Source organism: Lipophrys pholis (genome assembly GCF_963383615.2).
Source record: "Lipophrys pholis genome assembly, chromosome: 7".
NCBI lineage: Eukaryota > Metazoa > Chordata > Actinopteri > Blenniiformes > Blenniidae > Lipophrys > Lipophrys pholis.
The window spans coordinates 33,474,848-33,720,870 of NC_137638.1; the positions used below are offsets into that span (position 1 = coordinate 33,474,848).

General features: G+C 46.9%; 5 protein-coding genes across 9 annotated transcripts in view; all 5 read left to right on the forward strand.

Moving 5' to 3' along the window:
* ccdc125 (coiled-coil domain containing 125) overlaps nt 1-5,099 on the forward strand; it is a 52,124-nt gene extending 47,025 nt beyond the window's left edge. Inside the window, exons 11-13 of the mRNA XM_080468343.1 lie at nt 1,879-1,997; nt 3,197-3,564; nt 3,636-5,099. Of these exons, the coding sequence (XP_080324469.1) occupies nt 1,879-1,997; nt 3,197-3,564; nt 3,636-3,642 (494 nt within the window). The 3' untranslated portion in view covers nt 3,643-5,099. The remainder of the gene's footprint in view (nt 1-1,878; nt 1,998-3,196; nt 3,565-3,635) is intronic.
* Nucleotides 5,100-49,195: 44,096 nt separating this feature from the next.
* LOC308112661 (uncharacterized protein) lies at nt 49,196-58,011 on the forward strand. 3 transcript variants are annotated; one of them, XM_080468351.1, is made up of 4 exons: nt 49,196-49,361; nt 56,363-56,455; nt 56,631-56,727; nt 56,816-58,011. In XM_080468351.1, exons 1-4 carry the CDS (start codon nt 49,335-49,337, stop codon nt 57,676-57,678), a joined length of 1,080 nt encoding a protein of 359 aa, XP_080324477.1. In that variant the 5' UTR covers nt 49,196-49,334; the 3' UTR covers nt 57,679-58,011. The 3 variants fall into 3 exon arrangements, 2 of the variants coding, with proteins under 2 accessions (XP_080324477.1, XP_080324478.1); XR_013935500.1 differs by having other exon boundaries at nt 49,202-49,361; nt 56,264-56,455; XM_080468352.1 differs by having other exon boundaries at nt 49,202-49,361; nt 56,381-56,455; nt 56,816-57,882.
* A 44,085-nt stretch (nt 58,012-102,096) lies between these two features.
* On the forward strand, nt 102,097-104,615 carry LOC308112662 (uncharacterized protein). Of its 3 annotated transcripts, none has more exons than XM_080468353.1 (4): nt 102,097-102,262; nt 102,967-103,059; nt 103,235-103,331; nt 103,420-104,615. In XM_080468353.1, the coding sequence occupies exons 1-4, from the start codon at nt 102,236-102,238 to the stop codon at nt 104,280-104,282; spliced, it is 1,080 nt and encodes a 359-aa protein (XP_080324479.1). In that variant the 5' UTR covers nt 102,097-102,235; the 3' UTR covers nt 104,283-104,615. The 3 variants fall into 3 exon arrangements, 2 of the variants coding, with proteins under 2 accessions (XP_080324479.1, XP_080324480.1); XR_013935501.1 differs by having other exon boundaries at nt 102,103-102,262; nt 102,868-103,059; XM_080468354.1 differs by having other exon boundaries at nt 102,103-102,262; nt 102,985-103,059; nt 103,420-104,486.
* Nucleotides 104,616-121,736: 17,121 nt separating this feature from the next.
* ptar1 (protein prenyltransferase alpha subunit repeat containing 1) lies at nt 121,737-156,161 on the forward strand. Its single transcript, XM_080468350.1, has 7 exons — nt 121,737-121,860; nt 137,514-137,683; nt 139,421-139,487; nt 143,259-143,363; nt 152,163-152,427; nt 153,176-153,552; nt 155,281-156,161. Exons 1-7 carry the CDS (start codon nt 121,775-121,777, stop codon nt 155,717-155,719), a joined length of 1,509 nt encoding a protein of 502 aa, XP_080324476.1. The 5' UTR covers nt 121,737-121,774; the 3' UTR covers nt 155,720-156,161.
* Nucleotides 156,162-181,477: 25,316 nt separating this feature from the next.
* apba1a (amyloid beta (A4) precursor protein-binding, family A, member 1a) lies at nt 181,478-226,270 on the forward strand (the record flags this gene model as incomplete). Its single annotated transcript, XM_080467466.1, has 12 exons — nt 181,478-183,013; nt 194,484-194,603; nt 194,688-194,727; nt 196,796-196,941; nt 201,696-201,716; nt 202,527-202,613; nt 203,606-203,791; nt 203,866-204,045; nt 218,417-218,629; nt 221,285-221,404; nt 221,527-221,667; nt 226,199-226,270. 12 exons carry the CDS (start codon nt 181,478-181,480, stop codon nt 226,268-226,270), a joined length of 2,862 nt encoding a protein of 953 aa, XP_080323592.1.
* Nucleotides 226,271-246,023: the final 19,753 nt, after the last annotated feature.

Sequence of the window (246,023 nt, forward strand, 5' to 3'; positions counted from 1 at the left end):
ATGTAAAGCAGTGGTCCCACCATTGTTTCTGCTGGAATGGGGCAGGACGGGTTTTCGTGTGGCTCCACTGACAAAAGTTGTAGATGGTACAGAAAACACCGTAACCACGGGTTACATTTTCCATCAGCCGTCCGTTGAGGTAGCTAGCACTGAGGAAGGGTCTGGGAGGCGGAGCTACAACGCAGCCGTCTGCTGATTGGTCAGTGACCATCCTCACTCTGGACTTGCCCTCAATATTTCAATATTTCATCGGCCATAAACCCTCCATTGTTGTTTACAGACACCGCTTTGCGCTAACTGGTTGTTTACTAAACTGGGTTTATCGAAACGTTGGCGCTCCACTGCCCCCTGGTGTTCAGACAAGGTGCAGACGCTCCTCTTAGTAACAGGAGGAGGAGCTTCAGCAGGAGCTGGACGCTGCTGTCCACAAGGAGAAAGTTTAAGCTGTGTCGCGGAGAACGAGGCTCAAGCGCGGACTGGGCAGTGGAACTGTGGCTTTAGTGCAGGGGTGCTCACACTTTTTCAGCATGCGAGCTACCTATAAAATGATCAAGTCAAAATGATCTACCTACTACAAAAATGCAAAACATATATTTAGTTCTTGCTTGTTAGTTTTGCCCTATGGTGCAGTGCGCCCTATGTGTGTGTTGTTGTTGTAAAGCGGACGTAGTAGTGAACACCATGAGAACGTTAAAGGGGGAAGTGTGGGCGTGGATTGTATATAAATGAACGGGTATGTGCGTTATGCAGAACATCGTTGTTTTAACAACCCTGAAAATGGCGAAGAGACACGCTTATGAAGCAGTTTAACTTTAAACTGAAGGCCATCGGCTACGCGGAGGAACATGGAAATCGAGCAGCCGCGAGAGAATTTAAGATTAATGAATCGATGGTTCGCAAGTGGAGGAAGCTGGAAAACGAGCTCCGACAGGTGAAGAAGACGCAGCTGAGTTTCCGCGGACATAAGGCGAGGTGGCCCGAGTTGGAGGAAAGACTCGAGCAGTGGATCATCGCACAAAGAACGAGTGGGAGAAGCGTTTCCACGGTCACCATTCGACTAAAAGCAGTAACGCTAGCAGAAGAAATGAAAATTCTCGGAACTCCAACCGCTGGACATCGGTGTGAACCGGCCGTTCAAAGTAAGGCTGCGAGCGGCGTGGGAGCGATGGATGACCGATGGAGACCACAGTTTCACTAAGAGTGGAAGGCAGCCCCCGGCGAGTTACGCCACAATTTGCAAATGGATTGTAGATGCTTGGGCGAGCGTGTCTGCTGGCACTGTTGTTCCAGCTTTCGCAAAAGCCGGCATCATTTCCAAGGAGCCGCACGGCACGGAAAGTGACTCTGACAGTGAAGAAAATGAACCTGGTATGTTTGATGGAGATGTAGCGCAGCTGTTCAATTCAGAAACAGAGGACGAGGAGTTCGATGGGTTTGATTGATGACGATTACAGGTAAAAAAAATGTTAGTACTTTGTAATCAATACTTAAATAAAGCACAACCAAACTCAGTTTTGCTCCCGCTCTATTTTTAAATACGCACACTTGTATGCTTGTGTTGTTGTTGTAATGCGGACACCATGAGAACGTTAAAGGGGGGAAGTGTGGGCATGGAACCCGCGCGCTATGAGCGTATGTAATGCGATCTACCAATACTACCTTGGTAATCGACTGGTCGATCGCGATCGACGTATTGAGCACCCCTACTTTAGTGTGATGACTTCTCTTAAGGTGCAACTTCCCTTTCTCAGCTGGAATCAGCTCCCATCTGATTAGGAGGATGTGGTATAGAAGATGTATGGATGGATGAACTGACAGCAGCATGATTTATTTTTGATTCCCTTTTTTTGCTCTTGTGACTCTTTGTGTCCCCTGCAGGTTTTACCAGGATTCCTTTATTCAGTGTGGGACAGAGGCTTAGAGGGCTGCTGCCTTCCAGTGTGGATATGAAGATGCCTGAGGAGCTTTTAGAAACTCTCTACAGACTGCTGGACTTGGTTCGTATCTTCACTACCATCCATCTATTGTCGGGTTTTTATCCATAAAATGCTTTGAACTGACTGTACTATTTGCCGACATAGAAATAAATTTCAATTCCATCCATCCGTCCATCCATCCATCCATCCATCCATCCATCCATCCATCCATCCATCCATCCATCCATCCATCCATCCATCCATCCATCCATCCATCCATTTGTGATCAGGTACAATCTGGTAATATCAGGTGTGATCAGGTGTGATCAGGTACAATCAGGTGTGATCGGATGTTATCAGGTGTGATCAAGTGTGATTAGGTGTAATCAGGTACGAACAGGTGTGATCAGGTGCCGTCAGATGTTATCGGGTGTGATCTGGTGTGATCAGGTACGATAAGGTGTGATCAGATGTTATCAGGTGTGATCAGGAGTGATCAGGTGTGATCAGATGTTACTAGGTGTGATCAGGTAGGATCAGGTGAGATCAGGTGTGATCAGATGTTACTAGGTGTGATCAGGTAGGATCAGGTGAGATCAGGTGTGATCAGATGTTACTAGGTGTGATCAGGTAGGATCAGGTGAGATCAGGTGTGATCAGATGTTACTAGGTGTGATCAGGTAGGATCAGGTGTGATCAGGTACGATCAGGTGTGATCAGGTGTGATCAGGTGTGGTAAGGTGCGCTCAGGTGTGATCAGATATGATCAGGTGTGATCAGGTGTGACCAGGAGCAGCCCTGGTGAGACTGATAAAAATAAGTATTACAGCTGGGTATTATGAAGGTTCTACCCTGCGTTTGCCCGGCTCTCCGTCAGAAGCTCTGCGATGTTTTGCCATGAATTCAGAAAACAGTATTTTCAGAATAAGATCCAAAATGACCGAGCAATGCTTGATGAGTACATCCTGCTGTGGTAAGAACAACTTTTAAAGAGCTTTAGCTTCTGTGTTCATGCTTTTAGCTAACTGCAGTTTTGAACATGAATCAGAACTCACTTTCTGCAGTTTCTTCCTCTTTTTGCTCATTGTACCACCTGGTGACACAGCGTAGTATTACCAGACCGCTGGGTATCACATGCTTGGATGATTTGCTTGAAAATAGGTTGTGCCGGCAGCACTGTGAGATTGAAAATATATTCTGCACATCTGCTGATGGTATGACTTGTTAATCTAAGTATCTCCGAGGCCACCTACTGATCTTTCTTCTGTTTCCTGCTGCAGCTGAATGATAAAGAGGAGGCTCTGGCCCACCAGAGGAAGGTGAGCATCATGTTAGCCCACAGTGCAGAGGAGCTTCAGAAACAGCTTCATCTGGATGAACCATCCCACTCTTCAGATTCCTTGGAAACATTCAAGAAACCGTCTGACCAGTCAAAGAAACAGAGCCAGGAGACATCTGATGTCTTAACAGAGTCCAACATCCACACAGAGCTGAAGACAGAGCTGCTGGTCACCGCCTTTCAAACACAGTCTGGAACAGAGGCTGGAGAAGAGTCCGGAACAGAGTCTAGTATAGAGTCTGGACCAGAGTCTGGAAGAGAGTCTGGGGCAGAGTCGAGAAGAGAGTCTGGAAGAGAGTCTGGGACAGAGTCCAGAATAGAGTCTGGAAGAGAGTCTGGGACAGAGTCCAGAAGAGAGTCTGGAAGAGAGTCTGGGACAGAGTCTAGAATAGAGTCTGGAAGAGAGTCTGGGACAGAGTCCAGAAGAGAGTCTGTGACAGAGTCTAGAATAGAGTCCAGAAGAGAGTCTGGGACAGAGTCCAGAATAGAGTCTGGAAGAGAGTCTGGGACAGAGTCCAGAAGAGAGTCTGTGACAGAGTCTAGAATAGAGTCTGGAAGAGAGTCTGGGACAGAGTCTAGAAGAGAGTCTGTGACAGAGTCTAGAATAGAGTCTGGAAGAGAGTCTGGGGCAGAGTTTAGAAGAGAGTCTAGAACAGAGTCTGGAAGAGATGTAAGTGCGCCCAAAAGCTGAAAATGGCGTGCGTCCAAATAGATTTGGATCTATAAAACGGTGCGTACGCACATCTGCATGCACTTTCCTTTTCTAGATCCAGTCCACCTGGAAGGGTGACAGTTCAGGCCTCGCCCCCAACACGCCCACTTTATACCATAAAAGGTCAATGCAAAGGGCGGAGGAGAGTGACATCATGGAGGAGAGTGACATCATGGGGGAGAGTGACATCATGGAGGAGAGTGACATCATGGAGGAGAGTGACATCATGCAGGAGTGACATGGAGGAGAGTGACATCATGGGGGAGAGTGACATCATGGGGGAGAGTGACATCATGGTGGAGAGTGACATCATGGGGGAGAGTGACATCATGGGGGAGAGTGACATCATGGGGGCTGCACCCCATCCCACCGCTGGACTCCAAACAGCCTCATGCTAGTGATACATGTTGGACTCCTGGGACAGCTGGAGGAACGTGTGTCTGTCCATTCTTTCCATCGAGGACGTGGAAGACGTCTACATAACAGGATTCATGAGAACAGGTCTGCTGCTGATTGGAGCTGCTGGTTTCCTGATCTTTCACAAAGTGGAGAAGACGCTGGACAATCGTCGCTGAGGGACTGCAGGGCTTCCAACACTCAGACTCATGTGATTAACAAACTAAAAAGTACGCAAGACGTGACTCTTGAACTTTTACACGAAATGGAAACCAACTTGGAGAATTACAGAACTCGGCTGGAACGCTAAAAAATGACCACTGATTTGGAGCAGCATGGAGACCAGAGACACTCGAGGACAAGAGAAAGCTGAAGTCGTTCCCTCAGACGTCCAGACGCCGAAGGCTGGATTGTTTTTCTATTTCTCCTGGAGGTGTACGATATAACGGCTCTGTCCTTCCCTGATGTCTCCTCACACCCGTCCCCCCGTCCCCCCCCGTCCTATGCCCACATGTGCTTGTCTTGGAGACATGTTGTAAGCTGTGTTCATGCTTTAAATATGCTGAGGTGTTTTTTTCCTAATTACACCCTGTACTTGTACTTCCTTACAGCTCAGTCTGAAATCTGCCTTTTTCCTCCTCTCCTCGCCTCTCGTCGTCTCTTTCTCCCAAGCTTCTCATGAAATTACGTTGTACTTGTACAATGACAATAAAGTTTGATTGATTGATTGATTGATTGATTGATTGATTGATTGATTAGCAGGAGGTGCCAGCAGCTTCTCTCCAGCCTGGACAACAACCAAACTCCTTCTTCAAAAACATGAAGGAAGTGATAACAACCAACAGGGATTACCTGAGATTAGTTAATCTTGATGCTCTGTATAGAACTGTTTAACTTTATGAAGATGTGTTGATTCTATTACAGTGATTGAGTTCTATTGAGAATATTAGGAGTAGTTATCAACCTGTAAACCAATATTAGCTCTGCCACACACACACACACACACACACACACACACACACACACACACACACACACACACACACACACACACACACACACACACACACACACACACACACACACACACACACACACACACACACACATTTCCACTCCTCATCAATGAGATATGTTACTGATGTTTTCTACCATCATTCGTTCAACTTTCAATATCATGTTTTTCTTTTGTTGTTGCTTCTTTGTTAATTCATGTTCCTGCTTCACGTTACTGTCTGGATAGAGCTGCTCAGGCTGGTTAATCTGGGAAATCATGTTACTGTCTAGATAGAGCTGCTCAGGCTGGTTAATCTGGGAAATCATGTTACTGTCTAGATAGAGCTGCTCAGGCTGGTTAATCTAGAAAATCATGTTACTGTCTAGATAGAGCTGCTCAGGCTGGTTAATCTAGAAAATCATGTTACTGTCTAGATAGAGCTGCTCAGGCTGGTTAATCTAGAAAATCATGTTACTGTCTAGATAGAGCTGCTCAGGCTGGTTAATCTAGAAAATCATGTTACTGTCTAGATAGAGCTGCTCAGGCTGGTTTAATCTAGAAAATCACGTTACTGTCTAGATAGAGCTGCTCAGGCTGGTTTAATCCAGAAAATCACGTTACTGTCTAGATAGAGCTGCTCAGGCTGGTTTAATCCAGAAAATCACATTACTGTCTAGATAGAGCTGCTCAGGCTGGTTAATCTAGGAAATCACGCTACTGTCTAGATAGAGCTGCGCAAGCTGGTTAATCTAGAAAATCACGTTACTGTCTAGATAGAGCCGCTCGGGCTGGTTTAATCTAGAAAATCATTTTACTGTCTAGATAAGGGATGGGCAACTGGCGCCCCGCGGATTAATTTCAAATTAATAACAAATTTTTAATTGTTGGCTCTGCTGCTTTTGAAGCAGCAGACACAAAAAAATGAGAAGGGATGCAGTCAGAAGGGAAACTTTAAAATCAGGGAACCTTGAAAATCTAGCTCAGTTGGTAGAGCATGAGACTCTCAATCTCAAGGTAGAGGGTTCATGTCCCACGCCGGGCGCCACCTTCCTGTGGGCTCTCCACCTTCCTGTGGGCTCTCCACCTTCCTGTGGGCTCTCCACCTTCCTGTGGGCTCTCCACCTGCAGGAAGGTTCTTAATGGTGCTATGTGATCTGGGTGACGGTGCTCAGACTGACACCACCACCACCTGGAAATAGACAAGAGGGAGAAGATGGATGGATGGATGGATGGATGGATGGAAGATGTATACAAGATAATTATTAAATCAGATTTAATTTGCTTCAGGTCCAGTTTCATCCTGAGTGGACCAGACTGGTAAAATGTTACTATAATAACCTTTAAATTTACACATTAAAGTTTTTCTTTGTTGTGGTCACAGTGTGTGTAATGAAATGATCTATATTTTTACAAGATCAAACAGTTCGTTCTGAAAATGATCACAATCTCAACATAAAGTCAATTATAATGAAACATTCTGGTATAAAAAACAATGAAATGTTAAAATAAAACTAGTATAAATCCTCTATAAGCTCCTTGCTTGGTGGGACCAGACTGGAGCCTCTTGGTGGGTTTTGGTCCACGAACCTTATGTCCTCTGCTGGGAAGGGAAAGTCAAACTCACCCACCCTGTGCGCCAGGCCCCGACCCTCTGAGGTCCACCGCCCCGACCCTCTGAGGTCCACCGCCCCGACCCTCTGTGGTCCACCTCTCCGACCCTCTGAGGTCCACCGCCCCGACCCTCTGAGGTCCACCGCTCCGACTCTCTGTGGTCCACCGCTCCGACCCTCTGAGGTCCACCGCCCCGACCCTCTGAGGGCCACCGCTCTGACCCTCTGTGGTCCACCGCTCCGACCCTCTGTGGTCCACCGCTCCGACCCTCTGAGGTCAACGCTCCGACCCTCTGAGGTCCACCGCCCCGACCCTCTGTGGTCCACCGCCCCGACCCTCTGAGGTCCACCGCCCCGACCCTCTGTGGTCCACCGCCCCGACCCTCTGAGGGCCACCGCTCTGACTCTCTGAGGTCCACCGCTCCGACCCTCTGTGGTCCACCGCTCCGACCCTCTGTGGTCCACCGCTCCGACCCTCTGAGGTCCACCGCCCCGACCCTCTGAGGGCCACCGCTCTGACCCTCTGTGGTCCACCGCTCCGACCCTCTGTGGTCCACCGCTCCGACCCTCTGAGGTCAACGCTCCGACCCTCTGAGGTCCACCGCCCCGACCCTCTGTGGTCCACCGCCCCGACCCTCTGAGGTCCACCGCCCCGACCCTCTGTGGTCCACCGCCCCGACCCTCTGAGGGCCACCGCTCTGACTCTCTGAGGTCCACCGCTCCGACCCTCTGTGGTCCACCGCTCCGACCCTCTGTGGTCCACCGCTCCGACCCTCTGAGGTCCACCGCCCCGACCCTCTGAGGTCCACCGCCCTGACCCTCTGAGGTCCACCGCCCCGACCCTCTGTGGTCCACCGCCCCGACCCTCTGAGGGCCACCGCTCTGACTCTCTGAGGTCCACCGCTCCGACCCTCTGTGGTCCACTGCTCCGACCCTCTGTGGTCCACCGCTCCGACCCTCTGAGGTCCACCGCCCCGACTCTCTGAGGTCCACCGCCCTGACCCTCTGAGGTCCACCGCCCCGACCCTCTGTGGTCGACCGCGCAGCCCAAATTTTGTGACTATATGAGAGATAACCTAAAAAGAAAAATCCAGAAATCACAATCTATGATTTTTTAACAATTTGTTCGTGTGATACAGCTAAAAATAAGTATTTGAACACCAACGTTAATATTTGGTAGAGTAGCCTTTGTTTGCAATTCCAGAGGTCAAACGTTCCCTGTAGTTCTTCAGCAGGTTTGCACAGACTGCAGGAGGGATTTTGGCCCACTCCTCCACACAGATCTTCTCTAGATCAGTCAGGTTTCTGGGCTGTCGCTGAGTAACACGGACTTTCAGCTCCCTCCAAAGATTTTCAATTGGATTTAGGTCTGGAGACTGGCTAGGCCACTCCAGAACCCTGATATGCTTCTTACGAAGCCACTCCTTGGTTCTCCTGGCTGTGTGCTTTGGGTCATTGTCATGTTGGAAGATCCAGCCACGACTCATCTTCAATGATCTGACTGAGGGAAGGAGGTTTTTGGCCAAAATCTCACAATACATGGCTGCAGTCATCCTCTCCTTAATACAGTACAGTCGTCCTGTCCCATGAGCAGAAAAACACCCCAGAGCATGATGCTACCACCCCCATGCTTCACAGTAGGGATGGTGTTCTTGGGATGGTACGCATCATTCTTCTTCCTCCAAACACGCATAGTGGAATTATGACCAAAAAGGTCAATCTTGGTCTCATCTGACCACAGAACGTTCTCCCATGACTCCTCTGGATCATCCAAATGGTCATTGGCAAACTTAAGACGGGCCTTAACATGTGCTGGTTTAAGCAGGGGAACCTTCCGTGCCATGCATGATTTCAAACCATGACGTCTTAGTGTATTACCAACAGTGACCATGGAAACAGTGGTCCCAGCTCTTTTCAGGTCATTGACCAAGTCCTGCCGTGTAGTCCTGGGCTGATTCCTCACCTTTCTTAGCCTCACTGAGACCCCACGAGGTGATATCTTGCATGGGGCTCCACTCCGATTGAGATTGTCCGTCATGTTTAGCTTCTTCCATTTTCTAATGATTGCTCCAACAGTGGACCTTTTTTCACCAAGCTGCTTTGCAATTTCTCCGTAGCCCTTTCCAGCCTTGTGGAGTTGTACAATTTTGTCTCTGGTGTCTTTGGACAGCTCTTTGCTCTCAGCCATGCTGAATGTTTGGGTCTTACTGATTGGATGGGGTGGACAGGTGTCTTTATGCAGCTAACGACCTCACACAGGTGCATCTGATTCAGGATAATACAGTGGAGTGGAGGAGGACTTTTAAAGGCGGACTAACAGGTCTTTGAGGGTCAGAATTCTAGCTGATAGACGATTTGTACATTATGTTTGATATGATGATCTAAACTTTAGAACAATATTGTAAAATTGTACCTTTTCTGTCACATACATGCGGTGTATATTACAGTGTATTATACTGTGTATAGTACAATGTACAGTACTGTATTTAGTACAGTGTACAGTAGCATGTATAGTAGTGTTACTATTACTTCTAGCCTCCGATACAGCCTTTATTTTATCATTCATCTCCTTGGAGTTCAGTAACAATAAAAGCAGCTGATCAGAAATGTCCCAATATTACAATTATTTTACTGTTTCTTTTACTGAAGATCCCTGATGTTTATTAAATGAATTAACCAGCTTTTCACATCCCTGCCTGTTTGTTGTCATCCTTCTGGCCATGTCATTAATATGTACTGCATTATATTTGTCTAATATACATCCTACAGTTAAGCACTCCATCCATCCATCCATCTTCTCCCTCTTCTCTGTTTCCGGGTGGTGGGGGTGGCAGTCTGAGCACCGTCACCCAGATCACCTTGCACCCATTAAGAACCTTCCTGCAGGTGGTGAGCCCACAGGAAGGTGGCGCCCGGCGTGGGACATGAACCCTCTACCTTGAGACTGAGAGTCTCATGCTCTACCTACTGAGCTGGCCGGGGGCCGAGCACTCCAATCATTAGCTCTAATCATTTCTCCCTAGAGTAAATACATAAATACACACATGGCTTACACTGTCGAGCAAAGAAAGATATCAAGCAGAAGATAAAGGAAACTTTATTTAATAAACTTCAGCAGAACCTACAACAGTAAAAACACAAGTTAGAAACATTATGTACATAGAAAAATGACATAGTTTGTAAAAAGTTCTAAAGTTCTTTCTTTTATTTCCCAGGAACCCCTGCAGTGATACACAGGTCAATAATGTTCCTACCCTGGAACCTTTCTCTCCTGCAGGTGTCGTGACTCCAGCTTCAGGGTTTCCAGAAGCATCGTTATGTTGATACTGATGCTCCTGCTGGTCATCAGGTATTCTGCTGTACTGCTGGTTGATGGTGTCACCTTCTAATTCTTCCTCCTGCTGGTCATCAGGTATTCTGCTGTACTGCTGGTTGATGGTGTCACCTTCTAATTCTTCCTCCTGCTGGTCATCAGGTATTCTGCTGTACTGCTGGTTGATGGTGTCACCTTCTAATTCTTCCTCCTGCTGGTCATCAGGTATTCTGCTGTACTGCTGGTTGATGGTGTCACCTTCTAATTCTTCCTCCTGCTGGTCATCAGGTATTCTGCTGTACTGCTGGTTGATGGTGTCACCTTCTAATTCTTCCTCCTGCTGGTCATCAGGTATAGACCTTTTTCTCACTTCCGCGTTTTAAACCGGATGTGGTGCTCATTTACTTCCGGTGGCTATCGCTTTAGCGTTGGACAGTGACGATAATGGCTCAGTCTCCACGCGGTTGTTTTTGTTGTGTTCCTAGTTGCTCTTGTGGGGCAAGAAAACAACCATACCTCTCTTACCACGCTTTTCCCACGGACCCAGACCAAAGGAGGCAGTGGATCCGAGCTATTAGGAGGGATGAGGGTCTGAAATTCTGCATAAAGCCAGGGAGCACTTTTGTATGCAGCCAGTACTTCACCAGGAGGATGTTGTCAGCGGATCCACCACCAGTCGCCTTAAAAGTGGAACTGTTCCATGTCTCTTTCCCTGGAAGGACTTTATTGCACCACCTCGGAGGGATTCTGTCTCTGGCTCAGAAACGGTAGCTTGTCCTCTCACAGCTCTCCAGGCTGAAGCTGCTACTGCAGACCACCATCATGTGGCTCCTCCACCCACAGGTAAATATCTAAGATGGTAAACTGCATAAGTTTGTCATATAAGATCAAATATAACTAATAATACAGTTGCAGGACGCGTTGCAGCACCAGTGTGTAGAGCTATACCATCTAGAGATCAAATCAATGATGGATACATATACTGTATACTTGTACCTGGACTCACACAATGTATTGATCCACAAGGAAATAATGTCACAGGAGCTCAATAATTAAACCAATCGTGCTAGTTAGTGAAAATGAAAACAAGACGGTTTCAATTTAATTTTACATTTAAAAAATAAAGTAATGAAATTATTAGAAACAAATGAATACTAAAACGTTTATAACATTGTGAGTTATTTTATAGTTAGACCTTATTTATATAGTAATGTATTTTATTGTAAGATCATCATTTTATTTTTTGGTTTCACAGGTGCACTAGATGAAATTCCCATCTGAGAGTGTTCCGGATCTTCTGGGAGTCCATTGCTCCACCTGCATCCCGCCTCATATACTGGACCAGAGCACAGACAGTTGAAGATGAAGCCTGAACCCAGCGCTGCCCCAGAATGCCTTGAGTTTTAATGTTCTCCTTCAGGGTGGCTGTGGGCATGAAGGAGCAGCTTATTGCTGACGTGTTCGACACTATTTACTGTGATTCACACAACTTGAGATTTAATGTTCAAAACACAAAGTGAAAAAAGATCATTTATACATTTTAATATGATCATTACTGCATTGAAATAAACACATTAATGGGGTTGAAGTAAAACATGTCCAGTTCTGATTTCATCTGGTAAATGAACGATTCATCACGCCACTCTCACTCAACAGTTATTGTTCTAAATGTGTCAGTGACAAAGTCCCACCATTCCTATCCAGTGATTACCAGCTGACCCTGTACCTGCCAGTAGTATGTGTGTGAACGCCTCAGACTTGTGTGGTCATCCTGAACCTTGAGGTCAGCAACCTGGGTCACATCATTTGTTTTGGACGAACTCCAAAGTTGAGAGGCAATCTAAAATGAAAGCTCTGAGTGGTTGGGACTCCAGTGGACGTAGTTTTCCTCCTGATGTCAGGATGTCGGGATCAGGAAGTGGTCCTACAAACACATGAGTGACATAATCACAGTGAGTTAAAACAAAGGAAACATTACAAGCATAAAAACATTAATTACTGCACGCATCTGTTTCCCCCCACCACCTCACTGGCAGGTTCAGGATGGATCCTATACAAGAAATAAACAAATATGACAAATAAATAAAGGGACAGGTGAGCAATTTGGTCGGACATGGAGGGAGAGATTTGTGAGAGTTAAGATTTTTACTTAAATTGCTAAAACTACTAAGGAGATTGTCACATATAAATGATATTACAAAAGGAAAACAATGGTTCCACTTTATTTTACCTGTGTTCTTGGTCTGGTCCCTCTGTGTAGATGACTTGTGCAGGTCAGTGCAGGAGGAAGCGTTGGCAGCTGGAGCTGGGAGGAGTGAGCAGTCTGATCCAGGAGTTCAACTACATGGTGGTTAAAGCCTTTACCAGCTGCACAACTACAGGAATAAACCAACAACTCAGCTTGTCAACACCCAGTGAGATCTAAAACAGAGAAGTGTTTTTAGCACATATATAGAAATTAATACTTGTTAAAACATAATTAGCTTTAATCAAGTAACAGAATCCAGAGCAGCAGAAGAGAAATAGTAAGATACAGGAGTTGTTCATCGTACATGAAGGTTCTTCAGCTCTCATCTATGACAGCTGATACTATCTGTCATGGGACGGAACTGAGGCTCAAGTGCAGGCAGCAAAACAGGAGACACAGAATTTGAATTACGGATTTATTTAAACTAAAAGAGCGGGAACAATAAACCTACTAAGGCAAAAACTAAAACAGAAAACGATCGGGAAACTCCTGACGGAAAAACTACTAGAAAACAAAGTACAAACGATCGCAGCCAAAGAGGACGGGCGGAGGAGTCTGGCACAGGAGTGGGGAGACTCAGCTGCAGAGTGGGAAGGTTAGAGGGGATCGTAGTTCCAGGCAGGCAGGCAGGAGGCAGGAATCCAGTTACGCATAGGACCAGAATGCAGTAGATTACGGTTTGGCGTCGGTTCATGTTCAGCTGGTGTTTATATAGAGGTGCAGGTGGGGAGGCCACTCCCCGCCGCAGCTGGAAGCAGTTGAGTTTATTGGAGGTGAGGTCATGCCCATGAGGCAGGGAGGCCACCAGATGGTGCCAATGGACCAAATTAGGTTTGAGAGGTGGAGGGCATGACACTATCTGACACTATCTGATACCAGCTGATACTATCTGATACCATCTGATACCATCTGATATCATCTGATACTATCTGATACCATCTGATACCATCTGATACCATCTGATATCATCTGATACTATCTGATACCATCTGATACTATCTGATACCATCTGATACCATCTGATACTATCTGACACTATCTGATACCATCTGATACTATTTGATACCATCTGATACCATCTGATACCATCTGATACCATCTGATACTATCTGATACCATCTGATACCATCTGATACTATCTGATACCATCTGATACCATCTGATACTATCTGACACTATCTGATACCATCTGATACTATTTGATACCATCTGATACCATCTGATACCATCTGATACTATCTGATACTATCTGATACCATCTGATACCATCTGATACTATCTGATACCATCTGATACCATCTGATACCATCTGATACCATCTGATACCATCTGATACCATCTGATACTATCTGATACCATCTGATACCATCTGATACTATCTGATACCATCTGATACCATCTGATACCATCTGATACCATCTGATACCATCTGATACTATCTGATACCATCTGATACTATCTGATACCATCTGATACCATCTGATACCATCTGATACTTTCTGATACGATCTGATACCATCTGATACCATCTGATACCATCTGATACTATCTGATACTATCTGATACTATCTGATAATAGAAGCCTGCAGAAGCAAAGCAGGGTTAACGTTAACATCTGGCACCATCATCATAACTTTCCCCTATCATAATAGCAAACACATATCAGAATGTAAAATATCATTTCAAAGTCTAGATCATGCCTCCAATAAATACCTCTAATAATTAAGCAGACTAGATGAGGCTTCTCACCATGTTTATCTTCATCATATGTTGTAGCTCGCGGTTAGCTCACTGAACTACGTCTTTCCTTACCTTGATAGCTGTGGATATATTCTTCATGGATGAACTTATACCCTTATTCAAGTGTATTTGTTCGTGTATTACCCGCTGCGATGGCCTCCGCATCAGCAAATGAAAAAGCTGGCAAGTTCAGGAGCGTGGGTGAAAAGATAAGGTCCATTTTCAATGAGACCGGAACAAACAGGAAGTGATCGAGCTCCACGAGGCGCTACTTCCGGTTGTCGTGAAAAAGGTCCATTCTGCTGTACTGCTGGTTGATGGTGTCACCTTCTAATTCTTCCTCCTGCTGGTCATCAGGTATTCTGCTGTACTGCTGGTTGATGGTGTCACCTTCTAATTCTTCCTCCTGCTGGTCATCAGGTATTCTGCTGTACTGCTGGTTGATGGTGTCACCTTCTAATTCTTCCTCCTGCTTGTCATCAGGTATTCTGCTGTACTGCTGGTGTCACCTTCTAATTCGTCCTCCTGCTGGTCATCAGGTATTCTGCTGTACTGCTGGTTGATGGTGTCACCTTCTAATTCTTCCTCCTGCTGGTCATCAGGTATTCTGCTGTACTGCTGGTTGATGGTGTCACCTTCTAATTCTTCCTCCTTCTGGGGCTGTTGGTGGAGCCAAGTTCTAATTACTCCTGCTGCAGAGCCCCAACACATCTGTTCCCTAAACAATAAACTTTTCCCCTCTATCATAGTGGAGTTATTTGTCATACCAAAGGAGGTTTATTGAAAGTTGAATGGTGTTCATTTTGTACTTCTAAACATGTCTATTATGTCTTCCGGTGCGCTACCCAAGTGGCTGCACGGTACAACAGCTCCTGGCTTTTTCCTCCTTTTTTCCTACTTTCTCCTACTAACTGTTCTTTTAGTGGATTTTTTTTTTGTACGACAATCATCCTGCCACAAGATGGATATAACTCTGGCCAAGTCTGTCCTGGTTTTTCTCATTTTAATAACTTTACTGGCTACACCTGTGACCGCGGATGCAAGGCGCTGCGGCGGTCCTATTGTTTACACTAGGGATCAGCTGTTAGCACTCGGTAACGCAGCTAAGCTAACCGGCGAAAGACCCGATGTTCCCCCCGGGCTGAAGAGAAGGCGACGGGGAGGCCGTGCCGGGGTAAAACACCGCAACAGGAAGCGACGCTACAAACCCGTCCTACCATCGATCGTCACTGGGAACGTAAGATCCCTTACAAACAAGATGGACGAGCTCGCGGCGCTAACCCGGCATCAGAGGGAATATCGGGAATGTAGCCTGATGCTATTCACAGCATCTCGAACGTTACGCTGGATGGTTTCCACCTGACACGGTTAGACAGGACAAAGGAGAGTGGTAAGAGGAAAGGAGGAGGGTTTGTGAACGATAGACGGTGTAATCCCGGCACATCACTGTTAAAGAACAACTCTGCTGTAAGGACATTAGCGGTTAGCGGTTAGCATGAGGCCGTATTACCTGCCGTGGGAATTCTCGCACGTTATCGCGATAACTGCGTACGTTCCCCCTCTGCTAACGCCCACGCAGCGTGTGATGTCCTGCACTCGCTCACAAACAGGCTGCAGACACACCACCCACAGGCTCTCCTCCATCACCGGGGACTTTAATCATGCCTCCATCGCCTCCACCCTGCCCACCTTCAAACAATATGTCACCTGCTGCACCAGAGACAATAAAATACTGGACCTTTTCTATGCCAACACCAAGGGGGCATACACCTCATCTCCTCTCCCTCCCCTTGGCCGATCAGATCCCAACCTTGTGCACCTCCTGCCTGTGTACAAACCTCTGGTACACAGACAACCAGCTGTGACCCGCACCATTAAAATCTGGTCCGATGAGGCAGAAGAGGCTCTCAAAAGCCCCGTTTCCACAGTCCCCCTTGGTACCGGTACAGGGCCGGTGGTAACCGTTTGTTGTGCGTTTCCACTGGCACAGTTACCGTTACCAACAGGTCCCATTGGTAACCATTTCTCGTTACCCCTCGCTACCCCTCCGTTTGGGATACCAGTCGCAACCTGTCGGATATGAGGGGGAGGAGCTTCAACACTGTCGTCTGCTGATTGGTCTGAGACAACCGCTACTCTACCGGCAAGCCCGCCATTTCAAATCAGTAAAGAAAGTGAAGAATGGATCCTTGGACGACGGAAGAAGTGCAATTGTTCCTCTCCATAATCGGAGAAGAGCAAATTCAAAAAGAGCTAGACGGGACAGTAAGGAATGAGAAAACCTTCAGGGCGGTGTCGGAGAGGATGAGGTGTCACGGCTTCAGTAGAAGTCCTGCACTGGCGGTGGTTGGACGCCATGGACCAAATTTATGGCCACAGACCGGCCAGTCAGGGAAGAGAAGCCGGTTTGGACAGCGCCACGGCCCTGCTGGAGTCTCTGGTGGAGGGAGATGGTAAGTTATTAAACTCTGAAATCCATGCTTTTTGTATCCACGCGAGGCGCGAGCCAGTTAGCTTTAGCACGCAGCTCTTAGCTAGTGAGCTTCAGCCCCAGTTATCGGCGCAGTCTGAACGTGTGGTTTGTTTACATTTCTGCAGGAGGAAGTGAGTCGATGGGTGAGGATTTCACCTCCCCTGGACCCAGTAGTGTGGAGGGGCGGTGCAGCACACCGTCACTCCCAACCCCATCACCTGCATCGCCACCAGCGTCTACACCTCGTCCAGGGGTTGGCAATGTGTCGCTCCAGCAGCGCCCGGGTAAGGAGTAGCTTTTACATGTTGTTATTGGAGTACTGGTATTCTGTTAAGTAGAAGTATATACATGCACCATTACATTGAATACTGTGATAAATACCTAACAATGCACAGCACAAATGATGCAGAGTACTGATATATTTTCTGCTGTTTTTGCAGCTGGATGTTTATATTATTATTTTCATGCTTAACGTCACTCAACAACAGATTATGATCAAACAATTAAAGTGCAGAGCAGCGAGGTGATAGGCTCCACCCTGGCAGTGTCTTCCCACACATCCTTGTGACGTTTCAAGCTGCATATTCACCTAATTTCCTTGTTTACTTTTAACTCTGTTTTGTATATTTATACTTCTGTGAAGTGTCCTTGAGTACTGTGAAAGGCGCTGCCAAATTAAATGTATTATTATATTGTTACTGTCCAATGCTTAACTTAAGTTCTTTCGCCGTTTGCTGTTTAGGCAGGAGGAGGCGGGAGCAGCAACACCACCACCTGACGGAGCTCCTGAGGGAGATGCAGGCCTCAGATGCGCGGGAGGCACACCTCAATAGGGAGTTTCAGCGCCAGCAAATGGAGCAGCGGGAGCGTACACATCTGGAGGAGGTCCGGGCCCGCCAGGAGGAGAGGCAGGAGGAACGGCGCCAGGGGGTGGCTTTGCTTGCCCAGGCCCTGAGAGCCCAGCGTGGCACAGGGCCAAATGACTAGCCGGTTCAAATATGTAAATAATATGTTCAAATATGTAAATAATATGTGCAAATATGTAAATAATATGTTCAAATATGTAAATAATATGTTCAAATAAAGAGTTTTTTCACACCCCAATATGCGCATCTACTGTTTGGTCAACACTTGTGATGTGCTGGAGGTCTCCACTCTGACTGGGGTGAATTGAGACGTATTTTGTGAGGAAAAAGTTTGGAATGAAAACTTGTTACAATTCAGATTATTTTTTCTGTCAGATGCTTTCAGAAAAACTTGGATGGGGTTGTTAGCAGTGAGCTTTCTGATTTGTTTGGCTTGTAGATGGACAACAAGGGCGCAAAGATCAGTGTTGCAGATTTAATGCAGCCTGAAACAAGTAGAGCAAGAAAAACAAAACTAACTCAGGTAACAGTAACAGGTTTTTGAAATAACACAACACCAAACAGGTTCTTCAAATATATACAGCTCTATTTACAAATACTTCATGCATTTAGGAATTGCAGGAGTCCCTCTCTCACATCCCTGCCTTCCTCATCTGCACCCTGTCCCAGTGCCACCACAGGTTCAGCTGCATCGCTTGCCTCCACAGTGGGGCTCCATCCATTGCTGTACTCCTCTCCATGAGTCTCACAAAGATTGTGCAGAGCACGACACGCCAGCACCATGGATTTTACCAGGCTGACATCACTGTCATTCCGCTTCAACAGGCATCGCCACCTGCCTTTCAGCCTTCCAAAGGCGTTCTCCACCACCACCCGAGCTCTGGAGATCTTCCTATTGAAAAAAACAACATTTTTATGAAGGTGACATTTTAATGGCTGATTAATCATGAGGTGCATTTTAGACATGTAATGGAGTAAAAACTACAGATAATCGCGGCCAAACGTCATGGGGTGAAAGTAAAAGTATGCTCTATATTTTCACTGAAGTAAAGTAGTTACCCGGTTGCGTCGCCTCTTTCTTCTCTCCCGCAGTCGTCTCTCCCCTTCCCATCTCTCCTCCTCCTCCCGCCTCTCCTCCTCCCGTCTCTCCTGCTCACGACTGTCCTCCTCGGCGCTCTCCTCGTCTAAAGCCTGTAGCCTTCTCTGCAAAACAGCCTGTCTCCGTTTTGCAAGGAAGCAAAAGGCCAGAAGAAAACACACGACGATCTCTAGTCCTCCATGTTTGTTCCTCGAGTTCTCCCGCGTTGACCGCTGCGTAATGGCGTCACATCCTGCGTGATTACGCTGCCGTTCATAACCCCGCCTACATTTCAAACCGTTCCCCGTGTAACGGAAAGGCGGCACTGATACGGGTCTGGTTACGGATAGTAACCCCCACCTGACCGGCACCGGTACCAAGGGGGACTGTGGAAACGGGGCTATTGACTGTTTTGAGACAACTGCATGGGAAGTGTTCTATGAGGGCCACGGGGAGGACATCGACGGCCTCACAAACTGCATCACGGACTACATAAACTTCTGTGTGGATTACACGGTTCCCACCAAGACCAGACGCTGTTTTGCCAACAGCAAACCGTGGATCACTCCTGAGATAGGGGCCGTCCTCAGGGACAAAAGGAGGGCCTTTGAAACAAAGGACAGGGAGGAGATGAGGACTGTGCAGAGAGAGCTGAGGAGGAAGATCAGGGAGGGGAAAAGCAGCTACAGGAGGAAGATGGAGGAACAGCTGCAGCAGCGGAATGTCAGCGGAGTCTGGAAGGACCTGAAAGCCATCTCGGGTCACAAGGACTCCAACATCGAGCTGGTTCTGGACCAGGAGGGGGTGAATGATCTGAACATTTTCTTCAACAGATTAGAACAGACATCCACCCCTCCCCCGACCCATTCCATCCCGCTGCAATCACCACCACCAGCTGTCCCCAGCCCCATCCCACCCCCCTGCACACCGCTCTCTGCTCCCCTCAGTGTCAGCCACACCCTCACACCGGTGAACATTCAGGGAAAGGACATTGAGATAGTGGACTCTTATAAGTGCCTGGGTGTTCACCTGATCAATAAACTGGACTGGTCTGACACCACCCAAGCTCTCTACAAGAAGGGCCAGAGTAGACTCCATCTGCTGCGGAGACTCAGGTCCTTTGGAGTGCAGGGGGCGCTCCTGAGGACCTTTTATGACTCTGGTGGCATCAGCCATCTTCTATGGAGTGGTCTGCTGGAGACAGGAACCAACTGAACCAACTGGTGAGGAAGGCCAGCTCTGTCCTGGGCTGCCCCCTGGACCCTGTGGAGGTGGTGGGAGACAGGAGGATGTTGAAGAAGATTTCATCCCTGATGGAGACCGTCTCCCACCCCCTACATGGTACCGTCACATCACTGGGCAGCTCCGTCAGCGACAGGCTTCTCCACCCACGGTGTCTGAAGGAGAGACTCCGCCGGTCCTTCCTCCCTGCTGCAGTCAGACTCTTCAACCAAGCCTGCTCCCAGTAGACCACTGCACACCACCACTGGACAATATCACTCCACTCCAACTGGGCAATAAGTGGTGCAATAACTATAATAATCTATAAGAACGTATTTACTATGTAAAATACATCCACCCCCATACTCTGTACATGTGCACACTTATAGGCACCGTGTGCATATTCTTTTATTATATTGTATTTTTATCTTTTTTTTAGTTCCTGCTATGTGTACTTCTTTCTCTGTACTATCCTGCTGTACCACTGCACATTTCTCCACATGCGAGATAAATAAAGGATATCTTATCTCTTATCTTATTACAGACTCTTTTTTAACCACATGTATATGCAGGGAAGATTCTACCTTGCTGACATGTTTCAGCTTCATCTGTAGTCTTCCTCAGAGAATCATCTGGCCGGTCACCTGATAAAGACCGTCACGTCATCACACACCAGATGACCCTCTGAGGAAGACTTCAGATGAAGCTGAAACATGTCAGCAAGGTAGAATCTTTCCTGTATATACCTGTGGTTAAAAAAGAGTCTATAATATATGAGGCTTATTGATGTGTACATTGACAGCTGGGGATCTGTGCAGGATGCTCTTGTCCTGCACAGATCCTCCAAGTACCAGCAAGTACTGGTACCAGCTGGGTGATGGAAGAAGTAATGTATCTACCAGGTACTTTCTGCTGGGTGACAGAGGAAGTACTATATCCATGCCTGCAGCACACAGTTGTTATTATAGCATTGTACTGGGAAACCTGCTCTATCTCAATAATCACAATCATGAACACGAAGGAAATAATAAATTCTGATTCATGATTACATCAAAATATATCAAATGTTTCCATGTGACTTTTAACTGACAGGCAGGTTGAAACCCAACAGACACCAGGTCAAACCTGCTGGTGCTCCATCTTTCTGAGAGACTGGAGAGACGTCTTCTTGTTGCTGCCTGTGTGTGTGGCAGCGGGAGACATCATAGAGGTGGAGCAGGAAGGCCCAGGGAGGTGGAGGAAGGTCCAGGGAGGAGGAGGAAGGTCCAGGGAGGAGGAGGAGGAAGGTCCAGGGAGGAGGAGGAAGGTCCAGGGAGGAGGAGGAGGGAGGTCCAGGGAGGAGGAGGAAGGTCCAGGGAGGAGGAGGAAGGCCCAGGGAGGAGGAGGAAGGCCCAGGGAGGAGGAGGAAGGTCCAGGGAGGAGGAGGAAGGCCCAGGGAGGAGGAGGAAGGCCCAGGGAGGAGGAGGAAGGCCCAGGGAGGGGGAGGAAGGTCCAGGGAGGAGGAGGAGGAAGGTCCAGGGATGATGATGGAGACGACCAGGTGACAGTGAGGACACCCAGATGGACCTCGCAGGAAGTGATGTGCGAGCGAGACTCACTGTCCAGCTCCCTGCTCCTGAACAACGACCTGCAGGTCTCAGAGAGCAGAACCACATCTAGACAGGAAGCTCTCCTCATGTAGTCGTGTTCTCTCGTCATGTTCTCTAGTCATGTGTAAATATATGGAGATAGATGGATAAAGACAGAGAGGTGTAACTATGTTATTCATCTTTTGTAACACTGCTCTCCTTGCTTTGATAAATTTCACCATATGACTGTAAATGATTGTGTTGGGATTTATGGTTGGTTATTAGCATTAAATTACTGTAAGTAATAGATTACTGAAAGTAATAAATCACTTGAAGTAATTTATGAAAAATTTAAATTATTAATGGAAGTAAACGGTCATTTACTCATTAACAACTCCTAAAGTAATTGAGTAATTACTTAAAAAGGAAAAGAAAATGAATAAATTATCAAAAATAATTTAATAATAAAAAAATTATTAATTTGCATAAATTTGTTATTTATGTATTAATAATAAATCGGGGCACCACCAGATAAACTGGAAATAGCTAATACCAAAATATCAGTCTCGTTTGTAAAAAGTTTATTTAAGTTAGTTAATATTTCTGCATAAAATATAACAATCTTAAATAAAAGGGAAGGTGTGAGATCCGAGCACAGACTGTTACAAACCAGTGAATTGTCAACAATAAATACACAATAATCACCAAGAATCGTTCAATTCAGCTAACAGGCGTTTATTAATAAAATGTATTAATTCATAAATAATTCTGAAATCATCTCATAAATCAACACATTCAAATAGCAAACGACATCTAACACGGAGATCTAATCTATTAAACAGCAACACTATGTACAAAGTGTGTGTGTGTGTAGGTGAGCTCAGAGCAGGTGAGCAGGTGAGCTCAGAGCAGGTGAGCTGCTTAACCCAACTACTGCACGGAAAGAACCGGATTCCTAAACCGAAAAGGTGATTGCCTTCCAGTTTCTCTCTGTTTTTGCTTTGTTTTAGCTGTTTTAGCTCCTATTAGCACCTGTTTAGCCATGGCTTCCCCCTCCTCTCCTCCAACTGTCAGATGTTTAGCTCCACCTCCACCTCAGTTGCTGACTCAGGGACCTGTGACCTGGAGCTTTATTGTAGCACTTGAGGCGAGGCTGAGTCAGCTTGAGGAACGTCTCCTCTCTGTCCAGCTTAGGGCTAGCCCTGTAGCTAGTAGCCCCCCGCCAGGTTTAGCTGGAGCGGAGCGTTCTAGCTTAGCAGCGCAGGTAGCTGCTAACTTTAACCCCCCCTCAGTGGCCCCCGAGCAGCCGGGGGAACAGGGCGGTTGGGTGACTGCCAGGGGTAAACGTAGCAGCAAGAAGTCTACCGGACACCCCCGCTACACCCCGCAGGCCTCCGTCAGTGTCTCCAATATGTTTGCCCCACTCAGCAGCACGCTGGTTGAGAAGGACACGCTGGTTATTGGCTCCACTATAGTGAGACACGTTAACCTAGGACAACCAGCGGCCACAGTTAGCTGCCTTCCTGGGGCCAGAGCAGGCGACATAGAGTCCCAGCTAAAGCTAATGACCAAGAGTAAACGGAGATTTAAAGGGATTATAATCCACTGCGGTGGAAACGACGTTCGCCTGAAGAAGTCTGAGGTCCTCAAAGCTAACGTAGAGTCAGTGTGCACATACGCGCGGACCATTTCAGACGAAGTAGTTTTCTCTGGCCCCCTCCCAAACCTCATCAGGGACCAGATGTTTAGCCTCATCTTTTAACCGCTGGCTGTCAGGGTGGTGTCCCAGTAACTCAGTAGGCTTCATTAATAACTGGAAGTCCTTCTGGGGCAAGCCTGGTCTCATCAGGAGGGACGGCATCCATCCCACGTTGGATGGAGCGTACCTCTTATCTAGAAACAGAGTTAAAAGCTTAGCTCCTCCATCCTGACGTAGCAGAGTGGGGACCAGGCAACAGAGTCGCAGTCCTACACGCCTCTCTGAGTTTCCCTCTGGGCAGTCACCAACCATAGCTAACTTAGTTAAACATCCCATAGAGACTGTGTCTATCCCTCGGACCACCACAAGTATAAAACTATCTAAACCTAGGAAAACTACTTCTAATGACTACAAAAACTTCATCCGTATCAAGTGTGAAACTAGACAAAATCAAGACAAACAAATGAGATGTGGTTTCCTAAACATGAGATCTTTATCATCCAAAGCTCTTCTAGTCAATGATCTGATAAGTGAACACAACATTGATCTCTTTGGATGAACAGAAACCTTCTACGTAAAGATGAGGATGTTAGTCTAAATGAAGCCTCCCCTCCAAGTCATACTAACACTCAAATAGCTGGTGGAGGTGGTGGAGGAGGGTGGAGGCAGCCATCTAGAACTCTCACTTACTAATTAATATTAACCCAAAATTCAACTTTAGTTCTTTTGAGAGTCTGAGCATGACCATGCCACACCCGTCAAATAAAATAGTAAATTCTGTAGAATCTGTAATCATTTCTCGTCCTCCTGGACCTTCTTCAACTTTTCTAACTGAATTCTCTGAATTGTTGTCAGATGTAGCCCTGACTAAAGATAAGGTTATCATGGTAGGAGACTTCAATGTTCATGTTGACCTAGAAAATGATAGTTTCAGTGCAGCTTTAGATCTACACTTGACTCTCTAGGTTTCTCTCAGGTAGTAGACGGGCCTACCCATAAACATCTCCACACCCTAGACCTTATTCTAACTTATGGTTTGAATATAGAGCATCTGACCATCTCTCCTCACTATGATTTCCTGTCAGATCACTTCTTAATAACCTTTGACTTTGTTCTAAATAGTTCTAACCCTCCGGTTAAAGCCGTGTTAACCAGGTCTCTCTCTGATAACATAGTAACTAAATTTAAGGAAAGAATTCCCTCTGCTATAGAATCAGTAGTGAATCTTCCTGACCCGTATACTGTTGCTAGCTCAGACATTGAATACCTAACAAACAGTCTGACAGATATGCTAAAAACAACGCTAGACGACATAGCTCCTCAAACAATGAAACTGAAAAAACAGGAAAAGTCCTCCCCATGGTTTAACTCATCAACCCGCCAGCTTAAACAATGCTCCCGTAGATTAGAAAGAACTTGGCGTTCAACAAAAACAGAGCTAGATTATATAGCCTGGAAGGATAGCTTCAAAACTTATAAGAAAGCTCTGAGTAGAAGTAGAACTAATTACTACTCATCCTTAATAGAGGAAAACAAAAACAACCCCCGCTTTCTTTTCAGTACTGTAGCCAAACTGACCAAGAACCAAAATAGCGTTGAGCCCACCATTCCTATCAATATATGTAGTGAGGACTTCATGAAGTTCTTTCAAAATAAAATGACAAGGCTTAGGGATAACATCCATCAAACCCTACCGTCCGTTAGCCCCATAACAGAGGAACTGGTTAAACCTAACAGTCATCTGGAATGCTTTCAGCAAATACAACTAGTCCAACTAAACTCCCTTATTTCTTCTGCTAAACCAACTACTAGCCTGTTGGACCCAATTCCTACTAGAATTCTGAAAGAGGCACTGCCACTAATTAATAATTCTATACTGGCAATTATTAACCAGTCTCTATCAATAGGCTATGTGCCCCAATCCTTTAAACTAGCAGTTATTAAACCTCTCATTAAGAAGCCAAACTTAGACACAAGCCTTCTCTCAAACTACAGGCCCATCTCCAACCTTCCTTTCCTGTCAAAGGTTCTGGAGAAAGTAGTGGCTAAACAACTCCAGGATTATCTGCAGGAGAATAATCTGTTAGAGGACCTTCAGTCCAGCTTCAGAATGAACCACAGTACAGAGACTGCTCTGCTAAAAGTTACTAATGACCTTCTAACGGCCTCAGATAGAGCTCTTCTATCTGCTTTACTTCTTCTGGACCTTAGTACTGCATTTGATACTGTCCATCATAATATACTCTTAAGGAGATTAGAAGATGCCGTCAGCATTAAAAATTTAGCCTTAAACTGGTTTAAATCATATTTATCTGACCGCTTTCAATTTGTTCATGTAAATAACAAATCTTCAATGCATGAACGGGTCCGGTGTGGAGTACCACAAGGCTCCGTCCTCGGACCCATATTGTTTAATCTCTATATGTTACCACTCGGAAATATTATTAGGAAACACAGCATTAACTTTCATTGTTATGCAGATGATACTCAGCTCTATTTATCAGTTAAAGCCAATCAGGCCGACCAACTTGTTAAACTAGAGTCCTGCCTCAGGGACGTTAAGTCCTGGATGTCTATCAACTTCTTAATGCTCAACACATCCAAGACTGAGGTTCTAATCCTAGGTCCTAAAAAGCTCAGGGATTACTTTTCAGATAGTCTGATTACCTTAGATAATATTACCTTAACCTCTAACAGTGATATTAGGAACCTGGGTGTTATTTTTGATCAGGATCTGTCCTTTATGTCCCATGTTAAACATGTCTCCAGGACAGCCTTCTTCCATCTAAGGAATATTGCAAAAATGAGAAACTTCTTGTCCTTCAAAGATGCAGAACAAATGCTTCCTGCCTTTGTGACTTGAAGATGAGATGATTGTAACTCCCTAATGTCAGGATGTCCAAACTCCTCTGTTAGGATCTTCCAGCTAGAGCAGAACGCTGCTGCAGGTTTACTAACCAGAACTGGAAGAAGAGAGCACATCTCCCCAGTCTTAGCATCCTTACACTGGCTTCACATCAAATCTAGAATAGAATTCAACATCCTTCTGATCACATCTAAAACTCTTCATCACCAGGCTCCGTCCTATATGGAGAAACTTCTAGAAGGGTCTCACCCTCCACGAGCCCTTGGCTCTGAGGATGCAGGACTGTTGGTAATCCCTAAAGTCCATAAAAGTAAAACAGGAGGCAGGAGTTTCAGCCATATGGCTCCTTTACTCTGGAATCAACTAGCAGCCTCGGTCCGAAGGGCCCACACCATTAGTTTATTTAAGAGGAGACTAAAAACATTCCTATTTGATAAAGCTTATCCTTAGGAATAAATTAGGAATAAAATAGGAGCACTAAGTTGAGCTGCTCTAGGCCTAGACTGCTGAGGGGATTTCCTCTCTCCCGTTAAAGGGAGGAACTCTACATTTGGAGCTTCTGTTTCTTGTCTTTCTTTCTTTCTCTCTGTGTAACAACATTACTGGAGCCACCAGATCCTGACAGGAGGGGAGCAGGATCCAGGGGATCAGACCCAAGACTCCCAGAGTGGAGTTACCACGGTCCTACTACCCGACCCCCCCACAGCACCGGGACCCCCCCACAGCACCGGGACCCCCCCACAGCACCGGGACCCCCCCACAGCACCGGGACCCCCCCACAGCACTGGGACCCCACCGCAACGGCACGGCCCTTAAACTCCAGACTGAGATTGGTTCATCATCAGACCAACGCTCATCATAGACTTTTCTTAGTATTTGTACTTATCTGGCCTGTCTGCCACTCTCTCTCTCTCTTCTATTCCTCTCTCTCTCTCCCTCTTCTATTCCTCTCTCTCTCCCTCTTCTATTCCTCTCTCTCTCCCTCTTCTATTCCTCTCTCTCCCTCTTCTTTTCCTCTCTCTCCCTGTCCTATCCCATGTACTTCTCCCCCCAACCGGTCAAGGCGGATGGCCGTCCTTCCAGAGTCTAGGCTCCGCCCCACGGTTTCTTCCTGAAGAGGGAGTTCTTGAACTTCTCTCCATGCGAGGGAGTTTTTCCTGGCCACTGTTGCTTGTTACACCTGCTTGCTTTGGAAGGGTTTAGTTGGGTCCTGTTGTTCTCTATCATTGTAAGAGCGCTTTGAGATGTTTGTTGATGTGATTTAGCGCTTTACAAATAAAATTGAATTGAATTGTGTGTGTGTGTGTGTGTGTGTGTGTGTGTGTGTGTGTGTGTGTGTGTGTGTGTGTGTGTGTGTGTGTGTGTGTGTGTGTGTGTGTGGATGGTCTGGAGTGATGAGGGTGATGGGCGTAATGACCTCGAACGTCCACCAGGTGGAGGCAGACTTTGGCGGGTCAATGTGAGTGGGTGTGATGATCTTGAACGTCCACCAGGTGGAGGCAGACAGGCAGGTCAGTGTGGTGACTCTGACCACCACTAGGAGTGTGCGGCGCGCAGTGGGAGAGCGCAATGACTTGATGTGTCCACCAGGTGGACGTCAAGAGGGATTGCGATGACCCACGCGACCACTAGACCTCTTTCTGGGGACGCGGCGGTTGCTTAGCGACCAGATAAACAAGACGTCCAGGCAATAATGTTTTAATGGAAAGGAATTATTGACAAAGAAATGAGGTAGAATTATTTCAGGATGTCTATTTGTCATGTTTCCTTACCTTCAGGTCAAAATAAGAAAAGTGACTCATCTAACTCCTCTCTGCTCTATTCTAAATTCTGCTTTACATTTACATTTCACTTCACTGCACCTGTGTCATTTTATAGCTCAAATTGTTGCTGAGCCACGTATCATAAGTTTATTCTGTTTAACACCTGCTGCCTACATGATTGACTAAGTTGTCTAACTCTGCTGCAGCTGTAACCACAGTGAAGCTCAGGGTCAGAGGTCAAAGGTCAGCTGTAACCTCAGTGAAGCTCAGGGTCAGAGGTCAGAGTTCAGCTACTAAACTGATCTGCCTCCTTCATTCATCCAGTGACAATGTGGCTGCATGAAGCAAAACAAAGGACCAGAATGGAGAATAACTGTAGTTTCTTCAGCAGGAAGGAGGAAATGTCCTCCTCCTCCTCCTCCTCCTCCTCCTCCTCCTCCTCCTCCCCCTCCTCCCCCTCCTCCCCCTCCTCCTCCTTCTTCTCGCCCGGTTCTGCCCAGTGTTGCCAACTCCTCAGTAAGGAAAGCAGCTATTGGCTGTCTTCAAACTCGCCAGAAGTTGCTAAATGATGTCATCGCCTAATTTGCATCATTGTACATTGGCGTGTAATAGTGAGGCAGCTGTAGGAAAGAGGAATAAGATTGTGGAAGAGACAAAGTAAGGCCCCGTTTACACCACAACGAATTCAAGTGTATCAGCAAAACTTTCTTCACTTTAGGGGGTCCGTTTACACGGTACCAGTGTTCTGATGCACTGTATCCACAAAGTTTTTAATCCGGCTCCCAAGGTGGAAAGATTCTTTCATGGTCACTGATCCCTCCTGCAGAGACTGATGGAGGCTCCAGAGCCTGTTACTGCTCATCTCCCCCTCCCTCCTGCAGAGACTGATGGAGGCTACAGAGCCTGTTACTGCTCATCTCCCCCCCCTCCTGCAGAGACTGATGGAGGCTACAGAGCCTGTTACTGCTCATCTCCCCCCCCCCCTCCTGCAGAGACTGATGGAGGCTCCAGAGCCTGTTATTGCTCATCTCCCCCCCCCCCTCCTGCAGAGACTGATGGAGGCTACAGAGCCTGTTACTGCTCATCTCCCCCTCCCTCCTGCAGAGACTGATGGAGGCTACAGAGCCTGTTATTGCTCATCCCCCCCCCCCCTCCTGCAGAGACTGATGGAGGCTACAGAGCCTGTTACTGCTCATCCCCCCCCCCCTCCTGCAGAGACTGATGGAGGCTACAGAGCCTGTTACTGCTCATCTCCCCCTCCCTCCTGCAGAGACTGATGGAGGCTATAGAGCCTGTTACTGCTCATCTCCCCCTCCCTCCTGCAGAGACTGATGGAGGCTACAGAGACTGTTACTGCTCACCCCCCCCCCCCTCCTGAAGAGACTGATGGAGGCTCCAGAGCCTGTTACTGCTCATCTCCCCCTCCCTCCTGCAGAGACTGATGGAGGCTCCAGAGCCTGTTACTGCTCATCTCCCCCTCCCTCCTGCAGAGACTGATGGAGGCTACAGAGCCTGTTACTGCTCATCTCCCCCCCCCCTCCCTCCTGCAGAGACTGATGGAGGCTACAGAGACTGTTACTGCTCATCCCCCCCCCCCCCCCTCCTGAAGAGACTGATGGAGGCTCCAGAGCCTGTTACTGCTCATCTCCCCCTCCCTCCTGCAGAGACTGATGGAGGCTACAGAGCCTGTTATTGCTCATCTCCCCCTCCCTCCTGCAGAGACTGATGGAGGCTACAGAGACTGTTACTGCTCATCCCCCCCCCCCCCTCCTGAAGAGACTGATGGAGGCTACAGAGCCTGTTACTGCTCATCTCCCCCTCCCTCCTGCAGAGACTGATGGAGGCTCCAGAGCCTGTTACTGCTCATCTCCCCCCCCCCCTCCTGCAGAGACTGATGGAGGCTACAGAGCCTGTTACTGCTCATCTCCCCCTCCCTCCTGCAGAGACTGATGGAGGCTACGGAGCCTGTTACTGCTCATCTCCCCCTCCCTCCTGCAGAGACTGATGGAGGCTATAGAGCCTGTTACTGCTCATCTCCCCCTCCCTCCTGCAGAGACTGATGGAGGCTACAGAGCCTGTTACTGCTCATCTCCCCCTCCCTCCTGCAGAGACTGATGGAGGCTACAGAGCCTGTTACTGCTCATCCCCCCCCCCCCCCCTTCCTGCTCATCCAGTTGTAAACAAACATGGCGGGCCGTGTAGTGGTACGACCCGTAGTAGTACGACCCATAGTGGTACGTCCCGTAGTGGTACGACCCGCAGTGGTACGACCCATAGTGGTACGTCCCGTAGTGGTACGACCCGCAGTGGTACGACCCATAGTGGTACGTCCCGTAGTGGTACGACCCGCAGTGGTACGACCCATAGTGGTACGTCCTGTAGTGGTACGACCCGTAGTGGTACGACCCGTAGCGGTACGACCCGTAGCGGTACGACCCGTAATGGCACGACCCGCAGTGGTACGACCCGTAGCGGTACGACCCGTAGCGGTACGACCCGTAGTGGTACGACCCGCGGTCCATATTCTAGTTCTATGGTCCAGATCAGTAGTTTAATAGTTGAGACTCTCCCTGATATCATCCGGTTCCTCATCAGTCCACTAGGATGTCAGGTTCTCTCCTTTTTCTTCACCTTTATAGTGTTTTGTTCTCTGCACACGTCTGTGTAGTTTCATTCCAAAATCAAGCAACAGCGCCCTCCAGTGGCCCGGCAGACTAACTACATGGTTGTCTCTGTGTCCGCTGCTGCAGTGGAAACTCTCCTTTTATTTAGCAGATTAGGTGTTGTCACGTGAAACGTTGTTGTGTAAACACGGCCTAGGTTAAAAAAACACCCTGAATATGTTTACATCTGCAAATGAGCTTCTTGTGGACACTGAGTATTACGGATCTTAATTTGAGTATACTCAGGGGTCAATTTGATTTGGTACCCACCTTTTTACTTTTTTGTCTTTTTATTTGATTCTTTCCTGAGATCTCAGAGGTTCTATTGTTGCTGATCTGTACATTTCTTGTGTTATTTCAAATGAAACGTTGACTAAAAAAAAGAAAGAACTGGAAAAACCAATACTAATTCAAACTAAGACTTAAATCTGTTGTCATGTGCTTCTTTTGGAGTGGAATCTACCAGTTATTAAACTGATAGACGTATTTACAACCAGCCTCCTCATCGAATCTAGATTTAGACAGCCTTACCTTAGAATCTTAAGAGTTCCTACTAGCAGGAAAAGCAGCGTAGGGCTACATAAGGAGGAGCCAAAATGAAACAACCAGCTGAATTGTTCTAACAGTAGATTTGAGAAGAATTCAGGTGGTTGTCACATGTTGGCTGCTTGTTCCATCCTGGACTCTAACAAGACTCATCATGCAGCAGTATTGACTGTTGTTATGTTAACCGTGTGCTCTAAATGTATTTGTTTTTGTCTTAAGGTTGCAAAATGCAATCATGTTATTGTTTTCCTTTTTTTTTGTTTTCTTTATTGATTGTCATATTTGTATGTGATTGGCACGGGGCGTGTATTGAGGGGCGTGTATTGTGGGGCGTGTATTGTTGGGCGTGTATTGTGGGGCGTGTATTGAGGGGCGTGTATTGTGGGGCGTGTATTGTGGGGCGTGTATTGTTGGGCGTGTTGTGGGGCGTGTATTGAGGGGCGTGTATTGTGGGGCGTGTATTGTGGGGCGTGTATTGAGGGGCGTGTATTGTGGGGCGTGTATTGTGGGGCGTGTATTGTTGGGCGTGTATTGTGGGGCGTGTATTGAGGGGCGTGTATTGAGGGGCGTGTATTGTGGGGCGTGTATTGAGGGGCGTGTATTGAGGGGCGTGTATTGTTGGGCGTGTATTGAGGGGCGTGTATTGAGGGGCGTGTATTGTGGGGCGTGTATTGTGGGGCGTGTATTGAGGGGCGTGTATTGAGGGGCGTGTATTGAGGGGCGTGTATTGAGGGGCGTGTATTGTGGGGCGTGTATTGTGGGGCGTGTATTGAGGGGCGTGTATTGAGGGGCGTGTATTGTGGGGCGTGTATTGTGGGGCGTGTATTGAGGGGCGTGTATTGTGGGGCGTGTATTGTTGGGCGTGTATTGTGGGGCGTGTATTGTGGGGCGTGTATTGTGGGTGTGTATTGTGGGGCGTGTATTGTGGGTGTGTTCAATAAAATCACGTTGAGTGAGCACAGCTGGCTCTATGGCTGTGTGTTGCAAGTGAGTCACGTCGTTGCGTCTACTCTGTGAACAGGTTATGGGCCCAGTGTTTTTTTTGATTTATAGCACAATGAGTGGGCTGAGAAGAACAGAACCTGGCGGTCGCTGGTCGCGCCTTTTGTTTGATGGAGATGAGAAGAATTACGAACTTTGGGAGGTTAAGTTTTTGGGACACCTCCGGCTGCAAGGCTTGAAAGTGATTATTACCACGGAGCCCGAGGGTGTGGAGACACCAGAAGAAGCAGCATCAAATGCTGAGGCATATGCTGAATTAATCCAATTCTTGGACGACAAGAGTTTGTCGCTTGTGATGCGAGACGCAGCTGACGATGGAGGCGCAGCTTTAAAGATTTTGAGAGACTATTATGCAGGCAAAGGAAAGCCTCGAATAATAAGTCTGTATGCTGAGCTGACTTCGTTACAAAAATCAAGCAGTGAGAGTGTGACTGAATGTGTCATTCGTGCAGAAACTGCCATCACTGCATTACGAAATGCTGGAGAGGTTTTGAGTGACGGGCTGTTGGTGGCTATGGTTCTAAAAGGACTTCCTGAGACTTTTAAACAGTTTGCCATCCATGTAACGCAAGCCGAAGACAGGATAAGGTTTGCAGAATTCAAAACCAAGCTTCGAAGCTACGAGGACATTGAAAAGATGCGTGCTCCAGCCACAGAAGATAACATAATGGCTGTGCACACAAGACCGAGGCTGAGACCCGCCAGCTCAGGCTCATCTGAACGGGGAGTTGACAGAACTGCAGCGGACGTGGTGTGCTACAGATGCGGCCTGAAGGGACACATGGCCCGCACTTGCCAGCGCAAACTGTGGTGCAGCAAATGCAAGAACAACACTCATTGCGCCGCAAACTGCAGGAGACGACGGCGCCAGGACGCAACATGGAGGGCGAGCGGCACCGAGGACGGGACCGACGAGTACGTGTTCCGGGTGACAGATGGAGAGGCAGGATGCCAACCAAGCGGCCCGGGTGTCGACGTGAGGGGCCTGATGGTTGACTGCGGGGCAACCTCGCATATAGTCACCGACATCGCTAAGTTCAAGAGGTTCGATGACGAGTTCCAGGCCGGGGATCATTGCATGGAGCTGGCTGACGGCACAAGATGCAAGGGAGTAGCAGAGCGCAGAGGTGATGCTGAGGTCCGTTTGATGGACAGTCACGGACGTCACCTCAAAACAACGCTGAGACGTGCGCTGTACATTCCCTCCTTCCCACAGGACATCTTCTCTGTGCAAGCAGCGGCTTCCAGCGGAGCAAGCGTGACATTCAAGAAAGGCGAGGACATTCTGGTGCATAGAAACGGTACAAAATTTCCAATTTATGTACATGATAGACTATATTATTTGCATACAGGACCTAATGGGTGTGATGACCAACTGAAGGGATGTTATGATTTAAAGACATGGCATGAGATACTGGGGCACTGTAATTTTGATGATGTGCAAAGGTTAGAAGGTGTTGTTGATGGCATGAAAATTCAAAGTCCAATAAACAAGCCTCAAACGTGTGAAGTGTGCACCAAGGGCAAGTTTACGCAAAGTCGAAACCGAAAGCCTGATGTGAGAGCTAAAAGGCCTATAGAGTTAGTGCACACAGATTTGGCCGGTCCAATCCACCCAGAGTCCAGAGAGGGATACAAATATGTTTTGTCATTCACTGATGATTTTTCCAGCGCCGTGTTTGTGTATAGCCTTAAATGTAAAAGTGACACATTACAAGCAACAGAGCGGTTTCTTGCCGATACAGCCCCATATGGTAAAATTCAGCGTCTTAGATCTGACAATGGCACTGAGTTTACTGCAAATAATTACAAAACTCTGTTGGTTAAGAATGGTATTAGACATGAGACCTCTGCGCCATATTCTCCCCACCAAAATGGCACAGCAGAGCGAAATTGGCGTACTCTTTTTGACATGGCACGGTGCATGCATAGATTAGGTTAGATAATATTACCTTAACCTCTAACAGTGATATTAGGAACCTGGGTGTTATTTCTGATCAGGATCTGTCCTTTATTTCCCATGTTAAACATGTCTCCAGGACAGCCTTCTTCCATCTAAGGAATATTGCAAAAATGAGAAACTTCTTGTCCTTCAAAGATGCAGAACAAATGCTTCCTGCCTTTGTGACTTGAAGATGAGATGATTGTAACTCCCTAATGTCAGGATGTCCAAACTCCTCTGTTAGGATCTTCCAGCTAGAGCAGAACGCTGCTGCAGGTTTACTAACCAGAACTGGAAGAAGAGAGCACATCTCCCCAGTCTTAGCATCCTTACACTGGCTTCACATCAAATCTAGAATAGAATTCAACATCCTTCTGATCACATCTAAAACTCTTCATCACCAGGCTCCGTCCTATATGGAGAAACTTCTAGAAGGGTCTCACCCTCCACGAGCCCTTGGCTCTGAGGATGCAGGACTGTTGGTAATCCCTAAAGTCCTTCAAAGTAAAAGAGGAGGCAGGAGTTTCAGCCATATGGCTCCTTTACTCTGGAATCAACTAGCAGCCTCGGTCCGAAGGGCCCACACCATTAGTTTATTTAAGAGGAGACTAAAAAGCTTCCTCTTTGATAGAGCTTCTCATTAGGAATAAAATAGGAGCACTAAGTTGAGCTGCTCTAGGCCTAGACTGCTGAGGGGATTTCCTCTCTCCCGTTAAAGGGAGGAACTCTACATTTGGAGCTTCTGTTTCTTGTCTTTCTTTCTTTCTCTCTGTGTAACAACATTACTGGAGCCACCAGATCCTGACAGGAGGGGAGCAGGATCCAGGGGATCAGACCCAAGACTCCCAGAGTGGAGTTACCACGGTCCTACTACCCGACCCCCCCACAGCACCGGGACCCCCCCACAGCACCGGGACCCCCCCACAGCACCGGGACCCCACCGCAACGGCACGGCCCTTAAACTCCAGACTGAGATTGGTTCATCATCAGACCAACGCTCATCATAGACTTTTCTTAGTATTTGTACTTATCTGGCCTGTCTGCCTCTCTCTCTCCCTCTTCTATTCCTCTCTCTCTCTCCCTCTTCTATTCCTCTCTCTCTCCCTCTTCTATTCCTCTCTCTCTCTCTTCTATTCCTCTCTCTCTCTCCCTCTTCTATTCCTCTCTCTCTCTCTCTCTTCTATTCCTCTCTCTCTCTCTTCTATTCCTCTCTCTCTCCCTCTTCTATTCCTCTCTCTCCCTCTTCTATTCCTCTCTCTCTCTCCCTCTTCTATTCCTCTCTCTCCCTGTCCTATCCCATGTACTTCTCCCCCCAACCGGTCAAGGTGGATGCCCCCCCCCCTTCCAGAGTCTAGGCTCCGCCCCCTTTCTTCCTGAAGAGGGACTTCTTATGAACTTCTCTCCATGCGAGGGAGTTTTTCCTGGTTTCCACTGTTGCTTGTTCCATCTGCTGCTCTGGAAGGTTTAGTTGGGTTCTGTTGTTCTCTATCATTGTAAGAGGCTCTGAGATGTTTGTTGATGTGATTTAGTGCTTTACAAATAAAATTGAATTGAATTGAATTGAATGTTAATAGAGAGTAAGTTACCTAAATGTTTATGGCCTTATGCAGTGCAGACAGCAGCCATAATTAGGAACAGGTGCTTTAACACACGCACCAAACAGACACCAGTTCAGATGTTAACAGGGAGACGGCCCAATTTATCCAGGATGCAAAAGTTTGGTTCAGAGTGTTTTGCTTATAAACAAAAGAAAACAAAGCTAGATCCAAGATGTGAGGAGGGTGTTTTTATTGGTTATGATAAAAGCAGTCCGGCATACATTGTCTATTTCCCTGACAGCAGGAAAATACAAAAACACAGATTAGTCAAGTTTATGTCTAAAACCAGTGTTGAGCGACAGACTCAGACTGGCATTGTTGAGGATGATGATGATGTTCTGGAGCAGAGGGTCAAAATAAATGGGCAGGATGTAAATGTAAATCCAGCAAGTGAGCAGGTTTAAGTAAAAGAGGATGAACTGAGTAGTAGTCCTCAGACCCAAACAGTTGAAGCTACAAGGTATCCTTCTAGAGTGAGGAAGAGGCCAGACTATCTGCGTGACTATGTTTCTCAACAAGCATCTGATGAGGAAACCGATCAGGTGCAGATTAACATAGATTACTGTTATACAGTGACATGTGATATACCTGTAACTTTCAAAGAAGCTGTAACCTCAGACAGATCAAAAGAGTGGGTCACTGCAATGGATGAGGAAATGCAGTCACTTAGAGAAAACCACACATTTACCCTAAGTAGCTTGCCCGAGGGTAAGAAAGCAGTGGGGGGTAGATGGGTTTATGGGATTAAAAACAATATAGATGGATCTGAAAAGTGCAAAGCACGTTATATCGCCAAAGGATACAGGCAGAAGAGAGGGGTAGATTATGAAGAGACTTTTCCCCCTACAGCTAATTTAACAAGTATCCGAGTGATAATACAAAAAGCAGCACAAGAATATTTGATTCTGCATCAAATGGATGTAAAAACTGCCGACCTAAATGCACCAATAGATCACGAAATTTACATGGAACAGCCAGAGGGCTATGAAGTAAAATCTGACACAAATGAAAATGTAGTTTGTAAATTGGAAAGGTCATTGTATGGTTTAAAACAATCTGGCAGAAACTGGAACAAAGTACTGCGTGAGTACTTGACCAAAAACCATTTTGAGCAGAATTAAGCTGACAACTGTGTCTATACATGGGAAGCACCCAATGAGAAAGTGATCATTGTATTATGGGTTGATGATTTGTTAATTGCGGCAAGTGATGCAAATGTTCTCAAACATGTGAAGGACATGCTTGCCGAAAGATTCAAAATGAAGGACTTGGGCAAACTAAGGCATTTCTTAGGTATTGATTTTAACCAGAGTGACAACTGTGTGAAAATGTCCCAAACAAAATATGTGTCAAAAATATTACAAAGGATTAACATGCAGGATTGCAAACCTAGATAGACGCCATGTGAACAAAAACTGGACGATACTAATGATGCCGAAAAGATGATTGATGTGAAAAAATATAGAGAGGCGGTGGGAAGCCTCATATATTTGACAATTTGTACTAGACCAGATATAAGTTTTGTTGTATGCAAACTGTCACAATATTTCACAGAGCCAACTGTTGAGCAATGGGCTACAGTGAAACATGTACTGAGGTATCTTAAAGGAACAATTAACAAAGAGCTGTGTTACAGAAAGTATGACACATTGGGAATAAGAGCATACAGTGATGAAGACTGGGCGGCTAGTAATGACAGACGTAGTACCTCTGGGTATCGTGTAGGTCTAACCGACTGTGGTGCTTTGATTTCATGGAAGACCAAGAAACAGCCAACTGTGGCACTGTCCACCTGTGAGGCAGAGTATACAGCCCTCGCCACAACCATACAGGAGCGTCTCTATCTTAAACAGCTACTGGAAAACCTTGATAAATGTCAGTACACACCACCTAAGGTATATGAAGTCAACCAAGGTACAATAGCTTTATCAAAAAATCCTGTGAGCAGGCAAAGATGCAAACATGTAGACATCAAATACCATTTTATTAGGTCTTCTGTAAATAATGGCACAGTTACATTAGTGTATTGTCCCACTAATGAGATGGTAGCAGATGTGTTAACAAAGCCTGCAACCAAGTTTAAGTTAATGAAGTTTGATGAATTTATTTTTGGAAAATAATATGACATACTGTATGTCAACAATGTGAGAGCAAGTGGGGGTGTTAACCGTGTGCTCTCAATGTATTTGTTTTTGTCTTAAGGTTGACAAAATGCAATAATGTTATTGTTTTCCTTTTTTTTGTTTTCTTTATTGATTGTCATATTTGTATGTGATTGGCACGGGGCGTGTATTGTGGGGCGTGTATTGTGGGTGTGTATTGTGGGGCGTGTATTGTGGGGCGTGTATTGTTGGGCGTGTATTGTGGGTGTGTATTGTGGGGCGTGTATTGTGGGGCGTGTATTGTGGGTGTGTATTGTTGGGCGTGTATTGTGGGTGTGTATTGTGGGTGTGTATTGTGGGTGTGTATTGTGGGGCGTGTATTGTGGGTGTGTATTGTGGGTGTGTATTGTGGGGCGTGTTGTGGGGCGTGTATTGTGGGTGTGTATTGTTGGGCGTGTATTGTGGGTGTGTATTGTGGGTGTGTATTGTGGGGCGTGTATTGTGGGTGTGTATTGTGGGTGTGTATTGTGGGGCGTGTTGTGGGGCGTGTATTGTGGGGCGTGTTGTGGGGCGTGTATTGTGGGGCGTGTTGTGGGGCATGTATTGTGGGGCGTGTATTGTGGGTGTGTATTGTGGGGCGTGTATTGTGGGGCGTGTATTGTGGGGTGTGTATTGTCGGGTGTGTTGTGGGGCGTGTATTGTGGGGCATGTATTGTGGGTGTGTATTGTGGGGCGTGTATTGTGGGGCGTGTATTGTGGGGCGTGTATTGTGGGTATGTATTGTTGGGCGTGTATTGTGGGTGTGTATTGTGGGTGTGTATTGTGGGGCGTGTATTGTGGGGCGTGTTGTGGGGCGTGTATTGTGGGGCGTGTTGTGGGGCGTGTATTGTGGGGCGTGTTGTGGGGTGTGTATTGTGGGGCGTGTATTGTGGGTGTGTATTGTGGGTGTGTATTGTGGGGCGTGTTGTGGGGCGTGTATTGTGGGGCGTGTTGTGGGGCGTGTATTGTGGGGCGTGTTGTGGGGCGTGTATTGTGGGGTGTGTATTGTGGGGTGTGTTGTGGGGCGTGTATTGTGGGGCGTGTATTGTGGGTGTGTATTGTGGGGCGTGTATTGTGGGGCGTGTATTGTGGGGCGTGTATTGTGGGGTGTGTATTGTGGGGTGTGTTGTGGGGCGTGTATTGTGGGGTGTGTATTGTGGGGTGTGTTGTGGGGCGTGTATTGTGGGGCGTGTATTGTGGGGCGTGTATTGTGGGGTGTGTATTGTGGGGTGTGTTGTGGGGCGTGTATTGTGGGGCGTGTATTGTGGGTGTGTATTGTGGGGCGTGTATTGTGGGGCGTGTTGTGGGGCGTGTATTGTGGGGCGTGTTGTGGGGCGTGTATTGTGGGGTGTGTATTGTGGGGTGTGTTGTGGGGCGTGTATTGTGGGGCGTGTATTGTGGGTGTGTATTGTGGGGCGTGTATTGTGGGGCGTGTATTGTGGGGTGTGTATTGTGGGGTGTGTTGTGGGGCGTGTATTGTGGGGTGTGTATTGTGGGGTGTGTTGTGGGGCGTGTATTGTGGGGCGTGTATTGTGGGGCGTGTATTGTGGGGTGTGTATTGTGGGGTGTGTTGTGGGGCGTGTATTGTGGGGCGTGTATTGTGGGTGTGTATTGTGGGGCGTGTATTGTGGGGCGTGTTGTGGGGCGTGTATTGTGGGGCGTGTTGTGGGGCGTGTATTGTGGGGCGTGTTGTGGGGCGTGTATTGTGGGGTGTGTATTGTGGGGTGTGTTGTGGGGCGTGTATTGTGGGGCGTGTATTGTGGGTGTGTATTGTGGGGCGTGTATTGTGGGGCGTGTATTGTGGGGTGTGTATTGTGGGGTGTGTTGTGGGGCGTGTATTGTGGGGCATGTATTGTGGGTGTGTATTGTGGGGCGTGTATTGTGGGGCGTGTATTGTGGGGCGTGTATTGTGGGTGTGTATTGTTGGGCGTGTATTGTGGGTGTGTATTGTGGGTGTGTATTGTGGGGCGTGTATTGTGGGGCGTGTTGTGGGGCGTGTATTGTGGGGCGTGTTGTGGGGCGTGTATTGTGGGGCGTGTTGTGGGGTGTGTATTGTGGGGCGTGTATTGTGGGTGTGTATTGTGGGGCGTGTATTGTGGGGCGTGTATTGTGGGGTGTGTATTGTGGGGTGTGTTGTGGGGCGTGTATTGTGGGGCGTGTATTGTGGGTGTGTATTGTGGGGCGTGTATTGTGGGGCGTGTTGTGGGGCGTGTATTGTGGGGCGTGTTGTGGGGCGTGTATTGTGGGGCGTGTTGTGGGGCGTGTATTGTGGGGTGTGTATTGTGGGGTGTGTTGTGGGGCGTGTATTGTGGGGCGTGTATTGTGGGTGTGTATTGTGGGGCGTGTATTGTGGGGCGTGTATTGTGGGGTGTGTATTGTGGGGTGTGTTGTGGGGCGTGTATTGTGGGGTGTGTATTGTGGGGTGTGTTGTGGGGCGTGTATTGTGGGGCGTGTATTGTGGGGCGTGTATTGTGGGGTGTGTATTGTGGGGTGTGTTGTGGGGCGTGTATTGTGGGGCGTGTATTGTGGGGTGTGTATTGTGGGGTGTGTTGTGGGGCGTGTATTGTGGGGCGTGTATTGTGGGTGTGTATTGTGGGGCGTGTATTGTGGGGCGTGTATTGTGGGGTGTGTATTGTGGGGTGTGTTGTGGGGCGTGTATTGTGGGGTGTGTATTGTGGGGTGTGTTGTGGGGCGTGTATTGTGGGGCGTGTATTGTGGGGCGTGTATTGTGGGGTGTGTATTGTGGGGTGTGTTGTGGGGCGTGTATTGTGGGGCGTGTATTGTGGGTGTGTATTGTGGGGCGTGTATTGTGGGGCGTGTTGTGGGGCGTGTATTGTGGGGCGTGTTGTGGGGCGTGTATTGTGGGGCGTGTTGTGGGGCGTGTATTGTGGGGTGTGTATTGTGGGGTGTGTTGTGGGGCGTGTATTGTGGGGCGTGTATTGTGGGTGTGTATTGTGGGGCGTGTATTGTGGGGCATGTATTGTGGGGTGTGTATTGTGGGGTGTGTTGTGGGGCGTGTATTGTGGGGCGTGTATTGTGGGTGTGTATTGTGGGGCGTGTATTGTGGGGCGTGTATTGTGGGGCGTGTTGTGGGGCGTGTATTGTGGGGCGTGTATTGTGGGTGTGTATTGTGGGGCGTGTATTGTGGGGCGTGTATTGTGGGGCGTGTATTGTGGGGCGTGTATTGTGGGGCGTGTTGTGGGGCGTGTATTGTGGGGCGTGTTGTGGGGCGTGTATTGTGGGGCGTGTTGTGGGGTGTGTATTATGGGGCGTGTATTGTGGGTGTGTTCAATAAAATCACGTTGAGTGAGCACAGCTGGCTCTATGGCTGTGTGTTGCAAGTGAGTCACGTCGTTGCGTCTACTCTGTGAACAGTTAACAGCTTTTATTTTCTTAACAACACACTCCGTTGCTCTGGTGGGGGAGGGCTGGGGGTGTGGTCTGAGGTTCTTGACAAGATCTTTTCTCTGTTGTCTTCTTTTTTCTTCTCCTCACCCTCTTCCTCCTTTCAGCTCTCTCTTCTTCTGCTCCTCCCTCTGCTCCTTCTCTTTCTGCTCCATCTCCTTCTCCTGCTACTTCTTTCTGCTCTATCTCCTCCTCCTTTCTACTCTCTCTTCTGCTGCTCCTTCCCCTCATTCCCCTCCTTTCTGCTATCTCTCTCTCCTCCTGCTCCTCCTCCTTTCTGCTCTCTCTTATCCCACTCCTCCCCCTCCTCTTCCTGCTCCTTCCCCTGTTCCTTCTCCTCCTTTCTGCTATCTCTTCTCCTGCTCCTCCTCTTACTGCTCTATCTCCTGCTTCTCCTCCATTCTGCTCTCTCTTGTCCTGGTCCTCCTGCTCCTCCTCCTCCTGCAGCAGTTTCTTCTCCAGCCCCTCCTTCTGCAGCTTCTCCTCCTTCAGCTGCTCCTCCAGCTGCTTTTTTTCCAGCTGCTCCTCCTCCTGCTCCTCCTCCAGTTGCTCCTCCTCCTGCTCCTCCTCCAGCTGCCTCTCCTCCAGCTTCTCCTCCAGCTTATCCTCCTCCAGCTTCTCCTCCTCCAGCTTCTCCTCCTTCAGCTGCTTCTCATGCAGCTGCTCTTCCTGCAGCTGCTCCACCAGCTCCTCCTCCAGCTGCTCCTCCTCCAGCTGCTCCTCCTCCAGCTGCTCCTCCTGCAGCTTCTCCACCAGCTCCTCCTCCAGCTGCTCCTCCAGCTGCTCCTCCTGCAGCTGCTCCTCCTGCAACTCCTCCTCCAGTTGCTCCTCCTCCAGCTGCCTCTCCTGTATCTTCTCCTCCAGCTGATCCTCCTCCAGCTTCACCTCCCTCAGCTGCTCCTCCAGCTGCTTTTCATGCAACTGCTCCTCCTGCAGCTCCTCCACCAGCTCCTCCAGCTGCTCCTCCAGCTGCTTCTCCTGTAGCTGCTCCTCCAGCTGCTCCTCCTCCAGCTGCCCCTGCTCCACCAGCTGCTCCTCCAGTTGCTCCTCCAGCTGCTCCTCCTCCACCAGCTCCTCCTCCAGCTGCTCCTCCAGCTGCTCCTCCTCGAGCTGCTTCTCCTGCAGCTGCTCCTCCTCCAGCTGCTCCTCCTCCACCAGCTCCTCCTCCAGCTGCTCCTCCACCAGCTCCTCCACCAGCTCCTCCTCCAGCTGCTCCTCCAGATGCTCCTCCTCCTGCTCTCTATCAGAGGTGCACACCACCTCCATGTCTCTGTCAGAAGGGTTGAGGTTGACATATTCCTCTTCTTCATTTAAGATTTTCAGCTCCTTTTCTAGAGCTGTGATTTTCTCCTTGTTGTTCTTTAGATGATTCAAAGTCTTGGTAGCGACTCCCATGACTTGGGACGCCAGAATTTGTCGGTCCAATGTTGGAGCAGCACAAATATACTGTAAAACACAAGCAAAGACAATCTCAGTTTGATTTGTACAGTACCTTAGTAAATGTTCTTGTGCTCTTCAATCTCCCTCTCATTTCTTTCACATCCAAAATGACCTGCTTCTACTGGAAATACTTCTGACTTATAGAATGTATTTAACAACAACTTACATTCAGAATCTGGAGCACGTCATGGAGGAGTTGACCCTCGTCAGTGTCCATTTCCGGAAGTAACGGAAGAAATGGCAGGTTTTCCATTTGGTCACTACAATCTGCAGCAAATATTTGTAATAATATATTGTCAACCTTTCACAGAAAATCACCAACACACTCATAGTAATTCTGCACTGATAATGATCTTTTTTTATCCCCAAACAATTGCTTTTCACGAGTCATCAAGTTGACCAAATGTACTTTCTTTTCATTCTACTCACATTGTTGAGGTGAATCACTGGAGCCTGGGAGTAATCCCTTGAGAACAATCTCAGAGGGGATGGAGTCTCTCACCACCGCTGGCAGGTGAACTGACTGTCAATCTGAAATCAAGTCAAACTAGAGGTTTGCATCCAGGAGGAAATGTAGATGTGACTGTCACAGCTGAACCTGGCTGATTCTAACTGAAAGGCCCAAGTGGTTGGATCTGCTAACTCTGTCTGGGGATGTTATAGTGAAGTCCTAAAAGCTCATGAAAGAAGTGGAAAAGAGCAAAACTCCTCCATGAGGTTCCTCTCCCAGACGCTCTGAATGGGACGTTTGTCACTTTGAAACTAAATACTACATTTAGAGGAAAAATGTTCAACCTTAAACTGCAGTTGAATGGAAACTTTGCTTGAGAAGGAAATGTTAGTATATGTAAACTTCAATATTACACCAAACTCTACATTTGAACAAATAAACATGGATTAATCTTCTTTAAAAGTCGTGAGTCATGTAAGTTCACCAAATGTATTGTTTTTCATTCTACTCACAGTATTGATGTGACTAAATAATGTTCTCTGGAAGCAATTTGATGGTGGATACAGTCTCTCTTTGAAAAGCTCTGTCTCTCGGTCAAATGCTCTGTCTCTCTGTCTCTCGGTCAAATGCTCTGTCTCTCGGTCAAATGCTCTGTGTCTCGGTCAAATGCTCTGTCTCTCTGTCAAATGCTCTGTCTCTCTGTCTCTCGGTCAAATGCTCTCTCTCTCGGTCAAATGCTCTCTCTCTCGATGGGTCAGACTAGTCTCACAACCGCTGGCAGGTGAACTGAGCATTTAAAGGAACTAAAGATCAAAGGTTGTCTTTGATATACAATTGGGACATCATATTCTTTGTTCACCAAACATGACATCATAAAGCCATAAAGAGGAAATGGCTTAATGAATTCAATTCAATTCAACTTTATTTATATAGTACCAAATACAACACAGTCATTTCTGGGTGCTTTTAACAGAGAAAAACCCAACGAATCCCTTCTCCTCCCACTTCAATTACAAAAAAGATTCTCTTTAAATTTGAATATAAATGGAATCACTCTTTTGATAGAAATGGAATCACTCCAAAAAGTATTGTGACTAAAGGTGTGCCCTAGATAGCATGGATTCACAATACTTTTTGGAGCTTGTCATATATAAATGACATGTTTACAAAATGAATGTCACAATTGACATAAGCAGATGTGGACTGTTGGTCTAGTGCAGGGGTGTCCAGCTCCGGTCCTGGAGGACCGCTGTCCTGCAGGTTTTAGTTCTCTCCCTGCTTCAGCTCACCTGAATCTAATGACCATGTCATCACCAAGGTTGTGAAAGAGCCCAATAAGGAGCCCTTCATTGCAATCAGGTGTGTTTTGCAACTGGGAGAGAGCTACACCCTGCAGGACGCCGGCCCTCCAGGACCCAGTTTGGACCCCCCTTGTGATGGCGAAGCACCCAAAAGCAGAGACGGGTAATCGGAGGTAAAAAGGAACAGTTTCATTCTCTCCGCAAAACACAAAGCGAGCCGGAGAACGGCTGAAAAAACAAAACAGGAGCGCAAGCAGCAAGCGTCGGAGACGAGCCGGGAGGCGACACCAGGACCACTCAGGACGATGGACAATAATCCAGCAGCACCCTTCGATCAGCTGCCGGCTTAAGTACCATGCTGATAATGATCAGCCTCAGGTGTGTGTGCTTGTCCCTGGAGAGTGCAGCACTAAGAGAAGGGGAGAGAGAGAGGAGAGGTGCGCCACACAGGAAACACAGAACACCCCCCCCCCCTGCTCTAAATGATTCTGGTGCTCGTCTATATAAGCTGAGTAAAGCCAAGTCTTTGGAGACGGTCTCACAAACTTTGGAGGTCTTGCACATGTTAATAACTCTTGTGATGTTCTCCTTTGTCCTGTGACCATTGTGACAAACAAACAGTGGCCGTTTTCCATTTCTTAGAGCGCCAGTGTGTACTCGCCTACGTCATGAGTAACTACAAGCAGGGCGTCCTCGGAAGTGCGGAAATGCAAATTTACCAGGACGCATTGATGTTAATGGGGAATTGGAACACCAGCGTACTTGATGACATGGTGGCTGTTATGGCTGGATGATGGACCCTGAAGCTGAGGAGGAGGAGGAGGAGGAGGAGGAAGAGGAGGAGGAGGAGGAACCTGTTGTCTTTCTGGTTCAGTAGGAAGGTGATTTGTACATTATGTTTGATATGATGATCTAAACTTTAGAACAATATTGTAAAATAGTACCTTTTCTGTCACATACATGCGGTGTATATTACAGTGTATTATACTGTGTATAGTACAATGTACAGTACTGTATTTAGTACAGTGTACAGTAGCATGTATAGTAGTGTTACTATTACTTCTAGCCTCCGATACAGCCTTTATTTTATCATTCATCTCCTTGGAGTTCAGTAACAATAAAAGCAGCTGATCAGAAATGTCCCAATATTACAATTATTTTACTGTTTCTTTTACTGAAGATCCCTGATGTTTATTAAATGAATTAACCAGCTTTTCACATCCCTGCCTGTTTGTTGTCATCCTTCTGGCCATGTCATTAATATGTACTGCATTATATTTGTCTAATATACATCCTACAGTTAAGCACTCCATCCATCCATCCATCTTCTCCCTCTTCTCTGTTTCCGGGTGGTGGGGGTGGCAGTCTGAGCACCGTCACCCAGATCACCTTGCACCCATTAAGAACCTTCCTGCAGGTGGTGAGCCCACAGGAAGGTGGCGCCCGGCGTGGGACATGAACCCTCTACCTTGAGACTGAGAGTCTCATGCTCTACCTACTGAGCTGGCCGGGGGCCGAGCACTCCAATCATTAGCTCTAATCATTTCTCCCTAGAGTAAATACATAAATACACACATGGCTTACACTGTCGAGCAAAGAAAGATATCAAGCAGAAGATAAAGGAAACTTTATTTAATAAACTTCAGCAGAACCTACAACAGTAAAAACACAAGTTAGAAACATTATGTACATAGAAAAATGACATAGTTTGTAAAAAGTTCTAAAGTTCTTTCTTTTATTTCCCAGGAACCCCTGCAGTGATACACAGGTCAATAATGTTCCTACCCTGGAACCTTTCTCTCCTGGAGGTGTCGTGACTCCAGCTTCAGGGTTTCCAGAAGCATCGTTATGTTGATACTGATGCTCCTGCTGGTCATCAGGTATTCTGGTGTACTGCTGGTTGATGGTGTCACCTTCTAATTCTTCCTCCTGCTGGTCATCAGGTATTCTGCTGTACTGCTGGTTGATGGTGTCACCTTCTAATTCTTCCTCCTGCTGGTCATCAGGTATTCGGCTGTACTGCTGGTTGATGGTGTCACCTTCTAATTCTTCCTCCTGCTGGTCATCAGGCAATCTTCTGTACTGCTGGTTGATGGTGTCACCTTCTAATTCTTCCTCCTGCTGGGCATCAGGTATAGACCTTTTTCACGACAACCGGAGGTAGCACCTCATGGAGCTCGATCACTTCCTGTTTGTTCCGGTCTCATTGAAAATGGACCTTATCTTTTCACCCACGCTCCTGAACTTGCCAGCTTTTTCATTTGCTGATGCGAAGGCCATCGCAGCGGGTAATACACGAACAAATACACTTGAATAAGGGTATAAGTTCATCCATGAAGAATATATCCACAGCTATCAAGGTAAGAAAAGACGTAGTTCAGTGAGCTAACCGCTAGCTACAACATATGATGAAGATAAACATGGTGAGAAGCCTCATCTAGTCTGCTTAATTATTAGAGGTATTTATTGGAGGCATGATCTAGACTTTGAAATGATATTTTACATTCTGATATGTGTTTGCTATTATGATAGGGGAAAGTTATGATGATGGTGCCAGATGTTAACGTTAACCCTGCTTTGCTTCTGCATGCTTCTATTATCAGATAGTATCAGATGGTATCAGATAGTATCAGATAGTATCAGATAGTATCAGATGTTATCAGATGGTATCAGATAGTATCAGATAATATCAGATAGTATCAGATAGTATCAGATGGTATCAGAAAGTATCAGATGGTATCAGATGGTATCAGATGGTATCAGATGGTATCAGATGGTATCAGATGGTATCAGATAGTATCAGATGGTATCAGATAGTATCAGATAGTATCAGCTGTCATAGATGAGAGCTGAAGAACCTTCATGTACGATGAACAACTCCTGTATCTTACTATTTCTCTTCTGCTGCTCTGGATTCTGTTACTTGATTAAAGCTAATTATGTTTTAACAAGTATTAATTTCTATATATGTGCTAAAACACTTCTCTGTTTTAGATCTCACTGGGTGTTGACAAGCTGAGTTGTTGGTTTATTCCTGTAGTTGTGCAGCTGGTAAAGGCTTTAACCACCATGTAGTTGAACTCCTGGATCAGACTGCTCACTCCTCCCAGCTCCAGCTGCCAACGCTTCCTCCTGCACTGACCTGCACAAGTCATCTACACAGATGGACCAGACCAAGAACACAGGTAAAATAAAGTGGAACCATTGTTTTCCTTTTGTAATATCATTTATATGTGACAATCTCCTTAGTAGTTTTAGCAATTTAAGTAAAAATCTTAGCTCTCACAAATCTCTCCCTCCATGTCCGACCAAATTGCTCACCTGTCCCTTTATTTATTTGTCATATTTGTTTATTTCTTGTATAGGATCCATCCTGAACCTGCCAGTGAGGTGGTGGGGGGAAACAGATGCGTGCAGTAATTAATGTTTTTATGCTTGTAATGTTTCCTTTGTTTTAACTCACTGTGATTATGTCACTCATGTGTTTGTAGGACCACTTCCTGATCCCGACATCCTGACATCAGGAGGAAAACTACGTCCACTGGAGTCCCAACCACTCAGAGCTTTCATTTTAGATTGCCTCTCAACTTTGGAGTTCGTCCAAAACAAATGATGTGACCCAGGTTGCTGACCTCAAGGTTCAGGATGACCACACAAGTCTGAGGCGTTCACACACATACTACTGGCAGGTACAGGGTCAGCTGGTAATCACTGGATAGGAATGGTGGGACTTTGTCACTGACACATTTAGAACAATAACTGTTGAGTGAGAGGCCTGATGAATCGTTCATTTACCAGATGAAATCAGAACTGGACATGTTTTACTTCAACACCATCAATGTGTTTATTTCAATGCAGTAATGATCATATTAAAATGTATAAATGATCTTTTTTCACTTTGTGTTTTGAACATTAAATCTCAAGTTGTGTGAATCACTGTAAATAGTGTAAATAGTGTCTAACACGTCAGCAATAAGCTGCTCCTTCATGCCCACAGCCACCCTGAAGGAGAACATTAAAACTCAAGGCATTCTGGGGCAGCGCTGGGTTCAGGCTTCATCTTCAACTGTCTGTGCTCTGGTCCAGTATATGAGGCGGGATGCAGGTGGAGCAATGGACTCCCAGAAGATCCGGAACCCTCTCAGATGGGAATTTCATCTAGTGCACCTGTGAAACCAAAAAATAAAATGATGATCTTACAATAAAATACATTACTATATAAATAAGGTCTAACTATAAAATAACTCACAATGTTATAAATGTTTTAGTATTCACTTGTTTCTAATAATTTCATTACTTTATTTTTTAAATGTAAAATTAAATTGAAACCGTCTTGTTTTCATTTTCACTAACTAGCACGATTGGTTTCATTACTGAGCTCCTGTGACATTATTTCCTTGTGGATCAATACATTGTGTGAGTCCAGGTACAAGTATACAGTATATGTATCCGTCATTGATTTGATCTCTAGATGGTATAGCTCTACACACTGGTGCTGCAACGCGTCCTGCAACTGTATTATTAGTTATATTTGATCTTATATGACAAACTTATGCAGTTTACCATCTTAGATATTTACCTGTGGGTGGAGGAGCCACATGATGGTGGTCTGCAGTAGCAGCTTCAGCCTGGAGAGCTGTGAGAGGACAAGCTCCCGTTTCTGAGCCAGAGACAGAATCCCTCCGAGGTGGTGCAATAAAGTCCTTCCAGGGAAAGAGACATGGAACAGTTCCACTTTTAAGGCGACTGGTGGTGGATCCGCTGACAACATCCTCCTGGTGAAGTACTGGCTGCATACAAAAGTGCTCCCTGGCTTTATGCAGAATTTCAGACCCTCATCCCTCCTAATAGACCTTTTTCACGACAACCGGAAGTAGCGTCTTGTGGAGCTCGATCACTTCCTGTTTGTGCCGGTCTCATTGAAAATGGACCTTATCTTTTCACCGACGCTCCTGAACTTGCCAGCTTTTTCGTTCGCGGAGGCTATCGCAGCGGGTAATACAAGAACAGATCAACTTGAAAAGGGGTATAAGTTCTTCCATGAAGAATATATTAACAGCTATCAAGGTAAGAAAAGACATAGTTAGGTGAGCTAACCGCGAGCTAACCGCTAACATATGATGTATATAAACATCGTGATTAAGAAGCCTAATTTAGTGTGCTAAAGTATTTGATGTATTTATTGGAGGCATGATCTAGACTTTTAAATGATATTTTAACATTTTGATATGTGTTTGCTATTATAGATGGGAAAGTTATGATGATGATGCCAGATGTTCACCTTGACCCTGCTTTGCTTCTACATGCTTCTAGTATCAGATATTGTGGAGGGACAGGTAGTGATCAGAGCTAGATGCTTCAGGTCCATGAGGAAAAATGAGGAACCTCACAGACTGCAGGTTTGAAACAGTCAGAGAGTCGGTTGGCTCATGTTCATTAGTTTGAGTTCCTGTGGCATCTGACAGCTGAAGAACTTTCATGTACGATGAACAACTCCTGTATGACCGAGAGCTTACTATTTCTCTTCTGCTGCGGTTGCAGCATAGACTGTCTTTTCTTCTGCTGCTGTTGCAGTTGTTGGGGCCGTAGATCCATGAACTCCTCCAGAGCTTCAGTGAGCTGTTTCTCCAACTTGCTCCCCCGAAGGAAAACACCACAACAATGGATAGGCCATAAAACAGCAGGGGAGCGAGCCAGACCCCGGAAGTGGCCAATGAGGATGCTTGAATCCGACCCGAACACACCACAGGGGTCCAAACCCAAGTTGGTGGGACTCACGTTCTATCAAAACTCTCAGCTATTCTCAACTGACCATCCGCGGAGACACATGTCTCTGCTTGCCTCAGGATGGTAAAGAGAGCAAAAGAACAGAAGAACCACCAACGCCAGCCAGCTGGACGAGCAGAACCCAGTTTGGACTACATCTTCTGTTTTCCGCTATTTTTCCTGTTTTTGGGAGATTCTGGAGACCAGAGCCAGTGTCGTCTCCTCCCAAGATCATCCTCTCAGTTGCACTCCTGCAGCTGGAGCCAGGCCTCTGAATTTCAGGACGCTGAAATTAAGACCCGGTAACAACCAGTTACCACCGCCTCCCAGAACCAACAGCACCACGGACGGTGCTGTCCAGAACCAAAGAACCGGAGGGTGAGCGCTTTTGTCTGGGCAGAGAATAGTTAGAATGATGTTCTGTTGAAAATGCAATGTGTTTCCATGTGCCGCTCAGAAGGCAGCAGCCTTTCACGTTGTTTGTGAAGGCGCATTCACACGCACTAAGTCCAGAACGCTGGTTTTCCACCTCAGAACCAGAGGTCCGAGTGAGCTCCAGGCCCACTGGGAACTCTGTGTGGAGGAACCAGGGTTCAGAACCGAGCCGCGCAGAATTCTCTGTCTTTCTCTTGTCTTCATCCTCTCTCATCTCTCCCTCCTCTTTCACTAACCCGCAGCCCCCCCTTATCAGATCGAGATAAGGTCACACACTACTGCATGTCAGCTGCTGCAGAGCAGATCTGTTTTGATCACAGGACTTCTAACTGCAGGACCCGACCTCCCCTTAGGACTCTGGTGATCAGAACCGGGCAAACGGAACCGCCCGTTCGTTACGCCCTCGGTAGACTAACTCGCTCCGAGACCGCCCTCGCGCACGCGCGCTCGACGGACGTCTTGTTTATCTGGCCGCTAAGCAACCGCCGCGTCCCCAGAAAGAGCGAGTCATCACACCCCCTCGTCACGCACGCACGCACGCACGCACGCACGCACGCACGCACGCACGCACGCACGCACGCACGCACGCACGCACGCACGCACGCACGCACGCACGCACGCACACACACACACACACACACACTTTGTACATAGTGTTTGCTGTTTAATAGATTAGATCTCCGTGTTAGATGTCGTTTGCTATTTGAATGTGTTGATTTATGAGATGATTTCAGAATTATTTATGAATTAATACATTTTTATTAATAAACGCCTGTTAGCTGAATTGTACGCTTCTTGGTGATTATTGTGTATTTATTGTTGACAATTCACTGGTTTGTAACAGTCTGTGCTCGGATCTCACACCTTCCAATCTATTTAAGATTGTTATATTTTATGCAGAAATATTAACGAACTTAAATAAACTTTTTACAAACGAGACTGATATTTTGGTATTAGCTATTTCCAGTTTATCTGGTGGTGCCCCGATTTATGATTAATACATAAATAAGAAATTTATGCAAATTAATAATTATTTTTATTAAAAATTATTTTTGATAATTTTTCATTTTTTTTGTTTTTAAAGTAATTATTCAATTACTTTAGGAGTTGTTAATGAGTAAATGACCGTTTACTTCCATTCATAATTTAAATTTTTCATAAATTACTTCCAGTGATTTATTACTTTTAGTAATCTTGTGGAGGCTGAGAATGATGAGACGGACGAAGGAGTCGAGTCGGCTTTCTTTATTGCCTCCAGCCACATGACAGTTCACCTGTCAAACATCATTACCTGTGCGTCACAGCACTTCCTCTTTTAACACCTCCCCATCACCAACACACCCCCGCACGTCACCGACACACCCACTCCATTCTGCTTGGGAGAACCTCCCTCAAGGTGCACACCACACAGGCCCCCCCTCGAACAATCAGAATGGTACTACTATCAAAAAAACAAAAATACGCACCAAAAAAAATGTTTGCTTGTTTGTTTGTTTTTTCTCTTTTTTAGTCCCTTTTGGGAGGTCTTAGCACCCGACCAAAACGGCTGCGTTGCACCGCCAATGGAGTAGGTGCAAGTACCGGCACCGGGGTTAAGGCAGGTGCAGGGGACATTGCAGGAGCTGATGACTTAGGGGGGCGCCCACGTCTCGGGGGTTGCGCCACCTCCACTGGCTGCTCTGGCATAACATGGGCAGGTTTCAGACGGTCCACTGAAACCCGGACATGCCTACCCCCCATGTCCACCTCAAAGTTCTTCGGCCCTGCCTCGAGGACGTGAAACGGGCCATCATATGGCGGCTGAAGTGGGGAACGATGAGCGTCATGTCGAATGAACACATATTCGGCTGCCATCAGGTTCTTCGGGAAATAGGACCGGGGCAGGCAGTGATGAGCTGGAACCGGGTTGAACATGCGGGCCGGCTCCTTGAAGACTGGCCGCCTTGCTGTAACCAACCAGGGTTCTGATGGTTCTGGCAGGAACTCTCCGGGGACCCGCAGAGGCTGACCAAACACCAGCTCTGCAGATGACGAGTGGAGATCTTCCTTCGGGGCCGATCGCAGGCCCAACATGACCCACGGCAGTCGGTCGACCCAGTTGCTGTCAGTGAGGGTGGCTCGGAGAGCGGCCTTCATCGTGCGATGGAAACGCTCACACAGTCCATTGGCTTGAGGGTTGAAAGCCGTCGTCCGGTGTAGCTGCACCCCCAGGCCTTTAGCCACCTCTGTCCACAGCTCTGAGGTGAACTGGGAGCCTCTGTCCGAAGTGACGTCCAACGGCGTGCCGAACCGGGCCACCCAGGTGGATATGAAGGCGCGTGCCACCTCCGCAGACGTCGTCGATGCCAGAGGAACCACCTCCGGCCACCTAGTGGTCCTGTCCACCATAGTGAGGAGGTGAGTGAAGCCTTGAGAGGGAGGAAGTGGACCCACCAAGTCCAGATGCACATGATCGAACCTCCTCTCAGGGATAAGGAACGGCTCCAGGGGGGCTTTGGTGTGACGGTGTACCTTGGACCGTTGACACGCCACACAGGAGGCCGCCCAGCTCCTGACATCCTTCTTGAGGCCCGGCCAGACGAACTTTGCCCCCACCAGCTTCACGGATGCTCTTACACCCGGATGCGATAGAGCATGAACCGCATCAAAAACCTGCCGTCGCCAGCCAGCAGGTACCATGGGGCGGGGCTGTCCCGTAGACACGTCACACAGGAGTGTGGTCCCACTGTCCTGGAAGACCACATCCTGCAGCCGTAATCCTGTGGTGGCTGTCCTGTAGGCCTGGATGTCACAGTCAGTCAGCTGGTCGCTGGCCATGGCAGCATAGTCCACTCCAAGGTGCACAGAGTTCACGTGTGCCCGGGAGAGGCAGTCGGCCACAGCATTGTTTTTTCCAGCTACATGCCGAATGTCTGTGGTGAACTCTGAAATGGCAGAGAGGTGGCGCTGCTGCCGCCCAGACCAGGGCTCCGAGGTCTTGGACATGGCGAAGGTGAGGGGCTTATGGTCCACAAAAGCAATAAACTGCCGGCCTTCCAACAGAAACCTAAAGTGACGTATGGCGAGGAAAAGAGCCAAGAGTTCTCTATCAAACCTGCTGTACTTCCTCTCATTGTCACGCAGTTGTTTGCTGAAGAATGCCAGAGGCTGCCAGGCTCCAGCCACCCACTGTTCACATACTGCCCCCACTGCGTAGTCCGAGGCATCGGTGGTGAGTGCTACCGGTGCGGTTGGAGATGGGTGGGCGAGCATGGCAGTGTTGGAGAGCGCAACCTTGGCCTTCTGGAAAGCCAGGATCCTTTCTGGGGACCAGTCCACGTCCTGCTTGGCCTTCTTGCCCCTCAGAACTTCATACAAGGGACGCATTAGGTGAGCTGCGTGTGCGATGAAGCGGTTATAAAAGTTCACCATGCCCAGGAATTCCTGCAGTGACTTTATGGTTCTCGGACGTGGAAAGGCAGTGATCGCTTCCACCTTAGCCGGTAAGGGCACCACTCCCCGTGAGGATACATGGTGGCCCAGAAACTCAATTTCTGATAGTCCAAAGCAACACTTCGCTGGGTTCACAATCAGCCCATGCTCATTAAGTCTCTCAAAGAGCTGCCGCAGGTGTAACAGGTGCTCTGCAGGTGAGGCGCTGGCCACTAGGATGTCATCCAGATATATGAACAGGAAAGGCAGTCCCCTTAACACGGAGTCCATCAAGCGCTGGAATGTTTGTGCTGCACCTTTTAGTCCAAACGGCATCCGCAAAAACTCAAAAAGTCCAAAAGGCGTGATCACTGCAGTCTTGGGCACATGCTGAGGATGGACCGGTACCTGGTGGTAGCCTCTCACCAAATCCACCTTGGAAAAAATCCCTTTTCCTGTCAGATGGACGGAAAAGTCTTGGATGTGTGGAACGGGGTACCGATCATGTGCGGTAATATTGTTGAGGCGCCGGAAATCCCCACAAGGCCTCCATCTTCCATCTGATTTCGGAACCATGTGCAAAGGTGAGGCCCAGGGGCTGTCAGAGCGCCGCACAATCCCAAGCCGTTCCATAATGGCAAACTCTTCTTTAGCGATTGCCAGCTTAGCCGCATCCAGCCGGCGAGGGCGAGCAAACACCGGCGGCCCAGTCGTGGGGATATAATGTTCCACTCCATGCTTGACAATGGAGGCTGAGAAGGTAGGGACCGTCAGTTCGGGAAACTCAGCCAGAAGCTGCTGGTACACATCCCCTGAAGCTAAGATATTGGCGAGGGATACCGCCTCCCCCTTCCCCAAAGTGCAGGAGTAAGAGGAGAACGAGACGGCGTGCACCAGGCGGTGATTCGACATGTCCACTAATAGTCCGTGATCGCACAAGAAATCTGCTCCCAGGATGGGCACAGACACAGCAGCCATGACAAAATCCCATCCGAACTGACGGCCATTGAATCCCACAGTCACGAACTTGGTGCCAAAGGTGCGGATGGGAGTCCCGTTAGCGGCATCCAGAGGCGGCCCTTTCACGCCGCTCGCGACGTCGGTGAAGGAGGCGGGGATGATGCTCCGCTGCGCTCCGGTATCCACGAGAAAACGCCTCCCGGATACAGTGTCTTTAATAAACAGCAGCTTCCCGGTGTTCCCGGCGCTCACAGCTGCTATCGAGCGCCGGGTCTGGCGTTTCCCTGCACAGAGAAGGAGCAGGGTGGCGTGCAGCGGTGGGCTCTGCTCCCGAAACGTCGGTGGAAGAAACACAGCTGGACGTCTTTCTTGAGTCGATCCGTAACTGCCCTGATCGTAGCCTGCGCTTCCTCCTCCGGCTGGTTTCCAAGCTGCGCCGGTAGAACTGTTTGCACTCCGTACGACCGCGACGCGAGCAGGATCCTGTCAGCCTCTTCCGCCAACCCACGATAGTCTTTAGTGCGCACGAGCGGAGAGCTGGCCAGAGCGGTGCGCACCTGAGCAGGTAGTTGACGCAGGAACAGCTGGATGAAGAGGAACTCAGCGTCACCTGATCCCCTCAGCGCCAACATGTTCTCCATCAGCTCCGTGGGTTTGCTGTCTCCCAAGCCGTTGAAAGACAGAAGGCGCTCCGCTCGCTCGGCGTCGGACAGCTGGAACAGCCGGAGGAGTTGAATTTTGAGCGCGGTGTATTTTCCGTGCGCCGGCGGGTCCCGAAGCAGCCCCATAACTCTGCGGGTGGTGGAAGAATCCAGCGCAGCGACGACGTGGAAGTACTTCGTGTCGTCTACCGTTACCCCTCGTAGATGGAACTGAGCCTCGATATGCTGGAACCACGGCTCCGGATCGTGCTGCCAAAACTCCGGCAGTTTGACAGCAGCGGCGTACACCGCGGGAGCTCCGGCTCCCGCGCTGCCGGCGATTGCACCGCTGCTGGTTTCAATAGACATGTTCAAATGTCAGGGTCACCAATGTGGAGGCTGAGAATGATGAGACGGACGAAGGAGTCGAGTCGGCTTTCTTTATTGTCTCCAGCCACATGACAGTTCACCTGTCAAACATCATTACCTATGCGTCACAGCACTTCCTCTTTTAACACCTCCCCATCACCAACACACCCCCGCACGTCACCGACACACCCACTCCATTCTGCTTGGGAGAACCTCCCTCAAGGTGCACACCACAATCTATTACTTACAGTAATTATATGCTAATAACCAACCATAAACCCCAACACAGTTCATCTTCAAACATGATTCTATCACTTGATTAAAGCTAATTATGTTTTAACAAGTATTAATTTCTATATATGTGCTAAAAACACTTCTCTGTTTTAGATCTCACTGGGTGTTGCCAAGGCTGACTTGTTGGCTTATTCCTGTAGTTGTGCAGCTGGTAAAGGCTTTTTCAACCATGTCGTTGCACTCCTTTATCAGACTGCTCACTCCTCCCAGCTCCAGCTGCCAACTGTTCCTCCTGCACTGGCCTGCACAAGTCATCTACACAGATGGACCAGACCAAGAACACAGGTAAAAAGTGAAACTTATTTTCTCCCTTTTGTAATATCATTCAGTATGTGACAATCTCCTCAGTAGTTTTAGCAATTTAAGTAAAAATCTTAACTCTCACCTATATATCACTCCATGTCCTACCAAATTCCTCACCTGTCCCTTTTATTTATTTGACATATTTATTTCTTGTAAGGGGATCCATCCTGAACCTGCCAGTGAGGTGGTGGTGCGAAAGCCCAGAACTGTGGGAAAACGATATCTGCAGTCCACGCTGTACAGAGCTTACTCAGGTATCATTTATTGGTTATTAATGTTTTTATGCTTGTAATGTTTCCTTTGTCATAACTTACTGTGATTATGTCATTCATGTGTATGTAGGACCACTTCCTGATCCTGACATCTTGGCATCAGGAGAAAAACTTCGCCAACTGGAGTCCCAACCACTCATGGCTCTTGTTTTAGATGGCCTCTCAACTTTGGAGTTGGTCCCATCCAAATTTGGGCCTGTGCCACGGGGCTCACCGATGTCCTACCAGTGCCCACCTGATAAGTCCTGCGGTGGCATCATGCTGCACCCCATGGCTCCAGACTTCCCTGCTCTTCCTTTGATGCTGCACAGTCTTACCAACTCGTGTTTTGTGCCCACACTTGGTCAACATATGCATCTTCAGTCTCTGCAAGTGTCCCTGGAAATGTCTTATGACATAGAGGCTGGAACCAGGGAGCAGTCCAGATGTCCTGCATGGGTACAGCTCCGACGACCGAGGCTTACTGCTAGCCATTTCCGTGATGCTTGCAGAGGAAGTGCAGAGGAGGAGTCTACTGCCACAGCACTGGCAGCTCGGATGATCAGGGGCTCCACCAAACAAACTGCTGCCATGAAGCGCGGCCTGCAGATGGAGTCGGAGGTGCTGGCAAACTATGCAGAGCTAATGAGGGTAAGCGTCCTTCCAGTGGGATTCATCATTCGCCCCGAGACATCATATCTTGGGGCAAGTCCTGATGGCAGGGTGTTTGACCCCTCAGAATCACCCCCATTTGGACTGGTTGAGGTAAAAAGCAGCACTAAAAATGACGTGTCCCAAGTTGCTTACCTCAAAGTTCAGGATGGCCACGCATGTCTGAGGCGTTCACACGCATATTACTGGCAGGTACAGGGTCAGCTGGCAATCACTGGATTAGAATGGTGCGATTTTGTCACTGACACACTCACAACCATAAGTGTAGAGAGTGTGGCGTGATGAATCGTTCATTGACCAGATGAAATCAAAACTGGACATGTTTTACTTCAACACCTTCATCAATGTTTTTCTTTCATTGCAGTAATGATAACAAAATGTATAAATGACCCCTTTGTCTCTGTGTTTTCAACATTAAATCTCAAGTTCTGTGAATCACTGGAAATAGTGTAAATAGTGCTGATTTTATTAAAATGAGCCTGCTTGATTTTGGGAAAATGTGATTTTCTTTCAATTGCTGTTTTGTAACTGGTTTTAAAAATGTTTTTACTAGAACTTGTAAATTTAACTTGTTTCCTTGCAATTCAACTCAATCAATCCACAAATTAAATGATTAAAAAAACAGTACAGTATTTTGCTCGTTTTAATTTAAGAATACATTCAAAAGAATAACTATTAAAACACTTGCATAACTAATAACACTAGAACTATTTACATAATGATTAATTTAGTCTTCCAAACAAAATGGGCCATGATAATTTGCCAAAACACAACAGTTGTGCCAGATCTGATTGACAGTTCCTATTAAAGTGAGCGGCACAGGAGAGTCCCAGATGTGGTAGCATTTGACTCTGGCAATTGCTCGCTCCACAATGATCCGCAGACGAGCAATGGATTGGGTCTCCTCGGTCTCTTTCTTGCTGAACTGACCAGGGTGACGAAAAGGTGGAATGGTGAGTTTGGCTCCAACTTCATCAAGGAGGTCTTGAATGAGGAAGCCCTTATCTGCCATGACTTCTCCTCCTGGCTCCAGCAGAGGAAGGATTCCACTGACCCCAGTGATTTCTTTATCAGAGATGCAGCCGGTGTACAAAGATGAAATAAATGTCACCAACCCACAAGGAGCAACTCCGATCAGCCCTTTCAGAGTGATGCGGTTCTTGTAGGCGGAGAACGTTTCAGACTGCAATGTCAGGGATGATGCAGCCTCCAGAGCAACTTCTGTGCCGTCCAAGATCACGCGTACGTTTGGAGAGAACTTCCTGAATCTCTCAGGCATACTGGCTTTTACCTTCTCACGACTGATCCACATGTTGATTGATGAAAAGACTATAAAAAGGTAGTTGGCCCAGGTGATGGTCACTCGGCTGACAGTAGCAACGCTCACATGAAACATGTCAGCAATAAGCTGCTCCTTCATGCCCACAGCCACCCTGAACGAGAACATTAAAAACTCATCAATCAGAGGCATTCTGCGGGCAGGGCTGGGTTCACTAAACGCCTCATCTCCAATTTTCTGTGCTCTGGTCCAGTATATGAGGCGGGATGCAGATGGTGCAATGGACTCCCAGAAGATCCGGAACACACTCTCCGATGGGAATTTGGTGTAGAACCGGATCTGCTCATCAGAAACACAGTACCGACTAAAAAGTGTGGGAGACAAATCCACTTTCTCCAGCCTGGTTTCCAACTCCTTGATATATTCAAGAGCATCATCAAGTGCACCTGTGAAACCAAAAAATTTAATTATATCATACAATAAAATACATTGGTATATAAATAAGGTCCAACTATAAAATTATTAACTCACGCAGACAATGTTATAAATGGCCATGTATTAGTATTCATTTTTATCTAGTATTTTCATTACTTTATTTTTCAAAAGTACACTTAAATTAAAAGATTCTTGTTGATTTTCATTTGTATTAATTATTGAGCTCCTGTGACATTATTTCCTTGTGGATCAATACATTGTGTGGGTAGAGGTGCAAGTATGTATGAAGCCGTCATTGACTTGATCTCTCCACTAGATGGTATAGACTATACACTGGTGCTGCAACACGTCCTGCAATTGTAGTTATATTTGATCTTATATGACAAATTTATACAATTTACCATCTGAGATATTTACCTGTGGGTGGAGGAGCCACATAATCGTGGTCTGCAGTAGCAGCTTCAGCCGGGTTAGCTTGCTGTGAAACCACAAGTTGCCGTTTCTGAGCCCTCCCAAAGGCAGGCTCCCTCCTCGGTGTCGCAATGAAGTCATTCCATGAAAAGAGAGATGGAACAGCTCCAGGTTTAAGGCGACTGGTGGCGGATCCGTCGACAAAATCCTCCTGGGTGAAATGCCGGCTGCATACAAACGTGCTCCCTGTCTTTATGCAGAATTCCACACCCTCATCCCTCCTAACGGCTCGGATCCACTGCCTCCTTTGGTCTGGGTCCGTGGGAAAAGCGTGGTAAGAGAGGTATGGTTGTTTTCTTGCCCCACAAGAGCAACTAGGAACACAACAAAAACAACCGCGTGGAGACTGAGCCATTATCGTCACTGTCCAACGCTAAAGCGATAGCCACCGGAAGTAAATGAGCACCACATCCGGTTTAAAACGCGGAAGTGAGAAAAAGGTCCATTCTGCTGTACTGCTGGTTGATGGTGTCACCTTCTAATTCTTCCTCCTGCTGGTCATCAGGTATTCTGCTGTACTGCTGGTTGATGGTGTCACCGTCTAATTCTTCCACCTGCTGGTCATCAGGCATTCTGCTGTACTGCTGGTTGATGGTGTCACCTTCTAATTCTTCCTCCTGCTGGTCATCAGGCATTCTGCTGTACTGCTGGTTGATGGTGTCACCTTCTAAATCTTCCTCCTGCTGGTCATCAGGTATTCTGCTGTACTGCTGGTTGATGGTGTCACCATCTAATTCTTCCTCCTGGTGGGCATCAGGTATCTAGCGGTGCTCAGAGCAGGTGAGCGGCTAAACCCAACTACTGGACGGAAAGAACCGGATGGAAAGAACCGGATCCCTAAACCCAAAAGGTGATTGCCTTCCAGTTTCTCTCTGTTTTAGCTCCTATTAGCTCCTGTTTAGCCATGGCTTCCCCCTCCTCTCCTCCAACTGTCAGATGTTCAGCTCCACCTCCACCTCAGTTACTGACTCAGGGACCTGTGACCTGGAGCTTTATTGTAGCACTTGAGGCAAGGCTGAGTCAGCTTGAGGAACGTCTCCTCTCTGTCCAGCTTAGGGCTAGCCCTGTAGCTAGTAGCCCCCCGCCAGGTTTAGCTGGAGCGGAGCGTTCTAGCTTAGCAGCGCAGGTAGCTGCTGACCCCCGAGCAGCCGGGGGAACAGGGCAGTTGGGTGACTGTCAGGGGTAAACGTTGCAGCAAGAAGTCTACCGGACACCCCCGCTACACCCCGCAGGCCTCCGTCAGTGTCTCCAATATGTTTGCCCCACTCAGCAGCACGCTGGTTGAGAAGGACACGCTGGTTATTGGCTCCTCTATAGTGAGACACGCTAACCTAGGACAACCAGCAGCCACAGTTAGCTGCCTTCCTGGGGCCAGAGCAGGCGACATAGAGTCCCAGCTAAAGCAAATGACCAAGAGTAAACGGAGATTTAAAGGGATTATAATCCACTGCGGTGGAAACGACGTTCGCCTGAAGAAGTCTGAGGTCCTCAAAGCTAACGTAGAGTCAGTGTGCACATACGCGCGGACCATTTCAGACGAAGTAGTTTTCTCTGGCCCCCTCCCAAACCTCATCAGGGACCAGATGTTTAGCCGCACGTCATCTTTTAACCGCTGGCTGTCAGGGTGGTGTCCCAGTAACTCGGTAGGCTTCATTAATAATTGGAAGTCCTTCTGGGGCAAGCCTGGTCTCATCAGGAGGGACGGCATCCATCCCACGTTGGATGGAGCGTACCTCTTATCTAGAAACAGAGTTAAAAGCTTAGCTCCTCCATCCTGACGCACCAGAGTGGGGACCAGGCAACAGAGTCGCAGTCCTACACGCCTCTCTGAGTTTCCCTCTGGGCAGTCACCAACCATAGCTAACTTAGTTAAACATCCCATAGAGACTGTGTCTATCCCTCGGACCACCACAAGTATAAAACTATCTAAACCTAGGAAAATAACTTCTAATGACTACAAAAACTTCATCCGTATCAAGTGTGAAACTAGACAAAATCAAGACAAACAAATGAAATGTGGTTTCCTAAACATGAGATCTTTATCATCCAAAGCTCTTCTAGTCAATGATCTGATAAGTGAACACAACATTGATCTCTTTGGATGAACAGAAACCTGCTACGTAAAGATGAGGATGTTAGTCTAAATGAATCCTCCCCTCCAAGTCATATTAACACTCAAATAGCTGGTGGAGGTGGTGGAGGAGGGTGGAGGAGGGTGGAGGCAGCCATCTAGAACTCTCACTTAATAATTAATATGAACCCAAAATACAACTTTAGTTCTTTTGAGAGTCTGAGCATGACCATGCCACACCCGTCAAATAAAATAGTAAATTCTGTAGAATCTGTAATCATTTCTCGTCCTCCTGGACCTTCTTCAACTTTTCTAACTGAATTCTCTGAATTGTTGTCAGATGTAGCCCTGACTAAAGATAAGGTTATCATGGTAGGAGACTTCAATGTTCATGTTGACCTAGAAAATGATAGTTTCAGTGCAGCTTTAGATCTACACTTGACTCTCTAGGTTTCTCTCAGGTAGTAGACGGGCCTACCCAGAAACATCTACACACCTTAGACCTTATTCTAACTTATGGTTTGAATATAGAGCATCTGACCATCTCTCCTCACTATGATTTCCTGTCAGATCACTTCTTAATAACCTTTGACTTTGTTCTAAATAGTTCTAACCCTCCGGTTAAAGCCGTGTTAACCAGGTCTCTCTCTGATAACATAGTAACTAAATTCAAGGAAAGAATTCCCTCTGCTATAGAATCAGTAGTGAATCTTCCTGACCCGTATACTGTTGCTAGCTCAGACATTGAATACCTAACAAACAGTCTGACAGATATGCTAAAAACAACGCTAGACGACCTAGCTCCTCAAACAATGAAACTGAAAAAACAGGAAAAGTCCTCCCCATGGTTTAACTCATCAACCCGCCAGCTTAAACAACGCTCCCGTAGATTAGAAAGAACTTGGCGTTCAACAAAAACAGAGCTAGATTATATAGCCTGGAAGGATAGCTTCAACACTTATAAGAAAGCTCTGAGTAGAAGTAGAACTAATTACTACTCATCCTTAATAGAGGAAAACAAAAACAACCCTCGCTTTCTTTTCAGTACTGTAGCCAAACTGACCAAGAACCAAAATAGCATTGAGCCCACCATTCCTATCAATATATGTAGTGAGGACTTCATGAAGTTCTTTCAAAATAAAATGACAAGGCTTAGGGATAACATCCATCAAACCCTACCGTCCGTTAGCCCCATAACAGAGGAACTGGTTAAACCTAACAGTCATCTGGAATGCTTTCAGCAAATACAACTAGTCCAACTAAACTCCCTTATTTCTTCTGCTAAACCAACTACTAGCCTGTTGGACCCAATTCCTACTAGAATTCTGAAAGAGGCACTGCCACTAATCAATAATTCTATACTCACAATTATTAACCAGTCTCTATCAATAGGCTATGTGCCCCAATCCTTTAAACTAGCAGTTATTAAACCTATCATTAAGAAGCCAAACTTAGACACAAGCCTTCTCTCAAACTACAGGCCCATCTCCAACCTTCCTTTCCTGTCAAAGGTTCTGGAGAAAGTAGTGGCTAAACAACTCCAGGATTATCTGCAGGAGAATAATCTGTTAGAGGACTTTCAGTCCGGCTTCAGAATGAACCACAGTACAGAGACTGCTCTGCTAAAAGTTACTAATGACCTTCTAACGGCCTCAGATAGAGCTCTTCTATCTGCTTTACTTCTTCTGGACCTTAGTACTGCATTTGATACTGTCCATCATAATATACTCTTAAAGGGGACATATCATGCTAAATCCACTTTTTTAGCCCTTAAATGCATGTTGTATATTTAGAGTGTTTAGAAGTACAGAAAAGTTCAAAGTAGTCTCTTCAGGTGCTCCGTTGATATCTTTATATTCTGTTTTGGTCATATTTTGCGATCGGTTTCGATTTTTCTATTCTCTATTACGTTTTTTGAACAATGACGTCACAGTATTCTCAGCGGAACTGCCAAATTAGGACATCGACATTTCGAGCAATCCGCCATTTTTGTTTCTCGCTGCGATTTTGTAGTCCAACCGAAGTTACGAGAGGATAAGTGGAAATGTTCGGTTGTTGGATGTAGTAACCCACAAGCTTCGTTACACCGTCTCCCAGCATCAGAACCTTTTCCAAGTGCCTGGTTGAGTTTTATTTTTCACAGAAATGTACCCACATCTGTGGGTAAGGTAATTTTTGTGTGCGCGAAGCACTTTAAGGACGACTGCTTCAGCAACCTCCGCCAGTATAAAGAAGGATTTGCCGAAAGACTTGGTCTGATTGAGCGGTCAGTTCCTTCTATCTATGGAGACGACGAACAGAGCACTTCGGTAAGCTGTATATAACGCTAAAAAGTGTGATGATAAGACGTCCCTGTCATTGTTTTGTTAGCATTAGCAGTTGCACCGTCTTCATATGTTAGCGCTGTGTGCTCGTTTTAGATTAGAATGTAACTTCTGTGTTAAATAGTCGTTGTAATACAGGCAGTATTGTAGTAGTGGGCATGGATGGAGAAGTTAGTGTAAATATAGTAACACACCATTGCGTTACATCCATATGAAGACGTTGTTCTGCAGCTGCATCATGGTCATTTTCATCTCGCTCCGCCGGGTCCGACTCTGGCTCCAACATGTATGGCTGGATGGACAAATCTTCCCTTGTTGACATTTTGTAAATAATGTGTGAATATAAAGTTTCTGCGCCGCTAGATAATTGTATCTGTTCTATCAAACTACAAAGATGGCCGAACAGGGTGAAGTTGAACCGAGTGTCACCTCTGCAACCTGGAGAGGAGGCGGGGTATGAAGAGACCGCCCCAAAACGAGTTGCTCTCAGAAGCACATCAGAAAAGGGGCAGAAAAGGGGCCTGTGGAGCTCTAATAATGAGGAATTCAGACCCAAGCATTGCAGTTCCGCGTTGTATAGACCACAACTGTATGATTTATATGTAAAAAGGAAGGATTTAAAAGCATGATATGTCTCCTTTAAGGAGATTAGAAGATGCTGTCGGCATTAAAAACTTAGCCTTAAACTGGTTTAAATCATATTTATCTGACCGGTTTCAATTTGTTCATGTAAATAACAAATCTTCAATGCATGAACGGGTCCTGTGTGGAGTACCACAAGGCTCCGTCCTCGGACCCATATTGTTTAATCTCTATATGTTACCACTCGGAAATATTATTAGGAAACACAACATTAACTTTCATTGTTATGCAGATGATACTCAGCTCTATTTATCAGTTAAAGCCAATCAGGCCGACCAACTTGTTAAACTAGAGTCCTGCCTCAGGGACGTTAAGTCCTGGATGTCTATCAACTTCTTAATGCTCAACACATCCAAGACTGAGGTTCTAATCCTAGGTCCTAAAAAGCTCAGGGATTACTTTTCAGATAGTCTGATTACCTTAGATAATATTACCTTAACCTCTAACAGTGATATTAGGAACCTGGGTGTTATTTCTGATCAGGATCTGTCCTTTATGTCCCATGTTAAACATGTCTCCAGGACAGCCTTCTTCCATCTAAGGAATATTGCAAAAATGAGAAACTTCTTGTCCTTCAAAGATGCAGAACAAATGCTTCCTGCCTTTGTGACTTGAAGATGAGATGATTGTAACTCCCTAATGTCAGGATGTCCAAACTCCTCTGTTAGGATCTTCCAGCTAGAGCAGAACGCTGCTGCAGGTTTACTAACCAGAACTGGAAGAAGAGAGCACATCTCCCCAGTCTTAGCATCCTTACACTGGCTTCACATCAAATCTAGAATAGAATTCAACATCCTTCTGATCACATCTAAAACTCTTCATCACCAGGCTCCGTCCTATATGGAGAAACTTCTAGAAGGGTCTCACCCTCCACGAGCCCTTGGCTCTGAGGATGCAGGACTGTTGGTAATCCCTAAAGTCCTTCAAAGTAAAAGAGGAGGCAGGAGTTTCAGCCATATGGCTCCTTTACTCTGGAATCAACTAGCAGCCTCGGTCCGAAGGGCCCACACCATTAGTTTATTTAAGAGGAGACTAAAAAGCTTCCTCTTTGATAGAGCTTCTCATTAGGAATAAAATAGGAGCACTAAGTTGAGCTGCTCTAGGCCTAGACTGCTGAGGGGATTTCCTCTCTCCCGTTAAAGGGAGGAACTCTACATTTGGAGCTTCTGTTTCTTGTCTTTCTTTCTTTCTCTCTGTGTAACAACATTACTGGAGCCACCAGATCCTGACAGGAGGGGAGCAGGATCCAGGGGATCAGACCCAAGACTCCCAGAGTGGAGTTACCACGGTCCTACTACCCGACCCCCCCACAGCACCGGGACCCCCCCACAGCACCGGGACCCCCCCACAGCACCGGGACCCCCCCACAGCACCGGGACCCCACCGCAACGGCACGGCCCTTAAACTCCAGACTGAGATTGGTTCTTCATCAGACCAACGCTCATCATAGACTTTTCTTAGTATTTGTACTTATCTGGCCTGTCTGCCTCTCTCTCTCTCTCTTCTATTCCTCTCTCTCTCTCCCTCTTCTATTCCTCTCTCTCTCCCTCTTCTATTCCTCTCTCTCCCTCTTCTATTCCTCTCTCTCTCTCTCTTCTATTCCTCTCTCTCTCTCCCTCTTCTATTCCTCTCTCTCTCCCTCTTCTATTCCTCTCTCTCCCTCTTCTATTCCTCTCTCTCTCCCTCTTCTATTCCTCTCTCTCTCTCTCTCTTCTATTCCTCTCTCTCTCCCTCTTCTATTCCTCTCTCTCTCTCTCTCTTCTATTCCTCTCTCTCTCCCTCTTCTATTCCTCTCTCTCCCTCTTCTATTCCTCTCTCTCTCTCTCTCTTCTATTCCTCTCTCTCTCCCTCTTCTATTCCTCTCTCTCTCCCTCTTCTATTCCTCTCTCTCCCTGTCCTATCCCATGTACTTCTCCCCCCAACCGGTCAAGGTGGATGCCCCCCCCCCCCCCCTTCCAGAGTCTAGGCTCCGCCCCCTTTCTTCCTGAAGAGGGACTTCTTATGAACTGTTCTTCCTGTGAGGGAGTTTTTCCTGGTTTCCACTGTTGCTTGTTCCATCTGCTGCTCTGGAAGGTTTAGTTGGGTTCTGTTGTTCTCTATCATTGTAAGAGGCTCTGAGATGTTTGTTGATGGGATTTAGTGCTTTACAAATAAAATTGAATTGAATTGAATTGAATTCTGCTGGACTGCTGGTTGATGGTGTCACCTTCTAATTCTTCCTCCTGCTGGTCATCAGGTATTCTGCTGTACTGCTGGTTGATGGTGTCACCTTCTAATTCTTCCTCCTGCTGGTCATCAGGTATTCTGCTGTACTGCTGGTTGATGGTGTCACCTTCTAATTCTTCCTCCTGCTGGTCATCAGGTATTCTGCTGTACTGCTGGTTGATGGTGTCACCTTCTAATTCTTCCTCCTTCTGGGGCCGTTGGTGGAGCCACGTTCTAATTCCTCCTGCTTTTAGAGCCACAACATAATAATAATAATAATAATAATAATAATAATAATAATAATTATTATTATTATTATTATTATTATTATTATACCTCAGGTATAATATTCACGGTGCAAAAATGTCATTTCTTTTGTGCGCCGCTGCTGAAAAGCTCCAATCAAGCAGCTAAAGTTTTGCCTGTGCATCACAAGTGTTGGCAAAAAAAAAGTAACTGATGTCTGGAGTAATGGCAGCGATCAGCAGCAGACATAGAGAGAGACACTGCAAACACAACTTCTATATAATCATCATCAGTCCCCCTATAGTGTCATCAAACTATAGAGAAACTTCCCATGTCACTATGATCTCATATTAGCATATTACCCATTGGGATGTGTTTGTGAGTGTTGGGCAGCACTGTTGTCTCACTGTAACCTTCCTTGTTTGGATCAAGCAGATGTTTCTGTGTGACCTTTCTTTATTCTGTGTATTGTGGCTTTTTCCTCCCATCCAAAGACATACTTACAAAGTTGATAGCACTGAATTTCAATGTGAAGGTGTGTTTCTAGTGTGTATGAGGTGTTGACAGGTGAACAGCTTTCACAATTCACTTTAGTTCTGGAAAGAATGGACTTTTACAGCATTCCATTGAAAATGACTTCAAATGTATTTACATTTCTTGTGAAATTGGTTGAACAGAATGAAGCTTTTTCCTACTGAATAATGTAGAAAAGCAGAGCCACAGTCTTTAGATGTGGACATGTTTTTGATTTCATTTGTATTTTGGTGGTTTGGGTGAGTGGGGGTGTCAGCCGGGCGTATTAGAGCCCAATATGTAAGGAGGAGCCAAAATGAAACAACCAGCTGAATTGTTCTAACAGTAGATTTGAGAAGAATTCAGGTGGTTGTCACATGTTGGCTGCTTGTTCCATCCTGGACTCTAACAAGACTCATCATGCAGCAGTATTGACTGTTGTTAACAGCTTTTATTTTCTTAACAACACACTCCGTTGCTCTGGTGGGGGAGGGCTGAGGGTGTGGTCTCAGGTTCTTGACAAGATCTTTTCTCTGTTGTCTTCTTTTTTCTTCTCCTCACCCTCTTCCTCCTTTCAGCTCTCTCTTCTTCTGCTCCTCCCTCTGCTCCTTCTCTTTCTGCTCCATCTCCTTCTCCTGCTACTTCTTTCTGCTCTATCTCCTCCTCCTTTCTACTCTCTCTTCTGCTGCTCCTTCCCCTCATTCCCCTCCTTTCTGCTATCTCTCTCTCCTCCTGCTCCTCCTCCTTTCTGCTCTCTCTTATCCCACTCCTCCCCCTCCTCTTCCTGCTCCTTCCCCTGTTCCTTCTCCTCCTTTCTGCTATCTCTTCTCCTGCTCCTCCTCTTACTGCTCTATCTCCTGCTTCTCCTCCATTCTGCTCTCTCTTGTCCTGGTCCTCCTGCCCCTCATGCCCCTCCTCCTCCTGCAGCTGCTCCTTCTCCAGCTGCTGCTCCTCCTCCAGTTCCTCCTCCTGCAGCGGCTTCACCAGCTCCTCCTCCAGCTTCTCCTCCTTTAGCTGCTCCTCCAGCTGCTCCTCCTCCTGCTCAACCTCCAGCTGCTCCTCCAGCTGCTCCTCCTCCTGCTCCTCCTCCAGCTGCCTCTCCTCCAGCTGCTTCTCCTGTAGCTGCTCCTCCAGCTGCTCCTCCTCCAGCTGCTCCTCCTGCAGCTTCTCCACCAGCTCCTCCTCCAGCTGCTCCTCCTGCAGCTGCTCCTCCTGCAGCTTCTCCACCAGCTCCTCCTCCAGCTGCTCCTCCTGCAGCTGCTCCTCCTGCAGCTGCTCCTCCAGCTGCTCCTCCAGCTGATCCTCCTCCAGCTGCCTCTCCTCTATCTTCTCCTCCAGCTGATCCTCCTCCAGCTGCCTCTCCTCCAGCTCCTCCTCCAGCTGCTTCTCCAGCTGCTTCTCCAGCAGCATCTTCTCCAGCTGCTCCTCCAGCTGCTCCTCCTTTAGCTGCTCCTCCAGCTGCTCCTCCTCGAGCTGCTGCTCCTCCAGCTGCTCCTCTTTCAGCTGCTCCTCCTGCAGCTCCTCCTGCAGCGTCTCCACCAGCTCCTCCTCCAGCTGCTTCTCCAGCTGCTCCTCCAGCTGCTCCTCCTGCAGCTGCTCCTCCAGCTGCTCCTCCACCAGCTGCTCCTCCAGCTGCTCCTCCTCCAGTTGCTCCTCCAGCTGCTCCTCCACCAGCTCCTCCTCCAGCTGCTCCTCCTCCAGTTGCTCCTCCAGCTGCTCCTCCTCCTGCTCTCTATCAGAGGTGCATACCACCTCCATGTCTCTGTCAGAAGGGTTGAGGTTGACATATTCCTCTTCTTCATTTAAGATTTTCAGCTCCTTTTCTAGAGCTGTGATTTTCTCCTTGTTGTTCTTTAGATGATTCAAAGTCTTGGTAGCGACTCCCATGACTTGGGACGCCAGAATTTGTCGGTCCAATGTTGGAGCAGCACAAATATACTGTAAAACACAAGCAAAGACAATCTCAGTTTGATTTGTACAGTACCTTAGTAAATGTTCTTGTGCTCTTCAATCTCCCTCTCATTTCTTTCACATCCAAAATGACCTGCTTCTACTGGAAATACTTCTGACTTATAGAATGTATTTAACAACAACTTACATTCAGAATCTGGAGCACGTCATGGAGGAGTTGACCCTCGTCAGTGTCCATTTCCGGAAGTAACGGAAGAAATGGCAGGTTTTCCATTTGGTCACTACAATCTGCAGCAAATATTTGTAATAATATATTGTCAACCTTTCACAGAAAATCACCAACACACTCATAGTAATTCTGCACTGATAATGATCTTTTTTTATCCCCAAACAATTGCTTTTCACGAGTCATCAAGTTGACCAAATGTACTTTCTTTTCATTCTACTCACATTGTTGAGGTGAATCACTGGAGCCTGGGAGTAATCCCTTGAGAACAATCTCAGTGGGGATGGAGTCTCTCACCACCGCTGGCAGGTGAACTGACTGTCAATCTGAAATCAAGTCAAACTAGAGGTTTGCATCCAGGAGGAAATGTAGATGTGACTGTCACAGCTGAACCTGGCTGATTCTAACTGAAAGGCCCAAGTGGTTGGATCTGCTAACTCTGTCTGGGGATGTTATAGTGAAGTCCTAAAAGCTCATGAAAGAAGTGGAAAAGAGCAAAACTCCTCCATGAGGTTCCTCTCCCAGACGCTCTGAATGGGACGTTTGTCACTTTGAAACTAAATACTACATTTAGAGGGAAAATGTTCAACCTTAAACTGCAGTTGAATGGAAACTTTGCTTGAGAAGGAAATGTTAGTATATGTAAACTTCAATATTACACCAAACTCTACATTTGAACAAATAAACATGGATTAATCTTCTTTAAAAGTCGTGAGTCATGTAAGTTCACCAAATGTATTGTTTTTCATTCTACTCACAGTATTGATGTGACTAAATAATGTTCTCTGGAAGCAATTTGATGGTGGATACAGTCTCTCTTTGAAATGCTCTGTCTCTCGGTCAAATGCTCTGTCTCTCTGTCTCTCGGTCAAATGCTCTGTCTCTCTGTCAAATGCTCTGTCTCTCTGTCTCTCGGTCAAATGCTCTCTCTCTCGGTCAAATGCTCTCTCTCTCGATGGGTCAGACGAGTCTCACAACCGCTGGCAGGTGAACTGAGCATTTAAAGGAACTAAAGATCAAAGGTTGTCTTTGATATACAATTAGGACATCATATTCTTTGTTCACCAAACATGACATCATAAAGCCATAGAGAGGAAATGGCTTAATGAATTCAATTCAACTTTATTTATATAGTACCAAATACAACACAGTCATTTCTGGGTGCTTTTAACAGAGAAAAACCCAACGAATCCCTTCTCCTCCCACTTCAATTACAAAAAAGATTCTCTTTAAATTTGAATATAAATGGAATCACTCTTTTGATAGAAATGGAATCACTCCAAAAAGTATTGTGACTAAAGGTGTGCCCTAGATAGCATGGATTCACAATACTTTTTGGAGCTTGTCATATATAAATGACATGTTTACAAAATGAATGTCACAATTGACATAAGCAGATGTGGACTGTTGGTCTAGTGCAGGGGTGTCCAGCTCCGGTCCTGGAGGACCGCTGTCCTGCAGGTTTTAGTTCTCTCCCTGCTTCAGCTTACCTGAATCTAATGACCATGTCATCACCAAGGTTGTGAAAGAGCCCAATAAGGAGCCCTTCATTGCAATCAGGTGTGTTTTGCAACTGGGAGAGAGCTACACCCTGCAGGACGCCGGCCCTCCAGGACCCAGTTTGGACCCCCCTTGTGATGGCGAAGCACCCAAAAGCAGAGACGGGTAATCGGAGGTAAAAAGGAACAGTTTCATTCTCTCCGCAAAACACAAAGCGAGCTGGAGAACGGCTGAAAAAACAAAACAGGAGCGCAAGCAGCAAGCGTCGGAGACGAGCCGGGAGGCGACACCAGGACCACTCAGGACGATGGACAATAATACAGCAGCACCCTTCGATCAGCTGCCGGCTTAAGTACCATGCTGATAATGATCAGCCTCAGGTGTGTGTGCTTGTCCCTGGAGAGTGCAGCACTAAGAGAAGGGGAGAGAGAGAGGAGAGGTGCACCACACAGGAAACACAGAACATCCCCCCCCCCCCCCCCCCCCGCTCTAAATGATTCTGGTGCTCGTCTATATAAGCTGAGTAAAGCCAAGTCTTTGGAGACGGTCTCACAAACTTTGGAGGTCTTGCACATGTTAATAACTCTTGTGATGTTCTCCTTTGTCCTGTGACCATTGTGACAAACAAACAGTGGCCGTTTTCCATTTCTGAGAGCGCCAGTGTGTACTCGCCTACGTCATGAGTAACTACAAGCAGGACGTCCTCGGAAGTGCGGAAATGCAAATTTACCAGGACGCATTGATGTTAATGGGGAATTGGAACACCAGCGTACTTGATGACATGGTGGCTGTTATGGCTGGATGATGGACCCTGAAGCTGAGGAGGAGGAGGAGGAGGAGGAGGAGGAGGAGGAGGAGGAGGAGGAACCTGTTGTCTCTCTGGTTCAGTAGGAAGGTGATTTGTACATTATGTTTGATATGATGATCTAAACTTTAGAACAATATTGTAAAATTGTACCTTTTCTGTCACATACATGCTGTGTATATTACAGTGTATTATACTGTGTATAGTACAATGTACAGTACTGTATTTAGTACAGTGTACAGTAGCATGTATAGTAGTGTTACTATTACTTCTAGCCTCCGATACAGCCTTTATTTTATCATTCATCTCCTTGGAGTTCAGTAACAATAAAAGCAGCTGATCAGAAATGTCCCAATATTACAATTATTTTACTGTTTCTTTTACTGAAGATCCCTGATGTTTATTAAATGAATTAACCAGCTTTTCACATCCCTGCCTGTTTGTTGTCATCCTTCTGGCCATGTCATTAATATGTACTGCATTATATTTGTCTAATATACATCCTACAGTTAAGCACTCCATCCATCCATCCATCTTCTCCCTCTTCTCTGTTTCCGGGTGGTGGGGGTGGCAGTCTGAGCACCGTCACCCAGATCACCTTGCACCCATTAAGAACCTTCCTGCAGGTGGTGAGCCCACAGGAAGGTGGCGCCCGGCGTGGGACATGAACCCTCTACCTTGAGACTGAGAGTCTCATGCTCTACCTACTGAGCTGGCCGGGGGCCGAGCACTCCAATCATTAGCTCTAATCATTTCTCCCTAGAGTAAATACATAAATACACACATGGCTTACACTGTCGAGCAAAGAAAGATATCAAGCAGAAGATAAAGGAAACTTTATTTAATAAACTTCAGCAGAACCTACAACAGTAAAAACACAAGTTAGAAACATTATGTACATAGAAAAATGACATAGTTTTTAAAAAGTTCTAAAGTTCTTTCTTTTATTTCCCAGGAACCCCTGCAGTGATACACAGGTCAATAATGTTCCTACCCTGGAACCTTTCTCTCCTGCAGGTGTCGTGACTCCAGCTTCAGGGTTTCCAGAAGCATCGTTATGTTGATACTGATGCTCCTGCTGGTCATCAGGTATTCGGCTGTACTGCTGGTTGATGGTGTCACCTTCTAATTCTTCCTCCTGCTGGTCATCAGGCATTCTGCTGTACTGCTGGTTGATGGTGTCACCTTCTAATTCTTCCTCCTGCTGGTCATCAGGTATTCTGCTGTACTGCTGGTTGATGGTGTCACCTTCTAATTCTTCCTCCTGCTGGTCATCAGGTATTCTGCTGTACTGCTGGTTGATGGTGTCACCTTCTAATTCTTCCTCCTGCTGGTCATCAGGCATTCTGCTGTACTGCTGGTTGATGGTGTCACCTTCTAATTCTTCCTCCTGCTGGTCATCAGGCATTCTGCTGTACTGCTGGTTGATGGTGTCACCTTCTAATTCTTCCTCCTGCTGGTCATCAGGTATTCTGCTGTACTGCTGGTTGATGGTGTCACCTTCTAATTCATCCTCCTTCTGGGGCTGTTGGTGGAGCCAAGTTCTAATTACTCCTGCTGCAGTGCCCCAACACATCTGTTTCCTAAACAATAAACTTTTCCCCTCTATCATAGTGGAGTTATTTGTCATACCAAAGGAGGTTTATTGAAAGTTGAATGGTGTTCATTTTGTACTTCTAAACATGTCTATTATGTCTTCCGGTGCGCTACCCAAGTGGCTGCACGGTACAACAGCTCCTGGCTTTTTCCTCCTTTTTTCCTACTTTCTCCTACTAACTGTTCTTTTAGTGGATTTTTTTTTTGTACGACAATCATCCTGCCACAAGATGGATATAACTCTGGCCAAGTCTGTCCTGGTTTTTCTCATTTTAATAACTTTACTGGCTACACCTGTGACCGCGGATGCAAGGCGCTGCGGCGGTCCTATTGTTTACACTAGGGATCAGCTGTTAGCACTCGGTAACGCAGCTAAGCTAACCGGCGAAAGACCCGATGTTCCCCCCGGGCTGAAGAGGAGGAGGCCGTGCCGGGGTAAAACACCGCAACAGGAAGCGACGCTACAAACCCGTCCTACCATCGATCGTCACTGGGAACGTAAGATCCCTTACAAACAAGATGGACGAGCTCGCGGCGCTAACCCGGCATCAGAGGGAATATCGGGAATGTAGCCTGATGCTATTCACAGCATCTCGAACGTTACGCTGGATGGTTTCCACCTGACACGGTTAGACAGGACAAAGGAGAGTGGTAAGAGGAAAGGAGGAGGGTTTGTGAACGATAGACGGTGTAATCCCGGCACATCACTGTTAAAGAACAACTCTGCTGTAAGGACATTAGCGGTTAGCGGTTAGCATGAGGCCTTACGACCTGCCGTGGGAATTCTCGCACGTTATCGCGATAACTGCGTACGTTCCCCCCTCTGCTAACGCCCACGCAGCGTGTGATGTCCTGCACTCGCTCACAAACAGGCTGCAGACACACCACCCACAGGCTCTCCTCCATCACCGGGGACTTTAATCATGCCTCCATCTCCTCCACCCTGCCCACCTTCAAACAATATGTCACCTGCTGCACCAGAGACAATAAAATACTGGACCTTTTCTATGCCAACACCAAGGGGGCATACACCTCATCTCCTCTCCCTCCCCTTGGCCGATCAGATCCCAACCTTGTGCACCTCCTGCCTGTGTACAAACCTCTGGTACACAGACAACCAGCTGTGACCCGCACCATTAAAATCTGGTCCGATGAGGCAGAAGAGGCTCTCAAAAGCCCCGTTTCCACAGTCCCCCTTGGTACCGGTACAGGGCCGGTGGTAACCGTTTGTTGTGCGTTTCCACTGGCACAGTTACCGTTACCAACAGGTCCCATTGGTAACCATTTCTCGTTACCCCTCGCTACCCCTCCGTTTGGGATACCAGTCGCAACCTGTCGGATATGAGGGGGAGGAGCTTCAACACTGTCGTCTGCTGATTGGTCTGAGACAACCGCTACTCTACCGGCAAGCCCGCCATTTCAAATCAGTAAAGAAAGTGAAGAATGGATCCTTGGACGACGGAAGAAGTGCAATTGTTCCTCTCCATAATCGGAGAAGAGCAAATTCAAAAAGAGCTAGACGGGACAGTAAGGAATGAGAAAACCTTCAGGGCGGAGTCGGAGAGGATGAGGTGTCACGGCTTCAGTAGAAGTCCTGCACTGGCGGTGGTTGGACGCCATGGACCAAATTTATGGCCACAGACCGGCCAGTCAGGGAAGAGAAGCCGGTTTGGACAGCGCCACGGCCCTGCTGGAGTCTCTGGTGGAGGGAGATGGTAAGTTATTAAACTCTGAAATCCATGCTTTTTGTATCCACGCGAGGCGCGAGCCAGTTAGCTTTAGCACGCAGCTCTTAGCTAGTGAGCTTCAGCCCCAGTTATCGGCGCAGTCTGAACGTGTGGTTTGTTTACATTTCTGCAGGAGGAAGTGAGTCGATGGGTGAGGATTTCACCTCCCCTGGACCCAGTAGTGTGGAGGGGCGGTGCAGCACACCGTCACTCCCAACCCCATCACCTGCATCGCCACCAGCGTCTACACCTCGTCCAGGGGTTGGCAATGTGTCGCTCCAGCAGCGCCCGGGTAAGGAGTAGCTTTTACATGTTGTTATTGGAGTACTGGTATTCTGTTAAGTAGAAGTATATACATGCACCATTACATTGAATACTGTGATAAATACCTAACAATGCACAGCACAAATGATGCAGAGTACTGATATATTTTCTGCTGTTTTTGCAGCTGGATGTTTATATTATTATTTTCATGCTTAACGTCACTCAACAACAGATTATGATCAAACAATTAAAGTGCAGAGCAGCGAGGTGATAGGCTCCACCCTGGCAGTGTCTTCCCACACATCCTTGTGACGTTTCAAGCTGCATATTCACCTAATTTCCTTGTTTACTTTTAACTCTGTTTTGTATATTTATACTTCTGTGAAGTGTCCTTGAGTACTGTGAAAGGCGCTGCCAAATTAAATGTATTATTATATTGTTACTGTCCAATGCTTAACTTAAGTTCTTTCGCCGTTTGCTGTTTAGGCAGGAGGAGGCGGGAGCAGCAACACCACCACCTGACGGAGCTCCTGAGGGAGATGCAGGCCTCAGATGCGCGGGAGGCACACCTCAATAGGGAGCTTCAGCGCCAGCAAATGGAGCAGCGGGTGCGTACACGTCTGGAGGAGGTCCGGGCCCGCCAGGAGGAGAGGCAGGAGGAACGGCGCCAGGGGGTGGCTTTGCTTGCCCAGGCCCTGAGAGCCCAGCGTGGCACAGGGCCAAATGACTAGCCGGTTCAAATATGTAAATAATATGTTCAAATATGTAAATAATATGTTCAAATAAATAGTTTTTTCACACCCCAATATGCGCATCTACTGTTTGGTCAACACTTGTGATGTGCTGGAGGTCTCCACTCTGACTGGGGTGAATTGAGATGTATTTTGTGAGGAAAAAGTTTGGAATGAAAACTTGTTACAATTCAGATTATTTTTTCTGTCAGATGCTTTCAGAAAAACTTGGATGGGGTTGTTAGCAGTGAGCTTTCTGATTTGTTTGGCTTGTAGATGGACAACAAGGGCGCAAAGATCAGTGTTGCAGATTTAATGCAGCCTGAAACAAGTAGAGCAAGAAAAACAAAACTAACTCAGGTAACAGTAACAGGTTTTTGAAATAACACAACACCAAACAGGTTCTTCAAATATATACAGCTCTATTTACAAATACTTCATGCATTTAGGAATTGCAGGAGTCCCTCTCTCACATCCCTGCCTTCCTCATCTGCACCCTGTCCCAGTGCCACCACAGGTTCAGCTGCATCGCTTGCCTCCACAGTGGGGCTCCATCCATTGCTGTACTCCTCTCCATGAGTCTCACAAAGATTGTGCAGAGCACGACACGCCAGCACCATGGATTTTACCAGGCTGACATCACTGTCATTCCGCTTCAACAGGCATCGCCACCTGCCTTTCAGCCTTCCAAAGGCGTTCTCCACCACCACCCGAGCTCTGGAGATCTTCCTATTGAAAAAAACAACATTTTTATGAAGGTGACATTTTAATGGCTGATTAATCATGAGGTGCATTTTAGACATGTAATGGAGTAAAAACTACAGATAATCGCGGCCAAACGTCATGGGGTGAAAGTAAAAGTATGCTCTATATTTTCACTGAAGTAAAGTAGTTACCCGGTTGCGTCGCCTCTTTCTTCTCTCCCGCAGTCGTCTCTCCCCTTCCCATCTCTCCTCCTCCTCCCGCCTCTCCTCCTCCCGCCTCTCCTCCTCCCGTCTCTCCTGCTCACGACTGTCCTCCTCGGCGCTCTCCTCATCTAAAGCCTGTAGCCTTCTCTGCAAAACAGCCTGTCTCCGTTTTGCAAGGAAGCAAAAGGCCAGAAGAAAACACACGACGATCTCTAGTCCTCCATGTTTGTTCCTCGAGTTCTCCCGCGTTGACCGCTGCGTAATGGCGTCACATCCTGCGTGATTACGCTGCCGTTCATAACCCCGCCTACATTTCAAACCGTTCCCCGTGTAATGGAAAGGCGGCACTGATACGGGTCTGGTTACGGATAGTAACCCCCACCTGACCGGCACCGGTACCAAGGGGGACTGTGGAAACGGGGCTATTGACTGTTTTGAGACAACTGCATGGGAAGTGTTCTATGAGGGCCACGGGGAGGACATCGACGGCCTCACAAACTGCATCACGGACTACATAAACTTCTGTGTGGATTACACGGTTCCCACCAAGACCAGACGCTGTTTTGCCAACAGCAAACCGTGGATCACTCCTGAGATAAGGGCCGTCCTCAGGGACAAAAGGAGGGCCTTTGAAACAAAGGACAGGGAGGAGATGAGGACTGTGCAGAGAGAGCTGAGGAGGAAGATCAGGGAGGGGAAAAGCAGCTACAGGAGGAAGATGGAGGAACAGCTGCAGCAGCGGAATGTCAGCGGAGTCTGGAAGGACCTGAAAGCCATCTCGGGTCACAAGGACTCCAACATCGAGCTGGTTCTGGACCAGGAGGGGGTGAATGATCTGAACATTTTCTTCAACAGATTAGAACAGACATCCACCCCTCCCCCGACCCATTCCATCCCGCTGCAATCACCACCACCAGCTGGAGTGCAGGGGGCGCTCCTGAGGACCTTTTATGACTCTGGTGGCATCAGCCATCTTCTATGGAGTGGTCTGCTGGAGCAGCAGCACTCCGGCTGCAGACAGGAACCAACTGAACCAACTGGTGAGGAAGGCCAGCTCTGTCCTGGGCTGCCCCCTGGACCCTGTGGAGGTGGTGGGAGACAGGAGGATGTTGAAGAAGATTTCATCCCTGATGGAGACCGTCTCCCACCCCCTACATGGTACCGTCACATCACTGGGCAGCTCCGTCAGCGACAGGCTTCTCCACCCGCGGTGTCTGAAGGAGAGACTCCGCCGGTCCTTCCTCCCTGCTGCAGTCAGACTCTTCAACCAAGCCTGCTCCCAGTAGACCACTGCACACCACCACCGGACAATATCACTCCACTCCAACTGGGCAAGAAGTGGTGCTATAACTATAATAATCTATAAGAACGTATTTACTATGTAAAATACATCCACCCCCATACTCTGTACATGTGCACACTTATAGGCACCGTGTGCATATTTTTATTATATTGTATTTTTATCTGCTTTTTTTAGTTCCTGCTATGTGTACTTCTTTCTCTGTACTATCCTGCTGTACCACTGCACATTTCTCCACATGCGAGATAAATAAAGGATATCTTATCTCTTATCTTATTACAGACTCTTTTTTAACCACATGTATATGCAGGGAAGATTCTACCTTGCTGACATGTTTCAGCTTCATCTGTAGTCTTCCTCAGAGAATCATCTGGCCGGTCACCTGATAAAGACCGCCACGTCATCACACACCAGATGACCCTCTGAGGAAGACTTCGGATGAAGCTGAAACATGTCAGCAAGGTAGAATCTTTCCTGTATATACCTGTGGTTAAAAAAGAGTCTATAATATATGAGGCTTATTGATGTGTACATTGACAGCTGGGGATCTGTGCAGGATGCTCTTGTCCTGCACAGATCCTCCAAGTACCAGCAAGTACTGGTACCAGCTGGGTGATGGAAGAAGTAATGTATCTACCAGGTACTTTCTGCTGGGTGACAGAGGAAGTACTATATCCATGCCTGCAGCACACAGTTGTTATTATAGCATTGTACTGGAAAACCTGCTTTATCTCAATAATCACAATCATGAACACGAAGGAAATAATAAATTCTGATTCATGATTACATCCAAATATATCAAATGTTTCCATGTGACTTTTAACTGACAGGCAGGTTTAAACCCAACAGACACCAGGTCAAACCTGCTGGTGCTCCATCTTTCTGAGAGACTGGAGAGACGTCTTCTTGTTGCTGCCTGTCTGTGTGGCAGCGGGAGACATCATAGAGGTGGAGCAGGAAGGCCCAGGGAGGTGGAGGAAGGTCCAGGGAGGAGGAGGAAGGTCCAGGGAGGAGGAGGAAGGCCCAGGGAGGAGGAGGAGGAAGGTCCAGGGAGGGGGAGGAAGGTCCAGGGAGGAGGAGGAGGAAGGCCCAGGGAGGAGGAGGAGGAAGGTCCAGGGAGGAGGAGGAAGGTCCAGGGAGGAGGAGGAGGAAGGTCCAGGGAGGAGGAGGAAGGTCCAGGGAGGAGGAGGAAGGCCCAGGGAGGAGGAGGAAGGCCCAGGGAGGAGGAGGAAGGCCCAGGGAGGAGGAGGAAGGTCCAGGGAGGAGGAGGAAGGCCCAGGGAGGAGGAGGAAGGTCCAGGGAGGAGGAGGAGGAAGGTCCAGGGAGGAGGAGGAAGGTCCAGGGAGGAGGAGGAAGGCCCAGGGAGGAGGAGGAAGGCCCAGGGAGGAGGAGGAAGGCCCAGGGAGGAGGAGGAAGGTCCAGGGAGGAGGAGGAAGGTCCAGGGATGATGATGGAGACTACCAGGTGACAGTGAGGACACCCAGATGGACCTCGCAGGAAGTGATGTGCGAGCGAGACTCACTGTCCAGCTCCCTGCTCCTGAACAACGACCTGCAGGTCTCAGAGAGCAGAACCACATCTAGACAGGAAGCTCTCCTCATGTAGTCGTGTTCTCTCGTCATGTTCTCTAGTCATGTGTAAATATATGGAGATAGATGGATAAAGACAGAGAGGTGTAACTATGTTATTCATCTTTTGTAACACTGCTCTCCTTGCTTTGATAAATTTCACCATATGACTGTAAATGATTGTGTTGGGATTTATGGTTGGTTATTAACATTTAATTATTGTAAGTAATAGATTACTGAAAGTAATAAATCACTTGAAGTAATTTATGAAAAATTTAAATTATTAATGGAAGTAAACGGTCATTTACTCATTAACAACTCCTAAAGTAATTGAGTAATTACTTAAAAAGGAAAAGAAAATGAATAAATTATCAAAAATAATTTAATAATAAAAAAATTATTAATTTGCATAAATTTGTTATTTATGTATTAATAATAAATCGGGGCACCACCAGATAAACTGGAAATAGCTAATACCTAAATATCAGTCTAGTTTGTAAAAAGTTTATTTAAGTTAGTTAATATTTCTGCATAAAATATGACAATCTTAAATAAAAGGGAAGGTGTGAGATCCGAGCACAGACTGTTACAAACCAGTGAATTGTCAACAATAAATACACAATAATCACCAAGAATCATTCAATTCAGCTAACAGGCGTTTATTAATAAAATGTATTAATTCATAAATAATTCTGAAATCATCTCATAAATCAACACATTCAAATAGCAAACGACATCTAACATGGAGATCTAATCTATTAAACAGCAACACTATGTACAGAGAGTGTGTGTGTGTGTGTGTGTGTGTGTGTATGTGTGTGTGTGTGTGTGTGTGTGTGTGTGTGTGTGTGTGTGTGTGTGTGTGTGTGTGTGTGTGTGTGTGTGTGTGTGTGTGTGTGTGTGTGGATGGGCGTAATGACCCCGAACATCCACCAGGTGGAGGCAGACTTTGGCGGGTCAATGTGAGTGGGTGTGATGATCTTGAACGTCCACCAGGTGGAGGCAGACAGGCAGGTCAGTGTGGTGACCGTGACCACCACTAGGAGTGTGCGGCGCGCAGTGGGAGAGCGCAATGACTTGATGTGTCCACCAGGTGGACGTCAAGAGGGATTGCGATGACCCACGCGACCACTAGACCTCTTTCTGGGGACGCGGTGGTTGCTTAGTGACCAGATAAACAAGACGTCCAGGCAATAATGTTTTAATGGAAAGGAATTATTGACAAAGAAATGAGGTAGAATTATTTCAGGATGTCTATTTGTCATGTTTCCTTACCTTCAGGTCAAAATAAGAAAAGTGACTCATCTAACTCCTCTCTGCTCTATTCTAAATTCTGGTTTACATTTACATTTCACTTCACTGCACCTGTGCCATTTTATAGCTCAAATTGTCGGTGAGCCATGGAACATAATAGTGGGGCAGATAGCTGAAACAATCTTTCACTTGGTGATGCAAGCACCAAATTTGGCACGAATGTGGTTCAAGACCTACTCTTTCCAAAATGTAAGCTATCCAGGTTGAAAAACAATATGGCTGCTATTTTCCAAGATGGCCGCCACAACAATCATGAAATAACCGTTTCGGCCATAGAATGCCAAAAGACTTGGTGGTAGAAGCACCAAATTAGGTAAAAATATGCATCAAAAACCTACTCTTACAGAAAAGTATGCTTTCCAGGTAAAACAACAAAATGGTAGCCATTTTCCAAGATGGCCGCCACATAAGCCATCAATAAGCGTTTACGCCATAGAATGCCAAGAGTCTTGGTGATGAAAGACCAAATTTGGCAGTAATATGCTTCAAAACACACTCTTTCTGAAAAGTATGCTATACAGGTAAAAAACAAAATGGTGACCATTTCCAAGATGGCTGCCATTCAAACTTATTTGAAACAATTTTTTGACTAGATTCTACGTGGAATATTATATTTTGGATATAGTCTATATCTAGCCCCAAATGTGACCCTGACGGCTTGGTGGCACACAACAGAGGATCACAATCTGCGGCTAGTCTATACCTTGAAATGTATGACTAACTGGTATATTGGTATACAAAATCTATTCTAAATTAAAACAGCCTAAATGACTGAAAAAAGTTGTCTTAACAGATTTGTAGATGCTCTCTCAATTTGATGGTTCTAATTTGGAAGTTTTCCAAAAAGGTTTTCAACGAATTGGGATTTAAAAGGAAGCCGTATAGAGTGGGTTAGCTTTTTCATTTAGTCTTCACATTTGCAGGCACATAATTGTGTACACTTGAGGCTGAAACGATAACATTTGCATCTGCCTCTGCAGTCAGTTTTGCATCCACATTTTGTCAACTGCTGACAGCTTTCGGCAATTGCAGGAAGCTTTGTCCAGAGAACTTGCCAGACATCACCGTCTTTTTGCCAACCCCAATTAGCAGGGCTTTCAATTTGCATTTGGCTCAAAGCAGCCTGTCCCCATATGCAGGCAGCTTGGAAGACAGAACGTTTTACATGCTGAACAAGGGATGCCCTTGTTGGTGGGATGGCATCGTAAGATCTTTGCTTACGAGTGAACAAGTCCAGTCTGGCCTCATCAACACGATCACTGGTGCTATTTTTGTCATACATATTTATGACAAACTTCTCGAGGATGCTAATGTCGGCATCTTCTATCACTGCTGGATACAAACTGAGCTTTTTGAAGACAGAGGTCACTTCAGGGTAGAACTCCCATGCCTGCCACGCTGTTTTCTTTCCTTTGCCACGAAACGCTGATACAACATCACAGCCAGTGAAAGCATGAAAGAACAGCATGCCAGTGGATTTTTCTGGACCAAGATTTAGAACCATATCATGAATTGGCAACCATCTCATTGACTGACCTTGGCCAAATTCAACCCAAAGCATCTCTAAGCCTACATCCTGAAGACTAATGAAAGCACTGATGGCAATCACAACAACATCTGTGTCAGATGCTTTAATCAACACAGATTTTGCCTGTTGCTTGGCTGCATCATAAGCATGTGTGAAGATTCTTGAGTCTGCCTCTTCATGGTTGCAGGGGCTTACGTTTCCAAGACAGATTGGTTTGTTGGAGAGAGCCTGTTCTCCTTTTGTCACGACTATGATATTGTCAGGACACAGAGTCATGATCTTGTCTGCCAGAAATCCAAAAAGTTCAGTCTTGTTGTCACTGTCTCGCAGAAACCTTTTCCAGTTAGGTGGCAGCTTAGTGTTACCAGTTACTCGTCGTCGATCTCCTCTGCCTCTACTTGACCTTGTTTCAGCTTTCAGACTTGAAGCACAGTAGACATCGAAAATGATGTCTGTCCTCTCATATCTAGATGAGTAGATTTGTATCTTGGGAACAAAATCCTGGACAGCATATTCTTTGATGTCTTTGGAGACAGTGTATACACAATAGAGGATCCATCAATGATAATGGCATCACATTCTGGTTGTGTGTCAGGAGGAGTGATAGTACCTTCCAGAATGTTTGCAAGCTGAGACTTTTGACCTGTGTGGAGTCTACCAGCTTCACTCAGCGCTGCAGGAAAGGACTGATTTTCATGCTTGAAGAACTCGTGCAGATCACACTCCCGAGATTGACAGGATATGAACAGCTGTGAGAAAAGACGACAATCTTCCTTGAGCACCTGCTTTTTTGCGTGACTTGAACTTGTAGCTGGCTCTTGGTGAAAGAAATCTGTTTTGTTCCTTTTGATAGACTTGTAGAAGGAAGCTTCATCATCTGGGATACAACAAGGTTCAGGCATGTAGAGCCCTACACCTTGCCCGATCGTTCATCCAGTGCCATTCAAGTCCCGTGCGATCTGTACACCATCTGGGTAACTGAAGCCCCATTACCCTTGGCACGGCTTTCCCGCGCTGTCACATCCTGTCAATTCAGGTGCGGCTATCTAACTAAATCTACAACTAACTAAATACTTAGTTCAGCTATATACAGGGCTTATTAGATAGCATTTGTGACACTTAAGTACTAAAAACTACAGTGAGTATACCACCACCACAGTTAGTAAACTACAACTACAGCTAATACACTATAAGCCGACACTGAACCCCATGCTGAGTCTCACAGCAGTGATGTCACCAGTGTGCCCTGGTTGTGCTTTGACACCACTCTCTAATGCAGAATATTATAAGCCATATTGAAGATCTGGGGATCTGGGCCCAGTATTAAAAAATATGGCACTGTTGATTGACATTACCAAGCAACTTCACACTATATGCAATTAGACAGTCGTAGAAATTGACAAAACAACACACATTTTTAGTAACTCAATAGCCACTATCTTGAAAAAAGCAGACTATTGGTTTTTTATATTGATACTCTAATGTTACTTTAGACAGAAGACATCCTTTTAAACATTCACATCATCCAAATATTCATAACCCTAGTAATGTTATGCTGAAACTGATTTTTAAAGATTTTAGATGGCGGCCATCTTAAAAAATGGTCACCATTTTGTTTTTCAACCTGGAAAGTGTACATTTCTGAAAAAGCAGGTTCTGAAGCACATTTGTGCCAAATTTGGTGCTTGTATCACCAATTCTCTTGGCATGCTATGGCAAAAACAGTTTTTTCATGGTTGATGTGGCGGCCATCTTGAAAAATGGCCGCCATATTGTTTTTCAGCCTGGATAACGTACATTTTGGAAAGAGTAGGTTCTGAAGCACAAATGGTGCTTGCATCACCAAGTGAAAGATTCTTATGGTATATTGACTTAATATGCCCCACTATAAGTTTATTCTGTTTAACACCTGCTGCCTAAATGATTGACTAAGTTGTCTAACTCTGCTGCAGCTGTAACCACAGTGAAGCTCAGGGTCAGAGGTCAAAGGTCAGCTGTAACCACAGTGAAGCTCAGGGTCAGAGGTCAAAGGTCAGCTGTAACCACAGTGAAGCTCAGGGTCAGAGGTCAGAGGTCAGCTGTAGCCACAGTGAAGCTCAGGGTCAGAAGTCAGAGGTCAGCTGTAACCACAGTGAAGCTCAGGGTCAGAAGTCAGAGGTCAGCTGTAACCACAGTGAAGCTCAGGGTCAGAGGTCAGCTGTAACCTCAGTGAAGCTCAGGGTCAGAGGTCAGAGGTCATCTGTAACCACAGTGAAGCTCAGGGTCAGAGGTCAGCTGTAACCACAGTGAAGCTCAGGGTCAGAGGTCAGAGATCAGCTGTAACCACAGTGAAGCTCAGGGTCAGAGGTCAGAGGTCAGCTGTAGCCACAGTGAAGCTCAGGGTCAGAAGTCAGAGGTCAGCTGTAACCACAGTGAAGCTCAGGGTCAGAAGTCAGAGGTCAGCTGTAACCACAGTGAAGCTCAGGGTCAGAGGTCAGCTGTAACCTCAGTGAAGCTCAGGGTCAGAGGTCAGAGGTCATCTGTAACCACAGTGAAGCTCAGGGTCAGAGGTCAGCTGTAACCACAGTGAAGCTCAGGGTCAAAGGTCAGAGATCAGCTGTAACCACAGTGAAGCTCAGGGTCAGAGGTCAGAGGTCAGCTGTAACCCAAGTGAAGCTCAGGGTCAGAGGTCAGAGTTCAGCTGTAAACACAGTGAAGCTCAGGGTCAGAGGTCAGAGGTCAGCTGTAACCACAGTGAAGCTCAGGGTCAGAGGTCAGAGGTCAGCTACTAAACTGATCTGCCTCCTTCATTCATCCAGTGACAATGTGGCTGCATGAAGCAAAACAAAGGACCAGAATGGAGAATAACTGTAGTTTCTTCAGCAGGAAGGAGGAAATGTCCATGACAAACCTTCAACAAATACCTATGACAACTTTAAAAGAATCAAACCATCATAAATCATGTCATAGTTCTTTATTTTATATACAATCACAGGGTACTTTAATAGAGAAAACCCAACTAATCCACATGAGCAAGCGTGAGCGACTGTGGAAAGGAAGAACTCCCTCTAACAGGAAGAGACCTGCAGAAAGCAGACTCAGAGGTGGAGGCTTCCTGCTGGCCGGGTGGGGTGAGAGGACAGAGGAGAGGACAGAGGACAGAGGAGAGGACAGAGGACAGAGGAGAGGACAGACAGATAGATAAGAGAGAGATCCACTCTGTGAAGACTGATCAGGACAGGAGGCTTCAATCCACCTTCAGCTCCTGTCAGACATCCAGCAGGGAGGTTGAGAGACAGACTACAGGAGAGAAAGGTAAATGTTAGTGACATGTAATAGTGACATGTAATAGTGACATGTAATAGTGACATGTAATAGTGACATGTAATAATGACATGTAATAGTGACATGTAATAGTGACATGTAATAGTGACATGTAATAGTGACATGTAATAGTGACATGTAATGGTGACATGTAATAGTGACATGTAATAGTGACATGTAATAATGACATGTAATAGTGACATGTAATAGTGACATGTAATAGTGACATGTAATGGTGACATGTAATAGTGACATGTAATAGTGACATGTAATAATGACATGTAATAGTGACATGTAATAGTGACATGTAATAGTGACATGTAATGGTGACATGTAATAGTGACATGTAATAGTGACATGTAATAATGACATGTAATAGTGACATGTAATAGTGACATGTAATAGTGACATGTAATAGTGACATGTAATAGTGACATGTAATAATGACATGTAATAGTGACATGTAATAGTGACATGTAATAGAGGTGAATAAAAAGGAAAGAAGCTCAGTTCCGGTCCTCCAGCAGTCTGAACCTCTGGCAGCTTCACTAGAAAATGGTCTCAGGTGTCCTGAAGCAGCTCTCACTGGAAACTTTAATAGAAAAGTCTTCATCCTAACCTGAACATGAGAGGCTGTGTCAGACTCTTTAACTGAAACTGGATCTGGTTCCACATCAGAGGAACCAGAAAGCTGAAAGCTCTGCCTCCATTCTACTTTTAGAAAAGCTAGGAACCTCCAGTAAGCCAGCACTCTGAGAACCAAGAGTTCTTCTGGGGAGATCTGGGACCAGCAGGTCTTTAAGATCTTTTGATTAGTTGAAGACTTTTTAAGCAGTGACTTGGACCCCCTGATAATAGGGAGGTACAATAGTTACTCTGGAAGTAAATACATGGATTAGCTTCTCAGTGTCACTCTATCAATATATTCTTGATTTTAGAGACATTATTTAAATGTAAATGTAAAGATTCCAATAGATTAGATGGTGATGAGCGACAGCAGTGCAGCTTCACTCTACTATCAGGTGAACACAGGAAGATATAGGATTACTACTACATCACCGGATGTAGTAGGAAGATATAGGATTACTACTACATCACCAGATGTAGTAGGAAGATATAGGATTACTACTACATCACCGGATGTAGTAGGAAGATATAGGATTACTACTACATCACCGGATGTAGTAGGAAGATATAGGATTACTACTACATCACCGGATGTAGTAGGAAGATATAGGATTACTACTACATCACCGGAGGTAGTAGGAAGATATAGGATTACTACTACATCACCAGATGTAGTAGGAAGATATAGGATTACTACAACATCACCTGATGTAGTAGGAAGATATAGGATTACTACTACATCACCGGAGGTAGTAGGAAGATATAGGGTAACTACTACATCACCGGATGTAGTAGAAAGATATAGGATTACTACAACATCACCGGATGTAGTAGGAAGATATAGGATTACTACTACATCACCAGATGTAGTAGGAAGATATAGGATTACTACTACATCACCGTATGTAGTAGGAAGATATAGGATTACTACTACATCACCTGATGTAGTAGGAAGATATAGGATTACTACTACATCACCGGATGTAGTAGGAAGATATAGGATTACTATTACATCCGGTGATGTAGTAGGAAGATATAGGATTACTACTACATCACCGGATGTAGTAGGAAGATATAGGATTACTATTACATCCGGTGATGTAGTAGGAAGATATAGGATTACTACTACATCACCGGATGTAGTAGGAAGATACAGGATTACTATTACATCCGGTGATGTAGTAGGAAGATATAGGATTACTACAACATCACCGGATGTAGTAGGAAGATATAGGATTACTACTACATCACCGGATGTAGTAGGAAGATATAGGATTACTATTACATCCGGTGATGTAGTAGGAGGATATAAGATTACTACTACATCACCGGATGTAGTAGGAAGATACAGGATTACTATTACATCCGGTGATGTAGTAGGAAGATATAGGATTACTACTACATCACCGGATGTAGTAGGAAGATATAGGATTACTACTACATCACCGGATGTAGTAGGAAGATATAGGATTACTACTACATCACCGGATGTAGTAGGAAGATATAGGATTACTACTACATCACCGGATGTAGTAGGGAGATATAGGATGACTACTACATCCGGTGATGTAGTAGGAAGATATAGGATTACTACTACATCACCGGAGGTAGTAGGAAGATATAGGATTACTACTACATCACCGGATGTAGTAGGAAGATATAGGATTACTACTACATCCCCGGAGGCCTTCAGACTCTCTTGTTCATCATGTCCGGTTGGTTCCCCTGTGAGAACATGTTAGAACGTTCTCCCTCTGGCTATGATGACCTCTGCCTCAGGCCTTGTAGGACCTTCATCAGGATGTTGATGAGGATCTGAAAGACCTTGACAAGGTGCAGGTAGAGAGGTTTACAAAGACACACAGTATTGAGTACTCTACTTCTATGATGTCCTCCATTGATCATCTTACTTCTGGGAGCAAAACATCAAAAGGTAATGGACGAGTCTCTGGTCCTCCTTCTGGATTCCTGTGACTTCCTCCATCTCCTTCAGCATCTCCAACATCTGCTGCAATTCAGAGGAATAAAAGTAAAGAAATCAAACTTATGTGAGGTAAAAACTCTCAAAGCTGATTGATGAGATGTTTTCTTACCTTCTGCTCACTGAAAGGAAACCTCCTCAGTTTGAGCTGCTGCTTCAGGGAAAGTGATGCTGACGACATCTTCCAGAGGTTTATTCTGTCTGAACAGACCCTCGACTCCATGACATCATCATGGAAGATCTGAAGACAAAGAGCAAAGAGAGAACATATATTAGATATGTTACATATATTACAGTAAAATAATTGTAATAATGGGACATATTGTAGCTGCTCCTCCAGCTGCTCCTCCTTGAGCTGCTCCACCAGCTCCTCCTCCAGCTGCTCCTCCAGCTGGTCCTCCTCCAGCTGCTCCTCCAGCAGCTGCTCCTCCAGCTGCTCCTCCTGCAGCTTCTCCACCAGCTGCTTTTATTGTTACTGAACTTATCATCTTATAAAATATCATGAACAAATCAACTACCTTCTGAACCAGAGAGACAACAGGGTCTTCCTCCTCCTCCTCCTCCTCCTCCTCCTCCTTCTCCTTCTCCTCCTCCTCCTCCCCCTCCTCCTCCCCCTCCTCCCCCTCCCCCTCCTCCTCCTTCTTCTCGCCCGGTTCTGCCCAGTGTTGCCAACTCCTCAGTAAGGAAAGCAGCTATTGGCTGTCTTCAAACTCGCCAGAAGTTGCTAAATGATGTCATCGCCTAATTTGCATCATTGTACATTGGCGTGTAATAGTGAGGCAGCTGTAGGAAAGAGGAATAAGATTGTGGAAGAGACAAAGTAAGGCCCCGTTTACACCACAACGAATTCAAGTGTATCAGCAAAACTTTCTTCACTTTAGGGGGTCCGTTTACACGGTACCAGTGTTCTGATGCACTGTATCCACAAAGTTTTTAATCCGGCTCCCAAGGTGGAAAGATTCTTTCATGGTCACTGATCCCTCCTGCAGAGACTGATGGAGGCTCCAGAGCCTGTTACTGCTCATCCCCCCCCCCCCCCTCCTGCAGAGACTGATGGAGGCTACAGAGCCTGTTACTGCTCATCTCCCCCCCCCCCTCCTGCAGAGACTGATGGAGGCTACAGAGCCTGTTACTGCTCATCTCCCCCTCCCTCCTGCAGAGACTGATGGAGGCTACAGAGCCTGTTACTGCTCATCTCCCCCTCCCTCCTGCAGAGACTGATGGAGGCTACAGAGCCTGTTACTGCTCATCTCCCCCCCCCCCTCCTGCAGAGACTGATGGAGGCTACAGAGCCTGTTACTGCTCATCTCCCCCTCCCTCCTGCAGAGACTGATGGAGGCTACAGAGCCTGTTATTGCTCATCTCCCCCTCCCTCCTGCAGAGACTGATGGAGGCTCCAGAGCCTGTTATTGCTCATCTCCCCCCCCCCTCCTGCAGAGACTGATGGAGGCTACAGAGCCTGTTACTGCTCATCTCCCCCTCCCTCCTGCAGAGACTGATGGAGGCTACAGAGCCTGTTATTGCTCATCTCCCCCTCCCTCCTGCAGAGACTGATGGAGGCTCCAGAGCCTGTTATTGCTCATCTCCCCCCCCCCCCTCCTGCAGAGACTGATGGAGGCTACAGAGCCTGTTACTGCTCATCTCCCCCTCCCTCCTGCAGAGACTGATGGAGGCTCCAGAGCCTGTTATTGCTCATCTCCCCCCCCCCCCTCCTGCAGAGACTGATGGAGGCTACAGAGCCTGTTACTGCTCATCTCCCCCTCCCTCCTGCAGAGACTGATGGAGGCTATAGAGCCTGTTACTGCTCATCTCCCCCTCCCTCCTGCAGAGACTGATGGAGGCTCCAGAGCCTGTTACTGCTCATCTCCCCCTCCCTCCTGCTCATCCAGTTGTAAACAAACATGGCGGCCGTGTAGTGGTACGACCCGCAGTGGTACGACCCATAGTGGTACGTCCCGTAGTGGTACGACCCGTAGTGGTACGACCCGTAGCGGTACGACCCGTAGCGGTACGACCCGTAGCGGTACGACCCGTAGCGGTACGACCCGTAGTGGTACGACCCGTGGTGGTACGACCCGTAGTGGTACGACCCGTAGTGGTACGACCCGTAGTGGTACGACCCGTAGTGGTACGACCCGCGGTCCATATTCTAGTTCTATGGTCCAGATCAGTAGTTTAATAGTTGAGACTCTCCCTGATATCATCCGGTTCCTCATCAGTCCACTAGGATGTCAGGTTCTCTCCTTTTTCTTCACCTTTATAGTGTTTTGTTCTCTGCACACGTCTGTGTAGTTTCATTACAAAATCAAGCAACAGCGCCCTCCAGTGGCCTGGCATTCTAACTACATGGTTGTCTCTGTGTCCGCTGCTGCAGTGGAAACTCTCCTTTTATTTAGCAGATTAGGTGTTGTCACGTGAAACGTTGTTGTGTAAACACGGCCTAGGTTAAAAAAACACCCTGAATATGTTTACATCTGCAAATGAGCTTCTTGTGGACACTGAGTATTACGGATCTTAATTTGAGTATACTCAGGGGTCAATTTGATTTGGTACCCACCTTTTTACTTTTTTGTCTTTTTATTTGATTCTTTCCTGAGATCTCAGAGGTTCTATTGTTGCTGATCTGTACATTTCTTGTGTTATTTCAAATGAAACGTTGACTAAAAAAAAGAAAGAACTGGAAAAACCAATACTAATTCAAACTAAGACTTAAATCTGTTGTCATGTGCTTCTTTTGGAGTGGAATCTACCAGTTATTAAACTGATAGACGTATTTACAACCAGCCTCCTCATCGAATCTAGATTTAGACAGCCTTACCTTAGAATCTTAAGAGTTCCTACTAGCAGGAAAAGCAGCGTAGGGCTACATAAGGAGGAGCCAAAATGAAACAACCAGCTGAATTGTTCTAACAGTAGATTTGAGAAGAATTCAGGTGGTTGTCACATGTTGGCTGCTTGTTCCATCCTGGACTCTAACAAGACTCATCATGCAGCAGTATTGACTGTTGTTAACAGCTTTTATTTTCTTAACAACACACTCCGTTGCTCTGGTGGGGGAGGGCTGAGGGTGTGGTCTCAGGTTCTTGACAAGATCTTTTCTCTGTTGTCTTCTTTTTTCTTCTCCTCACCCTCTTCCTCCTTTCAGCTCTCTCTTCTTCTGCTCCTCCCTCTGCTCCTTCTCTTTCTGCTCCATCTCCTTCTCCTGCTACTTCTTTCTGCTCTATCTCCTCCTCCTTTCTACTCTCTCTTCTGCTGCTCCTTCCCCTCATTCCCCTCCTTTCTGCTATCTCTCTCTCCTCCTGCTCCTCCTCCTTTCTGCTCTCTCTTATCCCACTCCTCCCCCTCCTCTTCCTGCTCCTTCCCCTGTTCCTTCTCCTCCTTTCTGCTATCTCTTCTCCTGCTCCTCCTCTTACTGCTCTATCTCCTGCTTCTCCTCCATTCTGCTCTCTCTTGTCCTGGTCCTCCTGCCCCTCCTCCTCCTGCAGCAGTTTCTTCTCCAGCTGCTGCTCCTCCTCCAGCTGCTCCTCCTGCAGCGGCTCCACCAGCTCCTCCTCCAGCTTCTCCTCCTTCAGCTGCTTTTTCTCCTGCTGCTCCTCCTCCTGCTCCCCCTCCAGATGCTCCTCCTCCTGCTCCTCCTCCAGCTGCCTCTCCTCCAGCTGATCCTCCTCCAGCTTCTCCTCCTTCAGCTGCTCCTCCAGCTGCTTCTCATGCAGCTGCTCTTCCTCCAGCTGCTTCTCCTGTAGCTGCTCCTCCAGCTGCTCCTCCTGCAGCTTCTCCACCAGCTCCTTCTCCAGCTGCTCCTCCAGCTGCTCCTCCTGCAGCTGCTCCTCCTGCAGCTCCTCCTCCAGCTGCTCCTCCTCCAGCTGCTTCTCCAGCTGCTTCTCCAGCTGCCCCTCCTCCAGCTGCTCCTCCTCCAGTGGCCTCTCCTGTATCTTCTCCTCCAGCTGATCCTCCTCCAGCTTCTCCTCCCCCAGCTGCTCCTCCAGCTGCTTCTCATCGAACTGCTCCTCCTGCAGCTGCTCCACCAGCTCCTCCTCCAGCTGCTCCTCCAGCTGCTCCTCCTTGAGCTGCTTCACCAGCTCCTCCTCCAGCTGCTCCTCCTCGAGCTGCTTCTCCAGCTGCTCCTCCTCCACCAGCTCCTCCTCCAGCTGCTCCTCCAGCTGCTCCTCCTCCAGCTGCTCCTCCAGATGCTCCTCCTCCTGCTCTCTATCAGAGGTGCACACCACCTCCATGTCTCTGTCAGAAGGGTTGAGGTTGACATATTCCTCTTCTTCATTTAAGATTTTCAGCTCCTTTTCTAGAGCTGTGATTTTCTCCTTGTTGTTCTTTAGATGATTCAAAGTCTTGGTAGCGACTCCCATGACTTGGGACGCCAGAATTTGTCGGTCCAATGTTGGAGCAGCACAAATATACTGTAAAACACAAGCAAAGACAATCTCAGTTTGATTTGTACAGTACCTTAGTAAATGTTCTTGTGCTCTTCAATCTCCCTCTCATTTCTTTCACATCCAAAATGACCTGCTTCTACTGGAAATACTTCTGACTTATAGAATGTATTTAACAACAACTTACATTCAGAATCTGGAGCACGTCATGGAGGAGTTGACCCTCGTCAGTGTCCATTTCCGGAAGTAACGGAAGAAATGGCAGGTTTTCCATTTGGTCACTACAATCTGCAGCAAATATTTGTAATAATATATTGTCAACCTTTCACAGAAAATCACCAACACACTCATAGTAATTCTGCACTGATAATGATCTTTTTTTATCCCCAAACAATTGCTTTTCACGAGTCATCAAGTTGACCAAATGTACTTTCTTTTCATTCTACTCACATTGTTGAGGTGAATCACTGGAGCCTGGGAGTAATCCCTTGAGAACAATCTCAGAGGGGATGGAGTCTCTCACCACCGCTGGCAGGTGAACTGACTGTCAATCTGAAATCAAGTCAAACTAGAGGTTTGCATCCAGGAGGAAATGTAGATGTGACTGTCACAGCTGAACCTGGCTGATTTGAACTGAAAGGCCCAAGTGGTTGGATCTGCTAACTCTGTCTGGGGATGTTATAGTGAAGTCCTAAAAGCTCATGAAAGAAGTGGAAAAGAGCAAAACTCCTCCATGAGGTTCCTCTCCCAGACGCTCTGGATGGGACGTTTGTCACTTTGAAACTAAATACTACATTTATAGGAAAAATGTTCAACCTTAAACTGCAGTTGAATGGAAACTTTGCTTGAGAAGGAAATGTTAGTATATGTAAACTTCAATATTACACCAAACTCTACATTTGAACAAATAAACATGGATTAATCTTCTTTAAAAAAGTCGTGAGTCATGTAAGTTCACCAAATGTATTGTTTTTCATTCTACTCACAGTATTGATGTGACTAAATAATGTTCTCTGGAAGCAATTTGATGGTGGATACAGTCTCTCTTTGAAATGCTCTGTCTCTCGGTCAAATGCTCTGTCTCTCTGTCAAATGCTCTGTCTCTCGGTCAAATGCTCTGTCCCTCGGTCAAATGCTCTGTCTCTCTGTCTCTCGGTCAAATGCTCTCTCTCTCGGTCAAATGCTCTCTCTCTCGATGGGTCAGACGAGTCTCACAACCGCTGGCAGGTGAACTGAGCATTTAAAGGAACTAAAGATCAAAGGTTGTCTTTGATATACAATTGGGACATCATATTCTTTGTTCACCAAACATGACATCATAAAGCCATAGAGAGGAAATGGCTTAATGAATTCAATTCAACTTTATTTATATAGTACCAAATACAACACAGTCATTTCTGGGTGCTTTTAACAGAGAAAAACCCAACGAATCCCTTCTCCTCCCACTTCAATTACAAAAAAGATTCTCTTTAAATTTGAATATAAATGGAATCACTCTTTTGATAGAAATGGAATCACTCCAAAAAGTATTGTGACTAAAGGTGTGCCCTAGATAGCGTGGATTCACAATACTTTTTGGAGCTTGTCATATATAAATGACATGTTTACAAAATGAATGTCACAATTGACATAAGCAGATGTGGACTGTTGGTCTAGTGCAGGGGTGTCCAGCTCCGGTCCTGGAGGACCGCTGTCCTGCAGGTTTTAGTTCTCTCCCTGCTTCAGCTTACCTGAATCTAATGACCATGTCATCACCAAGGTTGTGAAAAAGCCCAATAAGGAGCACTTCATCGCAATCAGGTGTGTTTTGCAACTGGGAGAGAGCTACACCCTGCAGGACGCCGGCCCTCCAGGACCCAGTTTGGACCCCCCTTGTGATGGCGAAGCACCCAAAAGCAGAGACGGGTAATCGGAGGTAAAAAGGAACAGTTTCATTCTCTCCGCAAAACACAAAGCGAGCCGGAGAACGGCTGAAAAAACAAAACAGGAGCGCAAGCAGCAAGCGTCGGAGACGAGCCGGGAGGCGACACCAGGACCACTCAGGACGATGGACAATAATCCAGCAGCACCCTTCGATCAGCTGCCGGCTTAAGTACCATGCTGATAATGATCAGCCTCAGGTGTGTGTGCTTGTCCCTGGAGAGTGCAGCACTAAGAGAAGGGGAGAGAGAGAGGAGAGGTGCGCCACACAGGAAACACAGAACATCCCCCCCCCCCCCCCCCCCCTGCTCTAAATGATTCTGGTGCTCGTCTATATAAGCTGAGTAAAGCCAAGTCTTTGGAGACGGTCTCACAAACTTTGGAGGTCTTGCACATGTTAATAACTCTTGTGATGTTCTCCTTTGTCCTGTGACCATTGTGACAAACAAACAGTGGCCGTTTTCCAATTCTTAGAGCGCCAGTGTGTACTCGCCTACGTCATGAGTAACTACAAGCAGGGCGTCCTCGGAAGTGCGGAAATGCAAATTTACCAGGACGCATTGATGTTAATGGGGAATTGGAACACCAGCGTACTTGATGACATGGTGGCTGTTATGGCTGGATGATGGACCCTGAAGCTGAGGAGGAGGAGGAGGAGGAGGAGGAGGAACCACCTGTTGTCTCTCTGGTTCAGTACACTCTAAGGGGGTTATTTTTCAACCCAACAGCTGAGTTAAGACTGTTGGGTAGTTTAATTGGGTTGTTTTCATTAAGTTGGGTAATCTAAGAACCCAATTTGCTGGGTTATTGTCATTGGTAGTTGGGTTATTAGCTGTTGGGTTGTAATTTCCATTATACTGTGTTGGGTTTTTTCGGACTACCCAACATGTTGGGTTGACGATCGCGCATGCGCGACCAACAGTAACGTTCCTCCCAGGTGACACCCACTCATTCGACCACCAGTTGCGAGCAGTGCCCGGATGCTGGATCGGAAAAATCTCGCTACGCCAAGACATACTGAGACTCAGCTCTTTACAAATCAAGGTTTGTTACGTGTGCACTATTGTTTCACCACATTGTTTAATTTATATGAATAATATGTATATAAAGCTGATTGTAGTAACCGTGTATGTGGGTCATACGAATGGTTCAACGTAATATGAGCGTGTGTAGCAGTGATTGTGAGCTACATAGATACATGGAAGCCTTTGCGGCCAGGGCTTTAGGGAATATGAGGTTTAGATGTGAGTTAATGACGCACCAATGAGCAACGTTACTATCTATTGGTAAGTCAGCAAGCTGTTAGCTAACGTTATTAGCATGCACAAACTCCATTTCATTAAATGTAGCAAGTTGGCATGTTAGCCTGGGCGCTACGTAGCAGTTTCGAAGTAACTCGAGTATATTTGTTTTAAAGTTAGGAGGACAACGGGAGGTTTTTCATCAATTTGGCTTCCATATATAACAACGTAGCTAGCCAGTCCGCGCCGTATTAGCCAGCTTGAGTTTGCCGAGGCGGAACCGGTAACTTTCTAATTTGCTCAAGTCTAAAAGTAGTTTAAAACCGTAGAGAAGTTAATTGTTACGACAGTGAAAATACCTTTGATTTAACGTTACTGAATGAGTTATTTATGATCCGTTTGTTTTATTTTAATTCTTTGTGTTGGTTTTGCAGTTTGATTCTCCCACCTCATGGACGATTTCGTGAGATCCAAATTGATTGAGTAGCAGCTTCCCGAGATCATTGACAGGTTTAGTGGTAAGTCTATTTAAGTTGTTTCAATGTCACATTATTTTATTGGTACTAACTTGGTAGCCACTACTATTATAAATAAATCGACATAATATTATAATATAATATTGACATATTATTTAAATGACCTTGTTTCTCAATTTGTCTCCATCTTTTAGATTGCACAGGACTTTGCTCTCCTTCACGGTGAGGCTGCCCCAAAGCTGTTTGAGAAGTGGGTTCCTCTTTATGCAGACAAGTTAATAAGTCTTGTGAAATGCGAAGGGAAACTCACCGATGTGGATGAACGGAGAGCTCGGGGTAATTTGATATGTTGTGCAAATATGTGATTTTATACTATGATTTTCTTGTAACCTAATGACACTTAAAAGAAGAGAAACAATCTCAGCACACCTCGTGTCACGGGTGCGTCGGAGCGAGGTGCCACCCAGACTGAATCAAAATTAGAAAAAGGCTCCCGCACACTGTAAACTGCACAGCTTTTATTTTCAACGTTTCAGTCGTTGGATGTACGTGAGACAGCCTATATATATATATATATATATATATAGGCTAACGACTGAAACGTTGAAAATAAAAGCTGTGCAGTTAACTGTGAGCGGGAGCCTTTTTCTAATTTTGACCTCATGACACTTAAAATTTGAACTTAACTGACAAAAACACTCAAACGCAAAAGTCACCTATGTAAACTGCAGAAGAAAGGAAGAAAAGATGGGGGATGCTCAAAGAGGATTGTTACATGCAAGTTAGCTTGATGGGATTTGTTTTTAATTATAGATGGATATGGATGACAATTGCTGCCAATTTGGAAGGCATTTTGACTTTTTTCTTCTTGTATTACAGCTATTCAAGTCTATATTGACACCCATAATTGTTCTCCTACAGATGCCAAGGGGGAAGTCGCCCTGGCGCTGCTGCCAACCATGCTCCCTCCGCCAGTGTATAAGAAAGGCAGACGACTGGTCCGGGCCACCATTAATGAGTCAAGAAGAGCATTCATGGATGTGCAACCTGTAAATAATTCACCTTTGAGCATAAATCAAAACATAAATTAATTTAGAAACAACCCCAGTTGTTGTTTTAAAAAGTTGGAAGGAAACATTCATCTTTATATAACAAAGGGCATGGTAAAACTGTTATATCCTTGGAATGAGTGACAGTGCAACGTTAGATAATGTTACTCATTTCACAAAGCACAATTCTTAAAAGTTATAACTCGCATAAGAAGACTGCACATGCCGCATGATTTCATTGTTAAAGGCACGACGACAAACATTTTTTTGCTTATTAAATAAGTCTCATGTGGATGAATCTTTGTTGTTCACACTTATTAAAGTGCCTTGTGAAAGTATTCATACCCCTTGAACTTATACGCCCCTTGTCATGTAGCAACAACAAACGTAAATACTTTTTATTGGGGTTTTCAGTGATCGACAAACACAAGGTAACACACATTTGAGAAGTGAAACAAAAATGATATGATACTCAGTCCTCTGATACAGAGGGGGCTAAAATACTTTGTTGAATCACCTTTCACTGCAGTTACTGCTAAACATATTCTGGGGTGTGTCTCTACCAGCTTTGCACATATACACACTGCATTTTTTGTCCATTCTTCTTTGCAAAACAAAACATCTGTGAACTGCCACCACCGTGTTTCACACAGTGGATGGTGTGTCCAGGTTCATGGTGGCAGCATCGTGTTGCGGGGGGCTTTTCTTCAGCAGGGACAGGGAAGCTGCTCAGAGTTGATGGGAGGATGGATGGAGCTAAATATGAAGCCTGAATCCTACTGAGGATCTTTGGCAAGATTTGAAAACTGCAGTTCACAGATGCTCTCCAATCGGACAACTGGAGCTGTTGTGCAAAGAAGAATGGACAAAAAAATGCAGTGTGTAGATGTGCAAAGCTGGTAGAGACACACCTCAGAATACTTTTAGCTGTAACTGCAGTGAAATGTGGTTCAAAGTATTTAGCCCTCTCTGTATTAGAGGACTGAGTATGATGTATCATTTTTGTTACCTTGTGTTTGTCGATCACTGAAAACCCCAATGAAAAATATTTGTCTTTGTGAACAGACAGAAATGCTGGTCATCAGGTATTCTGCTGTACTGCTGGTTGATGGTGTCACCTTCTAATTCTTCCTCCTGCTGGTCATCAGGTATTCTGCTGTACTGCTGGTTGATGGTGTCACCTTCTAATTCTTCCTCCTGCTGTACTGCTGATTGATGGTGTCACCTTCTAATTCTTCCTCCTGCTGGTCATCAGGTATTCTGCTGTACTGCTGGTTGATGGTGTCACCTTCTAATTCTTCCTCCTGCTGGTCATCAGGTATTCTGCTGTACTGCTGGTTGATGGTGTCACCTTCTAATTCTTCCTCCTGCTGGGCATCAGGTATAGACCTTTTTCACGACAACCGGAAGTAGCGCCTCATGGAGCTCGATCACTTCCTGTTTGTTCCGGTCTCATTGAAAATGGACCTTATCTTTTCACCCACGCTCCTGAACTTGCCAGCTTTTTCATTTGCTGATGCGGAGGCCATCGCAGCGGGTAATACACGAACAAATACACTTGAATAAGGGTATAAGTTCATCCATGAAGAATATATCCACAGCTATCAAGGTAAGGAAAGACGTAGTTCAGTGAGCTAACCGCTAGCTACAACATATGATGAAGATAAACATGGTGAGAAGCCTCATCTAGTCTGCTTAATTATTAGAGGTATTTATTGGAGGCATGATCTAGACTTTGAAATGATATTTTACATTCTGATATGTGTTTGCTATTATGATAGGGGAAAGTTATGATGATGGTGCCAGATGTTAACGTTAACCCTGCTTTGCTTCTGCATGCTTCTATTATCAGATAGTATCAGATGGTATCAGATAGTATCAGATAGTATCAGATAGTATCAGATGTTATCAGATAATATCAGATAGTATCAGATAGTATCAGATGGTATCAGATGGTATCAGAAAGTATCAGATGGTATCAGATGGTATCAGATGGTATCAGATGGTATCAGATGGTATCAGATGGTATCAGATGGTATCAGATGGTATCAGATGGTATCAGATAGTATCAGATAGTATCAGCTGTCATAGATGAGAGCTGAAGAACCTTCATGTACGATGAACAACTCCTGTATCTTACTATTTCTCTTCTGCTGCTCTGGATTCTGTTACTTGATTAAAGCTAATTATGTTTTAACAAGTATTAATTTCTATATATGTGCTAAAAACACTTCTCTGTTTTAGATCTCACTGGGTGTTGACAAGCTGAGTTGTTGGTTTATTCCTGTAGTTGTGCAGCTGGTAAAGGCTTTAACCACCATGTAGTTGAACTCCTGGATCAGACTGCTCACTCCTCCCAGCTCCAGCTGCCAACGCTTCCTCCTGCACTGACCTGCACAAGTCATCTACACAGATGGACCAGACCAAGAACACAGGTAAAATAAAGTGGAACCATTGTTTTCCTTTTGTAATATCATTTATATGTGACAATCTCCTTAGTAGTTTTAGCAATTTAAGTAAAAATCTTAGCTCTCACAAATCTCTCCCTCCATGTCCGACCAAATTGCTCACCTGTCCCTTTATTTATTTGTCATATTTGTTTATTTCTTGTATAGGATCCATCCTGAACCTGCCAGTGAGGTGGTGGGGGGAAACAGATGCGTGCAGTAATTAATGTTTTTATGCTTGTAATGTTTCCTTTGTTTTAACTCACTGTGATTATGTCACTCATGTGTTTGTAGGACCACTTCCTGATCCCGACATCCTGACATCAGGAGGAAAACTACGTCCACTGGAGTCCCAACCACTCAGAGCTTTCATTTTAGATTGCCTCTCAACTTTGGAGTTCGTCCAAAACAAATGATGTGACCCAGGTTGCTGACCTCAAGGTTCAGGATGACCACACAAGTCTGAGGCGTTCACACACATACTACTGGCAGGTACAGGGTCAGCTGGTAATCACTGGATAGGAATGGTGGGACTTTGTCACTGACACATTTAGAACAATAACTGTTGAGTGAGAGTGGCGTGATGAATCGTTCATTTACCAGATGAAATCAGAACTGGACATGTTTTACTTCAACACCATTAATGTGTTTATTTCAATGCAGTAATGATCATATTAAAATGTATAAATGATCTTTTTTCACTTTGTGTTTTGAACATTAAATCTCAAGGTTGTGTGAATCACAGTAAATAGTGTAAATAGTGTCGAACACGTCAGCAATAAGCTGCTCCTTCATGCCCACAGCCACCCTGAAGGAGAACATTAAAACTCAAGGCATTCTGGGGCAGCGCTGGGTTCAGGCTTCATCTTCAACTGTCTGTGCTCTGGTCCAGTATATGAGGCGGGATGCAGGTGGAGCAATGGACTCCCAGAAGATCCGGAACACTCTCAGATGGGAATTTCATCTAGTGCACCTGTGAAACCAAAAAATAAAATGATGATCTTACAATAAAATACATTACTATATAAATAAGGTCTAACTATAAAATAACTCACAATGTTATAAACGTTTTAGTATTCACTTGTTTCTAATAATTTCATTACTTTATTTTTTAAATGTAAAATTAAATTGAAACCGTCTTGTTTTCATTTTCACTAACTAGCACGATTGGTTTCATTACTGAGCTCCTGTGACATTATTTCCTTGTGGATCAATACATTGTGTGAGTCCAGGTACAAGTATACAGTATATGTATCCGTCATTGATTTGATCTCTAGATGGTATAGCTCTACACACTGGTGCTGCAACGCGTCCTGCAACTGTATTATTAGTTATATTTGATCTTATATGACAAACTTATGCAGTTTACCATCTTAGATATTTACCTGTGGGTGGAGGAGCCACATGATGGTGGTCTGCAGTAGCAGCTTCAGCCTGGAGAGCTGTGAGAGGACAAGCTACCGTTTCTGAGCCAGAGACAGAATCCCTCCGAGGTGGTGCAATAAAGTCCTTCCAGGGAAAGAGACATGGAACAGTTCCACTTTTAAGGCGACTGGTGGTGGATCCGCTGACAACATCCTCCTGGTGAAGTACTGGCTGCATACAAAAGTGCTCCCTGGCTTTATGCAGAATTTCAGACCCTCATCCCTCCTAATAGACCTTTTTCACGACAACCGGAAGTAGCGTCTTGTGGAGCTCGATCACTTCCTGTTTGTGCCGGTCTCATTGAAAATGGACCTTATCTTTTCACCGACGCTCCTGAACTTGCCAGCTTTTTCGTTCGCGGAGGCTATCGCAGCGGGTAATACAAGAACAGATCAACTTGAAAAGGGGTATAAGTTCTTCCATGAAGAATATATTAACAGCTATCAAGGTAAGAAAAGACATAGTTAGGTGAGCTAACCGCGAGCTAACCGCTAACATATGATGTATATAAACATCGTGATTAAGAAGCCTAATTTAGTGTGCTAAAGTATTTGATGTATTTATTAGAGGCATGATCTAGACTTTTAAATGATATTTTAACATTTTGATATGTGTTTGCTATTATAGATGGGAAAGTTATGATGATGATGCCAGATGTTCACCTTGACCCTGCTTTGCTTCTACATGCTTCTAGTATCAGATATTGTGGAGGGACAGGTAGTGATCAGAGCTAGATGCTTCAGGTCCATGAGGAAAAATGAGGAACCTCACAGACTGCAGGTTTGAAACAGTCAGAGAGTCGGTTGGCTCATGTTCATTAGTTTGAGTTCCTGTGGCATCTGACAGCTGAAGAACTTTCATGTACGATGAACAACTCCTGTATGACCGAGAGCTTACTATTTCTCTTCTGCTGCGGTTGCAGCATAGACTGTCTTTTCTTCTGCTGCGGTTGCAGTTCATCTTCAAACATGATTCTATCACTTGATTAAAGCTAATTATGTTTTAACAAGTATTAATTTCTATATATGTGCTAAAAACACTTCTCTGTTTTAGATCTCACTGGGTGTTGCCAAGGCTGACTTGTTGGCTTATTCCTGTAGTTGTGCAGCTGGTAAAGGCTTTTTCAACCATGTCGTTGCACTCCTTTATCAGACTGCTCACTCCTCCCAGCTCCAGCTGCCAACTGTTCCTCCTGCACTGGCCTGCACAAGTCATCTACACAGATGGACCAGACCAAGAACACAGGTAAAAAGTGAAACTTATTTTCTCCCTTTTGTAATATCATTCAGTATGTGACAATCTCCTCAGTAGTTTTAGCAATTTAAGTAAAAATCTTAACTCTCACCTATATATCACTCCATGTCCTACCAAATTCCTCACCTGTCCCTTTTATTTATTTGACATATTTATTTCTTGTAAGGGGATCCATCCTGAACCTGCCAGTGAGGTGGTGGTGCGAAAGCCCAGAACTGTGGGAAAACGATATCTGCAGTCCACGCTGTACAGAGCTTACTCAGGTATCATTTATTGGTTATTAATGTTTTTATGCTTGTAATGTTTCCTTTGTCATAACTTACTGTGATTATGTCATTCATGTGTATGTAGGACCACTTCCTGATCCTGACATCTTGGCATCAGGAGAAAAACTTCGCCAACTGGAGTCCCAACCACTCATGGCTCTTGTTTTAGATGGCCTCTCAACTTTGGAGTTGGTCCCATCCAAATTTGGGCCTGTGCCACGGGGCTCACCGATGTCCTACCAGTGCCCACCTGATAAGTCCTGCGGTGGCATCATGCTGCACCCCATGGCTCCAGACTTCCCTGCTCTTCCTTTGATGCTGCACAGTCTTACCAACTCGTGTTTTGTGCCCACACTTGGTCAACATATGCATCTTCAGTCTCTGCAAGTGTCCCTGGAAATGTCTTATGACATAGAGGCTGGAACCAGGGAGCAGTCCAGATGTCCTGCATGGGTACAGCTCCGACGACCGAGGCTTACTGCTAGCCATTTCCGTGATGCTTGCAGAGGAAGTGCAGAGGAGGAGTCTACTGCCACAGCACTGGCAGCTCGGATGATCAGGGGCTCCACCAAACAAACTGCTGCCATGAAGCGCGGCCTGCAGATGGAGTCGGAGGTGCTGGCAAACTATGCAGAGCTAATGAGGGTAAGCGTCCTTCCAGTGGGATTCATCATTCGCCCCGAGACATCATATCTTGGGGCAAGTCCTGATGGCAGGGTGTTTGACCCCTCAGAATCACCCCCATTTGGACTGGTTGAGGTAAAAAGCAGCACTAAAAATGACGTGTCCCAAGTTGCTTACCTCAAAGTTCAGGATGGCCACGCATGTCTGAGGCGTTCACACGCATATTACTGGCAGGTACAGGGTCAGCTGGCAATCACTGGATTAGAATGGTGCGATTTTGTCACTGACACACTCACAACCATAAGTGTAGAGAGTGTGGCGTGATGAATCGTTCATTGACCAGATGAAATCAAAACTGGACATGTTTTACTTCAACACCTTCATCAATGTTTTTCTTTCATTGCAGTAATGATAACAAAATGTATAAATGACCCCTTTGTCTCTGTGTTTTCAACATTAAATCTCAAGTTCTGTGAATCACTGGAAATAGTGTAAATAGTGCTGATTTTATTAAAATGAGCCTGCTTGATTTTGGGAAAATGTGATTTTCTTTCAATTGCTGTTTTGTAACTGGTTTTAAAAATGTTTTTACTAGAACTTGTAAATTTAACTTGTTTCCTTGCAATTCAACTCAATCAATCCACAAATTAAATGATTAAAAAAACAGTACAGTATTTTGCTCGTTTTAATTTAAGAATACATTCAAAAGAATAACTATTAAAACACTTGCATAACTAATAACACTAGAACTATTTACATAATGATTAATTTAGTCTTCCAAACAAAATGGGCCATGATAATTTGCCAAAACACAACAGTTGTGCCAGATCTGATTGACAGTTCCTATTAAAGTGAGCGGCACAGGAGAGTCCCAGATGTGGTAGCATTTGACTCTGGCAATTGCTCGCTCCACAATGATCCGCAGACGAGCAATGGATTGGGTCTCCTCGGTCTCTTTCTTGCTGAACTGACCAGGGTGACGAAAAGGTGGAATGGTGAGTTTGGCTCCAACTTCATCAAGGAGGTCTTGAATGAGGAAGCCCTTATCTGCCATGACTTCTCCTCCTGGCTCCAGCAGAGGAAGGATTCCACTGACCCCAGTGATTTCTTTATCAGAGATGCAGCCGGTGTACAAAGATGAAATAAATGTCACCAACCCACAAGGAGCAACTCCGATCAGCCCTTTCAGAGTGATGCGGTTCTTGTAGGCGGAGAACGTTTCAGACTGCAATGTCAGGGATGATGCAGCCTCCAGAGCAACTTCTGTGCCGTCCAAGATCACGCGTACGTTTGGAGAGAACTTCCTGAATCTCTCAGGCATACTGGCTTTTACCTTCTCACGACTGATCCACATGTTGATTGATGAGAAGACTATAAAAAGGTAGTTGGCCCAGGTGATGGTCACTCGGCTGACAGTAGCAACGCTCACATGAAACATGTCAGCAATAAGCTGCTCCTTCATGCCCACAGCCACCCTGAACGAGAACATTAAAAACTCATCAATCAGAGGCATTCTGCGGGCAGGGCTGGGTTCACTAAACGCCTCATCTCCAATTTTCTGTGCTCTGGTCCAGTATATGAGGCGGGATGCAGATGGTGCAATGGACTCCCAGAAGATCCGGAACACACTCTCCGATGGGAATTTGGTGTAGAACCGGATCTGCTCATCAGAAACACAGTACCGACTAAAAAGTGTGGGAGACAAATCCACTTTCTCCAGCCTGGTTTCCAACTCCTTGATATATTCAAGAGCATCATCAAGTGCACCTGTGAAACCAAAAAATTTAATTATATCATACAATAAAATACATTAGTATATAAATAAGGTCCAACTATAAAATTATTAACTCACGCAGACAATGTTATAAATGGCCATGTATTAGTATTCATTTTTATCTAGTATTTTCATTACTTTATTTTTCAAAAGTACACTTAAATTAAAAGATTCTTGTTGATTTTCATTTGTATTAATTATTGAGCTCCTGTGACATTATTTCCTTGTGGATCAATACATTGTGTGGGTAGAGGTGCAAGTATGTATGAAGCCGTCATTGACTTGATCTCTCCACTAGATGGTATAGACTATACACTGGTGCTGCAACACGTCCTGCAATTGTAGTTATATTTGATCTTATATGACAAATTTATACAATTTACCATCTGAGATATTTACCTGTGGGTGGAGGAGCCACATAGTCGTGGTCTGCAGTAGCAGCTTCAGCCGGGTTAGCTTGCTGTGAAACCACAAGTTGCCGTTTCTGAGCCCTCCCAAAGGCAGGCTCCCTCCTCGGTGTCGCAATGAAGTCATTCCATGAAAAGAGAGATGGAACAGCTCCAGGTTTAAGGCGACTGGTGGCGGATCCGTCGACAAAATCCTCCTGGGTGAAATGCCGGCTGCATACAAACGTGCTCCCTGTCTTTATGCAGAATTCCACACCCTCATCCCTCCTAACGGCTCGGATCCACTGCCTCCTTTAGCCCGGGTCCGTGGGAAAAGCGTGGTAAGAGAGGTATGGTTGTTTTCTTGCCCCACAAGAGCAACTAGGAACACAACAAAAACAACCGCGTGGAGACTGAGCCATTATCGTCACTGTCCAACGCTAAAGCGATAGCCACCGGAAGTAAATGAGCACCACATCCGGTTTAAAACGCGGAAGTGAGAAAAAGGTCCATTCTGCTGTACTGCTGGTTGATGGTGTCACCTTCTAAATCTTCCTCCTGCTGGTCATCAGGTATTCTGCTGTACTGCTGGTTGATGGTGTCACCGTCTAATTCTTCCACCTGCTGGTCATCAGGCATTCTGCTGTACTGCTGGTTGATGGTGTCACCTTCTAATTCTTCCTCCTGCTGGTCATCAGGCATTCTGCTGTACTGCTGGTTGATGGTGTCACCTTCTAAATCTTCCTCCTGCTGGTCATCAGGTATTCTGCTGTACTGCTGGTTGATGGTGTCACCTTCTAATTCTTCCTCCTGCTGGGGCTGTTGATGGTGTCACCTTCTAATTCTTCCTCCTGCTGTACTGCTGGTTGATGGTGTCACCATCTAATTCTTCCTCCTGGTGGGCATCAGGTATCTAGCGGTGCTCAGAGCAGGTGAGCGGCTAAACCCAACTACTGGACGGAAAGAACCGGATGGAAAGAACCGGATCCCTAAACCCAAAAGGTGATTGCCTTCCAGTTTCTCTCTGTTTTAGCTCCTATTAGCTCCTGTTTAGCCATGGCTTCCCCCTCCTCTCCTCCAACTGTCAGATGTTCAGCTCCACCTCCACCTCAGTTACTGACTCAGGGACCTGTGACCTGGAGCTTTATTGTAGCACTTGAGGCGAGGCTGAGTCAGCTTGAGGAACGTCTCCTCTCTGTCCAGCTTAGGGCTAGCCCTGTAGCTAGTAGCCCCCCGCCAGGTTTAGCTGGAGCGGAGCGTTCTAGCTTAGCAGCGCAGGTAGCTGCTAACTTTAACCCCCCCTCAGTGGCCCCCGAGCAGCCGGGGGAACAGGGCAGTTGGGTGACTGCCAGGGGTAAACGTAGCAGCAAGAAGTCTACCGGACACCCCCGCTACACCCCGCAGGCCTCCGTCAGTGTCTCCAATAAGTTTGCCCCACTCAGCAGCACGCTGGTTGAGAAGGACACGCTGGTTATTGGCTCCTCAATAGTGAGACACGTTAACCTAGGACAACCAGCGGCCACAGTTAGCTGCCTTCCTGGGGCCAGAGCAGGCGACATAGAGTCCCAGCTAAAGCAAATGACCAAGAGTAAACAGAGATTTAAAGGGATTATAATCCACTGCGGTGGAAACGACGTTCGCCTGAAGAAGTCTGAGGTCCTCAAAGCTAACGTAGAGTCAGTGTGCACATACGCGCGGACCATTTCAGACGAAGTAGTTTTCTCTGGCCCCCTCCCAAACCTCATCAGGGACCAGATGTTTAGCCTCATCTTTTAACCGCTGGCTGTCAGGGTGGTGTCCCAGTAACTCGGTAGGCTTCATTAATAAATGGAAGTCCTTCTGGGGCAAGCCTGGTCTCATCAGGAGGGACGGCATCCATCCCACGTTGGATGGAGCGTACCTCTTATCTAGAAACAGAGTTAAAAGCTTAGCTCCTCCATCCTGACGCACCAGAGTGGGGACCAGGCAACAGAGTCGCAGTCCTACACGCCTCTCTGAGTTTCCCTCTGGGCAGTCACCAACCATAGCTAACTTAGTTAAACATCCCATAGAGACTGTGTCTATCCCTCGGACCACCACAAGTATAAAACTATCTAAACCTAGGAAAATAACTTCTAATGACTACAAAAACTTCATCCGTATCAAGTGTGAAACTAGACAAAATCAAGACAAACAAATTTAATGTGGTTTCCTAAACATGAGATCTTTATCATCCAAAGCTCTTCTAGTCAATGATCTGATAAGTGAACACAACATTGATCTCTTTGGATGAACAGAAACCTGCTACGTAAAGATGAGTATGTTAGTCTAAATGAAGCCTCCCCTCCAAGTCATACTAACACTCAAATAGCTGGTGAAAGTGGTGGAGGAGGGTGGAGGCAGCCATCTAGAACTCTCACTTAATAATTAATATGAACCCAAAACCCAACTTCAGTTCTTTTGAGAGTCTGAGCATGACCATGCCACACCCGTCAAATAAAATAGTAAATTCTGTAGAATCTGTAATCATTTCTCGTCCTCCTGGACCTTCTTCAACTTTTCTAACTGAATTCTCTGAATTGTTGTCAGATGTAGCCCTGACTAAAGATAAGGTTATCATGGTAGGAGACTTCAATGTTCATGTTGACCTAGAAAATGATAGTTTCAGTGCAGCTTCAGATCTACACTTGACTCTCTAGGTTTCTCTCAGGTAGTAGACGGGCCTACCCAGAAACATCTCCACACCCTAGACCTTATTCTAACTTATGGTTTGAATATAGAGCATCTGACCATCTCTCCTCACTATGATTTCCTGTCAGATCACTTCTTAATAACCTTTGACTTTGTTCTAAATAGTTCTAACCCTCCGGTTAAAGCCGTGTTAACCAGGTCTCTCTCTGATAACATAGTAACTAAATTCAAGGAAAGAATTCCCTCTGCTATAGAATCAGTAGTGAATCTTCCTGACCCGTATACTGTTGCTAGCTCAGACATTGAATACCTAACAAACAGTCTGACAGATATGCTAAAAACAACGCTAGACGACATAGCTCCTCAAACAATGAAACTGAAAAAACAGGAAAAGTCATCCCCATGGTTTAACTCATCAACCCGCCAGCTTAAACAACGCTCCCGTAGATTAGAAAGAACTTGGCGTTCAACAAAAACAGAGCTAGATTATATAGCCTGGAAGGATAGCTTCAAAACTTATAAGAAAGCTCTGAGTAGAAGTAGAACTAATTACTACTCATCCTTAATAGAGGAAAACAAAAACAACCCTCGCTTTCTTTTCAGTACTGTAGCCAAACTGACCAAGAACCAAAATAGTGTTGAGCCCACCATTCCTATCAATATATGTAGTGAGGACTTCATGAAGTTCTTTCAAAATAAAATGACAAGGCTTAGGGATAACATCCATCAAACCCTACCGTCCGTTAGCCCCATAACAGAGGAACTGGTTAAACCTAACAGTCATCTGGAATGCTTTCAGCAAATACAACTAGTCCAACTAAACTCCCTTATTTCTTCTGCTAAACCAACTACTAGCCTGTTGGACCCAATTCCTACTAGAATTCTGAAAGAGGCACTGCCACTAATCAATAATTCTATACTGACAATTATTAACCAGTCTCTACCAATAGGCTATGTGCCCCAATCCTTTAAACTAGCAGTTATTAAACCTCTCATTAAGAAGCCAAACTTAGACACAAGCCTTCTCTCAAACTACAGGCCCATCTCCAACCTTCCTTTCCTGTCAAAGGTTCTGGAGCAAGTAGTGGCTAAACAACTCCAGGATTATCTGCAGGAGAATAATCTGTTAGAGGACCTTCAGTCCAGCTTCAGAATGAACCACAGTACAGAGACTGCTCTGCTAAAAGTTACTAATGACCTTCTAACGGCCTCAGATAGAGCTCTTCTATCTGCTTTACTTCTTCTGGACCTTAGTACTGCATTTGATACTGTCCATCATAATATACTCTTAAGGAGATTAGAAGATGGCGTCGGCATTAAAAACTTAGCCTTAAACTGGTTTAAATCATATTTATCTGACTGGTTTCAATTTGTTCATGTAAATAACAAATCTTCAATACATGAACGGGTCCGGTGTGGAGTACCACAAGGCTCCGTCCTCGGACCCATATTGTTTAATCTCTATATGTTACCACTCGGAAATATTATTAGGAAACACAACATTAACTTTCATTGTTATGCAGATGATACTCAGCTCTATTTATCAGTTAAAGCCAATCAGGCCGACCAACTTGTTAAACTAGAGTCCTGCCTCAGGGACGTTAAGTCCTGGATGTCTATCAACTTCTTAATGCTCAACACATCCAAGACTGAGGTTCTAATCCTAGGTCCTAAAAAGCTCAGGGATTACTTTTCAGATAGTCTGATTACCTTAGATAATATTACTTTAACCTCTAACAGTGATATTAGGAACCTGGGTGTTATTTCTGATCAGGATCTGTCCTTTATGTCCCATGTTAAACATGTCTCCAGGACAGCCTTCTTCCATCTAAGGAATATTGCAAAAATGAGAAACTTCTTGTCCTTCAAAGATGCAGAACAAATGCTTCCTGCCTTTGTGACTTGAAGATGAGAAGATTGTAACTCCCTAATGTCAGGATGTCTAAACTCCTCTGTTAGGATCTTCCAGCTAGAGCAGAACGCTGCTGCAGGTTTACTAACCAGAACTGGAAGAAGAGAGCACATCTCCCCAGTCTTAGCATCCTTACACTGGCTTCACATCAAATCTAGAATAGAATTCAACATCCTTCTGATCACATCTAAAACTCTTCATCACCAGGCTCCGTCCTATATGGAGAAACTTCTAGAAGGGTCTCACCCTCCACGAGCCCTTGGCTCTGAGGATGCAGGACTGTTGGTAATCCCTAAAGTCCTTCAAAGTAAAAGAGGAGGCAGGAGTTTCAGCCATATGGCTCCTTTACTCTGGAATCAACTAGCAGCCTCGGTCCGAAGGGCCCACACCATTAGTTTATTTAAGAGGAGACTAAAAACATTCCTATTTGATAGAGCTTCTCATTAGGAATAAAATAGGAGCACTAAGTTGAGCTGCTCTAGGCCTAGACTGCTGAGGGGATTTCCTCTCTCCCGTTAAAGGGAGGAACTCTACATTTGGAGCTTCTGTTTCTTGTCTTTCTTTCTTTCTCTCTGTGTAACAACATTACTGGAGCCACCAGATCCTGACAGGAGGGGAGCAGGATCCAGGGGATCAGACCCAAGACTCCCAGAGTGGAGTTACCACGGTCCTACTACCCGACCCCCCCACAGCACCGGGACCCCCCCACAGCACCGGGACCCCCCCACAGCACCGGGACCCCCCCACAGCACCGGGACCCCACCGCAACGGCTTGGCCCTTAAACTCCAGACTGAGATTGGTTCATCATCAGACCAACGCTCATCATAGACTTTTCTTAGTATTTGTACTTCTCTGGCCTGTCTGCCTCTCTCTCTCTCCCTCTTCTATTCCTCTCTCTCTCTCTCTTCTATTCCTCTCTCTCTCCCTCTTCTATTCCTCTCTCTCCCTCTTCTGTTCCTCTCTCTCTCCCTCTTCTTTCCCTCTCTCTCTCCCTCTTCTATTCCTCTCTCTCTCTCTCTTCTATTCCTCTCTCTCTCCCTCTTCTATTCCTCTCTCTCCCTCTTCTGTTCCTCTCTCTCTCCCTCTTCTTTCCCTCTCTCTCTCCCTCTTCTATTCCTCTCTCTCTCCCTCTTCTATTCCTCTCTCTCCCTCTTCTGTTCCTCTCTCTCCCTGTCCTATCCCATGTACTTCTCCCCCCAACCGGTCAAGGTGGATGCCCCCCCCCCCCCCCCCTTCCAGAGTCTAGGCTCCGCCCCCTTTCTTCCTGAAGAGGGACTTCTTATGAACTGTTCTTCCTGAGAGGGAGTTTTTCCTGGTTTCCACTGTTGCTTGTTCCATCTGCTGCTCTGGAAGGTTTAGTTGGGTTCTGTTGTTCTCTATCATTGTAAGAGGTTCTGGAAGGTTTAGTTGGGTTCTGTTGTTCTCTATCATTGTAAGAGGTTCTGAGATGTTTGTTGATGTGATTTAGTGCTTTACAAATAAAATTGAATTGAATTGAATTGAATTGTTGTGACTTTGTCACATTTAGAGGATGTGGTTGTGACTTTGTCACTTTGTCACTTTTAGAGGATGTAGTTGTGACTTTGTCACTTTTAGAGGATGTGGTTGTGACTTTGTCACTTTTAGAGGATGTAGTTGTGACTTTGTCACATTTAGAGGATGTGGTTGTGACTTTGTCACTTTTAGAGGATGTAGTTGTGACTTTGTCACTTTGCCACTTTTAGAGAATGTAGTTGTGACTTTGTCACATTTAGAGGATGTAGTTGTGACTTTGTCACATTTAGAGGATGTGGTTGTGACTTTGTCACTTTTAGAGGATGTAGTTGTGACTTTGTCACTTTGCCACTTTTAGAGGATGTAGTTGTGACTTTGTCACATTTAGAGGATGTGGTTGTGACTTTGTCACTTTTAGAGGATGTAGTTGTGACTTTGTCACATTTAGAGGATGTGGTTGTGACTTTGTCACTTTTAGAGGATGTGGTTGTGACTTTGTCACTTTTAGAGGATGTAGTTGTGACTTTGTCACTTTTAGAGGATGTGGTTGTGACTTTGTCACTTTTAGAGGATGTGGTTGTGACTTTGTCACTTTGCCACTTTTAGAGAATGTAGTTGTGACTTTGTCACATTTAGAGGATGTAGTTGTGACTTTGTCACATTTAGAGGCTGTGGTTGTGACTTTGTCACTTTGCCACTTTTAGAGGATGTAGTTGTGACTTTGTCACATTTAGAGGATGTAGTTGTGACTTTGTCACATTTAGAGGATGTGGTTGTGACTTTGTCACTTTTAGAGGATGTAGTTGTGACTTTGTCACTTTGCCACTTTTAGAGGATGTAGTTGTGACTTTGTCACATTTAGAGGATGTGGTTGTGACTTTGTCACTTTTAGAGGATGTAGTTGTGACTTTGTCACATTTAGAGGATGTGGTTGTGACTTTGTCACTTTTAGAGGATGTGGTTGTGACTTTGTCACTTTTAGAGGATGTAGTTGTGACTTTGTCACTTTTAGAGGATGTAGTTGTGACTTTGTCACTTTTAGAGGATGTAGTTGTGACTTTGTCACTTTGTCACTTTTAGAGGATGTAGTTGTGACTGTCACATTTAGGGGATGTAGTTGTGACTTTGTGACTTTGTCACATTTAGAGGATGTAGTTGTGACTTTGTCACTTTTAGAGGATGTAGTTGTGACTTTGTCACATTTAGAGGATGTAGTTGTGACTTTGTCACATTTAGAGGATGTGGTTGTGACTTTGTCACTTTTAGAGGATGTGGTTGTGACTTTGTCACTTTTAGAGGCTGTGGTTGTGACTTTGTCACTTTGCCACTTTTAGAGGATGTAGTTGTGACTTTGTCACATTTAGAGGATGTAGTTGTGACTTTGTCACATTTAGAGGATGTGGTTGTGACTTTGTCACTTTTAGAGGATGTAGTTGTGACTTTGTCACTTTGCCACTTTTAGAGGATGTAGTTGTGACTTTGTCACATTTAGAGGATGTGGTTGTGACTTTGTCACTTTTAGAGGATGTAGTTGTGACTTTGTCACATTTAGAGGATGTGGTTGTGACTTTGTCACTTTTAGAGGATGTAGTTGTGACTTTGTCACTTTGTCACTTTTAGAGGATGTAGTTGTGACTTTGTCACTTTTAGAGGATGTAGTTGTGACTTTGTCACATTTAGGGGATGTAGTTGTGACTTTGTGACTTTGTCACATTTAGAGGATGTAGTTGTGACTTTGTCACTTTTAGAGGATGTAGTTGTGACTTTGTCACTTTTAGAGGATGTAGTTGTGACTTTGTCACTTTGTCACTTTTAGAGGATGTAGTTGTGACTTTGTCACATTTAGGGGATGTAGTTGTGACTTTGTGACTTTGTCACATTTAGAGGATGTAGTTGTGACTTTGTCACATTTAGAGGATGTAGTTGTGACTTTGTCACTTTTAGAGGATGTAGTTGTGACTTTGTCACATTTAGGTGATGTAGTTGTGACTTTGTGACTTTGTCACTTTTAGAGGATGTAGTTGTGACTTTGTCACATTTAGGGGATGTAGTTGTGACTTTGTGACTTTGCCACTTTTAGAGGATGTAGTTTCACATATCAAGCCCTCAGGTTCTCCCCCATCTCATCTTTTTAAAGGAACCTTCCACAGCACAGGGCAGCTCAGCCTCACTATTATTCACTGCAGCCTTTCGCCTGGTGTTCCTGTGCTTTTTAAACATGCAGTGGTGCAGCCCCTTCTTAAGGAACCAGGCCTTGACCAGGCTGTCTTGGATATTTTTAGGCCGTTTTTCAAGCTGCCTTTTATCTCAAGGATTGTAGAGAAGGTTTTCCAGGCACAGCTTAAGGCCTACCTAGAGGAGCACAACGTTCTAGAAGCTTCTCACTCTGGTTCTAAACTCCTGCACAGCACAGAGTCAGCATTGCTCAGGGTTTTTAATGATGGTGGTGATCATGTGGTTCTGGTTCTGCTGGACCTGACTGCTGCATTCGACACCTTGGACCATGACATCTTGATGTCCAGCTGCAGCACCTGGTGGACATCTGTGGTACTGCGCTGGCCTGGTTTAGGTCCTATCTGGCAGACAGAACCATGTGTTAGCCTTGCTGGTTCTGAATCCTCCTCTGCTCCTCTCACATAGGGGGTTCCACAGGGTTCCATTTTAGGGCCCCTGCTTTTCCCCCGGTACCTTCTCCCACTGGGTTCTGTGCTCTGGAGACACAGCATCTCTTTTCACTGCTCTGTGGACGACAGCCAGATTTATGTCCCACTTAATAAGAAAGATGTCTCCTCACCGTCTCCTCTCCTGTCCTGCCTTGAGGACATTAAAGCCTGGAGGGTTTTTAACGTTCTACGTTTTAATGAAAACAAGACTGAGGTGATGGTGTTGGGCCCAGTGGCTCCTGTGAACCCCCTCTTTTTGACCTGGGTCCCCTGGCTCCACATGTGAAGCCAGTGGTTCTGAACCTAGGTTTTAGAATGGACAGTGATTTTTAATTGGACTCTCAGATTAGGACAGTGGTTCAGTCCAGCTTCTTCCTCCTCAGAAGGTAAAGGTAAAGACCATTCTGGCCCAGCAGCACTTTGAAACAGTAATCCAGCTTTTATTCCGTCCCGGCTGGATTACTGGAACGCTCTTTATGTTGGAGTCGGCCAGTCGTCCCTCGCTCGTCTCCAGTTAGTCCAGAACGCTGCAGGACACCTTCTACCTGGAGCAGGTAAGACGGAGCACAGAACCCCGTTCTGGCGTCTCTCCACTGGCTGCCTGTGCAGTTTAGAATTCGTTTTAAGATTCTTTTATTTGTTTTTAAATCTCTGAATGGTCTTGCCCCGCCCTCCCTCTCTGAGCTGCTCCACCCCTACACCCCTGCTCGGTGCCTCCGGTCAGCTGATCAACTTCTTCTGGAGGTACCGAGGTCCAAACCAAAGCTCAGAGGGGACAGAGCCTTTTCTGTTGCAGCCCCTCTGTTGTAGAATGAGCTCCACTGTTTTAAAGTGCTGGATAAATCAATAAATCAATAAATCAATCCCTCAATCAATCAATCAATCAATAAATAAAGCTGACTTGACTTGACTCTGTAGTGCGGTGTTTACCAAACCCTCTGTAGAGGGTTGTTTACCAAACCCTCTGTAGTGCGGTGTCTACCAAACCCTCTGTAGAGCGGTGTTTACCAAACCCTCTGTAGAGGGGTGTTTACCAAACCCTCTGTAGTGCGGTGTTTACCAAACCCTCTGTAGAGGTTTGTTTACCAAACCCTCTGTAGTGCGGTGTTTACCAAACCCTCTGTAGAGGGTTGTTTACCAAACCCTCTGTAGTGCGGTGTCTACCAAACCCTCTGTAGAGCGGTGTCTACCAAACCCTCTGTAGTGCGGTGTTTACCAAACCCTCTGTAGTGCGGTGTTTACCAAACCCTCTGTAGGGCGGCGTTTACCAGACCCTCTGTAGAGCGGTGTTTACCAAACCCTCTGTAGGGCGGCGTTTACCAGACCCTCTGTAGAGCGGTGTTTACCAAACCCTCTGTAGGGCGGCGTTTACCAGACCCTCTGTAGAGCGGTGTTTACCAAACCCTCTGTAGGGCGGCGTTTACCAAACCCTCTGTAGGGCGGTGTTTACCAATCCCTCTGTAGGGCGGTGTCTACCAAACCCTCTGTAGAGCGGTGTTTACCAAACCCTGATTGAAACACATCAGAGATGTTAGGAGACTCCAGACATGAGGACAGTTACAATGAAACCACTTTGTCCATCAGTTTGTCCAAAAGGGACGTTTAGAACTGGTCCTGAAGTTCCTGAGGTCTGATTGGTCCAGATTGGGTTTTTAACTTTCGGTTCCACAATAGCGAGTCTGAACAGATTAGGGAACCTGCCTGAAGAGAGCGACAGATTAAAAATCCCAGTCCATGGTCCTGTTGTGTCAAAGGTATTCACAAAGAGCTTAGATGGCAGTGCGTCTTCAGAACTGGAGGACGGGTTCATTTTAGCCACCAGAGCAGAGACGTCTTCAAGACCCACAGGATTAAAAGAGGACCACAGTTGGGAGGAGGTTCAGGTGGAGATGGGCTACATAAAGAAAGGTGGGGTTTTAAGCTTTATGTCCCGGAGCTTGTTGATAAAAAAGTTCAAAAAGTCTTTGTTGTCTTCCTGACAGAGGACAGGGATAGTCATAGTAGCAGGGGACACTATGGAGTCCATAGTGTCAACCAGCACTTTAGGATTTCTTTTGTTGGATCAGTTGAGAGAAATACTTAGTTCTTGCCTCCTGGATTGTTTTGTTTAGGGAAGACACCAGATCCCTGAGATGTCCTCTATGGACTTCCAGCTTGGTAGAGTTCCAACAGGATCTTTTCAGATTCCTGATATTGTCATCAATCCAGGGGCAGGACAGATTTCGAGAGACATTATTGCATTTTAGCGGAGCCACCTGGTGGAGAATAGACCCACAATGTGAATTAAAATAGTGCATCAGGTCATTAACATCAGCACAGTGGTTCAAAGCACGAGGATGAAACCCAGCAGGACATGTCTCAGCTGCAGACTCTGTAATGATCCTCCTGTCTGTCCTTGTGGTCAAATTCATGTAATCAAATTTTTAAACGGTATGTAAAAGTAAGCTATATATATATATATATAAAGTAAGCTATATATATAAAGCTGAATCACACAATTATCATGGAGTTGGTTTACAACAAGAGTCAGACATTATATATATCTATATATATCTATATATATATATATATATATAATGTCTGACTCTTGTTGCAAACCAACTCCATGATAATTGTGTGATTCAGCTTTAATAGTGTACTCACGTGTACTCACGTCATTCCTCTATAGATGTAATGTGCTACAGGAACGATTGCCACCGGTCCAAGATGGCCGCCCTGTAAACACGCCGCTCCAGTGGGCGGCAGTAGTGGATGAGGCGTCTACTCTTTATTATGTCTGGGATTACACCCACTCTCTTTGACCCTGCAAGGTCTGCCTCCACCTGGTGGACGTTTGAGGTCATTACATCCATTCATCCTCGTCACTCGTCACTCGTCACTCGTCACTCGTCACTCGTCACTCGTCACACACACACACACACACACACACACACACACACACACACACACACACACACACACACACACACACACACACACACACACACACACACACACACACACACACTCTCTGTACATAGTGTTTCTGTTTAATAGATTAGATCTCCGTGTTAGATGTCGTTTGCTATTTGAATGTGTTGATTTATGAGATGATTTCAGAATTATTTATGAATTAATACATTTTATTAATAAACGCCTGTTAGCTGAATTGAACGATTCTTGGTGATTATTGTGTATTTATTGTTGACAATTCACTGGTTTGTAACAGTCTGTGCTCGGATCTCACACCTTCCCTTTCATTTAAGATTGTTATATTTTATGCAGAAATATTAACTAACTTAAATAAACTTTTTACAAACTAGACTGATATTTTGGTATTAGCTATTTCCAGTTTATCTGGTGGTGCCCCGATTTATTATTAATACATAAATAACAAATGTATTCATTAATAATTCCATCCATCCATCCATCTTCTCCCTCTTCTCTGTTTCCGGGTGGTGGGGGTGTCAGTCTGAGCACCGTCACCCAGATCACCTTGCACCCATTAAGAACCTTCCTGCAGGTGGAGAGCCCACAGGAAGGTGGCGCCCGGCGTGGGACAGGAACCCTCTACCTTGAGACTGAGAGTCTCATGCTCTACCTACTGAGCTGGCCGAGGGACCATTAATCATTTTTCATTAATGAATTATTTTTGATAATTTTCTAACTTTTAAGTAATTACTCAGTTACTTTAGATGTTAATGAGTAAATGACAGTTTATTTCCATTAATAATTAAAAATTTTCATAAATTATTTCCAGTGATTTATTACTTTCAGTAATCTATTACTTACAGTAATTTAACACTAATGACCAACCATATATCCCAACAATATGCAAAATGTTTTTTCATGTGACAAAAGGACTTTGCACAACGGGATTGGTTCATCACACAGATTTACTTCAGCATATACTCACTCAGTACAGGGCGGCCCACCCACCCAGGACCTGACACCAGCAGAGGAGCTGGCCATCCACTTAAATCAATGAAAACCTTCTGACACTATTCTGAAAACATTTTGAAAATGTTGTGAAAACCATCTGAAAACATTTGGAGAAACGATCTGAAAACGATCAGAAAAATTTGGAGAAATCTCTGAAACTTTTCTGAAAACATTTGGAAAACTATCTGAGAAGGATCTGAAATCGTTCTGAAAACGTTTGGAGAACGATATGAAAACGTTCTGAAAAAGCTCTAAAAATGATCTCAAAACGTTGGCCAAAGACTTTGTAGACGATCTGCAAACATTTGTTGAACGATCTGAAATATGAAAATATGAAAATGTTCTGAAAATGATCTGTAACATTTTGAAAACGATCTGGAAATAATCTGAAAACGATCTGAACACGATCTGAAAACATTCTGAAAAAATTTGGAGAACTATGTAAATATTTTCTGAAAATGATCTGAAAGGAGTTGGGAAATGCTTTGTAAACGATCTGAAAATATTTGTAGAATGATATGAAAAGGTTCTCAAAGTGATCTGAAAACAGTCTGAAAATGTTTGGAGAACAATCTCAAACGTTATGAAAAAGTTTGGAAACCATCTGAAAATGTTTATCAAACACACTGAAAACATTCGGACAACATTCTGAAACCATCTCAAAATGTTTGTGTGTGAAGAAACCAACAAACAAACATCGGCTGTTCTGTTGGTAAATGTTCCTGAGATAGAGGATGTTTAAGATAGTAAATTCAAAATTAAATCAATGAATAAACACATATTCAAATTAAAGTAAAAATGAATATACATGAAGAAATAAAATGAACTTTTTAATAAAATAAATACTATTAATAAATAAATACATATATCTAATAATATGTAATGTTAAGAATTGATGAAACTTAAATGATAAAGGTGTAACACTGTAAACATATTCCATTTCTAGAATCAGACATTATTGTAGTGCTTTAGTTGCTTCAGATTTTGTGTGTTTGTTTTCTGAAGAGCAACAAACAATGGTGCACAGTGTATAGTTATATTTTGAAGAATTAGACCAATTCATAGAAAAACACAAGCTGTTATCAGAGAGTCAGTACGGATAATACATACCTAACTAGTCACCATCATCAGCTTTAACTGAACTCATTGAAGAAATGAGGAATTCTATAGACAATAAAAAAAAATCACAGCTGGAGAAAAGAAAGCATTATTGGTATATTAATCAACAAAGTGGCTGAATATGGAATCAGGGGATTGGTTCTGAAGTGGGTGAGAAGCTATTTATAGAACAGGAAACAGTTTGTTGTTCTGAATGTCTGGATATGGTGTGTGGCGTCCCACAGGGCTCAGTGTTGGGACCTAAACTATTTACAATGTACATCAATGATATATGGAAAGTAAGCACACTCCTGAAATGTGTATTATTTGCAGATGATACAAATATCTTACGTACTGGTGAGGATTTTCAGCAACTTGTAGAGATAATCGCTTCAGATCTAAATAAGATTAAATTATGGTTTAACAAAAATAAATTATCATTAAATTTGTGTTAAACAAAAATTATGATCTTTGTTAAATGTCAAATAATCAAACTGCTAAATGTAAGAATAGAGGGTGTAGATCTAGAGAGGGCGGATCAGAACACATTTTTAGGTGTAATTATTGAGGACAATATTTTGTGTAAAGCTCAAATAAAACATAACACATGTCCAAAACAAAGGATCCAGAAGTCTGGCCGCCATGGCCAAAGCTGGAGATCTACTGGACCATGAATCACTCTTCATTCTTTAGAATTCACTGTGTTGCCTTATTTAACTTCCTGTGTGGAGCTCCGGGGAAACTCATATACAAGTTCAATCCAGAAAATCTGGGTTTTACAGAAAAGAGCAATAAGTTAAGGTTGACTTGTGTGAACACACTAATTCACTATTTCTACAACCAAGAACGTTAAAATTCATGGTCCTGGTAGAAATCTAAACTATTCGAGTTTTGTACAAAGCAGAGAATCAGTTATTAGCAGGAAACATCCAGGAAATGTTCAGGGACACAGTGAGAGAGTCTGAGGTGAGAAGAAAGTTCAATTTCAAGAGCGTACGACTCTAAAAAGCTTCTGTGTGACTATCTGTGGAGTAAAGAGGTGGAACAGGTTAAGTACTCAGAGAAAACTATCATCAAATATAAGTCAGTTTAAAAAAGATATAAGGGATTTGTAGAAGCTTAGTCCAATACTAAGCTTTGTTGTTAGTTTAACTCCCAGGAGTGACCTGGACGACGCGCTGTTTCGTGTCTTTCTTGCTTTCTGCGTTGCATTTATTTACGAAGCACCATGTGCAAAGAAATCACTGTCCAACAAGTTGTTACCGACCATACATTCAGATCCGCCACAGCAGGTCCTTCCTTACTGCAGGCCGCTTCAGCTTCCGGGGTCAAACAACAAAATCCTGTCTGTTCACAAACGTCATACTCTTATAGGCTGCGTTAAGCAACCCAACAGCGACACCTAGTGACGTGAATACCACAGTTCATCCCAAACACAAATAATGGCTCTTACAGGATTGATACTTGACAAGTACAGAAGTTTACCTTAGTGATGGTCTGCTTGTTTACTAGAGAATACTGCATTAAGTACCACAGTTTATCACAATCTTCTGGACAACTGTTGGTGTTAAATGAAATGATGAGGGACCTTTGTCACAGAGTGATGGAGGGGAGGAGTTAATAGCTGTTTTACTTCGTCCTGCTCCTTTTCTCATACAAATGTGCATCAAGTGGGATGTGTTGTTTCATTGTTTTGTTTTTTGTTTTACCAATTTGAATTTAAATGTTTCTCTTTTTCTTTCTATCTTTTTATTATATATTGGTATGTTCGAAATAAAGTTTCATTCATTCGTTCATCATTGTTGACGTAAGTCCGTGGCTCTTACGTGGTGACGTAAAATAGCTCTAACCTGGAAGTAGTTCTCCGTGAGTGTGACGTCAGAGGGTGCCCTCAGAAATGGCGGAGTCGGAGGAGGAGGTGGACGTCCTGGTCCAGAGAGTGGTCAAAGACATCACCAATGCCTTCAAGAAGAACCCCAACATGTAAGTAGAGCCGGGGGCGACCGGGGCGGACGTCCCGCCGCCGTGTCTCGGGCTCCCGCCCCGGTGAGAGCGGACTGTCCTGCGGCAGGCTAAGCCGGGCTCACCGCTGCGACTATCAGGGTGGCTGTCTGAACCGGGACAGAGCGGGACAGGGGGGCTGTCTGAACCGGGACAGAGCGGGACAGGGGGGCTGTCTGAACCGGGACAGGGCGGCTGTCTAAACCGGGAAAGAGCGGGACGAATGAGCTAGAAGAATGTTACGCTGGCTGGATGAACTCTTGCCTTACACTGGCTGGATGAATGTTACACTGGCTGGATGAATGTTACGTTACACTGGCTGGATGAATGTTACACTGGCTGGATGAATGTTACGTCACGCTGGCTGGATGAATGTTACGCTGGCTGGATGAATGTTACGTTACTCTGGCTGGATGAATGTTACGCTGGCTGGATGAATGTTACGTCACGCTGGCTGGATGAATGTTACGCTGGCTGGATGAATGTTACGCTGACTGGATGAATGTTACGCTGGCTGAATGAACGTTATGTTACACTGGCTGGATGAATGTTACACTGGCTGGATGAATGTTACGCTGGCTGGATGAATGTTACGCTGACTGGATGAATGTTACGCTGGCTGAATGAATGTTACGTTACGCTGGCTGAATGAATGTTACACCGGCTGGATAAATGTTAAAATGGCTGGAAGAATGTTACGCTGGCTGGATGAACTCTTGCCTTACACTGGCTGGATGAATGTTACGTTACACTGGCTGGATGAATGTTACACTGGCTGGATGAATGTTACGTTACGCTGGCTGGATGAATATTAAAGTCGCTGGATGAATGTTACACCGTCTGGATAAATGTTGCCCTGGCTGGATGAATGTTGCACTGGCTGGAAGAATGTTACGCCGGCTGGATGAATGTTACATTACGCTGGTTGGATGAATGTTACACTCGCTGAATGAATGTTTCGCTGGCTTGATGAATGTTACATTGGCTGGATAAATGTAACGCTGGCTGGAAGAATGTTACGTTACGCTGGCTGGATGAACGTTGCATTACACTGGCTGGGTGAATGTTACACTGGCTGGATGAATGTTCCATTACGCTGGCTGGATGAATGTTACACCGGCTGGATAAATGTTAAAATGGCTGGAAGAATGTTACATTGGCTGGATAAATGTTACACTGGCTGGAAGAATGTTACGCTCGCTGGAGGAATGTTACGCTTGCTTGATGAATGTTACGCTCGCTGGAGGAATGTTACGCTCGCTGGAAGAATGTTGCACTGGCTGGATGAATGTTACGTTACGCTGGCTGGATGAATGTTTTGTTGGCTAGAAGAATGTTACACTGGCTGGATGAATGTTACACTGGCTGGAAGAATGTTGCGCTGGCTGGGTGAATGTTATACTGGCTGGATGAATGTTATGTTACACTGGCTGGATGAATGTTACGTTACGCTGGTTGGATGAATGTTACGCTGGGTGGATGAATGCTACACTGGCAGGATGAATGTTACGTTACGCTGGCTGGATGAATGTTACGTTACACTGGCTGTAACAATGTTTTGTTGGCTAGAAGAATGTTACACTGGCTGGATAAATGTTAAAATGGCTGGAAGAATGTTACATTGGCTAAATAAATGTTACACTGGCTGGAAGAATGTTACGCTCGCTGGAGGAATGTTACGCTTGCTTGATGAATGTTACGCTCGCTGGAGGAATGTTGCACTGGCAGGATGAATGTTACGTTACACTGGCTGTAAGAATGTTTTGTTGGCTAGAAGAATGTTACACTGGCTGGATAAACGTTACACTGGCTGGAAGAATGTTACGCTGGCTGGATGAATGTTACACTGGCTGGATGAATGTTACGCTGGCTGGATAAATGTTACAATGGTTGGAAGAATGTTATGTTGGCTGGATGAATGTTGCACTGGCTGCATAAATGTTACACTGGCTGGATGAATGTTACGCTGGCTGGATGAACTCTTGCCTTACACTGGCTGGGTGAATGTTACGTCACGCTGGCTGGATGAATGTTACGCTGGCTGGATGAATGTTACGCTGGCTGGATGAATGTTACGTCACGCTGGCTGGATGAATGTTACGTCACGCTGGCTGGATGAATGTTACGCTGGCTGGATGAATGTTACGCTGACTGGATGAATGTTACGCTGGCTGGATGAATGTTATGTTACGCTGGCAGGATGAATGTTATGTTACAATGGCTAGATGAATGTTACGCGGGCTGGATGAATGTTACGTTACACTGGCTGGATGAATGTTACGTTACGCTGGCTGGATGAATGTTACGCTGGATGAATGTTACGCTGGATGAATGTTACGCTGGCTGGATGAATGTTACACTGGCTGGATGAATGTCACGCTGGCTGGATGAATGTTACGTTACACTGGCTGGATGAATGTTACGTCACGCTGGCTGGATGAATGTCACGCTGACTGGATGAATGTTTCGCTGGCTGGATGAATGTTAAGCTGGCTGGATGAATGTTATGTTACACTGGCTGGATGAATGTTACGCTGGCTGGATCAATGATACGTTACACTGGCTGGATGAATGTTACGTTACGCTGGCTGGATGAATGTTACACTGGCTGGATGAATGTTACGTCACGCTGGCTGGATGAATGTTACGCTGGCTGGATGAATGTTAAGCTGGCTGGATGAATGTTATGTTACGCTGGCTGGATGAATGTTATGCTGGCTGGATGAATGTTACGTTACACTGGCTGGATGAATGTTACGCTGGCTGGATGAATGTTACGTTACTCTGGCTGGATGAATGTTACGCTGGCTGGATGAATGTTACGTTACACTGGCTGGATGAATGTTACGTCACGCTGGCTGGATGAATGTTACGCTGGCTGGATGAATGTTACGCTGGCTGAATGAACGTTATGTTACACTGGCTGGATGAATGTTACGCTGGCTGGATGAATGTTACGCTGACTGGATGAATGTTACGCTGGCTGAATGAATGTTACGTTACGCTGGCTGAATGAATGTTACGTTACACTGGCTGGATGAATGTTACGTTACGCTGGCTGGATGAATATTAAAGTCGCTGGATGAATGTTACACCGTCTGGATAAATGTTGCCCTGGCTGGATGAATGTTGCACTGGCTGGAAGAATGTTACGCCGGCTGGATGAATGTTACATTACGCTGGTTGGATGAATGTTACACTCGCTGAATGAATGTTTCGCTGGCTTGATGAATGTTACATTGGCTGGATAAATGTAACGCTGGCTGGAAGAATGTTACGTTACGCTGGCTGGATGAACGTTGCATTACACTGGCTGGGTGAATGTTACACTGGCTGGATGAATGTTCCATTACGCTGGCTGGATGAATGTTACACCGGCTGGATAAATGTTAAAATGGCTGGAAGAATGTTACATTGGCTGGATAAATGTTACACTGGCTGGAAGAATGTTACGCTCGCTGGAGGAATGTTACGCTCGCTGGAAGAATGTTGCACTGGCTGGATGAATGTTACGTTACGCTGGCTGGATGAATGTTTTGTTGGCTAGAAGAATGTTACACTGGCTGGATGAATGTTACACTGGCTGGAAGAATGTTGCGCTGGCTGGGTGAATGTTATACTGGCTGGATGAATGTTACGTTACGCTGGCTGGATGAATGTTACACTGGCTGGATGAATGTTACGTTACGCTGGTTGGATGAATGTTACGCTGGGTGGATGAATGCTACACTGGCAGGATGAATGTTACGTTACGCTGGCTGGATGAATGTTACGTTACACTGGCTGTAAGAATGTTTTGTTGGCTAGAAGAATGTTACACTGGCTGGATAAATGTTAAAATGGCTGGAAGAATGTTACATTGGCTAAATAAATGTTACACTGGCTGGAAGAATGTTACGCTCGCTGGAGGAATGTTGCACTGGCAGGATGAATGTTACGTTACACTGGCTGTAAGAATGTTTTGTTGGCTAGAAGAATGTTACACTGGCTGGATAAATGTTACACTGGCTGGAAGAATGTTACGCTGGCTGGATGAATGTTACACTGGCTGGATGAATGTTACGCTGGCTGGATAAATGTTACAATGGTTGGAAGAATGTTATGTTGGCTGGATGAATGTTGCACTGGCTGCATAAATGTTACACTGGCTGGATGAATGTTACGCTGGCTGGATGAACTCTTGCCTTACACTGGCTGGGTGAATGTTACGTCACGCTGGCTGGATGAATGTTACGCTGGCTGGATGAATGTTACGCTGGCTGGATGAATGTTACGTCACGCTGGCTGGATGAATGTTACGCTGACTGGATGAATGTTACGCTGGCTGGATGAATGTTATGTTACGCTGGCTGGATGAATGTTATGTTACGCTGGCTGGATGAATGTTATGTTACAATGGCTGGATGAATGTTACGCGGGCTGGATGAATGTTACGTTACACTGGCTGGATGAATGTTACGTTACGCTGGCTGGATGAATGTTACGCTGGATGAATGTTACGCTGGATGAACGTTACGCTGGCTGGATGAATGTTACACTGGCTGGATGAATGTCACGCTGGCTGGATGAATGTTACGTTACACTGGCTGGATGAATGTTACGTCACGCTGGCTGGATGAATGTCACGCTGACTGGATGAATGTTACGCTGGCTGGATGAATGTTAAGCTGGCTGGATGAATGTTATGTTACACTGGCTGGATGAATGTTACGCTGGCTGGATCAATGATACGTTACACTGGCTGGATGAATGTTACGTTACGCTGGCTGGATGAATGTTACACTGGCTGGATGAATGTTACGCTGGCTGGATGAATGTTACGTTACACTGGCTGGATGAATGTTACGTCACGCTGGCTGGATGAATGTTACGCTAGCTGGATCAATGTTACGTTACACTGGCTGGATGAATGTTACGTCACGCTGGCTGGATGAATGTTACGTTACTCTGGCTGGATGAATGTTACACTGGCTGGATGAATGTTACGCTGGCTGGATGAATGTTACGTTACACTGGCTGGATGAATGTTACGTCACGCTGACTGGATGAATGTTACGCTGGCTGGATGAATGTTACGCTGACTGGATGAATGTTATGCTGGCTGGATGAATGTTACGCTGGCTGGATGAATGTAATGTTACGCTGGCTGGATGAATGTTACGTTACACTGGCTGGATGAATGTTACGCTGGCTGGATGAATGTTACACTTGCTGGATGAATGTTACACTGGCTGGATGAATGTTACGCTGGCTTGATGAATGTTACGTTACGCTGGCTTGATGAATGTTACGTTACACTGGCTGGATGAATGTTACGTCACGCTGGCTGGATGAATGTTACGCTGGCTGGATGAATGTTAAGCTGGCTGGATGAATGTTATGTTACACTGGCTGGATGAATGTTACGCTGGCTGGATGAATGTTACGTTACGCTGGCTGGATGAATGTTACACTGGCTGGATGAATGTTACGTTACGCTGGCTGGATGAATGTTACGCTGGCTGGATGAATGTTACGCTGGCTGGATGAATGTTACACTGGCTGGATGAATGTTACGCTGGCTGGATGAATGTTACGTTACACTGGCTGGATGAATGTTACGTCACGCTGGCTGGATGAATGTTACGCTGACTGGATGAATGTTACGCTGGCTGGATGAATGTTACGCTGGCTGGATGAATGTTACACTTGCTGGATGAATGTTACGCCGGCTGGATGAATGTTACGTTACGCTGGCTGGATCAATGTTACGTTACACTGGCTGGATGAATGTTACGTTACACTGGCTGGATGAATGTTACGTTACGCTGGCTGGATGAATGTTACGCTGGCTGGATGAATATTACAGTCCCTGGATGAATGTTACACCGTCTGGATAAATGTTGCCCTGGCTGGAAGAATGTTACGCTTGCTGGATGAATGTTGCACTGGCTGGAAGAATGTTACGCTGGCTGGATGAATGTTACATTACGCTGGCTGGATGAATGTTACATTGGCTGGATAAATGTTACGCTGGCTGGAAGAATGTTACGTTACGCTGGCTGGATTAACGTTGCATTACACTGGCTGGGTGAATGTCACACTGGCTGGATGAACGTTGCATTGCACTGGCTCGGTGAATGTTACACTGGCTGGATGAATGTTCCATTACGCTGGCTGGATGAATGTTCCATTACGCTGGCAAGATGAATGTTACACCGGCTTGATAAATGTTAAAATGGCTGGAAGAATGTTACATTGGCTGGATAAATGTTACACTGGCTGGAAGAATGTTACGCTCGCTGGATAAATGTTACGCTTGCTGGATGAATGTTACGCTTGCTAAAGTAATGTTACGCTCGCTGGAAGAATGTTACTCTCGCTGGAAGAATGTTTCTTTCGCTGGAAGAATGTTACGCTTGCTGGAGGAATGTTACACTCGCTGGAGGAATGTTACGCTCGCTGGAAGAATGTTGCACTGGCAGGATGAATGTTACGTTACGCTGGCTGGAAGAATGTTACGCTGGCTGGATGAATGTTTTGTTGGCTAGAAGAATGTTACACTGGCTGGATGAATGTTACACTGGCTGGAAGAATGTTACACTGGCTGGGTGAATGTTATACTGGCTGGATGAATGTTACGTTACGCTGGCTGGATGAATGTTACACTGGCTGGATGAATGTTACGTTATGCTGGTTGGATGAATGTTACGTTACGCTGGCTGGATGAATGTTACACTGGCTGGATGAATGTTACGTTACGCTGGTTGGATGAATGTTACGCTTGGTGGATGAATGCTACACTGGCAGGATGAATGTTACGTTACCCTGGCTGGTTTGAATGTTACGTTACACTGGCTGTAAGAATGTTTTGTTGGCTAGAAGAATGTCACACTGGCTGGATAAATGTTACACTGGCTGGAAGAATGTTACGCTGGCTGGATGAACGATACACTGGCTGGATGAATGTTACACTGGCTGGATAAATGTTACAATGGCTGGAAGAATGTTACGCTGGCTGGGTGAATGTTACACTGGCTGGATGAATGTTACGCTGGCTGGATGAACGATACACTGGCTGGATGAATGTTACGCTGGCTGGATAAATGTTACACTGGCTGGATGAATGTTACGCTGGCTGGATAAATGTTACAATGGCTGGAAGAATGTTACGCTGGCTGGGTGAATGTTACACTGGCTGGATGAATGTTACGCTGGCTGGATGAATGATACACTGGCTGGATGAATGTTACACTGGCTGGATAAATGTTACACTGGCTGGATGAATGTTACGCTGGCTGGATGAACGATACACTGGCTGGATGAATGTTGCACTGGCTGCATACATGTTACACTGGCTGGATAAATGTTACACTGGCTGGATGAATGTTACACTGGCTGGTTGAATGTTACGCTGGCTGGGTGAATGTTACACTGGCTGGGTGAATGTTTCACTGGCTGGATGAATGTTACGCTGGCTGGATGAATGTTACGCTGGCTGGATGAATTTTATGTTACACTGGCTCGATGAATGTTATGTTACACTGGCTGGATGAATGTTATGTTACACTGGCTGGATGAATGTTACACTGGCTGGGTGAATGTTATACTGGCTGGATGAATGTTACGTTACGCTGGCTGGATGAATGTTACACTGGCTGGATGAATGTTACGTTACGCTGGTTGGATGAATGTTACGTTACGCTGGCTGGATGAATGTTACACTGGCTGGATGAATGTTACGTTACGCTGGTTGGATGAATGTTACGCTTGTTGGATGAATGCTACACTGGCAGGATGAATGTTACGTTACCCTGGCTGGATGAATGTTACGTTACACTGGCTGTAAGAATGTTTTGTTGGCTAGAAGAATGTTACACTGGCTGGATAAATGTTACACTGGCTGGAAGAATGTTACGCTGGCTGGATGAATGTTACACTGGCTGGATGAATGTTACACTGGCTGGATGAATGTTACGCTGGCTGGATGAATGTTACGTTACACTGGCTGGATGAATGTTACGTCACGCTGGCTGGATGAATGTTACGCTGGCTGGATGAATGTTACGCTGGCTGGATGAATGTTATGTTACACTGGCTGGATGAATGTTACGTTACACTGGCTGGATGAATGTTACGTTACTCTGGCTGGATGAATGTTACGTTACGCTGGCTGGAAGAATGTTACGCTGGCTGGATGAATGTTACACTGGCTGGAAGAATGTTGCGCTGGCTGGATGAATGTTATACTGGCTGGATGAATGTTACGTTACGCTGTCTGGATGAATGTTACACTGGCTGGATGAATGTTACGTTACGCTGGTTGGATGAATGTTACGCTGGGTGGATGAATGCTACACTGGCAGGGTGAATGTTACGTTACACTGGCTGTAAGAATGTTTTGTTGGCTAGAAGAATGTTACACTGGCTGGATAAATGTTACACTGGCTGGAAGAATGTTACACTGGCTGGGTGAATGTTACACTGGCTGGATGAATGTTACGCTGGCTGGATGAACGATACACTGGCTGGATGAATGTTACGCTGGCTGGATAAATGTTACAATGGCTGGAAGAATGTTATGTTGGCTGGATGAATGTTGCACTGGCTGCATAAATGTTACACTGGCTGGATAAATGTTGCACTGGCTGGAAGAATGTTTCGCTGGCTGGATGAATGTTACGTTACGCCGGCTGGATGAATGTTACACTGTCTGGATAAATGTTGCACTGGCTGGAAGAATGTTACGCTGGCTGGATGAATGTTGCACTGGCTGGAATAATGTTACGCCGGCTGGATTAATGTTGCACTGGCTGGAAGAATGTTACACTGGCTGGGTGAATGTTACGTTACGCTGGCTGGATGAATGTTGCATTACACTGTCTAGATGAATGTTACGTTACACTGGCTTGATGAATGTTACACTGGCTGGATGAATGTTACGTTACACTGGCTGGATGAATGTTACACTGGCTGGATGAATGTTACACCGTCTGGATAAATGTTGCACTGGCTGGAAGAATGTTACGCCGGCTGGATGAATGCTATGGTGACTGGAAGAATGTTACGTTACGCTGGCTGGATGAATGTTACACTGGCTGGGTGAATGTTACGTTACGCTGACTGGATGAACGTTGCATTACACTGGCTGGGTGAATGTTACACTGGCTGGATGAATGTTACGTTACGCTGGCTGGGTGAATGTTACACTGGCTGGATGAATGTTACGTTACGTTGGCTGGGTGAATGTTACACTGGCTAGATGAATGTTACGTTACGCTGGCTGGGTGAATGTTACACTGGCTGGATGAATGTTACGTTACCCTGGCTGGATGAATGTTACATTACGCTGGCTGGATGAATGTTACACTGGCTGGATGAATGTTATGTTACACTGGATGGATGAATGTTAAGCTGGCTGGATGAATGTTACGTTACGCTGGGCGGATGAATATTACAGTTGCTGGATGAATGTTACGCCGGCTGGATGAATGTTGCACCGTCTGGATAAATGTTGCACTGGCTGGAAGAATGTTACGCTGGCTGGATGAATGTTGCACTGGCTGGAAGAATGTTACGCCGGCTGGATGAATGTTGCACCGTCTGGATAAATGTTGCACTGGCTGGAAGAATGTTACGCTGGCTGGATGAATGTTGCACTGGCTGGAAGAATGTTACACTGGCTGGATGAATGTTACATTACGCTGGCTGGATGAATGTTACACTTGCTGGATGAATGTTACTGTGGCTGGATTAATATTACACTCGCTGAATGAATGTTACGCTAGCTGGAAGAATGTTAAGCTCGCTGGATGGATGTTGCACTGGCTGGATGAATGTTACGCTTGCTTGATGAATGTTGCACTGGCTGGATGAATGTTACACTGGCTGGAAGAATGTTGTGCTCGCTGAATGAATGTTACACTCGCTGGAAGAATGTTACGTTACGCTGGCTGGATGAATGCTACACTGGCAGGATGAATGTTGCGTTACGCTGGCTGGATGAATGTTAAACTGGCTAGAAGAGTGTTACACTGGCTGGATGAATGTTGCGTTACCCTTGCTGGATGAATGTTACGTTACGCTAGGTGGATGAATATTACAGTTGCTGGATGAATGTTACGCCGGCTGGATGAATGTTACACCGTCTGGATAAATGTTGCACTGGCTGGAAGAATGTTTCGCTGGCTGGATGAATGTTACGTTACGCCGGCTGGATGAATGTTACACTGTCTGGATAAATGTTGCACTGGCTGGAAGAATGTTACGCTGGCTGGATGAATGTTGCACTGGCTGGAATAATGTTACGCCGGCTGGATGAATGTTGCACTGGCTGGAAGAATTTTACGCCGGCTGGATTAATGTTGCACTGGCTGGAAGAATGTTACACTGGCTGGGTGAATGTTATGTTACGCTGGCTGGATGAACGTTGCATTACACTGTCTAGATGAATGTTACACTGGCTGGATGAATGTTACGTTACACTGGCTGGATGAATGTTACACTGGCTGGATGAATGTTACACCGTCTGGATAAATGTTGCACTGGCTGGAAGAATGTTACGCCGGCTGGATGAATGCTATGGTGACTGGAAGAATGTTACGCTGGCTGGATGAATGTTACATTACGCTGGCTGGATGAATGTTACACTGGCTGGGTGAATGTTACGTTACACTGACTGGATGAACGTTGCATTACACTGGCTGGGTGAATGTTACACTGGCTGGATGAATGTTACGTTACGCTGGCTGGGTGAATGTTACACTGGCTGGATGAATGTTACGTTACGCTGGCTGGGTGAATGTTACACTGGCTGGATGAATGTTACGTTACCCTGGCTGGATGAATGTTACATTACGCTGGCTGGATGAATGTTACACTGGCTGGATGAATGTTATGTTACACTGGATGGATGAATGTTAAGCTGGCTGGATGAATGTTACGTTACGCTGGGCGGATGAATATTACAGTTGCTGGATGAATGTTACGCCGGCTGGATGAATGTTGCACCGTCTGGATAAATGTTGCACTGGCTGGAAGAATGTTACGCTGGCTGGATAAATGTTGCACTGGCTGGAAGAATGTTACGCTGGCTGGATGAATGTTGCACTGGCTGGAAGAATGTTACACTGGCTGGATGAATGTTACATTACGCTGGCTGGATGAATGTTACACTTGCTGGATGAATGTTACTGTGGCTGGATTAATATTACACTCGCTGAATGAATGTTACGCTAGCTGGAAGAATGTTGCATTACACTGGCTGGGTGAATGTTACACCGGCTGGATAAATGTTACTCTCGCTGGAAGAATGTTAAGCTCGCTGGATGGATGTTGCACTGGCTGGATGAATGTTACGCTTGCTTGATGAATGTTGCACTGGCTGGATGAATGTTACACTGGCTGGAAGAATGTTGTGCTCGCTGAATGAATGTTACACTCGCTGGAAGAATGTTACGTTACGCTGGCTGGATGAATGCTACACTGGCAGGATGAATGTTGCGTTACGCTGGCTGGATGAATGTTAAACTGGCTAGAAGAATGTTACACTGGCTGGATAAATGTTACACTGGCTGGATGAATGTTACGCTGGCTGGATGAATGTTACGTTACGCTGGCTGGATGAATGTTACGTCACGCTGGCTGGATGAATGTTATGCTGGCTGGATGAATGCTACACTGGCAGGATGAATGTTACGTTACGCTGGCTGGATGAATGTTACGCTGACTGGATGAATGCTACACTGGCAGGATGAATGTTATGTTACGCTGGCTGGATGAATGCTACACTGGCAGAATGAATGTTACGTTACGCTGGCTGGATGAATGTTACGCTGGCTGGATAAATGTTACGTTACACTGGCTGGATGAATGTTACACTGGCTGGATAAATGTTACGTTACACTGGCTGGATGAATGTTACGCTGGCTGGATGAATGTTACGCTGGCTGGATGAATGTTACGTTACACTGGCAGGATGAATGTTTTGTTACGCTGGCTGGATGAATGTTACACTGGCTGGATACATGTTACGTTACGCTGGCTGGATGAATGTTACACTGGCTTAAAGCTTTAGAAGAAATTAAAGGAATACATTAAAACAAATAACGAAGAAAAGTATAATAATAAGTTAAGAGATTTATTAAGATTAGTTTACTAAGTAGGTAAAATCTATTGTTTATTCTACATCCTGTGCATCTAGGAATGTTTTAAGTCCTGATTTAAAAGAAGTGAGTGTGTCAGCAGTCTTCAGGTGTTCAGGAAGTTTGTTCCACAGGTGAGGAGGTAGGAACTAAAAGCTGCTTCACCTTGTTTCTTCTGACTGTAGGAACAGTGAGTCAACCTCTTCCTGATGACCTCAGAGGTCTGGAGCTTTGAACTTCTACAAGTCAGTCTGAGATGATTTAGGCCGAGACCCTTCAAAGCTTTCTAGAGCAGAAGGACCATTCTGAGGTCCTTTGATACACAGGCAGCCAGTGGAGAGGGTGGAGCAGGGGGGATGAGCTCCACCTTCAGTGTGGTGGGGGAATGTGCTCCACCCTCAGTGTGGTGGTGTAATGTGCTCCCCCTCAGTGTGGTGGTGTAATGTGCTCCCCCCTCAGTGTGTTGGTGAAATGAGCTCCCCCCTCAGTGTGGTGGTGTAATGTGCTCCCCCCTCAGTGTTGTGGTGTAATGTGCTCCCCCCTCAGTGTGTTGGTGTAATGTGCTCCACCCTCAGTGTGGTGGTGTGATGTGCTCCACCCTCAGTGTGATGGTGTAATGTGCTCCCCCTCAGTGTGGTGGTGTAATGTGCTCCCCCCTCAGTGTGTTGGTGTAATGAGCTCCCCCCTCAGTGTGGTGGTGTAATGAGCTCCCCCCTCAGTGTGTTGGTGTAATGAGCTCCCCCCTCAGTGTGTTGGTGTAATGAGCTCCCCCCTCAGTGTGGTGGTGTAATGAGCTCCACCCCAGAATTCCTTTGATTCTTCAACATTGTTCAGATGGTAGGAAGCTGATGTGGTTCTTGTGTTAATGTGGCTGTAGAATTTCAGGGTGGAGTCCAGAACTCCACCCAGATTTCTGCCTGATCTGATGTCCTGAGTGACCTGGAGTCAAGATGAGCACTGACCTTTAACCTTTCTTCTTTGGGGCCAAAAACAATGAGCTGAGTTTTCTCTGGGTTGAGTTGTAAAAAGTGCTGACTCATCACTCCTTCATTTCCTCCGCCGGTATCAGGGGGCGTGGTCATTCACTGACACTGAGATATAGAGCTGAGTGTGGTCTGGTCATTCTGAAAAGAGATGTTGTAATGTTCCATGATCTGAGCCAGTGGGAGCACGGAGATGTTCACTAAAGGGCCCCAGGATGGAGCCCTGAGGAACCCCACAAGTGATTTGCTCACGTTCACAATCAGCTGCTGACACAGAATGGCGGCCATCTTGCCAGGAGGATTTAAAGCCACTGAGTGCAGAGCCAGAAGGTCCAACCATTGTTCCAGTGGGTCCAGCAGGACGTTGTGGTCAACTGTGTCCAAAGCAGCACTAAGACCCAGTCAGAGTCAAAGTGAGACAGTGGACGTGTCCCTGCTCATGGAGACGTCCTCCAGCACTTTAATCCCAGTGTCTCAGTGCTCTGACCCCAATCCAGACTGGAAAACATTCAGCTCCTTGTTTTGAGCCAGAAAAGCAGGAAGTTGTGTAAAAAGCTCCTTTTCAATAATCTGACTTCAGAAAGCTTTGATCTGGGCCTGGAGTTACTGATTCCTCAAGTATCCAGATTACTCTTTTTTAAAAGAGCTTTTAGAAGAGTTTTAGGAAAAAAAGCATCTGAAGAGAGCTGTGTACTCTGTGTACTCTGTGTAGTACCTCTGGAGCTGGACAGTGTCAACATGTGTAAAGACTTTGTGTGCAGAGGGTGGAGAGGGTGGAGGCTGCATGTTGTGGGTTTGAGCTGGAGAACAATGTGGGTTAGTGCTGCTCAGTCTAACAGGAGAACATCTGCCAGATTAGACAGAACATCTTTGGGTGGAGGCTCAGGGGTTCCAGTCGTAATGCCTGAGCTCCACCCACTGACTCTCAGTCTGATCGGGCTCATTTGATGGTGCAATAGGAGGGACATCATTCCAAGATGCATCTGAGAAGAGTTCAGGAGGTCCTGATGGTGAGGGACTGTCTGTCTCAGTCTGTCCTCCACACTAAACCAAGTACCAGCATTAGTTCTGTGTTTGCTGAGAACCTCAGAGAAGAACCATTGTCTGGCCCTTTCTAATTCTAGCTTCTACATGCCAAGCCTTTCTTTGGACATGTCCTAATGAAGGTGGAGCTTAGATTGTCTTTTCTGGGCCTTAACCAGTGTCTTCTTCCTCCATGGAGCTGTCCTCCTATCACACACTACTTTAGGTTTGACCGGCACTATGATATCAATGATGGTTCTAACTTTAGAGCTGAAGTTCTCTACAAGGTGCTTGATAGAAGCTGCAGCAGAGCTGCATGCTAGAGAACGTCTGGCTGAAGACACGCCGTGTCTTTTCAGCAATGGGACCTTTTCTGATCAGCTCTGTTGTCCTTGTCCTGCTGTCAGCTGAGACGGAGACTTTAAATGAGACAAGGTCCTGGTCAGAGACACACACATCTTTCACCACAACCTCACAAATGGAAAGAACCAAGTCTAAGATGTGTCCCTGGTTGTGTGTGGACTTTGTCTCATGCTGGAAAAGTCCAACATGTTCTAGATATCCAGGAGTTCCTCAGCACTGATATCTTGTGGATTGTCACAGTGAAGATTCAAATCAGCCATTACCACAACAGAGTCCTCATCAATACATCCAGCAGACAGCAGCTATGGAAGAAGTCTGCATTGTATTTAGAAACCAAACGTCAGTTCCCTACAAGAGAACCGTTCCATCTACTGGCTTCATTTTGGACTGAGCTGGTTTCTTGTCCATGGACATGTGTTGAATAATTATTCAGATATCTCTGTGTGAATTATGCATGCCAACTGAGTTAAAACAATGTATTAAACTCTTAAATGTTTTTTAAAATTGGAATGCAGCGTTGGGCTATCCTAACTGTGTCCACTGTAAATCACACAAGACCAAAAAAAAAAGAAAAAGGGATGATGCCAATAGCTTCACGCCTAAAGAGGCCTCACATAAATCACACAAGATCCAAAAGGAGATGCTACCTTCGTTGCCTAGAAACGAAGGCACTAGTGGGGTCTAAAAAAAAAATGACATGATCATATTTACTCAAACGATGATTTGACGAGAGAAAAAAGGGGTCGCACCTTATGTGGGAAGGTGGACCTTAGTCACTGCATATAAGGAGGGAGTCTGAACGACTCAGGGTGTTGTCCGATCGTGCCTAGCAATGGTGTCTGTCCGTTGTGTCCGCTGGGATCTAATCGGTGCACCGGGTTTTGGAAATAAAACTCTGTTTTTGCATCCAGCTCCACTCTCTGTCTTTTTCTGTACCATTAGGATAACAAGTAGTGTTAAATGTTCGTACGGTCTTTGTTGACGCATCTGGCCCAGGACAACTTCCTACAACAAAGACCACGACACATGCCAAACAGAAGGGGGGCTTCAGGAAGAATTCAAGAAGAAACATGGAGCCGCTTGATTTTCAGTGTCCGAAGTAATTGGTTAAGCCCCGCCCTCATTGAGCCTTTCTGCCCCGCAGTGATGAGGTCGGGGTGATTCCATGTCCGGAGGCACGTTGCAACCGCAGCCCCATCGTGTTGGTGGAGAACAAGCTCGGTGTGGAGAGCTGGTGCATCAAGTTCCTACTGCCGTGTGTCCACAACAAGCTGCTGCTGTACCGCCAGCGCCACCACTGGCTGGACCGAGAAGGTGAGGCTGCATGTTCCTCTTTCTGTGCCGTGTGGCGGCTCTTTTCCCATCAGAGTGCGGCTCGTTGTCCGTCATCGTGGGGCTCGTTGTTCGTCATCGTGGGGCTCGTTGTTCGTCATCGTGGGGCTCGTTGCCCGTCATCGTGGGGCTCGTTGTCCGTCATCGTGGGGCTCGTTGTCCGTCATCGTGGGGCTCGTTGTCCGTCATCGTGGGGCTCGTTGTCCGTCATCGTGGGGCTCGTTGTCCATCATCGTGAGGCTCGTTGTCCATCATCGTGGGGCTCGTTGTCCATCATCGTGGGGCTCGTTGTCCGTCATCGTGGGGCTCGTTGTCCGTCATCGTGGGGCTCCTTGCCCGTCATCTTGGGACTCGCTGCCCGTCATCGTGCGACTCGCTACCCATTATCTTGGGGCTCGTTGTCCGTCATCGTGGGGCTCGTTGTCCATCATCGTGGGGCTCGTTGTCCGTCATCGTGCGTCTCGCTGTCCGTCATCGTGGGGCTTGTTGCCCGTCATCTTGGGACTCGCTGCCCGTCATCGTGCGACTCGCTACCCATTATCTTGGGACTCGCTGCCCGTCATCGTGCGACTCGCTACCCATTATCTTGGGGCTCGTTGCCCGTCATCGTGGGGCTCATTGCCCGTCATCCTGGGGATCGCTGCCCATTATCTTGGGGCTCGTTTCCCGTCATCGTGGGGCTCGTTGTCCGTCATCGTGGGGCTCGTGGTCCGTCATCGTGGGGCTCGTTGTCCGTCATGGGGCTCGTTGTCCATCATCGTGAGGCTCGTTGTCCATCATCGTGGGGCTCGCTGTCCGTCATCGTGGGGCTCGTTGTCCGTCATGGGGCTCGTTGTCCGTCATCGTGAGGCTCGTTGTCCGTCATGGGGCTCGTTGTCCATCATCGTGGGGCTCGCTGTCCGTCATGGGGCTCGTTGTCCGTCATCGTGAGGCTCGTTGTCCATCATCGTGGGGCTCGTTGTCCGTCATGGGGCTCGTTGTCCATCATCGTGAGGCTCGTTGTCCATCATCGTGGGGCTCGCTGTCCGTCATCGTGGGGCTCGTTGTCCGTCATCGTGGGGCTCGTTGTCCGTCATGGGGCTCGTTGTCCGTCATCGTGGGGCTCGTTGTCCATCATCGTGGGGCTCGTTGTCCGTCATCGTGGGGCTCGTTGTCCGTCATCGTGGGGCTCGTTGTCCGTCATCGTGGTTCTGGAGTTCTGAGTTCTGGAAGTAGTGTCTGATATGTCAGCCGTCACTGGCACATTTCCAAGTCTGGTGGCGAGGAAGGAAGAGGCTGCTGGAACAAGCAGCTGCCACACTCAGAATATCACATCGGAGCAGAATCACATTCTGAAGGATTTTGATCGAATGAAGTGATTATTGAACATATTGAACACGGAACCAACCTGTTTCACACTGAATGTGAACGTCTGCTCTTCTTGTTCGGACTTCATTAGACAATGTTTGTTTTTGTCGTGTGTGTGTGTGTGTGTGTGTGTGTGTGTGTGTGTGTGTGTGTGTGTGCTGAATGTATACTTCAGTGTATGCTCTATATCTGTGTTAAATGTTAACAGATTAATCCATCATCATGATTATTCTGATTAAAAATGGAGAAGCAGTTAAGCCATCTGAAACGTGACCACTGTGTTTATGATCACGATACTCAACATTGTGGTAGTTCAGCTCATCTGGTACAGCTCGGACTTCTGTCAAAAGTTTGTTTGTTTGTGTCCTTCAGCTTTAGTGGACATCACCTGCACTCTGCTGCTGCTGAATCCAGATTTCACTACTGCCTGGAACGTCAGGTACCAACAACCACAGCAACAACCACAATAATAACCCCAGCAACAACCACCACCACCACACCTAGAACAGGCACTCAGTAGAGCGCAGACCTTCGCCAACTCCAGGTTATTTGATCCACCACACCACTCCTTTCAACATCTGTCCTGCTTGTTTGAATTGCTTCATGTTATCACTGTTTGACACTGATGGACACACATTTTACATTTTCTGTGCGACCCCCGCTGACCTTTGACCCAACCACTAAGCACAGTAATGACATCACTGCATTATTTGACATGTCAGCATGTCAAAGGATAGGGGATTGAAAACTGAACCTTGACCTTTGACCCAATTGCTCTCGAAATGTAATGAAACCATCCTTGGATAGGAAGAAATAATCCAGACACGCACGCACACACACACACACACACACACACACACACACACACACACACACACACACACACACACACACACACACACACACACACACACACACACACACACACACACACACACACACACACACACACACAAATGGCTGTGTAGAGGTTACCTTCCCAAATTCTTCTCTTTTTCCATATTCCACACTTTAATATTTAAGATCATCAGACAATCATCCATCCATCCATCCATCCATCCATCCATCCCTCCATCCCTCCATCCCTCCATCCCTCCATCCCTCCATCCATCCATCCATCCCTCCATCCCTCCATCCATCCATCGTCTTTCCCTCTCAGTCCACTAGAGGTGGTGCTGGCAGTATAGACAGGGGAGATGTCCAGACATCCTTGTCCCCCACAACTTCCTCCAGCTCTTCCGGGGTTAGAACCCCGAGACGCTCCCAGACCAAACCAGAGATATGATCTCTCCAGAGTCCTGGGCCCACCTCAGTCCTCCTCCCAGTTGGACCTGCCTGCTAGACTTCTAAACTGAGGCCACCAGGCGGCTTCCTAATCTGATGAACCAGCTGGCTCCTCTCAATGTGGAGGAGCAGCGGCTCAACTTTGAGTCTCTGCTTATGGCTGAACATCCTGGACGAGTCGTTGCTGGGTTCTTGGGTAGTTTAGATGCTGTCCTGGTTCCTTGGTGACCTCCTGGACGAGTCGTTGCTGGGTTCTTGGGTAGTTTAGATGCTGTCCTGGTTCCTTGGTGACATCCTGGACGAGTCGTCGCTGGGTTCTTGGGTAGTTTAGATGTTGTCCTGGTTCCTTGGTGACCTCCTGGACGAGTCGTTGCTGGGTTCTTGGGTAGTTTAGATGTTGTCCTGGTTCCTTGGTGACCTCCTGGATGAGTCGTCACTGGGTTCTTGGGTAGTTTAGATGTTGTCCTGGTTCATTGGTGACCTCCTGGAAGAGTCGTCGCTGAGTTCTTGGGTAGTTTAGATGTTGTCCTGGTTCCTTGGTGACCTCCTGGACGAGTCGTCGCTGAGTTCTTGGGTAGTTTAGATGCTGTCCTGGTTCCTTGGTGACCTCCTGGACGAGTCGTCGCTGGGTTCTTGGGTAGTTTAGATGCTGTCCTGGTTCCTTGGTGACCTCCTGGACGAGTCGTCGCTGGGTTCTTGGGTAGTTTAGATGCTGTCCTGGTTCCTTGGTGACCTCCTGGACGAGTCGTTGCTGGGTTCTTGGGTAGTTTAGATGCTGTCCTGGTTCCTTGGTGACCTCCTGGACGAGTCGTTGCTGGGTTCTTGGGTAGTTTAGATGTTGTCCTGGTTCCTTGGTGACCTCCTGGATGAGTCGTCGCTAAGTTCTTGGGTAGTTTAGATGTTGTCCTGGTTCCTTGGTGACCTCCTGGACGAGTCGTCGCTGGGTTCTTGGCTAGTTTAGATGTTGTCCTGGTTCCTTGGTGACCTCCTGGATGAGTCGTCGCTGGGTTCTTGGGTAGTTTAGATGTTGTCCTGGTTCCTTGGTGACTTCCTGGATGAGTCGTCGCTGGGTTCTTGGGTAGTTTAGATGTTGTCCTGGTTCCTTGGTGACCTCCTGGACGAGTCGTCGCTGGGTTCTTGGGTAGTTTAGATGTTGTCCTGGTTCCTTGGTGACCTCCTGGATGAGTCGTCGCTGGGTTCTTGGGTAGTTTAGATGTTGTCCTGGTTCCTTGGTGACCTCCTGGACGAGTCGTCGCTGGGTTCTTGGGGAGTTTAGATGTTGTCCTGGTTCCTTGGTGACCTCCTGGATGAGTCGTCGCTAAGTTCTTGGGTAGTTTAGATGTTGTCCTGGTTCCTTGGTGAGCTCCTGGACGAGTCGTCGCTGGGTTCTTGGGTAGTTTAGATGTTGTCCTGGTTCCTTTTTGACCACCTGGACGATTTGTCGCTAGGTTCTTGGGTAGTTTAGGAGTTGTCCTGGTTCCTTGGTGACCTCCTGGACGAGTCGTCGCTAAGTTCTTGGGTAGTTTAGATTTTGTCCTGGTTCCTTGGTGTCCTCCTGGATGAGTCGTCGCTGGGTTCTTGGGTAGTTTAGGAGTTGTCCTGGTTCCTTGGTGACCTCCTGGATGAGTCGTCGCTGGGTTCTTGGGTAGTTTAGGAGTTGTCCTGGTTCCTTGGTGACCTCCTGGATGAGTCGTCGCTGGGTTCTTGGGTAGTTTAGATGTTGTCCTGGTTCCTTGGTGACCTCTTGGATGAGTCGTCGCTGGGTTCTTGGGTAGTTTAGGAGTTGTCCTGGTTCCTTGGTGACCTCCTGGATGAGTCGTCGCTGGGTTCTTGGGTAGTTTAGATGTTGTCCTGGTTCCTTGGTGACCTCCTGGACGAGTCGTCGCTGGGTTCTTGGCTAGTTTAGATGTTGTCCTGGTTCCTTGGTGACCTCCTGGACGAGTCGTCGCTGGGTTCTTGGGTAGTTTAGATGTTGTCCTGGTTCCTTGGTGACCTCCTGGATGAGTCGTCGCTAGGTTCTTGGGTAGTTTAGATGTTGTCCAGGTTCCTTGGTGACCTCCTGGACGAGTCGTCGCTGGGTTCTTGGGTAGTTTAGATGTTGTCCTGGTTCCTTGGTGACCTCCTGGACGAGTCGTCGCTGGGTTCTTGGGTAGTTTAGGAGTTGTCCTGGTTCCTTGGTGACCTCCTGGACGAGTCGTCGCTGGGTTCTTGGGTAGTTTTGGTTGGCTGGCCACTCCTGCAGAGGTTCTCCACTGTTCCATGATTTCTCCATTTGTGAGTAATCGCTCGCTGTGGTTCACTGGAGGCCTAAAGCTTCTCAAAGGTCTTTGTAACAACCACAACAACAAACACAATCACCACCACAACAACAACAACAACAACAACAACAACCTGTTGATATCCTTGGCCTCCCCTTCTTCCTCCTGCTCCTCTTCTTCCTCCATTTGCTCCCGGTCTTTGTCCTGCTCCTCCTCCAGCTCCTCTTTCTTCCTCCTTGTATTCCTCCTTCTGCTCCAGCTCCTCCTTCTTCTCCTCCGCCTGCTCTTCCTACTCCTTCTCCTCCTCCTCCTTCTACTCCCGCTCCATTTCTTCCTCCTCGTGTTCCTCCATCTGCTCCAGCTCCTGCTTCTTTGCCTGCTCTTCCTACTCCTTCTGCTCCCGCTCCTCCTCCTCCTCCTTCTGCTCCCACTCAATCTCTTCCTCCTCCTGTTCCTGCTTCTGCTCCAGCTCCTCCTTCTTTTTCTCCAGCTCCAGCTCCTGCTTCTCCGTCTTCTCTTCCCACTCCTCCTCTTCCTCCTCTTCCTCCTCCTCCAGCTCCTCCTCTTCCTCCTCCTCCTTCTGCTCCTGCTCAATCTCTTCCTCCTCCTGCTCCTCCTCCTGCTTCTCCCATATACCAGCCTTTTGTAAAAGGTGAGTGTTTTTCCAGGAAGGAGCTGGTCCAATGTGGAGTCCTGAACCCAGAGAAAGACCTGTACCTGGGCCAGCTGGCCCTCACCAGATCCCCCAAGAGCCCGGAGACCTGGATTCACAGGTGAGATTCCAGTCCGTAATGTTGTGCTGCTCTAGTTACAAGATCTAGAATTGCTCCGTAATGTTGTGCTGCTCTAGATACAGGATCTAGAATTGCTCCGTAATGTTGTGCTGCTCTAAATACAGGATATAGAATTGCTCCGTAATGTTGTGCTGCTCTAGATACAGGATGTAGAACTGCCCTGTAATGTTGCCCTGGTCTAGTCACAGGATCTAGAATTGCTCCGTAATGCTGTGCTGCTCTAGATACAGGATCTAGAATTGCTCCGTAATGTTGTGCTGCTCTAAATACAGGATCTAGAATTGCTCCGTAATGTTGTGCTGCTCTAGATACAAAATCTAGAATTGATCTGTAATGTTGTGCTGCTCTAGATACAGGATGTAGAACTGCCCTGTAATGTTGCCCTGGTCTAGTCACAGGATCTAGAATTGCTCCGTAATGCTGTTCTGCTCTAGATACAGGATCTAGAATTGCTCCGTAATGTTGTGCTGCTCTAGATGCAGGAATTAGAATTGCTCCGTAATGTTGTGCTGCTCTAGATGCAGGATGTAGAATTGCTCCGTAATGTTGTGCTGCTCTAGATGCAGGATGTAGAACTGCTCCGTAATGTTGTGCTGCTCTAGATGCAGGATGTAGAACTGCCCCGTCATGTTGCCCTCATGTTCCTGCTTTAACTTGTTGTTACTCTTTGTTCTGATGCTTTGCTCCAGGAGATGTTTCTTACTCACGTCTGGATTTTAAATCTATTGGCAGGTCATTTTAAAGCAGTACCACTCCTGGACATTAGTCGGCAGCAGAGAGCTCTTTTCAGTTTGTGACTTTTCTCACTGGTTTAGTTGGTTATGAACAAAAGCTTCAGCCTCTTCTTCCATTTCTATTCAAGCTGCCATGTTTCTCCTCAGACACCAGTGTTTTAAATGCCAGTGGTTCGCTCCTCACCTCACAACGACAAGCTCCTGGTTTGAATCCCAGGCAGAGTTTTCTAGGGTTTCCTCCCACGGTCCAAAAACATGTGCCAGACCCTGGACCAGAACCAGCCCCCAAGACCCTCCAAACCCTCCAGACTCTCCACCCCAACCAGTGGAGGAGCTTCAGTAGGTCTCTGGTTCTTCTCTGCTTCTTCTCTGGAGAAGCTTCAGGAGGTCCCTGGTTCTTCTCTGGAGGAGCTTCATGGGGTCTCTAGTTCCTCTCTGGTTCTTCTCTGGAGAAGGTCCCTGGTTCCTTTCTGGAGGAGCTTCATAAGGTCTCTTGTTCTTCTCTGCTTCTTCTCTGAAAGAGCTTCAGGAGGTCCCTGGTTCTTCTCTGCTTCTTCTCTGGAGGTCCCTGGTTCTTCTCTGTAGGAGCTTCATAAGGTCTCTAGTTCTTTACCAGTTCTTCTCTGGAGAAGGTCCCTGGCTCTTCTCTGCTTCTTTTCTGGAGGAGCTTCAGGAGGTCCCTGGTTCTTCTCTGGAGGAGTGTCATGAGGTCTCTGGTTCTTCTCTGTAGGAGGTCCCTGGTTTCTCTCTGGTTCTTCTCTGGAGGAGGTCCCTGGTTCTTATCTGGATGAGCTTCATGAGGTCGTCACCTGAAAGTGTTTTCCAACAGCCTTGAAGGAGTTCCAGAGTTGCTAAGCTCTTGATGGCCCTGTGGCAGTCATGTTCATCCAAACATCTGGAACGGGTTGATGTCAGGTGACTGGAGCGCTCCGTTACTCTCCTCTATGAGGAACATCTGTGAGGGTGGTGACTGGATGAACTTGTGAGGGTGGTACTGACTTCAGGCAGAGACTCTGGTCCTTCAGGCAGAGACTCTGGTTCTTCAGGCGGAGGAGACTCTGGTTATTCAGGCAGAGACTCTGGTCCTTCAGGCAGAGACTGTGGCTCTTCAGGTGGAGGAGACGCTGGTTCTTCAGGCAGAGCAGACTCTGAACAGGATAAACATTGACTGAGAGGTTGTGACCAAACGTTGGACAGGTAGTTTACCTTCAGCTTTACTGACGTTGGATGTTTGGACAAAACACAATCTCAAATGTTTGAATTGTTTACCACCAAACACTTTAGTCATATATGTCACATACTACAGCCCAGGAATGTACTTTATATTCTGTTGGATGGTTTTAAAACAAAAGATTTTCAGCCTGAATGGTCTGCTTGTGTAAACTACTGCCACCTTGTGGCCAAAGCTGGACATCTTTTTCTTTCAAAACGGCAGCTGCTGTCTTAAATTCAAGTTGCAAAACCGTATTGGCCTGCTTACAGTATCGTAAGGAGTATGGAAGAGTTTCAACTCTCAACCAACTGGACACTTAACAAGAAAGGAGCAGGTGAACACCTCCCACCAGGAAAATGGAATGTGGCGAGCTGCTTGGTGAAATCCCCTCCATCTCTAAAACACCAGCCGAACCACAAGCTTTCTGAAATGGGGTCCACACTCCAAACTCAAACCGGGCTATTTCAGAGGCGGAGCGCCGCCACCACGGAGTCCGTCTGCTACAACAAAAGAATTTGATACAAAAGGTGAGCAACCTGGAAAGTAGGTCCAGACGGACTAACATTTGGATGTACGGCGCGCCCGAGGACACGGGCGGAGACTCCACGATAAAGTTTGTGGAAAACCTCCTGACCTGGCAGCCTCCCTGACTCCCGAGTCCAGCGAGCCCACAGAGCTCTGCTCAGAGGCCCAGACCCCCCCACTGCCCCGGAGCCCAGCGTCAGAAACTTCCGCCAATACGACATCAGAGAAACTGTCCTCTAGCTCGCTTGGAAAAATAAAGTCCTCATTAGCAGCAAGCAGGCTTGATTACAGGCCATGATTACTTACACCAATGAGGTCATGGAGAAGCGCAGAGCGGCTGCTCAGTCAGTCAGTCAGTCAGTCAGTCAGTCAGTCAGTCAGTCAGTCAGTCAGTCAGTCAGTCAGTCAGTCAGTCAGTCAGTCAGTCAGTCAGTCAGTCAAGATTTATTTATAAATCCCTTCCAGGGTTTCTACCTGGCTCTGGGGACATCAATTGTCCTTTCATAGTCGGCGCAATTTAGAAAATGCTTTACTTTGGTTAAATTACAGAGTTTTAAAAAAATGTCTTCTGTCCACGCTGCCGATCTGTTTGGTAAATTTAAAACTGCTATCGAAAATCACTCGACAGGGGTTCTTAACAGAATGTTTTTGCTTTGAGGACAAAGAATCAGAATACAAAGGAACATTTTCACTAAATAGGATGTACTCTGTCTTGTCCTCATTTAAATGGAGGACATTTTTCCCCAACCACAGCTTAATGTTTGTGATACAGTCAGTTAGGGATTGAAGGGCCCCTGTCCTGTTTGGGGATGCCGGTAAATACAGCTGCACATTGTTGACTTGCCGAGCAATAATTGACCCCAGTGGCAACATATATAGTGATAACAGCATAGGGCCCAAGATGGAGCCCTGGGGCACTCCACAAAAAGAAGAGGCAGCAAGTATGACAGGTCATTGGTCATAATTGAAAAGGTGCTATTGGTCAGGTAAGACCCAAACCACTTGAGTGCACAACCATGGATGCCAACTTCCTTCTTTAATGGAGGCAGGAGGATTGAATGATCCACAGAATCAAATGCTGCTGTTCAGTCTAGCAGCACTAGGACAACAGGGCATGGGGCATCAACAGACAGGGCGACATGGTTATGTACTTTCAGCAGTGAGGACTCAGTACGGTGTCTTGATCTGAACCCAGACTGAATTCTTCTTCCCCAAGAACAATTCCAATTGCATAAAAACAATTTTGTCCAGGACCTTTCAGATAAAAGGCCAGTTAGAAACATTTCTAAAATTGGATAAAACACTAGCATTAAGATGTGGGTTTTTAAGTCGGGGTCTCACAAGAGCATGTTTAAAAGAGTTGGGCGACATCCTGAGCTCAGGCCAGAGTTCATTAAACCAAGAGAGACGGTCCAACAGTCGAAAACATGTCTGTCAGCAATTTAGTGGGAAAAACATCCGAAGAGCAACTGGTTGTTCTCATATGCTGAACCTCCTCAGTGAGGATTGAAAGAGAGACGGGTTGAAAGTGATCAAACACTGGAGAATGTTGGGGGGGGGGGGGCAGACTGCTCCAGGCTACCGCTAGGCTAATGCTAGACTACCGCTAGGCTACCACTCGGCTAATGCTAGGCTACTGCTACAGCAACTCAATGATCTCATACTTTGTTAACAAAAAATCTTATGTGTGGAAACAGAGGCATCAGACACAGGATTGGTGAGGGGGCTCACAGCAGAGTTAATTCTACTGAACACGAGGACTATGACCATTGGTAAAAATAATGCAGGGATCTCCGGTAACACCGCCACAGAGGAGTCGTGTTCCAGCATGGAGGAACATCTGCGGGAGGCGTTCCCATGGCAACAGGCCGAGGGTCTTTTTTGGACTGTGGGAGAAAACCGGAGTACCCAGACGAATCCCACCCCACACACACACACACACACACACACACACACAAGGGGGACATGCCAACTGCACACAGAAGGCCCCGGGCCATAGTTGAACCCACAACCTTCTGGCTGTGAGGTGAGAGTGCTAATCACTGAGCCACCGTGCAACCCTTATATGGTTAAGTTGATTTTATTAAATGTTAACGGGCTCCTTAGCCCAATCAAGTAGTTCCAAAGTCTTGCAAAATTAAAGAGGGAGAACATCTAGAGAAGGAACGTGTTCAGGCCTTCAGCTCCCAGAGAACATCTAGAGAAGGAACGTGTTCAGGCCTTCAGCTCCCAGAGAACATCTAGAGAAGGAACGTGTTCAGGCCTTCAGCTCCCAGAGAACATCTAGAGAAGGAACGTGTTCCAGGGCTGTTTCCCTGCAGAGGACACAAGGCGACTTCACAGCACTGAAGGTTCCTCCACTAATCTACAGGATCCACCCTCACACATCTTCAGTGTTCTTCTCAAGGTTCCTCCACTAATCTACAGGATCCACCCTCACAAATCTTCAGTGTTCTTCTCAAGGTTCCTCCAATAATCTACAGCAGGGGTCTCAACCCTTAGTCCTCGAGAGCCCCTGTCCTGCATGTTTTAGTTCCCCCCTGCTTCAACATACCTGAAACCAATGATGTCATCACCAAGGTTGTGAAAAAGTCCAATAACGAGCCCCTCATTGTGATCAGAAGAACACTGAAGATGTGTGGTGGTGGATCCTGTAGATTGTTTGAGGAACCCTGAGAAGAACACTGAACATGTGTGGTGGATAATGTAGATTATTGGAGGGACCTTCAGAAGAACACTGAAGATTAATTAAGAGAGTGAGTGGTTGGTTGGTGGTCAGAGGGTGGATGTAGTAAGAGCATGAGTGGTTGGTGGTGGTCAGAGGGTGGATGTAGTAAGAGCGTGAGTGGTTGGTGGTGGTCAGAGGGTGGATGTAGTAAGAGCGTGAGTGGTTGGTGGTGGTCAGAGGGTGGATGTAGTAAGAGAGTGAGTGGTTGGTGGTGGTGGTACGCAGAGGGAGTTTGGGGGTTCAGTGTCTTGCTCAAGGACACTTCGACATGTAGGCAGGCAGAGATGGGAATTGAACCTGCAACCTTCTGAATAGTAGATGACCGCTCTACAAACTGAGCCATGCCGCCACAATATATATATATATATAGATATAAATCTATCTCTATCTCTATCTCTATCTCTATCTCTATCTCTATCTCTATCTCTATCTCTCTCTCTCTCTCTCTCTCTCTCTCTCTCTCTCTCTCTCTCTCTCTCTCTCTCTCTCTCTCCGTGCATTTCAAGCCTCAGCATTCTCTAATGCTGGTCTGACTCAATCCACCCGTTAATACATTTTTATGGCTACAAAAACCAAGTTATCATGCAGAAATGCAGTATAAAGAGTCTTTGCATCACAGATAGATACTGGTGTAGCCAGAATAAATACCTTTATGAATGAAAGAAATCCCAGTTCAGTCTCTCCTTCTGCTGCAGCTGCATAAAGAAGCGGCTGCTTTTCCCAAAACTTGCGGGGGTCGAGGACGGAGACAGACGTCAGCTTTTCATGGTCTTAAAAATAATCTAATGATAAATAAGATAATCCTGAATCCTGCCATGGAGTTTGTAGTGAGCAGGTAAATTACACTGGACCTCCGTGGGCTTGGAACGCTGCGGTGCGTTCAAAGACCTCCAGGAAAAGTCCCTCTTGAAAATGGTTTGGACAATAAATCTTCAACCAAATGTCTTTAATTCTCTTTTCAGCCATTGTAGGTTGATCAAACCTCTATTAAACCAACCAACTATATTTTGGTTCCTGCAGCTGCTCCAGATGCAGTCAGCTAGCTGGAGAGTGAACTCTCTGACCGTCCAATCAGAGGGCTGGAATATGCTGACGTCACCCTCGGCCTTCCAGAAGGTCCTGGGTCGTCAATATCAACCCTAACCCACTATGAGAATTTGAATATTTCTAGAAACAAAATGATAAACTTACTACATGAACAAAGTGGAAATAATATTCTGTAATGTCCACACACACACACACACACACACACACACACACACACACACACACACACACACACACACACACACACACACACACACACACACAGTATACAGGAGAACCAGGAAAAGAGAGAAAGAGTAGAAATTACTAAAGCTGGAGGAAATAATGGGAAAATATTAATTTCTTTTCTTTTTCTTTTCTTTTGTTTAGCTGCAGAATTACTTCTGATGGTCGTTAAATTCAGCTTTTCAAAGTAAAGGATGACTTTCACTTTCTAAATCAGCCGTCGGGGAAACTTTTTGTCTTAATATTATTCCACTGGGTACTTTGCTGCTCTGGAGTCACAGTGCTGCTCTGGAGTCATTATGTTGCTCTGGAGTCACGGCGCTGCTCTGGAGTCACGGCGCTGCTCTGGAGTCATTATGTTGCTCTGGAGTCACAGCGCTGCTCTGGAGTCACGGTGCTGCATCCAGAGACGCTGCACATGCTGCTCCGTAAGGGAGTAAAAACAACTGGAAGTAAACAAAACTATGTTAATTACCCAAAACATTTTTTAACAAATTAAACGTTTCGACTCAATTGATTAAATGAATGCATTATTTTTGACAGCACTAATATATCTCTCTCTCTATATATATACGGAGGAATGATGGATGGAGAGATAAGTTGTTTTGTGTGTGTTTGGTTTTGTGACTTTTTTAAATGTGGAATAATCCAGTAAGATTACTCATGAAAGCAGGATTGAACAGCAAACAGGTGAAGGAAAAGTGTAACGGTACCACAGATCTTAAAGGTGCAGATTAAGTTATAGATTATTCGGCTTTTGTCGTCCTGCTTGTCCACTGGTGATGGAATAAGTCTATTTTAGGGCTTTTCCACCAAAAAGAACCAGGTTCTAGTCCAGAACCAGTTCTTAAATGAGCACCACCAAAGAACCGGTTCTTTTTCCACCGTTAACGGAGCCAGTGGGAGCCACGTCACTGTGTCACTCCAAAACGTGACACGTCACTGATTTCACCAATTTGGTGCTGACAGCCTCATCCAGGAACCAGGAGACGGACTGGATTCATGGGTTTAGTCCGGGTCGCTCCATCTAGTCTGACCTGAACCTCTGATGCACCAAAGAGCCAGAAGACATTACGTCTCTTCGTCTCTCTGTTGGTGTTTTTTCACGTCCGTCTTGCTTTAGTCCAGAGCCCCAGAGTGGACATAGAGGGGAAATAAATAACGTGTGAATGAGTTTGGGTCTTATTTTTCAACACTTCAGCATTACATAGTGAATTTCTGCTCCTTTCACTTTATTCCTGGATGTGTCTGAATCAAACGCTTCAACATGGAGAAGAATGGAGGTGTAGAATGATAGAACGCTGCTCTAAAACTGTTTCCATGGTAACCTCCATAAACACACTGATTAAAGTTCTCTTTCACATGAAGCCATTAAAAGGCTCATTTTATTCCTATAAACTCCAGCTTTCATTTACAGTAGTATGTACTTTGTTTTTTAGATGCTGATGAACCCAAAGTATTCATTATAAAGAAGTTCTGTGGGTTAGAAAATAATATTGGAGCGGAGCGCCCCCTGCAGCCTCACACTGCCTTGCTCAGCGGCTGCAGCTCCTCAGCCTGCGGTCAGAACGTGAAACAAGACCTGGACGTGACGTTAGTTAGAATAATGTCACCATGAAAAGTGTGAAAAATAAACCACAATGGAAAACTGCTTCTAAATTATATCTGACGTAGCTGACTGACAGGTGGAGCTCTGCAGCATCTCAAGAGCCGCGAACGCAGATTAGATAATCCCGCTCCCTCGGGAACTTCAGGGAGCGACTTATTACATCGTTCCCACGTGTTATTTTTTATTCTTTTCTCTATAACCACTCTGGGGCTCCGTGTTCACTGGAGTTTTCAGAAAGCCGGTACAGCCTCTCTTCCTCCTTGTAGGTAGTGATACCTCCAGAGATAACTCCGCCCCCAGCTGATGACGCGTCGGGTCCCAGTCTGACTCCTCTCTGGTCCAGCAACGAAGTGGGGCCAGTGTAGCACCACTTTATCCCCTGATAGGCCGGGGCTTTGGTAGTGGAAAGACAAAGAACTGGTGCCAAGTCTGGCCCTGGACCAGGACTAGCACCTGGTTCTTTCTGGTGGAAAAACCCCCTTTGTGGCCCCTGATCTGACCTCTGACCTAAAAACAACGTGGAGCCCGAAGCTCTGAGCAGGACAGTCCTGCTGCCCCCTGCTGGGGAGGTAAAGCCCTGTGCTTTTGTCCCCGAGCAGCTCAGCTGGATGCAGATCCAAATGTGTCCCATGAAGAAGCCTGGTGAGCTCCTCAGATGTTCATGTGGCTGAGTGGGGTTTTGTCTCCCTCTGTGTAGACGCTGGGTACTGCAGCACATCCTGCACCAGTCTTCTGCTCCTCCTCCACCGCAGCCCGCCGCCGCTGGGCGGAGCCAGGAGCTAAGCCCTTCGCCACAGCCGACCGCCACTGGGTGGAGCCAGGAGCTGAACCCTCACCTGTCCCAGACCCTCCACCAGGAGATGAAGGTGTGCGCCGACGCCGCCAGCCGCTATCCCAGCAACTACAACGCCTGGTCACACCGCATCTGGGTGCTACAGCACATGGCCAAAGGCAATGTCAAGGTGGGTCTGCTCCACCCAGCTCCACCCATGGACATTCAGTCGCTACACACTTTCTTACAATTCAACCAGCAAGATGTCATGAAACGTGATACAGTCCGCACGAAGACACTGGGTTCACTACAGACACACTGGGTTCACTACAGACACACTGGGGTCTCTAGACACACTGATTTCATTACAGACACACTGGGTTTACTACACACACTTGTTTCACCACAGACACACACTGGGTTCACTAGACACACTGGGTTCACTACAGACACACTGGGTTCACCACAGACACACACTGGTTTCACTACACACACACACTGGGTTCACTAGACACACTGGGTTCACCACAGACACACACTGGTTTCACTACACACACACACTGGGTTCACTAGACACACTGGGCTCACTACACACACACTGGGTTCACTACTGACACACTTGGTTTTCACTACAGACACACTGCTCACTACAGACACACTGACTTCACTATACAAATACTGGGCTCACTACACACACACTGTGTTCACGACAGAGCACACTCTGGGTTCTTTTCTCTCTGATTGCCAGGGCGGGGGGGGGTACTTCTCTCTGATTGCCAGAGGAAGGTGGTCCGGGGGGGGGTACTTCTCTCTGATTGCCAGAGGAAGGTGGTCCGGGGGGGGGGTACTTCTCTCTGATTACCAGAGGAAGGTGGGGGGTTAGGTTAAAACAGCACCGTTCTTGATAGTGATTTTTATTGTTGATTGTTTCCCGGCAGGTTTTCCATGACGAGTTGTCGTCGATGAGTCGTTGGGTTTCCAGACACGTGTCGGACCACAGCGGCTTCCACTACCGCCAGTTCCTGCTGCAGGAGCTCATCACTGAGCTCTGCCCCCCCCAGCAGAACGACAGCCCCCCTGAGCAGCTGGGCTGCCCCTCCCAGGAGTACGACGACCCCCCGCAGAAGCTGGGCTGCCCCCCCCAGCAGCACGACGGCCCCCACACTAATGGTGAGCTGTCTGGGGCGGAGGCCACGGCAGAGGAGGAGCGGCAGCTCGGCCTCTTCTCCGTCTTTCAGCTCTTCCACCAAGAGATGGTGCTGTGCTCAGACCTCATCCAATCCTTCCCTGGACATGAAACCCTCTGGAGCCACAGGTGAGACCCCCCAGGTCATATCCCTCTCACAGGCGAGAACCCCCCCGGTCATATCCCTCTCACAGGCGAGAACCCCAAGGTGAGATCCCCCCCCGGTCATATCCCTCTCACAGGGTGAGACCCCTCCTGGTCATATCCCTCTCACAGGGTGAGACCCCCCAGGTCCGTAGTACAGCAGCAGCTCCGTTTCACACTGGGAGCAGGACCAGGTTATTCTGAATATAGAACATCAAAGATGAGGACAAACTAAACGCTGATCAAATAAAATGTGACAGGAAATGTCTTGGTGATCAAACTTCACAAACACTTTAGTTCCCCACTTTTCCCAAACGTGTGACTACATTTCTAAAGATCAGACCAGTGAGCAATCGCTCTGAAGGCCCCTGCAGACTCCAATAAGAACAAGAAAAAAAGTCGGGCTGCTACGTCAGCAGATGCTGAAAAAAAAAAGCTTTTTTGGCAGGAGAGTTCATACTATGAAGAAGCTGTTCAACTTGCAGGCCACGCCCCCTTAAGGCAGGCCACGCCCCCTCACAGCAGGCACTGTAAAGCAGCATTTTGACTTCAACTGCACAGCTTATTTCTTGCTTCCAATGTTTTCAGAAATACATTTCTCTGAACTGTTTCAGAAATAAAAGAGAGCGTTTATGTCAGAGTTGGTCCGACATGTTAACGAGCTGCAGGGCTCAGACAGTAGTGAGGCTACAAGTTAAACATGATTAAAATATGACTGATAGTCATTGGCGAGCTGGAACACACATGCGCAGCCCACGGCAGAGCAGAAGTGTCGGCAGTGCAGCTCTGACTTTGGAGCAGCAGAACCATGTTCCTTCAGCCAGACGGAGCTGGACGAAGGAAATGATGTTTTGTTTGGCAGGACCCTGAAGTGTCAAACATTCTTCTTGTTCTTATGGAGGATGAATCGGCCTTAATGATCATTTAATGTGGTGAGAAGAAGGAGGTCCATCATCTTCGTCTTTCTGCTGGACGAGCAGAAGAACCCTGGAACCACCGCTTGGTGTCTGACTGGACCACAGGGTGGCGCTCTGCTCTTCAAATCTCACTAATGTTCTCACTCCAAACACAAGTTCACTTTCCTTCATTTTTTTCTTTTGAAAATCTCTAAAGTGTTTTTCCTTCATTTATTAACAAGATAATTTCATTCACTTCAGCTTCATTTATAAAACACTGAATACAATTCAGTCATTCCAAGGAGGAACCTGCAGAACCAGGCCTACTGCAGAACCTACAGAACCCGGCCCACTGGCCTTTTTAGACTCTGGTCAGGTCCTACCAGAGAAGCAGGAAGTGCAGGCCCCGCCCCCCCACTGGCCCCCAGAGAGGCAGAAGGTGCAGGCCCCGCCCCCCACTGGCCCCCAGAGAGGCAGGAAGTGCAGGCCCAGCCCCCCACTGGCCCCCAGAGAGGCAGGGTCACTTCAATCAAACTGATGTGTAACTTTACTCTTTAAATGCTTACACGACTGTCCAGCTCTGACCAGCTGTGGTACACAACACCGGTGTTATGAACCACACGGTGGAGCAGTGGTTAGCACTCCCCCAACCAAGACCCTCCACCCCCACAGTGTGTGGTGCAGTGGAGTGTGTGGTGCAGTGGAGTGTGTGGTGCAGTGGAGTGTGTGGTGCAGTAGAGTGTGTGGTGCAGTGGAGTGTGTGGTGCAGTAGAGTGTGTGGTGGAACAGTGAAATGTTGTCTCTTCCTGCCTCCCAGGCGACACGTGTTCTACTTGTGGCACCAGTGGAGGACGGAGCGTCACTGCAGCAGCAGAGGAGACATGGACGGTGACGACGCCGCTCTGCAGGACGCCCGCCCGGCCAGGGAGCGTCACTGCAGCAGCAGAGGAGACATGGATGGTGACGACGCCGCTCTGCAGGACGCCCGCCCGGCCAGGGAGCCGGTGAAGGGACCCAGGTGGGGCATCGAGCCCATGGAAGTTGACCGGGCTTCCGTGTCAGATCCGCAGGACAGCAAGCGTCTGAAGAGGGGCGTCGCCCTGCCCAGCCTTCCCTCTGAGCACGGTTTCGTCAGCGGCGTCCTGCGGAGTTGCTGCTGCCACGAGCAGAGACGCTTCGCCGCCGCCTACAGGAAGTGGTTAGACGCCGTCGTCCACCCGACGCCCGCCCTTTCTCAGCACTCCAGTTGCCTTTAGACACCATGTAGGATCCTGTAGTGCTGACTTGACTCACCGGTACTTGTAATGCAGTGAGGACGTCAGAATGCCGGCGCCGTCCCGTGGAGGAGGGGCGGAGTCCTCCGGATGTTCTCAGAGCCAGGGCTGCTTCAGAATAAAAGTCACGGCTTGCGGTGCGGCGCTCCCAGCGTCTTCTCCTCTTATTGCAGGTGTCTGAAAACCTCAGGTCAAACTCCTCTCGTCACTGATCCTCATTTTCACGTCGTTCTGGCTTTCGGTTGAAGAGTCTCCGCCCACAGCTCAGTGACGCTGCCCCAGGCAGGAAGGAAGGCGGTGCCAACGTTACAGTTTTTATTCAGCTCCTCCCTTTTAAAGCTTCTATTCAACCTGGAGTTAAGTCTAAAACTGAAAAATGTCCCATACATGAACAGAAAATCAATAAAACTGCTGAACAGAACGTAGTAAATGTAATCTTATTTCCTACCTAACAATACCCAAAGGAATGTGTTTAACAAGTTCCTTCTTTTCTTCAACGTTCTCCAGCAAAGATGTGAAGGAACATTGAGGTGAAGTTCTGTGTGACTTAAAACAGAATGCAGTGATGACATTCAAAGACTCAGGAACACATCTGAAGACCATTGTCTGTGGACACAGTCCACCACTGCATGCACAAACATCTCAGTTGTGGTGAACAGTCACATTCTGTACATATTCCAGCAGCTCCGAGTGCTCCAACCTCCTGATCAGCGCCGCTGGAGCTTCTCCGCTCATCACTGTGGTTCCAACGTGGACTTCAGTCTGATGGAGCAGTAGCACCTTGTCTTCAGTAGGAGGCGCAGTAACCTGCTTCTTCAGGCGCTGCTGGTGGCAGGAAGGTGCTCTCTGGTACTTCCATTGTCAAGCATTTGCCTTTTATTTACCCCTTTGTCTTCTCTCTTCCTCCTTGAACTCTGGTGGCTCGTCCAGGTGACTCCTTGTCTTGAGTTATTCTGGTGAGGGCGGCGGTGGTGAGGGCGGCGGTGGTGAGGGCGGCGGTGAGGCGGCGGTGGTGAGGGCGGCCGTTAGGGCGGTGGTGGTGAGGGCGGCCGTGAGGGCGGTGGTGGTGAGGGCGGCCGTGAGGGCGGTGGTGGTGAGGGCGGCGGTGAGGGCGGAGGTGGTGAGGGCGGCCGTGGTGAGGGCGGCCGTGAGGGCGGTGGTGGTGAGGGCGGCGGTGAGGCGGCGGTGGTGAGGGCGGCCGTGGTGAGGGCGGTGGTGGTGAGGGCGGCCGTGGTGAGGGCGGCCGTGAGGGAGGCGGTGGGGAGGGCGGCGGCGGTGAGGGCGGCCGTGAGGGCGGTGGTGGTGAGGGCGGAGGTGGTGAGGGCGGCCGTGGTGAGGGTGGCGGTGAGGGCGGGCAGTGAGTCCTGACTCCTTGTCTTGAGTTATTCTGGCGAGGGCGGTGGCGAGTCCTGGAGGATGTAGCCATTGGACGGTAAAGCAGCCGATGTGACTGACCTCAGCAGGTTCAGCAGCCGGTCTCTGGTACCGGGCGATGGACGTTAACAGTTGGGTGCTGATGAACAGATGCATACCAACAGTCCAGCATTCTGCACACAGTCCTCCTTAATGAGAAGCATTTAAAGTGACAGTAACCTTCCAAGCTGTTCACGTCCATTAGCTCCAGTTTAGCGCTTGTTGTGAGGACGGTGGAACAGAACAAAGACGCTCACATGTCCTTCCTCAGGCTGGCTGGATCTTCTCCTGGTGCCTGCTGGGTAACTTCTCGGTCTGTTTGCCCCTGGACAGTGAAACCTGGTGAAACCTGGTGAAACCTGGTGTCGGGTGTGTTCAGCCTCATTCTCTGAGCTGTTTGAAGGAATCGGTCAATGTGGGATCCAGTGGAACTTTGACTGTAGCGCCACCTTCATCACCGCAGCCGCAACAGGTTTTTAGTCACTTCAGGTTATCGATGCATCTTCATCAGAAAAGGTTCCTGAACAGAAGATACTTTAAAGTCACTATTTTGAAGTGAGGTTCCAGCGCTGCCACTGTGCAGCGTGCAGTCAGAAAGCTGCTCTGTTCTCATCAAGCAAAGCCTCATGAAGGCTTCTACTCCCTGAAGCAGTCCATGTTCCTGGACTGGACAAGGCCACGTTACTTCAGGCTGAGCAGCGGGATTGTGGTACTGACTTCTCCTGGTGGAAGCTAACCTGTAGCCAGCGCTTCCCGAGGAACTGTTTGTTTGGGAAAAACGCTGGTTGTTGTGATTTTTGTGAGAATTGCGATCCTACGTAGACTTTATGATTCTGATCAATGATTTGATGAGTGCAGACATGGTCAAACATCTGGACATGGACCTGCATTACAACCGTTTCCTCTGCCTGGTGGTATTCATGCTTTTATTTTCAACATAATGAGTAACTTAGGAGAGGTTGCTGCAACAGTTGTTGATCCGTGTAGACGTTATTGTGTAAATGGTGCTTCTCGAGTGTGACTGGCCTGGGATGGCTGAGTGGCTGGGACTACAGGTCGCCAGGAGGCTGGGACTACAGGTCGCCAGGAGGCGGGGACTACAGGTAGACGGGAGGCTGGGACTACAGGTCGCCAGGAGGCTGGGACTACAGGTAGACAGGATGCGGGGACTACAGGTAGACAGGAGGCTGGGACTACAGGTAGCCAGGAGGCTGGGACTACAGGTAGACAGGACGCTGGGACTACAGGTAGCCAGGAGGCGGGGACTACAGGTAGACAGGAGCCTGGGACTACAGGTAGTCAGGAGGCTGGGACTACGGGTAGACAGGAGGCTGGGACTACAGGTAGACAGGAGGCTGGGACTACAGGTAGACAGGAGCCTGGGACTACAGGTAGACAGGACGCTGGGACTACAGGAAGACAGGATGCTGGGACTACAGGTAGACAGGATGTGGGGACTACAGGTAGACAGGAGGCTGGGACTACAGGTAGCCAGGAGGGGGGGACTACAGGTCGCCAGGAGGCGGGGACTACAGGTAGACGGGAGGCTGGGACTACAGGTCGCCAGGAGGCTGGGACTACAGGTAGACAGGATGCGGGGACTACAGGTAGACAGGAGGCGGGGATTACAGGTAGAAAGGACGCTGGGACTACAGGTAGCCAGGAGGCGGGGACTACAGGTAGACAGGAGGCTGGGACTACAGGTAGTCAGGAGGCTGGGACTACGGGTAGACAGGAGGCTGGGACTACAGGTAGCCAGGAGGCTGGGACTACAGGTAGACAGGACGCTGGGACTACAGGAAGACAGGATGCTGGGACTACAGGTAGACAGGAGGCTGGGACTACAGGTAGACAGGATGTGGGGACTACAGGTAGACAGGAGGCTGGGACTACAGGTAGGCAGGAGGCGGGGACTACAGGTAGACAGGAGGCTGGGACTACAGGTAGACGGGAGGCTGGGACTACAGGTAGACGGGAGGCGGGGACTACAGGTAGACGGGAGGCTGGGACTACAGGTAGACGGGAGGCGGGGACTACAGGTAGACAGGAGGCTGGGACTACAGGTAGACAGGATGCGGGGACTACAGGTAGACAGGAGGCTGGGACTACAGGTAGACAGGAGGCTGGGACTACAGGTCGCCAGGAGGTTGGGACTACAGGTAGACAGGAGGCTGGGACTACAGGTAGACAGGAGGCTGGGACTACAGGTAGACAGGATGTGGGGACTACAGGTAGACAGGAGGCTGGGACTACAGGTAGGCAGGAGGCGGGGACTACAGGTCGTCAGGAGGCTGGGACTACAGGTAGACAGGAGGTGGGGACTACAGGTAGACAGGAGGCTGGGACTACAGGTAGACGGGAGGCGGGGACTACAGGTAGACGGGAGGCTGGGACTACAGGTAGACGGGAGGCGGGGACTACAGGTAGACGGGAGGCGGGGACTACAGGTAGCCGGGAGGCTGGGACTACAGGTCGCCGGGAGGCTGGGACTACAGGTAGACAGGAGGCGGGGACTACAGGTAGCCGGGAGGCTGGGACTACAGGTAGACAGGAGGCGGGGACTACAGGTAGACAGGAGGCGGGGACTTCATAATGCAGACTACATTATTACCCCCACTTAAATATGCTAATTTAAATATTAGACAAAGATAACCAAAGTAAAGACAAAATGACATTTTTAAGTGATGATGATGACAAAATGAAAGATCTGGAACAGCTGCAACACAATGTTGTGCTCCAAAGAAACTCAGGAACAGATGAGAAAGAAAGTCATTGCTCTCCATCAGTCTGGAAAGGTTCCAAAGACCTTTGAGAAGCTTTAGGCCTCCAGTGAACCACAGCGAGCGATTACTCACAAATGGAGAAATCATGGAACAGTGGAGAACCTCTGCAGGAGTGGCCAGCCAACCAAAACTACCCAAGAACCCAGCGACGACTCGTCCAGGAGGTCACCAAGGAACCAGGACAACTCCTAAACTACCAAAGAACCCAGAGACGACTCGTCCAGGAGGTCACCAAGGAACCAGGACAACATCTAAACTAGCCAAGAACCCAGCGACGACTCGTCCAGGAGGTCACCAAGGAACCAGGACAACATCTAAACTACCCAAGAACCCAGCGACGACTCGTCCAGGAGGTCACCAAGGAACCAGGACAACATCTAAACTACCCAAGAACCCAGCGACGACTCGTCCAGGAGGTCACCAAGGAACCAGGACAGCATCTAAAGAAAGGCAGGCCTCCCTGGCCTCAGTTAAGGTCAGAGTTTATGACTCAACAATAAGGAAGAAACTGGGCAAAGATGGCCTCCACGGCAGAGTTCCAGGTGAAAGCCACTGCTGACCAAAAGGAACATAAAGGCAAGCAAACATCTGAATGATCCCCAAGACTTTAAGACAAAAGTTGAAATCTTTGGAGGGTGTGTGTCATGTTACATCTGGCGTAAAAGTACCACAGCATTTCATCAGACCAACAATCAAACATGGTGGTGGTGGTGTGAATGGTCCGGGGCTTTGCTGCTTCAGGACGTGGACCACTTGCTGTGACTGGTGGAACCACAAATTCTGCTCCACCAGAGAATCCTGGAGGAGAATGTTCTGCCATCAGTTCGTCAGCTCAAGCTGAAGCACACTTGGGTTCTGCAGCAGTACATCGATCCAAAACACCCAGCATGTCGGCCTCTGAAGGACTTCAAAAACCAAATGAAGGTTTTGGAGCTGCCTTGTCAAAGTCTGGACTTGAATCTCATGGAAATGCTGTAGTATGACTTGATGAAGGCAGTTTGTGCTTGAAAACCCTTCAATATTGCCCAATTCAAACAATTCTGCAAAGAAGAGTGGGACAAACTATCTCCAGAGAAGAAAGACTCGTCGTCAGCGACAGAAAACACTTGATGTCAATTGTTACCAGCTTCAGGGGAAAACCACTTTGGGAGCCTTGAATAGGTTTTTAATCTGTCGTAGATAAAATCCTCTTTTAAAAGTTGCATTTGGTGTTTCCTTGGGTTATCTTTGTCTGATGATCTTAAATATTAAAGTGGGGAATATGTCACAAGAGAAGAATTTTGAAAAGAGGGTAATACCTTTTCACAGCCATGTATCTGTAGTACTACACTTGTTCAGGATGAGTGAACGTATGAATGGTCCTGCTCCGTTGGGACGTTCATGGAGAAACACACATTGACATGTTGGTGCAGCCGGACTCATCCTGGTCCATCACCCACAATGCAATGGGCTCCAGCTTCTGTCATCACGGCACTAATCCTAAATACTTTAACTTATGACGCTTTAGTCTTTTTGAAAATCATTACTGACATTACCTTTTACCTTCAGCATCATAACATGTAAAGAAATGTTGCAGCCAACCACTAGGGGGCAGTGGAAGTGTTTTGGGTGCAGTAACACGGCCTCCTGCCTCATTCAGCTCCTATTTTAAGAAGTGAAAAGAACCTGGGAAAAGATCTGACTAGTTTGTTGGAACGATCAGGATTCCATCCGACAGCAAAGCTGGAAGTGGATTTCTGAGCGTTGCTTCCTGCGGCTCCGTCTCTATGAGATCCATGTTTCTTCACAGACGTTTCCACTAAAAAACGTGTTGACGCATCGTCATGTCTGCACGACTCATGTGACACCATCACCTCCGTCAGCACCTTGGTACCGTCACCATGTGGGGGTGGGGGGGTTGATGTGCTTCCATGTAACGTGGTTCTTCTCTTCTAACCTCCAGTTGTGACGTTAGAACTTCATCACTTTGACTCACTGTGTTCCATGGGGGGACTATCTATGCAGCAGTTTGAAAAACAATCATGTAGCTCCTGATTGGTTCTAATTTATTTTTGTGCTGTTTTCAGTCTAATGAATCTCCCTGTCATCTCATTCATTTCTATTTATTTATAGAGGAAATGTATTTCATCTTCACTTTCACTGTTTTGTTCTTTGTTTACCCTGAAAATAAAGCTCATTGGTTCCTCGACTTCTGGTTTCTTTGTTTGTACTCTTAGTGTTTCTGCAACTAACTGGCAGCGGACCTCACCTCACCATTAGTCAGGAGGCTGGGACTACAGGTCGCCAGGAGGGGGGGACTACAGGTAGACAGGAGGCTGGGACTACAGGTAGCCAGGAGGCGGGGACTACAGGTAGACAGGAGGCGGGGACTACAGGTAGACAGGAGGGGGGGACTACAGGTAGTCAGGAGGCTGGGACTACAGGTCGCCAGGAGGGGGGGACTACAGGTAGACAGGAGGCTGGGACTACAGGTAGCCAGGAGGGGGGGACTACAGGTAGACAGGAGGCGGGGACTACAGGTAGCCAGGAGGGGGGGACTACAGGTAGACAGGAGGCTGGGACTACAGGTAGCCAGGAGGCGGGGACTACAGGTAGACAGGAGGCTGGGACTACAGGTAGCCAGGAGGGGGGGACTACAGGTAGCCAGGAGGGGGGGACTACAGGTAGACAGGAGGGGGGGACTACAGGTAGCCAGGAGGGGGGGACTACAGGTAGACAGGAGGCTGGGACTACAGGTAGCCAGGAGGGGGGGACTACAGGTAGCCAGGAGGGGGGGACTACAGGTAGCCAGGAGGCGGGGACTACAGGTAGCCAGGAGGATGGGACTACAGGTAGAAAGGATGCTGGGACTACAGGTAGCCAGGAGGGGGGGACTACAGGTAGCCAGGAGGGGGGGACTACAGGTAGACAGGAGGCTGGGACTACAGGTCGCCAGGAGGCTGGGACTACAGGTAGACAGGAGGCTGGGACTACAGGTAGACAGGAGGCTGGGACTACAGGTAGCCAGGAGGCTGGGACTACAGGTAGACAGGAGGTTGGGACTACAGGAAGACAGGAGGCTGGGACTACAGGTAGCCAGGAGGATGGGACTACAGGTAGACAGGAGGCTGGGACTACAGGAAGACAGGAGGTTGGAACTACAGGTAGACAGGAGGCTGGGACTACAGGTAGACAGGAGGCTGGGACTACAGGTAGACGGGAGGCGGGGACTACAGGAAGACAGGAGGGGGGGACTACAGGTAGTCAGGAGGCTGGGACTACAGGAAGACAGGAGGATGGGCCTACAGGAAGACAGGAGGCTGGGACTACAGGAGGCTGGGATTACAGGTAGACAGGAGGATGGGACTACAGGTAGACAGGAGGATGGGACTACAGGTAGACAGGAGGCTGGGACTACAGGTAGACAGGAGGCGGGGACTACAGGTAGACAGGATGCTTGGACTACAGGTAGACAGGAGGATGGGACTACAGGTAGACAGGAGGCTGGGACTACAGGTAGACAGGAGGCTGGGACTACAGGTAGACAGGAGGCGGGGACTACAGGAAGACAGGATACTGGGAATACAGGGAGCCAGGAGGCGGGGACTACAGGTAGACAGGATGCTTGGACTACAGGTAGCCAGGAGGCGGGGACTACAGGTAGACAGGATGCTTGGACTACAGGTAGACAGGATGCTGGGACTACAGGTAGCCAGGAGGCGGGGACTACAGGTAGACAGGATGCTTGGACTACAGGTAGACAGGATGCTGGGACTACAGGTAGCCAGGAGGCGGGGACTACAGGTAGACAGGATGCTGGGACTACAGGTAGCCAGGAGGCGGGGACTACAGGAAGACAGGATACTGGGAATACAGGGAGCCAGGAGGCGGGGACTACAGGTAGCCAGGAGGCTGGGACTACAGGTAGCCAGGAGGCGGGGACTACAGGAGGCTGGGACTACAGGTAGCCAGGAGGCGGGGACTACAGGTAGACAGGATGCTGGGACTACAGGTAGACAGGAGGCGGGGACTACAGGTAGTAAGGGGGCGGGGAATACAGGTAGTCAGGACGCTGGGACTACAGGTAGCCAGGACGCTGGGACTACAGGTAGCCAGGAGGCGGGGACTACATGTAGACAGGAGGATGGGACTACAGGTAGACTGGAGGCTGGGACTACAGGTAGACAGGATGCTGGGACTACAGGTAGACAGGAGGCGGGGACTACAGGTAGACAGGATGCTGGGACTACAGGTAGCCAGGAGGCGGGGACTACAGGTAGACAGGATGCTGGGACTACAGGTAGACAGGAGGCGGGGAGTACAGGTAGACAGGATGCTGGGACTACAGATAGACAGGAGGCGGGGACTACAGGTAGCCAGGAGGCGGGGACTACAGGTAGACAGGATGCTGGGACTACAGGTCCGTCATCGTGGGGCTCATTGTCCGTCATCGTGGGGCTCGCTGCCCGTCATGCCAAGCATTTCTTTGGACATGTCACTGACACTGTTCACTTTCAGGACCATCTGACTGGTACTCAAGGTTCCCAATGGTTTATTTGTTAATTTCAGCTACTGAAACTATCAAATCTGGTAATTAAAGCACAAAGCTAGAAATATGCAACTACCAGACAATATCCAGACTGATAGAGAGGAGGAGGAGGAGCTACCACGAGGAGGAGGAGGAGGAGCTACCATGAGGAGGAGGAGCTCTTCAGTCAGCGGAGGGAGGAGCCACCAGGAGGAGGAGGAGGAGGAGGAGCTACCATGGGGAGGAGGAGCTCTTCAGTCAGCGGAGGGAGGAGCCACCAGGAGGAGGAGGAGGAGGAGGAGCTACCATGGGGAGGAGGAGCTCTTCAGTCAGCGGAGGGAGGAGCCACCAGGAGGAGGAGGAGGAGGAGCTACCATGGGGAGGAGGAGCTCTTCAGTCAGCGGAGGGAGGAGCCACCAGGAGGAGGAGCTCTTCAGTCAGCGGAGGGAGGAGCCACCAGGAGGAGGAGGAGGAGGAGCTACCATGGGGAGGAGGAGCTCTTCAGTCAGCGGAGGGAGGAGCCACCAGGAGGAGGAGCTCTTCAGTCAGTGGAGGGAGGAGCCACCAGGAGGAGGAGGAGAATTTTGAACAAACTCAGTCAAGACCTGAAACGATGTCCAACACGACACTGTTTCAAAAAGGCTCAGATTTGAAATATGAAGCGAGCACAGGGGTGAAGAACGGGGAGGAAACTCACTTTTGCACTGCAGACGGGATTCTACACAGATGATCGTACCTGTAGGAGCCAAATGTGATATTATTGGATTGTGTCTGAGTGTTTTGACCTGTGTGGGTGTGTGTGTGTCACTGACGTCATGACGGGGGCAATGGAGGAGGAAACAGGTGTTGACCCCGGAAGGGCACACAGGTTTTTGACCGCTCTGGCGGAGTTTATCAGAATATGCTCGTGTTTTGTGCTCTGGTGACTGGAACTTTGAACTAATATAATTTGCACTGAAATCAAGAGATTTTTGTATCTTACCGGATCGTTAGACTCAGTTGATGGACACGAAGCAAAAGGTAAACAATAGCCGCCTAGCGCGTCAGGCGCCCCTACCGAGGCGACCCCTCCCCAGCCCAGTGTCAGGCTGGCTGGGATAAGGTCAACACCTGCTTCCTCCTCCATTGCCCCAGTTGGCTCCTACAGTACCCTTACCCTCTGTCTGCAGCACCGTGACTCCAGAGCAACATAATGACTCCAGCGCAGCGCCGTTACTCCAGAGCAGCACCTTGACTCCAGCGCAACATGACTGCAGAGCAACACTGTGACTCCAGAGCAACATAATGACTCCAGAGCAGCACCTTGACTCCAGCGCAACATAATGACTGCAGAGCAACACTGTGACTCCAGAGCAACATAATGACTCCAGAGCAGCACCTTGACTCCAGAGCAACATAATGACTGCAGAGCAACACTGTGACTCCAGAGCAACATAATGACTCCAGAGCAACACTGTGACTCCAGAGCAGCACCTTGACTCCAGAGCAACAGAATGACTCCAGAGCAACATAATGACTCCAGAGCAGCACCTTGACTCCAGCGCAGCACCGTGACTCCAGAGCAGCACCTTGACTCCAGAGCAACATAATGACTCCAGCGCAGCGCCGTTACTCCAGAGCAGCACCTTGACTCCAGCGCAACATGACTGCAGAGCAACACTGTGACTCCAGAGCAACATAAAGACTCCAGAGCAACAATGTGACTCCAGAGCAGCACCTTGAATCCAGAGCAGCACCTTGACTCCAGAGCAACAGAATGACTCTAGAGCAACATAATGACTCCAGAGCAACATAATGACTCCAGAGCAACACTGTGACTCCAAAGCAACATAATGACTCCAGCGCAGCACCGTGACTCCAGAGCAGCACCATGACTCCAGAGCAACACAATACTCAAGATCAACACTGACTCCAGAGCAACATAATGACTACAGAGAAGCACCATGACCCCAGAGCAGCACCTTGACTCCAGAGCAACATAATGACTCCAGAGCAACAATGTGACTCCAGAGCAGCACCTTGACTCCAGAGCAACAGAATGACTCTAGAGCAACATAATGACTCCAGAACAACATAATGACTCCAGAGCAACACTGTGACTCCAAAGCAACATAATGACTCCAGCGCAGCACCGTGACTCCAGAGCAGCACCATGACTCCAGAGCAACACACTACTCAAGATCAACACTGTGACTCCAGAGCAACATAATGACTACAGAGCAGCACCATGACCCAAGAGCAGCACCATGACTCCAGAGCAGCACCTTGACTCCAGAGCAACGTAATGACTCCATAGCAGCACCGTGACTCCAGAGCAACATGACTACAGAGCAGCACCGTGACTCCAGAGTAACATAATGACTCCAAAGCAACATAATGACTCCAGCGCAGCACCGTGACTCCAGAGCAGCACCTTGACTCCAGAGCAACATAATGACTGCAGAGCAACACTGTGACTCCAGAGCAACATAATGACTCCAGAGCAACACTGTGACTCCAGAGCAGCACCATGACTCCAGAGCAACACAATGACTCAAGATCAACACTGTGACTCCAGAGCAACATAATGACTACAGAGCAGCACCATGATCCAAGAGCAGCACCATGACTCCAGAGCAGCACCTTGACTCCAGAGCAATAAAATGACTCCAGAGCAACACTGTGACTCCAAAGCAACATAATGACTCCAGCGCAGCACCGTGACTCCAGAGCAGCACCATGACTCCAGAGCAACACAATGACTCAAGAGCAACACTGTGACTCCAGAGCAGCACTGTGACGCCAGAGCAACATGTCTACAGAGCAGCACCGTGACTCCAGAGTAACATAATGACTCCAGAGCAACATAATGACTCCAGAGCAGCGCCGTGACTCCAGAGCAACATAATGACTCCAGAGCAGCGCCGTGACTCCAGAGCAACATAATGACTCCAGAGCAGCACTGTGACTCCAGAGCAGCAAAGTACCCAGTGGAATAATATTAAGACAAAAAGTTTCCCCGACGGCTGATTTAGAAAGTGAAAGTCATCCTTTACTTTGAAAAGCTGAATTTAACGACCATCAGAAGTAATTCTGCAGCTAAACAGCAGGTTGCCATGTTGGCTGACCAGGAGCCTCCAAATTACTAAAGCTGGAGGAAATAATGGGAAAATATTAATTTCTACTCTTTCTCTCTTTTCCTGGTTCTCCTGTATACTGTGTGTGTGTGTGTGTGTGCGTGTGTGTGTGTGTGTGTGTTCTATATTAGACAACATTCTCACTGTTGTATTTAAATATACAATAGTAATATTCTTAATACAGAAAGATAATTATAACTATTAAATATTGAAGAAGAGGTAGGATTTGATAGGTTTACTGCTTCCTGCCCCTTTTCAGGCGTGTTAATCAGATCTATGAGGTATGTATGTATGTACGTATGTATGTATGTATGTATGTATGTATGTATGTATGTATGTATGTATGTATGTATGTATGTATGTATGTATGTATGTACGTACGTACGTACGTATGTATGTATGTATGTATGTATGTGTCATTACACTTAAAAATAGATTAAATATCTATAACTATTGTACTGTTCTCTCTGTGTATTAGTGTGCTGCAGTGTTGACATAGATGAAACAGCCAGCCAGGGAAGTGAGCTGCCTTGCTCCTTTAATGCCTTGGTCCTTTAATGCCTTGCTCCTTTAATGCCTTGCTCCTTTAATGCCTTGCTCCTTTAATGCCTTGCTCCTGGTAAGTCACTGACGAACAAACAGAGTGAAACTCAAAAAGAAAAGACACAGAATCTCTGTTACTAAGATACAAAGCTGGTACACAGGTAAACAACAACTAGCACATATAACTGTCTTAACAAACTGCCTCCCCCAGTACACATGCTAATGAGCGCTCATGCTAACAAATACTCTAATAAGTCATTGCCATACTAGGCCAACACACAACTTCCAGGTACTGCCTCCTGATGGATTGCACACATACAAACTGAAGAAAGAGGATGTTTGGAAGGAATCATACAACTCTTCTCTGAGCTTTACTTGTTACTAACGGTGAATCACTTCCTGTGTCAAAATAAAGGCGCTAAGGCAAAGATGAACAATAAACAACATAAAATACATTCTGAAGAACAGGAAGTCTGAACCTAGCAATTTACAATCTAATTATTGAACATTTATATTATTGAAGGTAGAACATATATATTTTCGTAAGCCATCATTTCTTTATTAACATTAAATGCTGTACGTAGTTTTGGATGTGTGTGTATAGGGATGTAGGATATGTATGTTATTGTGCAAAATGTATTAAATGTTACATGGCTGAAATGAATGAGTAAAAAAAAAAAAATTGATTCTATACGAGGCTGTAATAAACTCCTCTCTATAGTAAAGTATTAGATGTAGGAATATTTGCATGTATTCTCTCTAAAGACAACTTGAGGTTAGTATCAGGTCAGTAAAGGAAGCAGTACAAAGTATTTTAGTTCCATGTGGACAATGTGGGGGTCTGCGTGACGTCATCATCTCATAATACTCTAGTTCTATCTTTAAAAGCTCAGAATGACTTTATTAATCCCTGGGGAAATTCTTGAGCAAGGCAGCAGCAACACAATGTTTCCAGCTCTAACGCAGCTCCAACCATTGGGACTATTTTCAGGGAGTTTAGCGTGGAGTAGGACGCAGCTTCACGGAGGAGTGAATCTCCTGCTGACAGCCTGGAGGAGCTGCTGCTCATTGTTCTGATGTCAGAGCTGTTCTCCTCCCAGAGCTGGAGTTTGAAAACGCTGACGTCTGGCTGCAGAGCGCCGCCTCGCTGTGCTACGGCTTTGCTAACAGCCACGTTGCTATGTTGCTTTACTGACATTGCATGTTGTGTTGCTTTGCTAACATCCACGTTGCTGTGTTGCTTTGCTAACATTGCACGTTGCTGTGTTGCTTTGCTAACATCCACGTTGCTGTGTTGCTTTGCTAACATCCACGTTGCTGTGTTGCTTTGCTAACATCCACGTTGCTAACATCCACGTTGCTAACATCCACGTTGCTGTGTTGCTTTGTGGTGTTTTGAGTGCAAAATCCGTCCAAACAGCAACATGTTGCCATGAAAAGTTGGATAGCACAGTGCTACTTCCCTAGCCTGCTCGCTGGCTGCAAACTGTGGACTGGATTTGCTGACTCATTCCTCCTGGTCTCATTGAGACCCGCCTCCCTTCAGGAAATCCAGTCCACAGTTTGCAGCCAGCGGGCCGAGCAGGCCTGGTCCCAACACTAAGCCACGCCTTCCATCAGGCTCCTGTTTTGGCCACGAGCTGCAAAACCGCCTCCGACACCAGTCAGCTCCGATTCCCACTGCGGGTCCAACGCATCGCCACCTGATGGCAACACCTGGGTACTGCAATACGCCGGTTTGTTCTTACTTAAGTCGGCCATCATGACGCCAACATTAATAGCAGAACTAGATCCTCCCAGCATTCCCTCTTCCTCACCCCTCCCCCCAACACGCCCCTCCAATCACCATGGCAACAACATCAACAGTCGGAATAATGATTACTGGACAGTTTGTCAGGACAATGGACGATTAAATAACACTTCACTCATTTTATCCTAGTAATCTTATTAAAATTGTGTTTTCAGTGTTGAACAAGTACTTCAAACATTTGAGGGATGTTGATTGTTGTTTGTAACCTTGTTTAATTCTGGATGGGATGTTTGGATGGAGACTGGAGCTGCAGAAACTCTCCTGTCTCACTGCTCCTGGTGTCTTCAGCCCCGAAATGCTTGTTCCGCCCCTGTCACTGACACACACACACACACACACACACACACACACACACACACACACACACACACACACACACACACACACACACACACACACACAGGGAAGATGGAGGACGGAGCGGTAGCGGCGGTGCGGACCTCCAGCCTGTAGCCGCACATCGTCCGTCTCCACCGGGAAACAGGTGAGTGTGTCTCCGGTTGGGTCGGTACGGACGGACGCGGCTCGCTGTCAGCCGCCGCCTCGCTGTCGGTGATGCGGGGCGTGCGGCGGCTCCGCAGGACGCGCTGTTGTTGCGGGGCTGCGTGTCGTCGCTGCGTGTCGTCGCGGCCCGGTTCAAGGAGTGGCTACCGGGAGGAACGGCAACGGAGGAGTTGCCGGACCTTACCGGGACCGAGCTGGAAGGAAGCGGGGCGGCGGGGCGGGGTGAAGCGGCAGCTCCGGTCCGGTGGAGGGGGTGGGGGTAGGGGGGTGACATGAGTGAATCGGCCTACAGAGGCCCTGTTGTTGGCAGGTGCAGCTTCCACTATCCTGGGTCTGGTGCTCCTCCTCCTCCTGGTCCTCTTCCTCCTCTTCCTGCTGGTCCTCCTCCCTCCTCCCTCCTCCTCCTCCTCCTCCTCCTGCTCCTGCTCCTCTACCCCCTCCTGCTCCTGCTCCTCCTCCTCCTCCTCCTGGTCCTCTTCCTCCTCATCCTGCTCCTGCTCCTCCTCCTCCTCCTGGTCCTCCTCCGTTCTCCTCCTCCTCCACCTCCTCCTGCTCCTCTACCCCCTCCTCCTCCTGGTCCTCCTCCCTCCTCCTCCTCCTCGCGCTCCTCTACCCCCTCCTGCTCCTGCTCCTTCTCCTTCTCCTTCTCCTCCCTTCTCCTCCTCCTCCTCCTCCTGCTCCTCTACCCCCTCCTCCTCCTGGTCCTCCTCCATCCTCCTGCTCCTCTACCCCCTCCTGATCCTGATCCTGCTCCTCCTCCTCCTCCTGGTCCTCCTCTGTTCTCCTCCTCCTCCTCCTCTACCCCCTCCTCCTCCTGGTCCTCCTCTACCCCCTCCTGATCCTGCTCCTGCTCCTGCTCCTTCTCCTCCTCCTCCTCCTTCTCCTCCTCTTCCTCCTGGTCCTCCTCCTCCTCCTGCTCATCTACCCCCTCCTCCTCCTGGTCCTCCTCCATCCTCCTGCTCCTCTACCCCCTCCTGATCCTGCTCCTGCTCCTCCTCCTCCTCCTGGTCCTCCTCTGTTCTCCTCCTCCTCCTCCTCTACCCCCTCCTCCTCCTGGTCCTCCTCTACCCCCTCCTGATCCTGCTCCTGCTCATGCTCCTTCTCCTCCTCCTCCTCCTCCTTCTCCTTCTCCTCCTCTTCCTCCTGGTCCTCCTCCTCCTCCTGCTCATCTACCCCCTCCTCCTCCTGGTCCTCCTCCATCCTCCTGCTCCTCTACCCCCTCCTGATCCTGCTCCTGCTCCTCCTCCTCCTCCTGCTCCTCTACCCCCTCCTCCTCCCTCCTTCTCCTCCTCCTGCTCCTCTACCCCCTCCTGCTCCTGCTCCTGCTCCTGCTCCTGCTCCTGCTCCTCCTCCTTCTCCTTCTCCTTCTCCTTCTCCTCCTCCTCCTCCTCCTGGTCCTCTACCCCCTCCTCCTCCTGGTCCTCCTCCTGGTCCTCCTCCTCCTCTACCCCCTCCTGATCCTGCTCCTGCTCCTCCTCCTCCTCCTCCTCCTCCTCCTGGTCCTCCTCCGTTCTTCTCCTCCTCCTCCTGCTCCTCTACCTCCTCCTCCTCCTCCTCTACCTCCTGCTCCTGCTCCTCCTCCTCCTCCTGCTCCTCTACCTCCTCCTCCTCCTCCTCTACCTCCTGCTCCTGCTCCTCCTCCTCCTCTACCTCCCGCTCCTCTACCCCCTCCTCCTCCACGATGATGGACCTTTCCTCTTTCCTGTCACACTGTCATGATGTTCTACAGACACCTGGGCTGGTCCTAGAGATTTCAGGCTGCATGGTGCAGGTTTGACTCCAGGTTTGACTCCAGGTGTTACAGGTTGTGGGTTTGACTCCAGGTTTAACTCCAGGTTTGACTCCAGGTTTGACTCCAGGTGTTACAGGTTGTGGGTTTGACTCCAGGTTTGACTCCAGGTGTTACAGGTTGCAGGTTTGACTCCAGGTGTTACAGGTTGTGGGTTTGACTCCAGGTTTGACTCCAGGTGTTACAGGTTGTGGGTTTGACTCCAGGTTTGACTCCAGGTGTTACAGGTTGTGGGTTTGACTCCAGGTTTGACTCCAGGTGTTACAGGTTGTGGGTTCGACTCAAGGTTTCTACTCCAGGCATTACAGGTTGCGGGTTTGACTCCAGGTCTGACTCCAGGTGTTAGAGGTTCAAGGTTTGACTCCAGGTTTGACTCCAGGTGTTACAGGTTGAAGGTTTGACTCCAGGTTTGACTCCAGGTGTTACAGGTTGCAGGTTTGACTCCAGGTTTGACTCCAGGTTTGACTCCAGGCATTACTGGTTGCAGGATTGACTCCAGGTTTGACTCCAGGTTTGACTCCAGGTTTGACTCCAGGGGTTACTGGTTGCAGGTTTGTCTCCAGGTTTGACTCCAGGGTTACAGGTTGCAGGTTTGACTCCAGGTTTGACTCCAGGCGTTACAGGTTGCGGGTTTGACTCCAGGTTTGACTCCAGGCGTTACTGGTTGCAGGTTTGACTCCAGGTTTGACTCCAGGGTTACAGGTTGCAGGTTTGACTCCAGGTTTGACTCCAGGCGTGACACGTTGCAGGTTTGACTCCAGGTTTAACTCCAGGTTTGACTCCAGGTGTTACAGGTTGTGGGTTTGACTCCAGGTGTTACAGGTTGTGGGTTTGACTCCAGTTTTGACTCCAGTTTTGACTCCAGGTGTTACAGGTTGTGGGTTTGACTCAAGGTTTGACTCCAGGTTTGACTCCAGGTTTGACTCCAGGTGTTACAGGTTGTGGGTGTGACTCCAGGTTTGACTCCAGGTGTTAGAGGTTCCAGGTTTGACTCCAGGTGTTACAGGTTGTGGGTTTGACTCCAGTTTTGACTCCAGGTTTGACTCCAGGTGTTACAGGTTGTGGGTTTGACTCCAGGTTTGACTCCAGGTGTTACAGGTTGTGGGTTTGACTCCAGGTTTCTACTCCAGGTGTTACAGGTTGCGGGTTTGACTCCAGGTTTGACTCCAGGTTTGATTCCAGGTGTTACAGGTTGTGGGTTTGACTCCAGGTTTGACGCCAGGTGTTAGAGGTTCCAGGTTTGACTCCAGGTGTTACAGGTTGCATGTTTGACTCCAGGTTTGACTCCAGGTTTGACTCCAGGTGTTACAGGTTGTGGGTGTGACTCCAGGTTTGACTCCAGGTTTGACTCCAGGTGTTACAGGTTGTGGGTGTGACTCCAGGTTTGACTCCAGGTGTTAGAGGTTTCAGGTTTGACTCCAGGTGTTACAGGTTGCAGGTTTGACTCCAGGTTTGACTCCAGGTGTTACAGGTTGCAGGTTTGACTCCAGGTTGACTCCAGGTTTGACTCCAGGTGTTACAGGTTGTGGGTTTGACTCCAGGTGTTACAGGTTGCAGGTTTGACTCCAGGTTTGACTCCAGGTGTTACAGGTTGCAGGTTTTACTCCAGGTTTGACTCCAGGTGTTACAGGTTGAAGGTTTTACTCCAGGTTTGACTCCAGGTGTTACAGGTTGCAGGTTTGACTCCAGGTTTGACTCCAGGTGTTACAGGTTGCAGGTTTTACTCCAGGTGTTACAGGTTGCAGGTTTGACTCCAGGTTTGACTCCAGGTGTTACAGGTTGAAGGTTTTACTCCAGGTTTGACTCCAGGTGTTAGAGGTTCCAGGTTTGACTCCAGGTGTTACAGGTTGCAGGTTTGACTCCAGGTTTGACTCCAGGTGTTAGAGGTTCCAGGTTTGACTCCAGGTGTTACAGGTTGCAGGTTTGACTCCAGGTTTGACTCCAGGTTTGACTCCAGGTGTTACAGGTTGTGGGTGTGACTCCAGGTGTTACAGGTTGTGGGTTTGACTCCAGGTTTGACTCCAGGTGTTACAAGTTGCAGGTTTGACCCCAGGTTTGACTCCAGGTGTTAGAGGTTCCAGGTTTGACCCCAGGTTTGACTCCAGGTTTTACAGGATGCAGGTTTGACTCCAGGTTTGACTCCAGGTGTTACAGGTTGTGGGTTTGACTCCAGGTTTGACTCCAGGTGTTACAGGTTGTGGGTTTGACTCCAGGTGTTACAGGTTGTTGGTTTCACTCCAGGTTTGACTCCAGGTGTTACAGGTTGCAGGTTTGACTCAAGGCGTTACTGGTTGCAGGTTTTACTCCAGGTTTGACTCCAGGTTTGACTCCAGGCATTACTGGTTGCAGGTTTGACTCCAGGTTTGACTCCAGGTTTGACTCCAGGTTTGACTCCAGGGGTTACTGGTTGAAGGTTTGACTCCAGGTTTGACTCCAGGTGTTACAGGTTGCAGGTTTGACTCCAGGTTTGACTCAAGGTTTGACTCCAGGTTTGGCTCCAGGTGTTACAGGTTGCACATTCGACTCCAGGTGTTACAGGTTGTGGGTTTGACTCCAGGTTTCTACTCCAGGTGTTACAGGTTGCAGGTTTGACTCCAGGTTTGACTCCAGGTGTTACAGGTTGCGGATTTGACTCCAGGTTTGACTCCAGGTGTTAGAGGTTGAAGGTTTTACTCCAGGTTTGACTCCAGGTGTTACAGGTTGCAGGTTTGACTCCAGGTTTGACTCCAGGTGTTAGAGGTTCCAGGTTTGACTCCAGGTGTTACAGGTTGCAGGTTTGACTCCAGGTTTGACTCCAGGTGTTACAGGTTGTGGGTTTGACTCCAGGTTTGACTCCAGGTGTTACAGGTTGCAGGTTTGACTCCAGGTTTGACTCCAGGTGTTACAGGTTGTGGGTTTGACTCCAGGTTTGACTCCAGGTGTTACAGGTTGCAGGTTTTACTCCAGGTTTGACTCCAGGTGTTACAGGTTGAAGGTTTTACTCCAGGTTTGACTCCAGGTGTTAGAGGTTCCAGGTTTGACTCCAGGTGTTACAGGTTGCAGGTTTGACTCCAGGTTTGACTCCAGATGTTACAGGTTGCAGGTTTTACTCCAGGTGTTACAGGTTGCAGGTTTGACTCCAGGTTTGACTCCAGGTGTTACAGGTTGCAGGTTTGACTCCAGGTTTGACTCCAGGTTTTAGAGGTTCCAGGTTTGACTCCAGGTTTGACTCCAGGTGTTAGAGGTTCCAGGTTTGACTCCAGGTTTGACTCCAGGTGTTACAGGTTGTGGGTGTGACTCCAGGTGTTACAGGTTGTAGGTTTGACTCCAGGTTTGACTCCAGGTGTTACAAGTTGCAGGTTTGACTCCAGGTTTGACTCCAGGTGTTAGAGGTTCCAGGTTTGACTCCAGGTTTGACTCCAGGTTTTACAGGATGCAGGTTTGACTCCAGGTTTGACTCCAGGTGTTAGAGGTTGTGGGTTTGACTCCAGGTGTTACAGGTTGTGGGTTTGACTCCAGTTTTGACTCCAGGTTTGACTCCAGGTGTTACAGGTTGTGGGTTTGACTCCAGGTTTGACTCCAGGTGTTACAGGTTGTGGGTTTGACTCCAGGTTTCTACTCCAGGTGTTACAGGTTGCGGGTTTGACTCCAGGTGTTAGAGGTTGAAGGTTTTTACTCCAGGTTTGACTCCAGGTGTTACAGGTTGCAGGTTTGACTCCAGGTTTGACTCCAGGTGTTAGAGGTTGAAGGTTTTACTCCAGGTTTGACTCCAGGTGTTACAGGTTGCAGGTTTGACTCCAGGTTTGACTCCAGGTTTGATTCCAGGTGTTACAGGTTGTGGGTTTGACTCCAGGTGTTACAGGTTGCAGGTTTGACTCCAGGTTTGACTCCAGGTGTTACAGGTTGCAGGTTTTACTCCAGGTTTGACTCCAGGTGTTACAGGTTGAAGGTTTTACTCCAGGTTTGACTCCAGGTGTTAGAGGTTCCAGGTTTGACTCCAGGTGTTACAGGTTGCAGGTTTGACTCCAGGTGGTACAGGTTGCAGGTTTGACTCCAGGTTTGACTCCAGGTGTTACAGGTTGAAGGTTTTACTCCAGGTTTGACTCCAGGTGTTAGAGGTTCCAGGTTTGACTCCAGGTGTTACAGGTTGCAGGTTTGACTTCAGGTTTGACTCCAGGTGTTACAGGTTGCAGGTTTGACTCCAGGTTTGACTCCAGGTGTTACAGGTTGCAGGTTTGACTCCAGGTTTGACTCCAGGTTTGACTCCAGGTGTTACAGGTTGTGGGTGTGACTCCAGGTGTTACAGGTTGTGGGTTTGACTCCAGGTTTGACTCCAGGTGTTACAAGTTGCAGGTTTGACTCCAGGTTTGACTCCAGGTGTTAGAGGTTCCAGGTTTGACTCCAGGTTTGACTCCAGGTTTTACAGGATGCAGGTTTGACTCCAGGTTTGACTCCAGGTGTTACAGGTTGTGGGTTTGACTCCAGTTTTGACTCCAGGTTTGACTCCAGGTTTGACTCCAGGTGTTACAGGTTGTTGGTTTCACTCCAGATTTGACTCCAGGTGTTACAGGTTGCAGGTTTGACTCCAGGTTTGACTCCAGGCGTTACTGGTTGCAGGTTTTACTCCAGGTTTGACTCCAGGTTTGACTCCAGGCATTACTGGTTGCAGGTTTGACTCCAGGTTTGACTCCAGGTGTTACAGGTTGCAGGTTTGACTCCAGGTTTGACTCAAGGTTTGACTCCAGGTTTGGCTCCAGGTGTTACATGTTGTGGGTTTGACTCCAGGTTTGACTCCAGGTTTGACTCCAGGTGTTACAGGTTGTGGGTTTGACTCCAGGTTTGACTCCAGGTTTGACTCCAGGTGTTACAGGTTGTGGGTTTGACTCCAGGTTTGACTCCAGGTGTTACAGGTTGTGGGTTTCACTCCAGGTTTGACTCAAGGTTTGACTCCAGGTTTGACTCCAGGTGTTACAGGTTGCACATTCGACTCCAGGTGTTACAGGTTGTGGGTTTGACTCCAGGTTTGACTCCAGGTGTTACAGGTTGCAGGTTTGACTCCAGGTTTGACTCCAGGCATTACTGGTTGCAGGTTTGACTCCAGGTTTGACTCCAGGTTTTACTCCAGGCGTTACTGGTTGCAGGCTTGACTCCAGGCGTTACAGGTTACAGGTTTGACTCCAGGTTTGACTCCAGGCGTTACTGGTTGCAGGCTTGACTCCAGGCGTTACAGGTTACAGGTTTGACTCCAGGCGTTACAGGTTACAGGTTTGACTCCAGGTTTGACTCCAGGCGTTACAGGTTACAGGTTTGACTCCAGGCGTTACTGGTTGCAGGCTTGACTCCAGGCGTTACAGGTTACAGGTTTGACTCCAGGTTTGACTCCAGGCGTTACAGGTTACAGGTTTGACTCCAGTGGCCAGTTGTTCAAAGGTAATCTGATTGGATTTTGGTTATCGTATTGGATCAAATCTTTAAAATCGATTGTTCAAAAGGAAAAGAAGGATTTTGAAATGAGATTAGATCATGTCATCCAATCCTAGATTTAATCTGGATCAAACCTTCAATGTGTTTTGTACAAAACATTTCAGTAGGATCTGGATAACTTTGATCCAAAAAATCATTATTATCCTGATCCCAACAGGGGTAGGATTTCAAGTTAGCTTCAGGAAGAAAATGGAGCAAAACTTTAAAATTGGTCAAAATCTCAATTTGTATTTTGTGTATATACTTTTATTTATATGTTGTACTTGATTTGTTCAACTGTTACAGTGATGAAGTAGATAAAGTAGACATAGGCTACCAATTAAGCCTTTCAGTATCGTATAGTAAAGTAAAGATAAAATAAAATATAAATGATCTTGTCCTCATGAAATAAACCCCCAAACAGATTTGAATATCAAACAAAGATGATATATTCAATATTTCTGTCATTCATCACAGTATATTTTTCATTCATTAAATAATTCATTAAATAATTAGAAGAGAAGTGACCGAGTTGTTAGTCGTTCGTTGATTGTTATTAGTTGTTATTTGTTTGTTGATCTTTGTTCGTTGTTTGTTTGTTGATCGTTGTTAGTTGTTAGTTGTTCGTTGATCGTTGTTAGTTGTTAGTTGATCGTTGTTAGTTGTTAGTTGTTCGTTGATCGTTGTTAGTTGTTAGTTGATCGTTGTTAGTTGTTAGTTGTTCGTTGATCGTTGTTAGTTGTTAGTTGATCGTTGTTAGTTGTTAGTTGTTAGTTGTTCGTTGATCGTTGTTAGTTGTTAGTTGTTCGTTGATCGTTGTTAGTTGTTAGTTGATCGTTGTTAGTTGTTAGTTGTTAGTTGTTCGTTGATCGTTGTTAGTTGTTAGTTGTTCGTTGATCGTTGTTAGTTGTTAGTTGTTAGTTGTTCGTTGATCGTTGTTAGTTGTTAGTTGTTCGTTGATCGTTGTTAGTTGTTAGTTGTTCGTTGATCGTTGTTAGTTGTTCGTTGATCGTTGTTAGTTGTTCGTTGATCGTTGTTAGTTGTTAGAGCAGGATTGAGCAGGATGGAGCGGGACAGAGAGAGCAGGATGGAGCAGGATGGAGCAGGACAGAGGGAGCAGGATGGAGCAGGATGGAGCAGGACAGAGGGAGCAGGATGGAGCAGGATGGAGCAGGACAGAACAAGATGGAACAGGACAGAGCAGGATAGAGGGAGCAGGACAGAGAGAGCAGGATGAAACAGGATGGAGCGGGAGGGAGCAGGACAGAGAGAGCAGGACGGAACAGGATGGAGTAGGACAGAGGGAGCAGGACGGAGCAGGACAGAGGGAGCAGGACGGAGCAGGACAGAGCAGGACAGAGGGAGCAGGACAGAACAGGACGGAACAGGACAGAGCAGGACAGAGGGAGCAGGACAGAGAGAGCAGGACTGAGGGAGCAGGACAGAACAAGATGGAACAGGACGGAACAGGACGGAGCAGGACAGAGTGAGCAGGATGGAGCAGGACGGAACAGGACGGAGCAGGACAGAGTGAGCAGGATGGAGCAGGACAGAACAGGACGGAGCAGGACAGAGGGAGCAGGATGGAGCAGGACAGAGCAGGATAGAGGGAGCAGGACAGAGAGGGCAGGACGGAACAGAATGGAGCAGGACAGAGGGAGCAGGATGGAGCAGGACGGAACAGGACGGAGCAGGACAGAGTGAGCAGGATGGAGCAGGACAGAACAGGACGGAGCAGGACAGAGGGAGCAGGATGGAGCAGGACAGAGCAGGATAGAGGGAGCAGGACAGAGAGGGCAGGACGGAACAGAATGGAGCAGGACAGAGGGAGCAGGATGGAGCAGGATAGAGGGAGCAGGACGGAACAGGATGGAGAAGGACGGAGCAGGACAGAGGGAGCAGGATGGAGCAGGACGGAACAGGACGGAGCAGGACAGAGTGAGCAGGATGGAGCAGGACAGAGCAGGATAGAGGGAGCAGGACAGAGAGGGCAGGACGGAACAGAATGGAGCAGGACAGAGGGAGCAGGATGGAGCAGGATAGAGGGAGCAGGACAGAGAGGGCAGGACGGAACAGGATGGAGAAGGACGGAGCAGGACAGAGGGAGCAGGATGGAGCAGGACAGAGCAGGTTCAGAGGGAGCAGGACGGAGCAGGATGGAGCAGGCCTCCATCCATGAATGGAGCAGAAGAAGGTTCAGATCTTTCACTGTTGAACACAACCTAAATATATATGTGAATTCAAGTGTTTCAATCTGACCTCACGTCATTCAGTCACTCAATTAACTCAATTAATAGCTGGAACCAATGACATCTCAGCACTTCATTCATTCTTGGGAGAAATTCTTTGTCATGGTTCCACTCAGAATGAAGCAATTTTAGCATAGTTAAATAAGAATATTAATTCAACTGAAAATAAAGTTAATTAGAGAATGAATTGAACCGCCCATTTATGCAAAGTTATACAAAGTTAAAGATTTCTCTTAACAAGCAACACAACACACATTATTTACAAGGAGGACTTTTAGGCCACGTTTACACGTACCTGGTTTTTTAAAAAAGTGATAGTTTCCCCTCTTCTTTAAAAGACAAATCTTCATTTACACAGTCCCGCATAGCCACCTGGTTCAGAGCTGCTATGGGCAGCCAGACCTGTAGGGGGCAGTGTAGTGAGAAGCATGAAACCATGATAGCCAATGAGAATCGTGGAAAAAAATATGACATCACTGATTGCGACCTTAATCCCCATCTCCCCCCTTTAGATGCAACCGGAGAAACAGAGTTTATCCAGATGTCCAGTGTGGCCGGAGTTTTCAGGAATCATCCTTTGTTGTGAGTTGTAGCTGGTTTATGTGTAAATGTAAGAAACACAGAGAAATATCACCCTTTTTCAAATACCCAGGTACGTGAACATGTAGCCCTAGGGTCTCATCCCACATTTTTAAAAAATCAAGGACATAAAATGACATTTTGTAAAATGTTCAGCATCCAACTTTGTGGCACCAGTTGATTGAAGGCCCAGCATGACTGGAACAGGCACAGATTGAAGAGTTCACTGAGACCACTGAGCTGGACCACACCCAGTACCTCCAGGGTGACCTGGGACCCCCAGCCAGGACCACCAGTGTGACCTGGGACCCCAGGAAGCGCTTTCCCCTATAGAATGAATGCAGTCCAATTCCCACACAAACTCTCCAAAAGCCAGATGGATGTCTTTCAAGAAGAATAGAAGCTGTTATAGCTGCAACTCGATATTAAAGTATACGTAGTGGAATGCGGTATCAATACAGTAACTGTTGGTTATTGGCCTGGAGACTGTTGTCTATACATATCATACATAAAGATAAAGTAATGTGTTAGTTGAAAGCCAAACTTCAGATTGTGGCTTCTGCCAGCTCTTTATCCCAACAGCACCTCTTGATCTTCCTTTCACATCAGAATCAGATCCACACAACACACATCGGTTTCCCACACCAGCTTCCGACACCAGGTTCCCACACCGACTTCCAAAACCAGGTTCCCACACCAGCTTCCGACACCGGGTTCCCACACTGAGGCCATGAGACGGATCTTCCAATCACCATACCTCATTACCTAATCAGCTCCTCTTCCAGGCTCTAGTCCAGTGTGTGTGTCATTAAGCACCTGAGGTCAGTCAGGTGCTCGGTGTCTGTGTCTGCCACAGCAGGAATCTGCTGTCAATCACAATGTTTTAAAAATCCCCCCCATTTAGCTTTTCTTCATTTCTATCTTCTTTTGTCAGGATTGTACGGGAAGTCCTACTGAAGATGGCCTGGTAGTCCCGCTCTGAACCGCCAAAACCACCAGGCAGCCATGAATCCCCAGGAGATGGAACTTGCTCAGGAGGTGATGGAGGAGACAGATGCAAGATCTCGCCATCGACACAACCACAACAGCCGCTCCCGTAACTACAACGATCAGGAAAAGCGCTACAGGCGTTGCGACACCTCGGGCGGAGGAAGCTCCAGCGGCCGGTCCAGGGTCCCTACCCAGCGCCGGTCGCAGGACGAGCAGGACGAGGAGCTGCCACGTGGGGGTCCATCTCCACAGCCCGTTCAGCCCATTCCCCGACCGGCAGTGACGCGGTACCGCAGACAGGGGGACAGTGAGGCCCGGATCCGAGCCCAACAGCAGAGGCATCGACAGAGGCAGCAAAGGGAGGCGGAGCGAGCTCAACAAGCCGCTCAGCAGGGGAACCGGCGCCATGCCGACACCAGCCAAGAGGATGAACGAGAGCGGGACGATTCTGTGTTGGCGCGGTCAGCCAGCACCGAAAGCGGCTTCCACACCCATACCGACCGGGCCGAGGGGGACGACGGTCTGGTGATGATGTCTCTGGAGCAGCCAGACGGGGAAGACGAGGTGGGAAGTTCTGGTCTTCAACTGCAGCCTGAAGCAGAGGGGTATACTGACAGTCCGGAAGCTGAACAGCAACATCACCACCCACATTCCAGTTGTCCTCTCCAGCTGCCTGTCCGGTCCTGTGAACCTTGTTCTGACCTCCAGAATCTCCAAAGAGAGAATGTCAACAAGGAGGTACTGAATGCTGGCTACTCCAACTACGTCTACACGCAGCCGCTCGGTCAGTCTGCGGATATGGACAATGTTAAGGCTGAGACTTCAGAGAATGTAGATGCTGAACTTGAAGCCTATTCCGAGCCGTATGACATTTATTCACTGTCAGAGCATGTTTACGAGGAAATCTGTGATACCCCAACATCAGGATCGACGTCCTTATGTGGGGTACATGATATGGAGTCCGTCCAGCAGAGACTGGTGCAGGGCCTGGCAGCAGGAGGAGATTACCACCAGCAGGAGGCGGTGGGATCCCGTCTGCGTCACTACGACGAACGCTCTGACGGGGAATCTGACAGCCCGGAGAAGGAGGCTGAGTTTGCGCCTTACCCTCGTGCAGACAGTTGTGACCAGGAGGAGGACATCGACAGCATTGTCGCTGAGGTCAAAGAAAGTCTGAGCTCTCAGAGCCTTGCTCACCCTGCAGAGGACACCATCAAGGAGGAAACTGAGATCCTGCCACAAGAAGACAAGCCGCAACCCAACGTCCAAACTAACGCTGAGATAAACCACAGAGCTGCCAGCCACAGGAAGTCTCCCAGACAGCCGGCAGCAAGTCCTTCAGAGGAGAACGCAGCAGTGAGGAACAGTCAGGAGAAGAGGGACGCCATATCTCTGGCCATCAAAGACATTAAGGAGGCCATTGAGGAGGTGAAGACTAGAACAGTGAGGTCTCCTTACACACCCGACGAGCCCAAGGAGCCCATCTGGGTAATGAGACAGGATCTGAGCCCCACAGCCGAATGTGACCTGCCACCTTCACTTGGAGGCGACGTAAGTTGACCATTATTGACTAAGTTGTTTCACAACTGTGGCGGTTCATTTCACCAAATATATCTCATGTGGTGTCGGCAGTTTGCATTGGTGACTTCTGGTCGACTGGCGTCAGAAATGTTTTCGGTCAACCAACCAACCAGCCGACTAGGTCAAGGCCTGGAGGTCTGACAGCGACCCTTTTGAGGGTTTCATCTCTTGGGTGGTTGGTGTCAGACCGACTCGGGGTCTCCAAGTTAACCAACAGGAAGCTTTTGTCACAAACCAGCATGGGACCCAATAGCAGACTGACGTACCAGTGACCAGGTTCAAAAGGTTTTTATTGAAAGTCTGAGCAGCGAAGGTTTCCAAGGGTGGATCCAGGCGGAGGCCAGAGGGCGAGCTAAAGTCCAAACACCAGACAGAGAAAGCAGGTAACTACAAAATAAAGCAGGAAGGATGAAAATACACCGGGAGTACTTGTTAAGAAACACGGACGATTTCACAACAGTATTACTAGAGCAAACTGAAATATTTCTTCCTTTCATGACACGATGAAGAAAATCTCCCTTGAAGTCCAATTCAGGATCGGAAGCCAAAACTCAAGAGCAGGGATCAGAAAGTCTCGGACTTTAACTTAGAGGTTCAGCTGTTGTATCTTATTAGCAGTGATCAGGAACGTTGACGATGTAGAGTTCTACCTTGTTGTCGTCTCCATTCAGACTCAGACACTCCGACACAGCAGATCAGTTCAATCACTGTACTTTTATCAACAAGGAAGTGATTATATACACTAAAACCAAATACACTGAACTATTTACAAGGTGGATATGAAATGTAGTAGTCAGGGTGGGACTACCTGATAGTGATGTGCGAGTTTGAACGAATCGTTCAGAACCCGCGAGTCACTTTACTGAACAGTGACTCCAGAGTCATCACGTTCATTAACTGGTTCACTGAGTCCTCCTGGCTGCAGCTGCAGAGAGGAAAACACAAATGTCACTGTTGTGCTGCTGCGACTCCAATTGCAAATATATAAATAAATGACATCACTCACTTTAGTCGCATTGTGGGAAAAGCAGCCATGCCGCTAACGCTAATAGCTGCTAAGCACAGCAGCTACCGGCTCCTTAAGGTCAGATGAGGCTTTCAGCTCGTTTCAGCTTGTTTCAGCTCGTTTCAGTGGTTCAACTCAAATACCCGAAAGAGTTCTTCACCTCCTCTCAGTCGGTCAATAGTATGAAAAAGTAGTGAGCTGAGCTGCTGTTTAGCCAAACCTCCTTCAGCCTAAGGACCACTGATGCTTCCTTTAGAACCTCCTTCAGCCTAGGAACCACTGATGCTTCCTTTAGAACCTCCTTCAGCCTAGGAACCACTGATGGTTCCTTTAGAACCTCCTTCAGCCTAGGAACCACTGATGGTTCCTTTAGAACCTCCTTCAGCCTAGGAACCACTGATGGTTCCTTTACCAAAGGAGACCAGCTCATGTTCTCCCACAATTCCTTGCGGTGACAACATTTAAAGGAACCCGCTCATCGGAGCGTTCAGGGAAACTCAGGATGACTGAAAAAGGAGCAGATCATGTAAGTTACCAAAGCTATAATCTGCCTAGAACCACTTGAAATCATCTAGAACCCAGATGAACGTTTTGTAGTCCATTTTCAGAAACTTGTAGTTCTTTCCCCACCATGACAGACGTCACTAACTAGAGCCGCCGTCACATTATTATGATGTCACTGAGTGAAAGGCTGACTGCCTCACCACCGTGATCACCTTTATTTAAGTTAGTTAATATTTCTGCATAAAATATAACAATCTTAAATAAAAGGGAAGGTGTGAGATCCGAGCACAGACTGTTACAAACCAGTGAATTGTCAACAATAAATACACAATAATCACCAAGAATCGTTCAATTCAGCTAACAGGCGTTTATTAATAAAATGTATTAATTCATAAATAATTCTGAAATCATCTCATAAATCAACACATTCAAATAGCAAACGACATCTAACATGGAGATCTAATCTATTAAACAGCAACACTATGTACAAAGAGTGTGTGTGTGTGTGTGTGTGTGTGTGTGTGTGTGTGTGTGTGTGTGTGTGTGTGTGTGTGTGTGTGTGTGTGTGTGTGTGTGTGTGTGTGTGTGTGTGTGTGTGTGTGTGTGTGTGTGTGTGTGTGTGTGTGTGTGTGTGTGTGGATGGTCTGGAGTGATGAGGGTGATGGGCGTAATGACCCCGAACATCCACCAGGTGGAGGCAGACAGGCAGGTCAGTGTGGTGACCGTGACCACCACTAGGAGTGTGCGGGGCGCAGAGGGAGAGCGCAATGACTTGATGTGTCCACCAGGTGGACGTCAAGAGGGATTGCGATGACCCACGCGACCACTAGACCTCTTTCTGGGGACGCGGCGGTTGCTTAGCGACCAGATAAACAAGACGTCCATCACGTGCGCGCAAGGGCGGTCTCGGAGCGAGGCAGTCTTCCGAGGGCGTAACGAACGGGGCCAGTGGATGTTGGGACCGCAGTTAGAACTCTGGTGATGGAGGCAGAGGTGGTGTAGCAGCAGCAGATAAGAGTTGGTTGCTGCATGTAGCTGTGTGTGTGTGTGTGTGAGCTTATCTGGTCAGGTAAGGGGGGCGCAGGGCTGCAGGCAGGTCCGGGTTAGTGAAGGGGAGGACCGAGGATTCTGGTGAGGTTCGGTTAGGTCATAAAGGAGAGTTTTGGTCTGAGCCACCATGTTTGTCTGGTTTCATTTTTATTTTTTTCACTTTTTATTTCATTTTCTTTTTTCATTTTTTAACAGTAACAATCACAAACAATGCTAAACAAAAATAGAACGGGGCATCTCCAGTATGCATGTTTTTCTTTCTCGGTGAGTTAGATTAGTCCATTTAGTTGATGGTGTCACGTTCCTTGTCGGCGTTCTATTTCTTCCAGTTTCTCTCAAATGTGTGTCCCTTGAGTTTTAAGTCAGGAGTCATCTTTTCCATTGTTTAAATATCCTTGATCATTTCAAACCATTGCTCCATGCGTGGTGTTTCCACTTGATGCCAGTTCCTGCTTCGGGCCTTTTTACCGGCAATAAGTAACATTTTCACCAGGTATTTGTCTTCATTTCGCACGGATTGGTCAAGTTCTCCCAGATACATGACCGCACAGTTGTTTGGTGTGTCGTAGGTCAATCTGTTATTAATAGTTGTATTTACAATATTCTAAAACGGTTTTATTTTACAACAGCACCAACAAAACATGTGAATGATGTCCCTCTTGATCACCACAGTCTCCTGCATGGCTGCTGGGTTCTTGATTTGAGGCCTTATGAAGAGTCTGGTGAGAGTCCCTCCAGATCTGTGAGCTGCTGCTAGAACCTTGTGTCAGAAACCTTTTCTACCAAACATCATCTGAAATGTGGAACTTTAACTCAGATTCCCTTTTGTCTTGAAGGTAAAGTGTTGAGCTTTCTCTATCCTCCTCCAGGACTTGATAGAAAGCTGAGATGAGCTGAGCCTTACCCTGGTTCTACCCTGGTTCTACCCACTAGAACTTCATGATGTCATTCAATTCAGTTTATCAGTCAGCTGTGGTCTCTTTCATAATGTAATCCTGAATTTGTAAATATCTGGGAAAAGTCTTGTTTTTGTAATCCATATTTCTCTTCTATTTCTTGGAAGCTCCGACACGTCCCTTGTTTACAGATTGTCCACTGCGGTGGTGCCTTGCTCGCTCCAGAGTTTAAAGCTGGAGTCGTCCAGACCTGCTGAAACTCAGTCTCTTCTTCTCTCCTTGTAATTCATGTTCCCTCATTACCTTTTCCCAAATTTCCAGTGTCAAATTCGTTATTGGATCTATTGCTTTTTTTATCATTTGGATTTGTTCTTTTGGACCCAACAAACTTTATAGTACACCTGATATCTGTCCACCTTGCTTCATCCTCAGATGTACACCAACGTACTGCAGGCCTCAGCTGTGCTGCATACAAATATTCTTGTAGATTTGTCAAAGACAATCCACCCTTACTCCTTGCAAGTTGAAGAGTTTGGTATCTTGTTCTGGGTTTTCTGCCCTTCCAAAGGTATGGGTATAGGTAATGACTGAAAGAAGTATAACAACCTTGGTAAAATATTCATCTGAACAGCCTTCGTCCTGGAGCTGAGATGGAGGGGATATGTCGACCACCTTTGTCTATCTTTTGGAATGTTTTGTTGAGTCACGTTGTCGTCAGCTTCATATCATTTGTCTCGCGTCTTTGTTCCTGTAACTCCAAGGTATGTGGTGGTTTTAGTTCCAGTTCAGGCTCTGTGTATCCTGAAGTATCTCTAGTGGGCAGTCGTTGAACATGAGAACCTGAGTTTGTGCCATGTTAACTTTCTATCCTGAGTAGTGATTGGAAGTACTGAGAAAGTTCCTCAGCAAGGGGAAAAGGACCACTTTGTGTGAGAAGAGGCCAGTTGTGTTTTTTCTTCCTAATTTCTGGTCCCTCCAGGTTGCTGTTGTGACGACTTGCCTGAGCTCCAGCTTCAGTATAAACAACAGCCATGGCTCCTCCCTCTTTCTAATCCGAGCCTTTTGGAGAACGCTCCATTTACCTTCATCCTAGCAGCCGCTTCTTCATGTACAGTTTTCATGTTCTGGATTGAGTTTTCATGTAAGCCCAGTTTCTGGAGTACTCCATATAGACATTCCCAACTGACACTGTCCAAAGCTTTTTCTGCATCTCAGCTTATTCTTGGAGCTTTAGTCCCTGTTTTGTACTTGATGTATGATGTGTAGTGTTCTCCCAATATTGTCTTGGCTTTGGAACCTTTAATAAAGCCAGTTTGATCCTCATCAGTGATTTCTGCTATGAAGGGCTGAAATCTTCTACAGAGTATGGAAGCAGACATTTTATAGACGATGAGGATTGTAGCAGGTGATTTATTAGCCTTCAATCTCCTAACTGCATCCTGTATTTCCTCCTTTGTTATTTCAGTGGCGAGGCTGTTATTCTGCATTTCACCAATAGGTGGCAGATAAAGCATGTGGACAAAGTTTCTAAAAGTGTCTTCATCTGCTGGCGGTTTTGAAAACAGCTTTTTGGAATAATCCTCAAACACATTGAATATTTCTTCTGGACCATGCAGCAGCTGTTTGCTTTTTGGATTTCGTATCTTACCAATTGTAGAATTAAATTGTTGTTTACATAATTGTCTTGCCAACAATCCATGATATGTCTGTTTCAAAAATCTCGCTCTCTTTTCTGTCTCCTCTCTGAGAATGTCCTCTATTTCCCCCCTTACTTTTTAATTTGTTGAAGGACTTCAGGGTCTTGGGACTTTTTATGCTGTCTTTCTAATTCCTTCAGGATTCCCACGTGTTGGTTCTCTCAGGCTGCCTTGCTCTTCTTCTGTAGTGAATTCAAGGAAATCAGTTTTCCACGCAAAATTGCTTTTAGAGCGTCAAACGATATGGCAGGGTCCACTTCTTCTAGGTACTTCTTAACCTCTGACCTTATTTGTTCCACTACTGTCTTATTGTTTAGAATCCCAGTGGTTAACCACCAGAGAGTACTTGTTTTCCTTTGTTCAGTTGTATTGTCTGTGATGTGGGACTCTGGTCTGAGACGCTGTCCTCCCTCTGTCCACAGTGTTAGACCAGCTGAGCTCTGAGTAATGTGTCTAGTCTCTCTGGAAAGGATGTGGATTTCTCCAAACATCAAACATTCCCATTTCTTGCAGTGTAGTATTTATAAATCTTGATAGGTTTATTTAGTGGTTCTGAGTACTTGTAGTATCTAGACTGTGTACCTTCACAAACCTTTCCTGCTCTCTGGGGATGAACATACATTAACTAGTGGTACTGTAGTATTTTGCCTTTGACCAGGAGAGTTCTTCCATCTTGACCACTTATTTCTTTACAACTTTCAAATAGTACTGAGTTTGGTATGAGTACTGCTCCCCCCTCTTTGATTGTCAGATTAGTTGAAGCTTTAATAAGTTGTTTTGTAACCCAGTTGTTTAAGTTTCTCTTATTCTTTTCACTTTAGTCCTGTATGAATAGTACTTTTACCTTTTCCTTTCTTAGCCTGGACAGACTCTTACGTCTCTTAATCACGTTATTTAAAGTATTTACATTGAGTGACTCCACTTTCACACTGTTATGTTCCTTTATATATCTTCAATCCTGTGACATGAAAACCTCAAACACCACAAACACAACAGACCAGAACATGTGGCCTTAAAACAAAAAACTAAATGAGGGGAGTTATGGAGCCACCCCAAGTCCCTGTTGGTGGAGGAGGGGGGTCCTCAGAGAAGGTGAGGCCCCTCAGTAGTGGTGGAACAGGAATGGGCACACCTTCTACGCATCTTCTAGTCCAATGATTACTTATTATTTGGGATCCTTTCAAATCCCCGAAACTTTTCTCTTGCACATGTAGCTGCTCCGTCTCCTCTCTGCCCCGCCGTCGCTGCGTCCGACACGTTGTCATGTCAGCGCCTGTTGCAGCCACTCCAGCATCATGTCCAGGTCTGTGGTGGTTGCATGTAGCTCCTCGGTGAGGGCCCGCCTCCTCAGGTCCAGTGTAGCTCCTCGGTGAGGCCCCGCCTCCTCAGGTCCAGTGTAGCTCCTTGGTGACGCCCCGCCTCCTCAGGTCCAGTGTTGCTCCTCGGTGACGCCCCGCCTCCTCAGGTCCAGTGTAGCGCCTCCGTGAGGCCCCGCCTCCTCAGGTCCAGTGTAGCTCCTCCGTGAGGGCCCGCCTCCTCAGGTCCAGTGTTGCTCCTCGGTGAGGGCCCGCCTCCTCAGGTCCAGTGTAGCTCCTCCGTGAGGCCCCGCCTCCTCAGGTCCAGTGTAGCTCCTCGGTGAGGCCCCGCCTCCTCAGGTCCAGTGTTGCTCCTCAGTGAGGCCCCGCCTCCTCAGGTCCAGTGTAGCTCCTCCGTGAGGCCCCGCCTCCTCAGGTCCAGTGTTGCTCCTCGGTGAGGCCCCGCCTCCTCAGGTCCAGTGTAGCTCCTCCGTGAGGCCCCGCCTCCTCAGGAAATAACCGCTCCAAAGGTGGACGCTTTTCTGTCGCCCTTCCGTCGGGGTTCTCAGTACCAGGGAACCGGTCTGTTTTTGAGGAGCCGTCTGCTGATTGGTGAGTGATTTAAGACACGCCCTCAATATTTTAAGATGTCAGCTTTGCACTCGTTGGTCTTTTTTTGTCTATTTTTTTCTACACAACTTTCATGTTGGTCCTAAAAGAGCAGAAGCGAGGCAGAACGGAGACCAGGACTCTGGAGCAGACACTACGGCGGTAACCGAACTGGGATTGCAGCTCGGAGGCCGTCGTAAACGTCTGTCTGCCAGCTGGGTGCAGGTCCAGAGTGCTACCGAGTCCGCTCGTCGCGTCGCGTCCCGTCCCGTCGCGTCGCTGGCTGGTGCTCCATTGCGAGGGCCCCCTGGTTTCGCACACACTTGCTGGCTCCGGCGCTCCAGTTCCACGTTGCCAGAGTTCCAAAACCTGCCAGTGTGTGCGGACACGGAGCTATGGTGCGCCGGCCAGCGGTTCGAGACACAACGTGATACAACGCGACGATCGGAGTCAAACCGCGTCCGCACACGTTGCGCTGGAGCTGCTCCAAGCCCCGATGTCCGTCCTTGCATCACGTCCGCGCTCTCAGCCTCGACATGGAAGTTGCGGCTGTCACATCGCTGGTGTCGTGACGCAAGACTGGAGCCGACCGGCTTTGTGCCGCCAGAGTAGGCGCCGTTGTCACTTCGCCAGGTGAGGTCACCGGGGCCGGCCGGCCGGCGTTTCCTCTCTCGGAACAAACATGGAAGTTGCAGCTGCAGCTCTGTGGCTGCAAAAAAAAAGTTAACTAAACAACTAGTGCAAAGCGGAGGATGTAAACAACAACCGAGGAGTCATAAGGTTCAGATCTGCCGCCCCGGCTGAGATCACTGTTGCAACGTCACATACTGTATCTGCGGAGCTCTAAACCCCGCCTACATTTTAACCTACTTTCTGGATTCTGTCCCTGCACTCTTTGTGCAGTGGAAATTGGGCTTTATTTCACAGTAAAGTACCAGACTGAACCCAGTTCGTTCACAGTAAAGTGCCAGACTAAAACCGGTTTCTTCAAGCCAAAGTGCTGTAGTGAGTCCGCGCATGGGGGCACAAGTTATGGCGGCATAGCTCGGTTGGTAGAGCGGTCATCTCCCAATCGGAAGGTTGCAGGTCCAATTCCCATTCCCATTCTGTCTGCCTACATGCCGAAGTGTCATTGTCAAGACACTGAACCCCAAACTACCCCCATTAGAGTGACAGTGCCTTGCACGGCTGCAGCTTCCACTGGTGTGTGAATGTGATGAGCTATGTAAAGAGCTTTGGGGCTGTTGTCAGCGAAAAGGTGCTTTATAAGTGAGTCCATTTAGTTATGTAGGTAACGATTTATTACCTCATAAGCATCAAGTAGTACCACTTATGTTCGGAGTCCGCACACGGGGGTACCAATTATTTTGGGTTTTAGCAGTTTGGCTATCGATTTTGATTAATAATTAACAAAGAGAGTTAATTATGTTAATTACGTTTTTATCAGATCTGTATCAGATACCTCGGGAGCACCACCTGGTTAACAGGAAATATTAACCAATTCAGTTCTATGCTGGCTGACCAGCTGGCTGTTACCATGGTGACAGCCAGCTGGTTCTGTTCAGTCTGTTACCATGGTGACAGCCAGCTGGTTCATGGTGACAGCCAGCTGGTTCTGTTAAGGTCTGTTCACAGTCTGTTACCATGGTGACAGCCAGCTGGTTCTGTTCAGTCTGTTACCATGGTGACAGCCAGCTGGTTCATGGTGACAGCCAACTGGTTCTGTTAAGGTCTGTTCACAGTGTGTTACCATGGTGACAGCCAGCTGGTTCTGTTCAGTCTGTTACCATGGTGACAACCAATGATTTATTCAGTGAGAGAGAGAACTCTGACAGGCAAAGCAGTTCAATAATTCATTGTGTGACAGAAACACTGTTCACACCCTCACAAGCTCTGAGGCCAGTCCTGCTGAAAGGCGACCGTCAGATCAACATTTAGGATGAAAACAAGACGTCACCTCATTGAAATGGCTGCTGGGGAGCCTGGGATGTGTCACCTGAGCCGCTCACCCTCAGGTGTGTAGAGCGGAGCTGACGCTCAGGTGTGTGGAGCGGAGCTGACGCTCAGGTGTGTGGAGCGGAGCTGACGCTCAGGTGTGTGGAGCAGAGCTGACGCTCAGGTGTGTGGAGCAGAGCTGACGCTCAGGTGTGTGGAGCAGCAGCAGCACAGCAGAGCTCAGCAGGTGATCTGGGCTCTCCCAGAGGCTCGGTTGTGGAGGCGTCTGAAACCATGGAAAACTTCTGGATGTATCAGCTGGAGAAGCTGGAGGAACAGCAGGAGCAGCAGGAGCAGAGGGAGCAGCAGGAGCAGAGGGAGCAGCAGGAGCAACGCAGCGGCAGGCAAAATGAAGATGAGGTGCACAACTTCCAGCTTTGCAGCTTTGGCAGCACTTGATTGATTTTTGATTCTTTAGATGAAAACTTAAAGAATGAGCTGAGTCAGCTGATTGAACTTAATTAGATCGCTGTGTTTTGTTTACTTGAGGAGGAACTGGTGACCTCAACTACTACACCTTTATCACACTGTAACTGGTGACCTCAACTACTACACCTTTATCACACTGTAACTGGTGACCTCAACTACTACACCTTTATCACACTGTAACTGGTGACCTCAACTACTACACCTTTATCACACTGTAACTGGTGACCTCAACTACTACACCTTTATCACACTGTAACCGGTGACCTCAACTACTACACCTTTATCACACTGTAACCGGTGACCTCAACTACTACACCTTTATCACACTGTAACCGGTGACCTCAACTACTACACCTTTATCACACTGTAACCGGTGACCTCAACTACTACACCTTTATCACACTGTAACTGGTGACCTCAACTACTACACCTTTATCACACTGTAACTGGTGACCTCAACTACTACACCTTTATCACACTGTAACTGGTGACCTCAACTACTACACCTTGTTTCATGAAAACAGATTCTACAACCATGTGTGGAGGCTCAGCATTCACCAACCAAATCCTGGTGCAGTGGATGAATTAGACAGTTCCCACTGGAAAGGTTTCTTCTTGTCAGTGACTCTTGATACTCAACAGACACTAAGAGATCGAATTACAAGAAACAGGATCGTCAATAATCCCTCTCCACCAGAACGTCTTTAAATAAGTTATAAGATGGATGGAGGGTGGGATGGAGGGAGGGAGGGAGAGAGGGAGAGAGAGAGATGACGAATGAGGGATGGAGAGATAATGGATGATTGATGGATGATGGAGGAACGAATGGATGGATGGGGATGAATGAGGGATGATGGATGGAGGGATTAGGGATGATAGAAGGATGGATGAAGCGATGATGAAGGGGTGATGGATGATGGAGGGATGATGGATGGAGTGACTGAAAGCCATCAAACATGAGAAAACAGCGTTGAATAAAATGAAATATCAGACATTAAATGTTCTCAGAATAAATAAACAAATGTACAGTGAAGTACAGAATACTGTTAAACTGATAGAGGCTTTCCATCTTCTCAGGAATGAAAAGAATAATATCATGCAGCCACGTGATTGGTTGAGCTGATTAGCAGTTAGCTTTTCATGGCTGACGTCACAACATTCAGTCTGAAAAACATTCCTTGGTGTGGTGTGAAATAAAGCGTTGCAATATAGAGCAGTCCAGAGCAGCATGATGTAGAGTAGTGTGATGTAGAGCGGTGTGATGTAGAGCGGTACACTGCGATGCAGAGTGATGTGGTGTAGGGTGATGCGGTGCAGAGCAGTGTGCTATAGAGCAGTGCATTATAGAGCTGTGTGCTATAGATCAGTGTGATATAGTACGGTCCAGAGTGGTGCAATAAAGAGCAGTGCTGAGCAGTGTGATGTACAGTGGTGTGATATAGAGCAGTGCAGAGCTGTGGGATGTAGAGCGATACAGTGCAATGCAGAGTGATGTGGTGCAGACAAGTGTAATATAGAGTGGTGCAGAGCAATGTGCTGTAGAGCGGTGTGCTGTAGAGCGGTGTGCTGTAGAGCGGTGCAGAGCAGTGTGATCTAGAGCGGTGTGCATTGATATACAGCGGTATGACTTAGAATGGTGTAGAGTTGTACAGAGCGATATGGAGTGGTGTGATGTAGAGCATTGTGATGTAGAGCGGTACAGTGTGATGTAGAGTGGTGTGATACAGCAATGTGATGTAGAGTGGGTGATGTAGAGAGGTGCAGTGTGATATAGAGTGGTGTAATACAGCCATGTGATGTAGAGTGGGTGATGTAGAGAGGTGCAGTGCGATGTAAAGCAGTGCGGTGTGGTGTGATATTGAGCAGTGTGATGTAGAGTGGTGCAATGCAGAGCGATGCAGAGCGGTACGACGCTCTGTGCCGATGTCTGACTGATATCTGTCCTCTGCATTGGTCCAGTCTTCAGGTCCAGGATCTCCAGGTCCAGGACCTCCTGCTGCAGGACCTCCTGCTGCAGGAGCAGAGGCCTCCAGCAGGCTGCTGCAGGACGAGGACCTGGACTCCCCCTCCAGTAAAGAGGTGCTGCAGCTCCGACTCCGCCTCCTCTTGACACTCCAGCAGAGAACCCTAAAACTCTGTTTGTTTGTTTGTTTGTTTCCACAGTGCAGAAGAAGCCTGGCTTCCTTCCCCACCTATGTAGAAGGTGAGTGAAGGTCCTGGAAGGTCCTCCCTTCAGGAAAGGTCCTGCAAGGCTTCTCACGTCTCTTTGCTTTCTGGCTGTACAACTTGTTGGATGTGGGTTTATGTTCAATTTCAAATTTGTCTCTATAAAGGCCATAAAGTTCAGGTCTTGTTTACTGATAGATTTAAACTTTGTGGATTCTCATGTTGTGGGTTGTTTTATATACATACATTTCATGTTTCTTTTTTAAATACCCCAGATAAATTGTTTATTGATTAGTTTTTTATCTTAAAGTGAAAGTGAAAGAACATTTTTATTTTTAAATCAAACTCAAAATGAGCAGTTTCTCCTGGAAATTTTGTAAATATTCCATTTCAACATCTACTGTAGTATTATTGGGAGAAACATATTAGAGTCTAAGTACTCAGTAATCAATCTGTATTGATCCTGTCGGGGAGGGGTTTTTCTGATTTGATCTTTTATTGGGCCACATGGCGGCGCTCAGGGAGCTCGTGGGGGTCAAAGGTCACGCTCCGATCCTGTGTGGCCGATCGTGTGGTGCTACTTCACCCACTGGACAGGTGGAGAATATACTGGCCAGGCTGAGCAGTGTTGAACAGGTGGAGATGAACAGGTGGAGCAGAGCTGAATAGGTGTAGTACCTGCTGGAGGTGAGTTGATAAAAGCAGGTTAAGATTCCACTGCTGGATGACAGCGATTACAGATGTGAGAGAGATAGACGGACAGACAGACAGAGGGGACAGAGAGACACCTGGAATATACCTGGAACACACCTAGAATATACACCTAATATATACCTGGACTGTCCCTGGAAAACACCTATATGACACCTGGAAAACATCTGGAGCACAGCTTGAACACACATGGACTACACCTGGAACACAGTTGGACTACACCTGAACCATACCTGGAATATACCTGGAACACACTGGACTACACCTAGACCACACCTGAACTACACCTGGAACACACCTGGACCACAGGTGGAACTTACTTGGACTATACCTGGACTTTACCTGCACTACACCTGGACCACAGCTGGAACACACGTGGACTATACCAAGAACACACCTGGACCACAGCTGGAAAACACCGGACCACAATTACACGACACCTGGAACATACCTGGACTGTACCTGGAACACACCTGAACAACACCTGGAACACATTTGGACACACCTGGATCACAGCTGGAACACAGTTGGACTACACCTGGACTATACCTAGAACACAACTGGACTACACCTAGACCACAGCTGGACTACTGTTGGACTACACCTGGACTATATCTGGAACACACCTGGACTATACCTGGAACACATTTGGACACACCTAGACAACACCTGGACCACAGCCGGAACAAACCTGGAGTATACCTGGAACACCACTCGACCACAACTGGACTACACTTGGACTACACCGAGACCACAGCTGGACTACACCTGGACCACACCTGAACTATACCTGGAACACACCTGGACAACAACTGGACCACAGCTTGAACACACCTGGACTATACCTGGACTTTACCTGGACAACACCTGGACCACAGCTGGAACACAACTGGACTCCACCTGGACCACACCTAAACTATACCTGGAACACACCTGGACCACAGCTAGAATACAGCGGACCACAATTAGACTATACCTGGAACACACCTGCACCACAGCTGGAACACACCTGGACTATACCTGGAACACACCTGGACCACAACTGGAACACACCTGGACTACACCTAGACCGCAATGGTATACAGCTGGAGCACAGCTGGACTACACCTGGACTACAGCTGAACCACACCTGGACATCACCTGACCTACAGCTAGATTACAGCTGGACTACAGCTGGATCACAGCTGGACAACACCTGGACTACAGCTGGACAACACCTGGACCACAGCCGGAACAGTCAGACAATAAGTCAGACCACGCCCCAACTTCTGTGATTTAGGTTCCACTTCCGGTTTAGGTTCCACTTCTGGTTGTAAATCAAAGCTCTGTGTAATCAACGGCCTGATGTTGTGTTAATGTGTGGTGGTGACCTTTTGACCTTCTGTGGCCCTCAGTTCCAGGCCCCTGTGACCCTGAGGACCTTATTGATGGGATCATCTTCGCAGCAAACTACCTGGGCTCCACTCAGCTGTTGTCGGATAAAACACCGTCCAAGAATGTCCGCATGATGCAGGCGCAGGAGGCCGTCAACCGCATCAAGGTGACCAACCACACACACACACACACACACACACACACACACACACACACACACACACACACACACACACACACACACACACACACACACACACACACACACACACACACACACACACACACACACGCACGCAAGTCAGCAGTCTCCCAGCTTAGATTGGAGTCTCGTTTTATCTCAGTGATGTAATATAAAGTTATTGTTTCATAGAGGAAACACTTCCCGATAGAGGAAACACTTCCCGATAGAGGAAAAACTTCTGGATAGAAAAAACACTTCTGGATAGAGGAAACACTTCCCAATAGAGGAAATACTTCCCGATAAAGGAAACACTTCTGGATAGAAAAAACACTTCCCAATAGAGGAAATACTTCTGGATAGAGGAAACACTTCCCGATAGAGGAAACACTTCCCGATAGAGGAAACACTTCCAGATAGAGGAAACACTTTCCGATAGAGAAAACACTTTCCGATAGAGGAAACACTTCTCGATAGAGGAAACACTTCCAATAGAGGAAACACTTCCCGATAGAGGAAACACTTCCCAATAGAGGAAAAATTTCCCGATAGAGGAAACTCTTCTCAATAGAGGAAACACTTCCCGATAGAGGAAAAACTTCTGGATAGAAAAAACACTTCCCAATAGAGGAAACACTTCCCGATAGAGGAAAAACTTCTGGATAGAAAAAACACTTCCCAATAGAGGAAACACTTCCCGATAAAGGAAACACTTCTGGATAGAAAAAACACTTCCCGATAGAGGAAACACTTCCCAATAGAGGAAATACTTCTGGATAGAGGAAACACTTCCCGATAGAGGAAACACTTCTCGATAGAGGAAATACTTCCCGATAGAGGAAACACTTCCCGATAGAGGAAACACTTTCCGATAGAGGAAACACTTCCCAATGGAGGAAACACTTCCCGATAGAGTAAACACTTCTGGATAGAGGAAACACTTCCCAATGGAGGAAACACTTCCCGATAGAGTAAACACTTCTGGATAGAGGAAACACTTCTGGATAGAGGAAACACTTCTGGATAGAGTAAACACTTCCCGATAGAGGAAACACTTCTCGATAGAGTAAACACTTCCCAATGGAGGAAACACTTCCCGATAGAGGAAACACTTCCGGATAGAGTAAACACTTCTGGATAGAGGGAACACTTCTGGATAGAGGAAACACTTCCCAATAGAGGAAACACTTCCCGATAGAGGAAACACTTCTGGATAGAGGAAACACTTCTCAATAGAGGAAACACTTCCCGATAGAGGAAACACTTCTGGATAGAGGAAACACTTCTCAATAGAGGAAACACTTCCCGATAGAGGAAACACTTCTGGATAGAGGAAACACTTCCCGATAGAGGAAACACTTCCCGATAGAGGAAACACTTCTGGATAGAGGAAATACTTCCCGATAGAGGAAACACTTCTGGATAGAGGAAACACTTCTGGATAGAGGAAACACTTCTGGATAGAGGAAACACTTCCCGATAGAGGAAACACTTCTGGATAGAGGAAATACTTCCCGATAGAGGAAACACTTCTGGATAGAGGAAACACTTCCCGATAGAGGAAACACTTCTGGATAGAGGAAATACTTCCCGATAGAGGAAACACTTCTGGATAGAGGAAACACTTCCGGATAGAGGAAACACTTCCCGATAGAGGAAACACTTCCCGATAGAGGAAACACTTCCGGATAGAGGAAACACTTCCCGATAGAGGAAACACTTCTGGATAGAGGAAATACTTCCCAATAGAGGAAACACTTCCCAATAGAGGAAATACTTCCCAATAGAGGAAACACTTCCCGATAGAGGAAACACTTCCCGATAGAGGAAACACTTCCCAATGGAGGAAACACTTCCCGATAGAGTAAACACTTCTGGATAGAGGAAACACTTCTGGATAGAGTAAACACTTCCCGATAGAGGAAACACTTCTCGATAGAGTAAACACTTCCCAATGGAGGAAACACTTCCCGATAGAGGAAACACTTCCGGATAGAGTAAACACTTCTGGATAGAGGAAACACTTCCCAATAGAGGAAACACTTCCCGATAGAGGAAACACTTCTGGATAGAGGAAACACTTCTCAATAGAGGAAACACTTCCCGATAGAGGAAACACTTCTGGATAGAGGAAACACTTCCCGATAGAGGAAACACTTCCCGATAGAGGAAACACTTCCGGATAGAGGAAACACTTCCCGATAGAGGAAACACTTCCCGATAGAGGAAACACTTCTGGATAGAGGAAATACTTCCCAATAGAGGAAACACTTCTCAATAGAGGAAACACTTCCCGATAGAGGAAACACTTCTGGATAGAGGAAATACTTCCCAATAGAGGAAACACTTCCCGATAGAGGAAACACTTCTCAATAGAGGAAACACTTCCCAATAGAGGAAACACTTCCCGATAGAGGAAACACTTCTGGATAGAGGAAACACTTCCCGATAGAGGAAACACTTCCGGATAGAGGAAACACTTCCCGATAGAGGAAACACTTCTGGATAGAGGAAATACTTCCCAATAGAGGAAACACTTCCCAATAGAGGAAATACTTCCCAATAGAGGAAACACTTCTCAATAGAGGAAACACTTCTCAATAGAGGAAACACTTCCCGATAGAGGAAACACTTCCCGATAGAGGAAACACTTCCCGATAGAGGAAACACTTCTGGATAGAGGAAATACTTCCCGATAGAGGAAACACTTCTGGATAGAGGAAATACTTCCCAATAGAGGAAACACTTCCCAATAGAGGAAATACTTCCCAATAGAGGAAACACTTCTCAATAGAGGAAACACTTCCCGATAGAGGAAACACTTCTGGATAGAGGAAATACTTCCCGATAGAGGAAACACTTCTGGATAGAGGAAACACTTCCCGATAGAGGAAACACTTCCCGATAGAGGAAACACTTCTGGATAGAGGAAACACTTCTGGATAGAGGAAATACTTCCCGATAGAGGAAACACTTCTGGATAGAGGAAACACTTCCCGATAGAGGAAACACTTCCCGATAGAGGAAACACTTCCGGATAGAGGAAACACTTCCGGATAGAGGAAACACTTCTGGATAGAGGAAACACTTCCCGATAGAGGAAACACTTCTCAATAGAGGAAACACTTCCCAATAGAGGAAACACTTCTCAATAGAGGAAACACTTCCCAATAGAGGAAATACTTCCCAATAGAGGAAACACTTCCCGATAGAGGAAACACTTCCCGATAGAGGAAACACTTCTTGATAGAGGAAATACTTCCCGATAGAGGAAACACTTCTGGATAGAGGAAATACTTCCCAATAGAGGAAACACTTCCCAATAGAGGAAATACTTCCCAATAGAGGAAACACTTCTCAATAGAGGAAACACTTCCCGATAGAGGAAACACTTCTGGATAGAGGAAATACTTCCCGATAGAGGAAACACTTCTGGATAGAGGAAACACTTCCCGATAGAGGAAATACTTCCCGATAGAGGAAACACTTCTGGATAGAGGAAACACTTCCCGATAGAGGAAACACTTCCCGATAGAGGAAACACTTCCCGATAGAGGAAACACTTCCCGATAGAGGAAACACTTCCGGATAGAGGAAACACTTCCGGATAGAGGAAACACTTCCCGATAGAGGAAACACTTCTCAATAGAGGAAACACTTCCCAATAGAGGAAACACTTCCCAATAGAGGAAATACTTCCCAATAGAGGAAACACTTCTCAATAGAGGAAACACTTCCCAATAGAGGAAATACTTCCCAATAGAGGAAACACTTCCCGATAGAGGAAACACTTCCCGATAGAGGAAACACTTCCCGATAGAGGAAACACTTCCCGATAGAGGAAACACTTCTGGATAGAGGAAATACTTCCCGATAGAGGAAACACTTCCCAATAGAGGAAACACTTCCCGATAGAGGAAACACTTCCCGATAGAGGAAACACTTCTGGATAGAGGAAACACTTCCCGATAGAGGAAACACTTCCCGATAGAGGAAACACTTCTGGATAGAGGAAATACTTCCCGATAGAGGAAACACTTCTGGATAGAGGAAACACTTCTGGATAGAGGAAACACTTCCCGATAGAGGAAACACTTCTCAATAGAGGAAACACTTCTGGATAGATATTTTTTAAACATAAAGTGAAAATATATGTTCGATAGAATTGTGAAGACTCGACGAGACTAGACAAGGATAAGGAGACAGGAACAGACCCGATCAGGTTTCTATGAAGTCTCCTTTATGATCCATGTCCACAATAAACAGCTACTTGTGCTTCAACAAATGAAGCATCACTGCCATTGGACCTTTATGTCTCCAATGTTTGTCCATCAACATCCTGGCGAATGCCAAGAGAAGCAGGAAGTCAGGGTGTAGCTGCCACGTGAGGGCAGGAGGTCCCTCTGTGACCATGTTCAGAAGGAAGGCGCCACAGCAACTGACGGCCTCTCAAATTTCCATTTGCTTTTAATCTCAACGCTGCCCCCTGTGTCTACCTGTGGTATTGCTAAGGCTTTGTACACTACATGCATATTTAACATCCAGCTTAAATCAGCCTTAAATATCAGAAAGTCATCCAAACTTTTTGTGTCTTAAAATACCAACATTACATACAGTATCAAAGTCCATGAACTGATCTGATCAGCTCCAGTGGATCCTGCAGACTTCTTGTGATCAACACATCTCCACTGCTCTCACCTCTGCCTCTCCTCTCTCCTCTGTTCCATGCGGCGCTGCAGACGGCCCAGAACAGGAAGAAGGTGCAGTACCGGCGTGTGTGTGTGTGTGTGTGTGTGTGTGTGTGTGTGTGTGTGTGTGTGTGTGTGTGTGTGTTCTGTCTCCTCAGCATCTCCCTGAATCCACCAGTAGCTTCCTGTTGTTGAGGCGGAGCTTATTGTTTTGCTCATTTATATTTTGTTCTTTGAACATTTGAGGCCAACTGTGATGATCAGGGATGAAAGGATGAAAATGAGCAAAACACACATCCAGGCCACGAAGCAGGTTTCCTGCTGTCAACCTGAAACCTGTCAAGTCTTGATTCCTCCGGTCCAAGCAGTCTGACTTCAAAATAAGAGTAGCCTGAGCCCAGTTTTACTGTCATGTCGTGTCATTTAGCCGCTTTACTTTTGATGACAGGAAACACGGCACAGACTGTGGCATGCAAGAACTGCAGTACTTGTACTTGGAGTATGTGTCACAGTGCCTCTAAGGTAATGTGCTTCATCATGTTCACATTACCTGCGTTTGTTCTCCAAATGACTACAGTTGCATTAAATTCATAGAGTATCTATTCCTTGTACCTGTTTACAGTTACAGTTACTGTTGTACCTTTCTGAAGACTCTTCCTTCCATTTGGATCAATACTTGTGTACTTTCTTGCTTTTCAGTAGAGACTACTTCTTGTTCATGTTACTGTGCTCTAACAATCAAAATATTACATAATGACATGAACCTGTGTGTGTGTGTGTGTGTGTGTGTGTGTGTGTGTGTGTGTGTGTGTGTGTGTGTGTGTGTGTGTGTGTGTGTGTGTGTGTGTGCGTGCGTGCGTGCGTGCGTGCGTGCGTGTGCAGGCCCCTGAGGGTGAGCTTCAGCCCATGACGGAGGTGGATCTTTTCATCTCAACACAGAGAATCAAAGTGCTCAACGCGGACTCCCAGGTGCTGCTCAGCCTCACCATGCTCTGCCTCAGTATCACCACGCTCTGCCTCACCACGCTCTGCCTCAGTATCACCACGCTCTGCCTCACCATGCTCTGCCTCAGTATCACCACGCTCTGCCTCAGTATCACCACGCTCTGCCTCACCACGCTCTGCCTCAGTATCACCACGCTCTGCCTCAGTATCACCACGCTCTGCCTCACCACGCTCTGCCTCAGTCTCACCACACTCTGCTTCACAACGCTCTGCCTCAACGTCACCATGCTCTGCCTCACCACACTCTGCCTCATCACACTCTTCCTCACCACACTCTGTCTTAGCCTCAGCACGCTCTGCCTCACCACGCTCCCCCTCACCACGCTCTGCCTCAGTCTCACCACGCTCTGCATCACCACACTCAGCCTCACCACACTCTGTCTTAGCCTCAGCACGCTCTGCCTCACCACTCTCCCCCTCACCACACTCTGCCTCAGCCTCACCACACTCTGCCTCACCACACTCTGCCTCAGCCTCACCACACTCTGCCTCACCACTCTCCCCCTCACCACACTCTGCCTCACCACTCTCCCCCTCACCACACTCTGCCTCAGCCTCACCACACTCTGCCTCACCACACTCTGCCTCAGCCTCAGCACGCTCTGCCTCAGCCTCAGCATGCTCTGCCTCACCACACTCTGCCTCAGCCTCACCACACTCTGCCTAACTACACTCTGCCTCAGCCTCAGCACGCTCTGCCTCAGCCGCAGCACGCTCTGCCTCAGCACGCTCTGCCTCAGTCTCGCCACACTCTGCCTCAGCCTCACCGCGGTCATAACCAGGTTAACTGTTTGTCTTGAGACTCATGAACCCTGGTTCTGCACCGCCTCATCAATCTGTTTGGTTTTTTTTTAATGTTCTGATCAATTGTTTGATCAGTAAACTCTCTGGCCGTACGCCGCTCCGCTTCTCTGGTCTGCATGTGGAAACCACAATGAAGACCTTGAACCTTTCAGGAAACCATGATGGACCACCCTCTGCGGACCATCTCCTATATCGCTGACATCGGGAACATTGTGGTCCTGATGGCTCGGCGTCGGATGCCTCGACCGGACTCTCAGGAGGACACGGAGGCCTCGGACCCGGGTCACGACAGCAAGCATCAGTACAAGATGATCTGCCACGTGTTTGAGTCGGAGGACGTGAGTGTGAACACATCATGTTCCAACACAACGTGAGCAGAGCCCAGAGAACAGCGGTGCCCCGTGTCCCCCAGGCCCAGCTGATCGCCCAGTCCATCGGTCAGGCCTTCAGTGTGGCGTACCAGGAGTTCCTCCGGGCCAACGGCATCAACCCCGAGGACCTGAGCCAGAAGGAGTACAGCGACCTGCTCAACACCCAGGACATGTACAACGACGACCTGGTGCATTTCTCAAAGTCGGAGAACTGCAAAGACGTGAGTGGACCTTCTGTTCCTCCGCTTCAGGCCCAGTGTGTCAGAGACGCCAACCAACGACCTACGAACTCAGACTGTTCCTCTATGACCCACTACCTCAGACTGTTCTTCTACGACCTCAGACTCTTCCTCTATGACCTCAGCGTTTTCCTCTACGACCTCACTGTTCATCTAAGACCTACTACCTCAGACTGTTCCTCTATGACTTCACTGTTCCTCTATGACTTACTACCTCAGACTGTTCATCTATGACCTCAGACTGTTCCTCTACGATCTCACTGTTCCTCTACAACCTCAGACTTTTCCTCTATGACCTACTACCTCGGTTTCTCTACGACCTCAGACTGTTCCTCTACGATCTCACTGTTCCTCTACAACCTCAGACTGTTCCTCTATGACTTCACTGTTCCTCTATGACCTACTACCTCAGACTGTTCATCTATGACCTCAGACTGTTCCTCTACGATCTCACTGTTCCTCTACAACCTCAGACTTTTCCTCTATGACCTACTACCTCGGTTTCTCTACGACCTCAGACTGTTCCTCTACGATCTCACTGTTCCTCTACAACCTCAGACTGTTCCTCTATGACTTCACTGTTCCTCTATGACCTACTACCTCAGACTGTTCATCTATGACCTCAGACTGTTCCTCTACGATCTCACTGTTCCTCTACAACCTCAGACTGTTCCTCTATGACCTACTACCTCAGTTTCTCTACGACCTACGGCCTCAAACTATTCCCCTACGACCACAAACTGTTCCTGTATGACCTACTACCTCAGTTTCTCTACGACCCACGGCCTCAGACTGTTCTCCTACGACCACAGACTATTCCTCTACAACTTAAGACCGTTCCTCTATGATCTACTACCTCAGACTGTTCCTCTACGACCTCAGACTGTTCCTCTATGACCTACTACCTCAGACTGTTCCTCTACGACCTATGGCCTCAGTTTCTCTACGACCTACGGCCTAAGACTGTTCCCCTACGACTTACGACCACAGACTGTTCCTCCACAACCTCTGACTGTTCCTCTATGATCTCAGACTGTTCCTCTATGACCTACTACCTCAGACTGTTTCTCTACGACCTATGGCCTCAGTTTCTCTACGACCTATGGCCTAAGACTGTTCCCCTACGACTTACGACAACAGACTGTTCCTCCACAACCTCTGACTGTTCCTCTATGATCTCAGACTGTTCCTCTATGACCTACTACCTCAGACTGTTTCTCTACGACTTTGCATTAGTGACACTAGTTGTAGTAGTGGCAGTATTGACAGTAGTTGCAGTAATAGCAGTATTGACAGTAGTTGTAGGAGTGACAGTAGTTACATTAGTGAAACTAGTTGCATTAGTGACACTAGTTGCATTAGTGACACTAGTTACAGTAGTTGCATTAGTGACAACAGTGACAGTAGTTACAATAGTGACAGTAGTTACAATAGTGACAGTAGTTGTAGGAGTGACAGTAGTTACATTAGTGAAACTAGTTGCATTAGTGACACTAGTTGCATTAGTGACACTAGTTACAGTAGTTGCATTAGTGACAACAGTGACAGTAGTTACAATAGTGACAGTAGTTACAATAGTGACAGTAGTTGTAGGAGTGACAGTAGTTACATTAGTGAAACTAGTTGCAGTAGTGACACTACTGACAGCAGTTGCATTAGTAACAGTTGTTTCAATCGTGACAGTAGTTTCAGTAGTGGCAGTAGTTGCAGTACTGGCTGTAGTTACAATAGTGACAGTAGTTGCAGTGGTGACAGTAGTTACAATAGTGATAGTTACAATATTGACTGTAGTGGCAGTCGTTCCAGTAGTGACAGCAGTTACAATCGTGACAGTAGTTGCAGTAGTGACACTAGTTGCAGTAGTGACAGTAGTTGTAGTCGTGACAGTAGTTACATTAGTGAAACTAGTTGGATTAGTTACAGTAGTGACACTAGTTACAGTTGTTGCAGTCGTGTAATGAACAGGCAGTTCGGTCCTCATTTAAGCACTCGCAGCACTTTAGTCTAGCACTTTAAATGTTCACCAGCACACAGCACTTTAAGATCAGGCTATTTGCACATAGAAATAGGATTGCACACAATTGCTGTTTTTAACTTTTAAATTTAAATTTAAATTCATATTTTAAATTTATAGATTTTTCTGTTGTCGTCCGTAGATCCGGCCATCTGTGGAGGCAACACAACAATTGGCTGATGAATTGAGCATTGTGCAATATATCTGTGTATTTAAGACAGGCTGATTCTTTTAGTTGATGTGTTGCTGTGAAGGTTTGGAGATGTGGGTGAGAGTGTTGTGTGGTGTGTGAGGAGAGTTTGCACTCACCTTCTTCTCTTGTGTTCAGGCCGGTGTCCAGGCAAAAGATTCCCCCTTGCACAGACACTGCTAAAGAAGGTTCCAGGCTGAACCAAGAGGAGGAGCAAGTGGGGGGGGGGGGGGGGGGGGGGGGGGGGGGGGGGGGGGGGTGACACATAGTTTTAACAGGTTTAGGATTTAGTTTATTATTTAGGTGTTTGGTTTTTAGGTGTATTTGCTAATATGGGTTTTGTTTCATTAAGTTATAGTTCTGGTTTTGGTTGGGAGGATTTTAACTTAGTTTTAAGACACTAAGGTTAACTTTTATCACCTCTGGAGTTTTAATGGTTTCACTCAGTTGCGTGAACTGTATTTAAGGCGCCCTTTAACATCATTCAGGGTTCTGCTGCTGGAGAAGCCACTCCTGAATCCTCTAATGCACTTTTTGGCACTTTGCACTTTTGGAAAATAAAAAACAAAAAGACGTGGACCACCCGAAAAGCTGACTCTGTCCTCACTTTTCTCACTGCTCAAACCGCTCTGCGGCCAGCCAAAGGCCATATCGGGGATCCAAGGCTAACAAGTAGTAACAGTAATTATAGTAGTGGCAGTAGTTGCAGTAGTAATAGAAGTTACAGTAGTGACAGTAGTTACAATAATGACAGCAGTTGCAATAGTGGCAGTAGTTGCAGTAGTCGCAGTAGTGACACTAGTTACAATAGTGGCAGTAGTTGCAGTAGTAATAGAAGTTACAGTAGTGACAGTAGTTACAATAATGACAGCAGTTGCAATAGTGGCAGTAGTTGCAGTAGTCGCAGTAGTGACACTAGTTACAATAGTGGCAGTAGTTGCAGTAGTCGCAGTAGTGACACTAGTTGCAGTAGCGACAGTAGTTGTAATAGTGACAGTAGTTGTAATAGTGACAGTAGTTGCAGTAGTGACAATAGTGACAGTAGTTGCAGTAATTACAATATTGGCAGTAGTGACAGTAGTTGCAGTAGTTACAATAGTAACGGTAGTGACATTAGTTGCAGTTGTACCAGTAGCTGCAATAGTGACTGTAGTTACAATAGTGACAGTAGTTGCAGCAGTGACAGTAGTGACAATAGTTTCAGTAGTTGCAGTAGTGACACTCGTTGCAGTAGTGACAGTAGTTGCAGTAGTGAGAGTACTGTAGTTAGTGTTACAGTGGCACTAGTTACAGTAGTTACTTCTCACTTTTGTTTTTCGATCTTTGTAAGGCAGATTTTATCAAGAAGAAAACATTCTGACAGGAGGAGACACTTGTCCATGAGCCAGTTCATGATCCAGTCTATGGTCCGGTCTATGATCCAGTCCACTCATCTGGTCCACTAATCCAGTTCTTTTATGTGATCCACTCCACATCTTCAGATTCTCTTTGAAAAGCTTTGACAACTGCTGACTTCAGCCAGGAATTCTATGATGCATCTTCTAATGCTGGCTCGCCACAGTCCAGCTCCCCCAACACAACCACCACTCAAACACACCCACCGTTTGAACACACCCACCACTAAAAAACACACCCACCGTTCAAACACACCCACCACTCAAACACACCCACCGTTCAAACACACCCACCGTTCAAACAAACCCACCGTTCAAACACACACACCAAACACACTCACTGTTTACACACACCCACCATTCAAACACACCCACTGCTCAAACACACCCACCGTTCAAACACACCCACCGTTCGATCACATCCACTTTTCAAACTCACCCACCGTTCCAACACACCCAGCACTCAAACACACCCACCGTTCAAACACACACACCGTTCAAACACACACACAACTCAAAAACACCCACCGTTCTAACACACCCACCACTCAAAAACACCCACCGTTCAAACACACCCACCTCTCAAACACACCCACCGTTCAAACACACCCACTATTCAAACACACACACCACTCAAACACACCCACCGTTCAAACACACCCACTATTCAAACACACACACCACTCAAACACACCCACCACTCAAACACACCCACCGTTCAAACACACCCACTATTCAAACACACACACAACTCAAACACACCCACCGTTTACACACACTCACCGTTTACACACACCCACCATTCAAACACACCCACTGCTCAAACACACCCACCGTTCAAACACACCCACCGTTCGATCACATCCACTTTTCAAACTCACCCACCGTTCAAACACACCCAGCACTCAAACACACCCACCGTTCAAACACACCCACTATTCAAACACACACACCACTCAAACACACCCACTATTCAAACACACACACAACTCAAACACACCCACCGTTTACACACACCCACCACTCAAAGACACCCACCACTTAAACACACCCACCGTTCAAACACACCCACTATTCAAACACACACACCACTCAAACACACCCACCGTTCAAACACACCCACCGTTCAAACACACACACCAATCAAACACACCCACCGTTTACACACACTCACCGTTCACACACACCCAACGTTCAAACACACCCACAATTCAAACACACCCACCGTTTACACACACTCACCATTTACACACACCCACCATTCAAACACACTCACTGCTCAACCACACACACTGTTCAAATACACCCACTGCTCAAACACACCCACCATTCAAACACACCCACCGTTCGATCACATCCACTTTTCAAACACACCCACCGTTCCAACACACCCACCACTCAAACACACCCAACGTTCAAACACACACACCGTTCAAACACACACACAACTCAAAAACACCCACCGTTCAAACACACCCACTATTCAAACACACACACCACTCAAACACGACTACTGCTTACATACACACACACACACACACACACACACACACACACACACACACACACACACACACACACACACACACACTGTTTAAATACACCCACCGTTCAAACACAACCACCACTCAAACACACTTACCGCTTACACACACACACACACACACTGTTTAAATACACCCACCGTTCAAACACACACACCAATCAAAAACACCCACCGTTCAAACACACCCACCACTCAAACACACCCACCGTTCAAACACACCCACTGTTCAAACACACACACCACTCAAACACACCTACCGCTTTCACACACACACACTGTTTAAATACACCCACCGTTCAAACACAACCACCACTCAAACACACCCACCGTTCAAACACGCCTACTATTCAAACACACACACCACTCAAACACACCTACCGCTTACACACACACACACACACTCTGTTTAAATACACCCACCGTTCAAACACACACACCACTCAAACACACTTACCGCTTACACACACATGCACACTGTTTAAATACACCCACTGTTCAAACACACCCACCGTTCAAACACACCAACCGTTCGAACACACACACTGTTCAAACACACCCACCGTTCGAACAAACCCACCACTCAAACACACCCACCGTTCAAACACACACACCACTCAAAAACACCCACCGTTCTAACACAACCACCACTCAAAAACAACCACCGTTCAAACACACCCACCACTCAAAAACACCCATCGTTCAAACAACCCACCACTCAAACACACCCACCGTTCAAACACACGCACCGTTTATACAGACACAGTTTAAATACACCCACCATTCAAACACGCCTACCGCTTACACACACACCCACCGTTCAAACACACCCACCATTTGAACAAACCCACCACTCAAACACACCCACCGTTCAAACACACCCACCACTCAAACTCATCCTCCGTTCAAACACACCCACTATTCAAACACACACACCACTCAAACACACCCACCGTTCTAACACACCAACCACTCAAAAATACCCATCGTTCAAACACACCCACCACTCAAACACACCCACCGTTCAAACACACCCACCGTTCAAACACACACACACACACACACACTGTTTAAATACACCCACCGTTCAAACACACCCACTGTTCGATCACATCCACTGTTCGAACACACCCAGCACTCAAACACACCCACCATTTACACACAACCACCACTCAAACACACCCACCGTTCAAACACGCCTACTATTCACACACACCCACCGTTCAAACACGCCTACTATTCAAACACACACACCACTCAAACACACCTACCGCTTACACGCACACACACACACACTGTTTAAATACACCCACCATTCAAACACAACCACCACTCAAACACACCCACCGTTCAAACACGCCCACCGTTCAAACACACACACCACTCAAACACACTTACCGCTTACACACACATGCACACTGTTTAAATACACCCACTGTTCAAACACACCCACCATGTACACACACCCACTGTTCAAACACACCCACCGTTCAAACACACCAACCGCTTAAACACACCCACCATTCAAACACCCCCCCCTTTCACACACATCCACCATTCAACCAAACCCACCGTTCAAACACACCCACCGTTGACACACACCCACCGCTCAAACACACCCACCGTTTAAACACACCCACTGTTCAAACACACTCACCGTTCAAACACACCCACCGTTTACACACACCCACCGATCAAACACACCCACAATTCAAACACACCCACCGTTTACACACACCCACCATTCAAACACGCTCACTGCTCGACCACACACACTGTTCAAATACACCCACCGTTCACACACAACCACCCACCGTTCAAACACACCCACTGCTCAACCACACCCACTGCTAAAACACACCTGCCGTTTACATACACCCATCGCTCAAACACACCCACGGTTTAAACACACCCACCGCTCAAACACACCCACCAGACCCACTGCTCAAGCACACCCACCGTTCAAACACACCCACTGCTCAAACACACCCACTGTTCAATCACACCCACCGTTTACACACACCCACCGTTCAAACAAACCTACCCCTCAAACACACCCACCGTTTACACAGACCCACCGTTCAAACACATCCACTGTGCTGGGGTCCAATGTCTGTGGCTTCATCACCACGAGTACAGGTCCATCACAGCGGCTCAGTCTTTTAGCACCACAAGTACTGGCACTCTTCCATTCCGGACATGGCTATCGAGTTAGCAGGACGCACAGCTCACAGACACGACTGGAACCGGGACTCCAGTGAGAGCGCGCGGGGGGGGGGGGGGGGCTTTGCATCAACGTGAACAACAGCTGGTGCACAAACGCCACCATCGTTAACAGGCAGATCTAGAATTTATCACGTTAGATGCAGGCCCTTGTACCTCCTGCGTGAGCTGACCGCTGTCCTGGTAACGGCTGTGTACATTCCACCGGATGCTAACGCTAGCACGGCTCTAAGCCACTGGGACACTGGGACAATGGGACACTGGGACACTGGGACATTGCTCTCAGCCAGCAACAGAACACCCACCCAGGAGCAGTTCATGTGATCACGGGGGACTTTAATCATGCTGAGTTGAAAGTAGAGCTTCCCAAATCCCAGCAGCACATTAAATGTTCCACCAGGGAGCTCAGACCCTGGATAGAGTCTACTCCAACATCAAGCATGGTTCCAGGGCCTCCCAGCTGCCCCTCTGGGCTCTTCTCATCATATGTTGCTGCTCTTGATCCCGACACACAAATCACTAAAGAACCGACCCCCCCCACACACACACACAACTTGGACTGTGCCATTTTGGCTGGACGATGCCCCCCAGCAGCTGCAGGACGGCTTTGAAAGCACAGACTGGGACATTTTCTGCCATCAGGACTTGGCGGTGTTCACATCAGCCGCACTGGGCTACATCCAACACTGTGTTAACACCGTCACGGTGGATAAGAACGTCCAGGTGTTCTAACCAGAAGCCCCGGATGAACAAGCAGGTCAAGGAGCTGTTGAAGGAGTGGGACAGCGCCTTCAGGTCCGGGGACAAGGAACTACTGAAGGAGAGGGACAGCGCCTTCAGGTCCGGGAACAAGGAACTACTGAAGGAGAGGGACAGCGCCTTCAGGTCCGGGAACAAGGAACTACTGAAGGAGAGGGACAGCGCCTTCCGGTCCGGGGACAAGGAACTACTGGAGGAGAGGGACAGCGCCTTCAGGTCCGGGGACAAGGAACTACTGAAGGAGAGGGACAGCGCCTTCAGGTCCGGGAACAAGGAACTACTGGAGGAGAGGGACAGCGCCTTCCGGTCCGGGGACAAGGAACTACTGGAGGAGAGGGACAGCGCCTTCAGGTCCGGGGACAAGGAACTACTGAAGGAGAGGGACAGCGCCTTCAGGTCTGGGAACAAGGAACTACTGAAGGAGAGGGACAGCGCCTTCAGGTCCGGGAACAAGGAACTACTGAAGGAGAGGGACAGCGCCTTCCGTTCCAGGGACAAGGAGCTGTATAGCCGTACTTGTGCTCCACTGAGGATGGAGGAGGACTTCTGCAGCAACAACAGCCGGCAGGTGTGGCATGGAATCCAGCACATCACCAACTTCCGTCCCAGCAACACCACCAAAACCTCTAGGGACGCCTCACTGGCGGAGGAGCTTAACCACTTCTTCACCCACATCGAGGTTGAGCCACCGGCGGGGTCCACACTGCAGCTGACATCCCCCCACAGCCAGACCGTCACCGTGCAGGAACAGGAAGTGAGGAGAGACTGGTGTGACTGGAAGGGTGCTGAGGGACCATGTTGACCAACTGGCTGGGGTTTTCACCAGCATCTTTAACCAGTCCCTCTGCCAGTGCTCCACCCAGCTTAAAGTCCTCCACCACCATCCCTCCACCAAAAAGAAGAGTACCAGCAGCCTCAGTGACTACCAGCCAGGAGCCTCCACCCCCATCATCATGAAGTGCTTTGAGAGTCCCATCATGCCTGCCACCCACACTGGACCCCCACCAGTTTACCTACAGAGCCAACCGGTCCACAGAGGACACCATCGCCACCGCTCTGCACACCACCCTGACCCACCTGGAACAGCGGGGAGCCACGACAGGCTGCTCTTCCTGGACTTCAGCTGGGCTTTCAACACCAGTCCTGAGCAGACTGGTCAGCAAGCTGGGGGTCCTGGGTCTCCCCTACCACATCTGTACTGGGTTATGGACTTCCTGATGGACCGCTCCCAGAGGGTGAGAGGAGGACAACACCTGTCCTCCGCACTGAGCACCAGCACCGGTTCTCCACAGCACTCTGTGCTAAGTCCCCTACTCTACACCCTCTACACCTACGACTGCACCCCCACCCACCCGAACAACACCATCATTAAGCTTGTGGATGATACCACGGTGGTGGGGCTCATCTCAGAAGGAGATGAGGCTGCTTAAAGGGTGGAGGTGGAGAGTCTGTCAGGCTGGTGCACCACCAACAACCTCATCCTGAACACCTCCAACTTCAGGAGGTGTAAACCGGACTTTCAGCCGATCACCATGAATGGGGAAGGGGTGGAGATGGTGTCAGACTTTCAGTTCCTGGGCATCTACATCAGCTAGGACCTAACCTGGACGGTTATCTCCACAATCCTGAAGAAGACACAACAGAGACTCTACTTCCTGAAGAGGACACAACAGAGACTCTACTTCCTGAAGAAGGAACAACAAAGACTCTACTTCCTGAGGAGGACACAACAGAGACTCTACTTCCCGATGAAGGCACAACAGAGACTCTACTTCCTGAAGAAGACACATCAGAGAGTCTACTTCCTGAAGAGGACACAACAGAGACTCTACTTCCTGAAGAAGACACAACAGAGACTCTACTTCCTGAAGAAAAAAAAAACAGAGATTATACTTCCCGAAGAAGGCACAACAGAGACTCTACTTCCCGAACAAGGCACAACAGAGACTCTACTTCCTGAAGAAGACACAACAGAGACTCTACTTCCCGATGAAGGCACAACAGAGACTCTACTTCCTGAAGAAGACACATCAGAGAGTCTACTTCCTGAAGAGGACACAACAGAGACTCTACTTCCTGAAGAAGGAACAACAGAGACTCTACTTCCTGAAGAAGACACAACAGAGACTCTACTTCCTGAAGAGGACACAACAGAGACTCTACTTCCTGAAGAAGACACAACAGAGACTCTACTTCCCGATGAAGGCACAACAGAGACTCTATTTCCCGATGAAGGAATAACACAGACTCTACTTCCTGAAGAAGGAACAACAGAGACTCTACTTCCTGAAGAGGACACAACAGAGACTCTACTTCCTGAAGAAGGCACAACAGAGACTCTACTTCCTGAAGAAGGCACAACAGAGATTCTACTTCCTGAAGAAGGCACAACAGAGACTCTACTTCCCAATGAAGGCACAACAGAGAGTCTACATCCTGAAGAGGACACAACAGAGACTCTATTTCCCGATGAAGGCACAACAGAGACTCTACTTCCTGAAGAAGGCACAACAGAGACTCTACTTCCCAATGAAGGCACAACAGAGATTCTACTTCCTGAAGAAGGCACAACAGAGACTCTACTTCCCAATGAAGGCACAACAGAGACTCTACATCCTGAAGAAGACACAACAGAGACTCTATTTCCCGATGAAGGCACAACAGAGACTCTACTTCCTGAAGAAGACACAACAGAGACTCTACTTCCCGATGAAGGCACAACAGAGACTCTACTTCGTGAAGAAGACACAACAGAGACTCTACTTCCAGATGAAGGCACAACAGAGACTCTACTTCCAGATGAAGGCACAACAGAGACTCTACTTCCTGAAGAAGACACAACAGAGACTCTACTTCCTGAAGAAAACAAAACAGAGACTATACTTCCCGAAGAAGGCACAACAGAGACTCTACTTCCCGAACAAGGCACAACAGAGACTCTACTTCCTGAAGAAGACACAACAGAGACTCTACTTCCCGATGAAGGCACAACAGAGACTCTAATTCCCGATGAAGGAATAACACAGACTCTACTTCCTGAAGAAGGAACAACAGAGACTCTACTTCCTGAAGAGGACACAACAGAGACTCTACTTCCTGAAGAAGGCACAACAGAGACTCTACTTCCTGAAGAAGACACAACAGAGATTCTACTTCCTGAAGAAGGCACAACAGAGACTCTACTTCCTGAAGAGGACACAACAGAGACTCTACTTCCTGAAGAAGACACAACAGAGACCCTACTTCCTGAAGAAGGAACAACAAAGACTCTACTTCCTGAGGAGGACACAACAGAGACTCTACTTCCTGAAGAAGACACATCAGAGAGTCTACTTCCTGAAGAGGACACAACAGAGACTCTACTTCCTGAAGAAGACACAACAGAGATTCTACTTCCTGAAGAAGACACAACAGAGACTCTACTTCCAGATGAAGGCACAACAGAGACTCTACTTCCTGAAGAAGACACAACAGAGACTCTACTTCCTGAAGAAAACAAAACAGAGACTATACTTCCCGAAGAAGGCACAACAGAGACTCTACTTCCCGAACAAGGCACAACAGAGACTCTACTTCCTGAAGAAGACACAACAGAGACTCTACTTCCCGATGAAGGCACAACAGAGACTCTATTTCCCGATGAAGGAATAACACAGACTCTACTTCCTGAAGAAGGAACAACAGAGACTCTACTTCCTGAAGAGGACACAACAGAGACTCTACTTCCTGAAGAAGACACAACAGAGACTCTACTTCCCGATGAAGGCACAACAGAGATTCTACTTCCTGAAGAAGACACAACAGAGACTCTACTTCCAGATGAAGGCACAACAGAGACTCTACTTCCTGAAGAAGACACAACAGAGACTCTACTTCCTGAAGAAAACCAAACAGAGACTATACTTCCCAAAGAAGGCACAACAGAGACTCTACTTCCCGAACAAGGCACAACAGAGACTCTACTTCCTGAAGAAGACACAACAGAGACTCTACTTCCCGATGAAGGCACAACAGAGACTCTATTTCCCGATGAAGGAATAACACAGACTCTACTTCCTGAAGAAGGCACAACAGAGATTCTACTTCCTGAAGAAGACACAACAGAGACTCTACTTCCCGATGAAGGCACAACAGAGACTCTACTTCCTGAAGAAGACACAACAGAGACTCTACTTCCCGATGAAGGCACAACAGAGACTCTACTTCCTGAAGAAGACACAACAGAGACTCTACTTCCAGATGAAGGCACAACAGAGACTCTACTTCCTGAAGAAGACACAACAGAGACTCTACTTCCCGATGAAGGCACAACAGAGACTCGACTTCCTGAAGAAGACACAACAGAGACTCTACTTCCTGAAGAAGACACAACAGAGACTCTACTTCCCGATGAAGGCACAACAGAGACTCTATTTCCAGATGAAGGAATAACACAGACTCTACTTCTTGAAGAAGGAACAACAGAGACTCTACTTCCTGAAGAGGACACAACAGAGACTCTACTTCCTGAAGAAGGCACAACAGAGACTCTACTTCCTGAAGAAGACACAACAGAGATTCTACTTCCTGAAGAAGGCACAACAGAGACTCTACTTCCTGAAGAGGACACAACAGAGACCCTACTTCCTGAAGAGGACACAACAGAGACCCTACTTCCTGAAGAAGGAACAACAAAGACTCTACTTCCTGAGGAGGACACAACAGAGACTCTACTTCCTGAAGAAGGCACAACAGAGACTCTACTTCACAATGAAGGCACAACAGAGACTCTACTTCCAGATGAAGGCACAACAGAGACTCTACTTCCTGAAGAAGACACAACAGAGACTCTACTTCCCGAAGAAGGCACAACAGAGACTCTATTTCCAGATGAAGGCACAACAGAGACTCTACTTCCTGAAGAAGACACAACAGAGACTCTACTTCCCGATGAAGGCACAACAGAGACTCGACTTCCTGAAGAAGACACAACAGAGACTCTACTTCCTGAAGAAAACAATACAGAGACTCTACTTCCTGAAGAAGACACAACAGAGACTCTACTTCCCGATGAAGGCACAACAGAGACTCGACTTCCTGAAGAAGACACAACAGAGACTCTAACTCCTGGAGAAGACACAACAGAGACTCTAATTCCTGGAGAAGACACAACAGAGACTCTACTTCCTGAGGATCATCAGGAAGAACAACCTAAACCGGGAGCTCTTGTTGAGCTTCTCCCGCTGCTCGGTGGAGTCGGTGCTGAGCTACGTTGTCTGGCTGTGGTTCTCCAGCTGCACCACAGCAGACAGGAAGAGGCTCCAGAGGGTCATCACCACCACCCAGAGCTGATTGGCTGCCCTCTCCCATCCCAACTCCCGCGGCCTAAGGAGAGCCTCAAACCCCGGTCATCACCTCTTTGAACTTCTGCCATCAGGGAGGCATTTCAGGGCAATAAAGACAAAAACAAGCAGATTAAAAAACAGTTTCTACCCCAGAGCTGTTGTTGCCATGAACGCCTCAAACACCAACAAACCCTGAACTGCTGCTTTATACCCCCTGTCTTGTAAATACCCCCTGGGGACTGTTTCTAAAGTTTTTAAAGTTTTATATGTCTGCACTATTCTTTTTTTTTAATTATTGTTGCACCTTCTGCTGTTCGCACAGTTTTTTCTTATGAGAGCTGCTATTTATTTATAATTTTGCTGGGCTTCCGAGAACAATGACAATAAAAGGAATTCTAATTCTGATTCTGTGTACAAGTCTATCACAGCAGCTCTGTCCTCTGGCACCACGAGTAGCAGTCCATCATACCGACTCAGCAGTCCTACGTCTGCACGAGTACGAGTCCATCACAGCAGCTGTAGCAGTAGAAGTACGAGTCCATCACAGCGGCTGTAGCAGTAGGAGTACGGGTCCATCACAGCGGCTCTAGCAGTAAGAGTACGAGTCCATCACAGCGGCTGTAGCAGTAGGAGTACGAGTCCATCACAGCGGCTCAAGCAGTAGGAGTACGAGTCCATCACAGCGGCTGCAGCAGTAGGAGTAGGGGTCCATCACAGCGGCTGTAGCAGTAGCAGTAGGAGTAGGGGTCCATCACAGCGGCTGTAGCAGTAGGAGTAGGGGTCCATCACAGCGGCCAAGCCCTCTAGCAGCATGAGTACAAACCCATCCTGTGATAGGGTGCACTTCGCCACACAGGCTTTGGAGGACAACATGTTAGACATGCTGGCGTTGTGTTTTCCTCTCAGGTGTTTGTGGAGAAAGGAAAGGGCGAGATTCTGGGCGTTGTCATCGTGGAGAGCGGCTGGGGTTCCATCTTGCCCACCGTCATCATCGCCAACATGATGCATGGTGGTCCGGCAGAACGTTCCGGCAGGCTGAACATCGGGGACCAGATCATGTCCATCAATGGAACCAGCCTTGTGGGGCTCCCTCTGTCCACCTGCCAGAGCATCATCAAGGTACGAATGTGCCGTCGTCTCTGTCATACTGTCGTCTCTGTCGTGCCATTGTCTCTGTCATGCTGTCGTCTCTGTCATACTGTCGTCTCTGTCATACTGTTGTCTCTGTCATACTGTTGTCTCTGTCATACTGTTGTCTCTGTCAGGCTGTTGTCTCTGTCATGCTGTCGTCTCTGTCATACTGTTGTCTCTGTCATACTGTCGTCTCTGTCATACTGTTGTCTCTGTCATACTGTCGTCTCTGTCGTGCCGTTGTCTCTGTCGTGCTGTCGTCTCTGTCATGCTGTCATCTCTGTCATGCTGTCGTCTCTGTCATACTGTTGTCTCTGTCATGCTGTTGTCTCTGTCATGCTGTCGTCTCTGTCATACTGTTGTCTCTGTCATGCTGTCGTCTCTGTCATGCTGTCGTCTCTGTCATACTGTCGTCTCTGTCGTGCCATTGCCTCTGTCATACTGTCGTCTCTGTCATGCTGTCGTCTCTGTCATACTGTCGTCTCTGTCGTGGCATTGTCTCTGTCATGCTGTCGTCTCTGTCATACTGTCGTCTCTGTCATGCTGTCGTCTCTGTCATACTGTCGTCTCTGTCATGCTGTCGTCTCTGTCATACTGTCATCTCTGTCATGCTGTCGTCTCTGTCATACTGTTGTCTCTGTCATACTGTCGTCTCTGTCGTGCCATTGTCTCTGTCATGCTGTCGTCTCTGTCATACTGTCGTCTCTGTCATACTGTTGTCTCTGTCATACTGTTGTCTCTGTCAGGCCGTTGTCTCTGTCGTGCTGTTGTCTCTGTCATACTGTCGTCTCTGTCATACTGTCGTCTCTGTCATACTGTTGTCTCTGTCAGGCCGTTGTCTCTGTCGTGCTGTTGTCTCTGTCATACTGTTGTCTCTGTCAGGCCGTTGTCTCTGTCGTGCTGTTGTCTCTGTCATACTGTCGTCTCTGTCGTGCCATTGTCTCTGTCATGCTGTCGTCTCTGTCATACTGTCGTCTCTGTCATACTGTTGTCTCTGTCATACTGTTGTCTCTGTCAGGCCGTTGTCTCTGTCGTGCTGTTGTCTCTGTCATACTGTCGTCTCTGTCATACTGTCGTCTCTGTCATACTGTTGTCTCTGTCAGGCCGTTGTCTCTGTCGTGCTGTTGTCTCTGTCATACTGTTGTCTCTGTCAGGCCGTTGTCTCTGTCGTGCTGTTGTCTCTCTCATACTGTCGTCTCTGTCATACTGTCGTCTCTGTCATACTGTTGTCTCTGTCAGGCCGTTGTCTCTGTCGTGCTGTTGTCTCTGTCATACTGTTGTCTCTGTCATGCTGTCGTCTCTGTCATACTGTCGTCTCTGTCGTGCCGTTGTCTCTGTCGTGCTGTCATCTCTGTCATGCTGTCGTCTCTGTCATACTGTTGTCTCTGTCATACTGTCATCTCTGTCATACTGTCATCTCTGTCATGCTGTCATCTCTGTCATGCTGTCGTCTCTGTCATACTGTCGTCTCTGTCATACTGTTGTCTCTGTCATGCTGTCGTCTCTGTCATACTGTCGTCTCTGTCGTCCCATTGTCTCTGTCATGCTGTCGTCTCTGTCATACTGTCGTCTCTGTCATACTGTTGTCTCTGTCATACTGTTGTCTCTGTCAGGCCATTGTCTCTGTCGTGCTGTTGTCTCTGTCATACTGTCGTCTCTGTCATACTGTTGTCTCTGTCATACTGTCGTCTCTGTCGTGCCGTTGTCTCTGTCGTGCTGTCGTCTCTGTCATGCTGTCATCTCTGTCATGCTGTCGTCTCTGTCATACTGTTGTCTCTGTCATACTGTTGTCTCTGTCATACTGTTGTCTCTGTCGTGCCGTTGTCTCTGTCATGCTGTTGTCTCTGTTGTGCCATTGTCTCTGTCATACTGTTGTCTCTGTCATGCTGTTGTCTCTGTCGTGCCGTTGTGTCTGTCATGCTGTCGTCTCTGTCATACTGTCGTCTCTGTCATACTGTTGTCTCTGTTGTGCCATTGTCTCTGTCATACTGTTGTCTCTGTCGTGCCGTTGTCTCTGTCATGCTGTCGTCTCTGTCATGCTGTCGTCTCTGTCATACTGTCGTCTCTGTCATACTGTTGTCTCTGTCATACTGTTGTCTCTGTTGTGCCATTGTCTCTGTCATACTGTTGTCTCTGCCGTGCCGTTGTCTCTGTCATGCCGTTGTCTCTGTCGTCTCCATCGTGCCGTCGTCTCTGTCATCTCTGTTGTCTCTGTTGTCTCTGTTGTTCCATCGTCTCTGTTGTCTCAGTCGTGCCGTCGTCTCTGTTGTTCCGTCGTCTCTGTTGTTCGATCATCTCTGTCATCACCATCGTCTCCATCGTGCCGTCGTCTCTGTCATCTCTGTTGTCTCTGTTGTTCCATCGTCTCTGTTGTCTCAGTCGTGCCGTCGTCTCTGTTGTTCCGTCGTCTCTGTTGTTCGATCATCTCTGTCATCACCATCGTCTCCATCATGCCGTCGTCTCTGTCATCCACATCGTGCTGTTGTCTCTGTCGTGCTGTCATCTGTCATTTCCGTTGCATCCGTTGTGCCGTCATCTATATTGTCTCCATTGTGCTGTCATCTCCATCATGCCGTTGTCTCAGTTGTCTCCACTGCCAGTGAGAAGAAGTCCAGCTGAGGACTGGGTCTCTCTTCTCCTCAGGGTCTGAAGAACCAGGCTGGGATCAAGCTGAACATCGTCAGATGTCCCCCGGTGACCACCGTCCTCATCAGGAGGCCTGACCTGCGCTACCAGCTGGGCTTCAGTGTGCAGAATGGCATTGTGGGTAGTACCGTGGTTCTGACCAGACTCATACCAGAGAGTCTTCCATCGTGCTGACGTTTAGTGGAAGTGACAGTCGCTAAGATTATCACGGTTTACGATACCTCATGTGTTCCCACCAGATCTGCAGCCTGATGCGGGGGGGCATCGCCGAGAGAGGTGGAGTCAGGGTGGGCCACCGCATCATTGAGATCAACAGCCAGAGCGTGGTGGCCACGCCCCACGAGAAGATCGTCCACATCCTGTCCAGTGCGGTGGGAGAGGTGAGAGCAGATCACCTGCTGGTGAACCCTGACTGGTCTGCAGGGGGTAGCGTGACCTTCACCTCAGAGTCATCAGTTATTAACAGAGTTATTTACAGTTAACACTTACTACCAGTTATTACTGAGTTATTTACAGATATTAACACTTATTAACAGTTAGTACTGAGTTATTTACAGATATTAACACTTACTAACAGTTAGTACTGAGTTATTTACAGATATTAACACTTACTAACAGTTATTACTGAGTTATTTATAGTTATTAACACTTACTAACAGTTATTACTGAGTTATTTACAGATATTAACACTTACTAACAGTTATTACTGAGTTATTTCTAGTTATTAAGTTATTAACAGATGTATCAACCGTTAATAACATTAGTTATTAACATATTACCAGTTGTTTACAGTTAAGGTATTAAAAGAGTTATTAAGTGGAAACAACAGTGTCTTGAACAGACAACCGGCCTCGTCTCTAAAGGTGGCTTACACACTAAAGGTCCTGAAAGATGGCTACGCCACTTCCCACACAAAGTTTGTGAAATATAAAAATGAACTTAGCAAGAGAAAGTTCGTACCGGTACGACAACTTAGAACCTTGAGCAACACATTCAATGATATCAATGATCCAGAGCAGATAGAAGTGATTGATTATCAATGATCCAGAGCAGATAGAAGTGAGTGATTATCAATGATCCAGAGCAGATAGAGGTGATTGATTATCAATGATCCAGAGCAGATAGAGGTGATTGATTATCAATGATCCAGAGCAGATAGAGGTGAGTGATTATCAATTCTGACCAAGTGTGTCCCAGTCTAATTCCAGAGAAAACACAGAAGGTGACAGTCGTGAGTGAAGCTGCAGTTTGGATGATTTAGCAAAGGTTCCATGTAAAATAAAGAACATATAGATTTTATATTACTTCTTTTATTATCAGAGGGTTTAGTATATTTTAACATTATTCTGTAAATCTTGATAAAAGCTGCTCGTGATACAGCCATGTGCTCTGGACGCTCTGCAGCTGCAGACGACCTCCTCGTCACCCTCCTCCTCCACTCTCCTCCACCCTCCTCCTCCACCTCTAGTGACGAAGGATAAAACACAGTCCCTGTTCAAGTATTTAATTTATACATTTAATAAACAGATCAAACTTTATCGTCCCGCCATGTCTCCACCAAAATGTCTCCTTCCTCTACAACACTCTGACACATGGTGGAGTCACTACCATGATCTCACTCTCCTCCATGATGTCACTGTCCCCCATGATGTCACTCTCCTCCATGATGTCACTGTCCTCCTTGATGTCACTCTCCCCCATGATGTCACTCTCCTCCATGATGTCACTGTCCCCCATGATGTCACTTTCCCCCATGATGTCACTCTCCTCCATGATGTCACTCTCCCCCCTGATGTCACTCTCCTCCATGATGTCACTCTCCTCTCTCCATGATGTCACACTCCTCCATGATGTCACTCTCCTCTCTCCATGATGTCACACTCCTCCATGATGTCACTCTCCTCTCTCCATGATGTCACTGTCCCCCATGATGTAACTCTCCTCCTTGATGTCACTGTCCTCCTTGATGTCACTCTCCTCCATGATGTCACTCTCCTCTCCATGATGTCATGATCCTCCATGATGTCACACTCCTCCATGATGTCACTCTCCTCTCTCCATGATGTCACTCTCCTCCATGATGTCACTGTCCCCCATGATGTTACTCTCCTCCATGATGTCATGCTCCTCCATGATGTCACTCTCCTCCATGATGTCACTCTCCTCTCTCCATGATGTCACTCTCCTCCATGATGTGACTCTCCTCCATGATGTCTCTGTCCCCCATGATGTCACTCTCCTCCATGATGTGACTCTCCTCCATGATGTCACTCTCCTCTCCATGATGTCATGATCCTCCATGATGTCACTCTCCCCCATGATGTCACTCTCCTCCATGATGTGACTCTCCTCCATGATGTCACTCTCCTCCATGATGTCACTCTCCTCTATCCATGATGTCATTCTCCTCCATGATGTCACTCTCCTCTATCCATGATGTCACTCTCCTCCATGATGTCACTGTCCCCCATGATGTTACTCTCCTCCATGATGTCATGCTCCTCCATGATGTCACTCTCCTCCATGATGTCACTCTCCTCTCTCCATGATGTCATGATCCTCCATGATGTCACACTCCTCCATGATGTCACTCTCCTCTCTCCATGATGTCACTCTCCTCCATGATGTGACTCTCCTCCATGATGTCACTGTCCCCCATGATGTCACTCTCCTCCATGATGTCACTGTTCCCCATGATGTGACTCTCCTCCATGATGTCACTCTCCTCCATGATGTCACTCTCCTCCATGATGTCACTGTCCCCCATGATGTCACTCTCCTCTGGCCGCCACGATGTCACTTTCCCCCATGATGTCACTCCCGCATGATGTCACTCTCCTGCATGATGTCACTCTCACCCATGATGTCACTCTTCTCTCTCAATTATGTCACTCTTCCCATGATGTCACTCTCCTCTGGCCACCAAGATGTCACTGTCCCCATGATGTCACTCTCCTCCATGATGTCACTCCCTCATGATGCCACTCTCCTCCATGATGTCACTTTCCACCATGATGTCACTCTTCTCCGTGATGTCACTCTCCTGCATGATGTCACTCTCCCCCATGATGTCACTCTTCTCTCTCGATTATGTCACTCTCCTCATGATGTCACTCTCATCTCTCCATGATGTCACTCTCCTCTCTCCATGATGTTGCTCTCCTCTATGTCACTCTTCTTCATGATGTCACTCTAATCTCTCCATGATATCACTCTCCCCATAATGTCACTCTTCTCCATGATATCACTCTCCCCATGATGTCACTCTCCTCCATGATGTCACTCTCCTCCATGATGTCACTCTCCTCTGACCTCCACCTTCAGATCAGACTCTTCTCCTCCACCTCTACAGTCTCTGATCTCTCTCAGACTCTCTCACTATTCCCAGCAGTGACGACGAGCTGCTGATCACTTCTTTTTTCTTTTATTAACTGATTCCACTACTGTGACTCCAGATAATATCATCTCCTGACCTCCATCATCTCTTGACCTCCATCATCTCCTGATCTCCACCATCTCCTGACCTTCACCATCTCCTGACCTCCATCATCTCCTGACCTCCATCATCTCTTGACCTCCATCATCTCCTGATCTCCACCATCTCCTGACCTCCACCATCTCCTGACCTCCACCATCTCCTGACCTCCATCATCTCCTGACCTCCACCATCTCCTGACCACCACCATCTCCTGACCTCCATCATCTCCTTACCTCCACCATCTCCTGACCTCCATCCTCTCCTGACCTCCACCATCTCCTGACCTCCATCATCTCCTGACCTCCATCATCTCCTGACCTCCACCTTCTCCTGACCTCCACCATCTCCTGACCTCCATCCTCTCCTGACCTCCACCTTCTCCTGACCTCCACCATCTCCTGACCACCATCATCTCCTGACCTCCACCATCTCCTGACCTCCACCATCTCCTGACCTCCATCCTCTCCTGACCTCCACCATCTCCTGACCTCCATCATCTCTGACCTCCATCTTCTCCTGACCTCCACCATCTCCTGACCTCCACCTTCTCCTGACCTCCACCATCTCCTGACCTCCACCATCTCCTGACCTCCATCATTTCCTGACCTGCACCATCTCCTGACCTCCATCATCTCTGACCTCCACCTTCTCCTGACCTCCATCATCTCCTGACCTCCATCCTCTCCTGACCTCCATCCTCTCCTGACCTCCTTCGTCTCCTGACCACCACCATCTCCTGACCTCCACCATCTCCTGACCTCCACCATCTCCTGACCTCCATCCTCTCCTGACCTCCATCATCTCCTGACCTCCACCATCTCCTGACCTCCACCATCTCCTGACCTCCATCATCTCCTGACCTCCACCATCTCCTGACCTCCACCATCTCCTGACCTCCACCTCCTCATGACTGTTTCTCTCTCAGTAAAATTGCTTTGCTTCGTCTTTTCTTCCAGGATTTAACATCAAATGCTGGAGATCATCAGGCTGATTGAGATGTAAAATATGGAGGAGGCCCTTTGCATTGACCTTTTATGGTAGAAAGTGGGCGTGTTGGGGGCGGGGCCTGAACTGTCACCCTTCCAGGTGGACTAGATCTAGAAAAGGAAAGTGCATGCAGATGTGCGTACGCACCGTTTTATAGATCCAAATCTATTTGGACGCACACCATTTTCAGCTTTTGGGCGCACAAACATTTTAAGTAGGAATCCTACGCAAGGTTTTATAGATGAGGCCCCAGGTGTTGTCACATGAAGTGGAAACGGGGCTTAAGCTCTGCAGAGATGAAGATTTAAGTTAATCATGATGACTAAAGATAAATAAATTAAGAGTTATTTCGAAGCAGAATCCGACCGCTTGTCCCACAGGCATGAAGAGGAATGTGCTTTGAAGTTTTCTGACGTTCATGCAGCTGCTGTTTGTTTCTGTCACAGATTCACATGAAGACGATGCCTGCAGCCATGTACCGGCTGCTGACAGCCCAGGAGCAGCCCGTTTACATCTAACAACCCCCCCTCCCCCCGACCCGCCCCCCGGCCAGGAGCAGCCGTTTACATCTAACACCACCCCACTCCAGCCAGGAGCCCCCACCCACCCCACCCAGGAGCAGCTGGTGTGCTGCTGTCGGCAGTCTAGTAGCCACTGTCAGCAGTCTAGTAGCCTCCAACAATCCTTAACCCGTCCTACTTCACCGCTGATGCTTCCAGACTCACGTGGTGAAATGTATCGTTCAGTTGACACAAACTGGGTTCTGCATCCTGCAGCTCTGCAGTTAGGAAAGTTCTTTCTAAGAGCCTCTGAGGTCGCAGCTGAAATGACCAACAACTCATGGTTACAGACCTTTGACCTTTCACCCTAAAACTCTTTTAGTCCACATGTCAAAACTGGCTTTCACTGCCAGCGCTGCAGCTTCATGAGCAGGTTTGGTAAAATAGGAGACGTTGATCACTAAAAAGCTCTGAAAGAAGTGCTAAACAGCAAAAATGGCTCAAATATTTCAAACTAGATGCAAATAGCTAAAACCACAAAAACTGTCCGAACAGCATAAACTTCCAAAATGGCACATCAATGGTTGAAAACTGCTAAACAGCTAAAATCACTAAAATAGCTTAAAAGAGGTGTAACTGCTTAAAAACAATAAGAAAGAACTGCTGGAATATCTCCAACAGGTGAGATGTGCTGGAACAGTGAAAATAGTTGAAATGGATTAAACCTCAAAAACCACTATAAACTTCAAACGGCTAAAATAGATTGAAAAAGCTTCAAATGGCGTAAACTGTTGCTGAATATTGTAAAACAGTTGAACAGTTACCATGGTGATAAACTCCACACGTCGTTCTGAGTTTTAAACATTAGCCCCAGTTTGGGTAAACACATGAAAATGACACGATCAAAGTTCAAGGTTTGTTCTCCTCATTCTAAAGGTTTAAAATGTTTTGTAGCTCCAGATGAATTTTCTTTTGAAGAAAAGTGTTAAAAACAGCTTCCAGTCATAAAGCTCATAAAGGAGTTTCTAATTTGAAGTATTAAGGTATTTCTTGAGAAGGTAACTTCCACACCCTGACTGTACTTTGTTCCTGCTGCTGCTCCAGCAGGACGGTGCCTGTGTCTCCTTCTGTTCCTCCGCTGAATCACCTGAAAGGCTTATTATTCTTAAGAATGTGGATTTACCAGCTCAAGGTATTGGTACTTTATTTTGTAGTTTTCTCACAGTGTCTTGTTTCAGTCTGTGTGAAGCTCAGAGTGTGAAAATGAGCCCTCGTTTTCCTAATTGCTTCCTCATCGCTTCATCATCGCTTCCTCATTGCTTCCAGTACTGCAGTATAGCTCCAGTACTGCAGTATAGCTCCCAATACAGTTCCCAATACAGCAGTATAGCTCCAGTACTGCAGTATAGCTCCAAATACAGCTCCCAATACAGCAGTATAGCTCCAGTACTGCAGTATAGCTCCAGTACTATAGTATAGCTCCAGTACCACAGGCAGAAGACAGAGTGGACCCTGCCTGGTGTACTACAGTATACAACCAATACTGCAGTATAGCTCCAGTACTGCAGTATAGCTCCCTGGTTGGTGTTCTGGATGTACTGGACCTTCGGTCTGTTGACGCTCAGAATGTTATAGATTACGAGCGTCCTGCCGATGCTGCTACAAAACGTTTAGTACACACGTTTCAGGTAACTATTCATTGTTTGATCATACTCAGAAGTAGTTCCAGTTGTTCGTGTTTCAGTTTTAGAACTTGAGATACACTGAAACTCCGAAACCTCATTGAGTGTTGGCGATACAACTGACTGGGTCAACACCCCATCGCCCTCATTGTTAGCAGGAGTAGCCCCCACCTGCCCCCACCATCCTTCCACCTGCACCCACCAGTCCTCCATCACCCCAACGGGTCAGACAGAACGGAGAAGGATGGGACGGAAAGGAGCGGGACAGGACGGAACGGGGCAGGACAGAATGGGGCGGGATGGGATGTAACAGGATGGAACGGAGCTGGACGGGCCGTGATGGAATGGGCCGTGATGGACTGGGGCGGGAAGGGATGTAACAGGACTGAACGGAGTGGAACGGGAGGTGACGGAACGGAGCGGGATGGCATGGAATGGGGCGGGACGGGATGGAACGGAGCTGGACGGGCCGTGATGGAATGGGGCGGGATGGAATGGGATGCGACTGAATGGGCCGTGATGGAATGGGGCGGGATGGAATGGCGTGGGATGGGACAGGGTGGGACAGAACGGGGTTGGGATCGAACAGAATGGGACGGGGCAGGGTGGGAGGGACAGGATGGGTTATCCACTGACAAAAGTTGTGGATGGTACGGAAAAGACCGCGTCTGCCGGCTGCATTTTCCATCCCCGATCTGTTGAGGTAGCGAGCACTGAGGAAGGGTCTCAGAAGGCGGAGCTACAATGAAGGTGTCTGACGACTGGTCAGTGATGCTTGTCACTCTGGACCTGCTCACAATATTTCAATATTTCATCGCTGTGTAAACCCTCCTGTTGTTGTTTACATTTGCCGCTTTGTGCTCACTGGTTGTTTAGTGAAGTGGTTTATTGAAATGTGGCGCTTCACTGCCCCCTGGTGTTCAGACGAGGTGCAGACGCTCCTCTCAGTAACAGGAGGCGGAGCTTCAGCAGGAGCTGGACACTGCTGTTTATGAGAAAGTTTTCAATGTGTCAGAGAACAAGGCTCAAGGCTTTTACTCGGACACTAATGACAGCCAGTGTTCAGGGGGGCAGTGTTCAGGGGGGCAGTGTTCGGGGGCAGTGTTCAGGGGGCAGTGTCTGGGGGCAGTGTTAAGGGGGCAGTGTTCAGGGGGCAGTGTCTGGGGGCAGTGTTAAGGGGGCAGTGTTCAGGGGGCAGTGTCTGGGGGTAGTGTTCAGGGGGCAGTGTCTGGGGGCAGTTTTCAGGGGGCAGTATTCAGGGGGGCAGTGTTCAGGGGGCAGTGTTGCAGCTTGAGCCTCAGCAGCTTTTACTCTCCTGTCAGTGTTTGTAGCTGCTGCTTTAGATTTCTCACATGAGTGTGAGGTAGTTGTTGGTAGCACACCAGGACAAACGGCAGCATGCGCTTCCTTTTCCCCAACAGTAATTATATGCTAAAGTGACTCAATACATCACCTTGTGGTTCAAACTGATATTACAAGACTGGAGGAGCTGCAGGGCCTGATGCACATAGTAGAGACGACCTCTTTGTTTCCACATCTTTTCATGAACTCTTCATTTTATATTTGAATGCTTTAACATATATTGAACCTTTTGAGTTCTTACACCTGACAAAGGTCTCCATGGAAGTAGTAAACATCTTTCTGCTTGATTTTCTATATCCTGTTAGCTGCATTTTGTAGGCGTTACGAACAGGACTCCTTTATTTTTCTAAACTCTACTGTACGAAGAACCAATGTTTCTGCAGACGTGTTTGTCACACAAACTCATCTTGGCCTTACTTCTACTGATAGCACTCCCCTTACTGAACTTTCTGTGGAAAACAAACCACAAACGATTCTAGACTTAAAGCCCCTGCATCGTCCCATAAGAAGCCATAAGAACAAGAAGAAATTTCAGCAGTGGCGTCAGACTGTTCATACTCTGAGTAAAAGCTGTCTAACTTGCATCCCCTGCCAAGTCATAGCAGGCCACGCCCCCTCACAGCAGTCACACATCTTTGAAGCGGCGTTTTAACTTTTCAACTACTCAGCTTATTACTCAATTCCAAAGTTTTCAGAAATACAGTTCTCTAAACTGTTTCAGTAATAAAAGAGAAAGTTTGTGTCTGGGTTGCCAGGTTGGTTGGTTTTAACCACTGGAGCTGACAGCTCTTAGTGATGCGTTCAGGTGCATCATGTAAAGCCGCCCTCCGATGTGTTAACGAGCTGCGGGACTCACACAGGAGCGAGGTTACACGCTAAACATGTTTAAGATATGACTGATAAGTGCTGAAAAGTGCAGCACAAAGTGCAGAAGTTTAGGCAGTGTGGCACTGGATGGTTGGAACAGCCCAACCAAATTTGTTCAGCCAGAGAACTGGCCAAGGAAAATGAGGTCATTTTGTTCAGTAGGACTTCGCAGAGCCCAACTTTCTTCTTGTTCTTATGAAGAGTGAATCGGACGTTACCATCAACTTCTCTGGAATTATGTGAATACACACTTTTTCCTCTAGTGATGTGTGTGATGTGTGATTAAAAACAAGTAACCAATCAGCAAACTTTCAAAAAAACTGCTGGATATATAAGAATAAACATAAGTGAACTATATAGAAAACTATATAAAGGAATCTACTACTGTTTTAGTGTGTTTGGGGGTCAAAGTTCACACTGTAGAAAGAATGTTCTCACTGTCTGTGTGTGTGTGTGTGTGTGTGTGTGTGTGTGTGTGTGTGTGTGTGTGTGTGTGTGTGTGTGTGTGTGTGTGTGTGTGTGTGTGTGTGTGTGTGTGTGTGTGTGCACGCTGCTCACTGGTGGGTCAGGGCTGGAGGCTCCAGCAGCTTGGTGTTCAGGCTGGAAACGGTCATTAACAAATGATGCACTCATTCTGAATGTACCTGAAACCGCTCAGTGTCGGAAATGGAAGGAAAGAAATCCATTCCTGTAAAGCAACGTTTATTTATTTGCGAGCTTTTTATTGTTTTTTGTGTGACGTTCTTGCTGTTAAAGCTACATTTCTGTACCAGGACCAGAATGTTTGTAACTGTAATTACAACAATAAATTCCAATGGGAAGGACTGGTGGGTATTTATTAAGTGACACAGGACATCTTGCCTGCCCCCTAGTGGCACAAGGTTTCATTCTAACTGAAACATTTGATTTCAGCATAACATTGAATGTTTTCGTTTTCTTTTTGACATTAAATTGAAAAGGTATGTGCAGTGCCATTAGAAGTATTCAGCATCTTCATTATCTTCATTTTTGAAATTACAAAATTATTTCAACTAATAAATGAAAACAATTAGGGATGCACCAGATTGGAATTGTGTTGATATCAGATATGCTGATGTTTTTTAAACAAAATATGTCCAAAGACGCACGTCAAAATCGAATCTGCCAATTTTTGGCTTCCCATTCATTGTCTATGTGAAACGCAGCGCGGGGTTTGCGGGGTGCGGTGTGTTTCCAGCTGCATTGCCCCGATGCTCATTTGCATATCGCTGATTCCAACCTGCATGAGACGCAGGGAGCAGAGCTCCGGCACATCGCCATACCTTCCTGAAAGCTCTCCGCTGGCGGCAGTGGAACCAGAACCAGGACAAGGAGCAGGACCAGGACCAGGACCAGGACCGATTCAACACCTGCAGCTTGGTTCCCTCCTCATGTGTTTTCAGGCACTATTTCCTCTGAAGGTTTCAGGGATAAAGACAAAAGTTTGTGATGGAGCCACCATGTTGGTTTGGATTGAACTGCACCAGACCTGAGATGACGTGACCTGCCAACGTCTGCCTCCACCTGGTGGATGGTCGAGGTCATTACACCCACTCCAGACTACACACGCCCGCACACACACACACACACACACACACACACACACACACACACACACACACACACACACACACACACACACACACACACACACACACACACACACACACACACACACTCTCTGTACATAGTGTTTCTGTTTAATAGATGAGATCTCCGTGTTAGATGTCGTTTGCTATTTGAATGTGTTGATTTATGAGATGATTTCAGAATTATTTATGAATTAATATATTTTATTAATAAACGCCTGTTAGCTGAATTGAACGATTCTTGGTGATTATTGTGTATTTATTGTTGACAATTCACTGGTTTGTAACAGTCTGTGCTCGGATCTCACACCTTCCCTTTTATTTAAGATTGTTATATTTTATGCAGAAATATTAACTAACTTAAATAAACTTTTTACAAACGAGACTGATATTTAGGTATTAGCTATTTCCAGTTTATCTGGTGGTGCCCCGATTTATTATGAATAGATAAATAACAAATGTCTGCAAATTAATGTTTTATTTATTAATTCAATTCAATTCAATTCAATTTTATTTGTAAAGCACTAAATCCCATCAACAAACATCTCAGAACCCCTCCTGTCAGGATCTGGTGGCTCCAGTAATGTTGTTACACAGAGAGAAAGAAAGAAAGACAGAAACTCCAAATGTAGAGTTCCTCCCTTTAACGGGAGAGAGGAAATCCCCTCAGCAGTCTAGGCCTAGAGCAGCTCAACTTAGTGCTCCTATTTTATTCCTAATGAGAAGCTCTATCAAAGAGGAAGCTTTTTAGTCTCCTCTTAAATAAACTAATGGTGTGGGCCCTTCGGACCGAGGCTGCTAGTTGATTCCAGAGTAAAGGAGCCATATGGCTGAAACTCCTGCCTCCTCTTTTACTTTGAAGGACTTTAGGGATTACCAACAGTCCTGCATCCTCAGAGCCAAGGGCTCGTGGAGGGTGAGACCCTTCTAGAAGTTTCTCCATATAGGACGGAGCCTGGTGATGAAGAGTTTTAGATGTGATCAGAAGGATGTTGAATTCTATTCTAGATTTGATGTGAAGCCAGTGTAAGGATGCTAAGACTGGGGAGATGTGCTCTCTTCTTCCAGTTCTGGTTAGTAAACCTGCAGCAGCGTTCTGCTCTAGCTGGAAGATCCTAACAGAGGAGTTTGGACATCCTGACATTAGGGAGTTACAATCATCTCATCTTGAAGTCACAAAGGCAGGAAGCATTTGTTCTGCATCTTTGAAGGACAAGAAGTTTCTCATTTTTGCAACATTCCTTAGATGGAAGAAGGCTGTCCTGGAGACATGTTTAACATGGGACATAAAGGACAGATCCTGATCAAAAATAACACCCAGGTTCCTAATATCACTGTTAGAGGTTAAGGTAATATTATCTAAGGTAATCAGACTATCTGAAAAGTAATCCCTGAGCTTTTTAGGACCTAGGATTAGAACCTCAGTCTCATTAAGAAATTATTTTTGATAATTTATTCATTTTTAAGTAATTACTCAATTACTTTAAGAGTTGTTAATGAGTAAATGACCGTTTAATCCATTCAATCCATTAATAATTGAAATTTTTCATAAATTACTTCCAGTGATTTATTACTCTCAGTAATCTATTACTTATGGTAATTTAATGCTAATAACCAACCATAAATCCCACTATTGTTGTTGTTTGAGGGCGAGCTTCAGCCAGGGAATAGAGAGCATTTCCCACGGCTCCAGCTCATCTATGTCCCAAGTTAATATTATATGAGCTAAACACAGCGACAACAACAATAAATGTTTTTCCTACCAGTGGAAGGTAATCCCACGCGGTATCGTTGCTGAAGTCCTGACAAATGCCCCTCCCAAGAGGGCGGACTCACTGACGTAGGTTCCCGCTGGTCGGTGAGGCGTCTAGTGCATAGACCTAAACACTAGACTCCGCACAGCCTGTGTCGGCCCGCCGCTCCGACACGTCACAGCGGCCGCCATCTTGTGAGGGGCAAGTCTGACCCGTCACCCTAAACAAGTCTGTGACAGCGACGTGTTTTCTGAAGAAAACCACGCAGATATACATTTACATGACTGTGAAGAATCATCGCTTTCATTTTTAATTTATTAAATTAAAAACTATTTCATTTATTTATTCATTTATCCAATGTAGCATACTAATAGAAAGTATTGAGAGGAAATGGAAGCAGTTTGCAGATGGACATTGGGACGCTGTCCTCTCCTTTTAGAGCAGCAACATGATGGAGCCCATGACAAAAATATGTAAAGTCTTTATTTACACACAATATGACATTTATATACAATGAACATGTACATTAGGGCACAAGTTATAACATTTTTTGTGGAACAAATGTAGATTTTTTTATTTACATATTTACACACAATAACATATCTACCTATACTACATTTATTTATCGTTACATATTTACCTTTAATATTACATAAAAAAATGATTGTTACATATTTTTCTCATTACATATTTATGCTATACATTTATCTATTACATATTATATGACATTATTCTTACATATTAACCTCACATTATATAGTTGTTGTTACATATTTACCTATTATATTAGTGATTTATTCATTATATTTACATATTTGTTGTTCCATATATTTACATATTTATAGATTGATAACAGTAACCACAAACTAATTGTGAGGTTGCTTCATTTCACAAATTCAGAAGCCTTGGAAAAGGACTGTGTTGCACAGCCTCTTCCGTGAATTGCCAATTTGGAGTTTTAGTGTTCTCATTTTTGCAATGTGATGGAATCTTAGTTTGTGGAAAACTGAAACTACCACTGACATGAGCCCAAAGTGATGGTTTCCAATGTCATACTGTGTCCTCGATGTGCCCCTTGAGAAAAAATATGTCCTGTGATCCAATGTCTGCATGGACCAACCGGTTGAGAGAGGACACGCTCATGTTCTGCCCTGGTTCTGAGTGGCGAATGAAACGCTCTGCTGAATTGACAATCTTCACTGTCCACTGGGAGGGCGACCTCCCACTGCTTCCTCGCCGTTTGGTTGGTGGGAAACCTTCAAATGCGCAAAAAGTTAGTCAGTAGCCGTCATATAAGACCACAGTTCAGTTAAAAGCAACCCATTTCTTTTGAAATGTAATATTCTACACATTGCAACTAAAATAGCCTCCGTCACATGAACCCAATAGACCTTGATATTGTTGTTGTTGTTTGAGGGCGAGCTTCAGCCAGGGACTAGAGAGCATTTCCCACGGCTCCAGCTCATCTATATCCCAAGTTAATATTATATGAGCTAAACACAGCGACAACAACAATAAATATGTTTTTCCTACCTGTGGAAGGTAATCCCACGCTGTCCATTGTCCTGATTTTGTCTATTAGCACAACCAAACGCAGTACAGTGATGCGGCATCGTTGCTGACGTCCTGACAAATGACACTCAAAAGATGGCGGCCGCACTGACGTATGTTCCTGCCAGTCGGTGAGGCATCTAGTGTATATGTCTATGGTCTCGTGTATATTTCTATGCCATCAACGGCCATAGCAGGAGGAAGAATTAGAACGTGACACCATCAACGGCCCCAGCAGGAGGAAGAATTAGACCGTGACACCATCAACGGCCCCAGCAGGAGGAAGAATTAGAACGTGACACCATCAACGGCCCCAGCAGGAGGAAGAATTAGAATGTGACACCATCAACGGCCCCAGCAGGAGGAAGAATTAGACCGTGACACCATCAATGGCCCCAGCAGGAGGAAGAATTAGAATGTGACACCATCAACGGCCCCAGCAGGAGGAAGAATTAGACCGTGACACCATCAACGGCCCCAGCAGGAGGAAGAATTCGAATGCGACACCATCAACGGCCCCAGCAGGGGGAAGAATTAGAACGTGACACCATCAACGGCCCCAGCAGGGGGAAGAATTAGAACGTGACACCATCAACGGCCCCAGCAGGAGGAAGAATTAGAACGTGACACCATCAACGGCCCCAGCAGGGGGAAGAATTAGAACGTGACACCATCAACGGCCCCAGCAGGAGGAAGAATTAGAACGTGACACCATCAACGGCCCCAGCAGGGGGAAGAATTAGAACGTGACACCATCAACGGCCCCAGCAGGGAGAGGCTGCCAGTGGGGAATCCAAATGCTCCCTTGTGACCGCCGCCATATTGTTCTGCCATTTTGTTCTGAATCACCACCACAGCGCCACTCTCGGTGGGAGGCCGTAGTACATGAAATATGGCCGCTTCCTGCAGGTCACCGCCATTTTCTTCCAAAGCACAATCACAGTGCCACTGTCGGTGGGAGGCAAGAGTACATGATCCGCAGTGCGACCTTGGCACTGACATACTTGTTAGCGTTATACTACTCTCAAAATTGAAACCCTGCCAGTGCGGTATCAAATAATGCTGGCGTAAGGGCGCCGTCATACTTGTTTGTGGCTGCTGACATGCTTGTTTACGGTCAGCGCCATACTTGTATGTGGTCGCCGCCATATTTAAAAGGCAGAATGACGTCAGTGGCTAAAGTTACGTCATGGCTTCATGGGTCATGTTCAGTTCTGGGAAGCACAAGTACACTGGAAGGTACATCCAGTAGATTTTATCTGAATAAAGCTCAGAGAGTATTTCTAAGGTCCAGAGCCAAGTGGATTGAGGAAGGAGAACAAACCATCATATTCCAAGTTCAGTTTATAAAAACAGCCTAGAAAGAAAAGATTCACTCTCATGATGAACGGGGAAGAATGCTTAGAACCAAAAAGTATCGTGAAGGAGATCCTGAATTTCTTTAGATACTGTATGATTCTTCTTATTCTAAACAAAATGCTGAATTACTTTAAATCATTTATTACTGTAAATGATGAAACGGTCAGCTGTAACCACAGTGAAGCTCAGGGTCAGAGGTCAGAGGTCAGCTGTAACCTCAGTGAAGCTCAGGGTCAGAGGTCAGCTGTAACCACAGTGAAGCTCAGGGTCAGAGGTCAGAGGTCATCTGTAAACACAGTGAAGCTCAGGGTCAGAGGTCAGCTGTAACCACAGTGAAGCTCAGGGTCAGAGGTCAGAGGTCAGCTGTAACCACAATGAAGCTCAGGGTCAGAGGTCAGAGGTCAGCTGTAACCCCAGTGAAGCTCAGGGTCAGAGGTCAGCTGTAACCCAAGTGAAGCTCAGGGTCAGAGGTCAGAGGTCATCTGTAAACACAGTGAAGCTCAGGGTCAGAGGTCAGAGGTCAGCTGTAACCACAGTGAAGCTCAGGGTCAGAGGTCAGAGGTCAGCTACTAAACTGATCTGCCTCCTTCATTCATCCAGTGACAATGTGGCTGCATGAAGCAAAACAAAGGACCAGAATGGAGAATAACTGTAGTTTCTTCAGCAGGAAGGAGGAAATGTCCATGACAAACCTTCAACAAATACCTATGACAACTTTAAAAGAATCAAACCATCATAAATCATGTCATAGTTCTTTATTATATATACAATCACAGGGTACTTTAATAGAGAAAACCCAACTAATCCACATGACCAAGCGTGAGCGACTGTGGAAAGGAAGAACTCCCTCTAACAGGAAGAGACCTGCAGAAAGCAGACTCAGAGGTGGAGGCTTCCTGCTGGCCGGGTGGGGTGAGAGGACAGAGGACAGAGGAGAGGACAGAGGACAGAGGAGAGGACAGACAGATAGATAAGAGAGAGATCCACTCTGTGAAGACTGATCAGGACAGGAGGCTTCAATCCACCTTCAGCTCCACTGTCAGACATCCAGCAGGGAGGTTGAGAGACAGACTACAGGAGAGAAAGGTAAATGTTAGTGACATGTAATAGTGACATGTAATAGTGACATGTAATAGTGACATGTAATGGTGACATGTAATAGTGACATGTAATAGTGACATGTAATGGTGACATGTAATAGTGACATGTAATAGTGACATGTAACAGTGACATGTAATAGTGACATGTAATAGTGACATGTAACGGTGACATGTAACAATGACATGTAATAGTGACATGTAATAGTGACATGTAATAATGACATGTAATAATGACATGTAATAGTGAAATGGAATAGTGACATGTAATAGTGACATGTAATAGTGATATGTAATAATGACATGTAATAGTGACATGTAATAGTGACATGTAATAGTGACATGTAATAGTGACATGTAATAATGACATGTAATAGTGACATGTATTAGTGACATGTAATAGTGACATGTAATAATGACATGTAAAAGTGACATGTAATAATGACATGTAATATTGACATGTAATAGTGACATGTAATAGTGACATGTAATAATGACATGTAATAGTGACATGTAATAGTGACATGTAATAGTGACATGTAATAGTGACATGTAATAATGACATGTAATAGTGACATGTAATAGTGACATGTAATAATGACATGTAATAGTGACATGGAATAGTGACATGTAATAGTGACATGTAATAATGACATGTAATAGTGACATGTAATAATGACATGTAATAGTGACATGTAATAGTGACATGTAATAATGACATGTAATAGTGACATGTAATAGTGACATGTAATAGAGGTGAATAAAAAGGAAAGAAGCTCAGTTTCGGTCCTCCAGCAGTCTGAACCTCTGGCAGGTTCACTAGAAAATGGTCTCAGGTGTCCTGAAGCAGCTCTCACTGGAAACTTTAATAGAAAAGTCTTCATCCTAACCTGAACATGAGAGGCTGTGTCAGACTCTTTAACTGAAATTGGATCTGGTTCCACATCAGAGGAACCAGAAAGCTGAAAGCTCTGCCTCCATTCTACTTTTAGAAAAGCTAGGAACCTCCAGTAAGCCAGCACTCTGAGAACCAAGAGTTCTTCTGGGGAGATCTGGGACCAGCAGGTCTTTAAGATCTTTTGATTAGTTGAAGACTTTTTAAGCAGTGACTTGGACCCCCTGATAATAGGGAGGTACAATAGTTACTCTGGAAGTAAATACATGGATTAGCTTCTCAGTGTCACTCTATCAATATATTCTTGATTTTAGAGACATTATTTAAATGTAAATGTAAAGATTCCAATAGATTAGATGGTGATGAGCGACAGCAGTGCAGCTTCACTCTACTATCAGGTGAACACAGGAAGATATAGGATTACTACTACTACACAGGATGTAGTAGGAAGATATAGGATTACTACTACATCACCAGATGTAGTAGGAAGATATAGGATTACTACTACATCACCGGATGTAGTAGGAAGATATAGGATTACTACTACATCACCGGAGGTAGTAGGAAGATATAGGATTACTACTACATCACCAGATGTAGTAGGAAGATATAGGATTACTACTACATCACCGTATGTAGTAGGAAGATATAGGATTACTACAACATCACCTGATGTAGTAGGAAGATATAGGATTACTACTACATCACCGGAGGTAGTAGGAAGATATAGGGTAACTACTACATCACCGGATGTAGTAGAAAGATATAGGATTACTACAACATCACCGGATGTAGTAGGAAGATATAGGATTACTACTACATCACCAGATGTAGTAGGAAGATATAGGATTACTACTACATCACCTGATGTAGTAGGAAGATATAGGATTACTACTACATCACCGGATGTAGTAGGAAGATATAGGATTACTATTACATCCGGTGATGTAGTAGGAAGATATAGGATTACTACTACATCACCGGATGTAGTAGGAAGATACAGGATTACTATTACATCCGGTGATGTAGTAGGAAGATATAGGATTACTACTACATCACCGGATGTAGTAGGAAGATACAGGATTACTATTACATCCGGTGATGTAGTAGGAAGATATAGGATTACCACAACATCACCGGATGTAGTAGGAAGATATAGGATTACTACTACATCACCGGATGTAGTAGGAAGATATATGATTACTATTACATCCGGTGATGTAGTAGGAAGATATAGGATTACTACTACATCACCGGATGTAGTAGGAAGATACAGGATTACTATTACATCCGGTGATGTAGTAGGAAGATATAGGATTACTACTACATCACCGGATGTAGTAGGAAGATATAGGATTACTACTACATCACCAGATGCAGTAGGAAGATATAGGATTACTACTACATCACCGGATGTAGTAGGAAGATATAGGATTACTACTACATCACCGGATGTAGTAGGAAGATATAGGATGACTACTACATCCGGTGATGTAGTAGGAAGATATAGGATTACTACTACATCCCCGGATGTAGTAGGAAGATATAGGATTACTACTGCATCACCGGATGTAGTAGGAAGATATAGGATTACTACTACATCACCGGATGTAGTAGGAAGATATAGGATTACTACTACATCACTGGATGTAGTAGGAAGATATAGGATTACTACTACATCACCGGAGGTAGTAGGAAGATATAGGATTACTACTACATCACCGGATGTAGTAGGAAGATATAGGATTACTACTACATCCCCGGAGGCCTTCAGACTCTCTTGTTCATCATGTCCGGTTGGTTCCCCTGTGAGAACATGTTAGAACGTTCTCCCTCTGGCTATGATGACCTCTGCCTCAGGCCTTGTAGGACCTTCATCAGGATGTTGATGAGGATCTGAAAGACCTTGACAAGGTGCAGGTAGAGAGGTTTACAAAGACACACAGTATTGAGTACTCTACTTCTATGATGTCCTCCATTGATCATCTTACTTCTGGGAGCAAAACATCAAAAGGTAATGGACGAGTCTCTGGTCCTCCTTCTGGATTCCTGTGACTTCCTCCATCTCCTTCAGCATCTCCAACATCTGCTGCAATTCAGAGGAATAAAAGTAAAGAAATCAAACTTATGTGAGGTAAAAACTCTCAAAGCTGATTGATGAGATGTTTTCTTACCTTCTGCTCACTGAAAGGAAACCTCCTCAGTTTGAGCTGCTGCTTCAGGGAAAGTGATGCTGACGACATCTTCCAGAGGTTTATTCTGTCTGAACAGACCCTCGACTCCATGACATCATCATGGAAGATCTGAAGACAAAGAGCAAAGAGAGAACATATATTAGATATGTTACATATATTACAGTAAAATAATTGTAATAATGGGACATATTGTAGCTGCTCATCCAGCTGCTCCTCCTTGAGCTGCTCCACCAGCTCCTCCTCCAGCTGCTCCTCCAGCTGGTCCTCCTCCAGCTGCTCCTCCAGCTGGTCCTCCTCCAGCTGCTCCTCCAGCAGCTGCTCCTCCAACTGCTCCTCCTGCAGCTTCTCCTCCTCCAGCTGCTCCTCCAGCTGCTCCTCCTCCAGCTGCTCCTCCTGCAGCTGCTCCTCCAGCTGCTCCTCCTGCAGCTTCTCCACCAGCTGCTTTTATTGTTACTGAACTTATCATCTTATAAAATATCATGAACAAATCAACTACCTTCTGAACCAGAGAGACAACAGGGTCTTCCTCCTCCTCCTCCTCCTCCTCCTCCTCCTCCTCCTCCCCCCCCTCCTCCCCCTCCTCACCCTCCCCCTCCTCCTCCTTCTTCTCGCCCGGTTCTGCCCAGTGTTGACAACTCCTCAGTAAGGAAAGCAGCTATTGGCTGTCTTCAAACTCGCCAGAAGTTGCTAAATGATGTCATCGCCTAATTTGCATCATTGTACATTGGCGTGTAATAGTGAGGCAGCTGTAGGAAAGAGGAATAAGATTGTGGAAGAGACAAAGTAAGGCCCCGTTTACACCACAACGAATTCAAGTGTATCAGCAAAACTTTCTTCACTTTAGGGGGTCCGTTTACACGGTACCAGTGTTCTGATGCACTGTATCCACAAAGTTTTTAATCCGGCTCCCAAGGTGGAAAGATTCTTTCATGGTCACTGATCCCTCCTGCAGAGACTGATGGAGGCTCCAGAGCCTGTTACTGCTCATCCCCCCCCCCCCCTCCTGCAGAGACTGATGGAGGCTACAGAGCCTGTTACTGCTCATCTCCCCCTCCCTCCTGCAGAGACTGATGGAGGCTACAGAGCCTGTTATTGCTCATCTCCCCCTCCCTCCTGCAGAGACTGATGGAGGCTATAGAGCCTGTTACTGCTCATCTCCCCCTCCCTCCTGCAGAGACTGATGGAGGCTACAGAGCCTGTTACTGCTCATCTCCCCCCCCCCTCCTGCTCATCCAGTTGTAAACAAACATGGCGGCCGTGTAGTGGTACGACCCGCAGTGGTACGACCCATAGTGGTACGTCCCGTAGTGGTACGACCCGTAGTGGTACGACCCGTAGTGGTACGACCCGTAGTGGTACGACCCGCGGTCCATATTCTAGTTTTATGGTCCAGATCAGTAGTTTAATAGTTGAGACTCTCCCTGATATCATCCGGTTCCTCATCAGTCCACTAGGATGTCAGGTTCTCTCCTTTTTCTTCACCTTTCTAGTGTTTTGTTCTCTGCACACGTCTGTGTAGTTTCATCACAAAATCAAGCAACAGCGCCCTCCAGTGGCCTGGCATTCTAACTACATGGTTGTCTCTGTGTCCGCTGCTGCAGTAGGAAACTCTCCTTTTATTTAGCAGATTAGGTGTTGTCACGTGAAACGTTGTTGTGTAAACACGGCCTAGGTTAAAAAAACACCCTGAATATGTTTACATCTGCAAATGAGCTTCTTGTGGACACTGAGTATTACGGATCTTAATTTGAGTATACTCAGGGGTCAATTTGATTTGGTACCCACCTTTTTCCTTTTTTGTCTTTTTATTTGATTCTTTCCTGAGATCTCAGAGGTTCTATTGTTGCTGATCTGTACATTTCTTGTGTTATTTCAAATGAAACGTTGACTAAAAAAAAGAAAGAACTGGAAAAACCAATACTAATTCAAACTAAGACTTAAATCTGTTGTCATGTGCTTCTTTTGGAGTGGAATCTACCAGTTATTAAACTGATAGACGTATTTACAACCAGCCTCCTCATCGAATCTAGATTTAGACAGCCTTACCTTAGAATCTTAAGAGTTCCTACTAGCAGGAAAAGCAGCGTAGGGCTACATAAGGAGGAGCCAAAAAGAAACAACCAGCTGAATTGTTCTAACAGTAGATTTGAGAAGAATTCAGGTGGTTGTCACATGTTGGCTGCTTGTTCCATCCTGGACTCTAACAAGACTCATCATGCAGCAGTATTGACTGTTGTTAACAGCTTTTATTTTCTTAACAACACACTCCGTTGCTCTGGTGGGGGAGGGCTGAGGGTGTGGTCTCAGGTTCTTGACAAGATCTTTTCTCTGTTGTCTTCTTTTTTCTTCTCCTCACCCTCTTCCTCCTTTCAGCTCTCTCTTCTTCTGCTCCTCCCTCTGCTCCTTCTCTTTCTGCTCCATCTCCTTCTCCTGCTACTTCTTTCTGCTCTATCTCCTCCTCCTTTCTACTCTCTCTTCTGCTGCTCCTTCCCCTCATTGCCCTCCTTTCTGCTATCTCTCTCTCCTCCTGCTCCTCCTCCTTTCTGCTCTCTCTTATCCCACTCCTCCCCCTCCTCTTCCTGCTCCTTCCCCTGTTCCTTCTCCTCCTTTCTGCTATCTCTTCTCCTGCTCCTCCTCTTACTGCTCTATCTCCTGCTTCTCCTCCATTCTGCTCTCTCTTGTCCTGGTCCTCCTGCCCCTCCTCCTCCTGCAGCAGTTTCTTCTCCAGCTGCTGCTCCTCCTCCAGCTCCTCCTCCGCCAGCTCCTCCTCCAGCTGCTCCTCCAGCTTCTCCTCCTCCAGCTTCTCCTCCTTCAGCTTCTCCTCCTTCAGCTGCTTTTTCTCCTGCTGCTCCTCCTCCTGCTCCCCCTCCAGATGCTCCTCCTCCTGCTCCTCCTCCAGCTGCCTCTCCTCCAGCTTCTCCTCCTTCAGCTGCTCCTCCAGCTGCTTCTCATGCAGCTGCTCTTCCTGGAGCTGCTCCACCAGCTCTTCCTCCAGCTGCTTCTCCTGTAGCTGCTCCTCCAGCTGCTCCTCCTGCAGCTTCTCCACCAGCTCCTCCTCCAGCTGCTCCTCCAGCTGCTCCTCCTGCAGCTCCTCCTCCAGCTGCTCCTCCAGCTGCTCCTCCTCCAGCTGCTTCTCCAGCTGCTTCTCCAGCTGCCCCTCCTCCAGCTGCTCCTCCTCCAGTGGCCTCTCCTGTATCTTCTCCTCCAGCTGATCCTCCTCCAGCTTCTCCTCCCCCAGCTGCTCTTCCAGCTGCTTCTCATCGAACTGCTCCTCCTGCAGCTGCTCCACCAGCTCCTCCTCCAGCTGCTCCTCCTTGAGCTGCTTCACCAGCTCCTCCTCCAGCTGCTCCTCCTCGAGCTGCTTCTCCAGCTGCTCCTCCTCCACCAGCTCCTCCTCCAGCTGCTCCTCCAGCTGCTCCTCCAGCCGCTCCTCCTCCAGCTGCTTCTCCAGCTGCTCCTCCTCCTGCTCTCTATCAGAGGTGCACACCACCTCCATGTCTCTGTCAGAAGGGTTGAGGTTGACATATTCCTCTTCTTCATTTAAGATTTTCAGCTCCTTTTCTAGAGCTGTGATTTTCTCCTTGTTGTTCTTTAGATGATTCAAAGTCTTGGTAGCGACTCCCATGACTTGGGACGCCAGAATTTGTCGGTCCAATGTTGGAGCAGCACAAATATACTGTAAAACACAAGCAAAGACAATCTCAGTTTGATTTGTACAGTACCTTAGTAAATGTTCTTGTGCTCTTCAATCTCCCTCTCATTTCTTTCACATCCAAAATGACCTGCTTCTACTGGAAATACTTCTGACTTATAGAATGTATTTAACAACAACTTACATTCAGAATCTGGAGCACGTCATGGAGGAGTTGACCCTCGTCAGTGTCCATTTCCGGAAGTAATGGAAGAAATGGCAGGTTTTCCATTTGGTCACTACAATCTGCAGCAAATATTTGTAATAATATATTGTCAACCTTTCACAGAAAATCACCAACACACTCATAGTAATTCTGCACTGATAATGATCTTTTTTTATCCCCAAACAATTGCTTTTCACGAGTCATCAAGTTGACCAAATGTACTTTCTTTTCATTCTACTCACATTGTTGAGGTGAATCACTGGAGCCTGGGAGTAATCCCTTGAGAACAATCTCAGAGGGGATGGAGTCTCTCACCACCGCTGGCAGGTGAACTGACTGTCAATCTGAAATCAAGTCAAACTAGAGGTTTGCATCCAGGAGGAAATGTAGATGTGACTGTCACAGCTGAACCTGGCTGATTTGAACTGAAAGGCCCAAGTGGTTGGATCTGCTAACTCTGTCTGGGGATGTTATAGTGAAGTCCTAAAAGCTCATGAAAGAAGTGGAAAAGAGCAAAACTCCTCCATGAGGTTCCTCTCCCAGACGCTCTGAATGGGACGTTTGTCACTTTGAAACTAAATACTACATTTAGAGGGAAAATGTTCAACCTTAAACTGCAGTTGAATGGAAACTTTGCTTGAGAAGGAAATGTTAGTATATGTAAACTTCAATATTACACCAAACTCTACATTTGAACAAATAAACATGGATTAATCTTCTTTAAAAGTCGTGAGTCATGTAAGTTCACCAAATGTATTGTTTTTCATTCTACTCACAGTATTGATGTGACTAAATAATGTTCTCTGGAAGCAATTTGATGGTGGATACAGTCTCTCTTTGAAATGCTCTGTCTCTCGGTCAAATGCTCTGTCTCTCTGTCTCTCTGTCTCTCGGTCAAATGCTCTGTCTCTCGGTCAAATGCTCTGTCTCTCTGTCTCTCGGTCAAATGCTCTCTCTCTCGGTCAAATGCTCTCTCTCTCGATGGGTCAGACGAGTCTCACAACCGCTGGCAGGTGAACTGAGCATTTAAAGGAACTAAAGATCAAAGGTTGTCTTTGATATACAATTGGGACATCATATTCTTTGTTCACCAAACATGACATCATAAAGCCATAAAGAGGAAATGGCTGAATGAATTCAATTCAATTCAACTTTATTTATATAGTACCAAATACAACACAGTCATTTCTGGGTGCTTTTAACAGAGAAAAACCCAATGAATCCCTTCTCCTCCCACTTCAATTACAAAAAAGATTCTCTTTAAATTTGAATATAAATGGAATCACTCTTTTAATATAAATGGAATCACTCCAAAAAGTATTGTGACTAAAGGTGTGCCCTAGATAGCATGGATTCACAATACTTTTTTGAGCTTGTCATATATAAATGACATGTTTACAAAATGAATGTCACAATTGACATAAGCAGATGTGCACTGTTGGTCTAGTGCAGGGGTGTCCAGCTCCGGTCCTGGAGGACCGCTGTCCTGCAGGACCGCTGTCCTGCAGGTTTTAGTTCTCTCCCTGCTTCAGCTCACCTGAATCT

What these genes read in the sequence shown, in the direction of transcription:
- LOC308112662 (XM_080468353.1), top strand. Translation starts at nt 102,236, where the DNA reads ATGAAGAATATATTAACAGCTATCAAG. An exon ending in ATATATTAACAGCTATCAAG is followed by an intron (nt 102,263 to 102,966) that starts GTAAGAAAAGAC and finishes CTCCTTTATCAG; the next exon opens with ACTGCTCACTCCTCCCAGCT. An exon ending in GCTGTACAGAGCTTACTCAG is followed by an intron (nt 103,332 to 103,419) that starts GTATCATTTATT and finishes ATGTGTATGTAG; the next exon opens with GACCACTTCCTGATCCTGAC.
- ptar1 (XM_080468350.1), top strand. Translation starts at nt 121,775, where the DNA reads ATGGCGGAGTCGGAGGAGGAGGTGGACGTCCTGGTCCAGAGAGTGGTC. An exon ending in ACTACTGCCTGGAACGTCAG is followed by an intron (nt 139,488 to 143,258) that starts GTACCAACAACC and finishes GTGTTTTTCCAG; the next exon opens with GAAGGAGCTGGTCCAATGTG. An exon ending in TGGCCAAAGGCAATGTCAAG is followed by an intron (nt 152,428 to 153,175) that starts GTGGGTCTGCTC and finishes GTTTCCCGGCAG; the next exon opens with GTTTTCCATGACGAGTTGTC.
- LOC308112661 (XM_080468351.1), top strand. Translation starts at nt 49,335, where the DNA reads ATGAAGAATATATTAACAGCTATCAAG. An exon ending in GGACCAGACCAAGAACACAG is followed by an intron (nt 56,456 to 56,630) that starts GTAAAAAGTGAA and finishes ATTTCTTGTAAG; the next exon opens with GGGATCCATCCTGAACCTGC. An exon ending in GCTGTACAGAGCTTACTCAG is followed by an intron (nt 56,728 to 56,815) that starts GTATCATTTATT and finishes ATGTGTATGTAG; the next exon opens with GACCACTTCCTGATCCTGAC.